Source organism: Somniosus microcephalus, chromosome 6 (assembly GCF_052327205.1).
Source record: "Somniosus microcephalus isolate GS21.2 chromosome 6, FLI_Smic_1.0, whole genome shotgun sequence".
NCBI lineage: Eukaryota > Metazoa > Chordata > Chondrichthyes > Squaliformes > Somniosidae > Somniosus > Somniosus microcephalus.
In genome coordinates, this window is record NC_140992.1 from 250,704,091 (window position 1) to 250,947,883 (window position 243,793).

Sequence of the window (243,793 nt, forward strand, 5' to 3'; positions counted from 1 at the left end):
GTCCTTCTCCATAGTGAAAACAGATGCAAAAAATTCATTTAGAACCCCTCCTACATCTTCCGGCTCCACACACAGATTGCCACTTTTGTCCCTAATGGGCCCTATTTTTTCCCTAGTTATCCTCTTACCCTTAATATACTTATAAAACATCTTCGGATTTTCCTTTATTTTGCTCGCCAGTGTTATTTCATGGCCCCTCCTTGATCTCCTAATTTCTTTTTTAAGTATCCCCCTGCACTTTTTGTACTCCTCTAGGGCTTCCTCCGTCTTTAGCCTTTTGTATCTACCAAAAGCCCTCCTTTTTTTCCTAATCCATTCTCGTATATCCCCTGACATCCAAGGTTCCCTGTGGTTTTTGGAACCACCCTTGACCTTTACGGGAACATGTTGCCATTGTATGATCTCAATCTCCCTTCTGAAAGCCTCCCATTGCTCCGATGCGGATTTTCCTACAAGTAGCTGATCCCAGTCCATTTTGGCCAGATCCTGCCTTATCCTATTAAAATCGGCCTTCCCCCAATTTAGAACCTTTATTTCCGGCCCATCCCTGTCCTTTTCCATGGCCACCTTAAATCTTACCATATTATGGTCACTATCACCAAAGTGCTCACCTACTAGCACTTTTTCCACTTGGCCGGCCACATTCCCTAGAATTAGGTCCAGTACCGCCCCCTCTCTTGTAGGACTTTCTACATGCTGGCTCAAAAAGCTCTCCTGGATGCACTTTAAGAATTCTACACCCTCTGAGCCTTTCACACTCTGACTATCCCAGTTAATATTGGGGAAGTTGAAATCCCCCATTATTATTACCCTATTATTTGCACATTTCTCTGAGATTTGCCTACATATCTGTTCCTCTATCTCCCCCTGACTGTTTGGAGGCCTATAGTACACTCCCAGCAAAGTGCTTGCCCCCTTTTTGTTTTTAAGCTCCACCCATATGGCCTCATTAGAGGATCCTGCTAATATATCATCCCTCCTTACTGCAGTAATTGACTCCTTAATTAATATTGCGACACCCCCTCCTCTTATACCTCCCCCTCTGTCTCGCCTGAAGATTCTGTACCCCGGAATATCGAGCTGCCAGTCTTGCCCTTCCCTCAACCATGTCTCCGTGATAGCAACAATATCATACTCCCATGTGTTTATCAACACCTTCAGTTCATCCACCTTATTTGCAAGACTCCTTGCATTAAAATAGATGCCATCCAGCCTTGCCCTTATATATTTGCCCTGTCTACCAAGCTGACTTGTTTTTTTCTCTATAATTGGCAGCACATCCCCCCCTATTTCAGCTCCCCTCTGTATCCCATCCCCCTGCCAAGTTAGTTTAAACCCCCCCCAACAGTGCTAGCAAACCTCCCCGCAAGGATATTTGTCCCGCTCTGGTTCAGGTGCAACCCGTCCGACTTGTACAAGTCCCACCTTTCCCAGAAGCAGGCCCAGTGATCCAGGAAAGTAAAACCCTCCCCCCTACACCAACTCTTTAGCCACGCATTCATCTGCTCTATCCTCCCATTCCTATACTTACTAGCACGTGGCACTGGGAGTAATCCAGAGATTACAACCTTTGAGGTCCTGCTCTTTAATCTGTTACCTAGCTCCCTAAATTCTTGATGCAGGACCTCATCCCTCTTTTTACCTATGTCGTTGGTACCAATGTGGACCACGACCATTGGCTGTTCACCCTCCCCCTCCAGAATGCCCTGCAGCCGCTCAGTGACATCCTTGACCCTGGCACCAGGGAGGCAACAAACCATCCTGGATTCACGTCTACGGCCACAGAAACGCCTATCTGTTCCCCTTACTATAGAATCCCCTACCACTATTGCTCTCCCACTCTTTTTCCCCCCTTCCTGGGCAGCAGGAGCACCCCCAGTGCCAGGAAGTTGGCTGCTGCTGCCTTCCCCTGGTGAGTCATCCCCCTCAACAGTATCCAAAGCGGTATACTTGTTTGAAAGGGGGATGCCCGCAGGGGTTCCCTGCACTACCTGCCTGCCTTTGTTGCTCCGCCTGATGGTCACCCCCTGTGCTGCCCTGCCCTGAGGCGTGAACAACTCGCTAAACGTGCTATCCACGAGCCTCTCAGCATCGCGCATGCTCCAAAATTCATCCACCTGCAGCTCGAGCGCCGCAATGCGGTCTGCAAGTAGCTGCAGCTGGATGCATTTCCCGCACACATGGTCGTCAGGGACACTGGCAGCGTCCCTGATTTCCCACATGGAGCAAGAGGAGCAGAACACGGGTCTGAGCTCTCCTCCCATGACTTACTCCTTTAATTAATTAAAAAATTTATTCAATACCCCAGTTACAGGTATACTCTAGGGCGCTTTATTTACCAACTGTCCCCACTACACCAGAGACCCTAGAAATTTAACACCACAGAAGTCAAGCTTGTATTGAAAAGAGAGAACTACTCACCAACCAATCACTTACCTGCTCCCTGGTGACGTCACACACTGATTACTTTTTACCTCTCTCCTCTGCTGTTGATTTGGTAGGCCTCTGCCTTGGCGCCGGTTTTTATACCGGGCTCACCTCCTCCGCTGCTGCTCTCCCCCGAACTGGTCGGGCCTCTGCCTTCGCGCCGGTTTTTATACCGGGCTCACCTCCTCCGCTGCTGCTCTCCCCCGAACTGGTCGGGCCTCTGCCTTCGCGCCGGTTTTTATACCGGGCTCACCTCCTCCGCTGCTGCTCTCCCCCGAACTGGTCGGGCCTCTGCCTTGGCGCCGGTTTTTATACCGGGCTCACCTCCTCCGCTGCTGCTCTCCCCCGAACTGGTCGGGCCTCTGCCTTGGCGCCGGTTTTTATACCGGGCTCACCTCCTCCGCTGCTGCTCTCCCCCAAACTGGTCGGGCCTCTGCCTTCGCGCCGGTTTTTATACCGGGCTCACCTCCTCCGCTGCTGCTCTCCCCCGAACTGGTCGGGCCTCTGCCTTCGCGCCGGTTTTTATACCGGGCTCACCTCCTCCGCTGCTGCTCTCCCCCGAACTGGTCGGGCCTCTGCCTTCGCGCCGGTTTTTATACCGGGCTCACCTCCTCCGCTGCTGCTCTCCCCCGAACTTCTTATTAAGTAAGAATCATGGCATCAAGTTAACACAGGGCAACCATCATTCATCACCAACCCAGCCCTTATGAGTAAAACCCAGCTCTTATAAATAAGACTCACACCAATCAGGAGGATCCATAAAGGCGCTCTTTTGGTTGAACCAAACATAAACAAATAAACTGTGATGGGCCTTCAATAACCACAAAACTAGAAGTTATAGACTTAAACAAGTTGGCTTTTAATCACTAAGATCAGAGCTAACATCTCAACACGCCGACTGGTTCACAAGAATGAGTCATACAGATCCTGGGATCTTTATGTAAGAGAAGTCAGGGGCGGAGCCAAGAGCCAAGACCTGGAACCTCCCAGGTTAGTCGGGAAAGAGGAAGTGAAACTATACACAGTGGGGGAGGGTAATATACATGAGTGCAAAACGAATACAGGATCAAGACAAACAGATTTCATTACATTCACCCCTTCTATAGATTTAGTCCATCGGGGTGATGTTTCTTAAAAGTTGGTATAAGTGAGTCTGTCAGGAGGTTTTGCAGTTCTCAGTGATCGGCGCAAAGCCGGTTGGGGTGCCTCTAGGGGAGTGGATTCTGGTTCCTCCACTGTCTGGGCCTCCGCAGTGTCTTCCAGGTTATCTGCAGTGTCCTCCAGGTTAAAGTTGGGTATTGATACCTCTGGGCGTCCTGTCTCTTTGTAGTATAGGTCTTCATCGGGTAGTCTCCCATCGTTCTCTCCGCTCCCCGAGGGAGCGAGGTCTTTTATGGAAACAGTGTCCTCTCGCCCGTCAGAGTATTCGATATAGGCGTACTGAGGGTTTGCATGGAGGAGCTGTACCTTTTCCACAAGGGGGTCCGTTTTATGGCCTCTCACGTGCTTCCGCAATAGTACTGTCCCCGGAGACGTCAGCCACGCGGGTAGAGATATGCCCGAGGTGGATTTCCGGGGGAAAACTAACATCTTTTCGTGAGGGGTAGTGTTAGTGGCAGTACATAACAGAGACCTTATGGAGTGGAGCACGTCTGGGAGGACTTCCTGCCAGCGGGAGGTCGGAAGGCCTTTTGACTTTAAGGCTAACGTGACTGCCTTCCAAACAGTAGCATTCTCCCTTTCCACTTGCCCATTACCCCGGGGGTTGTAGCTAGTGGTTCTGCTAGTGGCTATCCACTTCGAGAGCAAGAACTGGTGCTCATGAATGACGTCCCCCTATCGCTGTGTATGTAGTTCGGCATGCCAAACATGCAGAATAGATTACAGAGACACTTGATGACCGTGGCACTGGTCATGTCTGGGCAGGGAATGGCGAAGGGGAAGCGGGAATATTCATCAATGATATTGAGGAAGTATACGTTACGGTCGGCAGAGGGAAGGGGTCCCTTGAAGTCCAGACTTAGGCGCTTGAATGGCCGTGTGGCTTTGATAAGGTGTACACGGTCAGGCCTGTAGAAACGAGGCTTGCATTCCGCACAGATGCGGCAGGCTCTGGTCATTGCCCTGACCTCCTCGATGGAGTGGGGCAGATTGCGGGACTTTATAAAATGGTATAGTCGGGTGACCCCTGGGTGACAGAGGTAGTTGTGGAGACCCTGTAATTTGTCTGTATGAATGCTGGCACACATTCCCCGCGATAGGGCGTCTGGGGGTTCATTAAGGGCTCCCGGCCTGTACATAATATCATAGTCGAACGTGGATAGTTCGATCCTCCACCTGAGTATTTTGTCATTCTTGATTTTCCCCCTGTGTTATTAAACATGAAAGCCACCGACCGCTGGTCGGTGAGCAGGGTGAAACGTTTGCCGGATAGGTAGTGTCTCCAGTGCCGCACTGCCTCCACTATAGCCTGTGCCTCCTTCTCGACAGAAGAGTGCCTGATTTCAGGTCCCTGAAGGGTTCGGGAGAAGAAGGCCACAGGTCTCCCAGCCTGATTGAGGGTCGCAGCTAAGGCAAAGTTTGACGCATCGCTTTCGACTTGAAAGGGAATGCATTCGTCCACTGCACACACTGCAGCCCTTTCAATGTCCTGTTTAATACTGGTGAAAGCCTCCCGAGCTTCAGCTGATAGTGGGAAGGACGTCGATTTAATGAGGGGTCGGGCCTTATCAGAGTAATTGGGCACCCATTGGGCATAATACGAAAAAAATCCCAGGCACCTTTTTAAAGCTTTGGGATTGTGTGGCAGGGGCAGTTCCTTTAGGGGGCGTAATTGGTCAGGGTCCGGTCCAATTACCCCATCTTCCACCACACAGCCGAGGATACAGAGACGGGTTGTGTTGAAGACACATTTGTCTTCGTTGTAGGTTAGATTCAGCTTTAGGGTAGTTTTTAAAAATCTCGCAAGATTTAGATCGTGGTCTTGCTGGTTGTGCCCGCAGATAGTGACATTGTCCAGATAGGGGTAGGTAGCTTGTAGTTTATTCTCGTCAACCATGCGGTCCATCTCACGTTGGAAGACCGAGACCCCATTTGTTACCCCGAAGGGCACTCTGAGAAAATGGTAGAGGCGCCCGTTCGCCTCGAAGGCGGTGTATGGGCGGTCCTCCGTTCTAATGGGGAGCTGGAGATACACGGATTTGAGGTCGATAGTCGAGAAGACTCGGTATTGCGCAATCTGGTTGACCATTTCTGATATGCGGGGTAAAGGGTAGGCGTCCAGCTGGGTATAAATATTAACAGTCTGGCTGTAGTCAATTACCATCCGTTTCTTTTCGCTATTTTTAACTATGACTACTTGGGCACGCCACGGGCTGGTACTGCATTCAATAATGCCTTCCCGCAGGAGTCTGTCCACTTCCGCCTTGATAAAGTGTCTGTCTTCCAGACTGTACCGTCTACTTTTGGTCGCTATGGGCCTACAGTTCGGAGCGAGATTAGCGAATAAAGAGGGCGGGCTGATTTTTAAGGTTGATAGGCCACAGACTGTGAGTGGCGGCTGGGACCCGCCATATGCTAGCGTGACACTTTCGTGGTGGCACTGGAAGTCCAGGCCCAAGATTACATTAACACAGAGTTCTGGCATCACGAGGAGTTTAAAATCCTTGTAGTCTGTGCCTTTTACAGTCAGTGTTACCACACAGTAGCCCAAAATGTCCGAAGTGTGGGGCTTAGCAGCCATAGCAATTCTGCTCCGTGTAGGGGTTACCGTTAATGAGTGCCGCCGTACCAGGCTAGGGTGGATAAAACTCTCGGTACTCCCACAGTCAATTAAACATTTCGTTAAATTCCCATTTACCTGTATGTCCATCATGGATTTTGTCAACGGGTGTGGCCTGGATTGATCCACTGTGATCGAAGCCACTGTTGGGCCCTGGGCGGCCGTTGAGTCGGGAAAAGATGGCTGATCCCAAGATGGCGGCCCGCACAGCACGCATGAGGCGGTGACGGAGTTGGAAATCGGATTCCTGCTGCAGACTTTGCCAAAATGCCCCTTTTTCTTACATTTGAAGCATGTAGCATCCTTCGCCGGGCATCGTTGTCTGGGGTGCTTGGCCCGACCGCAGAAGTAGCATTTCGGGCCTCGAGACATTGCCGCTGTAGTAAGACTCCTGGGTGAACTTCTGTGTGGGGACTCCGGCGGCGTAGAGCTGGTCTGAGACCTAGATGGGGAAGATGGCTGATTCCAAGATGGCGGCCCCCTTGGCGCGCACGAGGCGGTGAGGGCCACATGGCCGGAAGAATAAGAGTCAGAGTTTCTCTGGGCCACGTCCAGCGGTTGCGCAGTGGCCACTGCCTTTTTTAAGTCCAGGACCTCCTTCTCCAGCAGTCTCTGCCGGATATAATTCGATTTGAGGCCCGTGATGAAGGAATCGCGGACCAATTCGTCAGAGTACGCGTTGGCCGTCACGGCCTTGCAGTTACAGTCCCGGACCAGGTCCATTAGGCCCTGTAAGAAATCGTCCATTGATTCCTCTGGTCACTGCCTGCGTGTAGCCAGCAGATGTCTAGCGTACACTTCGTTTACCGGCCTCTGGTATTGGGCCTTCAGGATAGTGATGGCCTCCGTGAGGAGGTGGCGTCCCGGATGAACGAATAAATCCGATGACTTACGCAAGTAGTCAGTAGACTCAGTTTATCTACCTCGCTAGCGGATGAGGCCCCCGCGAAGAGTTCGAAGCATTTGAGCCAGTGTCCAAATTGATTTGATGCTTCAGCAGAATGTGGATCCAAGTCCAGACGCTCTGGTTTTAGGAGTCGATCCATCCTAGTATTCTTTAGTGATTAAAATTGATGGGCCTTCAATAACCACAAAACTAGAAGTTATAGACTTAAACAAGTTGGCTTTTAATCACTAAGATCAGAGCTAACATCTCAACACGCCGACTGGTTCACAAGAATGAGTCATACAGATCCTGGGATCTTTATGTAAGAGAAGTCAGGGGCGGAGCCAAGAGCCAAGACCTGGAACCTCCCAGGTTAGTCGGGAAAGAGGAAGTGAAACTATACACAGTGGGGGAGGGTAATATACATGAGTGCAAAACGAATACAGGATCAAGACAAACAGATTTCATTGCAAACTGTAACTAATTAAACTTTAAATAAACCTTAACAAATCAAATTAAAATTTGGTTGTCCAAATCAATTATGCACTCCAGTCCCCCCCGGTGCCCACTGGTCGCGGAAGTACTCGAGCGAGCCAGCGGACACCGCGTGCTCCATCTCCAGGGCCACCCGGCTGCGAACATGGCCGCGGAAGAGAGAGAGGCAATCTGGCTGGACGACCCCCTCAACTGCCCGCTGCCTGGACCAATTGATGGCTTTTTTAGCCAGGCCCAGGAGCAGACCCACAAGGAGGTCCTCCAACCTGCCCGCTCCCCTCCGCACCGGGTGACCGTAGATCAAGAGCGTGGGACTGAAGTGCAACCAAAAATCGAGGAGCAGCCCCTTCAAATAATGGAAGAGGGGCTGCAACCTCTCACACTCCGTGTATATATGAAACACGGACTCCTCCAGGCCGCAGAAAAGACAGGCGGCCTGGGAGTCCGTGAACCTACTTAAAAAGATATTGCATGGGACTGCTCCGTGCAACACCCTCCAGGCCAAGTCCCCAATGGAACAAGGAAGACTCCCGCATAGAGAGCCCTCCATTGGGGACCTCCGCTTCTGCCGGAAGGCAAGACGGCACGCCAAGGTGTGTCCGGACGGCAGGCGAAGATGGCAAAGTGGAGAGTGTGCAGGAGCAGCCCGTACAGGAAACGCCTCTGTGTGGAATGAAAAGGCACGGAGGGTATTTCCTCGAGACGGCGCAAGTTGTGAGGCGCCGGCTCCCGAGGGGAGTTTCGGGGCCGGGCGCCGATGAGGAATTCCGTCCGAACGGGGGAAAGCTCGGGCGGGATCGCCCCACGCGCTTGAGCCGCCTTGATACACCTTGTGGCGCCGGGGCGCAGTGTCGCTTTCATCGACTCGATGGCATTGACCGCGAGCTGGACGTTGGCCCAAGACATGCGCCACACCAACTCCTCCGGCGCCATCCAGCCCGCTCCTCCGCCATCGAGCAGGTCCCCGACTCTCGTCACCTTGCCAGGCACAGCCCTGCGCTCCGCCAGCCACCCAAACCCGCGGACGTGGAGGTGCGGATTCCTGAGCAGTGGCTCCCAAAGGATAGCCGCCATTCCTGACGGGGGAGAGCTGCGCCTGGAAGCGACGTAGTTCCAAACCCATAGCAGTTCCTGGTAGAAGATAGGCAGCTCCCGCAGGCTGGCACGCGTGCCGCCCACTTTCACAAACAGGAGCTGCATTTCGTAATTGAGGCCGTGCAGCTGGCGGAAAAAATACGTCGCCAGCGCACACCATCTCAGAGGATTCTCGACGTACAGGTATCTCTGCAGCGTCTGAAGATGGAAAGTCGCAGCCTGGGTGCGAAGGCACACCAGCGCCTGACCGCCCTCCCTAAGCGGGAGACTCAGAACCGCGGCAGAGACCCAGTGCTTCCTTTTGCCCCAGAAGAAGTCGATGAGCTTCTTCTGCATCTTGGCGACAAACGCAGGGGGAGGGATCAAAGTGACCAACCGGTACCACAACATGGCGGCCACCAGCCGGTTTATGACCAGCGCTCGACCCCTGTAGGACAACACTCGGAGCAGTCCTGTCCAGCGTCCTAAGCAAGTGGTGACTTTGGCCAACAACTCTTGCCAGTTCGCCGGCCAGGCGTCCTCGGCAGGGCTAAGGTAGACTCCCAAGTAGAAGAGGTGCGTGGTGCTCCAGGCGAAGGGCCTGAACTCCTCCGGCAGGGAATCCACCCACCACTGACCCACCAGGAGTCCGGAACATTTCTCCCAGTTGATCTTGGCGGAGGATGCGTCTGAGTAAATCTGCTGGCATTCCCGCATCCTCCGCAAGTCAGCAGGACCCGTGACCATGAGGAGCACGCCATCAGCGTAAGCCGAGAGGACCACCTCCATGCCCGGCCCTTGCAGAGCCAGTCCCGTCAACCTCTTTCGCAAGAGGCGCAGGAAAGGCTCTACGCAAAGGGTGTATAACTGACCGGACATGGGGCATCCCTGACGCACCCGCCTCCCGAAGCAAAGGGGCGCCGTCAAGGACCCGTTAACTTTAATCAGACACTCTGCGGCAGCGTACAGAAGTCGGATCCGGGTGACAAAATGCGTCCCGAACCTGAATGCGCGCAGAGTCCCAAAGAGATACTCGTGATCCACCCTGTCGAATGCCTTCTCCTGATCCAGGGAAAGGAAGGCGACCGACAGACCAGCCCTCTGGGAATGGTGGATCAGGTCCCGGACCAGATGGATGTTATCGTGGATAGTCCAGCCCGGGACCGTGTAGGACTGGTCGGGGTGGATCATGTGGGCCAGCACGGCGCCAAGGCGAGCAGACATGGCCCTGGCAAAAATTTTATAGTCCGTGCTGAGGAGGGAGACCGGGCGCCAGTTCTTAAGGAGGCGGAGATTGCCCTTCTTAGGCAGCAGGACAATAACCGCCCTGCGCCAAGAGAGGGGCATCTCCCCGGTCGCCAAACATTCCCCCAGGACCCGCGCGTAGTTGCCCCGCAAGACGTCCCAGAATGCCCTGTGGAACTCCACGGTCAGCCCGTCCAGCCCCGGGGACTTTCCCCTGGAGAGCTGGCGGAGGGCGTCGGTCAGCTCCTCCAGACTCAGAGGAGCGTCCAATTTTCCGGCGCCCTCCAGGCCGACCTTCAGCAGGTCCTCCCACAAAACTCTGCGCGCATTCTCGCTGGACGGATCTGGAGAGAATAGAGCCCTGTAATAGGCGCGGGCCTCCGCGCTGATTCCTTCCAGATCCGAGACCAGAGATCCGTCGTCGGCCGGCAGCCCCAAGAGCTGCTTACGGACCCCCCGTCTTTTTTCCGGTGAGTAGAAGAAGGGGGAGCCGCGGTCCAGGTCCCGCAGGAACTGGATCCGCGATCTCACATACGCGCCTTGGGACCCGACGAGCTGCAGGTCCTTCAGCGTGCACTTCTTCTCTTCGTACACCTTCCGCAGGGTCGGGTCCTCGACGACTTGACCAAGACAGGACTCCAGGTCGAGCACCTCCTTCTCCAACCGCCCGACCTGGGCCTCCCGCCTCTTGGTCGACCCCTTCGCATACTCCTGACAGAAGAGACGGACGTGAGCCTTGCCCACATCCCACCATAGCCTCAAGGAGGGGAAGCCCCCCTGCTTCCTTCTCCAGTCGGCCCAGAACCGACGAAACGAATCCCAGAACCGCGCGTCCTCCAGCAGCAGGTTGTTAAAATGCCAGTACGCGGACCCCCCCCCGTGCACGCAGCGGAACGAGCTCCGCCCACACCAGGTGGTGGTCCGTGCACGGCACTGGCTGCATGGAAGCCGCCGGAACGCAGGAGACGTACGCCCAGGAAATGTAAAGGCGGTCGATTCTGGACCTTCCTCCTACAGACCCCACGTAAGTGAAGGCGCTGGAGTCGGGATGGAGATTTCGCCAGACGTCCACCAAGTCGAAGGACCCGACCAGGTCCCTCAACTTCTCCATCGCCGCCGGGCATCGCGGGGGACCCGGACGGTCCCTCGCCTCGAGGGTGCAGTTAAAATCCCCCCCCAAGGATGACGCACTCGCCCACATCGATGGAGCCCAGAAGAGCGGACACTTCTTCAAAGAAGCGCGCTTGCTGCGCACCGGCCTGAGGGGCATACACGTTCACTAGATGGAGCGGCACGCCCCCCAGGTGAAAAGTGACCTGGAGCAAGCGGCCCGGCACGTGCTCCTTGACCCCCAAGATCTCCGGCTGAAAATGCGGGGCCAGCAAGATAGCCACCCCGCTGGAAACGTTGGAGAGGTGACTCATGCTGACCCCTCCTTGCCACTCCAGGAGCCACGTGGCCTTGTCTCCCGGAATGGTGTGGGTTTCTTGCAGGAAGCACACCGCATACTTCCCGTCCCGAAGGACCGAAAGGTTATTAAATCTGCGGCGAGCCTCCCTGCTGCCATTGATGTTGAGGCTGGCTATGGTTATCTTCATATCAGAAGCATAGTGCAACCTCTACCTACACCTAACGGGAGGAGGGAGCGCAGCCGCTAGTCGACCGCCACTCCCTCAGCTGCCCAGTGAGGAACAACCTGAGCCGACGCAGCTCGAGCGGGCTCACGCCCGCGTCCGCGCCCATGATCTTGACGGCGGCGCGGACCGACCCGATGAGCAGCGCCAGCTCCGACCACCTGGCGAGGGCCAGCTGGGTCTTGTTTTGGCGACCCTGGCACGCGGCCATAAAATCCCGGAGTTCCCTGGCGGGAATGAGTGGAGACACGGTGAGGGGCACGAGGTCATCCATCGCCTCGTCGGCGATGGAATCCAACACGTCCTCCGCGCCCATCACCGAGTCCCCGTCCTCCTCCGGGGGGTCGCCACCAGCGGCCGACCCGTCCGTCGCACAGTGCGCAGCTAACGGCTCGGCCGCATCGGCCAGCCCCGCCTCTGCCCGGATCCCACCCCCAGGATCGGTGGCAGAGGATTCCTCCCTGGGCTCCTCCGAGGGCGCCGGGCCAGAAGACGGCGGCGGTTCGGAGTCGCCCTCCGCCTCAGACGCCAGAACACCCGGAGAAATTGGGGAGAAAACAAATTGAAATTCCTCCAGGACGTCCGGTGCCGGAGACACAGTCAGGGGGCCTTCCACCTCCTCGCCACCAGCCTCCAACCCAGCGGATGGGGTGTACTGGACTAACACCCCGACCAGGTCGAGCAGCCCCTGGGGAATGTCCGGGTTGCATTGGGCGAGCGCATTTTCCTCGAGCTCGCCCAACCCAGACCCCAGGCCGCCCAACCCGGCGAGGGGTAACAGCACCGAAAGAATATCAATTTCTGCCACGGGTTGTTCCGCGACCCCCCCCCACGAGTAGGGTCTCATCCCCATCTCCGGGAGGCACGTGCTGGACAGACACATCTGCCTCAGCCTCCAGAGGGACAGGCGACCCCTGCCGATCGCCGGTGATGATGACAGCGGGGGTGGGGTGGGGTGGGGGGGGGCGCGCAGTACCCGCGGCGGGCGACGACTCCCCCAGGTCGGAGGGACCTTCCTCCTCCCGGTCCTCCTCCTCTTCTAGGGGGCCACGCCTTTTTAGCACGGAGGGAGCGAGGGAGACCTCCATGTCTCCAGAGGCCTCCTCCTCTGCTCCCTCTGGTGGAGCAGGTTTGTCGGGTTCCTCGGGCCCGAGCCCGGCCGCAGGTATTGACGTTTCCGCCACAGCGGTCGCGACCACAGGCTCGGGCACGAGGTCCCTCCCACCCTCGTCTGCCCCGACCAACTCCACGAGGAGCGCGGGTGTCAGGGGCTCCAGGTTCAAGGGCTCGCCCTCCCCGGGGGGACCCACCCTAAGGTGTTTGGCTTTTCTCCACGTCTTCCTTCCGCCCGGACGCACTCCCTCCCCCCCGCCGGAGGCCTTGATGGCATCGGCCTCCGACGACGACCGCGCATCAGTTGTTTGGGGGGCGCGGCCAGACACGGGGCGAGGAGCAGCGGCGGCGCCCGCCTTGGCCGCACCAGACGATCCGGCGGCCTTGGAGGCGGGGCAGTTTTTCCTGATGTGCCCCACCTCCTTGCAGGCGTGGCACCGCACACTGTCCGCCATCCAAAAGGCGCGATAGGTGGTCCCCTCGTGGAGGACGACGAAAGCCCCGTCAGTGTCCTCCTCCCGCGCCAGCTGAATAAAGAGCTGGCGCTGGAAGGAGAAGACGTGCCGAAGGCTGGCTAGAATTTTGTGCTCAAATCTCTGGAGTGGGACTTGAACCCACAACCTTCTGACTCAGAGGCGAGGGTGCTAGCAATTGAGTCACAGCTGATACAATATGTTGGAAATACTCAACAGGTCAGGCAGCATCTGTGTAGAGAGAAACAGAGTTAATGGGCTGGATTTTCTCCGCCCCGAGGAGGAGGGTGTGGAGGCAGGACTGCTGGTAAAGTAGCAGAAAGTGGGGGCAGATGGCAAACCCACCCCGATCCCGCCTCCGTGCCCTTTTACCAGGAGGCGGGAAGATGTGCTGCTTCAGGTCCCGTCTCCTCGAGGCGGGAAAGGGATTAACTCCTTTTAACTACCTGTTATCAGGTAGTTAACAGGCAGAAGAAAGGATTAGTCCCATTTTACCTTTTTAGGTGAAGGCTTCCTGACCTCGGAGAACCCCGCCGGGTTGGAGGAGTTGAGTAGGAGGTCTGCGGGGGTCGGAGGGACCTGAAAGTAAGATGTAGAGGTGAGTGATGGGTGCAAGTGTGGAGTGGTAAGTATGTGAGATGAGTGATAAGTGTTAAAAAATGTCCACTTACCTTGGTTTCTCCCTACAGCCTTCATCCGCTCTGGATCAGGAGTCCCGACATCCTCCTTGTCGATTTCACAGGCTGGCTGTTGGATCCTCCGAACCAACAGTCATCTGAAATCTACAAAGATGAAAGGTTTGATGAGTCCTGAACACAAGGACTCATCAAACTACACAGAATGTCAGTGTTTGACAGTTTCACAGATGCTTGTGCCCTCTGCACTTCTGCCCTCACCCCTGCCCCTCCCTCTCAGAACCACGATAGGGTTCCCCTTGACCTCACCTTTCACCCCACCAGCCTCCACATTCAACGGATCATCCTCCGCCATTTCCGCCACCTCCAAAGTGATCCCACCACCAAACACATCTTCCCCTCCCCTCCCCTTTCAGCATTCCGTAGGGACCGCTCCCTCCGAGACACCCTAGTCCACTCCTCTATCACCCCCAGCGCCCCTTCCCCTTTGCCCGGCACCTTCCCATGCAAGCGCAGGAGATGCAACACCTGCCCTTATACCTCCCCCCTTCCCACTGTCCAGGGCCCCAAACACCCCTTCCAGGTGAAACAGCGATTTACTTGTACTTCTTGCAATCTAGTATACTGTATTCGCTGCTCACGATGTGGTCTCCTCTACATTGGGGAGACCAAACGCAGATTGGGTGACCGCTTTGCGGAACACCTCTGTTCAGTCCGTAAGGATGACCCCGAGCTTCCGATTGCCTGTCATTTTAATTCACTGCCCCATTCCCACTCAGACCTCACTGTACTTGGGCTCTTGCATTGTTTCATGGAAGCTCAAGGCACTTTACAGCCTTCCGGACTCAATATCGAATTCAACAATTTCAGATCATAACCTCGGCCCCCATTACATTTTTACTTATTTATTATCCCCACCTTTGTTTTGGCCCTTTCCCCCCGCCCCCTTTTTTTTTCTTTTCTTTTTTTTCTCTCTCCCACATGGCAGCTGTCTCCCATTCTGCCAGCACATTTCACACCTAATCTAGAGCCGTCTTTTGTCTCCACTAGTCCTATCACCATCTCGTCTCGTTTTGAATAACTCTTAATGTCTCTTCATTTCTCTTTTGTTCTCTCCCAGCCTGGCCTTTCAATCTATTTCATTTCCTGTGCCTTTCCAGTCTTGGCAAAGAGTTTGACTCGAAACGTTGACTCTATTTTCTCTCCACGAATGTTGCCTGGCCTGCTGAGTTTTTCCAGCATTTTCTGTTGTTATTTCAGATTTCCAGCATCCGCAGTATTTTGCTATCGTCACAGAGAAGGTAGTTGATTTGAGGTCAATTGGTACATTTAAAATGGAACGGAATTGATATTTGTTCAGAAAGAGGATTGAAAGTTATAGAGATATTAAAGTATCGCAACTTTTTTAGGGAAAGGAATTTAGTAGTAGGGGATCAATACCTCATATAGAAAGGAAGTCTATTATAGAATAATTTTATGTACACTCTGGCTGGTGCGAGCTTGATGGACTGAATAGACTTGCCCTGGTTTTTCTTTTCTTAAAGTGGTATTAGTGACATTTTAAACTCTCCTAGTGGCAAGAGCATTTGGTTTATTTTTTAAATTTCACTAGAATAAATACTATACATCAATAAATCAATACTTTCAAACTAAGTCTAAAATTCATGATTGAAATCGCACAAGGTTATGGAGTTGAACTATCCCATACAGGCTTAATCTGGAAGATGAGGCTTAGTCTGAAGCTGCAACAATTTGAGGATCACCAATTATTAAAAAAGGATACAGAGTAGAGTGAAAAAAAAGAGAAAATAGCAGTGCAGGAGTAAATACAGAAATGAAAATATTTTTAATAAGTCATGTAATAAAGTAGAAAGAAACATAAAATGAAAGGGAAGTGGATAGCAAAGTAAGCGGGGGGAAGGAATTTTTTTTTTTAAATGTTAGATTATCTACTTGCAGTATCACGTTCCCCTATCACTTGAATGCAGTTTGATTTCCACAAACAAATGACCAGGCTGATATCAGTAATTATACTGGAGCTGCTCAGTTGCAGTGTCAAAATTGGTACAAGAGGTGGTTGAGAACATCTGTAAGGATGGCTCTTGTGTATCTAAGGATATGGTTCAAAGTCATAGCTCATGGCATGTGCAAAAGCCACCAAATCAAGTGGAACGTAATTCTAACCAGATACATAAATGTACGAGGTGTGTTATTGAAGGTACATTTGGAATGCTGAAACATAGGTGGAGATATCTGGATTAATTCAAAGCTGCCTTATACAATGACCTAGGGATGTGTGCAGAATATCTGTGGTGTGCTGTATATTGCATCACGGGCAGTGTAGGGGGATCTGAAAATTCAATGTGATGAGGAATGTGTACATGCAATGCAAACCAAGGAAGAGAAACTTCAATAATCTCCTCCTGATGATGTCTTGATGCTGCCTCAGCCAAGTGATTGAAAACCAGTTCACATAAAGAATAACAGGCTAAATGTTATGACAGTGACTGACATTTTTGTGTTGTGTTTCTTATTTTATGACTTTGTTCAAATATCATGAGTTATATAGATTAACAATAGACTATTGGAATCACATACAAGTGTTCAAGTAGCCTATTTAGTAAATACATTATTTTGACACATTTCATTTACTTAATAGAATATGTATATTTTGAGGTTTTAGAGATTTTACAAATGACTGAAGCAAATGAGAAATAAAATACTGAATCATTTACTTACCAACCTAAAGTGTGTGTGATTAATGATTGTGTTGTGTTTGCTCCCCTTATTACATGACAACAATTTCTCTGCTGCTAGAGAATTGTGAGTCACCTCCCACTCCTCAGCTTTCATCATTGGAGAAACAAATTCTATCTAATGGACGCTCTGAGGAGTGGCAATAACAGCTGCAGCACCAATAGCTCAACTTCAGAGAGGATCCATATAGTCAGATTTATAAAACTGTTCCTTTGTCCAATGGTATCTACCTGGGACTTTAATCATATCACAATTAAACTTTGAAGAACGTCTTCATAGCTTGCAGCAGCAGAAGTGAATTGCTGCCAATCGGAATAAGAGAACTAAAGAACAATAACACCGATAAGCTGATGAGGCAAATTAGCACATCTGGGTGGCCAAAGTGCAATTATTATTCTTCATGTTGTGTAATCAAAGCTATGACCTATATTATAAAAATCCCTACATTTTTGTTGACCTAGAATGAATGGTGACTAGAATAAGTTCTGATTTCAGTGTGACTTCTAACAGCACAGTCCTATTTTTATATAATTTGACAGATAGGGGTTCAAAATTGGACCCCTTTGTGCCCATTCATTTTTAAAGTTGTGTAAATTATTCAGGACTCTATGGAATAAAATACTGACAAATGTGATCAGAAATCATTAGGTTAAACATAACTGCCTTGAATAAGTGTACTAGTTAATTTGTGGTATATACTGAGTCAGCAGGTAATCCTCTCCCAAAACAAGCGCTCTACTCGGAGCTCCGACACGGCAAGAGAGCCCCAGGTGGGCAGAGGAAATGCTTCAAGGACACCCTCAAAGCCTCCTTGAAAAATTGCAACATCCCCACCAACACCTGGGAATCACTGGCCCAAGACCGCACCTGGAATACTGCATAGAGTTTTGGTGTCCATACTTAAGAAAAGACATACTTGCTCTCGAGTCAGTACAAAGAAGGTTCACTCGGTTAATTCCGGGGATGAGGGGGTGGACATATGATGAGAGGTTGAGTAGATTGGGACTCTACTCATTGGAGTTCAGAAGAATGAGAGGCGATCTTATTGAAACATATAAGATTGTGAAGGGGCTTGATCGGGTGGATGCGGTGAGGATGTTCCCAATGATGGGTGAAACTAGAACTAGGGGGCATAATCTTAGAATAAGGGGCTGCTCTTTCAAAACTGAGATGAGGAGAAACTTCTTCACTCAGAGGGTGGTAGGTTTGTGGAATTTGCTGCCCCAGAAAGCTGTGGAAGCTACATCAATAAATAAATTTAAAACAGAAATAGACAGTTTCCTAGAAGTAAAGAGAATTAAGGGTTACGGGGAGCGGGCAGGAAATTGGACATGAGTCTAGGTTCGGAATGGTCATGGCCCTGTGGGTAGTGGAGCGGGCCCAGGGGCCATGTAGCCTGGTTCTGCTCCTACTTCTTGTGTTCTAATTCTGTGTTAGATTTCAGGAGATGGTTTTATTCCTGTTCCTGGCTGGGGTGGCGATCGCCTTTACAGAAGGTAAGTACTGTAGAAAATATAGGGACAGAGTGATCTCCTGGACGAGTTTCGATCGCCTAGATGGGTCGGAGAGGAATTTCCCAGATTTTTTCTCCCAAATTGGCCATTGGGTTTTTTAATCTGTTTTTTCGCCTCTCCCGGGAGATCACATGGGTTCGGGTGGATGCAGAGTGATAGAAGATTTGAGGTTACTTCCTCAAAAAACTCCAGCAAATTTGTCAAACATGACTTCCCCTTCATGAAACCATGCTGAGTTTGTCCTATTAAATTATGTTTATCCAAATGTCCCGTTACTGTCTCCTTAATAATGGACTCTAACATTTTACCAACCACAGATGTTAGGCTAACAGGTCTATAGTTTCCAGCCTTCTGCCTACTACCCTTTTTAAATAAGGGTGCTACATTAGCAGTTTTCCAATCTGCCGGGACCTTTGCTGAGTTCAGTGAGTTTTGGAAAATTATTACCAATGCATCCACAATCCCTACCATTACTTCCCTCAAGACCCTAGGATGCAAGCCATCAGGTCCAGGGGATTTATCCGCCTTGAGTCCCATTATTTTACCAATTACCACTTCCTTAGGCCTAGAAATTCAGTGCCCTTAGCACAGATTTTGCGGCGCTAGAGGGCCTAGCGCTGCAATTGGCGCCGGTTCCTAAATTGCCTGGGGCCCTTCCGCGGCGGTAGACCGGTAGCGCTGCGCCGGCACCGATGACGTCATCGGTGTGCGCAGCGTCCCGGTTGCCGTGGTAACCCGGCCCCAAGCCGAAATTCAGTTGCGCCCGCCTCGCCCGTGGCAGGCGCAACTAAGACTCTGGCAACAGAGTCTTCCCCCAGTGTGCGCCGGCGCATAAAGGTGGAGCGGCGGCCGGCCGCGTTCCCGGCGGCCGCCTGCCCGCACCTCCCTTCCCGGACTCCTGCATTCCCCCCCCCGCGGCCCTGATCAGTGTCTCATGCGAGCCCGGCACTTCCCCGAGGTGCCGGGCTCAGATGTCGGGTCAATCCGCCGGACAGTTGTCGGCTGCAGACAGCTCCTCCTTAACAGGAGGAGGAGGCCTGCAGTTCCCCCGCCTGCCGCACCGCATCGGGTGCCGCAGCGGGGGATTAGCGCCGGGAAACCCAAGTTCACGCCCGTTTTGAGGCGCTAAAGGAGGGTTTTAGCGCCTGCCGCCGTCTGGGCCCGGCGCACCCGAATTTTCGTCGGGCGCTGTCGCATTACCGCTGGCGCAAACTTTCTGGCGCTACAGCCCTGGCAAGACCAGAACCCAATTTCTAGGTCATAGTGATTTTAATCATATTTAGTTCCTCCCCCCCTAGAGCCCCCTGTTTGTCCAGTGTTGGGATATTCTTAGTGTCCTCTACTGTAAAGACTGATACAAAATAATTGTTCAGTGTTTTTGCCATCTCCATGTTTCCCACCATTAATTTCCCGGTCTCATCCTCTAAGGGACCAACATTTACTTTAGCCACCCTTTTTCTTTTTATATAACTATAGAAACTTTTACTGTCTGTTTTTATATTTTTTGCTAATTTACTTTCATAATCTATCTTCCCTTTCTTAATCAATCTTTTAGTTATTTTTTGCTGTCTTTTAAAGACTTCCCAATCTTCCATCCTCCCACTAGATTTGGCTACCTTATATGCCCTTGTTTTTAGTCGGATACTATCCTTAATTACTTTACTTAGCCACGGATGGCTATCTTTTCTTTTACACCCTTTTTTCCTCAGTGGAATATATATTTTTTGGAAGTTGTAAAATAACTCCTTAAATGTACACCACTGATCATGTACTGTCTTACCCTTTAATCTATTTTCCCAGTCCACTCTAATCAATTCCGCTCTCATACCTTCATAGTCTCCTTTATTCAAGCTCAGCACACGTGTTTGAGATCCAACCTTCTCACCCTCTAATTGAACATGGAACTCAACCATGTTATGGTCACTCATTCCAAGGGGATCCTTTACTAGGACATTTTTAATTAATCCTGTCTCATTACACAGGACCAAATCTAAGGTTGCTTGCCCCCTGGTCGGTTCAGTTACATACTGCTCAAGAAACCCATCCCTAATACACTCAATGAACTCATCCTCAAGGCTGCTCTGCCCAATTTGATTTGTCCAGTTAATATGATAATTAAAATCCCCCATAATTATAGCTGTTCCCTTATTACAAGCCTCAACTATTTCCTGATTAATACTCCGTCCAACAGAGTTGCAACTGTTCGGAGGCCTATAGACTACACCCACTAGTGTTTTTTCCCCTTATTATTCCTTATCTCCACCCAAACTGTTTCACTATCCTGCTCCTTTGACCCAATATCATTTCTCTGTATTATAGTGATTCCTTCCTTTATGAACATAGCCACCCCACCTCCTCTCCCTTCCTGCCTGTCCTCCCTGATTGTTAAATAACCTGGTATGTTTAATTCCCAGTCATGGTCACCCTGCAGCCATGTTTCTGTAATGGCCACAAGATCATACCCATATGTCGTTATTTGTGCCGTTAACTCATTCATTTTGTTACGAATGCTACGTGCATTCAGATAAAGAACTTTCAAATATGTTTTGTAACACTTAGTTCCTGTTTTTTCCCTTTTTAGTACTTTACTTTTTACTCCATACCTTCTGTCCCTTCCTGACACATTCTGTTTTTTAATTCCCCCACTGCTACCTAAGTCTATGACCTTCTCTGTTGTCATTTCTATTATTTGCTCTCTAGAAACCTCCCCCCCACTAATTAGTTTAAAGCCCTCTCTACAGCCCTAGTTATATGATTCGCCAGGACTCTAGTCCCAGCACTGGCCAAGTGGAGTCCATCCCAACGGAACAGCTCCCTCCTGTCCCAGTATTGGTGCCAGTGTCCCAAGAAGCAAAACCCATTTCTCCCACACCAGTCTTTGAGCCACGCATTTAATTCTTTAATTTTATTTATCCTAGCCATATTCGCTCGTGGCTCAGGTAATAACCCAGAGATTATTACCCTTGAGGTTCTGTTTTTTAATTTGACCCCTAGCTGCTCATACTCCTTTAACAGAACCGTCCTCTTTGTCCTATCTACGTCGTTTGTACCAACATGGACCATGACAACTGGATCCTCCCCCTCCCACTCCAAGTTTCTTTCCAGCCCAGAAGAGATGCCCTTAACCCTGGCACCGGGCAGGCAACACAGCCTTCGGGACTCCTGCTCTTGACTGCAGAGAACCCTATCTATCCCCCTAATGATACTATCCCCTACCACTACAACATTTCTTTTTACTCCCTCCACTTGAATGGCCCCCTGTACCATGGTGCTGTGGCCAGGTTGCTCATCCTCCCTGCAGTCCCCGCTCCCGCCCTCACTGGGAGTAAGAACCTCGATCCTGCTGGACAAGAACAAGGGCTGTGTCTCCTTCAACACTACATCCTGGATCCCTGTACCTTCCTCACTCGTAGTCACACCATCCTGTCCCTGACCACGGACTACATCTGCAGTAATTAACTTCATAGGTGTGAACATCTCCTGAAACATAGAGTCTGGGAACTTCTCCCCCTCCCTGATGTGTCGCAGTGTCTGAAGCTCGGTCTCAAGCTCCATAACATGGAACTTGAGTTCCTCTAGCAGCAAACACTTGTCGCAGATGTAATCACCGTGAACCTCAATGGGGACCACCGGCTCCCACATCTCGCAACAGTAACACATCACCTGCTCCATTCTATATAATTAATTAAATTTCTTATTATTAGTTATGAAGACCCTGCCTGGATATAGATGATAATGTCACACCACTATTCAAAGGACTTACCAACTTAAAGGTATAAAAGAGAAGAGAAGGAAGAAAACCAACCAACCAGCTGATCACCAACTTCCTCCTTGAATACTGTCTGTGGGGCCTGTTTGGTTGACTCGTCTCGCTGCTCCGCCTCCGCAGTGCTGTCTAAGCCTGAGAGTGGGGAACAAAACAGAGCAAAAAACACACCCTCACCTCCCACTTATCCGAACTCTCCCACTTAGCAAACTCCAGCACCACTCAATGCACAAAGCACTCCATGCACTGCACTAGCCCCTCCCCTTTTATACCCGGATTCTACTTCCGGTTTAAACTGCCCAAGAGTTTAAAAAACCCTTAAAAAATTAAACTTACTTCAAATAATTGACTTCTTAACACACTAAAATTCACAAAATACACTTAAATGATTTTTCTCCCACTTAGCATACTCCAGCACCACTCAATGCACAAAGCACTCCGTGCACTGCACTAGCCCCTCCCCTTTTATACCCGGATTCTACTTCCAGTTTAAACTGCCCAAGAGTTTAAAAAAAAACCTTAAAAATTAAACTTACTTCAAATAATTGACTTCTTAACACACTAAAATTCACAAATTACACTTAAATGATTTTTCTCCCACTTAGCAAACTCCAGCACCACTCAATGCACAAAGCACTCCGTGCACTGCACTAGCCCCTCCCCTTTTATACCCGGATTCTACTTCCGGTTTAAACTGCCCAAGAGTTTAAAAAACCCTTAAAAAATTAAACTTCAAATAATTGACTTCTTAACACACTAAAATTCACAAAATACACTTAAATGATTTTTCTCCCACTTAGCAAACTCCAGCACCACTCAATGCACAAAGCATGGGTTCGGGTGGGATGTAGAGTGATAGTAGATTTGAGGTTAGGATCAGATCAGTCATGATCTTATTGAATGGTGGAGCAGGCTCGAGGGGCCGATTGGCCTACTCCTGCTCCTATTTCTTATGTTCTTATGACCACACAAAGTGGAGGAGAAGCATCCGGGAAGGCGCCGAACACCTCGAGTCTCCTCGCCGGGAGCAAGCGGAAGCCAAGCGCAAGCAGCAGATGCAGCGCACGTCAACCCAAGCACCCCACCCACCCGCCCCTTCAACCACCGTCTGCCCCACCTGTGACAGAGACTGTAGGCCCCGCATCGGACTCATCAGTTCCCTGAGAACTCATTTTTAATGTGGAAGCAAGTCATCCTCGGTTCCGAGGGACTGCCTAAGAGAGAGAGAGAGAGAGGTAATCCTCACAAGTAGATGAAGTGTTTCTTAAGTAAACAAAAAGCCTTTGCTCTTTTGCAAGACACTACACTTCAGCAAAAATAGCACAAATCAGTGCAGACTTACATGTAACTGGATGTGACAAAAAAAAGTGAAAGCAAGATACTAGTGCAGCTGTGGGTCTTATTTTGTTTACAGTAGAAAAAAAACAGGTGGCCGGAATGCTGAATAAACAGAAACCTAGGAGTTCAAATACATATTTCCATGGCAGCGTGAGTGTGGGTAAGTTAGCGCCTTGGTGGCTCAGAGATCTCTCGACGCACTTCACAGCCAATGAAGTGCTTTGTGTAGTCACTGTGGTGATGTGGGGAAACATGGCAGCCAATTTGCACACAACAAGGTTCCACAAACAGCAAGAAGATAAATGACTAGATAATCTGTTTTAGCGATGTTAGTTGAGGGATAAATGTTGGCCAGGACAACAGGTGAACTCCCCTGCCCACCTTTGGTGGGACAATTTGGGCTGGATTTTGTCGTTACCCACCTGCCCGGGGAGGACCAGTAGACTGCAGGGTTCCCCCGCACGCTGTGGAGTTTCTCACAGCGTGCGAGCGACGTAATGGTGAGTTCCAATCCCCAGGAGGGAGGGGTAGTTCTGGTCCCCGAACCCGGGTGGGGTGGGCTGCTGGTAGGTGAGCTTAGAGGCCCGGGATGAAGCACTCCTGCTGCCCCCAGCCCACAAGGATTGCTCCCTGAGGCTGTGCTCACCTCGCTGCAGCTACCAGGAATCCCGAGCCCTGGGAACCCCAGTCGGCCGCAGTAAAACCTGCACAGCAGGCTAAAGCAGAGGCTTCAGGGCCTTATTATAATATTTAAAATGCCATCCTGCCTCCAGGCAGAGGGTTGGCTGCCCGCCTCCCATCCTGCCTGAGTAAAAGGTGGAAGTTGGGTGGGTTGGAGGCGGGTTGGGTTCGGGTTTTAGATTTTTACAACTTTCACTTTCACCCCCGCCCACCTCCAACCCACCCGTTTTTTCATGTGAAAATTGCCCCCTTTGTTTTAATACCTGTGGTAAAGGTGCTAAATTTAGTGTTAAGATAAGGCACTAAAACCGCTGAAAGTTGCCATCTAATTTTCACTCTCTGTTCAACTGCGCGCTAAGAATAAACAATTAGAAATGTAGATTTGATTTTAAAAATAAGGGGGGTAATTTGAATCTAGCTCGCCCAATGGGAAACTGACACAATCAGATCGAGCCCCTGTTTTACCCACTGCCCGATTTTACTTCCAATGGAAAGTGGGCAGCTGATCTGATCTCGTCAATTTCCCACTGGGCGAATTAGATTCAAATTATCCCCAAGGTTGTAATTGTGCATCGTGTGTGCTGCATGTTATAGAGCAGTGCGAGAACACAAGATGATTTAACACCAAGCGGGTCTCTGGTTTAGCAGAACAGATTAGCAGCAAAATAGTTTTGGTAATTTACTTTCCTGCTAAAGCATTTAGCCTAAATATTTTATGTTGCATTAATCCTATTTAGGAAAAGCACATTCAAAATTTCCATGTGACAGATCATGTGAATAAGATTACTCATCTTTTGTAATCGTAGTGTAATCTCTGACATATTAATATCTAGTTCTCACAGTTTGGATAATTCGAGCAGACTACAAATTCAATCAGTCTTTCTGATTATAACACTCACCTGACAATATGGCAAACTAACTATGCTGACCGTTGAATCTTTTATCTGCTTTTAGCAGACATGTACAACACTATAGCTTGGATAGCAAACCAGCAGTAATGACGCCCACTTTCAGCCGACATAGAAAGGGAACCCTTTCATACTTAAATTTAATTACAGTTTAACAAAAAGAGAGCCTTTATTGTTTTCTCAAAGCAATTCATTTTCTACGTGCAAACATTGGACTTGTGCCAAATTAATTTCCCTAATTCACACAGACACTTATACATGTCAGTGATTTTTTCCCCCTGTGATTTATTAATCTAAACAGCCCAGCAATGTATTAAGCTCCTAATCCTTAAGGTCTGCCACAGAAACCTTCTAGTCAAAATATGTACTTATATATACACACAGGGCAAATCCAGAGTATTGTTTAAAATTCAGTCAGACAGTAAGACCAGAGGATATAAATTTCAGGAAATAAAAGTCTTGCAATGTCAAAAATAAAAAAATCAGGCCAAACAGCAAAACAAAATACAGCAATAAAAATACAGGTAAAGAACTATACCAAGTTTTAGATAAAAATAATTCTCAGATTTCAACACAGCCTTAAGAAGCTACTGCCACAGGCCAGACCACGGCAGTGTTGACGAACGGTCATGCAAGGCTGCTCACTTAGACTAGTGGACTCCTCCACCTGAGCAGCCAGCTGTGGCACGCTGCTTGCCGTGGTCCCCAGAATACTGCAGCACTGCTCAATGTTTGGGAAGCATTCTTCTTTTAAAAACTGCTCCTTAGGCTCATTGGCCCACTTGCCAGAGGGAATAATTTTTCTCGATCTACTCTATCAAAACCTCATCATCTTGTTTTTTTTAATTCATTTATGGGATGTGGGCGTCGCTGGCAAGGCCAGCATTTATTGCCCATCCCTAATTACCCTTGAGAAGGTGGTGGTGAGCCGCCTTCTTGAGCCGCTGCAGTCCGTGTGGTGAAGGTACTCCCACAGTGTTATTAGGGAGGGAGTTCCAGGATTTTGACCCAGTGACGATGAAGGAACGGCCGATATACTTCCAAGTCAGGATGGTGTGTGACTTGGAGGGGAACTTGGAGGTGGTGGTGTTCCGATGCACCTGCTGCCTTTGTCCTTCTAGGTGGAAGAGGTCGTGGGTTTGGGAGGTGCTGCCGAAGAAGCCTTGGTGAGTTGCTGCAGTGCATCTTGTAGATGGTACACACTGCAGCCACGGTACGCCGGTGGTGGAGGGAGTGAATGTTTGAAAACCTCTATTAGGTCACCTCTTAATCTTCTGTGTTCCAAGGACAACAGTCCTAAATTTTCCAACTTCTTCTCATAACTGAAGTCCCTCATCCCTGGCAACATCCTGGTAAACCTCCTCTGTACCCTTTCTAAGGCCTTTACATCTTTACAGAAGTATGGTGCTCAGAATTGTCCACAATACTCCAGTTGAGGCCTAACCAGTGATTTATAAAGTTCTAGCAGGATCTCTTTGCTTTTATATTCTATTCCTCCAATTATATACCCAAGTAACCCATATGCTTTATTAACCACCTTATCAACTTGCCCTGCCAGCTTCAGGGATTTGTGTATATGGACAACAAGGTCTCTCTGCTCATCTACACTTTTCAAAATTGTGCCATTTATAGTATGCGGTCTTTCCATATTAGTCCTCCCAAAGTGCATCACTTCACACTTCTCTGCATTGAACACCATCTGTCATGCTCCTGCCCATTTCACCATCCTGTCTATAACTCCTTATCACTATCTAATACGTTACCAAGTTTTGTATCATCTGCAAATGTTATAATGCTGCTCCTTGCACCCGAGTCTAGATCATTTATAAAAATTGAAAAGAGTATTGGACTTAAAATCGACCCTCCACTGCAAACCACCTCCCAGGCTGAAAAACATCCATCCACCACCACTCTTTGCTTCCTGTCATTGAGCCAATTATTTATTCATACCGCCACTTTCCCCTTAATTCCATGGGCTTCTATCATCTTAAAAAGCCTCATGCGTGGCACTTTGTCGAATGCTTTCCAAAAGTCCATGGGCTAGAAATTCGTTATAGCCAAGGAATTGTAAGGGGTTTTCCTGAGAGATGTCCCTGAGGTTTCTCTCTCTAGAGGCCACTCTCTCTTGCACAGTAAAACCTTGAGTGGTTCGACCCACTCGCCCCTTAGATTCTATACTCTGGCCTTCGGGGTAGGAACTACAATGTAGAGAAAACTCTTGTAGACCAAGTTTGATGAAACAAAATGAAATTTTATTGCATAAGGAAAAATATCAAATCAAATGCAAGCAGATAAGAGAGTACATGGGAGGGAAAAAAACACAAACAAATCATAATGACACAGTACTAACTAAGGCAAATACAGGCATCTTATACTCTACAAAGATCATCATGAAATAAGGAAACACACGGAACATCGAGGGACAACAACTCATGTTAATTGCACCCTTAAATCCACCCCCGTATTAAACCTATCTAGATCTGATTGTGAAGGGCCAGAAACATGCTCACCAATCCCACTAGGAAGTGCAAGGTTTTGAAATCAAGTCTGTGTTTTGATCCCTTCAGGCGCTCCGTCTCCTCGTGGATCGTGGAACCCCTGCGAGCTGCGCCACACCTCTCTCCTGAGGTGGGGGTCGGGGCGGCTGGACATCAGCGGGCCTGGATGTCGGCGGGGTCGAGGATCGTCGGCTCGACCCTTGTCAGAGGAGCCTTGGGCTGGCTCCCATCGCTTCTTCAGTTTGTTTTTATCTCTTCTCCCGAGCCGGGGTGGCTGGAAGGTTTCTTCTCTTGGGGTTTTATTTTTTGTTTCTTCTCCCAAGTTGGGTCGATGGCCTCTCGTTTCGGCAACGGCCCAGGGATGGTCGATGATCTCCCAATGTGTTTCCCCAGGGCGGGACGTCGGCTTTGAAACGGCCTTCTTGATGTTGGCTTGGTTCTTCTTCCTCCTCCGATGGTGCAGAGGAGTTTGCTGATCTTCTCCCGAAGCAACTCCTCTTCACCCACCGCTGTCTCCAACTACAACTCCGGTGTCTCCTTCAGAGTTTCCCGAGTGTCTGCGTGAGCTCTGCGTCCTCCGAGCGAGTCCTTCTTCCTGAGTGTGTCTTCCGTCTGAGTGTCTTCTTCGTGAGCTCTGCGTCCTCTGAGTGAGTGCTTCCGTGTCTGTATAACTCCAACTCCTCCAGTTATACTTTTCCCCCAGAAGCTTCCACTTCCCGCCCAAAATCAGGTTAGTCTTTGTTTAACTTTTGGCGGGCTGGGAGCACAGCGGGGTAGTTATTATATTTTAAAATGTTTTAAACGGCCGGTAAAGGCCCATCTCTGGTCTGGAATGACCTTCATTGTTTTTAATGTCCTGCTGATCTCGTTATCTAGTCCTTGGTGCTGTTCTCATGAATATGAAATTGTCCCCTTTTGTCTGGGTCAACATTTAGATGGCCTCTGTCTCCAGGCCGATCTTGACTGGATCTGCATCTAATCCATATGTATATGTGTGGGTCTGGTTTCGTTCTCTCAGAAACGGCTTCCAGAACTTACTGTGGGTTGAATCCACAAAACTGTCTGAGGTTGCGCAGGAACCATTTTAAAGTGTCCCAATAAACTGGTCACATGGTATGGTGGCCATTTTGTTTGCCCCTTTTTCTGGGCTTCTTTTAAAACAGTCTTTAAAATCATGGCCTCTTCTGCCATTTGACCCTTATTAATACAAAGTCCAATTTTGCGAATCCTACACTCCCCCCTGATGATACTGTAACTTGCTTGAAGTATCATAATTCTGGGTGAGCAAAATGTTCTGACTTTCCACAATCTAACCATCCCCAGTATTTACCTATCTATGACCCCACGACACATGCATTTCCCATTTCAGAAAAATCTAGTGTACATTAAGCATCTATAGATGGCAATACCTTGGAATTAAAAATCTAACAACTTACTTCCAGGCATGGAGGGGGTCCTTATATCCCTACATCACCTAGTGTATACACATTACTTTCTAATAATAACATCACTTCTAATAAAACTTCAATAATAAAATAAAGTACACACACGAAAAATTCAAAATGCACATGAATACATACCAAAATAATACAGAGGAGGGAGGGAAAACTTTAACTTTATACAAAACAGCAAAAATCTAAATGGGTGTCTCTTCTTCTACCCGCACATAATGCTCCCTCCATTCCCCTCTATTCTCGTACTTTTGCGAATGTTTGGCCTTTTTACAGTGTACAAACAGTAAATAAACTACAATGATAACCTGGCACACTACAAGAACGTGGGAGGCTATCCTAATCCAAGAAGGGACTTCTACATTAGTGAACAGGTCCCACCACGGTGGGGTCACTATGTCCAATATGTCTGCCCCTATCTCTAAAGCCTTCAGTGTTTCTGTGAAACAACAATGGCTTTTAATATCTTGGTGAGGTGTTCAGGGAGAGGGGGAATGATATATCCAAAATGTGCAACGAATCGCTACAGATCGGTAAAATTCTCTTTCACAGTGATGTGAACAGTGGAATGTTCAGGAATGGGGACAATTCGCTCTTGGGCCACTTGAACTTCTGCCCTGGGCTTGAAACAGAAGCTGCTGTCACTAACCGGACACCAACCATGCTGTCCATGCTGGTAGTGGGGCGCTGCAGTGGTGACACAGTATGTCCCACCTCCTATATATGCCACCTGCGGGGGCACATGGCCTTGTGCCATTGCCTCCATGGTGCAATTTATAGGCTTCGCGCCAGCAGTTCTGAACCCGCACTGTGGTTTTGAATGGGCATTCAAGTGCTGGGGACACAGGATGATGTGTGCTCCCCGGCTCCGGCACCCCGAGAGGTCGGTACCCATCATTGCATGCTCCCATCGAATGACGTAAGGTGGGACCCCTGTGTAGCGAATGTGCGCACCCCCCTTAATGACTCCAATGTTCTCCACCCTGTATACCGGGGCGGGTTTTGCTGTCTTTCCCATCACCGGCATTCTTACCACTATACCCATAATGGTGTGATTAGACCGTCCACAGTCCACTGGGACTGGGTAGGCCTCTGAAGCTAGTCTGAGCTGGCATGGACTCAATGTATTCTCAAAAGGGTGGAGGGCTGCGAGGTGCTTGTTGCTGATCCAGGAGGGGACTAATCCTTGCTTTAAATCCTCCAGATTACTGCGGCCCTCGCCCAGTAACCATGCCCCGTACAGCACACAAGCTTCGTTCTGCGCAGCCTGATCGGACGCATTCCGATCCTCCCTAATGAGGGCATTTACCATTCTGGCGTGTTTCTCCAGCTCAGCTATTATCTCTTTTAAGTGTAGTGTCATGGCCTGGTCCTCATGTAACTCAGAACCTACTACCTTATTCTCATCAGTCAGTATCTTTCTTAACTGTGTTTTCAAACCATTGATTTGGGTTTGCAGCTCCACGTCATCCAGTGTGTTGATGATGGAAGTTCCTGTGTTAAAAGCTGTGAAAATATAATTTACTGCACCCCTTCTTTGTCTCCCTACTCTGTCCAAGACCTCATGTGGTGTGGTGTACAATTCGGCTCTGTCAACATCGGCAAAGTCGAATTCGTAAAACTGCTTAAACATGTTTGTTAACAGGACCTGGTATAATTGCTCCCTTTCCTTGGGGCACCACGCTGGCAATCTTACCTCGGTGAGATTTAAAATCATCAAAGCCACCGCGTAGTGGACCCCTTGGTACAGTACCTGACCTGTGGGTACCAATACCAATCCATTCCCGGGTCCCTTTGTCGTGGTGGGGCACCCTTCCTTGAGGGCTTTAGCTACTGGAATTGTGGGCAAGGGCTTGCGGGGTCGGGTGATGAGCTCGGTGGCGTTTACTGGGATCTGAGAGTATGGGACTCAGCAGGCCCGTGTGCTGACGTCCCACCTCATTCCTTGTCCAGCATCCTGCCACTGTCTTTGGAAAAAGATGGAGACGCCTGTGGGGCAAGCACGTTCTGAACCCCACATACAGATGTAGATCCCCTCACCTGGTTCCCACCATTTGTCCCAACAGACACTCAAACCCCCGTGAGTTCCTGTAATTGTCCGATGGGTGTTATTACCCAATCTCTCCCATTCCACAGTGGAATTCTTCATGGTGCTGCTCAACTTGCGCAGTCACCACCAACGATCTAAAGGTACATGTCCATGGCAAACAAGGCAAATCTTCTTGCCCACGGTGACGCTGATCCTGGGTGCAATGATCCGCACCCTGGGGCACATCAGAGACGTTTCTCTGTATGCAAACCCCGTCTGGCTGGAGTATTCAGTAGAGTTCGACCCCAGCCAACCTGGCCATTTTCCTTCATGGAAGCAGGCAGCAGTCTCTTCAGCGTCCCGTGAGCCGGTTCCATCAGTCGCGATGGGGCCTCTGTCCCCAGAGCACCCATAAATCGTGGAGTCCTTGGTGCGGCCCCGATAGGCCCAGCTCCACCTGATCGTCACGAACGCGACGAGGATCCCTCTCATCTTTCTCCTGGTTCCTGCAACAAATCACATAATATAGCCAGGCTCCCGAGAGATTCTGGCTTAGGTGACGGCATGATCGGGTCTTTCGACCTCGGTCCAAAACAACACGCATACTGGGCAGATTTTAAACTACTTAAACTCTAATCCCCTTAATATTTACACACCTTAAACTTAAACCTAAACTTATGTACAGCGCCGCCTGTCCCTGGGCGGCTTGCCTAATCCCTGATTGGACTGCAGCTCGCCGCTCCCTGTGGCGGGGCTGCAGTGACCTGTGGCTTGGGTTCCCCGCAGCCTTTTGCTGTTAATCGGGGACTGTGTTTTTTCATGGATTTCTGAAGTCGGCATTTACTGAGAACGGGGGACTCGGGCCAAGGTTTTACTGGCTGAGGCATACAAGTCGACCTGCGAAAAGAACATAAGAACATAAGAACATAAGAAATAGGAGCAGGAGTAGGCCAATCGGCCCCTCGAGCCTGCTCCACCATTCAATAAGGTCATGGCTGATCTGATCCTAACCTCAAATCTTCTATCACTCTGCATCCACCCGAACCCATGTGATCTCCCGGGAGAGGCGAAAAACCAGATAAAGACCCAATGGCCAATTTGGGAGAAAAAAATCTGGGAAATTCCTCTCCGACCCATCTAGGCGATCGAAATGCTTCCAGGAGATCACTCTGTCCCTATATTTTCTACAGTACTTACCTTCTGTAAAGGCGATCTCCACCCCAGCCAGGAACAGGAATAAAACCATCTCCTGAAATCTAACACAGAATTAGAACACAGTAGGAGCAGAACAAGGCTACACGGCCCCTGGGTCCACTCCACTACCCACAGGGCCATGACCATTCCGAACCTAGACTCATGTCCAATTTCCTGCCCGCTCCCCGTAACCCTTAATTCCCTTTACTTCTAGGAAACTATCTATTTCTGTTTTAAATTTATTTAATGATGTAGCTTCCACAGCTTTCTGGGGCAGCAAATTCCACAAACCTACCACCCTCTGAGTGAAGAAGTTTCTCCTCATCTCAGTTTTGAATGAGCAGCCCCTTATTTTAAGATTATGCCCCCTAGTTCTAGTTTCACCCATCATTGGGAACATCCTCACCGCATCCACCCGATCAAGCCTCTTCACAATCTTATATGTTTCAATAAGATCGCCTCATTCTTCTGAACTCCAATGAGTAGAGTCCCAATCTACTCAACCTCTCCTCATATGACCACCCCCTCATCCCCGGGATTAACCGAGTGAACCTTCTTTGTACTGACTCGAGAGCAAGTATGTCTTTTCTTAAGTATGGACACCAAAACTGTATGCAGTATTCCAGGTGCGGTCTCACCAATACCTTGTACAACTGCAGCAATACCTCCCTGTTTTTATATTCCATCCCCCTAGCAATAAAAGCCAACATTCCATTGGCCTTCTTAATCACTTGCTGCACCTGCATACTAACTTTTTGAGTTTCGTGCACCAGGACCCCCAGATCCCTTTGTACTACAGTACTTTCCAGTTTCTTGCCATTAAGATAATAACTTGCTCTATGATTTTTCCTGCTAAAGTGCATAACCTCACACTTTCCAGTATTGTATTCCATCTGCCAAATCTCTGCCCACTTACTTAGCCTGTCTATGTCCCTTTGCAGGTTTTTTATGTCCTCCTCACTCACTACTTTCCGTCCCATCTTTGTATCATCTGCAAACTTTGATATGTTACACTCGGTCCCCTCCTCCAAATCGTTAATATAGATTGTAAAGAGTTGGGGACCCAGCACTGACCCCTGCGGAACACCACTAGTTACTGGTTGCCAATCTGAGAACGAACCATTTATCCCAACTCTCTGCTTTCTGTTAGAGAGCCAATCCTCCACCCACGCCAGAATATTACCCCCAATCCCATGATTTTTTATCTTGAGCAATAATCTTTTGTGTGGCACCTTGTCAAATGCCTTTTGGAAGTCTAAATACACTACGTCCACTGGTTCCCCTTTATCCACCCTGTATGTTACTTCCTCAAAAAACTCAAGCAAATTTGTCAAACATGACTTCCCCTTCATGAAACCATGCTGAGTTTGTCCTATTAAATTATGTTTATCCAAATGTCCCGTTACTGTCTCCTTAATAATGGACTCTAACATTTTACCAATCACAGATGTTAGGCTAACAGGTCTATAGTTTCCAGCCTTCTGCCTACTACCCTTTTTAAATAAGGGTGTTACATTAGCAGTTTTCCAATCTGCCGGGACCTTTGCTGAGTCCAGTGAGTTTTGGAAAATTATTACCAATGCATCCACAATCCCTACCGCTACTTCCCTCAAGACCCTAGGATGCAAGCCATCAGGTCCAGGGGATTTATCCGGCTTAAGTCCCATTATTTTACCAAGTACCACTTCCTTAGTGATTTTAATCGTATTTAGTTCCTCCCCCCCTAGAGCCCCCTGTTTGTCCAGTGTTGGGATATTCTTAGTGTCCTCTACTGTAAAGACTGATACAAAATAATTGTTCAGTGTTTTTGCCATCTCCATGTTTCCCACCATTAATTTCCCGGTCTCATCCTCTAAGGGACCAACATTTACTTTAGCCACCCTTTTTCTTTTTATATAACTATAGAAACTTTTACTGTCTGTTTTTATATTTTTTGCTAATTTACTTTCATAATCTATCTTCCCTTTCTTAATCAATCTTTTAGTTATTTTTTGCTGTCTTTTAAAGACTTCCCAATCTTCCATCCTCCCACTAGATTTGGCTACCTTATATGCCCTTGTTTTTAGTCGGATACTATCCTTAATTACTTTACTTAGCCACGGATGGCTATCTTTTCTTTTACACCCTTTTTTCCTCAGTGGAATATATATTTTTTGGAAGTTGTAAAATAACTCCTTAAATGTACACCACTGGTCATGTACCGTCTTACCCTTTAATCTATTTTCCCAGTCCACTCTAATCAATTCTGCTCTCATACCTTCATAGTCTCCTTTATTCAAGCTCAGCACGCTTGTTTGAGATCCAACCTTCTCACCCTCTAATTGAATATGGAACTCAACCATGTTATGGTCACTCATTCCAAGGGGATCCTTTACCAGGACATTTTTAATTAATCCTGTCTCATTACACAGGACCAAATCTAAGGTTGCTTGCCCCCTGGTCGGTTCAGTTACATACTGCTCAAGAAACCCATCCCTAATACACTCAATGAACTCATCCTCAAGGCTGCTCTGCCCAATATGATTTGTCCAGTTAATATGATAATTAAAATCCCCCATAATTATAGCTGTTCCCTTATTACAAGCCTCAACTATTTCCTGATTAATACTCCGTCCAACAGAGTTGCAACTGTTCGGAGGCCTATAGACTACACCCACTAATGTTTTTTTCCCCTTATTATTCCTTATCTCCACCCAAACTGTTTCACTATCCTGCTCCTTTGACCCAATATCATTTCTCTGTATTATAGTGATTCCTTCCTTTATTAACATAGCCACCCCACCTCCTCTCCCTTCCTGCCTGTCCTTCCTGATTGTTAAATAACCTGGTATGTTTAATTCCCAGTCATGGTCACCCTGCAGCCATGTTTCTGTAATGGCCACAAGATCATACCCATATGTCGTTATTTGTGCCGTTAACTCATTCATTTTGTTACGAATGCTACGTGCATTCAGATAAAGAACTTTCAAATATGTTTTGTAACACTTAGTTCCTGTTTTTTCCCTTTTTAGTACTTTACTTTTTACTCCATACCTTCTGTCCCTTCCTGACACATTCTGTTTTTTAATTCCCCCACTGCTACCTAAGTCTATGACCTTCTCTGTTGTCACTTCTATTATTTGCTCTCTAGAAACCTCCCCCCCACTAATTAGTTTAAAGCCCTCTCTACAGCCCTAGTTATATGATTCGCCAGGACTCGGTGAGATTTAAGGTGGTCATGGAAAAAGACAAAGACGGCCCGGAAATAAGGGTTCTAAATTGGGGGAAGGCCGATTTTAATATGATAAGGCAGGATCTGGCCAAAGTGGACTGGGAGCAGCTGCTTATAGGAAAATCCACATCAAAACAATGGGAGACTTTCAGAAGGGAAATTGAGAGAGTACAACGCCAACATGTTCCTGTAAAGGTCAAGGGTGGGACCAACAAGCAAAGGGAACCTTGGATGACAAGGGATATACAAAAATGCATTAGAAATAAAAGGGGGGCTTTTGGCAGTTACAAAAGACTAAAGACGGAGGAAGCCCTAGAGGAGTATAAAAAGTGCAGGGGCATACTTAAAAAAGAAATTAGGAGGGCGAGGAGGGGCCATGAAATAACACTGGCGAGCAAAATAAAGGAAAATCCTAAGATGTTTTATAAGTATATTAAGGGCAAGAGGATAACCAGGGAAAGGGTAGGGCCCATTAGGGACCAAAGTGGCAATCTGTGTGTAGAGCCAGAGGATGTAGGCGGGGTTTTAAATGAATTTTTTGCATCTGTGTTCACTATGGAGAAAGACGATGCAGACATAGAAATCGGGCAAGGGGACTGTGACATACTTGAACATATTAGCATCGAGAGGGAGGAGGTGCTAGCGGTTTTAGCAGGCCAAAAAGTGGATAAATCCCCAGGCCCGGACGAGATGTATCCCAGGCTGCTGTGGGAGGCAAAGGAGGAGATTGCAGGGGCTCTGACACTAATTTTCAGAACCTCTCTGGCCACAGGGGATGTACCAGAGGACTGGAGAACAGCTAACGTAGTACCATTATTCAAGAAGGGTAGCAGGGATAAACCAGGGAATTACAGGCCAGTGAGTCTAACATCTGTAGTGGGGAAATTATTGGAAAAAATTCTGAGGGACAAAATTAATCTCCACTTGGAGAGGCAAGGATTAATCGGGGATAGTCAGCATGGCTTTGTCAAGGGTAAATCATGTCTGACAAATCTGATCGAATTTTTCGAGGGGGTGACTAGTGGGGTGGATGAGGGAAATGCTGTGGATGTGGTTTACATGGACTTCAGTAAAGCTTTTGACAAAGTCCCGCATAGGAGACTGGTTAAGAAGGTAAGAGCCCATGGGATCCAGGGTGCCTTGGCGCGTTGGATCCTAAACTGGCTGAGTGGCAGGAGGCAGAGGGTGATGGTTGAAGGTTGCTTTTGTGACTGGAAGCCTGTGTCCAGTGGGGTACCTCAGGGATCGGTGCTGGGTCCCTTGTTGTTCGTGATCTACATAAATGATTTGGATGAGAATGTAAAAGGTATGATCAGTAAGTTCGCAGATGACACGAAAATTGGTGGGGTGGTAAATTGCGAGGAGGAAAGCCTCCGGCTACAGGACGATATAAACGGGTTGGTCAGATGGGCGGAAAAGTGGCAAATGGAATTTAACCCTGAAAAGTGCGAGGTGATGCATTTTGGACGGACAAATAAGGCAAGGGAATACACAATGAGTGGTAGGACCCTAGGAAGTACAGAGGGTCAGAGGGACCTTGGTGTACATGTACATAGATCCCTGAAGGCAGCGGAGCAGGTAGATAAGGTGGTTAAAAAGGCATATGGGATACTTGCCTTCATTAGCCGAGGCATAGAATATAAGAGCAGGGAGGTTATGATGGAGCTGTACAAAACGCTGGTGAGGCCACAGCTGGAGTACTGTGTGCAGTTCTGGTCGCCTCACTATAGGAAGGATGTGATTGCTTTGGAGAGGGTGCAGAGAAGATTCACCAGGATGTTACCTGGGATGGAGCGCCTCAGCTATGAAGAGAGGCTGGACAGGCTGGGGTTGTTTTCCTTGGAGCAGAGAAGGCTGAGGGGGGACCTGATTGAGGTGTACAAAATGATGAGGGGCATAGATAGGGTAGATAAAGAGGAACTTTTCCCCTTAGTGGGGGGGTCAATAACAAGGGGGCATAGATTCAGGGTAAGGGGCAGGAGATTTAGAGGGGATTTGAGGAGGAACTTTTTCACCCAGAGGGTGGTTGGAATGTGGAACTCAATGCCTGAAAGGGTGGTAGAGGCAGGAACCCTCACAACATTCAAGAAGCATTTGGATGAGCACTTGAAATGCCATTGCATACAAGGCTATGGACCAAATGCTGGAAAATGGGATTAGACTGGACAGGGATGGATGGGCGGCGCAGACACGATGGGCCGAAGGGCCTCTTTCTGTGCTGTAAAACTCTATGGCCTAGAAATTGAGTTTGCGCTGCGCCGGGGCTTAACGCCGGAAATTTAGCGCCGGTGCTAAGTCGCACTGCGCGCGCCAAAAATTCATTAGCGCCGCGCCCAAACGGCTGCCGGCGCTACTGAAGGCTGTTTGCGCCTGAAAACTGGCGCTACGCGCCGCATTGCGGCGCTATTCCGGCGCTGCGGCGCCCGATGCGGTGCGGCAGGCTTGGGAAGTGCAGGCCTCCTCCTTCAGTTAAGGAGGAGCTGCCTGCACCCGCCCGCTGGCCAGTTAAATCGCCACAAAAATGAGCCCGGCACCTCGGGGAAGTGCCGGGCTCGCAGCCGAGAAGCATCTGTTCCGCGGGGGGGGGTGGTGGGAGAGTCCGGGGAGGGAGGTGCGGGCAGGCGGCCGGCGGGAAAGCGGCCGGCCGCCGCTCCACCTTTATGCGCTGGCGCAAAGTCGTGTAAGACTCTGTTGCCAGAGTCTTAGTTGCGGCTGCCACGGGCGAGGCGGCCGCAACTGAATTTCGGCGCTGGGGCCCATCACCACGGCAACCGGGACGCTGCGCACACTGATGACGTCATCGGTGCCGGCGCAGCGCTACCGGTGTAACGCCGATGTTGGGCCCTAGTCAATTTCAAAACCGGCTGTAAGTCCAGCGCAATGCCCTCTAGCGCCGCAAAATGGGCGCTAAGCCCACTCAATTTCTAGGCCATATGACTCTAGTCCCAGCACTGGCCAAGTGGAGTCCGTCCCATCAGAACAGCTCCCTCCTGTCCCAGTACTGGTGCCGTGTCCCAAGAAGCAAAACCCATTTCTCCCACACCAGTCTTTCAGCCACGCATTTAACTCTTTAATTTTATTTATCCTAGCCAAATTCGCTCGTGGCTCAGGTAATAAACCAGAGATTATTACCCTTGAGGTTCTGTTTTTTAATTTGACCCCTAGCTGCTCATACTCCTTTAACAGAACCGTCTTCCTTGTCCTATCTACGTCGTTTGTACCAACATGGACCACGACAACTGGATACTCCCCCTCCCACTCCAAGTTTCTTTCCAGCCCAGAAGAGATGTCCTTAACTCTGGCACCAGGCAGGCAACACAGCCTTCGGGACTCCCGCTCTTGACTGCAGAGAACCCTATCTATCCCCCTAATGATACTATCCCCTACCACTACAACATTTCTTTTTACTCCCTCCACTTGAATGGCCCCCTGTACCACGGTGCTGTGGCCAGGTTGCTCATCCTCCCTGCAGTCCCCGCTCCCGCCCTCACAGGGAGTAAGAACCTCGATCCTGCTGGACAAGAACAAGGGCTGTGTCTCCTTCAACACTACATCCTGGATCCCTGTACCTTCCTCACTCGTAGTCACACTGTCCTGTCCCTGACCACGGACTACATCTGCAGTAATTAACTTCATAGGTGTGACCATCTCCTGAAACATAGAGTCTGGGAACTTCTCCCCCTCCCTGATGTGTCGCAGTGTCTGAAGCTCGGTCTCAAGCTCCATAACATGGAACTTGAGTTCCTCTAGCAGCAAACACTTGTCGCAGATGTAATCACCGTGAGCCTCAATGGGGTTCACCAGCTCCCACATCTCGCAACAGTAACACATCACCTGCTCCATTCTATATAATTAATTTAATTTCTTATTATTAGTTATGAAGACCCTGCCCGGATATATATGATAATATCACACCACTATTCAATAGGACTTACCAACTTAAAGGTATAAAAGAGAAGAGAAGGAAGAAAACCAACCAACCAGCTGATCACCAACCTCCTCCTTGAATACTGTCTGTGGGGCTTGTTGGTTGACTCGTCTCGCTGCTCCGCCTCCGCAGTGCTGTCTAAGCCTGGGAGTGGGGAACAAAACAGAGCAAAAAACACACCCTCACCTCCCACTTATCCGAACTCTCCCACTTAGCAAACTCCAGCACCACTCAATGCACAAAGCACTCCGTGCACTGCACTAGCCCCTCCCCTTTTATACCCGGATTCTACTTCCTGTTTAAACTGCCCAAGAGTTTAAAAAACCCTTAAAAAATTAAACTTACTTCAAATAATTGACTTCTTAACACACTAAAATTCACAAAATACACTTAAATGATTTTTCTCCCACTTAGCAAAACTCCAACAGCACTCAATGCACAAAGCACTCCGTGCACTGCACTAGCCCCTCCCCTTTTATACCCGGATTCTACTTCCTGTTTAAACTGCCCAAGAGTTTAAAAAACCCTTAAAAAATTAAACTTACTTCAAATAATTGACTTCTTAACACACTAAAATTCACAAAATACACTTAAATGATTTTTCTCCCACTTAGCAAAACTCCAACAGCACTCAATGCACAAAGCACTCCGTGCACTGCACTAGCCCCTCCCCTTTTATACCCGGATTCTACTTCCTGTTTAAACTGCCCAAGAGTTTAAAAAACCCTTAAAAAATTAAACTTACTTCAAATAATTGACTTCTTAACACACTAAAATTCACAAAATACACTTAAATGATTTTTCTCCCACTTTGCAAAACTCCAACAGCACTCAATGCACAAAGCATTGCTTTGGGCGTGGCTCCCTTAGCGAGTGGACCTTCGGGTGGGACCTTAGCTCTCACAGCCCGTGGCTCTTCCAATACTGTGGGCTTTGGCTCCCTCCCCTCAGGCTCCGCCCCTTCGGGAATTGGGCCTGTGGCAGATGGCTCCTCCTCACCTGTCCCTACAGGTGGAGAATCTCTGCCCCCAATTTCTACCTCCCCCACGCTTGAGTCGAGGGCGGGACCTCCGTCCTCCGACTCCACCTCTTCCAGAATCGTGTCGAGGGCGGGACCTTGTTGTTCGGGACCCTCCTCATCCGAGTTCCAGGCCATCGGGGAAAGCTCCCTCCAGGTGGGCGGGACTGCTTCTCCTTCCAAGCAGGCTACAACGCCAGCTTGTGTGGTCTGTGACTCATCGCGCGCCTCAGGCTGAGGATCTTTACCCTCAGACCTGGCTTCGGTTGCTGATGCTCTTGCACCCAGTGTAAACAGTTTGCACCGCTTCATGCGAAACCACTTGTTGCGTCGGGACACCTCCACTGTGCGAGTGGCGTAGACCGGTGGATTTTCCACCGATTCCGGCCTATCCTCCTGGTCTACGGCTCTCTCGCCAGCGCATAGGGTTAGACCCAAGAATTTTACTTCTCGCCGGCCAACCCGCGCCTTCGTAGGGGTTTCCTTAACACTCTCTATCTCCTTCACACTCGTACCTGCTCCCCAGAGACAATGATTTCTTAGGTCCATGTGGATCCCGTGGGCTCCCAAGAAATCAGACCCCAGGACTCCCGTTCCACCTCCCACCTCCCACTTCATTAGGGTACACTTCCACGTGGTGCGGAGTGGTCCTAAATGAATGGAGAGGGGAAGGGAATGTGCGCCAGCCTGTTCTTTGCCCGTGAAGCCCGACAGAAGGCATGGGACCCCGGTGGACAGAGGCGAGGCGGTGGGGTTATCTGCGTGGATTACGGTGCACGATGCTCCCGTATCCAACAGATAGGTTCCCTTCACCTCCTCCACCTCCATCTCCACGAGGGGTCGTCTCCATACATCATATCGCAGCGCACACAGGTAGACGGGCTGCGCCGACTCTAGTCACTTGGGTACAATGGTCGGAGTCTCGGGAGCGACAAGACCAGTGGTGACGGCTATTTTCCCTTGCGAAATCATCAGAGACTGCATTGTCTCTATGATTGATTCAATCGCAGCGGGATCCATAACTGCACCAGCTCCTTGTGCTGGGGCAGGAGCTACGGCTTGGGTTTGGGCTGGTGCTGGGGCGGCGGTCTGGGCTTGGGCTTGGGCTGCGGGAAATTTCCCTTTATTATCCTTCCACGGATTTCTACAGTCTTTGCGCCAATGTCCATCCTTCCCGCACCCGTAGCAATTGAGCTTGGCTTGGACAGGGCGATTCCCCTCCTGACGCCACTCCTTCTTGCTTGGGGCTGCGGGTTTTGCCTCATGCACCTTTCCCTTCTGGGGAGGTGTTTCCTGACCTCTACAATTCTTGTACGCCACATTTAGCTGACGGAGTACCGTCTCCTCCGTGACGCCGGGACCTTGGGGATCAAACCAAGACCTGGCTAGGGCCCGTATCTCTGGCAAGCTGTTGGTAACCAAGCAACAGAGCCAATGAACCCACTGTTCGTCACTCATTGCAACCCGTTCAGGCATACCCGGACAGCTGCGTCGATACACTGGCCACAGCCTTTCTGCGAAAACCCATGGGGGTTCTCCAGATAGCTGCACGGTCCCTTCCACATGGTCGAACGGGCTACCGTCGTCCACTCCCATTACTTCTAAAACTTCCTCCCTGAGATCCGCATACCCTTTCCGTCCTCTCTTGCTATCCTCTGAGAGGCACTGAAGGATTGTGCAATCCAGGGAGAAAAGCAACAGTTTCACCTGTTCCTGATCATCACAGTCATTAATGGCTGTTGTTTCCTCTATCTCCCTGAAATGAAGCGAGGGATCTCCCTTTACTGTGAGTCATGCGAGGTGGCTCACCATGGACCTTAATTGCGGGCCAGCGTAGGCCACCACGAGCTGGTTCTGGTGGGGTCCGATACTGCCATCGGCAGCGTTGGGACCGAACCTCTGGTGCCGAGCGGGACACATTGGTGCCAGTCCCGGCTTTGCGACCAGTGGTTCTTCCTCACACTCCACCTCGGCTACCTCCTCTTAAACTACCCCCTCCTTTTCCGGCCAAGTCTCACTATAGCTCGGCGGTGCTGAGGGCTCGGTGGCTGGTACCACAATTACCTCAGCTGGAATCGGCTGTTTTGATTCCTTTAAAAAGTCCATGTGACTGGCTTTCGGGCTGACGAGACACACCATGCCTTTTGCCTTAACCAGGGCCATTCTTAGGTCCTCTATGGTCTTTTGGCAGGGGCCGTGGTCTGTGCTCTCAAACCCGTGCTCGAGGGCTAGCTTGTAAGCCGCCTTAACCTCCACTGCTCTCTCCTCCTGCGCTCTTAGCTGTTGTGCGAGGCGGGCGTTTTTCTCCCGTATCCTCGTTTCATTGATCTTTGCCTCAGTAACCTGGCACTCCAGGTACTCTATCCTAGCCTGATGTTGACTAGCTACCACTTGGCGTTCCTGATTCAGCGCGTGAAGCGCTGTGATGAGTTTTTCCCCTCCCATGGCCTTTTCCTCTATCTCTGCTGCCTGGGTTGTGATCCTGGCTGCCTGTGCTGCAATGACTCGGTCCAAGATCTGGACCTGCTTCTTGTAACACATCAGCTACACTGCCTTCTCCACTGACTTCTTATGCTTTTTGCTCTCTGTCCACCTAATGGCTGCGTCCACTGGACGCCCATCCAGCAAGAGATCGGAAATCCACTGTTTAGTGAGATTTACCTTGCCAAAGACTCAGGCCTAGAAATTGGGTTTTGGCGCAGCCAGGGCTTTAGCGCCGGAAGTTAGTGCCGACGCTAAGTCCCCCTGTGCGCGCCAAAAATTCAGTAGCGCCGCGCCCAAACGGCTGCCGGCGCTACTGGAGGGTTTCAGCGCCTCTCAATGGGCGCTACCTGCCCCATTGCGGCGCTGTTCCGGCGCTGCGGCGCCCGATGCGGTGCGACAGGCTGGGGAAGTGCAGGCCTCCTCCTTCCGTTAAGGAGGAGCTGCCTGCACCCGACCGCTGGCCGTTGACGGCTGAATAAAAATGAGCCCGGCACCTCGGAGAAGTGCCGGGCTCGCGGCCCACACGCATCTGTGCCGCGGGGGGGTCTTGGAGGAGTCCGGGGAGGGAGGTGCAGGCAGGCGGCCGCCGGGGAAGCGGCCGGCCGCCGCGCGACCTTAATGCGCCGGCGCTAACTTCAGCAAGGCACCTTTTACAGAACGTTGCTTGCGGCTGCCACGGGCGAGGCGGCCGCAACTCAATTTCGGAGTTCGGGCGGGTTACCACGGCAACCGGGACGCTGCGCACACCGATGACGTCATCGGTGCCCGCGCAGCGCTACCGGTGCAACGCCGCTTTAGGGCCCCACTCAATTTTTCAAATGGCCATAACTCTGGCGCTAGTCCCTCTAGCGCCTCAAAAGCGGCGCTAAGGCTAGTGAATTTCTAGGCCATAATCTGCTATCCTCTCATCCATTGCATTTCGACCATTCAAACTTGGATCTACTACATTGCAATCCTGCTGCCAGAGTCCTGCCGCGGTCGCCATTTTCTGTAAGGGGTTTTCCTGAGCGATGTCCCTGAGGTTTCTCTCTCTAGAGGCCACTCTCTCTTGCACAGTAAAACCTTGAGTGGTTCGACCCACTCGCCCCTTAGATTCTATACTCTGGACTTCGGGGCAGGAACTACAATGTAGAGAAAACTCTTGTCGGCCAAGTTTGATGAAACAAAATGAAATGTTATTGCATAAGGAAAAATATCAAATCAAATGCAAGCAGATAAGAGAGTACATGGGAGGGAAAAAAACACAAACAAATCATAACGACACAGTACTAACTAAGGCAAATACAGGCATCTTATACTCTACAAAGATCATCATGAAATAAGGAAACACACGGAACATCGAGGGACAACAACTCATGTTAATTGTACACTTAAATCCACCCCCTTATTAAACTTATCTAGATCTGATTGTGAAGGGCCAGAAACATGCTCACCAATCCCACTAGGAAGTGCAAGGTTTTGAAATCAAGTCTGTGTTTTGATCCCTTCAGGCGCTCCGTCTCCTCGTGGATCGTGGAACCCCTGCGAGCTGCACCACACCTCTCTCCTGAGGTAGGGGTCGGGGTGGCTGGACACCGGCGGGCCTGGATGTCGGCAGGGTCGAGGATCGTCGGCTCGACCCTTGTCAGAGGAGCCTTGGGCTGGCTCCCATCGCTTCTTCAGTTTGTTTTTATCTCTTCTCCCGAGCCGGGGTGGCTGGAAGGTTTCTTCTCTTGGGGTTTTATTTTTTGTTTCTTCTCCCAAGTTGGGTCGATGGCCTCTCGTTTCGGCAACGGCCCGGGGATGGTCGATGATCTCCCAATGTGTTTCCCCGGGGCGGGACGTCGGCTTCGAAACAGCCTTCTTGATGTTGGCTTGGTTCTTCTTCCTCCTCCGATGGTGGAGAGGAGTTTGCTGATCTTCTCCCGAAGCGACTCCTCTTCACCCACCGCTGTCTCCAACTACAACTCCGGTGTCTCCTTCAGAGTTTCCTGAGTGTCTGCATGAGCTCTGCGTCCTCCGAGCGAGTCCTTCTTCCTGAGTGTGTCTTCCGTCTGAGTGTCTTCTTCGTGAGCTCTGCGTCCTCTGAGTGAGTGCCTCCGTGTCTGTATAACTCCAACTCCTCCAGTTATACTTTTCCCCCAGAAGCTTCCACTTCCCGCCCAAAATCAGGTTAGTCTTTGTTTAACTTTTGGCGGGCTGGGAGCACAGCGGGGTAGTTATTATATTTTAAAATGTTTTAAACGGCCGGTAAAGGCCCATCTCTGGTCTGGAATGACCTTCATTGTTTTTAATGTCCTGCTGATCTCGTTATCTAGTCCTTGGTGCTGTTCTCATGAATATGAAATTGTCCCCTTTTGTCTGGGTCAACATTTAGATGGCCTCTGTCTCCAGGCCGATCTTGACTGGATCTGCATCTAATCCATATGTATATGTGTGGGTCTGGTTTCGTTCTCTCAGAAACGGCTTCCAGAACTTACTGTGGGTTGAATCCACAAAGCTGTCTGAGGTTGCGCAGGAACCATTTTAAAGTGTCCCAATAAACTGGTCACATGGTATGGTGGCCATTTTGTTTGCCCCTTTTTCTGGGCTTCTTTTAAAACAGTCTTTAAAATCATGGCCTCTTCTGCCATTTGACCCTTATTAATACAAAGTCCAATTTTGCGAATCCTACAGAATGGGCGGTGTTTTGATTAAAAATTATTAAAAAGTGCCAGGTGAAAATCGTCTAGACTCCACGCAAAATTCATCCTCGCTCATTAAAATGATTGTAGTCATAATTCTAGTCTAAAAACCCAAGCTCATTGGTGTTACACTGAAAAGATGGCCCAAAATTGGGTGTAGTCTAAATGCAAGTAATGATTGCCATAGGCTTTATTCACTACTTAAAGGGGAGGTCCATTGATGCTGCAGCACCTCATTCTCAGCATTGTTGGGTGTGGATTTGCCTCAGCAACCATAAGAAGAAGGACAAAGAGGAGCACTTATTTACAAATGTTGATGGCAGATCGCCGCGCCAGGGAGCGAGCCGGCAGGTTTTCCGAGGAAGCTTTGGAGGCATTGGTTTTAGTGGTGGCGAGAAGGCGAGCGCTCCTGTACCAACTGGCAGGAGACCCTCACCACAAGTCTGCTGGACTATGTGGAGGGAGGTGGCACACCACGTCATGGGCAGCACTGTTGTGTCTCCAGGTCCCACACCCAGTGCAGGAGGAAGTTTAATGAGCTCGCACAGGTAGTCAGGGTGATTGAATGCTTCAACAAATGTTACATACCACCATCTGTACCATAAGCTTCACACACTGCTCAATGTACCGCACCCCCAGTAGTCATCCACCAACAATCTCTACCTAGCAACACTCATACCCACATCTCACATCTTGCACACAATGACAGCTATTCAACTATGGCAGGCACAAGAGTCATTAGTTATTAGAATTCATGTGATATGTGTGATATGTTTATAGATACATTTATTAATGGTGTTTGGAATATTTTGTTTTCTCTCTTTGTGCCCAGGAGGATGCTGTGATATGCCATGAGACAGGGATTGTATGATGGGGATGTGGTGAGCAACGGGGATCTCGAGTTTCATTCATTTGAATCGCAGTCTGATGAGCCGGTCACGGACAGCCCATCTGGAAGGCTGATTGTCTCACTACCTCCTCCCTCCCTCCTGTTCCTCGTCCTCCTCATCCTCTTCCTCCTCATCCTCCTCTGCCTCGTCCTCCTCCTGAGGTGATTCCCCAAACCCTGCTGGCAAGGGCTGAGCCCTCATGATGGCCAAGTTGAGGGGCATACAGCAGACCACAACGAAATGGGACACCTGCTCTGGCGAGTATTGTTGGGTTCCTCCCGAGCGGTCAAGGCAGTGGAACCGTTGCTTCAGCGGGCCGATGGTCTGCTCAATGAATGTTCCTGGTGGCAGCATAGCTCTCATTATATGAGTGCTGGGCACGAGTGTTGTGGTTGCGGAGAGAAGTCATGAGCCAGGTGGAGAGTAGAGAGCCCTTGTCTCTGAGCAGCCACCCTCAAGCTTGATGTGATGGCTGGAAGAGTGCTGGGACTCCGGTCTGGTGCAGGATGAAGGCATCGTGGCTGCTGCCAGGATAGTGAGCATTAACATTGAGGAATTGCTGTGTGGGTTGCACACCAACTGCACATTAAGTGAGTGAGTGGGTTTTAGCCAGTGTTGTACTTTGAAGCCTTTCAAAAATAATGAGGGAGTTTTGTACTTGCCAGCACACTCCCTGATACCAAAGAACATTGAAATGACTAAGGAAAACTTTTCCAGTAGCAGGAACTAGCACACAGCCACTCAAAATGCAAAACCCTGACAGGTGCGAGTGATTGGTGAGGATCCCTTTAAATATCATCACTGGAGCCAGCTTCCTGCTGCTGCATGTCATCTGAAGCTGTCTTTGCTTTCTCCAGCCGGTAAGTACATTGGCTAAAATGAAGTTGGGAGATCGGGCATCCAGTGGGCGTTGCACACTCACTGATGTCACGATCTCCATCATGACGAGCTCCCTGCCAATTGAGGTTACCGGCAGTGATACCGGCAACACCAATATGGCGTGCAGCACTGGAAACGGCATCAGCTGTCGTTACAGCTGTCAACGGCACTTTAGTATGGCGCAAGCCACACGAATTTCTCCCCCCCATATATAGAACATCTACTTTGATCAACCTTCTCTGTTACCTCATCAAAGAATTCAATCAAGTTAGTCAGACACAATTTGCATTTAACAAATCAATGCAGGCTCTCGTTGATTAACCCATGCCTTTCCAGAATGAAAGTTTATTTTGGCCTGATAGTGGTTTCCAATAACTTCCTTATCACCAATGTTAGGCTGACTGGCCTGTAGTTTCCTGGTCTATCGCTCTCCCCTTTCTTGAATAGTGGTATAACATTAGCAACACTCCAGTTCTCTGGCATTAATCCTGTATCCAATGACGATTGAAAGATTGTGACCAGTGCCTCTGCTATTTCTATCTTTGCTTCTTTCAGCAATCTCGGATGCATTCCATCGGGACCAGGAGACTTACTAACTTTCATTAATGCTAATCTTTTTAGTACGTCTTCTCTATCAATTACTATCCTGTCCATAACTTCCCTTTCCTCTTTTAACCTTCACATCATCCACTTCCTTTGTGAAGACAGATGCAAAGTACTCATTTAATACTTTTGCCATTTCCTCTGCCTCTACATGAAGATTTCCCTTTGGGTCCATAATAGGCCCAAATTTTTCCTCACTAACCTCTTACACTTTATATGTTTATGAAATGTTTTATGGTTCAACGTAATGTTGCCTGCTAATCTTTTCTCGTAACCTCTCTTTGCCTCCTGTATTAACTTTTTCAATTCCCTCCTGTACTTTCCATAATCCTCCTGGTTATTAACTGAATCTTGTTTCTGACATTTGTCATAAGCTTCCTTTTCCTGTTTTATTTTTAAACTTTTATTTCCTTTGTCATTCAGGGTGCATTAGCTTTGGATGCTCTAGCTTTTCCCTTCAAAGGAATATGTTCTTACCCTACAATCGCCTTTTCCAATCTACCTGTGCTCGGTCTCTTCTTCAATCGCTGAATTTAACACTTCCCCAGTTGAGCAATTTTACCTTCGATATTTTTTGATCTCTTTCCATAATTACTTTAAACCAAATGATGTTGTGTTAGCTAGATGATCTCCTACTGGAAAACACTCCGATTGCCCTACATTCATTTCCCAGAACCAGATCCAACACTGCTTCCTTTCTTGTTGGACTGGAGACATACTGATCGAGAAAGTTCTCCTGTACACATATTAGAATTTCCTCTCCTTCCTTACCCTTAGCACTATGCTTTCCCAGTCTATGTTAGGGTAATTTAAAGTCTCCCAATATTTCGACTCTATTTTTGTTTCACGCCTTTGAAATTTTCTAACAAATTTGTTCATCTAGTTCCTTCTCACTGTTCGGAGCTTGTTAAAAAAGTCTCCCAACAATCTAACAGCTCCCCCTCTGTTCCTCAACTCAAGCCAAATAGATTCCATCCTAGAACCATCTAATATATCCTTTCTATTTAGAACTGTAATATCATCCTTAATCAATGCTGCCACACCCCTCCTCTTTTTCCTTCTCTATCATTCCTGAATACTTAGTAACCAGAAATACAGACAGCTTACACCTGCTTCCTTGCCTAAGAGAAAGGCTGTTGCTGACACCATTTTGTGCAGAGATTTTGCTTTCAGGAGTTTGCAGGTGATTTCTGCAACCTCAGAATCCACTCTCACCACATTGCAAGTCACTCTCACTACATTGGAGGATTGTGCCTCTGATCTCCACTTTACCTGCCATCTATCTGATCAGGATGGGTGCCATTTATGTTGTCTCACCTTGGACCTCAGATTCGGACCAAGATGAGCCCCAGCACCAACAACACTGGCCATACCAGCAGCAGTAGCAACAACACCAGCAGCCTTCTCCTCACCGATCTGATGCTCCACAGGAGAGAGGGGGTCAGCACAGGGGTGCACCGCGCTGGAGGTGATACCCCCAACACAGGATATATAGGCAGAGGATGAGCTTCTTCAACATGACTGAGCAGCAGTGCTTCAGGAGGCTCAGGCTATCTCGCCAGGTCGTCACAGACATTTGTAGCTTGTTGGAACAAGACCTGCTGCCCAGAGGACTTGGTGGACATGCCTTACCTGTGGCTGTCAAAGTCACCACCGCCCACAACTTCTTCACCCCAAGCTCCTTCCAGGGATCTGCAGCAGATATTTTCAGGATCTCGCAGTTGGCTGCCCATAAATGCATCAACCAGGTGACCGATGTCATGTTTCAAAAGTCAGCCACTTATGTCAACTTTGCCACTGATGAAGCCAGTGATACTGAGCGGGCGCTTGGCTTTGGAGCTCTGGCTGGCTTCCCACAGGTGTAGGATGTCATTGACTGCTCACGTGGCCATCAAGGCATCCCCACATCACCCAGGAGTGTTTGTGCATTGGAAGAGCTTCCACTCCCTCAATGTGCAGCTCGTCTGTAACTATAAAAACAGCATCATGCATGTGTGTGCCAGATTCCCAGGGAGCTGTCATGACTCTTTTGACCTGCGCAAGTCCACCCTCCCTCAGCTTTTCACACTTCCAAACAGACTTACCGGCTGGCTGCTTGGAGACAAAGACTATCCACTGAAGACGTGGCTGATGACACCCCTGAGGAGGCCAAGCAATGAGGCTGAGGAGCACTATAATGAAAGCCACATGTCCACCAGATGTGACATAGAGCAAGCAATCGGCATGCTGAAGATGAGTTTCAGATGCCTTGACAGATCTGGATGAGCCCTTTAGTATGCAGGGTCTTCAGAATCATTGTCGTTTGCTGCGTGCTGCACAACATAGCGCAGCAGTGAGGATTGGAGCTGCTGGATGAGCAAGGCACAAAGCACACAGCCTCTTCGGAGGAGGAGGAGGAGGATGAGCAGGTGGAAGATGAGGAGGAGGAGGAGGAGGAACCTGAGGTGGAGATGGCACCAGCAGCAGTGCACATTGCTGCCTGGGAGGCACGGGATGGCCTCATAATGGCCCGATTTACTTAACTTGCACCAGTGCACCCATCTGGCTTCCAGATGCTGTACCAACTTCCCAACTGCCCCCCTACCCCTGCCACCCCCCACCCCACCACCAACACCACAAAACAGTCCTAAAATAACCAAACCATTTCTGTCAACCAAAGCCCATTGCTCGAGGTTGAATAATGTCTCACCATTCACTCCAAGTGACAAGGGCGCTTCCCAGGTAGCAGGCAAAAATGGACAAGATGGGAAAGTAGTGCAAAGAAATATATTTATGTGCATCATAAATAGAACTGAAAGTTAACGCTAACATTTTGGCAAACACCCATGTGCATACGATTGTGTCATTTTTCTCTTCCGAGTGCTTCTACGAGGTGCAGCCCCTGTGGCTTCAGCAGAGGTAGAGGCAGGCTGCTCACTTCCCTGCTGTGACTGCTTTAACACTTTTTGCAGACGTCCTCTGGGTTTCAGGGCCTGTGAGGGCCCCGCCAAAGACTACTCCTCCTGCAAGTGTGCAGGGGCAGACCCGGCCATTGGGATCCGAGGCAGCATGTGGGGCTCTGACTGAAAGAAGGCAATGGGGGAGAAGTGGGAGCACTTCCATGTCCCCTCTTACCATCATCCCTCTCATGGGCCACCCACACTTCCCTTCTAGCAAGGAGCTCGAGAGCACCTTGCTGCACATCAGTGGGGCGATGAAGGCCCAAGTCTACGTTAATAACCCTCCTTGAGATGAGGCTAATGAGAGTCTGCAATCTGGTGTTCACAGCAAGCATGTTCTCGATTGATTGGCGCATTAGCTGTTCCATGCAAGTGGCCATCCTTTCCATGGAACAGCACATCGCTGCCATCACCTGCAGGTATGGTGCTGCTCATGTTGGAGATGGACTCCTCCATTCTCTGTGCAATCGTGCACATCGTGGCCGGAAAAGCTGCCAGAGCCTCGCACATTTGTTGCTGCTCCTCCAAGATCACCCTCTTTGTCGACAGCCCCCAAGGTTCAGCATCTGCATCCAGCTGAGCAGAACTGGGAGCATCCTGCTCCCTCAGACAAGGACTCTCCACTGCTGTCCCTGTCTCCACCATCTGCTCTTGCTCACTTGTGATGTGTGAGACACCAGGTGACTACACTACTCCATCTCTCACAGGACTCACTGACGTGTGCGTATCTGCGTTGGTGCTGGCTGTGCTTGGGTCTGCTGACGGTGCACCCTCAGAGACTGGAACTTCCTCTGTGGAGTCGTCTTCCTCCTCTGGCTGGACAGTGGGGGGGGGGGCGGGTGGCGGGGGCACTTGATGGATCTGTGGGAGAGTACAGAGATGAATTAGACCTCTTATGATAAGAACGTGTAATATTAACATTATGCACATGACGATATTTCACTGGCTGCTGACATAAGTCACCATGAGTGACTGTTGTGTACCATGTGGGATATTTAATTCTGTCACCTGGTTGCTGGGAGGTCTCCCTCTCTCCATCTCCCAACATCAGCAGCTCTGCCACGCCGTTTATTTTGAGCGCCTCCTCCTCTGCTGGCGTCAAATTTGTATATATTGGAGGGCCACCTCGAGTTCTCTCTCTTTCTCTCCTGTTCTGCGCTCTCTTGTCCTCAAAGGAGGGGAAGAAGAGAACTTTGAGTGAGAGTGGTGGAATGAGTGTAAGGGATGTATGGGCTACTATGTATAGGTTGCATAGGCTGACTATGAGGGAGTGGTGTGACATTGCCAAATGGCCTCCTTCTGTGGCGTTACTTGCTATGATTGCATTAGGATGAGGGTGAGTGTCAGTGGTGGATAGTCAGATGTGGATGTGAGTTGGTGCATAGACAGTGAGGGATGGGTGCACCTGCAAGGTAGGTTGGTGTGGGGAGTGACGTGCAGGAGTAGGCTTGGGAAGGCAGAGTGATGGGGTTGGGGTGACACACACATCAGGATGAAGGTGAGTGTGGCATTGTACTCACCTTTACTGACCTCGTGAGATCATTAAATCTCTTCCAGCATTGAATCCAGGAGTGACTGACAACACCCCTGCTGCTCACTTCTTGGGCGATCTCCAGCCATGCCCTCTTGATTTCTCTGGCTGCTCTTTTCCTGCCACTACCAAGGAGTAGGACCTCCTTGCGTGTTCTGACTCCCTGGACCAGGACTTCCAGGGAGGCATCCGAGAATCTGGGCACAGCCTTCTGGTGCTGTGACTCCATCATTGCTCGCACCCACACAAATCTCTTCAAAATATAGCAATAGCCACCTCTCCCAACCACGTGTATGCCTCCTCCAACAACCTTCAACTGGGATGTGTGCAAGGCTGAAAGCGAGTCATCGGTGACGTCATCAGACCCGCTCCATTTAATTGGCCGGGAAACTCGCATGACTGTTTCAGTTGATATAATTGAGTTAAACGCGCCATGCAGAACACGCTGTTGAAAACTTCAGGATGGCGACCTGCTACGTGGCCCGCATGCACCCACCCCGACTCTAAGGTAAAAATTCTGGCCATAGTCTCAAGAAGGTTGTGGTTTGAAGTCCCAGACAATGATTTGAACACGTAACCTAGGCTGAGACTCCAGTGCAGTAGTAAAGGAAGGCTGCATTGTTGGAGGTGCTGTGCTTTGGATAAAAGAGATCATTTTGCAACTTTTGACTGGAGGCATAGTGCTTTACCCAAAGGGAAGCACATATCAGATATTTTTTTAGTAAAGGTTTGGGGCCTTCAGAAGATCTCAAAAGGAGTCACATGAGGTCTCAACTGGCGTAAGGTCTTTCTGGGGTGTAAAGAGAGAAATATCCCAGCGAAGCCCAGGAACTCGATCGGAATTTAAAGATCCGCTCTAAATGAAGTGGAATCCTGATGGAATCTAGTTCTGCCCCATAATCTCCCACCTGGAAAAAAACCAGGGATATGCCCTTTCTAGTGCCAGGAATTTTGAGGCCACAATCTTCTGGTGCTTGGTAAGTGTGAAGCAGCAACCTAGAACTGAAATGTGTTCAGACTGAGCTTTGTGGGCTTCAGTGGCTTCCACATTCATTGCAAGTAAAATGATCAGTGAAAATGCACCTTCATTTTGTCTTTTGTTACAGACATGACAGCTCCCTGGAATAAGCTAATGTTACATTGGATGACAAATTAGCCCCTGATCTTAATAAAAATGAAATTGAAAAAACACTAATAAAATCGATGTTTTACCTTGATGTCGAAGACAGTTATATCTTTTTGGAGTAAAGCTTCTCAATCAGCCTTATTGATTTAATTTTAATGGCCCATATTTTCTGATCCCTATGGGTGGGTACGCGCTGTGTACACACCCGTAGGGACCTCGCAAGTGCCGGTTTCAGGCATGCGAAGCGCATGCGCTGAAAACCAGCACTCCCGATCTGTCAAGAATTCTCTTGCCAGATCGCACGCCTGCCCTGGAGAAGGGCCTCTGCGGGGGGAGAGTTCCGCTTTCTGCAGAACCTCCGCCCGCTGAAAACCCTTAGGCCTGCTTTTACCAGCATAAGAGTTTAAAAAAGTAAAAAAATAAAAACAATTTCACTCATTTATAATTTAAAAATACTTTTAAAAAGGTAAGTTTATTTTTAGCCCCGTAAAAAAACTTTAATTTATTTTTCAAAGAATTAAATTTTTGTTTAAAATATTTAATTTAATGTAATTTTAACTAATTTTAAAAAGTGATTTAAAAAAAAATGTATTTAATGTTTTGATGTGTTTTTTTGAGTGATCCCCATTCATACTTTTGATGGGTCTAAGCTGAGAGACCTGTCAAAAGTATGAAGGGGGATTCCCTTCTTTCATTGGTTCCCCATGGCCTGCGAATCGCTTGTGCCCCTGGGATACCTGGGCCCTGCGCATTTCGTAGAGCAGAGGCCCAGGAACGGAATTGGCCAGACCTATGGAGCCCTCAGGTAAGGGCGTAGATTTTTTCCAGGTCGGAGGCCTCCGCACGCAGGAAGCCTCCGAACGGAAAATATGGGCCAATGTCTTTTCCACTTTACTTTTTCCCTCTAGAGATCCAACATATAAGAAAAGTTTATGTTTTATAAATGAGACCAACTCCAAACAGTGAGTATGTAGAACTGAATTCCAACTGCAGAAGTTGATCGTCGAGCCTTCAAAAAAAGTTAGATAATTATTAGACTGGGAACATTTTTTGAATGTAGGAATAAGGGCAGGGACGGATTGGCTTCCCTGAAAGGGCACAGGATTCTCGGGGGTGGTGTGGGGAAAGGGGGACACTGATAATACAGTGCTATGGAACCATTAACAGGGGCACTTGGGAAATCTCGTTGTTAGATATGGCTATGTTGTTAGATAGGGCTGGGGAGTTGTCTGTAGAGGAGAGCACGGAAAGAAATGTTGTGCTAGAGGATAGCGGCGGGAGGAGAACTAAAGGAGAAATGCAGTGGAGAATAGACACAGGATAAAGTTGAATGGTGCTGGTTTCCAGAACCAGCGATGAAGGCAGCAGAATGATGTCAGTAGCTTCATTTACAATAAGATTGTATCTGATCCTTTGGCAGTGTTATAATGATACCCTCTCTTGTCGTGTAAACAGACTGCCTGTGATAGATTTTCTTTTTAATTGTGGGGCTATTATCTCAACCCTGCACATGTCCTAATAAAGAAGGAATGACATCTGTCTGTGTTATCTTTGACTTTCAATGGGCATGGAGGCAAGATGATGCTTTGATGGGTTGCCACACACAATTGTGACAAATTTATAAAATGATTTAAATGTTTTTTCATAGGATTGCGTCTTTGGAACATCTTGTCTGTTTTTTTGCGCTGATAATTTGTCCATACATACTAAACAATCCAGAGAAATCAATTATCCTCAGTTTAAGTGTAATTCAGATTTTATTTTAAACTCCCTGCAGCTTGGTGTCAGTTTGGAGTGAGGTGCCACAAGGAGCTCTCCTCCACTGAAAGGCATTTCAAAGCTTAATCTGACACTGGGTGGTCAAGGATGAGGCGGCATCTGAAATTTCTCCTTTCTTTAGTTTTTACTTTTACTTTCAGTCCACAAGCGGATGCAGACCCCTGCTTAGAACAACAGCTGGCCTTTCGAAACAGCTGCTATGAGATTTCCCGGCTGCAGCGCGGTTTTCAGGGTGCTCAGGGATGGTGCGAGCGGGGTGGGGGGCATCTTGCTTTCATCCTGAATGAGGAAACTCAAGAGTTTATGCAGAAGCACCTGGAAGTGGACAAAGGCTGGTGGATCGGTCTCGCTCCATGGAAACAGAACTTAACCCAGGATGAAATGACCACAGAAGGTAAGTGAGAGTGCATGAGAATTAGAATGAGAAAAACAGTAGAGTAGGATTGGGATAATCAGTCTTTCCCTTGCTCCCCCCAGTCTCCACCACGTTCAGCCCACCAGTGAGTTATCCTGCGTAGAGAATAACAATAAGACGAAAATGTGTAGTAAATACACAGGAGTAATTGAATAAAGAGTTAATGCCATGACAGAACTCACCCACGTCTTTGTATCTTGTGTCTTTTCCTCAGTGTTGAATGGTAACGATATGGCATTTGTTTTATCATTTTTTTTCTAAGGGTGCATATTGGACCCTGTAGTCATTTTGGCTTAATTGAGGTTACCTTTGTTCTGCTTGCCACTTGATTTCTAGAAGCTCCTTGTTATATCATCTTTCATGCTGAAATCAAGTGGCCTTTGCACTTCCATTTTTATAATGCTTAGGTTGGAATTATTCCATGCTCACTAGAGAGAAGCCACAGATCCAAAGTACTGATTTGAAGCACTTTGAATGTCACACAATTCGGATCATTTTGAATTCAGGTCAGCCTGTGGGTTTTCTGGTGGTACAGTTCCAACACAGAATAGTATGTTTTTGGCTCGTGTCCAAGACACTTCGCAGAGTGCGTTCTCTATCTCAGTCAGAGTGTCTGAGAATGGTGGTGTGGTCGTGACTGAAAGTGGAGGGCTGGCTCAATAATTCCACTGGTAAAAGCCTAAGAGCAGGTCATCCATCTACTCTTTCAGTCAGGAAACAGTGTGAGGGCTGAAGGAAGCATAAAGGAAGAAATAAATAACTTAAAATGAGGGAAAATATAAATTTAAGTGATTTTTTGTGTCTATTAATGTCTGCCTTTTTTAGTTCACATGATGTGGGCTATGCTGGCAAGACTGTTCTTATTGCTCACCCACAGTTACCCTGAAAAGGTGGTGGTGGACTGCCTTCTTGAACCGTTGCAGTCCTTGTGGTGATGGTGCTACCATGATGGTAGAGAGTTGCACAATCTTGACCCAATGATGATGAAGGAATGGCAGTATGTATCCAAGTCAGGATGGTGTGTGACATGAAGTAAACTGGGAGGTGATGGTGGTCTCATGATATTGCTGCCTTTGTGGTAGAGGTCTTTGGGCTGTCAAAGTAAGTTTGGTAAGTCATGCAGTGCATCCAGTAGATAGTGTGACTCCAGGCGTATGTGCAAGATTTTTAAATGGCTTCAGTGTAGACAGGTACCTGACATTGCGGGGCATCAGGGAGGGGGAGAATTACCTGGACACTTTGTTCCCGGAGGCAGTCACAGCCTTTAGATTAAGTAGTACTTCAGAGTTCATCAATGGTCAGGGACAGGAGGGTGTGACCGCAAGTCAGGAAGGTATGGGGACCCAAGATGTAGTGATGGAGGAGCCTCGGCCCTTGACTTTGACCAACAGGTATGAGATGCTTGCTACCTGTGGGGATGAGAACAAGGACTGCAGGGTGATGAGCAAACTGACCATGGCACTATGGTGCAAGAGGCCATTCAAGTGATGGAATGAAAAGGAATGTGGTAGTGGTAGGGAATGGTATAGACAGGAGGGTGAGATACAGTTTTCTGCAGCAGTGACCGAGAGTTCCGAAGGTTGTGTTGCCTGCCTGGTGCCAGAGTAAAGGATATCTTCTTGTGGCTGGAGAAGAACTTGGAGTGGGAGGGGGAGGATCCAGTTGTCGTGGTCCATGTAGGAACCAATGACATAGGTAGAACTAGGAATGAGGTTCTGCTGAGAGAGTTTGAGGAGCTAGGGTTGAAATTAAAACACAGAACCTCACAGGTAGCAATCTCGGGATTACGCAAATTGGCATAGGGACAAACAGATTAAAAGGTTAAATGCGTGGATCAAAGAGTGGTGTGGGAGGCAGGGGTTTCAATTCAAGGGGCACTGGTACCAGTACTGGGGAAAGAGGGAGCTGTTCCATGGGGACAGTCTCCATTTAAACTGGGCTGGGACCGGTGTCCTGGTGAATCGAATAACTAGGGCGGTAGACAGGGCTTTAAACTAATAAAGGGGGCGTGGGAGGATTCAGGAAAGGGTAAATTCAAAAGCAGTAAGAGAAATGTCAAGGCTGTAGAGCAGAGTAGTGATCTGGGTAAAGATAAGCAGAGTGGGTCAGGAATGGACAGAAAGATTAATAAAGGTTTTAGGGCATTAGTGACTAAAGTGACACCAGGGAAAAATAGAAAAAAGTTAAAGCTAAAGGTACTATAGCCGAATGCATGAAGCATTTGCAACAAAATAGATGAATTAATAGTGCAGATAGAAATAAATGGATTTGATTTAGTAGCCATTACAGAGGCATGGTTGCAGAGTGACCAAGGTTACTAGATTAAAAGATATGACAGTAGAAAAGCAATGGCAAAGATTTAAAGAAATAATTCATAATTCGCAACGAATATGCATTCCCTTAGGGAATAAAAATATCATGGGAAAAGTGGTCCAACCGTGGTTAACAAGAGAAGTTAAAGATAGTATTAGATTAAAGGAAGTGGCTTATAATGTTGCCAAAAAGAGTAGTAAACCTGAGGATTGGGAGGATTTTAGAATTTAGCAAAGGAGGACCAAGAAATTGATAAAGAAAGGGAAAATAGAATATGAGAGTAAACTAGTGAGAGACATAAAAACAGACTGTAAAAGCTTCTATAGGTTTTTAAAAAGGAAAAGATTAGCGGAAGTAAATGTGGGTTCCTTACAGGCTGAGACAGGAGAAATTATAATGGGGAATAAGGAAATGGCAGAGAAATTAAACAAATACTTTGGGCTGGATTTTCAGTGTGTCGTGAGGTGGGCTTTTAGGTGTGCGGGGGGCAAAAATCCCGAATTCGGGGGTCCCGACACCATCCCGCCCAAAACCCGCCTCCACGTACGTTTCAAAGGAGGCGGGTACCTGCCCCGCACTGAGACCCGCCGACCCGAGGCGGGAAGGGAGTAGTGCCAATTAACTGCCTGTTAACGGGTAGTTAACAGGCAGTTTTTAGCCTAATCCCTATTTTGAAGGGTGTCATGAGGGATTCCCGACGGCTCCAAACCACGCCAGGTTAGAGCAGGCGGGCCATCGGGTTGAAGGACTTGGAGGGGTCGAGATGTCGGTGTTCAGGTGAGTGATGGGTGCATGAGTGCAAAGGTAAGTGTGTTTGGTGTGTCTAAAGTGTGTAAAGAAGTGTAAATTACCTGTACTTACCTCTACAGCCATCCTTCCTCTATGTTTCGGGAGTCCATCATTCAGCAGGCACAGAAAGCAGAATGACAGCGAGCTGTCAAAAGTGACAGCCTTCAGCTTTCAGTGCTGGCGTGATTTCTAACTGAGTCTGCGTAGAAGGACTCAGGTTAGAAATCAGACTGTCAGTGTTTGACAGCTTCAAACAGCTGTGAAACGCTGATATTTCATCTGTCAGCACATCTTGACAGATGAAATTTCAGTCTGTGACGTCACCTGTTGCCGGGTGGCCCTTAATTGGCCTGCTGAGCCCGCTGGGCGGGCTCAACAAGGTCAATCAAGGGAAAATCGCGTGGATTGGCTGCATCTCGATAGAGGCGGAACTAAAACCCGAAAGTTGTAGTCCCGCCTCCTTCCCGACTGCTGAATGAAAATCCAGAACTTTGTGTCTGTCTTCATGGAAGAAGACGCAAAAAACTTCCCAGAAATATTGGAGAACCAAGGGTCAAGTGAGAATGAGGAACTGAAAGAAATTAGTATTAGTAAAAAAATAGTACTGGAGAAATTAATGGAACTGAAAGCTGATAAATCCCCTGGATCTGATGGCCTACATCCTAGGGTTTTGAAAGAGGTAGCTATAGAGATAGTGGATGCATTGGTTGTCATCTTCCAAAATTCTATAGATTCTAGAATGGTTCCTGCGAATTGGAAGGTAGCAAGTGTAACCCCACTATTTAAGAAAGGAGGGAGAGAGAAAACGGGGAACTACAGACTATTTAGCCTGACATCAATAGTAGGGAAAATGCTGGAATCTATTTTTAAGGATGTGGTAACAGGGCACTTAGAAAATAATAATAGGATTGGGCAGAGTTAACACTGATTTATGGCAGGCTGTAACTTGTGGGGTACCGCAAGGATCAGTGCTTGGGCCTCAACTATTCTTAATCCATATCAATGATTTAGATGAGGGGACCAAATGTAATATATCCAAGTTTGCTGATGACACAAAGATAGCTGGGAATGTAAGTTGTGAGGAGGATGCAAAGAGGCTTCAAGGGGATTTAGACAGATTGGGCTGGATTTTCATTGAGGAGGCGGGTAGGAGGCGGGACTACAACTTTCGGGGTTGTAGTCCCTCCTCCATCGAGTTGTAGCCAACCTATTCGATTTTCACTTGATTGACCTTGTTGAGCACGCCCAGTGGGCTCAGCAGGCCAATTAAGGGCCACCCGGCAACAGGTGATGTCACAGATTGACATTTCAGCTGTCAAGACCTTTTGACAGATGAAACATCAGCGTTTCACAGCTGTTTGAAGCTGTCAGACACTGACAATCTGTACTCTAAGTTAATTCCTTCCCCTCAGGCTGATTTAGAGATCTCCCCGGAACAGAAAGCTGAATGCTGCAATTTTTGACAGATCGCGGCCATTCTGCTTTCTGTGCCGGTGAGATGAGGGACTCCCAAGACCTGAAGGAAGGAAAGCTGTAAAGGTAAGTAAAACTTCTTTAAACACACCAAACATACCAAACACACTTACCTCTGCATTCATGCACCCATCACTCACCTGAACACCGGACATCTCGACCCCTCCAAGCCCTTCAGCCCGACGGCCCGCCTCGCTAACTTGGCGTGGTTTGGAGCCATCGGGAATCCCACACTTCACCAATGAAAATAGGGATTAGGCTAATCCCCTTCCCACCTCGGGGAGGCGGCTCCAAGCACGGGTCAGGTACCCGCCTCCTTTGAAACTGGCATGGAGGCGGGTTGGGGGCGGGATGGGTTCGTGCCCCCCGATTTCAAGATTTTAACCCCCCACACGCCTCCAATCCTGCCTCCATGGCTCAATGAAAATCCTGCCCATTAAGTGAGTGGGCAAGAACATGGCAAATGGAATATAATGTGGAGAAGTGTGAAGTTATCCATGTTGGTAGGAAAAATAGAAAAGCAGAGTATTTTTTAAATGGTGAGAGATTGGAAAATGTTGGTGTCCTTGTACATGAATCACTGAAAGTTAACATGCAGGTACAGCAGGCAATTAGGAAAGCAAATGGTATGTTGGCCTTTATTACAAGAAGATTTGAGTATAAGAGTAAAGACGTCGTACTACAATTATATAGGGCCCTGGTGAGACCACACCTGGAGTATTGTGTACAGTTTTGGTCTCCTTACCTAAGGAAGGATATATTTATAAGGAGGGAGAGCAACGAAGGCTCACCAGACTGATTTCTGGGATGGGGGGATTGTCCTATGAGGAGAGATTGAGTAGGCTAGACCTATATTCTCTAGAGTTTAGAAGAATGAGAGGTGATCTCATTGAAACATACAAAATTCTTACAGGCCTTGACAGGGTAGATGCAGGGAGGATGTTTCCCCTGGCTGGGGAGTCTAGAACCAGGGGTCACAGTCTCTGAATAAGGGGTTGGCCATTTAGGACTGAGATGAGGAGAAATTTCTTCACTCCGAGGGTGGTGAACCTTTGGAATTCTCTACCCCAGAGGGCTGTGGAGGCTCAGTCGTTGAGTATATTCAAGACAGAGATCGATAGATTTTTGGATATTAAGGGAATCAAGCGATATGGGGATAGTGCTGGAAAGTGGAGATGAGGTAGAAGATCAGCCATGATCTTATTGAATGGCGGAGCAGGCTCGAGGGGCTGAATGGCTGACTCCTGTTCCTAATTCTTATGTTATGTTCTTATTTCTGATTGAGAATTTGAACTTTATACCTGGATTCTGAGCATTTCAGTCTAGGACCATCCAAATCTAAACCTGAAATATTATTCTGTCCTTTAATTTGCACATCCTTCTAAGTTTAGGTGTGATTTTCTTATCTCTAAGTGCTTAGTTACCAGTAATTACTTCCATTGACTGCTTTTCACTCCTGAGTAGATTCTGCATACAACTGTTGCATTGCAAAGCAAAACGGAAAACATAAAATAATGTGTTGGGAATTTTTGCTAGTTTCAGTGGGAAGATTTAAGGGGAAAAATTCAGTTGGTTTGCGCCTCCCATTAGTGCCTTAAGAGGGCGCTAATGGGGCGCAAAGCAACTAGCACCCGGGCGCAGCGATGTCTGCGCCACTCGTGAAATTGACCAGACATTTTGCGGCGGTGCTAAACACTACCGCCACGCTGTCCTGCGCCCGCAGATCGTGACGTCAAAGTCGAGCGTGCAACGCCCTTGTGGCGCCCCGGACCGGATATTGAGTGGCGCCCCTCTCCTTTCCGCCTGGCGCAAGCAACAACAGGTAGACTGGAACGCTTCCCAATCGGTGTGGGGCTGGGAAGGCGCTATTTAAAGGCAGCCTCTTCCTGACTTTTTCTGTGGTAGACATTTTTGCACCACTCATTCTTGTGAAGTATGCGCATATACTTGATACAAAAAGGAAGAGACAGCTTGGAAGGGTTTAACTTAGGTCTTTACTTCATACCCACAGGCGGGAACTGAGGGGAGATCAGTACCCGCAGTACTATTTATACCCCTATGGCCAGGAGTGGTACTACGGTATCACTACACCCTACAAAGTAGTGCTGCCCTGGCCATAGGGTTAAAGTAGCATACATATTACATACACAACATTCCTCCCCTTTTAATTAAAACGTACCCGTGCAATTAAGTCAACAGATGCACCATAACTAGGGCTAATAACATTTGGTAACACAACATACATAACATATTTACATCAGAGTTGTCTACCTATATATATATATAAAAAGAAACATGTTATAGATTCAGTCTCTGAGGAGGCCTCCTGTCTCGACTAGGATAACGTCTTTCTCTAGTCGGTCTCGGTGTAGGCGGCGGTACTTCCGTCACCACTTCATCGCTGGAGTCGTCGGTGTCTGATGGCACATCCTGTGCCGTGGAGCTCACTGGAGTGCTGAACTCCTCGCCATCCTGAGACTTCTGTAGCGACGAGCTGGGCCATGATTCCGCTGGAACAATGTGCTGAGACGTTTGAGGTAGTGAATCAGTTGGGTTTCTGGACTCCACAAGTTGATCAGCATGTCGTCTGATTATGCCGTCCCCAGTATCCACTGTGTACATCAAAGGTCCCTGGCGGGCCTTTATCGTACCAGACCGCCACTTTTCATTTCTATAATCACGGGCCAACACTTGCTGCCCCACCTCGAAGCTCCGTGTCTGTCTGTCAGGAGCCCTACGAAATACTCGGTTTTCCACATCTCTCCGGATGTTTGGTCTGAGCAATTCGAGGCGAGACCTTAACCTTCTATTAAAGAACATGACGGCGGGGGCCTGGTTGGTCACCGTATGTGCAGCATTACGGTACGCGAATAGGAAATTGTCCACCTTGTGTTGTAGTGGCAACCTTTCCTCCCCCATCGCCTTGATGGCCTTTTTAAAAGTCTGTACAAATCGCTCTGCCAGCCCATTTGTAGCCGGATGATATGGTGCGGACGTATAATGTCGCACTCCATTCCTTTTTAGGAATGCTTGAAATTCTTCTGCCACAAATTGTGGCCCATTGTCCGAACAGACTTGCTCGGGCACCCCATTTCGGGCAAAAATGGTCCTTAAGGCTGCGACCGTCTTTTCGGCTGTCGTTGATGACATCTTTATGACCTCCGGCCATTTTGAGTGGGCGTCCACTACAATAAGGAACATCGCATCCATGAAGGGCCCAGCGAAGTCCACGTGGATCCTTTGCCACGGCGTTGAGGGCCACTCCCACGGATGTAGTGGGGCTTGGGGTGGTACGTTCTGTACCATCTGGCACCCTTGGCATGCTTTTGCTACTTCCTCGATGTCCCTGTCAATGCCGGGCCACCAGACGTAGGCTCTGGCGAGGCTTTTCATTTTGACACCCCCCAGATGACCTTCGTGTAAGTCCCGCAACACTTTATGTTGTAATTTTTGAGGGACCACCACCCTGGCTCCGCACATCAATGTGCCCCGGCATACGGACAACTGGTCCTTCCTTGCCGAAAACACCGGCAATGATGCGTCACCCTGCGCCGGCCAGCCTTTCACGGTCAATTCGTAAACCCTTGCCAGTGTCGGGTCATTCTGTGTTTCCCGCTCGATACATTGGCTGGTGATGGGCAAGTGTTCCATAACCGCCGTATGATATATTTCCACGGGGTCCTGTACTATCTCTTCGATCTCTGCAGGCAATGGTAGCCGCGACAGGCCATCCGCATTGCCATGCTGTTTGGTACCCTTATATTCGATAAGGTACTGGTGTGCTCCTAAGAACAGTGACCATCTCTGTAGCCTTTGGGCCGTCATCAGGGGCACCCCTTTTGTTGGATTAAATATGGACACCAACGGTTGATGATCCGTCAGTAGTGTGAAACGTTGTCCATGTAGATAGTGGTGGAATTTTTTTACACCCCACACCAGACTGAGGGCCTCCCTGTCGATTTGCGCATAGTTTCTTTCGGCTGTAGTTAACGACCTTGAGGCAAATGCTATTGGCCTCTCCGTCCCGTTGGGAAATTTGTGTGACAACACTGCCCCTATACCATACGGGGAGGCGTCACATGCCAACCTCATTGGCATTTTTGGGTCAAAGTGTGCGAGCACTTCCTTTGATGTAATGAGTTGTTTACCCTTTTTAAAAGCAGCCTCACACGCTTCGTCCCAATTCCAGGAGACTCCCTTTTGCAGCAATGAATTTAGTGGATGTAAAATGGACGATAAGTTCGGGAGGAACTTATGGTAATAGTTTATAAGGCCTAAGAATGATCGTAACTGAGATACATTCTCAGGGGGCGGGGCCTTCACTACTGCCTCGATCTTTTCTGGGGACTTATGCAGGCCTTCCTTATCTATAATGTGACCACAGTATGAGATACGTTCCTGGAAAAACTCACATTTCTGCTTGTTCGCCCTGAGTCCGTATTGTTGCAACCGCAGAAGTACTCGCTCCAGGTTAGCGAGGTGGTCGTTATCCGTTTGTCCTGTCACCAGGATGTCATCCAGGTAGCACTGCGTTCCTGGAATGCCCTGTAGGACCTGTTCCATGGTCCTCTGCCATATGGCTGGGGCGGACGCCACACCAAATACCAGGCGATTGTACTGGTACAATCCCTTGTGGGTGTTAATCGTTAGGAGCTTTTTCGAGTCCTGCTCCACCTCCATCTGTAAATAAGCTTGACAAAGGTCAATCTTCGTAAAGTGTCTACCCCCAGCTAACGATGCGAATATGTCCTCTATCCGCGGCAGCGGATACTGTACCGTGTGCAGGACTGGGTTAATAGTTATTTTAAAATCCCCGCAAATGCGAACCTTCTTTGGTTCCCCCGGCGTGTTATTTGCAGATTTCTTTATAACTGGGACGATGGGCGTGGCCCACTCGCTCCACTCAATCTTTGTAAGGACACCTGCACTCTCTAAGGCATCCAGTTCTGCTTCCACAGCTGGCCGGATGGCGTAAGGCACCGGTCTGGCCTTACAAAACTTGGGGTTTGCGTCTTGAGCAATAGTTATTTTTGCTCTAATGTCCTTTAAGGTCCCCAGCCCTTGTTGGAACACCTCTGGCGTTTTTGCCAATAGTTTCGACAGCCTGCTTGTAATGGTTGTATCATCCTTGGTGGTCTCTACTTTTATCTCGTGTATCGACTTCCAGTCGAAATGGATTTTTCTTATCCATTCCCTACCCAAAAGTGGTGGTCCGCCGTTTGGTAGGACGTATAAATAAAGTCCTGGCACTTTTCTGCCATTGTATTTAACTGTTACTTGCATTTTTCCCTTCGGGTAAACTTTTTGTCCCGTATATGTTTTTAATTTAATTTCCGTATCCTTTAAGGGAATGCGTTTGAACAGCCTGTTATAATCTTGTTCATTAATTACTGATAGGGCTGAACCCGTGTCCAGCTCCATATTAACTTCGACGCCTGCTACCTTCATTTTAACCCACATTGTGCTGTGGTCCTCCGTTTTGTCTACACCATATAACTTGAGACATCCCAGACCTTTAGGCTCTGCTTTTGTGCCTTCCTGTGACTCGTCTGAGCTACTGTCAGATATCTTATGTATTTTTGTCCTTGCCTTGGTACTGCTCGGATTGCCCCCACTATTGGGTTTCGTACCCGACCGACAAACTTTCGCTATATGCCCCTTTTTCCCACACTGCCGGCATATTTTATCACGAAACCAACAATTACTTTGGTCGTGGGTGGTTTTGCCACAACGGTAGCATTTACCTTTGTGAAATGTCACCTCATGGGTGTCATAGCCGGTTGTATTTTGTCGTATTTGGGCAGCACCCTGTGCTGCTGCTTCATGTGCCAATGCTATTTCCATCGCCTGATCTAGGCTGAGCTGTTTCTTGGCCAGCAACCGTTTTCGTGTACTCTCATTTAACATGCCACAGACAAATCTGTCTCTGATCGCTTCCGCCAAAAAGGCTCCAAACTGGCAATGTTTGGACAACCGTCTGAGCTCAGCCAAATAGGCTGCCTGCGACTCATCATTCCTTTGGTCGCGTCTGTAAAAGCGGTACCTTTCCGCTATAAATGGTGGCTTAGGGTTTAAATGTTCCTTTAACGTATCAACAATTTGGGCATACGTTTTGTCTGCTGGCTTTTCTGGAGTAAGAAGATTCCTCAGCAGACCGTATGTTTTTGCCCCCATAGAATTTAATAAGGTTGCTGCCTTTTCGTCATCTTTCACCTTGTTTACTATGCAATAAAGCTCATGCCTTTCTACATATGCGTCCCAATCTTCTATGTCGGCAACAAATTCTGACAACCGAGCTTCTTTAGCCATTTTTAAAACTACTGAAGAGGTTTTCCCGCCTTTTTCCACTAGATGGCGCTGTTACTTTTTTTCCTAAGAGAAAAACTTTCCCCCTTTTGTCCACTAGATGGCGCTGTTCATTTTAAACTGCTGAAGAGAAAAACTTTTCCCCTTTGTCCACTAGATGGCGCTTTTCCCGCCTTTTCTCCCTCTGCTGTCAACGACGTCTCTCCAGGTTCGTTATTTTTTTTTCTTGCAGCTCCCGTTATTGCCACCGCCGCTATTACAACGACCTTCCCCTCTCGTGGCCCGCTAGTCCTCGTGGCTCCGTTTGTTCCCCAGATCGCCTGCCTGTTCTGGCCCTTGCAGCTCGCGTTCCCCGGGAAGGATTGCAGTTTACCTGACCCTGAGTGGACTTTTGCCCCGTGGCTGGAACGCCCGTTCAGCCTCTTCTCTCAGCTGCCGCAGCCTTCGCTGGAACCTCTCTCTCTCGCTCCGTTGCTGCCGCTCCTCCTGAACTGGGTGGCCTCCTTCGGTCGACGCTGGACTCTGCAGGCTGGTAAGAAGCTTCTCTCCCCGTACTGCTACCGATCCTTTGTTGCACCTTGTACTGGTGAGTTCGAACGTTCCTAGTCGCCAGTGTGAAGTATGCGCATATACTTGATACAAAAAGGAAGAGACAGCTTGGAAGGGTTTAACTTAGGTCTTTACTTCATACCCACAGGCGGGAACTGAGGGGAGATCAGTACCCGCAGTACTATTTATACCCCTATGGCCAGGAGTGGTACTACGGTATCACTACACCCTACAAAGTAGTGCTGCCCTGGCCATAGGGTTAAAGTAGCATACATATTACATACACAACAATTCTGACAGAGAGAGAGATTCTGAGAGAGAGAAGGAGAGACTTCTGCATAGATTCAACGGTGTGTGAAGTAGTTTTGGCTACTGAGCCTCACTTTGCAGGTACTTTTGGATTTGACCTTCATTACTTCGATTACCAAGAGACTATGGGGGCTGCACTGATTCAGGGCATCGTCCTGCGCCTGAAGAATCGGAGGCAACAGAGACGCAGAGAGAGAGTGGCAATCATGGTCAGACGGAAGAGAGCCAACAGGCCTCTGTACAGGAGACCTTACCCTCCCAGGGTATTTCGGCAACAATTCTCCTACATTAATTTGTCTGAGGAGCAGTGTTTGTGCAGGCTGCGCTTCAGCAAGGAGGTGGTCTCTGAGCTCTGCCACCTGCTGCAGCCAGATCTGCAGCCTCTACTGTCGTTGGTAGTGAAGGTCAAAGTGGCTCTGAATTTTTACGCCACCGGCTCCTTTCAAGCAGCTACTGGGAACAGCATCCACAGCCCTTTGGGGTAGAGAATTCCAAAGATTCACCATCCTCTGAGTGAAGAAATTCCTCCTCATCTCAGTCCTAAATGGCTGACCCCTTATCCTGAGACTATGACCCCTAGTCCTAGACTCTCCAGCCAGGGGAAACAATCTCTCAGCATTTATCCTGTCAATCCCCCTCAGAATCTTATATGTTTCAATGAGATCACCTCTCATTCTTCTAAACTCCAGAGAGTATAGGCTCAATCTCTCCTCATAGGACAACCCTCACATCCCAGGGATCAATCTAGTGAACCTTAGTTGCACTGCCTCCAAGGCAAGTATGTCCTTTCTCAGATAAGGAGACCAAAACTGTGCAGAGAACTCCAGGTGTGGTCTCACCAAAGCCCTGTACAATTGTAGTAAGATTCCTTACTCTTATACTCCAACCCCCTTGCAATAAAGGAGAACATGCCATTTGCCTTCCTAATTGCTTGCTGTACCTGCATGCTAACTTTCTGTGGGGGAAAATTTGGATATAGCCCATTTTGGGGCACTAATCTTGCTGGGGTGTTAATTTTAGCACCCCAAAAAAGTTAGCTCCCCCTACCATGAAAATTCAGCAGTAGCGCCCCAAGAAGGAGGTGGGGCACTACTGGAAATGCTCCACCTCCTTCTTGGGGTGCTACTACTCAATGTTGCAGCGCTACGATCAGCAGCACCACGCACGGCGGCACATAGCGCCGCGTCATTACAGCCTCCTCCCCTGATTAAAGGGGAGGGGCCTAGTGCTGCGCACACCGGGGCCCTGCTGGACCATCAGGGAGTGGGGTGCCATGAAAACAGCCAGCACTCAAGAGGAGTGCCGGGCTGAGCAATCGCGGCCGGCACCCAGCATACAAATGTGAAAGGGGTCAGGTGCTGGCAGTCGGACAAAATAAAAATGGCCTCACGACACCGGCCCTTTAAATTGTGCTGCCGCCCGCTACTGCCACTGCAAAACCACCCCCTGATCCTGTCGCACATATTGTCCGGCGATAGGTCAGGGGGCGCAAGGGAAGTTTGTGGCCGGGGCGCAAATGGGGCGCTGCGTACGGCGATGATGTCATCATCGCCGGCGCAGTAGAGCAGGGCGCTACCGGCTACCGCTGCCACTAACCTCCCGCCTGGGTGCTAGGGAATTTGCGTCCTGTTAGCACTAATGAGAGGTGCAGAGCAACCCAATTTCTAGCCCTGTGTTTCCAATCTGAGGACACCTAAATCTCTCTGATCACCAACATTTAAAATAGTTTCTCACCATTTAAAAATATTCTGTTTTTCTATTCTTCCTACCAAAGTGAATAACCTCACATTTCCCCACATTATACTCCATCTGCTACTTTATTGCCCACTCACTTAACTATAACCCTTTGCAGGCTCTTTGGGGGAGAAATTAATTATAGCCCAGGGATGGGCGCTAACTTTAGCTTGGGCCTCAGCTATTTACGATCTATATTAATTACTTAGATGAAAATATTTGTTTAAAGTCTCTGCCATTTCCTTGTTCCCCATTATAATTTCTCCTGTCTCAGCCTCTAAAGAACCAACACTTACTTTTGCTACTCTCTTCCTTTTTGTATACTTGTAGAAGCTTTTAAAATCTGTTTTTATACTCTCCAGTCCTTTGTCACATCCACGCTCAACGGAACCCTAAAATATAATTTCTCGGAGCTCTGCTGTTTCTTTGTCACCAGTGAGTTATCTAGGGAATAATAGGCTTCTTTACCATTTTCAATGATTTTATTGCTGTGCAGTACTGTGTGTTATTTGTACCAAAGCCCAGCTAATTAGAAGCACCTGGGATTATAGACAAAAATAACAGCTGGTCTAAATTAAACTAATTTTCTATCTATGAATAGTTCCCAAACAGTACACAAGAACTTCGGTCATCTGAGTATCTTTTACTCCCAATTGATATTTGTATCTATTTTCTTGTGTGGAAGAAGTCCGTGTGATAGTTATTAGTTTAAGTTATTTCTGTCTCTTTTCTCTTTAGTTGTCTGGTGATTATTCCGATGGACCTCTTTTAGCCTGAGCTTTATGGTCTCTCAGAGTGGTGTTTTCTACCAGTTCAGAGAGATCTGAGTGCGCCGTGCCTGAGGCCATTTGCATGACCCAAGGGAACTCCAAATGCGGACCCATCCCTGTCTAGGCCTTGCATCTAAAAAAAGAATGCAAATTTGAGGCTTCAGGCATGCAACTGTATGTTGGGACACTGAGATCAGGCCCTTCTGGCTGTGGATGGAGATCAGCAGCCAAAAGGCCCCAGTAGCCTCAAAATACCTTGAAGGAGTGTTTTAAAATAAAATTTACCTGCCTGTTTTCCACCTGTCCCCGGGACCCCAGCTGGCCCTTTAGTCGGCTGTGCCCAAGGGCAGGCCATAATGCCGGGTTTTGCTAGCGTGTTCAGAAAGCATAGCCATGGGAAAATGAAGGAAACCGGGAGGATGCCTGGGTTACTTACCCGCCGGAATGCCACCTGGATTCCGCCATGTCTGATTTGAACCAGCCCTTCTAAGCTGGTGGCCAAAGCACCTGAAGCCGGTGGGGTCCCAACTAAGTTATGCAGATCGGGGTCCGATGATGTCAATCAGGACCCATATGGTGTTTTAACTCAGGCCTGAGCAGCTCCAGGTTGTTATCTAAGCCTGGGCCACAGGTAGGACCTATTTCTGTTGGCCAGGGGACTAGTTAGCTTGCTTTCACTGGGCATACCTGCTCAATGGCAGATCCCCAAGCCGGGGATGAGGCAACTACTGGCCTGGGTGTCTCTTTCACTGACCATGTCCCCGCTCAGGCGGGGGACCATGTTTGAGGTGGATGGAGATTCTGTCCCAGACAAGGCACCCTGGAAACTGATACAGAAGACTGGGACCCGGTGTATCCATCTCGTGATTCCCAGCCCTTCCCCTGCACTCTCGCCACACTTACAGCAGCAGTGCACCGAAAGGGCCACAGATTTTTAGCTCCTGTGTTTATAAAGGTTAACGGGTGTCCAATCTGCCAAAAATTCAATGTGTACATGAACCGATAATAATACATGTTGCTACAAAATAGTAAATAGTCACTGTTGTAATGTAGGGAAATGCAGCAGCTATTTTGCACACAGCAAGGCCCCAAACAGCAATGAGATAAATGACCTGGTGACCTGTTTTAATTATGTTAGTTGATGGAAAAATGCAGCAGCATTATATTTAATTAACTTTACAGCATTGTGGGTGTACCTACACCATATGGACTGCAGCGGTTCAAGAAGGCGGCTCACCACCATCTTCTCAAGGGCAATTAGGGATGGGCACTAAATGCAGGCCTAGCCAGCCAGCGACGCCCACATCCCATCAATGAATTAAAAAAAAAAGATATTTACTTCTTGACGAGAATGAATTGAAAATGCAAATTTTGTTTATGCTTGTGCTCTTTGGAGTAAAAATTCTTGGCGCGTGGCTTCTGCACGTTGTGAAATTGCAGGGTCAGCGCCTGGTCTTTTGCCCACTCATTTTAGTGGACGGAAAACATTTCGAGGTCACGCAATTGAGATTTTGTGAAAGGTTCTTTCCATGTGTGTCAGGAGTGAAGAAGCAGAACTTTTACCCATGTCGTCTTACTCCACAATTTGCGCAATGTTTGGCTGTGGGAGTCACTGGGCCAAATTATCACTGCTTAAATAGACTTTAGTTTGAATTTTTTGGCAGCATCTTTGTGCCAAGACCTTCCAACAACAGAGCCATAGACCGGCTAACCCGTTCACAGCTGAATTGTTTGTGCAGTCTTTGGAAGTCAGTCACACTGATGCTGAATTCAATTCAGTTAATGATTTCCCACATCAATAAAATTCTTTACAAATATTTAAACATTTAGAAAAAGGACTTTCACTAATTTTAACTGGGGGAAACTCTTGCTTTAAGCAATTTCCAAACCCTCAGGGCAGACAGTGAGGGTAACTTCGACTTTTGGATATGGGTAAAAAATCAGATTGAAGTTACTGCAAAGAAAAATTGTGTTGCCAAATGTCTTCCTTATTTGCTAAGAGGTTGTCTGAATGTTTGATCCTTTCTGCCACATTGCCTGGACCGTTTTCCTGTGAGAAAGTGACATGCCATGCCAGAGAGGGACAACCCTCCTTTCCCCACTTCGCGAAGCAGCAGCTCCATAGCTATATACAGGAAACTTTGTGATATCCGGCACCGACGGGACCGGCGTGTTGCCGATCTATCAAAACTGCCGGACATACAAAGTTAATGTTGAAGCATACGGAGGTTTTCATCTCTGTATCTGACAACAAACACTGTTGCTTAGCAACAGCTTCTAAACAGTCGGCTGCAGCTGCAAGCATCTCTAGCTGAAGCTGTTGCTATAGCTACAGACTTTGCAGTGCCTGACTGGGGGAAAAAAAAGAATGAGAACTAAAAAAACTTATAGAAAACGGCTCCTGATTTTTGCCGTTAGATCGAGTATTCCGGACATAAAACCTCCGGATAAACCAAAGTTTCCTGTATCAGTGAATGGTGGGATTTACTTCCGCCGCTGCATCGTTGCTTCACTCAGAAAGATTTGCCGGCTCTGCTTTCCTTTCTGTTCCAATTAATATTCTGTTCCATTTAAATGGCAGCGCTGGCAGGGGCGGCAATCCTCTGGTCAGCCTCCCTGGCTCATTTCCCTTCATTTTCTACCATTTATACTGCCCAATTTCAAGCAGTATAGTGGGAGGGTGGGGGGGATTCAGCTCTAAGAGTACTAACCTTAGGTTTTTCTATATAAATGTGGGAATTAAAGCCAGAAGTCCTTAGGTAAGTGCTTGTTCATAGAAAACTGTAAAGCTCTTTTATACATATCAAAATGGAGCAGTGAGGAAAGGGACAGGAATCAGCTCAACAGAAGAGTTAAATGAAAAATCATAACTTGCTACTTGATTGTTTCTCTTTAATCACTTTTACATGTGGATCAATAATACCAATTTGGCAGTAAACTCTCAAACATACCACAATATACTTTAAACTTGTGCTCATTTTGTCTAAAAATGTCTCCTCTACAGGAGTCCTAGCCTGGCTGGATGGTACCAATGTGATGTACGATAACTGGTCTCCAGGGCATCTGTCCTCTCCATCAGCGACATGTGCTTACATTCTGAAGAACTCTGGGTACCACTGGATGAGTACAAACAACTGCAGCCAAGAGCTTTACTTCCTTTGTGAATTTGGTAAGCAAGGTTTTATTTCCCATTTCTTTGGGATAGCATAGTCTAGTGTGTTGTGATATCATATAGAAGGATGATACCAGAAATGCGAGGTTATACCTATCAGGAAAGGATGAACAGGCTGGGTCTCTTTTCTCATGAAGAGAGAAGGCTGAGGGGTGACCTAATAGAGGTCTTTAAAATTATAAAACGTTTTGATAGAGTGGACACAGAGAGAGTGTTTCCACTTTTGGGGAAGAGCAAAACTAGATGCCATCAATATAATACAGTCACCAAGAAATCAAAGAGCTGTGGAGGCTGGGTCATTAAATGCATTTAAGGTGGAGATAGACAGATTTTTGCAAGATAAGGGAGAGAAGGGTTAAGGGGAGCGAGCAGGGAAGTGGCTTTGAGCCCAAGATCAGCCATGGGGAGAAAGCAGGGACAGGGTACTGAATTTGGATGATCAGCCATGATCTCATTAAATGGCGGAACACGCTCGAGGGGCTGAATGGCCTACTCCTGCTCCTATTTTCTATGTTTCTATGATTTTATTGAATGGCGGAGCAGGCTCGAGGGGCCAAATGGCCTATTCCTGCTCCTATTTCTTATGTCCTTAAATAGGGAATTCAGACAAAACTTCTTTACCGAGAGAGTGGTGAGAATTTGAAAGTCGCTACCACAGTGAGAGGTTGTGGCAAATAGCATAGCTGCATTTAAGGGGAGGCTAGATAAGCATATGAGGGAGAAGGGAATAGAGGGTTATGCTGATAGAGTTACACGAGGAAGGATGGGAAGATACTCGAGTGGATCAGATCAAAGCCATGTCGTCCTGCCACATCCAGTTGTGAATGGTGGTGAACAATTAAACAACTAACGGGAGGAGAAAGCTCCATGGACATCCCCATTCTCAATGGTGGCAGAGCCCAGCACTGAGAGCAAAAGACAAGGTTGAAGCATTTGCAACCATCGTCAACCAGAAGTGCTGAATGGATGATCCATCTTGGCCTCCTCCTGAGGCCCCCACCATCATAGAAGCCAGGCTTCAGCCAATTCGATTCACTCCACATGATATCAAGAAATGGCCCCGACAACATCCCGGCTGTAGTGCTGAAGACTTGTGCTCCAGAACTAGCTGTGCCTCTAGCCAAGCTGTTCCAGTACAACTACAACACTGGCATCTACCCGACAAAGTTGAAAATTGCCCAGGTATGTCCTGTCCACAAAAAGCAGGACAAATCCAATCCGGCCAATTACGGCTCCATCAGCCTACTCTCAATCATCAGAAAAGTGATGGAAGGTGTCGTCGACAGTGCTATCAAGCGGCACTTGCTCACCAATAACCTGCTCTCCAATGCTCAGTTTGGGTTCCACCAAGGCCACTTGTCTCCAGACCTCAATACAGCCTTGCTCCAAACATGGACAAAAGAGCTGAATTCTAGAGGTGAGGTGAGAGTGACTGCCCTTGACATCAAGGCAGCATTTGACCGAGTGTAGCATCAAGGAGCCCTAGTACAACTGAAGTCAATGGGAATCAGAGGGAAAACTCTTCGCTGGCTGGAGTCATACCTAGCACAAATGAAGATGGTTGTGGTGGTTGGAGGCCAATCATCTTAGCCCCAGGACATCGCTGCAGGAGTTCCTTAGGGCAGTGTCCTAGGCCCAATCATCTTCAGCTGCTTCATTAATGATCTTCCCTCCATCATAAGGTCAGAAATGGGGATGTTCACTGATGTTTGCATATTGTTCAGTTACATTCGCAATTCCTCAGATAATGAAGCAGTCCGTGCCCACATATAGCAAGACCTGGACAACATTCAGGCTTGGGCTGATAAGTGGCAAGTACCATTCATGCCATACAAGTGCCAGGCAATGACCATATCCAACAAGAGAGAGTCTAGCCACCTCCCCTTGACATTCAATGGCATTACCATCGCCGAAGCCCCCACCCTCAACAGCCTGAGGGTCACCATTGACCAAAGCTTAACTGGACCAGCCACATAAATACTGTGGCTACAAGAACAGGTCAGAGGCTGAGTATTCTGCAGCAAGTGACTCACCTCCTGACTCCCCAAAGCCTTTCCACCATCTACAAGGCACAAGTCAGGAGTGTGATGGAATACTCTCCACTTGCCTGGATGAGTGCAGCTCCAACAACACTGAAGAAACTCGACACCATACAGGACAAAGCAGCCCGCTTGATTGGCACCCCATCCACCACCTTAAACATTCACTCCCTCCACCACCAGCGCACCGTGGCTGCAGTGTGTACCATCTACAAGGTGCACTGCAGCAACTCGCCAAAGCTTCTTCGGCAGCACCTCCCAAACCCGCGACCTTTACTAACTAGAAGGACAAGGGATGTAGGCGCATGGGAACACCACCACCTCCAAGTTCCCCTCCAAGTCACACACCATCCTGACTTGGAAATATATCGCTGATCCTTCATCGTCGCTGGGATAAAAATCCTGGAACTTCCTCCCTAACAGCACTGTGGGAGTACCTTTACCACACAGACTGCAGCGGTTCAAGAAGGCGGCTCACCACCACCTTCTCAAGGGCAATTAGGGATGCGCAATAAATGCTGGCTTTGCCAGCAACACCCACATCCCATGAATAAAAAAAATCATTAAAAAGTCAACTAATCACCCTTGTGCATTCCCTTAGTGACTGTCTTCAGGTGCCTTTGCCTGTCATAGTGCTCCTACGCAGTGCTACCCCAGTGACTGCCGCATGGCTGGTGAAAGGTTGCCAACGTTCAATGGGGGAGACTGCAGATGGGAATTGGAAGACAAGAATCAGAGTGAGAGTACATGTGCCCAATCAGCATCTTTTAGAATTCTTTAGCAACTCAGCAAAATTGAAATGGTAAGATAGAGCTGCGTAAGACTTACATGGGTAGACACTCGTTAGCCCCTCAAATTGGAAGCTCCTTGCCAAAAGTGGAATTCTCAGTTGCCTTAAGCCAGCCCAGGAAGGTTGTTGGAGATATTGGAAGATGAGATGGGTAAGTTTCAGAATTCTATTGTTTACTTTGTTATAGAGTTTGGGCTAAAAATTGAGTAGTGCCCCAATTGAGGCGCTAACTTTGCCGGGGCGCTAAAAGTAGCGCCTCGGGAAAATTAGCGCCCCCGCGCCGGAAATTGAGTGGTTGCGCCCCAAGAGGGAAGTGGGGCGCTACTGGAACCGCCCTGCATCCCTCTTGGGGCACTGCGAGTGAATATCGTGGCACTACGTGCCGCAGCGCCACACACTGCGGCACGTCGCGCTGCAGTATTGCAGGCCTTCCTCCCCTTCTTAAAGGGGAGGGGCCTTGTGCAGCGCGACCTGGGGCCCAGTTGGGCCCCTGGGGGTCGGGAGTGCAGGCAAAAGAGCCCGGCACCCAAGAGAAGTGCCGGGCACTTGGAGCACAGCCGGCACTCCGCGGGGGTGGGGGGGGGGGGTTCAGGAGGCCGGGGACGGGAGCGGAGGCAGGTGCTGGCAGGCGGCCAGCAACAAAAATGGCCGCCCCGCACCTCGCCTTTAAATTGCGCCTCCCCGGCCGCAGGTACGCCCCCCTGACCCTGTTGGACATAGCGTCCGGCGGTAAATCAGAGGGCGCTCCCGAAGATCGCGGCTGGGGCGTGAGCGGGGCGCTGCGCACACCAATGACGTCATCGCCAGCGGTGCAGCGCTATCGGTTAGCGCCACCACTAAGCTCCTGCTGAATTTTGCGGGAGGCGTGGGCAGTGCCGCGCCCGGGCGCTAGTTGGTTTGCGCCCCACTTAGCGCCCTCTTAAGGCGCTAACAGGTGGTGCTACCAACTGAATTTTTCCCCCTTTACCTCTAGTGGTATATAACGAGGTGGGTGGAGAAGCAACATGATGTAATAAGAAGGCTGGTAGGAGCCAACAATTAATAATGTGATATTTCAGTTTTCTAAAAGATATAACAATTTTATTTATCCTGAATTGTATTATCTTTGTATTAGAGTCTGGCCGAGCATTTGCCTGTGATTACTTCAATGCCACGCTACAGTGTGAGTCCGGGAAGGTGATTGAAATCGATAGCAGTTTTTATGGCCGTAAATCTCTCTCGTACTGTTCCTTGGAGGCTGTAACTCCAACTGAGTCACAAGAATGCAGCTGGATTGATGCGAGAGAGAAAGTGGCAGGTAATATTTTTCTGACAACTCTCTAGAGACTAATCATCATATGTAGAAATTCATATTCTGCTTTATTTTCTGTTTAGGGTATGAGTCGTCAGCATGTTGTGGAATTTTCTTGTCGGCTAAAAAACTTTGGATGTCTGTACTTTATATACTAATACCCTTGGAATATAATTAGAATAGTAATGTTTCTCCTTCCTCCATGCTTCACATTCTGCAAGTGATCTTTTCTCCGTTCTTTAGGATCTCCTGTTCCACAAACCATTCCCTCGTTGAGACGATAGTCAAGCAACCTGACCTAAGCTCTGTACCAATGCCACTCTTGTACCAGTCGCTAAGTGGTGCACAAGAGAGACATGGATTGATTTACCCTTTCGGTTTTCTTTACAACCTCAGGAAAAGCATGGTTAAATCTGGTACCTCATTGTGTGTGGAACTAAGTTCATTGGTGATCTTCCACACAGCACATCAAAATTGCTGTACCACCGGGTTACTTGATTGGTAGAATGTTCATATTGGGAAACTGGAGAATGTACTTATTTAAGGGGCAAATATAATCCAGAATTTTATCTTTAAGGACAGTGCCATGGATTACAGGCTTGCCAAGCTACAGCAGATAAGGCATCCTTTGGTGATCATTGTCCAAGCCTAGGCAATTACCTTGTCGTAGACTATCATTGCAAAGAAGGTAAGAAATGCTACAGCAAAATGTCTAATGAAAACATTCTCTAATGAAAAAATTAATAGAGTTAAATCGCACTTAATTAGTGTACTAACCCTTAGATGTTTGCATGAAATTCCTTTGTCTGTTATTTTAATGGAGTCATTAGGACTTTGCAGAAGGATCAAAACCCACTGTAATCAGGAAAAGACCCCCATCAACAGAAAGACATGGACAAAGTGGTCATTGAAGAAGCTGTAAATGTTGTCAAAGATGTCAGGCAGGTTCTCAAAGATGAAACCTTCAACACTGTAGTCCACAATGCATAAATAGTCATCTCCCCATACTATGGCCAACTATGCCCTACCCAATATTGCTAAATGCTGCACTCAATTATTATTTATCACCTTCCTTTCCTCTAGATGAATCATTACCCAAAAACAAGAGTAAGAACATTCTGGTCTTACAACTACTATTTATTTGTTGTATGTAAGTGTTTTGTGTGTGTAGCTCTATTGTGGTTCCCTTCAATGAAGCTACATAACTTTTATGTGTTTTTGAACTTAATTTAATCCTCCTTCTATGTGCTGCTCTAGTGGCTGAAGTGAGCAAGTTGGCTGCATGCTAAACATCAGTTGAAGACTCTTGAGACTGGCACATCCTTTACTGCCTTCAGCTGGATTGAGATGACCCAGCTATTGGCTCTGCCACTCCTACAGCTGTTGGGTCTGCCTGCACCTTGCACGGTTTCTGCAACTTGTCAAGCCAATGGAAAGGAATGGAAGGAGGTTCCAGGCGTGGAGCTGTCCAGAAAGACAGCACCTTGCTTCGATCCAGCTCCCACCATGCCTCTGCTGTTGGCCCCTGATTTCCTGTCACCAATGATCTGTTTGACACCAGACCTAATGGTTCTAATAGATTCTGTGAATCCTGTGGCGATGCTTTGTTCAAACGATCTTCCAGCATCCAGAAACCAGAGAACAGAACATGCTTTATTGTGAAGTCCAAGCCTGAAATTGCAGTATGCTCCATAATGGACTGCAGTGCCCTGAATGTGTCCTTCACTCCTGTACAGATGCAGCCTGTGAACTGCTTCCCAGTGGCCTTCAACTGTTTCAGGTTCCTGCTTGTCCCCTATCTCTTCTTGCTTACCTGTGCTTTGTGAAGAATTGGCCCCAGTGAGTGATAATGACATTACTGATAGATGCTGATTTGGATTCTTGAACTTAATGTTGTGAGGGATTTGATTTGCATCCTTGGGACTCTATCCATTTTAAGTTAGTATGGTATGTGTCATGGGGCCGTGCATTCACGGGGCCGTTTTGCTAGGGTTTCGGTAGTGGACCCAAGTGCAGGAAACCTATCCAAGGACTCGAGACCAGGTAGAACTTGAAAGATGCTTCCTTGAGACTCGAGAACATAGAGACAGGGTAACACTCGAAAGGAGATTCACTTGAGACTCGAAAACACAGAGACATAGTCACACTCGAAAGGAGATTCCTTGAAACCCGAAAACACAGAGACATGGTAACACTCGAAAGGAGATTCAGGAGAGACTCGAGAGAGCTGCTACATACATACATACATACATACATACATACATACAGGCAGGCAGGCAAACCCAGGACTGAGCAAAGAGGACAGGAAACAGGAAGCTTAAATACAGGCCAGAGTGGTCACGTGACATAATTATTCAAATGAGACAGGAGACAAATACTTTAACAACACACAGGTGAGGCCAGAGGCACAGAGACAAAAACCGACCTCCATGACCGGTGGGCGCCGCGGGGACTGGAGTGCATAATTAATTTGGATAACCAAATTCTAATTTGATTTATTAACGTTTAAGTAAAGTTCTATTAGTTACAGTTTATTTGTTTATTTTTTGGTCCTACCAAAAGAGGGACAAAAACCAAACAACTTTATTAACTAGCCTAATTACTCTGATGAGATCAATTACTCGAAAAACAGGTGAGGAGAGAGGCCCAGAAGGCATGGCAGCAGCGCACCGAGGCCTCAAAAACCGCCCTCAGGCGGCGAGCAGAGGGAAGTGCCACTGAAGCCGTTACAGTATGTAGCGATTCAGTACAATACTCTCCTCTAAATACTTTTATACTTACTTGTTGGCCTTAAAGCTTCAGATAATCCTATGTTGCTGTGTATCCCGAAGGATTTAATTCAAGTGGCGGTGTTGGGTGTAGGGCAAAAATGTCATTCTGTTCACCTTTCTACATAGTCACTGTTTTGTACAATTGAGAGAATGGTTATTTTTGAGGTAGCGCAAAATTTTTCTTGGTAACACATTTTGTAATTTGGAAGTGAAATGCCACAGCTTTGCTCTCTCCTAACAGCAAGTAGACAACCCACCTCATTGAAGTTGTTCTGAAGAATAAAACACTCATGAGACTTGATGTTTGTGTGATACTTTACTTAGGTCTCCGTTTGCTTGTTGATGATGTGTACTCAGTCCTAGAAAATGTGACAATCTCTCAAAAGTGGTTACTGCATCCATATTCTGGAAACATCACCTGTATACTTAACACTGGCGATGGCTTTGTGATTGATCCCTATAATCCACTGCAGTGAGTATTGCTTGAAAATGAGATTTGTAAAAATAAAGGATATATATATTAGTAGTATAGAGTGCTGTAAATCATTTAGGCTGGAAATTCGGTGCCTTACCACCTCTCGTTAGCGCCACCCGGGGGGGTGATAACGGGGCGCTAAAGACTTACTGCCCGAGCGCGGCGATGTTACCACCGCCTGCGAAATCCACCTGGCGGTTTGCAGCTGCGGTAACCCCTAGTGCCACGATATCCTGCACCCGGAGATCGTGATGTCATCCGGCTGCGCATCACCCCGGTAGCACCCCGGACCCGAAATTCATTTCCATCCCTTGCAGCTACGCCGGGCGATGATACCGACAGCTGCAGGAGGCGTTGATCAGGAGGCCGGGCGCTTCGGGGGCGAGACTTAAAGGCGAGGTGTCCGAGATAGGTGAAAAAAAAATCTGAAATGCGTTTTGCGTTTTTTTTTTCCGTCGTAAGTTTTTATATTGCAGAGCCTGCAGCGATAGCCCTTCCCTTTAAGGGAGGGAAGGAGCCTTCCAACGCGGCAGCGCTGCATGGCCCATGTGTGCAGCGCTGCTCACCTACCTCCCCGCCTGCTGCCTGTTGCACTCCAGGAAGGAAGTGGAGCGCTTGATTTAGCACTCCACTTCCTTCCTGGAGCAGAAAGTCGAATTTTTTTAAAGTTGAGAAACATTAGCCCCTGGCACTAATTTTCTCAACTTTTAAAAGTTAGCGCCCCAAACGGGGCTATAATGAATTTCTCCCTCTTTGTTTTACTTAAAAATAGTGCAAACAACTCCCACTTGAAAAATCCCACACATTTATTTTATCCTTTATTTTGAACATCTCTCCTGACTAATCAGGAGGGACAAATTCTGGAGTGATGTGCAGGATGTGAATGACCTGTCTTTAATCAACCTTCTTAAAATCAATGGCTGTATGTTCTTTTTTTAGCCCAACTGATCTATGCTGGTGTGTATACACCACCCGAGCCTCCTTTCACTCTAACTGCCTCTTCCCACCCTGCCCCCGTATCCCTCTATTCCCCTCTCCCTCGTGTAAGCAGTAAGCCTCTCTTTAAATGCCTCAATGCTCTCTGCTTCAAGCACTCTGTGTGTCAGTGAGATCCACATTCTCACTACGCTCTGTGTAAAGCAATTCCTCCTAAATTCTTTATTTGATCTGTTAGTGGTGTAATCACGTGTCACACACAGATTACCCAAAGGGTCTTAGGAGTTTTAAGGCTTTTTATTAGAGAGCTACAGTTTAAGCATAATCAGATATTACTACATGTGATTGAAATAGATACAGTAGACATACAACATGTGACAGATGAGGGCAATCTACGGCCCTGGAACGGAATGAAACAACCGGATGGATGGTGAAGCAGTACGGTGGTCTCGGATTGGGTGGATTCCTGCAGTCTGCTGCAGCAGTCACTTCCGTTGGGTCATCCCTCGAGCTGTTGGAGGTGTTAGGCTGCCAGCCACCTCAGAGGCTAAACTTGACCAAGGTGTTAGGCTATAGCCACCTCGGAGAAGCCTTCACCCCTAACTGCCTGTTTTCTTCTCTCGGTCGTCTGTTTTTATACCTTATTTCAATGGGCTGGTGGATACCTGGTATCAATCATTTTTACCCATCCCATTGTCCAATTACAAGGGAGAGACTACCTATGACAACCCCCTCCCAGCTTCATGAGGTAATTTTCCTCTTTATCTCTGATCTAAAGGTCTTGTTGCTCTCTCAGGCCTAGCTATGCCCACTCAAAGGCCTGTTTTTGCATTCTGACCTCGTAATTCAGCTCTCTGTATGGCTATTTTTCTGACACTGGAATCTTTCTGTGTCATCAACTTAGGCAAATTGCTGATCTGGGGAACCCGTAACAGACTATTATTTCTTTCAATCCACAATTTCTTACAGTGGGCATCTGATATTTATTCCCCCTTGTTCTGAACTCACCCACAACCATCCTATTGAACCCTTTTATAATTTTTAAGATCTCTATCAGGTCTTCTCTTAGTCTTCTCTTTTCCAGTGAAAAGAGCCCAAGCCTGCTCAATCTTTCCTGAAAGTTGTAACCCCTCAATTCTGGCAACCTCTTCATAAATCTTTTCTGCACTTTCTTCAATGCTTCGATACCCTTTTTGTAGTATGGAGACCAGAACTGCACACATTACTCCACATGTGGTCTAACCAAGGTTCTATATAAATTTAACATTACCTCCCTGCTTTTGTATTCTACTCCTCTAGAAATCAATCCCAGTACTTTTTTTTTGCATTCTTTGTGGCCTTATCAACTGCTATTGCTACTTCTAGTGATTTATGTATCTATATTCCCAGATCTCTGTGCTTCCCTACCCCACTTAGTTTCTTACCTCCCCATGAATAAGTGGCCTCCTTGTTCCACCTATCAAAATGAACTACCTCACATTTTACTATATTGAACTTCATTTGCCATTTAACCACCCGCTCTGCAAGCCTGTTTATGTCTTCCTGTATTTTGGTTCAGTCCTCCACATTATTAGCTATACACCCCAATTTAGTATCTTCAAATTTCAAAACCATACCTCCAATTTCTGAGTCAAAATAATTTATGGATATAGTGAACAACAGTTGTCCCAGCAAGGATCCCTGTGGGACAGCACTTCCTGCTTTCTGGCAGTCTGAGAAACCTCCCTTAACTCCTACCCTTTGCTTTCTGTTTTGTAGCCATCTTTCAATCAATTCTGCTACTTGGCCCCTGACTTCACCTGCCCCTGACATTTGTCATGAGTCTCTTATGTGGCACATTATCGAAGGTCTTCTGAAAGTCCATATATACCACATCTACTGCATTGCCCCTGTCTACACTTTCTGTTATTTCTTCAAAGAATTCTTGTCATTTGCATCACTGCCTGCAAAAAATACTGAAAGGGCCATTGGGAAGCGGAGAGCTGGCAGGGTGCCTCTCATAGAATTTTCTATTGCATTCTGCTGGCGGTACACTGTAACTTAAGTAGAAAATCATGCCCTGTTTATCTTATTATATCTGTGTGCCAGTTGTGGACCTATCTGATTTAATTTTTATCTGATTTTATTGGCATGGTAAGCAGCAATAAATGGTTGATCCAATCAATTATTCTGGTTTGCACACACTTCAGATCAGAATAATTGGAAAGTGAATCACTGCCAACAATACTGGTAACATGCCATTTTTAAAAATTAAAGTCAGAAGGTTTTTCTAGACCTACTGAGACTGTAGGCCACTTCAGCTCTTCTAGTGCTGGAATGAAACATTATTTGTGCCAAAGATAAAAATCTGTGGCATTGCAAACTAACCAGGTGACCAGATTCGAATACAAGCTATTTGGTGAACTTAGTTTCTTTGCAGAACTATGACAATAATACCTTCCAAATATCTTTACCTAAGGAAATGTAACAAAGATATTTATGGAGAAAGCTTTGACTTAACCACCACAACAATTATTAAAAGAAAGTGATTCCCCTCACACTTACAGATTGTAGTTTTCAACTGGATTATTTTCACTGTTTTGTAAAGGACTTCGAGCAATGTGACACACAGGTACAAGACCCCAGGACTCTTCACTATCAATGTTGAATGTACAACTAGTGAATGGCATGTGACAGCCCAGAAAACTGTATCAATCCAACAGCCAATCAGTGGTTTTGGAATCATCAAGTGTTACAATGTCAATCAATCAGAAGACATTAATAACTGTGGAGTTCTGTATGGAGAACCATTGTGGATTCAGCTTGAAGTTGAAGAAGGTACAGTTTACTTTTCAGGTGTATTAGAATGAATATATGTATATTTTATATGTGTGTTTAAATAGTGATATATAATAACACTCACTTCCCTTTACACCAGCAGTGTAAGTCATAATGAAAGAAATACTGTACAGAGAAGTAGCCCATAGTTGCCTACAGCAGGACCTGGATAATCTCCAGGCTTGGGCTGATAAGTAACAGATAACATCCATGTCACATAAATATCAAGCAATGAACATCTCCAACAAGTGAAGACCCAACCACCTCCTCCTAACCTTCAATGGCATCACCATTGATGAGAAGTCACAAAGGCCAAAGAAGAAGAATAGGGAGGAGATCTCAGTAAAGAAATCACTGTGAGGCTTGGGAAGATGGGAGAATGCAAGGATTTTAAAGGAGAGGTAGGAGAGGGTGATGTCCTTGGATGAGGAGAAGGTGCCAGAGGAGTGCGGAGAGCAGCTCAGGTGGGACTTGATGATGGTGGCATTGCAACTTGGCAGGGTAATTTAGGTAAAGGTGGAGAAGTCACAGTTTATCAGACAGGTTTCTGTCAGGCCTGAGATAGTGATAGACTCAGCTCGGATGAAGAGGGCCTTTGCAGGAGAGGAAACATTTTAGATGGCAACATGGAGTGGGCCAGAGTTTTGGGATCTACCAGGGGAGCCACATGAGGATGAGAGTGGGGAACAATAAGATTATGGAGAGGAGGTTAGAGATTGATCTCCAGTGAACAAGCTGCAACCACCCGTTTTCTGCCACCGCCAAAAATTAAAATCAGCCCTTTGGTTTCTTTGGCAGAGAACCTTCTAAAACCAGGCTTGCCAAGGGAGACATATTTGTTTCAAGGCTGGAAGGGCAAGTTCAGCTGCATTGATAACTATATGGATGCAAATATAACAATTATTGAATGTCTATGGTTGTTTGAAAATTAGATCTATTTGGAATAATACAAATATGCTATAGACTTTTGCCTGGAGTTTCTACTGAGCTCTCCTGATCTACTGCTGTATATTCGGCCGAGATCAGCAGAAACCTTAGAACAGCTGCATTAATGGATGAAAACGACCATTTCTTCAGAGCTCCAATGATCTTCCGCCAAAGTTATGGCAGGAAATCGGGAGGACCCTGCGAAAATTATCCCACAATATATATACGGTGTAAAGCGTGACATATTTTATGGTGTTGTTATAATGTAATCAGCTCCATCAAAAGAGTCTGATTAAATAAGATAAGAATAATTGTCTACAGCGTTCTGTTTTCACAGGTACCAATGTGACCTATGTTATATTAGCTGGAACTGTCATCCTTCATACATTCACTGTGTTCAGAGGAATTATTCCTCAGAATGCCACAATAGAAAATGCCACCCAGCACCTGATAGGTCCAGGCATACATCAGCTAACCATTCTTGCCAAGAATAATGTGACAACTCAAGAGGTAGCTCAGAATATTACAGTTCAATTAGTGGAACCAATCAAGGGTTTGGAGGCTACGGTAAACTCGGCTGTTCTGGAGCTGGGAAATGATCTCACTATTAACATCTCAGTATCCTGTGGTGCCCCAATTGAGCTACAGTTTGAATTTATTGGTCCTAACGAGACCTTTTCTGATGCCATTGAAGATCCTGATGGAAAACTGGGAGCCTACAGCATTCCAATGAATTCCGAAGGTAACAAACTTTTCTTGCCTTTTCGCAGAATCATTTACCAGGATGTCTGCATTTACTGAATTAGTCACTACAATTGTTTCTAAGATTAGAAATTAAATAAGGATTGACTTCAGTCATAAAATCAAGACACCAAGATTTATATAAACTGGAAAAGTTAGCAAAATTGAATAGTTCAATGACCACGGGTGCATCTATATCTATAAAATTATAAAAACTATGGCCCCCAGAGGGAGACTGGCAGAATCCCTGGGGAAAAGATATAGACAGCCATTTATTCCTATTCTCTGAGGATTTTGCCAGAGACAAGGAGAATCCCCATGGATTCAGGACCATCATCTTTAATGTATTATCACTAGAGTGATTTTGATTGAATAATTCTTCTTACTTAGTCCTGATGAAAACATGTAAGTTTATTCAAGTGGTCATTCACTATTAGTCATAGAGTCATAGAGTTATACAGCACGGATAGAGGCCCTTCGGCCCATCGTGTCCGCGCCGGCCATCAAGCCCTGTCTAATTTAATCCCATATTCCAGCATTTGGTCCGTAGCCTTGTATGCTATGGCATTTCAAGTGCTCATCCAAATGCTTCTTAAATGTTGTGAGGGTTCCTGCCTCCACAACCCTTTCAGGCAGTGAGTTCCAGACTCCAACCACCCTCTGGGTGAAAAAGTTCTTTCTCAAATCCCCTCTAAACCTCCCGCCCTTTACCTTGAATCTATGCCCCCTAGTTATTGACCCTTCTACTAAGGGAAAAAGCTCCTCAGTATCCATCCTATCTATGCCCCTCATAATTTTGTACACCCCAATCATGTCCCCCCTCAGCCTCCTCTGCTCCAAGGAAAACAAACCCAATCTGCCCAGTCTCTCTTCATAGCTGAAGCGCCCCAGCCCTGGTAACATCCTGGTGAATCTCCTCTGCACCCTCTCCAAAGCGTTCACATCCTTCCTGTAGTGTGGCGACCAGAACTGCACACAGTATTCCAGCTGTGGCCTAACCAGTGTTTTATACAGCTCCATCATAACCTCCTTACTCTTATATTCTATGCCTCGGCTAATGAAGGCAAGTATCCCATATGCCTTTTTTACCACCTTATCCACCTGTTCCGCCGCCTTCAGGGATCTGTGTACTTGCACACCCAGATCCCTCTGACCCTCCGTCTTGCCTAGGGTCTTACCATTCATAGTGTATTCCCTTGCCTTGTTAGTCCCCCCCAAGGTGCATCACCTCGCACTTTTCTGGGTTAAATTCCATTTGCCACTGTTCCGCCCATGTGACCAACCCATCTATATCGTCCTGCAGACTGAGGCTACCCTCCTCGCTATTTACCACCCTACCAATTTTTGTATCATCCGCGAACTTACTGATCATACCTTTTACATTCATATCCAAGTCATTAATGTAGACCACAAACAGCAAGGGACCCAGCACCGATCCCTGTGGTACCCCACTGGCCACAGGCTTCCAGTCACAAAAACAACCTTCGACCATCACCCTCTGCCTTCTGCCACTAAGCCAGTTTTGTATCCAATGTGCCAAGGCACCCTGGATTCCATGGGCTCTTACCTTCTTGACCAGTCTCCTGTGCGGGACTTTATCGAAGGCCTTACTGAAATCCATGTATACCACATCCACTGCGTTACCCCTCATCCACACACCTAGTCACCCCCTCAAAAAATTCAATCAAATTAGTCAGACATGATCTTCCCTTGACAAAGCCATGTTGACTATCCCTGATTAATCCTTGCCTCTCCAAGTGGAGACTAATTTTGTCCCTCAGAATTTTTTCCAATAATTTTCCTACCACTGATGTTAGGCTCACTGGCCTGTAGTTCCCCGGTTTTTCCCTACTTCCCTTCTTGAATAATGGTACTACATTAGCGGTTCTCCAGTCCTCTGGCACATCCCCTGTGGCCAGAGAGGTCCTGAATATATGTGTTAGAGCCCCCGCAATCTCTTCCTTTGCCTCACACAGCAGCCTGGGATACATTTCGTCCGGGCCTGGGGATTTATCCATTTTTAGGCCTGCTAAAACCGCCAATACCTCCTCCCTCTTGATGTTAATATGTTCGAGCATATCACAGTCCCCCCGCCCTATTTCTATGTTTACATCGTCCTTCTCCATAGTGAAAACAGATGCAAAAAATTCATTTAGAACCCCTCCTACATCTTCCGGCTCCACACACAGATTGCCACTTTTGTCCCTAATGGGCCCTATTTTTTCCCTAGTTATCCTCTTACCCTTAATATACTTATAAAACATCTTAGGATTTTCCTTTATTTTGCTCGCCAGTGTTATTTCATGGCCCCTCCTTGATCTCCTAATTTCTTTTTTAAGTATCCCCCTGCACTTTTTGTACTCCTCTAGGGCTTCCTCCGTCTTTAGCCTTTTGTATCTGCCAAAAGCCCTCTTTTTTCTAATCCATTCTCGTATATCCCCTGACATCCAAGGCTCCCTGTGGTTTTTGGAACCACCCTTGACCTTTACGGGAACATGTTGCCATTGTATGATCTCAATCTCCCTTCTGAAAGCCTCCCATTGCTCCGATGCGGATTTTCCTACAAGTAGCTGATCCCAGTCCATTTTGGCCAGATCCTGCCTTATCCTATTAAAATCGGCCTTCCCCCAATTTAGAACCTTTATTTCCGGCCCATCCCTGTCCTTTTCCATGACCACCTTAAATCTCACCATATTATGGTCACTGTCACCAAAGTGCTCACCTACTAGCACTTTTTCCACTTGGCCGGCCACATTCCCTAGAATTAGGTCCAGTACCACCCCCTCTCTTGTAGGACTTTCTACATGCTGGCTCAAAAAGCTCTCCTGGATGCACTAAGAATTCTACACCCTCTGAGCCTTTCACACTCTGACTATCCCAGTTAATATTGGGGAAGTTGAAATCCCCCATTATTATTACCCTATTATTTGCACATTTCTCTGAGATTTGCCTACATATCTGTTCCTCTATCTCCCCCTGACTGTTTGGAGGCCTATAGTATACTCCCAGCAAAGTGCTTGCCCCCTTTTTGTTTTTAAGCTCCACCCATATGGCCTCATTAGAGGAACCTGCTAATATATCATCCCTCCTTACTGCAGTAATTGACTCCTTAATTAATATTGCGACACCCCCTCCTCTTATACCTCCCCCTCTGTCTCGCCTGAAGATTCTGTACCCCGGAATATTGAGCTGCCAGTCTTGCCCCTCCCTCAACCATGTCTCCGTGATAGCAACAATATCATACTCCCATGTGTTTATCAACACCTTCAGTTCATCCACCTTATTTGCAAGACTCCTTGCATTAAAATAGATGCCATCCAGCCTTGCCCTTATATATTTGCCCTGTCTACCAAGCTGACTTGTTTTTTTCTCTATAATTGGCAGCACATCACCCCCTATTTCAGCTCCCCTCTGTATCCCATCCCCCTGCCAAGTTAGTTTAAACCCCCCCCAACAGTGCTAGCAAACCTCCCCGCAAGGATATTTGTCCCGCTCTGGTTCAGGTGCAACCCGTCTGACTTGTACAAGTCCCACCTTTCCCAGAAGCAGGCCCAGTGATCCAGGAAAGTAAAACCCTCCCTCCTACACCAACTCTTTAGCCACGCATTCATCTGCTCTATCCTCCTATTCCTATACTCACTAGCACGTGGCACTGGGAGTAATCCAGAGATTACAACCTTTGAGGTCCTGCTCTTTAATCTGTTACCTAGCTCCCTAAATTCTTGATGCAGGACCTCATCCCCCTTCCTACCTATGTCGTTGGTCCCAATGTGGACCACGACCTCTGCCTGCTCACCCTCCCCCTTAAGAATGCCCTGTAGCCGCTCAGTGACATCCATGGCCCTGGCCCCAGGGAGGCAACAAACCATCCTGGAGTCACGTTTGCGGCCACAGAAACGCCTATCTGTCCCCCTTACGATAGAATCCCCTACCACTATTGCTCTCCCACTCTTTTTCCTCCCTTTCTGAGCAGCAGAAGCGTCCCTGGTGCCAGAAAGCTGGCCGCTGCTGCCTTCCCCTGGTGAGTCATCCCCCTCAACAGTATCCAACTTGGTATACCTGTTTGAAAGGGGGATGTCCGCAGGGGTTCCCTGCACTTCCTGCCTGCCTCTGTTGCTCCGCCTGATGGTCACCCAATTTCTTTCTGCCTGTGCAGCCCTACTCTGCGGCGTGAACAACTCGCTAAACGTGCTATCCACGACCCTCTCAGCATCGTGCATGCTCCAAAACTCATCCACCCGCAGCTCGAGCGCCGCAATGCGGTCTACAAGTAGCTGCAGCTGGATGCATTTCCCGCACACATGGTCGTCAGGGACACTGGCAGCGTCCCTGACTTCCCACATGGAGCAAGAGGAGCAGAACACGGGGCTGAGCTCTCCTGCCATGACTTACTCCTTTAATTAATTAAAAAATTTATTCAATACCCCAGTTACAGGTATACTCTAGGGTGCTTTATTTACCAACTGTCCCCACTACACCACAGAGACCCTAGAAATTTAACACCACAGAATTCAAGCTTGTATTGAAAAGAGAGAAATACTCACCAACCAATCACTTACCTGCTTCCTGCTGACGTCACACTTGGATTACTTTTTACCTCTCTCCCGGAACCTGGATTGGTATGCCTCGCTGCCTCGGGCTGCTCCTTTTATCCTCCGCCGCCTCTGGTGATCCCTTGCAGCTCCGGTGCCTCTCCGGTCTCGGGGCTCTGGGCCTCGCTGCCTCGGGCTGCTCCTTTTATCCTCCGCCGCCTCTGGTGATCCCTTGCAGCTCCGGTGCCTCTCCAGTCTCGGGGCTCTGGGCCTCGCTGCCTCGGGCTGCTCCTTTTATCCTCCGCCGCCTCTGGTGATCCCTTGCAGCTCCGGTGCCTCTCCGGTCTCTGGGCCTCGCTGCCTCGGGCTGCTCCTTTTATCCTCCGCCGCCTCTGGTGACCCCTTGCAGCTCCGGTGCCTCTCCGGTCTCGGGGCTCTGGGCCTCGCTGCCTCAGGCTGCTCCTTTTATCCTCCGCCGCCTCTGGTGATCCCTTGCAGCTCCGGTGCCTCTCCGGTCTCGGGGCTCTGGGCCTCGCTGCCTCGGGCTGCGCCTTTTATCCTCTGCCGCCTCTGGTGATCCCTTGCAGCTCCGGTGCCTCTCCGGTCTCGGGGCATTGTAATGTAAGTGAAATCCAGAAATCACTAGAGTGTGACCTACTAATTCTAATTATAATGATCTTACCTTTATTTTCTATCTATCTGCAGGAACTTTTCTGGTTAGAGGGAAAGCGGTCAATGCTTTTTCTAGTATTAGTTTTAATGTTGGGAATATCACTGTTGTGGCAAATACTTCAGCTCTGACACAGCATGATATGGATGATGGAGGTAAATACTTTAAAATTTTATTTGCCTTAAAATAATATTGGTGCATCCTGCTCTCCCTATAGATTTTCACTTCCTTATATATTCTCTCAGCTTGCAGGATAGCCAACATACCATAGAAATATGATTCTGATATCTATTCATCCTACACTCAGCCAGTATAAAATAGTTCGGATGTCAGCCTTGGCTCAGTGGGTAGCACTCTCGCCTCTGGGTCAGAAGGTTGTGATTTAAGTCCCACTCCAGGGACTTGAACACATCTTCGGTGTACACTATTAATAAACAAACTGTGACCCCCCATACGTAGGGGGTGAAACTGGATATGGTTGGGGATGCAAAACAGCTGGAATCACTTTTACTGCCTGTTATATGACTTCTATTGAAGGTAATGAAACTGAATATCGGGCAGGGTAATGGGCGATCGATGCAATACCATCTGTTTTGCTTCTCCGCCCATGTCAAATTTCACCCCCATAATGTCTGATTAGCATCTGAATCTGTAGTTGGTACATCCTGTTGTTTATTAGGGGGAATATATTTTCTTTCTTCGTATTACGCAACAAACAGTAATCACAGTACAGCGTATAACGACCGCCTGACTCTTGCCACCTCTACTCGGTATTGCTGCATAAAATTCTTATGTTTTCTTTTCTTTTGTTACAGAACAAACTGTGGTTGCTATAAAATGCACATTCACAACTAGAATTCATTCTTATGTACAGTTCAAATGGATAATTAATGACTTTAAATACCCTGATTAATAAAATCAATATGGTCGGGTTAGGTGGCACGGCTGATGAAGACAATGATTTCAATTATTCCGTTTCAGTTTGAGGTGTTTCACTGATAGCTGTTAACACTAATAGGTGACCCTTTGAGTTATGACAAACATGTGCCCACTTTTTAAAAAATTTAAACCTAATTTGGTATTGACACGTTGGCGAGACCCAGCAGGTTCATTTAGTGCATCAGTTTACTTTCACTGTAGGAAACAGGTTGGCAGAATTATACAAGTAATAGAGACTGCACATGGCATTACTGTGTGCTCAGTGTTATTGAACGCAATGTGCAAAAGTTTTCAAGCTGAGAAATCGCTGTTTGTGTTATTAGTGTACAGACGGTTAACATATTCATATGACATTCCACTGTCCATTATATTAATGGAGGTGTTAGCATTAAGGATTGTCATGTGGACATGTTAAGTATATAGGCGTTGATAGCGCAGATTTTAATTTCCAGGCTTTAATATTTAAAACGGCAGCAATTCGAACACTAGGTCTGATTCCCCGAATGGGTGTTCCCGGGAAGGATCAATGCTCGCAAGGGAACACTAGTCAGGAAATTACGGGTACAAAGCCTTTGATATTCTGTCCATTAAATTAAATGAATGGAAAATCAGGGACTGCAGCCCACAAATTTCCCTGCGAAAACTGATCCTTGCCTGGAGCACCTGATCAAGGAATCAGCCTGACTAAGTTCATTTTTTTCCCCAAACTTATTTTGTTAAGATCAAATATAAATTTGTCTCTCCCCTCCCTATATCCTGAAACCAATTAAAGTTACAAATTAATTCATTTAAGTAAAGGTGGTTGGAGGAAAGGGAAATGGGACCAGAACTACTGCACATCTGCACTGGAGGATAAACACCAACATAGACTGGTTGGGCTGAACGGCCTGTTAACATGTTATACCCTGTGTGTAATTCTAAATTAATACATGATTCAAAAAACATCTTATAAAGTTCAGAAAGTTTTTTGGAATCACACGTTCACGAATAAATGCAGATGAAAACCGTTCGCCCATCTTCAGTCATTAATCTCTGTGTCCATTTTGGATAAGTGTCTGTACAACCAGTGGGACCACTGAAGAATCTCAATCTGCAGTTCCATTTTAAATTTGAGCTTCAATAGTTTATTGGAGATTTAAATTTAAAAAATGCTCTCAATGCAAAACTTGGGTATTGATTAATCCCCCACACCTCCCCCAACCCCCCAAATTCTGAAGCCTATTTAGAGATTCAAAATTAACTTAATTGGATTCAAAAGCAGAATTGCCCCACTTGATTTCACGAGGGAAAGAATTACTCTAGTTATTTGTAACAAAATATGAACAAGTTCTGCTTGAATACATTTACAATTCTGCTCCTAGCATAAAACCTCTGCTTGTAGCGTGGAGCCTCACTAGTGGTGAGTGCAGATCGGAAACTCTGGACTACAGTGTTGCCAGTGTTACTCACCACTAGTGAGGCTCCATGCTACGAGCAGAGCCTGGCAAAATGATCCCACTGCAACCAGAGTAACCGTTGCTTCATGATGTGCTTTACAAAATACAGAAAGATTGGCCCTGAATTTGCTGTCAGTGTGGCAGTGTACTCTCAGAGTACGCCCCCATACCGCCTTTGAAACTGACCGCAACTTCGGGATGCGGAAATCCTGAAGTTGCAGTCTGTCAATGATAGCTCCGAAACTGTGCTCCCGCCACCACCGCCCTCCCCCCCTGCACCGCCCCCCCCACCCCCCGCACAGAGCCGGCAATCAGTGAAATATCGTAAACCAGTGGAACTGATGAAAACTTCGGCTCTTCCGCAGTAAATACGCTGTTAAATTCCCCACTAAAAATTAGACCCAAAGGGATTAGGTGTGTGATGAAATATTCCATTCATCACTCATCAGTATTTCTCTGCCTGTGACTGTGGTTGGTTTCAGTTTCATTTCCATTGTATTGTACTGTGTGTAGGGCTCCGCCCATACCTGGCTCCTATGTAAGCTGGCCCAGCCTGCAGCACATCCAGTACGGCAGACCTCTGGATGGAAGATACATTCTCCTCTGTGTGTTACCTTCTAAGTCAATAAAAGCCTTGTTTTGTTTCGCTAACATCGAGTCTCGGATTTATTGAGGCACATCAAGGTGTAATTGGGGTTTCGACAGCGTATTGACTGCTAAAACTAATTTTAATTTTGTGCAGTGTCAAATTTGCCCATTTTAATAAAAATTTAAATTTTTCAAGAAACTTTTCAAAATTATTTTTTTTTTTTAAGTTTGTGCATCTTTATTTTACATTTGCCTTTTCCCCATGTGAGAACCCCAATCTTTCCTTTGCTCTCTCTGACTATTTTAAAAAGTTAGAATTTTAAGGGTTTACTTGCTTCCGTATTCACTGTCTGTGAGAATTCTGCCTTTTGATTGGCTGGTTAGACGGCCCTTCAAACAAGGAGATTCCCATTAAGTTCCGTTGAATTGAATTCAAGGTCAGAAAACCCAAAGTTCTCAACACAGGGATTGCGAGATCCTAGTGAGGAGCGTACTTCAGGGCCAGCGGCAAACGCCTTAGCTTCACTGCTGACAGCAAATTCAGGACCATTATCTTTTTCTTTTCGTAATCACTGAGCATCACCTTAACTTAAAATAAAAACAGAAAATGCTGGAAACACTCAGCAGGTCAGGCAGCATCTGTGGAGGGAGAAACAGAGTTAGCGTTTCAGGTCAATGACCTTTCATCAGAACTGGAAAAAGTTGGAGATGTAACAGATTTTTAAGCAAGTGTAGGGGCAGGGAAAGGGGGGAGGGGAGGAAAGAACAAAGGGAAGGTCTCTGATAGGATGGAAGGCAGGAGAGATTAAAAGACAAAAGGGATGGTGGTGCAAGGCACAAGGTAATGGGACAAGTTAAGAAACAAAAGATGACTCTAGATGAAGTGTAAATGGCAATGGCAAAATCATCAACAGTTGCCATGAGAAAAAAAAATTGGGGTTGAGATTATGGTCTGAAATTGTTGAACTCGATGTTGAGTCCAGAAGGCTGTAAAGTGCCTAATCGAAAGATGAGGTGCTGTTTTGCGAGCTTACGTTGAGCTTAGTTGGAACAGTGTAAGAGACCGAGGACGGAGAGGTCAGAGTGGGAGTGGAGCGGAGAATTAAAGTGACAGGCGACCGGAAGCTCAGGGTCACCCTTACGGACTAAACAGAGGTGTTCTGCAAAACGGTCACCCAATCTGCGTTTGGTCTGCCCAATGTAGAGGAGACCGCATCGTGAGCAGCGAATACAGTATACTAGATTGCAAGAAGTACAAGTAAATCGCTGTTTCACCTGGAAGGAGTGTTTGGGGCCCTGGACAGTGGGAAGGGGGGAGGTAAAAGGGCAGGTGTTGCATCTCCTGCGCTTGCACAGGAAGGTGCCATGGGAAGGGGAAGGGGTGTTGGGGGTGATAGAGGAGTGGACCAGGGTGTCATGGAGGGAGCGGTCCCTTCGGAATGCTGAAAGGGGAGGTGAGGGGAAGATGTGTTTGGTGGTGGTATCACGCTGGAGGTGGCGGAAATGGCAGAGGATGATTCATTGAATGTGGAGTCTGGTGGGGTGAAAGGTGAGGACAATGGGAACCCTATTGTGGTTCCGGGAGGGAGGGGAAGGGGTGAGATCAGAAGTGCGGGAAATAGAACGGACATGGTCGAGGGCCGTGTCAACCACGGTAGAGGGGAATCCTCAGTTGAGGAAAAAGGAAGACATATCGGAAGTACTAGTAAGGAGGGTGGCATCGTCAGAGCAGATGCGGCAGAGACAGAGAAACTGGGAGAATGGAATAGAGTATTACAGCTACCTGGACTACACTTCCTCTACATTGGGGAGACCAAACGCAGATTGGGTGACCGCTTTGCGGAACACCTCCGTTTAGTCTGTAAGGGTGACCCCGAGTTTCTGGTCGCCAGTCACTTTAATTCTCCGCTCCACTCCCACTCTGACCTCTTCGTCCTCGGCCTCTTACACTGTTCCAACAAAGCTCAACGTAAGCCCGAGGAGCAGCACCTCATCTTTCGATTAAGCACCTTACAGCCTTCTGGACTCAACATCGAGTTCAACAATTTCAGACCATAACCTCGGCCCCAATTTTTAATTTATTTTCTCTCTCTCACATGGCAGCTGTCGATCATTCTGCCATCGCCATTTACACTTCATCTAGAGTCATCTTTTGTTTCTTAACTTGTCCCATTACCATCTCCTTTTGCCTTGCACTATCATCCCTTCTGTCTCTTAATTTCTCCTGCTTTCCACCTTATCACAGATCGTCCCTTTTGTTCTTTCCTCCCCTCCCCTTTCCCCGCCTCACACTTGCTTAAAAATCTGTTACATCTCCAACTTTTTCCAGTTCTGACGAAGGGTCATTGACCTGAACCGTTAACTCTGTTTCTCGCTCTACAGATGCTGCCTGACCTGCTGAGTATTTCCAGCATTTTCTGTTTTCATTTCAGATTTCCAGCATCCGCAGTATTTTGCTTTTGTATCACCTTAAATTACTTTATTCGTGTTCCAACAGCTTCCTCACACAGCAAAATCGAGGACAGAAGCAAAATATCTCCAACAAAAGTAAGCAATTTATAATTAAAGTTCTATTGTAACGATTTAAAAGTTGTGGGGGGAAACGCAATCTGTTAGGTTGGCCTTATTTTCCTTTTCTACTGTTCCTTCCTAGAGTTGGAAATCTGCCACAGAATTGATTGCAGATACAGTCACAGTGATGTTAATAAAATCTGTTTGTACCAAGATTTTCTGAAACTGAAATATCTCATCAGATTGTAAAGATAAAGCAAACAGGGTATCAAAAAATATTATTCAACACAGTTTTCATAATTTTAGACGCATCACTTAATAATCTATAATAGCACACCCTCACTCACTCTATAGTAGACCATTACACAATCCATTGGGAATTTTTTTTAAGTCCAGTAAATGCACTGGTTGGCTTTTTCCTCAGAGCTGCTCCCGCTCCACCGCCGTAACTTCACACATAAACGGGGTTTCCGCTGACGTTATGGCAGAAGAGCGGAAGTGCAGCTCAGAGGAAATTCCTGGACAATATTATTGTTCTTCAAATTAAACACTAAATCATCATTACTTATCAATTTATCAACTTGACCAAACGCAAAGTTTGCCCCTTTTTCTTTTTCAGCCACCTCCGAAAAGGGAACCAGACGAAAAGCTACAGCTAGAACCATTTCAAGCTAAAATTAATGGTGGCCAACTAGAGGTGGCGAATCCTTTTTCTCAGCTTGTTTTGAGTGGGAGGAAATCGAAGAATCATGACATGGATGACAACAGTAAAATGATTTTCCAGTGGTCTTGTGGTATGTTATTGAAGCACTTAGAATTTCAGGATGCTCATTTAGTCAAAACATTTTAAATGCAATCATAGTTACTCTAAAACATCTTAGCTAACGTTGGTTTAAAAAAAAAGGAATGGTAGCACAGTGGCTATGTTACTGGATTAGTAATCCATGCAGCCTGGACTAATAATCCAGAGATGTGAGTTCAAATCCCACCATGGCAGCTATGGAATTTAAATTCAGTTAATTAAATAAATGAAAAGCTAGTATCAAGAGCAATGAAACTATGAGATTGTTGTAAAAACTCATCTGGTTCAATAATGCCCCTTAAGGAAATCTGCTGTCCTTACCTGGTCTGGCCTATATGTGGCTCATAGAAGATAGGAGCAGGAGTAGGAGTAGGCCATTCAGCCCCTTGAGCCTGCTCTGCCATTCAATGCGATCATGGCTGATCATCCAAATTCAGTACCCTGCTTTCTCCCTGTATCCCATGATCCCTTTAGCCTTAAGAAATATATCCAACTCCTTCTTGAATATATTTAATGAATTGGCCTCCACTGCCTTCTGTGGTAGAGAATTCCACAGATTCACCACTCTCTGGGTGAAGAAATTCCTCCTCATCTCTGTCCTAAATGGTTTACCCCTTATCCTTAGACTGTGACCCCTGGTTCTGGACTCCCTGACCATCGGGAACATCCTTCCTGCGTCTAGTTCTGTTAGAATTTTATAAGTTTCAATGAGATCCCCTCTCATTCTTCTAAACTCCAGCGAATATAAGCCCAATTGACCCAATCTCTCCTCATACGTCATTCCTGCCATCCCAGGTATCAGCCTGGTGAATCTTTGCTGCACTCCCTCCATGGCAAGAACATCCTTCCTCAGATCAGGTGACTAAAACTGCACACAATACTCAAGATGTGGTCTCACCAAGGCCCTGTACAACTGCAGCAAGGCATCCTTGTTCCTGTACTCAAACCCTCTCACTACGAAGGCCAACATACCATTTGCCTTCTTAACCGCCTGCTGCACCTGCATGCTTACCTTCAGCGACTGGTGCACAAGGACACCCAGGTCTCATTGCACTTCCCCTTCTCCCACTCTATTGCCATTCAGATAATAATCTGCCTTCCTGTTTTTGACACCAAAGTGGATAACCTCGCATTTATCCACATTATATTGCATCTGCCATGCTTCTGCCCAATCACCCAACCTGTCCAAATCGTACTGGAGTTTCTTGGCATCCTCCTCACAGCACACACGCCCACCCAGCTTTGTGTCATCTGCAAACTTGGAGATATTACATCTAGATCATCAATATATATTGTGAATAGCTGGGGTCCAAGGACCGATCCCTGCGGTACCCCACTAGTCACTGCCTGCCACTCGGAAAAAGACCTGTTTATTCCAACTCTTTGCTTTCTGTCTGCCAACCAGTTCCTATCCAAGTCAATACCTTGCCCCCAATCCTATGTGCCTTAACTTTACATGCTAATCTCTTATGCGGGACCTTATCGAAAGCCTTTTGAAAGTCCAAATACACCACATCCACTGGTTCTCCCTTATCTATTTTACCAGTTACATCCTCAAAAAATTCCAGTAGATTAGTCAAGCACAATTTACCTTTTGTAAATCCATGTTGACTTTTTCCGATCCTGTCACTGTTTTCCAAGTGCTCTGCTATTACATCTTTTATAATGGACTCTAGCATTTTCCCCACTACCGATGTCAGGCTTACCGGTCTGTAATTCCCTGTTTTCTCTCTACCACCTGTTTTGAATAGTGGGGTAACATTAGCTACCCTCCAATCCATGGGTACTGTTCCAGATTCCATCGAATGTTGGAAAATGACCAGCAATGCATCTATTATTTCTAGGGCCACTTCCTTAAGTATCCTAGGATGTAGATTATCAGGCCCTGGGGATTTATCGGCCTTCAATCCCGTCAATTTCCCTAACACCATTTCCCTACAAATACTGATTTCTTTTAGTTCCTCCAAACCCATAGCAATGTGGTTGACTCTTAATTGCCCTCTGAAATGGCCTAACAAGTCACTCAGTTGTAACAAACCGCTATGAGAAACAATAATAAGAATAAAACTGGATGGACCACCCATCATCAACCTCAGCACTGGCTTCAGATACAACAAAGGCACACCCAGCCCAGTCGACCCTGCAAAGTCCTACTCACTAACATCTGGGAACTTGTGCCAAAATTGGGAGAGCTGTCACACAGACTAGTCACAGCCTGACATAGTCATACTCACAGAATCATACCTTTCAGCCAATGTCACAAACTCCTCCATCACCATCCCTGGGTATGTCCTGTCTCGCCCTGGGGAAGCTGCAACACAGGACGACATGCATGCTAAACAGCAGAAGCTGAGGTGCGATAGACAGAACTAAGCAACCCCACAACCAACGGTTCAGATTAATGCTCTGCAGTCCTGCCACATCCAGTCGTGAATGGTGGTGGACTATTAAACAACTAACGGGAGGAGGAGGCTCCATGAACATCCCCATCCTCAATGATGGCGGAGCCCAGCACGCGAGTGCAAAAGACAAGGCTGAAGCATTTGTAACCATCTTCAGCCAGAAGTGTCGAGTGAATGATCCATCTCGGTCTCCCCCTGAGACCCCCACCATCACAGAAGCCAGTCTTAAGCCAATTTGATTCACTCCCACATGATATCAAGAAACAGCTGAGTGCACTGGATACAGCAAAGGCTATGGGCCCCGACAACATCCCGACTGTCGTGCTGAAGACTTGTGCTCCAGAATTAGCCACACCTCTAGCCAAGCTGTTCCAGTACAGCTACAACACTGGCATCTACATGACAATGTGGAAAACTGCCCAGGTATGTCCTGTCCACAAAAAGCAGGACAAAGCCAATTACTACCCCATCAGTCTACTCTCAATCATCAGCAAAGTGATGGAAGGTGTCGTCGACAGTGCTATCAAACGGCACTTACTCACCGATACTCAGTTTGGCTTCTAACAGGACCACTTGGCTCATTTCAACCTTGGTATAAACATGGACAAAAGAGCTGAATTCCAGAGGTGAGGTGAGAGTGATTGTCCTTGACATCAAGGTAGCATTTGACTGAGTGTGGCATCAAGGAGCCCTAGTAAAACTGAAGTCGATGGGAATCAGGGGAAAAACTCTCCACTGGCTGGAGTTATACATAACACAAAGGAAGATGATTGTGGTTGTTGGAGGCCAATCATCTCAGTCCCAGGACATCACTGCAGGAGTTCCTCAGTGCAGTGTCCTAGGCCCAACCATCTTCAGCTGTTTCATCAATGACCTTCCCTCCATCATAAGGTCAGTAGTGGGGATATTCGCTGATGATTGCACAGTGTTCAGTTCCATTCGCAACTCCTCAGGTAATGAAGCAGTCTATGCCCGCATGCAACAAGACCTGGACAACATTCAGGCTTGGGCTGATAAGTGGCAAGTAACATTCTCACCACACAAGTGCCAGGCAATGACTATCTCCAACAAGGGAGAGTCTAATCACCGCCCCTTGACATTCAACAGCATTACCATCGCCGAATCCCCTAACATCCTGGGGGTCACCATTGACCAGAAAATTAACTGGACCAGCCACATAAATACTGTGGCTACAAGAGCAGGTCAGAGGCTGGGTATTCTGCGGCGAGTGTCTCACCTCCTGACACCCCAAAGTCTTTCCACCATCTACAAGACACAAGTCAGGAATATGATGGAATACTCTCCACTTGCCTGGATGAGTGCAGCTCCAACAACACTGAAGAAACTCGACACCATCCAGGACAAAGCAGCCCATTTGATTGGCACCCCATCCACCACCTTAAACATTCATTCCCTCCACTACCAGCGCACCATGGCTGCAGTGTGTACCATCTACAAGATGCACTGCGAGACCTCGCCAAGGCTTCTTCGACAGCACCTCCCAAACCCGCAAGCTCCACCACCTAGAAGGAGAAGGGCAGCAAGTGCATAGAATTTGCCCTGTTACTGATCTGAGACTGATTGGTTGTTGTTACCTGGATCACCTCCAGATCCTTTTTAAAATAACGGCACCAACTTTGCTGCTCTCCAGTGCTTCATTACCACCCCCTTTTATGAGTGACCGCACTGATGGAGAGAAAAAATGAATGTGAGGATGTGAAAAGAAAAGGAGGCAGAGATGCGTTTTTAGAGATGAAGATCAAATTGGATGGACCACAGAGACGAGGAGGTAGATTTTAAGTATCTAGGTGGTCGACTGGCAGAGCACACTGGCCAGCCAACTAAAACGCCTTACAGGAGGCCCGGTCCATTTTACAACTGAAGTGTTAATGTGAAGTGAATTTGGCTTTGCACGGCTATTAAACTTGTATAGTGTAAATCAGGTGTTAAGGCTAGAACTGACCCCGATGAACGGAACAGTATAGTCCTTGTGATATAAAATGGTGGTGGTTACAATGAAGTGTCTCCAATCTCAGGTTGTAGTGTATTTTGTTCTTTAAGATTAGCACTAATAATTTTTCAGTTATAAATACAACTTGCAGCTGACTCACCCATTAAAAGTAGATAGCACTTTCATTATTTTCTACATTATTATCTCTCTCTCTACCTTGTTAAGGTGTATGCTGGCCATTGTGGGACATTTGTGCACGGAACAAGCAAATTAATACCGTTCACCAGGATCTGACCATCAGTCCTGCCTGCCTACCTCCACCTAATTCTTTCATTTCAGTCAGACTAACTGTAAGTAAACCTGGCCAAATGAACAGTACAGCAGAGAAATGTCTGATCTTCACCAAGAAGAGCAAAAAAGGCATGAATATCAGGTATGGCAATAACGTTTGAATTGAAGGTTACAGTCTGTAGGGTGGTTAGTTAATGAGCTAGGCCATTTTTATATGCACAAATGATAGCAGAGCTCCATTTATATATACGTCTGCAGCATAAACCCGGCAGCCCATTTTCAGTAATAGTATCACATGCTTAGTACAGTAGACTCCGGATAAATATACATCTGGTCTAAGCATAGTTCTAGGCATGGATTCCCAATGTATTGTCATGGTGTAGTAGTTCTGAACCCAGGGATAATATTTCCTGACAGATTTATGTGTTTGTTACCTTTCAATAATTGCCATGCCTGTCACGGTAGAAATTCCAGCCTCCCGCTGGATGGCCATTATTGGGAATGTGCCTCCAGAATCCTACTAGATTAGAAACTCCCAGTTCTAGACTGCACCTTGTTATCCTCACCAGCACCTACACTAACAGTTTAGTTTAGAGTTGAATTCATGCTGAAGTATTAATGAACGTCATTAGACATGTGTACTTTATGGCTTATAGTTTGCCATTGAAATTATTAAAGGGTTTTCTGGCCAAAAAACATTTTCTTTATATTTTCCCCTGGAAAGGTGATGAACATAGGCATAAGCAACAAAGGTAAGGTAATCTGAATAGAATGGGTATAATACATAGATACATAGAAGATAGGAGCAGGAGTAGGCCATTCGGCCCCTCGAGCCTGCTCCGCCATTCAACGAGATCATGGCTGATCATCCAAATTCAGTACCCTGTCCCTGCCTTCTCCCCATATCCCTTGATCCCTTTAGCCTTAAGAAATATATCCAACTCCTTCTTGAATATATTTAATGAATTGGCCTCCACTGCCTTCTGTGGTAGAGAATTCCACAGGTTCACTACTCTCTGGGTGAAGAAATTCCTTCTCATCTCTGTCCTAAATGGCTTACCCCTTATCCTTAGACTGTGACCCCTGGTTCTGGACTCCCCGACCATTGGGAACATCCTTCCTGCATCACCAGACCAGTGATTGTGATATTTTAAAATCCACTATTGGTTGAATTTTCACATAAAATAGTTTTGTCCTCTGACATTATAAGGAGTTGTCATTTCAGAAGATGATGCAGGGTGCATGCTATACTAGGAATGGGACTACAATCAGATTTAGATTTGGACTTGGACCATCCAAAAGTCAAGTGGTATAAATTTGAGGCCCATTCAAACAAGTGCAGCCTCACTTGACTACAAGGGAAGAGATAACCACCAGTAGAACACTAGGAAATGGACACGTTCACTATCAGCCAACTCTGACACAGACTCTTCTCCAAGAAACTCAGAGATCTCTCCACTACCACTGGGGACCTAATGGAGCAATCCTCACTATCTCCAGACTCCAGAAGAACTCAAATCTCAAATAGAAAATGTAGAAGAGCATAATATATTTTAAAATACACTTACTCCTGCTTACAGTCTCATCATTCCAGTCATCAGTAGCCCCATTTCTTTTGGCTTCTAAAATGGTGTGGGACATGCATAGATGGGACACACTGGTAAAATGTTTTGCTACAGATGTACATTAGATTGTTCTTAAAGGGACAGACCACTACCTAATTGGGCTAAACATGGGTTTTTAACTGAATTTTACCTCACGCAGACCAATTCATAGTCAATATGTATGTTCAGTGTTCATCGCAGACAATGAAGAGATTGGGTAGGAATGGTTTGACGAGGAACTGAGATTGGTGAGTCTGGCCGAGTGAGTCTGTTCAGGAAAAACTCTTTGGGTGACTCCAGGGTAAGGAGCAAAGTGTGTCACAGAGCCTGAACAAAGAAATCTCGTCTAGTGACTTAATAATAATGTGACCCTGCATAGGAAAATGTGTAATCTAAGTATGACTTCTCATTTATTCGGAAGCTACACTCGATACCCTCAAAATAAATATTTTGCTGAGATAACTTTAGTTACCTAAATGTAGCAGTTATTGAGTTGAAGGTGAGACTGACTGCAGTTATCGTGTTATCTTGTGCTATATTTTAGATGTGAGAACAACTGCAACCCAGTTGATTCTTCAGAAAATGTTACATTGACTGTCGCTTGTCAAGAATGCAAGAATTCAGTCAAATATAATTGGTATAGGGTGAATCCTTCAAAACAACAGGTAACAGAAAAGAAATCAGACTACAGTACTTAATTTATTAAAATATTAGCACAAAGAGAGAACTTTTAAACATCCCAATTTAACTTACTTTACTTTTGACAATCTAGTAATATATATATTTTCTACTTTAGATCAACCTGCCTTCTACTTGTAATATCAAACAGCAAAACATTGCTCAGGAATCATTGACATTAATGAAGGAAAACTCAAATGTGTTGGTTTTGGAAAAAGAAGAACTGGTTAAGTTTGCTCCAGTATTAAAAGTGAGGGCAGTAGGTAAGTCAGACGATTCTCCTTAGCAACTAGCCCTGCCGTTGAAAAATGTTGAGGTTAATGATTAAGAGCTGCGAAATAGTCTGAAGGCAGCCCTCACAATCGTTCCTGATTTTGTGAAGGGTTCCACTTTTATGGCGTATTACTCGATGGTTCTACTTGCCCAGCAGCACAGGGAATAATCCTGGATTTGCTCCAGTGTAAAATATGTACAGGAAACTTTCGATTTACCGGCACCTAAATAACCGGAAATCTCGGTTAACTGGCAAAATTCAGGAGTAGGTTCAGGTAACTTTTGTTATTTGCCTTCCTCCATCTGTTGCTATGCAAGGGTGTGGCTGCAGCTGTTGCTAAGCTACAGAGACGCTTGCAACTTGTGGCCATTGTTCTGAACCTGCAGGGTTTGTTGCTTTATACGGAGCTCTCAGCTCCGTATCTTTTACTATAGCTTTCGGTTATCCGGAATTTTTGATGAACCGGCACCACATCGGTCCCGTCCGTGCCGGATAAAAAAAAGTTTCCTGTACACTGACAGTAAGCAATGGTGTGCCCCCTACGACTAGTCAAAGAATGACTATGGGCTGGTTTTTGTGAATGGAGGCGAGTTGGAGGCGGGACTGCTGCTTGTCGTGTCAATGTCCCGCCTTCAACCTCGCCTGACCATTCAGAGGGATTTTCCCCTGATTGAGCTTGTTAAGCCCGCCCTGTGGGCTCAGCAGGCCAAGTAGGGAAGAAGTCACTGACAGAGCACATCAACGTCTGACGTGCTATCTGTCAAGACTTCTTGAAAGAAGAAATGACAGCGTTTGACAGCTCTGTGAAGGTGTCAAACACTGACATTCTCTTTAGTTTGATGAGTCTTTGAGGTGAGGACTCATCAAACATTGCAAATTTGTAAATTTCAGATGTCTGATGGATCAGAGGGTCCATCAGCCATTACTTGAAATTGACAAGGAGGATGTCCGCTCTCCCCATCCAGCGCGGCTAAAGGCTATGGAAGGAAAACAAGGTAAGTGAACACTTTTTTAAACTTTTCACTCACCTTGCATACTTACCACTCCACACTTGCACCCATCACTCACCTTTACACCTTACTTCCAGGTGCCTCCGACCCCCGCAGACCTCCTCCACATCTCCTCCAACCCGACGGGGTTCTCCGAGGTCAGGAAGCCTTCACCTGTGAACGTAAAATGGCACGAATCCTTTTTTCTGCCTGTTAACTACCTGTTAACAGGCAGTTAAAAGGATTAAATGCCTTTCCCACCTCCAGGAGACGGGGCCCGAAGCTGCACATCTTCCCGCCTCCTGGCAAATTGGCACGGAGGCGGGATGGGGGCGGGTTTGCCATCTGCCCCCACTTTCTCCGATTTTACCGGCTGTCCCGTCTCCATGCCCGCCTCCTCGGGGCTTGGAAAACCCAGCCCGAAGTTTGTTAGGTGCCCAGTCAAAAACAAGTTTGGTCAATTGATTCTGATTTTTCTGGGTTTGGTTCCTGCTGGTCCAGTCAGAGATCGAGGGGTATGGCTTGAAGACGAAAGACCTGGAGAAAAATTACTTGTGAAGGTTCAGGCATGAAATTACTTCTCTGTTAGCATTCGAAACTACAGTATGAGTGAGATAAAATTGTCTAGTTGTGAACTTGTGCTTTTTTTTATTTTAGGGATCAGTGACAATGGTGATTATAAATACAAAGATTATATGGTTAGCATGATGCCTCCACTACCAGTGCCATCCTGCAATGTTTCCCCCAAAGAAGGATCAACAGTGTCTACAAAATTCAGCGTCAAATGCACTGTCATCTGCAGCTCTAACTCATCTTGCAGTTCTTCAGGCCTCACATACTGTTTCTTTGTCAAACCAGGTAATACCTGCTAAGCTCATTCTAAAAATATAGGCCCTGAATTTGGGGTTCCCGCGGGGAAATGCCTCCGATCCGCAAATAAAACGCCCGCATACCTGGGGGTCCGGGAGATACGGAGATTCGCGGTCCTGGGCCTCTCCGGGTACCCGCGGATAAAGGCCCATGTATCTCAGGGGCGCAGGCGGATCGCAAGCGCCCATGGGATCATGTGGGCCGGCCCAACCAATAAAAGAAGGGAATCCCCATTCATGCTTATGGGGATTCCGTATGTACAGAAACCCTATAAGCATAAATGGGAATACCCCCAAAAATACATCTACACATCAAATAATTTTTTTTTAAACATTACGGCCTAGAAATTCATTAAGGCGCCGGCAGCTTTGCGGCCAGTTACCGCCTAAAGAGGGCTTCTGCGCCAATACAGGAGCTTGCGCTGATATTCAGCGCAGCGGTAATGGCGGCGGTAGCTGTTAGCGCTGCGCCGGCACCGATGACGTCATCGGTGTGCGCAGTGCCCCGGTTCCGCCCCGATACCGGCCCGATCCCCATATTTAGTTGCGGCCGCCTCTTCCGCAGCGGCCGCAAACAGCGACCAGAAAACGGGGCCGTACTGTAGCCTTAGTGGGGCGCTTTAAGGTGGAGGTGCGGCCGGCCGCTTTTTCGGCGGCCGCCTGCCCGCACCTCCTTCCCCGGCCTCCTCCACCACCCACCCCGCGGCATTGCCGGCTGCTTTCCGCGAACCCGGCACTTATCCGTGGTGCCGGGCTCATTTGCCGGCACAATCCAGCGGCGATCTCCCCGTGGCAGGCACCTCCCCCTTAAGAGAAGGAGGAGGCCTGCAGTACCGCAGCCTGCCGCTCCGCAGCGGGTGGCGCAGTGGCGCCTAGGGCGCTGAAATTCAGTTTCAGCGCCCCAAGCGGGCACACCCTGGAATAGCACCCGGTTCCGACTTGGGGCGCAAAAACTGAATATCTGACGGTCGCAACTGGCTCCGCGCCCAGCGCTAACTTTTGGGCGCTAGCCAGCTGGCGGGGCCATAGTGAATTTCTAGGCCTACATATTTAAAATTAATTAAAATGCCATTTAATTAAATATTTAAAACAAACATTTATTTTTTTGAAAAATAAATGTAAGTGTTTTAGAAGGGCTAAAAATAAACTTACCTTATAGTACAGGTTTTCTAATGTATAAATGATTGATAAAAAATCATTTTAATGTTTTTTTAAACTCTTACACTGGTAAAAGCAGGCCTTACGCGTAAGAATTTACCCGGCGTAAGAATTTCACGGGCATTCGCTGGGCAGAGGTCTCCACCCACGGGTGCCCTTTTCTCGGGGATGCGTTGGATCTGTCAAGAAAATTCTTGACAGATTGCAAGTTCCGGGTTTTCGCGCATGCGTTTCAAATGCCTAAACCTGGAACTTGCATGGCCCTTACCGGCGCGTACACACCTCGCACGCACCCATAGGGATGCAAATTACGGCCCATTGTCATTGTTGTATTTACGTCATGAGTTTGGGTATTTAGATTTATTTGGACTTTGAACCACCTGTAGTGAAGATTGCAATTCACAGTCCAACATGTATGAAGGTTACAAATGTATCTCCTAACTGTCAGAAAACCACTGAGACATGTTAACTTTTTGTCCCACACTAAATACTGTAAGAGTGCTAAAATGAATGTTTACATTGATAAATCTATATCCAGTGCAAGAAGGAAAGTGTCAGCACTCATTGCAGTGGTATCTAATTTTTCTCCTTTTATTTATGCAACCGCAGACTGGAGCGTGAGGCACTGAATATGTTGGGTGGAATCTCTTGCTTAGAAAAAAGCAATTGCAGCTAGATATAAAAAGAAAAAAACGGCAAACGCTGGAAAAAGTGCTGAAAATACAGCGCAAGTACATCAGCGTCTGCAAAGAGAAACGATGGATTCATGTTTTGGGTATATCTATATCTGAAATTTTGATCCATCTTTTCCTTTTATAGATGCTGATGGACTTTCTTTGTATCTCCAGCAATTTCTGTTTCTTTTTTTACAATTAAACATGGTAAATCACATGAGCAGCCCATTCAGATTCTCATGCCTAATTTTCAGCAGTCAGTGAGACATAGGAGAAATTGGGTGAGTAGCGCCACCTGTTAGCGCCTAAAGAGGCAGTCAGTGGCTGTAGCGCCACTGGCTGCGTCTCCGGCGATATTCAGCAGGGGCGCTAATGGTGGCGTTAGGCATTTGCGCTGCACCGCCACCGATGATGTCATCGGTGTGCGCAGCGCCCCATTCGTGCCCCGTTCGCGATATTTGGTAGCGAACGCCGCAGTTGCGCCGCTCGCTACCCGCGCCCGGTTCACGGGGCCTTACTGTGCCGGCAGCGGCGCAAGTTAAGGTGGAGGTGCGGGTCGGCCGCTTTTTCGGCGGCCGCCTGCCAGCACCTCCGTCCCCGGCCTCCTAACCCCCCCCCCCCCCGCCCCCGCGGCATTGCCGGCTATTTCCCGAGAGCCCGGCACTTCTCCTTGGTGCCGGGCTCATTTGCCGGCACTCGCGAGCGGGGATCGCGCTGTTACAGGCACCTCCCCCTTAACAGTGGGAGGAAGGCCTGCAGTACCGCAGCGTGCTGTGCCGCAGCGTGTGGCACTGTGGCACGTTGCGCTGCGATAATCAGTTTCAGCGCCCTAAGAGGGACGCAGAGCGCCTCGAGCCTCGCCCCGTCTCCCTCGAGGGGCACTGAAACTGAATTTCTGGCGATCGGTATCACACCGATCGCTGCGCTAAATCCTGCGCTCAGCTGACTTTTGCGCCACTTTGGCGCCCCAACCCAATTTCTAGGCCAAGTGAGAAAACAATTGTAATGGTAATTTACTAAATGTGCTGATAATATCATTGCCTACACACCAGTAGAGTATCAACCTTTATTTTTATATGATTGACAATTTGTCCAACTTGTACCACTTAATTTCTTTCTTAACATTTAATTGGAATGTTAAGCACACATTGGGCAGTTGGATGTATGATTGACAATGACAATAGTCGTCCTTTAGTGAAAAGGATTCCAGCTGCAGCTTTGAAAGTTACATTTTTATTTCTTTTTTTAAAGACACATTGGCCCCGGTAATAATTCAGAGATGGGAAGAGAGCGCAGAAGGAGTGGGGGGGGGGTGGGGGGTGTGGTGCGGGGGTGGTGGAGAAGGGTGGGTTATGGTGGGGAGAGGATTTGCGGACGGGAAACCCGGAAGTAAAGGTTTCCCGCAGGTTCTGCCGAATTTAGTGGCGGGGCCTGTTTTAAATTTTTTCAGTAGGTTTCCCGCCTGACAGCCAGCCAGCCAGCTCAACAGGCTGTCAGGCTGGAAAGCAGCTGGGGAGCAGATTGGAGGTAGTTCCAACATCGGGGTTATGGGGAGAGTCGGACGTTGTGGCCGGTGGGGGGAGTCGGACATCGCGGGGGTGGGGGGAGTTGGCCGCTCACGTGAGTTCGATTGCGGAGGTAAGCAGGGAAGCTTGATGGGTCAAGGGGAAGCATGCCTGCTCCTCCTGGCCCACAAGCAGTGCTGTACAGGCACTTACCTGATGGATTTTGCCCTTCCCACCTCCCTGCAGCTGCCGGGTTTCCCGAGGCCTGGGTAACCCGACCTGCAGGTTTTAAAAATAAAACTTTACTTAAAATAAAGGCACACAGTCTCCTTAAAATTTTTTAGTTACTGACCTACCTCCTGAGAGTGATTTGGTTGCCTGCCCTCTGACCCACCTCCGTTAAAACCGGAAGTGGGTGGGTTAGAAGCAGATTGCCCATTTTTAAAATTTTTAACCCATACTCCTGCCCTGGGGGGGTTAAAATTCCTCTCATAAAGTCTGAAAAATAAAATGGTTCTTTGACTATCACAACAAAACAGACAACAGCCATCAAATATGGATGCTGAATCATGGAAACTTTGCTGGGACATTAACATATTTAAAATTCCTTTTATATAGCCATGAGAGAAATTAATTTTAAATAGATCATGAGATGACCAGAAGTAATAATTGAAACAAGAGCAACATGACATGGCAATAGCATAGAAGACATAGATTTGGAACTTTAAAAGCTGGATATTAAAGATAGATTCCATTTACAGTCAGAATTTAACAAATATGTTTTAACTGGCGATTTACCTCATTTTATGGGTTATCTATATGAGTTAACTTAATCATAAAATCATAATAGAATCTTACAGCACAGAAGGAGGCCATTGGCCCATCATGCCTATGTCCACTCCTCTGCTCTTTCCCCATAGCCCTGACATTTTCTCCCCTTCAAGTTTTTATCCAATTCCCTTTTGAAAGTTACTATTGAATCTTCTTCCACTACCCTTTCAGGCAGCGTATTCCAGATCATAATGTGTTTGGTGTCTTTTCAGATGTTCCTTTACACTGTGGATCACAGCCGATATTGCTACCCACTTATCTACCACTGGGAGACTCAAAGAATGATGACCAGTTGAATATCACAGTCACTGTCCGAAACAGTGTGGGCTCCGTTACCAGTGTTATTGTTGCAGTGACGGTATGTTGCTTGCTGTGCCTTTTTACCTTGGAATAATGAAATCCTGGAAGGACCTAAATAGTTCTAGACAGAGCAGAAGATGCTGATGAAATAAAAAGAAAAACTGTAAATGCAGAAATAAAATAGAAACGATTATAAATACACAACGGGATGATCAACATCTGAAGAGAAAAACAAAAGCAATATACTGTGGTGCTGGATGTCTGATTTAAAAACAGAAAATCCTGGAAACACTCCCAGTTCTGATGAAAGGTCGTCCGACCTGAAACACTGGGGGTGATTTTCTCAATGGGGGCATGATGGAGGCGAGAAAGCTGCTTGTCGGGTTTTAGTCCCGCCTCCATCGACGTCTGGCCAACCCACGCTATTTTCCCTTGATGGACCTTGTTAAGCCCGCCCAGCGGGCTTAGCCGGCCAATTAGGGGAAAGCCAGTGACAGATGACGTCAGCAAATGATGTTTCATCTGTCAAGATTTTTTGGGGAAGTGGTTGTGGCTTTCCCACTAGGACAACCTAGTGGGCAGGGGAGCCGGGATCCAAAGAGGCTCAAAGAGGTTAGTTGTTTTTACTTTCCTCTGGGCCCCACAAGGAAAGCTTAGGCCCCCTGCCGCTTCCCATCGGTTTTGGCCGGGAAACTGACCGTAGGGCATGTAGATGACACCCGGGAGTTAACATTTCATTCTGCCTAGATTTTGCTGTCCGCCTCGGCCCTCGCCCACCCGATTTAAAATTGGGGCTTTAGATGCTGCAATGGTGGAAGTATGGGTTCTTCTGGATGGATATCTTAAGATGGGCCAAATTGCCATCCTTATCCATAAGTTCCTTATTCATTCCCAGGCTGTCGCTGGCAAGACTGGCATTTATTGCCCATCCTTACTTGCCCTGGTTTGATACAACAGAGTGCCTTGCGCGGCCACTTCAGAGGGCTGCTAAGAGTCAACCATGTTAGTGCGGGACTGGAGTCATATATTGACCAGATCAGCTAAGGATGGCAGGTTCCCTTCCTTAAAGGAACCAGTTGGGGTTTTATGACAATCTACCAGCTTCATGGTCACTTTTACTGACACCAGTTTTTCATTCACAGATTTTTTTTAAACTGAATTCAAATTCTCAAACTGCCATGGTGGTATTTGAGCTCACGTTCAATTGGCGAAATTCAAACTGGTTAATTCCTTCTCGCTAACTTGTTGCACATTCCTAACCTGTAAATGCTGTAGTGTACTGACCGCAGGTTTGGGTCACAGAAGGAACATTTATTTAAAAAGGGACAAGCTGTACCAACAATAACCTTATTACGTTTATTTTCCTCACCATATCTAATTGCAGGTTCACGAGTTTTCAAACACTAGTATCGACAAGGATCTAGCAACACTACTATCAGAAAATTTAGAGGATATGTCAGATGCAACAACCAGCAGTTCTTTACTAATCCAACTGTTTGAGTCAGTCTCTTCTGTACTGAATCAAGAGGCCAGGGCAGGAACCACAGGCAAGCTAGTTCTGGATGACAAAAAACAGGTATCAATTTTTTTTGTTTAAAAGGGCTATTATACAAATGAATAAAGCACCAATAACCATGCCTTTTAGTTCTGAATAGGGGCTCAAATTCATAATAGCCCAATATCCCCAAGCTACCAATTTAAGAATTGGACGAATAGCTTTGAAATGCTGGACGTTCAGTTGGTTATTTGTTTTGATCATGTGTTATCAATATCACTGTGATATTGCTATTGACATCCATGAAAATCAGGCTTGAATTTATTCATATATTCATGATGCATTAATGTGGGTGTGTCATTTTTGATGTCTAGGTGGCCTAACTAACTCGTGGCTACCAATTTCTGCTGCTCACCCCAAAAAAGCCTCTAGGATCTGCACTGTGGGGTTTCTGTGATTCTGTGATGAAGTCCTTCTGTTAATATTTACTAAATAGAAACCGGGCAATGTTATCCTCATTCTCTAATGGAGAAGGTCACTTAGCTCTTTGGTTATAGAATCAAGAAATCAGTATGAAACCTGTAGAAGGATCGCTGGATCAAATAGAAAGAAAAACACCAACATTTCAAACGCTAGATATATGAAACAAAAATAGAAAATGCTGAAAATAAACAGCAGGAAGTCAGCATCTTTCACAAGAGAAATGACAGGTTAACATTTTTGGCGTAACCTTTTGTCTTTTCTCAAGTGTCAGCCTGGGCTCAGTGGTGTGATCTGGGCTAACACTTCAGTACAGTACTGTAGTCCAAAAGGGGATATTAAAAGATGGCACGACATATTGTACAAGGTACTCGACAATGTCACAGCAGCTAATGTTAAAGAGCTCTCAAACTGTGTTACATTTTACATCTTCATAGTTAGTTTTCAAAGACACTGGTTGTCTATACAATGATTTCAGTTGTTGAAACTGCTGCGAATCTAGTAGATACCATCCTTAATGATTGTTCCTGAGTCTTTATGCGGTACAATAACCACAATTGCTCTCATTCATCACCTAATACAGAGAAAAATGATGAAATCTCAAAGTAGCTTTCTGAAAGGGCCAGAACTTTAGAGTTTAGTTCCCATCAACGTCACTTGAATTATAGCAATTCAACCAACCTAGTTCAAGTGAGTCCAGACCTTGGCTCAAATCTGAGCGATTTCCTAATAGAAATATGTTTTTATTGTACAAAGAGGAATTCACTGATGAATAATGCAATTATGTCTGTTTCTGTTTCCTGCTACCAAAAACATCCCCAAGTTGAGGGAGACAATGCTTTCAAACTTATCCATTGTGGAAGTCTCATCGCTGCACAAGGCTCTTGAAGTTTCAGAAGTTCTAAAACAGCTAACCCACAGGTCTGATGAACTTACCTCTACATCACAGGTACCTCAAGTGTAGCATTTCTAATCTCGTCCCACTTTTTCCCCAATGATCCTAACTGCTCTCGCTCTGTTGCCTTCTGCCAGGAAGTTTCTGTACAGGACATACGATTCAGTAGCAGGATGGTAGAGATAAAAAATCTATCTCAAGCTACTCATCCCCAATGTGACATAAACCCTCAATTATTAACATTTTTTCTTGATTGAAAACATAATTGCAAAACAAGAAAAAGTCAAGAGGGGAAAATGTGCTTGAATTATTGGTCTACTCTATTGTGTCGAGGCAGAATATTAGAAACATAGAAAAATAGGAGCAGGAGGAGGCCGTTCGGCCCTTCGAGCCTGCTCCACCATTCAATATGGTCATGGCTGATCCTCTATCTCAATACCATATTCCCGCTCTCTCCCCGTACCCCTTGATGTCTTTTGTGTCTTTTCTCAAGTGTCAGCCTGGGCTCAGTGGCTTGATCTGAGCTAACATTATTAAACTATGTTTATCTCTTTCCTATCTCCTGTTAAGTTGGAAGCCAGTGCAACCCTTCTGAACATGGGTAAATCGTTGCTGACTCTCAGAGTCGTGGATGATGATGACCCGGAGAAAAGAGCCATTGCAGCAAATACCCTCTTTAGTGTGGTTAACAATGTTCTGGAAGCGTCAGCAGGAAATGATGAACAGGATGATTTGGCCACAGATACGGTAAATTGGCTCAATTAAGGATAGAATGAGCGCAGACTTTTCTTAATTAAATCATAATACACTATTAAAAATTAAAGGAACCATGCTGTGCCATTTTTTAAAGATATATTTTTACTTTTCAGCAAAGAGTGGTCTCGGAGAAGCTATTGGACACAATAGACCATTTGCAGGCTGTGGTGTTAAATGAAGCAATATCAGATGAGGAACCTATTCTAATGACAATGCCCTCAGTTAGCATGTACCTACAGAGGTAAACAGACAACTTATACCACCTGTTGTATGATTAATAAGTCCAAGAAGTTAATAAGATAGTGCAATGATGTGCATCATGCTATGTGACTGACTGGTGACACCCAATGCTACATTAACTGTCAGATATTTGTAGAAAGGATGTTAATGTTAGGGAATGGAATTCTTCCCATTTCTAGGTATCCAAAGTCATGTTTTCCCAGGTTAGTTATATTACAGCCAGATATAGAATAAAGTACCCTCGAATCTACCCCCATTATGGCCTATACATTTTGCCATGTAGTGCCCATTTTTTGGGTGCTAACCAACCTACTAAGCCCCCAAAATGGCGGGCAGGAAGTGTGCACACATTTCCAGCCAGAAATGGGCCACCCACCTTATTGGGAAAGGAGGTTGCGCCGGTGGTAGGCGCACATGGCGGCAACTGTTAAAGGGGGAACAGGGTCCTGTGGTAGATTTTCAGTCGCCCCCAGTGCTTCACTCACCATGTGCTGAACCCACACAACACAAGATGGCGCTAACCGGCAGAAAGGCCCCCCTGCTTACCTGAATGTGGAGTAAAAGATGACTCGCCACTTCACACGCCCCTCCATCCCGGCCACTGCTACTTCCCCCCAACCACCGATTACCACTCCCCCCCCCCCGCCCCCAGTCACTGCTACCACTCCCACTGGCATACCATGGTCTACAGCTGCTGTACATCCTGTTATCTACAGGATGTACAGCAGCAACTCACCAATGCTTCGGCAGCACCTCCCAGACCCGTGATCTCAGAGGCCAATGCATTAAATATATTCAAGAAGGGGTTGGATATATTTCTTAAGGCTAAAGGGATCAAGGGGTATGGGGAGAAAGCAGGGACTGGGTACTGAATTTGGATGATCAGCCATGATCGCATTGAATGGCGGAGCAGGCTCGAGGGGCTGAATGGCCTACTCCTGCTCTTATCTTCTATGTTGCTATGTTTCTCCACCACCCAGAAGGACAAAGACAAGTCATGGGAACACCATTGCCTCAAAGTTGCCCTCCAATCACACATCACCCTGACTTGGACGCACTACAGACATGGTATGCCAGTGGATGGATGGTTAGCCTAGTGGATGGGGTGCCGATCAAGCTGACTGCTTTGTCCTGGATGGTGTTGAGCTCTTGAGTGTTGTTGCAGCTGCTCCCATCCAGGCAAGTGGAGAGTATTCCATCACACTGGATCAAAATCCTGGATGCCCATATTCCGAGGATGAATAATTTTTTTAATGCCTAATGCCTCCTCTGTTATACCCCAACCAATGTTGAGAATTACCTTTTCTTCTATGCGTAGATAGGAGCTAAAGAAGCCCTACTGTGAAAATATTTTCAATCTAATGTAATTTAATGTAAAGCTAGTCAGATTTTTGCAGAAGACAGCAGACGTTAGTTTATGTTTGCATGTTGGTGACCTGATATTTGGGGCTTTGACTGCCAGGAGTTACGAATGACCAGCAGACAACTGCTTAGGAACATAAGAAGAGGAGGAGGCCATTTAGCCCCTCGAGCCTGTTCCGCTATTCAATGAGATCATGGCTGATCTGTGACCTAACTCCATATACCTGCCTTTGGCCCACATCCCTTAATACCTCTGGTGAACAGAAACCTATCAATCTCAGATTTAAAATTAACAATTGATCCAGCATCAATTGCTGTTTGCGGAAGAGAGTTCCAAACTTCTACTGCCCTTTGTGTGTAGAAGTGTTTCCTAATTTCACTCCTGAAAGGTCTAGCTCTAATTTTTAGACTGTGCCCCCTAGCCCTAGACTCCCCAACCAGCGGAAATCGTTTCTCTCTATCTTCCCTATCTGTTCCAATTAATATCCTGAAAACTTCGATCAGTTCACCCCTTGACCTTCTAAGTTCCAGGGAATATAACCCTAGTTTGTGTAATCTCGCCTCGTAATTTAACCCTTGGAGTCCAGGTATCATTCTAGTAAATCTACGCTGCACTCCCTCCAAGGCCAGTATATCCCTCCGAAGGTGTGGTGCCCGGAACTGCTCACAGTACTCCAGGTGTGGTCTAACCAGGGTTTTGTATAGCTGTAGCATAACTTCTACCCCCTTTTGTTTAGTCTTCTAGATATAGAGGCCAGCATTCCATTAGCCTTTTTGATTATTTTCTGCGGTTAGAGTCAGTACACAAAAGTATCTGCGCTGTGAAATTATAATAAGCTTCTGTTTCTTATGTTGCAAAAGTAATAAATTTGCATTAAATATGGGACACAGCAGCTCTAGATCACATTGCTACTACACAGTAGTAAGTGATAGCTAATGGAGGATATGGGTGGGTACGGTAAACAGCTGCTGTCATGATAAGCATTACTTATCTGGTAAACAGAAACATCCAGAACGCAAGTCGTCGAAGTTCAATGTCAAGGTTTAGTTTATTGTTCATACTTGAAGTACCAGGAACACCAATCAATCAGACCTAAACAAATTCACGCAGCAGCACAGCAAATGATAGGATCAATATAACATGAAAACTGAGGTATGCAGCCATACGTATTTATAGTATTTTAACAATGAACTAGGGGGGAGAAATTCGGTTGGTTTGCGCCTCCCGTTAGCACCTGGCGGGGGCGTTCACGAGACATTAATGAAGAAGCGTGGGGCGAGGCGAATCCAGTCGCCCCTTAGCGCCGCCGCTAACAGATAGCGCCTGGGGCTTTAGCGCCAGGCAGATCGTGACGTCAGTGAGCATGCAACGCTCACTCAGCACCCGATCTGCCAAATTGACTATCACCCCCTGCCTTAGTGCCTCGCCCTGATGACAGGAAGAGGAGGCGTGAAGCAGGTGGATGGTGGCTCCAGGGGTGATATTTAAAAGAATCAGTCGCAGCTGTCAGGTTAGCGCTGTTTCACTGCTTCCTTGTCAGTTTGAGATTGTGCGAGAGTTTCATTCAGTCAGTGAGTGTTGTGGCCACTAAAAATTTGCTACATTTATTCTGACAAAATTTCAAAGTGCTACACGTCATTACATAATGGGGGCCGTACCGGCAGTCGATCTCGCCCTCCAGGATTTACGGCGGAGGCAGCAAGAAAGATTGCAAGATGTGGCCAGAGGGAAGAGGAGGGTCATGAGGGCTCTCAACAGGAGGACTTACCCTCCGAGGGTATTCCGACAGCACTTCTCCTACCTCCAATTAAGTGAGGAGCAGTGTATTAGATGGCTCCTCTTCACCAAGGAGGTGGTCACAGAACTCTGCCACCTCCTGCAACCAGACCTCAAGCCTCAGATCAGGGCGACCACGGCTCTCTCAGTGGCTGTCAAGGTCACGGTCGCCCAAAATTTCTTCGCCAGCGGTGCCTTCCAGTCTGCAACAGGAGACATAGCTCACATCTCGCAGTTCGCCATCCATCGCTGCATCTGGTAAGTCACAGAGGCTGTCTACAGTAGGAGAAGGGACTATATTTCCTTCCCCATCACCAGAGAGAAGCAGGATGAATGTGCGAGTGACTATGCCAGGATAGCCAGCTTCCCCATGGTGCAGGGCGCCATTGACTGCACCCATGTGGCTTTGCAGGTACTGCATAACAATCCTGAGTTCTTCCGTAACCGCAAAGGCTACCACTAATTTAATGTGCAGTTGGTGCGCAACCACAGACAGCGAATCCTCAATGTGAATGCCCACTATCTTGGCATCAGCCATGATTGCTTCATCCTGCGCCAGACCGGTGTGCCAGCACTCTTCCAGCCATCACGTCAAGCTCACGGATGGCTGGTCGGAGACAAAGGCTATCTGCTCTCCACCTGGCTCATGACTCCCCTCTGCAACACCAACACTGTTGCCCAGCACTCATATAAAGAGAGCCACCAGGAACATCACTGAGCAGATAATCTTGTGCTCCAGAACTAGCCACGCCTCGAGCCAAGCTATTCCAGTACAGCTACAACACTGGCATCTATCCGACAATGAGGAAAACTGCCCAGGTATGTCCTGTCCACAGAAAGCAGGACAAATCCAATCCAGCCAATTACCGCCCCATCAGTCTACTCTCAATCATCAGCAAAGTGATGGAAGATGTCATCGACAGTGCTATCAAGCGGCATTTACTCACCTATAACCTGCTCACTGATGCCCAGTTTGGGTTCCGCCAAGACCACTCTGCTCCCGGCCTCATTACAGCTTTGGCCCAAACATGGACAAAGGAGCTGAATTACAGAGGTGAGGTGCGAGTGACTGCCCTTGACATCAAGGCAGCATTTGATCGAGTGTGGCATCAAGGAGCCCTAGTAAAACTGAAATCATTGGGAATCTGGGGGAAAACTCTCCACTGGCTGGAGTCATACCTAGCATAAAGGAAGATGGTTGTAGTGATTGAAGGTCAATCATCACAGCCCCAGGACATCGCTGTAGGAGTTCCTCAGGGCAGTGTCCTAGGATCAACCATCTTCAGCTGCTTCATCAATGACCTTCCCTCCAACATAAGGTCAGAAATGGGGATGTTCGCTGATGACTGCACAGTGTTCAGTGCCATTCACAACTCCTCAGTTAATGAAGCAGCCCATGCCTGCATGCAACATGACCTGGACGACGTTCAGGCTTGGGTTGATAAGTGACAGGTAACATTCGCGCCACAGAAGTGCCAGGCAATGACTATCTCTAACAAGCGAGAGTCTAACCACTGCCCCTTGACATTCAATGGCATTACCATCGCCGAATCACCCCCCATCAAAATCCTGGGAGTCACCATTGACCAGAAATTTAACTGGACCAGTCACATAAACACTGTGGCAACAGGAGCAGGTCAGAGGTTAGGTATTCTGTGGCGAGTGTCTCACCTCCTGACTCCCCAAAGCCTTTCTACCATCTACAAGGCACAAGTCAGGAGTGTGATGAAATACTCTCCACTTGCCTGGATGAGTGCAGCTCCAACAACACTCAAGCAGCTCGACACCATCCAGGACAAAGCAGCCCACTTGATTGGCACCCCATCTACCACCTTAAACATTCACTCCATCCACCACCGGCGTACCGTGGCTGCAGTGTGTACCATCTACAAGATGCACTGCAGCAACTCGCCAAGGCTTCTTCGACAGCACCTCCCAAACCCGCGACCTCTTCCACCTAGAAGGACAAGGGCAGCAGGCGCATGGGAGCACCACCACCTCCAAGATCCCCTCCAAGTCACACACCATCCTGACTTAGAAGTATATTGCCGATCCTTCATTGTCGCTGTGTCAAAATCCTGGAACTCCCTACCTAACAGCACTGTGGGAGTACCTTCACCACACAGACTGCAGCGGTTCAAGAAGGCGGCTCACCACCACCTTCTCAAGAGCAATTATGGATGGGCAATAAATGCTGGCCTTGCCAGCGACGCCCACATCCCATAAACGAATTAAAAGAATTTTTTATTTTTTTTTAATCGGGTTGCACAAGCTGTTCCGTTGCCTTGACCACTCGGGCCGAGGAACCCTCCAGTACTCGCCAGAGCGGGTGTCCCATTTTGTTGTGGTCTGCTACATGCTCCACAACTTGGCCATCATGAGGGCCCAGCTCTTGCCACCAGGGATTGCGGGACCACCTCAGGAGGAGGAAGAGGGAGAGGAGGAGGAGGAGGATGAGGATGAGGAGGAAGAGGTGGACGAGGATGAGGAGGAAGAGGAGGAGGAGGAGGAACAGGAGTGAGGGAGGAAGCTGCCACTCAATCAGCCTTCTGGAAGGACGGTCCGTGACCGCCTCATCAGACTGCGGTTCCAATAAATTAAACCCCAGATCCCTGTTGCTCAGCACACTCCCATCATTCCGTCCCTGTCGCAGGCCATATCACAGCGCAAAGCTGAAATGAGAGACACCACAAAATCATCCAAAGCCAATTAATACATTTATCAATAATCAGTGAACACATATTTGCAACAACAATATTAGCTATTCACCCTTGTGCAATCCCTTAGTGCCTTTCGTTACTGTGCCTTTGCCTGTTCTACTGTTCCTATGAAGTGTTGGCCCAGTGGCTGCAGCACAGCGGGTGGAAGATTGTTGAGTGTCTGTGCGGGAGACTTCAGATGGCTTTGCAGGACGCCCTCGACCAGCTCTGGACCTGAAAGGCCCGGCTGTAGACTGCGCCACCTCAGCATGGGCGGCAGCAGTCTGGGCTGGCTGGATGACAGGCAGCGACAAGGGCAATGGCGGAGTGGCAGTGGTGGGAGCAGGAATGCTGTCATCCTGAGAGAGGACAGCAGGTTCCTGTTCCACTGACCCACTGCCACTCCCCCGGGGCAGCACCTCAGCATCACTACCAATCCGCTGGAGCACACATTGCTGGCCTGCTGCGACACCGTGAAAGCCTCGGTGGACGGTGGTAGACCCAGCCACGATGGCAGCAGTCAGTGCTTGCATGGCATCAAGCTGAGACTGCTTGAGAGCAGTCTGAGAATTGATGGCACCAAGTATAGAATGCATTACAGCACTAAGACGTTGCGTGGCTTCCACCTGTGCTGCAATGGAAGCTGCCAGATCGCCCATCACACACGGCATCAGCTCTGGGTCACCACGGTCTCTCTGGGAGTCCACCATCCTTTGCAGCCTGCAAATGATTGGCTCCATGGTGTGCGCAGAGCTCTGTGCAATGTTGGAGGTGGACTCCTGCACGTTCCTTACCATTAAGAGGCTCTCAGGCACTCTTGCCATTGCACCTATCATCTCCGTGTTCATGCCTATCACCCTTCTTCTAAAGGCCTCCCCATCAAGGTCCTCATCTGAGTCCTGTGTAGCAGAACTCGCACGTGAACTCGCCCTCCGGGGAGCTGATTTCCCGAGCTACCCTTTCCCACCTGGCCTTGCTGCAGCCCGCTCGTCCCCAGTGCATCGTCCTGTGCAGATCCTGCTACTATACTAGCCTCTAAAGAACGGACAATGCCCGTGTCTGAGCTGGTGCCTGCGGGTGAGACATGCAGTGACGCGGTGTGCTCTTCCTCCTCCTCCTTCTCCTGCCTCGCTCTCAACGGTGCCCTCAGGGACAGGCTGCTCAGGTGCTTGCTCATTATCTGAAAGCATAAAGGTACAAGAGAAGGGTTAAGGTGAGGGGAGGAGGCAGGAAGGGAGAAAGGCATCCATACAGCATGATTAGCTGGAAAGTGGGAAAGGCTTGTGGGGTGAGGGAGAAGTGGGATGTGAGACAAAGGAGTAGGGATGAACATACCGTTGTTGTCCCCAAGGGGGTCAACGTCGCCGGTGGCCACGGTGCCCACCGTCTGGCGCCCAATGATTTGCAGCACTCTTTCCTCCAGCTCAGACTATGGTTGGGAGTCAGGTTGTCCCCCGCCTGTGCGCTCCTGCTCCCTCCTGTTGTGATCGACCTTGGCCTGCAAGAGAGAGGAAAGTGTGCGAGTGAGTGTGGAGCAATGTGTTTGGGAGATGTGTCTGCCATAGTTGAATAGCTGTCATTGTGTGCAAGCTATGAGATGTGGGAGTGAGTGTTGGTAGGTGGAGATTATTGGTGGGTAAGTGCTGGGAGTGTGCTGCTTTGGGCAGTGTGTGCAGACTGTGGTTCAGATGCTGGTATGTAACATTTGTTGAAGCATTGACTCACCCTGACCACCCGGGTGAGGTTGTTAAATTTATTCCTGCACTGTGTGTGGGTCCTGGGGACCACAGTGCTGCCCGAGACCTGCTGGGCAACCTCCCTCCACACGGCACGGAAGACTTGCGGCGAGGGCCTCCTGCCACTTGCCAGGTACAGCACCGCCCTCCGTCTCTCCACAGCGAAGACCAGCACCTTCAATGCTTGGTCGCACAATCTGCGAGCTCACTCCCTGGGCTGTTGATCTGCCATAATGACACCTCCTTCAGTGGTCCGGTTCCTTCTCCTTGGCCTTCTGCTGCTTGCTGAGACAGCTGCAGAACCAGCAATGCTGAGAATGAGGTTCTGCAGTGTGATTGAACCTCCCCTTTAAGAACTGGAAATGGCCTGTGGCAATGATGACTAGCGATTAGACTGCACCTGAAATTGCTTAGCGCTTTGAATCTAACGCCACTGAGCTAGGTCATTAGTGCTTGATTTAGCGCTCCCATCCTTTCTTTGAGCGCTAACACTTAATTTAGCGTGCAGTGAGATTCATTAGCGCCTGGCGCTAAATCTCAAACTTTTTAGAAGTTAGCGCCCATTCCTGGGCGATAATGACTTTTGCCTCCTAGGTATTTTTCCTTCAATCTCTGTTAGTGAAGAAATGGTGAGTAGAAACCTAATAGGCCAACGTTGTTGCTAACATTAGCGAGCAGAGGAAAATATACCCTATAATGAGGAGTAACTATTAATTGTTAATGACCATTGTAAAACTTTAAAAATATACTAAATAGGCTTTCTTCTAATAAAAACCTGAGAAAAGGGAATAGTACCAGAGGACTGGTGGACAGCTAATGTGTTTCCTTTGGGGAGATAGAACGAGTCCAGGGAATTATAGACCAATTAGCTTAACGTTGGTGGTAGAAAAGATAATGGAATCCTTATTCAAAGATATAATTTAAAAAATCTAGGAACTGAAAATATAATAAAGAATAGTCAGCATGGATTTCAAAAGGGAAGGTCATGCTCGATCAACCTTATTGAATTCTTTGAAGTAACAGAAAGGGTAGACAAGGGTACTGCAGCAGATGTAATATATTTGGTTTTTCAAAAGGCCCTCATTAAGCTACCAGATAGTAGACTCATGACGAAGGTCAGAACAAGTGGAGTCAGGGAACAAGTAGCAGAATGGATAGCAAGCTGGCTACAAAACAGAAAACAGAGAGTAGGGGTTAAAGGTTGCCAAAAGGTAGGAAGTGGTGTTCCACAGGGATTAGTGCTGAGACCACTGTTGTCCACCATATACATAAACGATTTGGACTTGGGAATCTGAAGTACAATTTCAAAATTTGCGGATGATACCTAATTGGTGGGGTATAGTTAATACAGAGGAGGACTGGGACAAAATACGGGAAGAAATGAATAAACTTGCAGAATGGGCATGTAATTGGCAAATGAACTTCAATATAGATAAGTGTGAGGTGGTACATAATGGTAGGAAGAATAAGGAGGCCACATACCCCTTGGAAAATAAGTGTCAAAATGGGGTTGAGGAGCAGAGGGAGCTGGGGGTACAGATACACAAATCACTAAAAGTAGCGACGGGGGTTTATAAGGCCATAAAAAAAAGCAAAGCAAGCACTGGTTTTTATTTCTAGGTGGATTGAATTGAAAGGCAGCGAGGTTATGTTAAATTTGTATAGAACTTTGGTTAGACCACACCTGGCGTATTGTGAACAGTTCTGGTCTCCATATTATAAGAAGAATATAGAGGCACTGGTGAAGGTGCAAAAAAGATTCACAAGAATGATAGCAGAACTAAGGGGTTATACCTATCAGGAAAGATTGAAAAGGGTGGGCTCTTTTCTCTAGAATACAGAAGATTGAGGGGTGACGTGATAGAGGTCTTTAAGATTATGAGAAGGTTTGATAGGGTAGATGTGGAGAAGATGTTTCCACTTGCGGGGGAGGCCAGAACTAAGGGCCATAAATATTAGATGGTCACTAATAAATCTAATAGGGAATCAGGAGAAACTTCTTTACCCAGAGAGTGGAACTCGCTACCACAGGGAGTAGTTGAGGCGACTAGCTTAGATACATTTAAGGGGAAGCTAGGTAAACACATGAGGGCAAAGGAATAGAAAGATATGTTGATGGGGTTAGATGAAGAAGCATGGGTGGCGGCTTGTGTGGAGCATAAACACTGACATGAACCTGTTGGGCCATATGGCCTGTTCCTGCACTGTAAATACTATGTAAAACACAATGGCCCAGATTTTGCGGTAAGAATAATGCTGAGGCTAACAGTGCTCACCGTTATTAAGGAAGGAATTGGACAGCAACTTACGGTGACCGCACATGCGCAGTTAAACGTGGATATCAGGAAGGTGCTGTCCGAGTTGCCCTGCTCCTCCACAAGCTTCGCTCTAGCAGTATCTCGCTGAGCAATTCGGCATTCAAACATATGCAATGGTGTGAAGCTGCAGTACATACCCACTAGATACCCACTAAACATGCCAGAAAAAGTTAAGGCTTGTCCATTCATGTGTAAGGGAATTTTTAACAGCATGGTAAGTCTTAATTGCTGCCAAACAACCTCTCTGGCACTGAAAATTAACTTTTACAAGTGTAGTGTCTTATTCCTTCAGATTTCAATTATTATTGAAGATTTTAAAAAATTAAAAAAATAAAATAAACAATTTTTTAACTTTTTCTTTCTGTCTCTTTTATCTCTCTCTCTCTTTTGATCCCATCTTTCATTCCATCTCTTTATTTTGCTTTCTGCACATGATTTTACGTTGAATAAATATTTTAATTTACACTTCCTGGTTTAGACTATGCGTGTCACAGTAAGGATTCTTCAATCCGATTGGTTGAAGAGACAGACTGTTGCTTTCACTGTCCACACAGGTCCCAGATCCCCTGTTTTGACTCTCTGATACACAAATCGCAGTGTAAAACCCCACAGAAATTCCGTGGGCACGTGCAACTGTAACGAACAGTGAGCACCGTTGGTTCGCTGCTGATTGCAAAATCTGGGCCTATAATCTAGAAATATGTGTGACTGATCTACTCCAGTCTTGCTTTAAAATTGTGCAAATGTTTTGCATTTTGCACCTCCTCTTAAGGAGTTACACTGAGGCTGCAACAGGGTATTATATTTTAAATGTTCTTTAGAGCAAAATCATTTGTCAAAAGTCCTTTTGGTTTAGAATTGAGCAAAGCCAGAAGCTCTGTGAGCCCAATTTATCAGAATGACAACAAGCACAAGGGACGCTGGGAAACAGTTCGATGCGATCTGTATTTGTGTATTTGTAAACAACCAAAGGTTAAGTTTAAGCAATCTATACCCCCAAAATATTCACGGCTAGCCTTGAAAATAAAATAAAGATAATGGCTTGGATTAAAAGGCCAACCATTTTAAAATAAACTCTGTGTAAGCTTAATAAAATTTTTTTAATTCAACCTGGGGGGCGGGGGTTATTTTTGTAATAAATTCTTGAATTCCATTTTGGATCCTTGATGTGAGTTTTCCTTTAGCCTTGCCAAAGTACATAGTTTCCCAAAAGTTGACCGCTAGCAACAACTTCTTATAGCGAAGGTACCTCCCTACATTAATTTAGAGGAATTTGGAGGGCAAATCAAGCCAAATCATTGTCACATACCATTAGGATGCAACATTGATTAGGCCTGGAACAGGTTGCGTGATCATGTCCTTTTGCCAGAATGATGGGGAGAGGCTCCCAACTGAGGAGAAACTGGCCTAGAAATTGGGTAGCCCTCGAAAAATGGCGTGGGGATCGCGATGTGATAGCAACCCATGTGCTGCTGAATGGCTGAACGCTCAGCAGGGGGCCCAACTTTGTGTGAGGTTAGCTCCAACTAAAGCTAGCCTGCACAACTTAAAGGCAGTCTGCACCTTTTAAAGGAGAAGTGCCTTCTGCCTGCAACAGAAGCTTGAATTGCTTGTGGAGGCTACCATCAGAAAAGGAAGACTGAGTAATGGCTCAACAGGCCAGAGAACGGGCTCCAAGATTCTCTAATACAGCACTGGAGGCATTGGTCCAAGAGGTCAGCTCCAGGAGAGAGGTCCTCATCCCACAGGGGGCCAGGAGGCCCTCCAGGCAACAGACAAGACTGCAATGGGAGCAGATAGCCAATGTGGTCAATGCCAACAGTGTAGCCCTGAGGACCTGGACTCAATGCAGGAAGAAGTTTAATGACCTCACATGCAGGATCAAGGTCAGTGAATTCATCTTCAAATGCCATATCCCACCATCAGCACCACGAGCCTCACACACTGCTCAATGCAGCACACCCCCATCACTCAGCTACCAACAATCTCTACCAAACACAACTCATACCGCACATTCACAGCTTCACCTCACCCGCTCACACTTACCACTGCTGCAAGCCTCACACCCACATTTCACAGCTTGTACACACTGTCAGCTATTCAACCATGACAGCCACATCACCCAAACACATTGCACCACACTCACTGACACACTTCCCTTTCTCTTGCAGGAAAAGGTGGCGCATAACAGATGACAGCAGACCGTAACCATCGGGGGACAGGCTCATCTGCATCACCTCAACCCTTGGAGGAGATGGTACTGGCCATTCTTGGCAGGGGCTTGGCTGAGTCCATGGCCAGCAGTGGGGATGAAGGAATACAAGATGCCAGTATCTTCATACGTTATCCTCCTTCTCACATCCCACTTCCCCCTCAACTCACAATCTCTTCTGATTTACAATCTGTACATGGTGTAAGCATGCAGCTTGTGCTTTCTCCCTCTCCCCTCACCACAACCCTACCCTTGTGCCTTTGTCATTTCAGAAATCAAGCATGCCCAGCCAGTGGTCACACAACATGAGGGAAAGACGAGTCAAGAAGAAGAAGAAACACCGTCACTCGATTTCACACTCCCAGCCACCAGCTCAGATAGTGACACTCCGCATACTTGAGGCTAGGTTAGACGTGGGATCTGCATGTAGTGAGACACCGGGCATGAGTGGCCTGCAGCCATGGCAGGGGGAAATGGTAGCTCAGGTGCCAGCTCCCTGGATGGCGAGGTCGCACATGAGTTCTGCTGCACAGGACTCTGAAGACTTCGATGGGGCGGCCTACAGAAGAATGCTGATGGGTATGCCAGTCAGAAAGCCTGAATGCAATGTCAAGGAGCATGAAGGAGTCCAGCTCCATTGTTGCACAGGGCTTTTGGCAGAGATTGGAGCCCATCTTTTCCAGCGTGGAGGGGGTGGGCAGATCCATTAACGCACTTGTGGACCCAACCATCATACAACGTCTGATGGCCAATGTCTCAGCTTCCATTGCAGCACAAGCACAAGCCACCCAACATCTGAGTGCTGCAGTGGAAGCTCAGGCTGATGTCATGCAAGCACAGACTGCTGCCATCATGGCTGGATTTACCAGTGTTGAAAGGGGCTTGCAGGGTGTCATGGCATTCCAGCAGTCTGTACTCCAGCAGATTGCTAGGATTGCTGAGGCGCTGCCCCTGGAGAGGATGACCCTGCTGTCCTTTCTCAGGATGACAGTATTCATCTTCCCACCACTGCCACACCGTCAGCGCCCTTGCTGTTGCATGTCAACCAGTCAGCCCAGACCGCTGTCGCCCATGCCAAGGTGTTGCAGTCCGAAGCCGGGTCTACTAAGCCTAGAGCTGCTCGAGGTCATCCTGCCAGATCATCAGCAGCCTTCCACCAGCCGTGCTGCAGCCACTGGGATTGAACTGCATAGGAGCACCAGGACAGGCCAAGGTACGCGCAAGACAATCACAAGGGTGATTAGTTGAATTTTTGATGTAATTTTGGATGGATATATGGATAAAGTTTGATTCGAAAGGTTGCTTTGTGGTGGATTTTATTTCAGCATTGTAGCCGAGGACACTGTGATGGTCAGTAACAGAGGGATGGTAAGATGTGGGACTAATGTTGAATGGGCAATTGGGGTTGCATTCACTCGTACCGCAGGTGGATGATTCAATCTCGGCCAGAAAGAGACTGTCTGGGTTGCCTCCTTCTTTCTTTCCCCTTCCTCCTCTTCCTCGTCCTCCTCCTTCTCTTCCTCCTCCTGAGCTGGTGACCATATCCCTGGTGGTAAGGGCTGTGCCGTCATGATGGCAAGGTTGTGGAGGATACAGCAGACCACGACGAATCAGGACACATGCTCCAGTGAGTACTGTAGAGCTCCTCCAGAGCGGCCCAGGCAGCAGAAGCATTGTTGAAGGACAGCAATGGTCTGCTCTATGATGTTTCATGTGGTAGAATGGCTCTCGTTCTACACATGCTGCTCACGTGTGGTTGGGTTGCAGAGTGGAGTCATGAGCCAGGTGATCAAGGAATAGCCCTTGTCGCCCAGTAGCCACCCTCTGGTTTGTCTTGGTGGCTCAAAGACTGAGGGAACAGCAGACTGACGCAGAATAAAAGCATCATGACCGCGGCCGGGACACTGGGCATTCACCATCATCATGTGCTGAGTGTGGTCACGCACCAACTGCACATTCAGCGAGTGGTAACTTTTGTGGTTGTGATACAAGTCAGCATTTATATACGGTGCCCGCAAAGCCACATGCGCACAGTCGATGACACCTTTCCCCAATGGGAAGCCCGCTATCCTGGCAAAGTAACGTGCACGCTCCAACTGCTTCTCTCTGGTCAGAGAGAAGACAATGAAGACCCCTCTCCTAGCATAAAGAGCTTCTGTCACCTCTCTTATGCAGTAGTGGACAGTGAACTGTGAGATGTTACAGATGTCACCTGCTCCAGCCTGGAAGGATCCCGACATGAAGAAATTCAGGGCCACAGATGTAAAAGTCGGATAGCCAGCTGGTGATGGATAGAATACTAGAGCCTAGTCTTCAGTCGCTTACATGCCTTTATTTACAGAGACACACATTACATACTGTGTATCCCCAACATAAACTCCCCAATATATGAACACAAGAGAGTCCCCAATTAATACCCACCACTTGAAACTCTATTTTAACCGGCACCTAATCCGGAAATCTCTCTTAACCGGCAAAATTCAAGAGTAGGTTCAGGCCGTGTAACCGGGGTTCCTGGATTTGTGGCCGTGTAACCGGGACTCCTGCACAAGTGCCGTGTAACCGGGGCTCCTGCACCTGTGGCCGTGTACGGGGGCTCTCGTACCTTGGTAAGTATACCTCTGTGTAATCCGGACTTTTTGATCAACCGGCACCACGCCAGTCCCGTCGGTGCCGGATAAAAAAGAGTTTCCTGTACAATTAATAACTGTTACCTCCACAGCAACTGGCAGCACTGTCCTTGCCCTGGAGTGAGGTCTGGTTGCAAGAGGTGACAGAGTTCTGTGAGCACCTCCTTCATAAATCTCAGACGCCTCAGACACTGCTCCTGGCTCAGGTTGAGGTAAGAGAATTGCTCTTGGAAAACCCCAAGTGGGTAAGGACTCCTGCTGAGAGCCCTTCTCCCCCTCCTCCTCCCTCTGCGAGCAACTTGTCCTCTTCTTCGCTGCCTCTGCTCCATCTCCCTGTCATGCTACAGGCCAAGGAGGATGACAACTAGAGCACCCATGACTGGGAGCAAGTAGTCTGACCAGAATCCTTGAATTCAGAAGCAAGGCCTTCTCCACTTGCAGCACCACTCCCTGTCACCTCACCAACTTTAAACAACACTGGAAAGCACCAAACACTTCCACAAACTTACACAGATCCAGTAGAAATCAAAAAGCAAGTTACCTGAAAATTGTTGATGATCCCTTTAAGTATTGCTGGTGGGGGGGTCATTCCTACTGCTGAGGGCATGTTCAGCTGTGCCAGGTTAACACAGGGCGTTAGTTCCAGTGATGATGCCGAAAATGGCAGCGCTGGTGCCAAAACAGCGTTGCACACCGATTGACGTCACGATCTGCCTGCTTACCATATTTCCAGCGCACGCTCCTAACGCCGCCCTACCGCCCTCACCAGGAGGGCGTCCAGCGCGGCCCCGCACCAGGAGTGTGCACACGCTGTTTGGACACCATTTTGGACCCAATTTGGCACCCGTAGTGCCCAAACAACGGGTGCTACGCAACCGAATTTCTAGGTGAATAACTTTTTTTAAAAGGGCTGAGCAGAAACTATACAGTAATTGTATTGAACTGTATCTAAATTTTGCACAACCAGCAATCCATGGAGAAATCCCCAACTCAAGAGGACATAGGGCCAGAACTTCGGGTCTCCACGGGTGAGTACACGCTGGGTACTCACATGTAGGCCCGACGAAAGTGCCGGTTTCGTGCATGCACTGCGCAGGCGCGGGTGTTGAGTCTGTGTGTTCCAGTTATGCTTATTATAAATCACTGGACACAGACCACAAGAATAACTTTAACAGGTCTTTACTATTCGGAGGTCAGGGCTGAACTGCCCAGCAAATCACTACACAACATTTATATACCGGTGTGGTAACCACCGGTATTACAGTATACAGCAGCCAAGAGAAAGTAGTACATCTCTTAAGGTAGTTCTCTTAAGGTGGAACAGGTTACATACACCACAATCCTCCCTTTTTAGCTTAACAGTGTATATCCCCATTTAACATAACATAATAACATATATATATATATACAACTTCATGCAAAACAGTTCAAAGATTCAGTCTCTGAGGAGGCCTCCTGATCCGAGTTGGATAACGCCTTTCAGGGGTCTCTGATTCTCGTTGCTGGGGTGACTCTTCTAGTTGATCTCTTATGGATTGGACATCATCATCAGGTACATTCACTTCTGAGGTAGATGCTTCAGGTTCACTAACTTCTTCCACGGTTGTCTCTGCCGTAACCATGGGTTCGACCCTTGTTCTCGATTCTACCAGTTGGTCAGCATGACGTCGTATTACATTTTCACCAATATCTACCGTGTACATCAGGGGTCCTTGTCTGGCCCGAATTGTTCCAGATTGCCATTTCTCATTCTTATAGTCCCGGGCTAACACTGGTTGTCCTATTTCGAAACTCCGAGTGGTCTTGTTATTTATATGCTGGAACTGTTTGTTTTCGACTTCCCTCCGCACATTTGGTTTTAACAAGTCCAACCTGGACCGCAACCTCCTGTTATAGAACATCATGGCAGGACTTTGGTTTGTCACTGCATGAGTGGCGTTTCGATATGCCAGTAGGAAATTGTCCACCTTGTGTTGTAGTGGAATCTGATCTTCGCTCATGGCCTTTATTGCTTTTTTGAACGTTTGTACAAATCTCTCGGCCAACCCGTTTGTAGCCGGATGATATGGGGCAGAGGTATAATGTTTCACCCCATTCTTCTTCATGAATTTCTGGAATTCTTCTGACACGAACTGCGGTCCGTTGTCTCAACATATTTGTTCTGGCAATCCATTTCTTGCAAATATCGTTCTTAGCACCGCGATCGTCTTTTCCGAGGTAGTGGTAGTCATCTTAATCACTTCTGGCCATTTAGAATGTGCGTCCACCGCAATTAAAAACATGGAGTCCATGAATGGACCAGCAAAGCCAATATGTACACGTTGCCATGGGGTTGAAGGCCATTCCCATGGATGCAGCGGTGCAATCGGAGGTGCATTTTGAACTTTTTGGCACCCTGAGCAGCTTTTCATCAGATCCTCTATCTGTTGGTCGATACCCGGCCACCACACATAAGCCCTAGCAAGGCTTTTCATCTTGACTCCCCCCCAGATGACCTTCATGCAGTTCCTTTAGAACTCACTCCCTTAATTTAGGAGAAATAATCACCCGTGTTCCATACATCAATGTTCCTTGACAGACGGACAGCTGTTCTCGTCTGGCTGAGAATGCCGGTAACAGTGGTTCACCATGAGCTGGCCATCCTTTCACTGTCAATTCGTAGACCCGAGACAGTGTCGGGTCGTTCCTGGTTTCTCTCTCAATACTTGCATTGGTGACTGGTAAACATTCGATGATGGTCGAGTGAAATAGCTCAACAGGGTCAACTGTCGGTGCCTCTTCCACTGTAGGTAGTGGCAGGCGCGACAGCCCATCAGCATTACCATGTTGCTTTGTACCTTTGAATTCGATCTGATATTGACGTGCCCCTAGGAAAAGGGACCATCTCTGGAGCCTCTGCGCTGTCATCACCGAAACACCCTTCTTAGGGTTAAAAATGGAAACCAACGGCTGGTGGTCTGTCAGCAGCGTAAACTTTTGCCCTTGCAGGTAATGATTAAATTTTTTTACTCCCCACACAAGGCTGAGAGCCTCCCTATCTATCTGAGCATAGTTGCGCTCAGCGGAGGTCAATGATCTGGATGCGAATGCGACTGGTCTTTCCAAGCCATTTGGCAACTTATGTGAGAGCACTGCCCCAATACCATATGGAGAAGCATCACAAGCTAACCGAATAGGCAGCGTTGGGTTAAAGTGAGCCAACACTTCCTTAGAGGTGATCAATGCCTTGCCTTTGTGAAAGGCCCGCTTACAGTCCTCGCTCCACTTCCATGGCACTCCCTTCTGCAAAAGAGCATTCAGCAGGTGTAGCACTGTGGATAAATTTGGCAGAAACTTATGGTAATAGTTAATCAACCCTAGGAACGACCTCAACTGGGATACATTCTCCGGAGTGGGAGCCTTCACAACAGCTTCGATCTTGTCAGGTGACTTGTGAAGCCCCTCCTGGTCAATGACGTGACCACAGTACGAGATTTGCTTCTGAAAGAACTCACATTTCTGGTGATTAACTCGAAGTCCATATTCTTTCAATCTGTTGAGCACCTGTTCCAAATTTGCAAGGTGTTCCTCATCATCATTTCCTGTAATCAGAATGTCATCCAGGTAACATTGTGTGCCTGGAATTCCCTGTAATACCTGCTCCATGGCCCTTTGCCAAATCGCTGGAGCCGATGCCACTCCAAAAACCAGTCTATTATACCGATATAAGCCCTTATGCGTGTTGATCGTGAGATACTGGCGTGACGCTTCATCAACTTCCATCTGTAAATACGCCTGCGCCAGGTCTAGGTGAAGTGTTTCCCGCCAGCCAACGAAGCGAAGATATCCTCAATCCGTGGAAGCGGATATTGCACCGTGTGAAGCACCGGATTAACAGTGATCTTGAAATCGCCACAGATGCGAACCTTCCCCGGTTCCCCCGGTTTGTTACTCGATGAACGCTTCATGACGGGAACAATGGGCATGGCCCATTCACTCCAGTCCACCTTTGACAGTACTCCGGACCGTTCTAGTCCTTCCAGCTCAGCTTCCACAGCAGGTCGTATCGCATAAGGTACCGGTCTGGCTTTGAAAAATTTCGGGTTTGCATGTTCTTCAACTTTGATGTTTGCCGTAATTCCTCTCAGTGTTCCCAGTCCCTGCTGGAACACCTCTTTAGCATCGTCCAATATTCTGGACAGTCATTTAGGTTTGACATCTTCCTTTTTGCCGGAATCTACAGTTAGTGCTTTTAAGGAATGCCAGTCCATATTTATTCTCCTGATCCATTCCCGTCCCAGCAATGGTGGACCTCCCTCAGGTAACACATATAAGTCCATTCCTCGGCTTTCTTTATCCTTGTGGACCACATTTACCTTTATCTTTCCAATGGGGTATACTCTTTGCCCCGTGTATGTTTTCAAAACAATCTCCGTATCCCTTAAGGGAATGTGTGGAAATAACCTTTTGTAACCTTGTTTATTCATGACCGTCAATGCCGATCCAGTGTCCAATTCCATCTTCACTTGGACTCCTGCTATCTGAAGTGTGACCCAGATAGTTTGGTGGTCTGCTGTGTTACCCACATTATGTATTCTTAGACAACCCAGTTCCTTACTGCTGGAGTCTGAATCTGTCTTCTGTTCATCCGAACTGTTCTCTGTCACCTTGTGTACCTTTTTGCACTTTTCCTGCGGTGACTTTTTGCTGCTGGTCTTCTTACCTGACCGGCATACTTTAGCTATGTGACCGAGCTTGCCACATTTTCTGCATTCCTGATTTTTGAACCAGCACTGATTCTGATCGTGCGTTGTCCTTCCGCAACGATAACACTTTACTGCACCCAATGCCATTTGATTGGTGCTGAGTTCCGATGACCTTAGTTGCATTTCCGCGGTGCCTCTTGCTGCGGCCTCGTGCGATGCTGCAATGGTGACAGCTTTCTCAAGCGTAAGGTCCTTTTCTTCTAGCAGACGCTTTTGTGTTCCTTCTTTTAATAATCCACACACGAATTTATCTCTCAGAGCATCTGCTAGTCCTGTACCAAACTGACAGTACTTTGATAGCTTACGCAGTTCAATTAAGAATTCAGCGTTGCTTTCCTCTTTCAGCTGCGTTCTGCTGTAAAATTTAAATCGTTCCGCTATCATCAGTGGCGTGGGGATTAAATGTTCTTTCCGGATCGTAACAATTTTCGCGAAAGTCTGATCCGCCGGTTTATCTGGTGTTATCAGATGCTTCAATAACCCGTACGTCTTCGCCCCCATTGAATTTAATAATGTTATTGCTTTCTTATCATCTGGTACTTCATTTGCTGTACAATAAACTCCAATGCGTTCTACATACGTGGCCCAATCTTCGACATCGCTATCAAAAGCATTGATGTTACCATGTTTAGGCATCCTTGCAAGTTTCTTTAAATTTTCTTTTTCCCAAAATGGCGGCTTCCCGCGCTTGTCTTCTTCTCCCGCCTACTAAAATGGCGGCTTCCCGCGCTTGGCGATTTTTCCCACGCTCGTCTTCTTCCCCCGCCGACTACAATGGCGGCTTCCCGCGTTTGCCTTCTTCCCCCGCTGGCTGCAATGGCGATTGCCGTGCTGCTGCCGTTCTCGCCTCCCCAGCGGTTCTCAATTCCCCGACGCTGCTTTTTGCTCCCCCGCGGTTCCCGTGGGCATTCACGCTTCCCCTGCTATTGCGCCTCTCAGCCCCGCTTGCAGGCCGGTCCTTTACACCGGCTGCGGTTGAGTTCTCTGCGGTTCTCGTGGCCTTAACGCTGCCCCAGTCGCTGCGCCTCTCGGCCCCGATTGCAGCCCGGCCCTTTTCACCGGCCGCGGTCGAGTTCTCCGCCCTTTTTCCTCCGTTTTCCCTCCCCTACTCCACAGCCAACGCGGCCGACTTTCTGCTCGTGTCGTTGATCGGCTTACCCACCACCGTGGTAGAAGGGATGATCACTGCCTGTCGCTGATGGAGGGCTTCGTGGTCAGAATTTTTCTTTTTAACCCGGGTTCTCGATGCCTCCCGTGCGATGTGGTGCTCAGCAGGATGATGAGGGCGGATGCCTCTTCTCGACGCCCGTTCTGAGGACGAAACTGCCTTGGATGTAAAACTGCCGCAGGGTAAGATCGGACTCGTCGCCACTGTTGAATCTGTGTGTTCCAGTTATGCTTATTATAAATCACTGGACACAGACAACAAGAATAACTTTAACAGGTCTTTACTATTCGGAGGTCAGGGCTGAACTGCCCAGCAAATCACTACACAATGTTTATATACCGGTATGGTAACCACCGGTATTACAGTATACAGCAGCCAAGAGAAAGTAGTACATCTCTTAAGGTAGTTCTCTTAAGGTGGAACAAGTTACATACACCACAGCGGGAAACCGGAACTTCCATTCCCTTAAAGGAAGGGGTTCACAGGTCGAACACGTGCGCCGGAGAGGCAGCGCGTGCGCCTGGAACTTCCGGTTTTTTTGCAGCTTTCTCCGGGAGGGTAAGTCTCCAGCAGTTACGCTTTTAAAAAGCAGTCGCAAGGCCTGCTTTTAACAAGGTAAGTGGTGAATTAAGTAAAATTAAAACATTTTTTCCACAGTTTTATTATTTTTAAATACTTTAAAGAAAGGTAAGTTTATTTTTAGCCCCGTTAGAAACTGTAATTAATGTTTCCAAAAATTTAAATTATTGTTTAAAATAGTTATTTTATGTAATTTATAGTTATTTTTAAAATGTGATTTAAAAAGAAATTTATTTGAAGTTTTAGTTATGTTTTGGGGCTGAATTATATTCATAGATTTGACAGGTCTTCCTGTCAAATCTATGAATACAGATTCCCTGCTACCATTGGCTCTCCATGGCCCACGTGATCCCAGGGGTCGCTTCGAACTAACTGCACCCCTGGGATACGCAAGCACTGCGCGCAGGCAGTTGGAGCAGGCCCAGGATCGGAATCCCACCCGGGCCCACAGCTCAACGGCCGGCGCGCTAGGTAAATGCAGGTCGGAGCCTTGCACCCGCGGGAAGCCTCCGACCCGAATTTCTGGGCCATAATCATTAAACCCTGCTGAGCTTCCATACAGATATTTGTTTACTTTTGTGTCTATAGCTCACCTTCAAATCAGAAACAGAAGAGAATGCTTCTGTTTTTTGTAACTAGCAATACTCCCTCTATTGGCAAAAGAATTATAACAGAGTGTGACACCTGTCACTTTCACACCCTTTATTGTTCAAAACCATTCTTGCTAAAGTTTCTTCAAAGGTGCTTCAGATACAAATCACATATGTGAAGTGTAAACTTAGAAGAAACTTTTACATTTTTACAGAAATTTCACTGGATTTATACCTAGAAACTAGCACAGTGTATTGTTGATCACCGCACTCCTGGGACACAGCGCTATAATTGTTTATGAAAAATTACCTCAGCATGTTTGAATTAGCACAACCTGCTGGACTTTATTATTTTTAAATTGAATGTTCCTCTAAACTTGGTCTATTAGATACAACACTAAATTTAGACATATATGCAGAGAAATCTGCCCTTCTGGAGTTACCAGATTGAACAAAGAAAGACAGAACTTGCATTTATTTAGCACTTTGCACCACCTCAGGGTGTCTCAAAGCACTGCACAACCAATGAATACAAACACAGCAGCTGATTTGTGCACAGCAAGATCTCACAAACAGCAACGAGATAAGAACATAAGAAAAAGGAGCAGGAGTAGGCCATCCGGCCCCTCGAGCCTGCTCCGCCATTCAATGAGATCATGGCTGATCTTCTGCCTTAACTCCATCTTCCCGCACTATCCCCATATCCCTTGATTTCCTTCGTATCCAAATATCTATCGATCTATGTCTTGAATATACTCAACGACTGAGCATCCACAGCCCTTTGGGGTAGAGAATTCCAAAGCTTCACAATCCTTTGAGTGAAGAAATTTCTCCTCATTTCAGTCCTAAATGGTCGACCCCTTATTCTGAGACTGTGACTCCTAGTTCTAGTCTCCCCAGCCAGGGGAAACATCCTCCCAGCATCTACCCTGTCAATCCCCTTAAGAATTTTATACGAGATGAATGGCCAGGTAACCTGCCTTTGGCTGAGGGGTAAATGTTAACCTGGACAGCAGGAGAACTCCCTGTTCTATATACAGGACCATGGCATCTTTTATACCCACCTGAACAGGCAGGCAGGTGGGTAGAGGTTGGACCTCGTGCCTTTTTTTTACAGGTGCACAAAACAGGTACAACAAGGAACAATTTCAGGGACCAATGTTCCTGCCCAAAGTACACCTGAGAGATGTTCAACCTGATATTGAGCCAAGCCATTTTTCAGGCGTCTCTGGTGGCAACCTGAAACAGCCGTTGGGTCCCTTACACATGTAATGAGGGGCTTAATGCCTGTTTTAGGCCCCCCTTGGAAACTGGAAACTGATGAGGGTAGCAGGAGCCGAGACGCTACGCTCAGGATTCTTCAGCAGCCGCCAACAAAAGCTGAAGCTTCTTTATTTTTTTAATTTTAAAATTCATTCCCGTGGAGCCAGAAGGGGCAGGAGTACTCGCCTGACTCCACAGGTACTGCCGATCACGCCCCCTGCTGCCATTCCGTCCCCCTCTCTCGGGACTTTTCTCTGAGCTGCTGCCACGAGGCAAGCAGCCGGAGAGTGATCTTTTTTAAAGATGGTTGAGCTAGCTGTTTTAAGATGTTTGGGTGCTGGTAGCTCACTCAAATTATGTTAATGAGGCCCAAGACCCAATTTCAGGTTGACGTTGAGCCTCCCGGTTAGGATTGCTAACTCTGGTTCGAGGTATTCCTGGAGGGTTGACCACGCAACACCTGACCACGCGACACCTGACCTCGTGACACCTGACCACGCGACACCTGACCACACGATCAAATATTTATTCCATTCCCTTTGAAATTAAGTTTTAGGGGGAAAAATTGGGTGAGTAGCGCCACCTGTTAGTGCCTAAAGAGGCAGTCAGTGGCTGCAGCGCCACTGGCTGCGCCTCCCGCAATATTCAGCAGGGGCGCTAATGGTGGCGTTAGCCTTTTGCGCTGCGCCGCCACCGATGACGTCATCGGTGTGCGCAGCGCCCCATTCGCGTTCCGATCGCGATATTTGGTAGTGAACGCCGCTGTAGCGCTGTTCGCTACCCGCACCCGGTTCACGGGGCCTTGCTGCGCCGGCAGAGGCGCAAGTTAAGGTGGAGGTGCGGGGCGGCCGCTTTTTCGGCAGCCGCCTGCCAGCACCTCCGTCACCGGCCTCCTGGTCCCCCCCCCACCCCCCGCGGCATTGCCGGCTGTTTCCCGAGAGCCCGGCACTTCTCCTTGGTGCCGGGCTCTTTTGCCGGCACTCGCGATCAGTGGTAACAGTGGGAGGAAGGCCTGCAGTACCGCAGCGTGCCGTGCCGCAGCGTGTGGCGCTGCGGCACGTAGCGCTGCGAAATTCACTTTCAGCACCCTAAGAGGGACGCGGAGCGCCTCGAGCCGTGCCCCGTCTCCCTCTAGGGGCACTTCAACTGAATTTGCGGCGATCGCTAATGCAGCGATCGCGGCGCAAATTCCAGCGCACAAGCGAACTTTGCGCCGCTTGGGCGCCTCGGGCCAATTTCTAGGCCTTAGTCTTTACCTCAATAGTCACATGTGGTAAAGGATCTCATGGTCTAATAGCCCTCAGTTCAAGAACCTTCCTCCTCCCTTCCCCCTTGTTTCTTCCAGTGAGAATCTTTGGTTTCTGTTCTCTAGTTCCCCATTCCCCTACCAGTGGAAACAATGGGGGTGATTTTCTCAATGGGGAGCTTTTGGAGGCGGGACTCCCACTTGTCGGGTTTTAGTCCCGCCTCCATCGATTTGTGGCCAACCCATGCTGTTTTCCCTTAATTGACCTTGTTAAGCCCGCCCAGCGGGCTTAGCAGGCCAATTAAGGGAGAGTCGGTTGCAGAGAACGTCAATGTATGACGTTTCATTTGTCAAAAATTTTTGACAGATGAATTGTCATCATTTGACAGCTTGGTGAAGCTGTCAAACAGTGACATTCTCTGCAGTTTGATGAGGCCTTGCATTCAAGACTTCAACAAACTTCCTTCTTTCACAGAAATGAGATGGTTGTTGCATCTGTGAATGCAACAGCCATCTGTCATCTGCAACACGGAGGTCCGAGACTCTCTGCATACCCACCGACTGAAGCCTGCAGGAAGAAACAAAGGTAAGTACACTTTTAATAACACTTTGCACTTACCTCAGATACTCACCTCTACACTCTTGCACCCATCACTTACCTTCACAGCACACTTTTATACCCCCGACCCCCGCAGACTAGCTACTCGCCTCGATGAGCTGGCGGGTTTTGGAGCCTTCGGGAAGCCCGCACTTGTGAGGGCAAAAAGGGGATAATCCTATTTTCTGCCTGTTAACTACCTGTTAACAGGCAGTTAATAGGCTTTAATCTCTTCCCGCCTCCAAGGAGACGGGACCCGGCGCAGGACGGCTACCCGCCTCCTGGCAAGATGGCATGGGGGCAGGTTGGGCTCCCGCCCCCAAATTCTGCCATTTTCCCAGCAGTCCTGCCTCCCCAGGGCTGGCAAAATCACACCCAATCTTTCACTGTTTACCCACAGTAAGGTCCCCAGGTTTCACTCACCCCTTTACTGAATGTTTCCACTCACTACCTTGCTGCTGCTGCTCCCGGATCTGCGGGAAATGCTGGTCCCCATGCCCACCCCATTCCCCAGTCTCCCTCTCTCCTCCCCCATTTTCGAGATCCCCCACTTTCAGAGACTCCCTGATTCCTGACTCCGCCCCCCTCCCAACCCCAACCCCGGCTGATCGAGGCTCTCTAGGGGTGACGGTTCTGAGAAGCAGCCAGTGACGAGCTCTGGGAAATTATTCTGTTTAAAATTAATGCAGTTTAACTTCCTTCTGACTCCCAAAGCCAGGCTTACAATTAGTGATTATTTACTGTACCTCACATTAAGTGTCTGTCGTTCATGTGGGCGCAATGCGGCAGGAAATTTAATTCGATGATCTACCGGGCTGCTGGAGGCAGCACTCGGGATCGGAACCCCCGATTCTGGGAAAATCACGGTCATTTCGGGAGGGTTGGGCACCCTATTCCCGGTCGGGTCACGCACTCTGTGCATGACACCCATTTTGGGGCCTAAAGGAATTTACACGCCAGGGTCTTGGTTTAGTGTCTCGTCGATAAGAAGGCGCCTTCCCCAGTACAACTCTGAAGTCTCATCCTAGATTATGTGCGCAAGTCCTGCAGTGGGGCTTGAGCCCACAATCTTCTGACTGAGAGGTAAGAGCGCTACTACTGATCCAAGCTGACACAAGCAAGCCCTTGACTCTATATAGATCTGGAATTTCTGTCCACAGCACTGAGTCCACTCCCAGAACGAAACTGCAGCATCAGATAGGAACTGAAACCATGACTGGCAATGAGAGTTCATCAAGGAGGACCAACGCCTCTATGAACTGGGGGAAGGGAGTTGGAGGGGCAGCATGTCTGTAAGACCTAGGAAGAGTGAACTTGGGGGGAGGATTCAAGGGGAATGAGCCTCTGTGAACTGGAGGGTAGCTGGAGGCGCTGAGTACCTCTCTGAAATGGGGCAATGCCTCCGAGAAGGAGGAAAAGTACTTTTTTTAGAAATTATAGTCGGTAACCTTTTTCAGTAAGGAAAAAGCCAAATGTCACAATTTCTCCTCTCTTATTTTAGATCAACAATCTATCAACTGTGAGGTAAAAAATTGTACAGTAACGAAAATGCATCATTTTTATTGCATAAAATTCTAAATTTTCAATGGAAAAATGCTTCTAGATTGGCTCCACCCAGAAATGCCACAGGAAAGATCGAGGGAGTCTCCTCGGTCAGGGAGTCTGGACTGATTTGGGATTTGCACGACAACTATAGCATTGGTGCAAAGCAAAACTATTTCACATTAGCCCCAGCGATGTAGTTTAAACACATTGGCCTGGATTTTCCGATCCCTACGGGTATGTACGCGCTGTGTACACACCCGTAGGGACCTAGCAAATGCCGGTTTCAGGCATGTGAAGCGCATGCGTTGAAAATTGGCATTTCCAATCTGTCAAGAATGCTTTTGACAGATCGCACGCCTGCCCTGGAGAAGGGCCTCTGCGGGGGGAGAGTTCCACTTACTGCAGAACCTCCGCCCGCTGAAATCCCTTAAAATTCTTACGCCTGGTAAAAGCAGGCATAAGGCCTGCTTTTACCAACATAAGAGTTGAAAAAAGTTTTAAATTTTTTTTAACTCATTTATAATTTTAAAATACTTTTGAAAAAAGGTAAGTTTATTTTTAGCCCCATAAAAAACTTTAATTATTTTTTTCAAAAAATTTAATTTTTGTTTAAAATATTTAATTTAATGTCATTTTAACTCATTTTAAAAATGTGATGGTTTTTAAAAAATGTATTTAATGTTTTGTGTTTTTTTTCAGTAATCTCCATTCACACTTTTGACAGGTCTATCTGTCAAAAGTATGAAGGGAGAGCCCCTTCTCCCATTGGCTCGCCTAGCCCACGTGATCCCAGGGACACTTGCGAACTGCCCGTGCCCCTGGGATACCTGGGCCTTTGCACGCGCACACCAGGAGAGGCCCAGGAGCGGAAGAGTCCAGACCTCGGGAGCCTTCAGGCAAGGGCGTAGATTGTTTCCCAATAGGTGGCATCCGCACACAAGAAGCCTCCGATCGGAAATTACGGGCCATTGTGGTAGAGTTTCCGCTCGTTTACACCGTAATATCAGCGCAATCCAGGCGGAATCGGCTGACCCAGCGCAAAAGATTGAGGAATTTTAAAAGCCAGTGAGTTACGCACAAAATCACTTAGGTTCATGTATGACGTGATCTTTTACGCTGGTTTAAGATTCAATTTGCCGGATCAGGCCACGCCCATAAAACTGGCCACGCCCCCCAGGTCGACATTGCGAGTTTTCGCCGATTCCGCTGGTTCGGGAAAGCTCTTCAAATTGCGTTTATTTTCTGAGGCACACAGGCACTAGCAGGCACGTTTTAAAAGCATTTTCATGTCAAAAAATATTTAATTTACTAAGAAACTGACTAGTGTCTATCAATGAAAGTGGTAAATGGTTCAGTTAATTTTAAGTCATTTTCAGTGATTTTAAATCCGGTTACTCACAGATGGAAGACCGGAAAAATGCTTATTTTTTGTGATAAACCTATTTTCAGCTGTATTAATAAAACTGCACTATTATGTTCATTAATAAATAGACATTCTTATTATGAACACAGCTAGCTTCTAGCTAGTCATTTATTCAGTACACGTTCTCTAGGTACAGTATCTGTAGAGGCTTCCGCATGTGTGCTCCTGTGTGCAGGCTGCCATCTTGACTACTGCCTTGTGGGTAGCCTAGTGCCTCATGGGTAATGTAGTCTTAATATACATACAGCTGGGTAGTGTAGTCTTATACATACAGCTATATATAGCTCTACACAGCTCTACGGCTCCACCTAGTGTCCACTATAGAATGACATGTTATTGATCATTACATGCACCAGCTTACCAATGCTCTTAAATATGTCAAGAAATACTTCTTAATGGAAAGAGAAAAAAAGTAACAATTATGTTTTATTACGCTGCCTGATTGTGCTGGTTCATGAAAGATTTTACATTTGTGGTTATCTAAATGAATTTTATTGGTAAACCTGAACTATAATCCTAAGTAGCACAATTTTGAGTGCAGTTTGGGTGCAATTTCCCAATTGCACTCAAAGCGGAAACTCTACCCCACTATTTTGGTTTTCAGTAAACCTTCCACGATATTTTCCAAGTAGTGTCACGTTATTGTGGCAGAATTGTAACTCTCAGAGATTTTCATAGATTTTCCAGACTTGGTTAAAATCTGTTACAAGCTAGAAATGAGACCTTTAAAAGAATTTCAATTTATGCCTTCATACAAATTGCAGCAAGGCGAGATATTAAACAAGATGAAAGCGTAGAGCACCTTTAATACAACGCTGTGTAATTTAAAAAGAAGAAAGGGAGTTCTGTTCAGAGCTGGTGCAGAAATATTACTGAAGAGTTGGGGCCGAACTGTATTCATAGATTTAACAGGTCTTCCTGTCAAATCTATGAATAGAGATTCCCTGCTACGATTGGCTCTCCATGGCCCACGTGGTCCCAGGGGACGCTTCGAACTAACTGCGCCCCTGGGATACGCAAGCACTGCGCGCCGGCAGTTGGAGCAGGCCCAGGATCGGAATCCCACGCGGGCCCACAGCACAATGGCCGGCACGCTAGGTAAGTGCAGGTCGGAGGCTTGCACCCGCGGGAAACCTCCAACCCAAATTTCTGGCACAATGCATATGTCTGAACAAACTTTTAACAATGCGGATTTAATGGGTGTCATGAATCTTATCATGACTCATGAAGTAACACTGGGCGGCCAGCTGGTAGCGCCGTCCAAGGAGTATAAATACTCTGGCGTGGGCCCAGCTTTCTCAGGATGTTTCTGTAACCAGGAACTAGTGATGTAACTAGAATCTCATGGTTGTGAAACAGTTGATTAAAGCCTTGTTTTATACTCAAACCAAGTGCTCAGTAGTCTTTTTACATCAATGGATAAATTAAGAACATAACAGGGTCGAAATTTGTCTGGGGCGGTAGCACGATACGGATGGTATCTCACTGGCCACCTGTTAGACGTCCCACTTTATATTCAATTCTGTTACAGTCAGTGGAACTGAATATTGGGCGGGGAGTATAACGGGCGGCCAATGATATCACATGGTTCTCACTACTGCCCAAGACTAATTTCTGTGCCAAAGATTATCCACTAAGGTGAAGCCAATGTAAGTGAACCTTAGACAGCCCAACATGTGAAAAGGGCACAAATTATGATCAAACTTACACGTAATGCTGGTTATGGAAGAATAAAAAGCTGAACGGTGTTATTAAAAACCTAGGAATTATTAATGTTTCATTGACAAATATTATGAATTTCCCTTTTTGTGTTGAGCATGTCAGGAACTTTTATCAATGAAAGCCTGACATAAAGTGAACTGCAGTTTATTGTGTTTAAAGGCTCCCGGCAGACAGCATGGAAGGAAATTCCATCGTCCTCTCGGATTCCGCAGTGACAAGCTTCACTCTCCCTGCATTCCCATCGCTGAATGTTAAAGATGACATGGACACAGTAGATGTGCGGGTGAGTACAATATACCATAAATGAAACCATACCAGCTAAATAGCTCTTGTGTGCCTGTTTGAATGCAAATGGATGAAATTTCTATTTGCTCCTAAAGTCGGTTAAATAACTGCAATGGATGAGTACACGGGAGCACACAGGATGAAAGGTGGTTTTTGAGAAAATTACTCTATCAACAAACAAGCCGCACATGCTCTTCCTAGCCCCTCATAAATCCATAAAAATGACAGAAACTCACCTGGTTTGCGAGTGGCCTGTAGCGGCCCTTCCATGATCGCTGGGCTTGGCTGCTCAATACCCAGTACCAATGGCGAGTGTGCATGGTGCATCAGGGTCCTAAAACTTGCATAGGACCCCCAACTTGCATATTATAAGTAGGCTCCCATCTGGAACAGCTGGGCATCTGGCTTGCCCATGTGACGGCCCCAATGAAAATGCCAGCGGGCAGATAGGCAACGCGAATTGGGCAGTGAATTCAGTCCCGCGATTTTTGGAGCACTACCGCCCCATTCCCAACTGAAAACGGGGACAAAAATCGCCCCCATAGTTTCCGTATTCAGACAACTTTTGAACTGAGTAGATTACTCAATCGTGGAGTGAAACCGTTCTTCAGAGTTACCTGTTGAATATCCGATGCAGTACCTTCAAATCTTGACCAGCCTTTTGTTATATTGTGAACACCATATTCTGAACACCATGATTTTAAAAAATCAGTAACAACTGATAATACAGTAGAAATGCAGGAGAATGTAATCTCATTTCCTTAATGTTTAATTTATCATATGAATTTAACCTATCTTGAATTCCTGCATTTAGTACATCTATATAGCACACTCCAGATTGCAAAGTACCTTCTTGTCACTTCACTTTTTTAGAATATATTGAAGCAATTTCCCTTTGTGAAAGTAGTGTCCTGAATGAGGTGGACTACATGAAAACAGGACACAACCAGTGGCAAGCTGAAGAAATATTTATCAGCTGGATCTTTCACTTTCAACAATGCATTAGCTGTTATGTGCCTGACCAAGTACATTTTAACGCTTCCTTAAAATAATCATCAAAAAGTATGGCATCATTTAAAAAATGTGATGAAAACTGGAGTTATACTGCATTCCGTGTGAAGTCAGACTGGTGTGAGGCAGTCTCCTGGAGGGGGTCCCATACCTTGCGGCTTCAGTGCGCTTTGGAGTCTCTTGTGTTATGCCACCACTTTTATGTTATGCTCACCGAAAACCACTTTATATTAACGTGGAAGTAGCAATCCTTAATCAACTAAAGGAGGAACACTTTAATGGTGTTTCAACACAAATCTGTGTAAGAGCAGGAAGGAATGTCTAAGAGAATCCCTTTTTTTTCAAAGTACAGTACTGTCCTATTTTATCAATGAAAATAAAAATCCGAACATTTTTTTTAGATTTTAGTTTAAAAAATATCAACTTTCTTATCAGCATGAAAAACCCTCGAGTCGGTGAGAAACTTGAGCCCAAAATTTCCGGGGGTGGAGAGAGTGTAAGTCACATTTAGGCCCTAGGGTGGGTGCCTGGGATATAGGTTGGAACCCGGCTCTGTCGGGACTCTTCCCCATTTAGACTGGACCTTTAAAGTCCAGGTGAGGGGCTGTGGGTGTGTCTTCCACCTGCTCCCCACCATGGTAAGGGCATCTCGGGTGTGTTTCCAAGCTTCTATGGGAAAATCCTTTCATTATGCCCTTCAAAGGCCTCAGTGGAACTCACGCCAGTAAAGGCTCCAAAGCTTCACCTTCTGTTGTGCCAGCCCTAAGCTCTGGAACTCCCTGCCTAAACCTCACCGCCTCTCTACCTCTCTTTCTTCCTTTAAGATGCTCCTTAAAACCTACCTCTTTGGCCAAGCTTTTGGTCATCTGCCCTAATATCTCCTTATGTGGCTCGGCGCTAAATTTTGTTTGAAAACAGTCCTGTGAAGCGCCCTGGGATGTTTTACTACATTAAAGGCGCTATATAAATACAGGTTGTTGTTGTGTAAATTAATCAATCCCGGAGATATCAATTGTGTTCTCTAGTTAGAGTGGCACCAGTGGGATTCGAAGAGTTTTTTAAAAAAAATTCTTCAGCTCATTTGGGCTTCAGGAGGACCCTGTTCCATCTTAGAAGGGTCTTCAGCTTTGAGCATGGGCAAGTAGGGATTCTACTTCACCACGTTTACATCACAGGAGGCCCCAGGAATTTCCAGACCTTGATGACTTTACTAAGACTTCAACATTTCTTCCCCTTTGATGCAAGAAAATAATAATTTGTGGAAATACTTTGAACAAGAGCACTGCCCCGCAACATCCCTTCCCCTCTAAATAATTTTGAGATTTTTCTCCCAGATTAGATTTGTGATCCAATTTACAATTGTAATGACAATCAGCTTTACATTGCCCAGAACTTTGAGGAACAAATTCTGATTTCGCCATAGTAATAAATTTATTACAACTGCACTGATTGGTTCTGGCTGCTGTGCGATCTTCCGCTGAGTGTAAAACGGGCTGCTGTCTCTGGTTGTGTGCTACTGCCTGAGAAGACCATCAACCCCTCCATTTTTACTACATGAAGTCCAGGATTTTTACTGGTGTTTTTGGGATCCCATTTTGCAATTCTTCTCCTTTCTTCCTTAAAAATCCCAAACCTGTGGCTTTGATCATAATTGAAATTTAGAAAGTACTAAAGTTTTACCTTTGTTCAGATGGTGAGTTTTTCCCTGAATCCTTTCATGTGGACAAGGAAAAATGAAGTCTCTGGAGCTGTGAGCGGTCTGACACTGACGTCAGCAGATGGCACAATTCATCCTGTCAGGAATCTGTCGGAGGACATTGAGGTGAATCTGCAAACTGCTTCGCTTTTTCTCCATCAACAATGAAAAGGTTGACATTTTGGGGGTAATTTTAACCCCCAAGGACGAGTGGGTTGGGGACGGGTGGGAAGAAAACAAATATTGGCCTGGAAATTGCGGTCGGAGGTTTGCTGCCTGCGTACGCCTCCAAACCGAAAGAAAACTATGTACTTATCTTGTGTCTGAGATAGATCGATTTTTGGACTCTAGGGGAATCAAGGGATATGGAGATCGGGCGGGAAAGTGGAGTTGAGGTCAATGCTCAGCCATGATCCTATTGAATGGCGGAGCAGGCTCGAGGGACCGTATGGCCTACTCCTGCTCTTATTTCTTATGTTCTTAAGTCTCCGGAGCTTCGGACTCTTGCAATTCTGTGCCTGCAGGCTGCATAAAGGCTCACGCACCCCAGGGGCGCATGCGGTTCGCAAGCGTCCCTGTGATCACATGGGCCAGGCCAACCAATGACAAAGGGGGATTCCTGTTATGCTTATGAAGATTCCATTTACGTACAGAATCCCCATAAACATAATAGGAATCACCTAATAAATAAAAATAAATGATCACCGGTTCAAAATTAATTAAAATACCCTTTAATTAAACATATAAAATCAAAATTTAATTTTTTGAAAAATAAATGTAAACATTTTTAAATGGGACAAAATTTACCTAAACTAATTTTAAATGTAAGTGAATGTTTAAATCATTTAAAACATTTTATTTTAACATTTATTTTAACCCTTATGCTGGTAAAAGAAGGCCTTATGCCTGCTTTTACCAGGCATAAGGGTTTCATGGGTATTCGCTGGGCAGTGGTTGAGCAAATAGCCCAACTCTGTGCCAGCAAGAGTGAATTTACAACGGATACGGTGGATCTGTCAAGACAAACCTTGACAGGCCGCAAGTTCCAGGTTTTCATGCATGTGCATCGCATGTGGAAATCCGGAACTTGCGGGGCCATTCACCGCACTTACGACAGCGTACACTGTGCGTAGACCCCGTAAATTCCAGGCCATTAACTCTCAAACCCACCTCCAACCCACCCACTTCCGGTTTTAATGGTTGAACAGCTGCATAATAGCATCGCCGATGAGAAGTTACAGGCTTATGTACCACAGCTGAGGCCTTTCTAACCAAAGGTATTGCTGGAAATTGTAAATACCAGGATAATTTCTCTCAGCAAAAATTATAATATTTAAAAAATATATAAAATATAGATTACTGTCGTGTGTCACTCAGTCCAATTCTAGGCTAGTTTCAGTTACTTGTATTTAGAATTCCATTTCCATAAGGGGAGTCCTGGTAATATTAGAGTGAGATTGGTTCCATGAAGTATTTTTAAACTGTCATTAAAAAAAATAGATTATTTAATTTAGGTTCAGACCGTCAACTAGTTCATTACCGAGTGACCTTAAAACAAGTAACGGCAAAGCAGGGTTGTCTCTGAAGGAGCAAATGGAGACAAGCAGAAAAGAAGAAATTGAGAGCGCAGAATCAAACTCTGCCAGAAGACTAAAATAAACTGAAAATAAGGTGGGCTGTTAAATGTTGGAACCACATTTACATTTGAATTGTAAAATAGCTTGTTTTCTATCACAGATAATACTTCCTAGATCTAACGTGACCTTTGAGAATCGGACTGAATTCAAGCTGGTAAGCAATCTTACCACCGTTCAAGTGAATGTAACCTCAGATAGCGGCACCCTTCTGTTTCACCTGGAACCTCAGCAAAGCATTGCCCTGCTCCTGTACTTGAACTATGCAGAGGAACCCAATGAGACCAGCTTTCTCGTTTCCACACAGCTACCTAATATGAAGTACACTGGAGGTAAGAGCAAGGGAAACAAATTATTTGTTGAGTAAATCTTAAACAGTAATCATTTAAAAGAACAGGTCCAGGAATGCAAAACTGATACATAACCCGTTAACCTGTCCCAAGAACTCAATTCTTCTGAAATAAAATATACGGTCACATGAAAACTACTGAAACCTTTGGGAATTGGAAACTCAAACTCAGATGCTCGATTACTGTATTAGTGTCTGGAATATGATATTTAGAACAGATTGTGCAATAAAAGAAAAAGGCAAGTTAACGTGATGTTTATAATTTATCAGATTCAGAAAGCACAGCCACAGGAGAACAGTAAGTTGAAAAGTTCTTTTTTCCTTCCAAGTGCTTTCTAGTATTAATAAGATTAAAATGAATCATCAGTCTTCAGTATTTCAAGTTTTGGTTAAATCTAGCCAAAATGGTCAACACTTGAAACCGTAACTTAACTTAGATCAAAAAGTATAACATATAGAAATTTAACTTATTCAGTCACCTTGAAGCAGTGGCCTTGGTTATAGGTCTTTATTGAGGGCTAGTTTCCAATTGTATTTTGATTTGTCAGTTTTTTCAGGGCTGAGTCAGGTTTTTTTGAAGCTTTTTGTCAGCATTTCCAAGTGTTGTAGGTTGACATGTAAGCCTCACTAACAGCGCACCAAAAGAGCATTTGCATGTTTTATAGTTTACCTGATTAAAACTAAACTAGTTCAATTCAAACTGGGTTGGGTTTGGTACTGTCGCGTTAACATCCCCAGCTATTCCACCGTGTTTCTGTTGGGAAGTTCTGATTAACATAGATTTAATTTCATAGTTTAATTGACTTCTTTGTTGTATTCATTTACAAATACTTTATCTTGTGCACTTAAAGAAAAATAGCTGACTCTGTCCAAACTCAAACATTTTTATTCAACAGGAATTTTATTCAAATTTGAGCACCGGTTTTTTTTGTTGATGAAAGTTGCACTGTCCTTGTGTTTATATTCTTCTCCATCTTTCCCAATAAGCTGCAAGATATACCTGGCTTATTTCTCCCACTGAGCTGATGTATGGAGTAGGAACATACTATTTGGCTGTGAAGCCTGCCCCAGACCTAAACTCTTCACAACTGACTAACATGACTGTGGCCTTCACTTCCTTTGTATCCCAGTGTGTATACTGGGATGAAGTGAACAGCAACTGGAGTTCATCCGGATGTCGGGTGAGTACCCTTACTTTGTATTGTAGCAGTTCTTGAGACTTGTTGCCCAAATTACATTAAGCAAGAAAGTGCCCCATAAGTGATCAAATATAATCCATTGAATATAACAGCACAGTAAGCTAACTCAAGGTCTACTGACACACGACAGTAATAACATTTGTGTGAATTTACATGCCACCACTTCACATCGATGGCTGTTAAAAACATCATAGTTGAATCAAGTGCTAACTACATTCTTAGCCAAATCAGATACTTTAGCCCACAGCTTAAAACTGCTTTGTGTAATGTCAATCACAGCTTTATGATTGACCGAATACGCCAATGGAACAGGGAGTGCTTTTCTGAGTAGTTGAGGCCTTGCAGAGGAATAAATGTAGATGGCGCTGCTTAACTAGTTTACAGTGCCAACATCCTTTACTCAGTAATATTGAAAGAACCTTAGTATAAATAACAGTTTCTGTGAAACTAAGGATTACATAGGATTTATGGCACAACCAGTCCATGCCGGCATTTATGTTCCACTCGAGCTTCCGCCTGTCTTTCCTCATCTAAATCTATCAGCGTAACCCTCTATTCCCTTCTCCCTCATATCCTTGTCTAGCCTCCCCTTAAATGCATCTATACTATTCGCTTCAACCACTCCCTGTGGTAGCGAGTTCCACATTCTCACCACTCTCTGGGTAAAGAAGTTTCTTCTGAATTCCCTATTGGATTTCTTGGTGACTATCTTATATTGATGGTCTCTTGTTTTGCTCTTCCCCACAAGTGGAAACATTGTTCTGTATCCACTCTATCAAAACCTTTCATAATTTTAAAGACTTCTATTAGGTCACCCCTCAGCCTTTTTTCAAGAGAAAAGAGACCCAAGCCTGTTCATCCTTTCCTGATATGTATACCCTCGCATTTCTGGTATCATCCTTGTAAATCTTCTCTGCACCCTCTCCAGTGCCTCTATATCCTTTTTATAATATGGCCACCAGAACTGCACGCAGTACTCTAAGTGTGGTCTAACCAAGGTTCGATACAGGTTTAGCATAACTTCCCTACTTTTCAATTCTATACCTCTAGAAATAAACCCTAGTGCTCGGTTTGTATTTTTTATGGCCTTGCTAACCTGTGTCACAACTTTTAGTGATTTGTGTATTTGTACTCCGAGATCCCTTTGAAATGATTCTATTTATCATATTCTACCGAAGTACAGTAAGTAAGTAAAGGCTTGGTGGAGTAGAGCGCTAAGATTGTCAGGTCAGCAGCTTATTAATTGTGTGAGCATCACTGGCAAAGGAGTTATAAAAACACAAACATAGAAACATAGAAGATTGGAGCAGGAGTAGGCCATTCGGCCCCTCGAGACTGCTCCGCCATTCAATTCGATCATGGCTGATCATCCAATTTCAGTACCCGGTCCCTGCTTTCTCCCCATACCCCTTGATCCCTTTAGCCTTAATATATCCAACTCCTTCTTGAATATATTTAATGAATTGGCCTCTACTGCATTCTGTGGTAGAGAATTCCACAGGTTCACCACTCTCTGGGAGAAGAAATTTCTCCTAATCTCTGTCCTAAATGGCCTACCCCTTATCCTTAGACTGTGACCCCTGGTTCTGGACTCCCCGACCATCGGGAACATCCTTCCTGCATCTAGTCTGTCCAGTCCTGTCAGAATTTTATAAGTTTCAATGAGATCCCCCCTCATTCTTCTAAACTACAGCGAGTACAAGCCCAATCGTCCCAATCTCTCCTCATACGTCATTCCTGCCATCCCAGGTATCAGCCTGGTGAATTTTTGCTGAACTCCTTCCATGGCAAGAACATCCTTCCTCAGATAAGACGACCAAAACTGCACACAGTACTCAAGATGTGGTCTCACCAAGGCCAATCACCCAACCTGTCCAAATCATCCTGGAGTTTCTCGGCATCCTCCTCACAGCACACACGTCCACCCAGCTTTGTGTCGTCTGTAAATTTGGAGATATTACATCTAGTTCCCTTGTCTAGATCATTAATATATATTGTGAATAGCTGGGGTCCAAGGACCGATCCCTGCGGTACCCCACTAGTCACTGCCTGCCACTCGGAAAAAGACCCATTTATTCCAACTCTTTGCTTTCTGTCTGCCAACCAGTTCTCTATCCAAGTCAATACCTTGCCCCCAATCCCATGTGCCTTAACTTTACACGCTAATCTCTTATGCGGGACCTTATCAAAAGCCTTCTGAAAGTCCAAATACACCACATCCACTGGTTCTCCCTTAACTATTTTACCAGTTACATCCTCAAAAAATTCCAGTAGCTTAGTCAAGCACGATTTACCTTTTGTAAATCCATGTTGACTTTGTCCGATCCTGTCACTGTTTTCCAAGTGCTCTGCTATTACATCTTTTATAATGGACTCCAGCATTTTCCCCACTACCGATGTCAGGCTTACCGGTCTGTAATTCCCCGTTTTCTCACTACCACCTTTTTTGAATAGTGGGGTAACATTAGCTACCCTCCAGTCCATGGGTACTGTTCCAGATTCCATCGAATGTTGGAAGATGATCAGCAATGCATCTACTATTTTTAGGGCCACTTCCTTAAGTACCCTAGGATGTAGATTATCAGGCCCTGGGGATGTATCGGCCTTCAATCCCATCAATTTCCCTAACACCATTTTCCTACAAATACTGATTTCTTTCAGTTCCTCCCTTTCATCAGACCCTATGTTCCCTGACATCTCTGGGAGGTTACTTGTGTCCTCCTTTGTGAAGACAGAACCAAAATATGTATTTAATTGGTCTGCCATTTCTTTGTTCCCCATTATAAATTCCCCTGATTCTGAGTGCAAGGGACCTACGCTTGACTTCACCAATCTTTTTCTCTTCACATATCTATAAAAGCTTTTACAGTCAGTTTTTATGTTCACTGCAAGCTTACTCTCATATTCAATTTTCCCCTTCTTAATTAATCCCTTTGTCCTCTTTTGTTGAATCCTAAACTGCTCCCAATCCTCAGGTTTACTGCTTTTTCTGGCCAATTTATGAGCCGTATTTTCCAACCCCCATGGGTGTGTACGCGCTGTGTACGCACCCGTAGGGGCCTCGCAAGTGCTGGTTTCAGGCATGCAAAGCGCATGTGCTAAAACCCAGCACTTCTGATCTGTCAAGAATTCTCTTGACAGATCTTCCGCCTGCCCGGGAGAAGGGCCTCTGCGGGAGGGAGAGTTCTGCTTTCTGCACAAGCTCCGCCCGCTGAAAACCTTTAAAAATCTTATGCCTGGTAAAAGCAGCGGAAGGCCTGCTTTTACCAGCATAAGAGTTTGAAAAAAAAAAAAAAAAAATTTCACTCATTTATAATTTAAAAATACTTTTAAAAATTGTAAGTTTATTTTTAGCCCTGTAAAAAAATATTTTTTTCAAAAAATTAAATTTTTGTTTAAAATATTTAACTTAACATAATTTTAACTCATTTTAAATACGTGATTTTAAAAAATGTATTTGATGTTTAACTGTTTTTTAAGAGATCCCCATTCATACTTTTGACAGATCTATGCATAGAGAATTGTCAAAAGTGTGACGGGGGATTCCCTTCTTTGATTGGTTCCCCATGGCCCATGTGATCCCAGGGACATTTGCGAGCCGCATGCGCCCCTGGGATACCTGGGCCTCTGCATATTTCGTGGTGGAGATGCCCAGGATCAGAAGTCTCTGGACCTACGGAGCCAGCAGGTAAGTGCGTAGATTTTTTCCGATCGGAGGTATCCGCCCGCAGGAAGCCGCCGATCAGAAAATCCGGCCCAATGTCTGGAGTGACATCATTTAGCTCCTTGATGCCTGTTCCATCCTGCATGATTATTCTATCATAGACTTCCCTCACCCCACCTCAACCCCTTCCGACATCACCTGCTGATCCCATACTTTAAGGAACATTACGTTCTTTCCCCTAGGAGAACAGGAGTAGGCTATTCAGCCCCTTGAACCTGTTCTGCCAATCGTTTAGATCAAGGCTAATCTGTATTTTAACTCCATCTACCCGCCTTGGTTCAGTAAGCCTTGCCTAACTAAAATCTATCATCCTATCACCTTACCTCCCCTGAAAAAAATCAAGCACGATCATCTTCAATCTCTCTTCTCAACAAATATTGGCCTAGCTGTTATATTCTCTTGCATCTGGATGATTTGAGCAGTATTAATGTATAATAATTAACCTGTCAGATTAGCCATAAAGATGTTTCCAAATGTAAGAACTGAGTTAAAATGAATGAAGATCAGTAACAAAAAGATTACAAATCAAATTTAGGTAACCATTTGTTGGAGTGTATGTTTTACAAACTTATCCATTGCTTTAATTCTCGTACACTCACGTTCTTCCACTGTAGTTTTAAGGATTCTATCCACACCAAACTCAATAGGAAAATGCATGTTTGTGAGTGCATATTTGTACATGTTTCTGCTCTGTGTTTTAGGTGGGCCCTTTAACAACCACCACCAGTACTCAGTGCCTGTGCAACCACCTCACCTTCTTCAGCAGCTCCTTCTTTGTTATGCCCAATGCAGTAGATGTCAGCAAGACAGCAGAACTGTTTGCCACATTTGTGGATAACCCAGTGGTTGTTACAACTGTTGCCTGCATTTTCGGGCTCTATATTCTTGCTGTTGTTTGGGCAAGAAGAAAAGATAAGCAAGATATGGCCAAGGTGAGTTGTAATCCAGTCAGTGAGGCCGTGATTTCGCCGACCGAGGTGGGTCCGGGGCGCCGGGGTTGATGTCGCGGTCCCAGCCCGCTCCAAGCTCCAGCCCGCACTCTGGGCGATTTTTCATTGATTGGGCTTGTTAAGCCCGCCCTGCGGGGTTCCCGGCCAATTAAACGGAAGCGGGTCTGATGACGTAAACTGATGACGCGTCATCAGCTGGTTTCCTTAAAGGGGCCATGTCCACATTCATTTTGACAGTTGTGCTGTCAGTGTTCTACAGCATTGAGGTGCTGCAAACACTGACAAGCACTGCACAAAGGTGGACGGTTGCACCTAGGCTCTCGCATGACTCCCTCCATATGCAGCATGCAGGGAGGTTCTCTTTCCTTCCAAGGGCGGAAGAGACCTCCCCAGGAGATCAACACAGCCTGGTTGCACATTGCACAGGAGGGCACAAGCAGGGGTGTTGTCAGGAGGACCAGGCTGCAGTGGCACAAACCTTTCAATGATCTCAGTAGATCACGACACATTACTGCAAAGCAACACTCAACCTCATCCTGCTGTGCCTCTCATCACATCCCCATAACTCTGCCTTCCCTACCCTATTCCTGTACATCCATACTCACACCAACTTACCTTACACCTCCACCCATCCCTCTCTATCTACATTATCACTTCCCCATCTCACTAGCCACCCCTCACACTCACCCTCATCTTAGTCCAATCATACCTAACAACACACAAGGGTAGGCACTTGGGTGTTTTAGCCAATGGTCATGTAAATTTTCTGTTAATGTGTTGTCAAACGTTGAAATCTTTATTTTCGACACTTTGCCTTATTAGGCAGATCTGTGCTCACCTTTGGAAGTGTCTTAGTGAGTTCCAGTGAATGTTGAGACATAACCCCGCCCCCACAAATGTGAAGAGTGTGAAAGGAATGGCTTGGACATTATAGGGATGCTTTAGGTGTTGGTGTGGGGTAGTGTCAACCTGGTGCATCATGTGACAGCCAGGGTGTACAGCATCAAGTGAAGTAAATCTGGCCATGGTGATGCCAACGCTGGCCTCCTGGGCAGCAATGTTGTCAGGTGCTGGTGCCCTGTGTCCTGTACAGCATCAGATGATTGCAGAGAAGGTTGGTGTTGGTGTGCCTGGTGATGTTGGTATTGGGGCTGATCATGGAGGGATTCAGAGGATCAAGGTGAAATTTTTTCAAGGGCACCGATGTTGCTGGAATAGATGGTAGCTGAAGTTGAGATGACAGAAGTGATCTGTCAATGGTGAGAGAGCTTGCTCCAAGGAGGTGACAGTGGATAGAGAGTTTACTCCAAACACTTCCAAACTGCATAAAGCTCAAAAGTGTCTTCCAAGTCTTGAAGGCTCAAGCTTCTGACTTTGGAAAGTGAACAGCTGTGAAATGGTAGCTTTCATACCACTTCTGCAGCTGTCGCCTATTCACAGCAATGGGGAGACATAGAGAACCCAACCTACTTACCTGACGTGATCTCCGAACGATGTGAACCTCGTTAAAAATGTGGTAAAATAGAAATAGGCTGGCAAAATAGTAGTTAACAAGTGCTTAACAAGCATTTAACTATCTTAAATGCCTCCCCCACCGCTTGGTGTCGGGTCTGTTCTGAATTCGCAGACCCGACACTTTGGAAACTTACATGGAGGTGGGTTCGGAGCAGGCTCCCAACCCGCTGTCAATCATTTTGATTTTGACAGCGGACCCGCCTCCAAACCTGCACTCTGAGCACCGGCAAAATTCAGCCCTTAATTTCTCACTCTCCAATTCCAATCTCTCCGTCTCTCTCCTATGTCTTTCGTCCATTTTCTCTCATTGTGTGTTTCTCTGTTTAAACAAGATATTTAAATTTTAAACAGCTCATCTATTTTACACACACCATTTCCATTTGCACCTCATAGCTGAAGAATTTTCTCAATCAAGACAAGCATTGCAATTTGTCCCTATGTGTCTCTGCTGGAGAGAATAGTGAGGTTAGAAATTAAGGTCGCGCTGGGCTAGGACAGCAATGAAGCCTGAAAGGTTGAGGCTGGACTGCACTGGGACCGTAGGGAAAAATGAGACAGGAGCCATACCAGGCTAGCAGAGAGGACTGAGTTCACAGTTTCAATGGACCAGGAGAGAGAGTTAAGGATGGTGCTGTGCTGGTCCAGGAGTGAGCACTGAGGCTGGTGTCTGAGAACTCGGAGCAACTGTCATGGCGACAGCCTAAGTTGTCATTTGTGATTGTGATTACTTATATTTTGTAGGATGTGAGTGGTTCTGGAATGTGATTGGTTGGTTTTCTGGATTGTATTTAGTTGTCTTTTGTGATTGGTGAATTACCCAAAGTAGAAAATAAGCAATGAGATAGCAGAAAAAACTATGGGGACTACTGACATGCATATTGTATAGATAGAATAGTTTAAAAATATAACTGTCCTTACTTGGGAGTTGAATTAGCTACCTCTTAAGAAACTGGGGCCCTTGTATCATTTGTTCTAAATAAAACATTTTCAGCAGAGATCAATCCTGGTATAATGTGGTTTGTGCACTCATAATACTCTTAATTTTACTCCTTGCCTCTTCACTTTCCCATGTTCCAGTCAATCAACAAAGCTAGAATCAGTGCAGAGGAGTGAGGGTACGCAATCAGTAGAAAACTTATCTTAGATGTAGATGGCATAAGGAACACAATGGTATAAGACTTGGGAGGAGCTAATACATTCTCATTGTCAAAATTATATGACTTTCGATGTGGCTTTCTTAAAGGAAGACTTTGCTATACTTTAAACAGAACCATATTTGCAGCACTGTTCTATTTATCTAATTTTCTTTCTCTTTAACTTTTTTTTAAAAAGGTGAAAATAACACTACTTGCTGATAATGACCCATTTGCCCAGTACCGCTATTTGGTGACAGTTTTTACAGGACATCGTAGAGGAGCAGCTACCACTTCTAAGGTTTGTGCCCATTTAAACCTTCTGTGTAATTTTCCACTGCAGATTTTAATTTGGAATGTAGAATGGGAAGCTCAGACATGGCTTTTGTCCTTTACACAATCATTCTTCTTAGGCAGTCCCTCGGAGCCGAGGATGACTTGCTTCCACATTAAAAATGAGTTCTAAGGTGACTGATGAGTCCAATGCGGGACCTACAGTCTCTGTCACAGGTGGGGCAGACGGTGGTTGAAGGGGCGGGTGGGTGGGGTGCTTGGGTTGATGTGCGCTCCTTCCGCTGTATGCGCTTGGCTTCCGCTTGCTCCCGGCAAAGAGACTCGAGGTGTTCGGCGCCTTCCCGGATGCTTCTCCTCCACTTTGTGCGGTCTTGGGCCAGGGATTCCCAGGTGTCGGTGGGGATGTTACACTTTTTCAAGGAGGCTTTGAGGGTGTCCTTGAAGCGTTTCCTCTGCCCACCTGGGGCTCTCTTGCCGCGCCGGAGCTCCGAGTAGAGCGCTTGTTTTGGGAGTCTCGTATCGGGCATGCGGACAATGTGACCTGTCCATCAGAGCTGATCGAGCGTGGTCAAAGCTTCGATGCTGGGGATGTTGGCCTGAGCAAGAACACTGATGTTGGTGCGCCTATCCTGCCAATGGATTTGCAGGATCTTGCGGAGGCAGCATTGGTGGTACCTCTCCAGTGCTTTGAGGTGCCTGCTGTACATGGTCCATGTCTCTGAGGCATGCAGCAGGGCGGGTATCACTGCATGAGCTTAGTGCCGGGTTTGAGGTCCTGGTCTTCAAACACTCTCTTCCTCAGGCGACCGAAGACTGCACTGGCACACTGAAGGCGGTGTTGGACTTCATCGTCGACGTCTGCCCTTGTTGACAGTAAGCTCCCGAGGTATGGAAAGTGGTCCACGTTGTCCAAGGCCTTGTCGTGGAATTTGATAATCGGGGGGCAGTACTGTGTGGCAGGGGCAGGTTGGTAGAGGACCTTTGTCTTACGGATGTTTAGTGTAAGGCCCATGCTCTCGTACGCTTCGGTGAAGGTGTTAACGATGGTTTGGAGTTCAACCTCTGAGTGAGCGCAGACGCAAGCGTCGTCTGCATACTGTAATTCGACGACAGAGGATGGGATGACCTTGGATCTGGACTGGAGGTGACGGAGGTTGAACAGTTTCCCGTTTGTTCTGTGAATTAGCTCCACTCCAGTGGGGAGCTTACTGAGGCTGAGATGGCGCATTGCAGCAAGGAAGATCGAGAAGAGTGTTGGTGCGATGACACAGCCTTGTTTGACTCCGGTTCATACGTGAATTAGGTCTGTGGTGGAACCGTTGGTCAGGATCACGGCTTGCATGTTGTCGTGAAGCAGGCGGAGGATGGTGACAATCTTTTGAGGGCAGCCAAATTTGAGGAGGACACTCCATAATCCCTCATGGTTGACAGTGTCGAAGGCCTTTGTGAGATCAAAGAAGGCCATGTACAGCGGTTGGTGCTGTTCCCTGTATTTCTCTTGTAATTGGCGTGCGGTGAAGATCATGTCCATTGTGCCCCTTAGTGGGCGGAATCCGCATTGCGACTCTGGGAGGAGCTCTTGGGCCACTGGGAGGAGGCAATTGAGGAGGATTCTTGCAATGTCTTTCCCTGTGGCAGACAGCAGGGAAACTCCTCTGTAATTACCGCAATCGGACTTGTCACCTTTCTTGAAGATGGTCACAATTACGGCGTCTCTGAGATCCCCTGGCATGCTCTCCTCCTTCCAGATAAGAGAAATTAGTTCATGAAATCGCACCAGTAGTGCTTCTCCACCATGCTTTAGTGCCTCGGCAGGGATTCCATCTGCTCCTGAGGCCTTGTTGTTCTTCAGTTAAGGACAACAAGGCCTTTACACAATAAAGCAGTAGTTATAGTACATTACTGGTTTGAAAGTATCGTATGCAAATTGTGAAACCAGAAAACTTGCTACACTGCAAGTTGTGATTTGCGCTCTGCTCACTAGGGTGTACACTGAATTCCGATCGCCTTGTGTGTTTTTGTTTGTTTTGAGAGTGTGGATTTTTTAATTTTTATTCATTGATGGGATGTGGGCGTCGCTGGCTACGTCTGCATTTAGTGCCCATCCCTAATTGCCCTTGAGAAGATGGTGGTGAGCCGCCTTCTTGAACCGCTGCAGTCCATATGGTGTAGGTACACCCACAATGCTGTTAGGAAGGGAGTTCCAGGATTTTGGCCCAGCGACAGTGAAGGAACGGCAATACAGGTCCAAGTCAGGATGGTGTGTGGCTTGGAGGGGAACTTGTAGGTGGTGATGTTCCCATGCGTCTGCTGCCCTTGTCCTTCTAAGTGGTAGAGGTCGCGGGTTTGGAAGGTGCTGTTGAAGGAGCTTTGGCGAGTTGCTGCAGTGCATCTTGTAGATGGTACACACTGCAGCCACAGTGCGCCGGTGGTGGAGGGAGTGAATGTTGAAAGTGGTGGATGGAGTGCCAATCAAGCGGGCTGCTTCATCCTGAATGGTGTCGAGCTTCTTGAGTGTTGTTGGAGCTGCACTCATCCAGGCAAGTGGAGAGTATTCCATCACACTCCTGACTTGTGCCTTGTAGATGGTGGAAAGGCTTTGGGGAGTCAGGAGGTGAGACACTCGCCGCAGAATTCCCAGCCTCTGGCCTGCTCTTGTAGCCACAGTATTTATATGGCTGGTCCAGTTCAGTTTCTGATCAACGGTAACCCCCAGGATATTGATAGTGGGGAATTCAGCGATGGTAATGCCATTGAATGTCAAGGGGAGATGGTTAGAGTCTCGCTTGTTGGAGATGGTCATTGCCTGGCACTTGTGTGGAGCGAATGTTACTTGCCACTTGTCAGCCCAAGTCTGAATGTTGTCCAGGTCATAGATACATAGATACATAGAAGATAGGAGCAAGAGTAGGCCATTCGGCCCTTCGAGCCTGCTCCGCCATTCAATGAGATCGTGGCTGATCATCCAAATTCAGTACCCGGTCCCTGCCTTCTCCCCATATCCCTTGATCCCTTTAGCCTTAAGAAATATATCCAACTCTTTCTTGAATATACTTAATGAACTGGCCTCCACCGCCCTCTGTTTGCAGAGAATTCCACAGGTTCACCACTCTCATATGGACACGGACTGCGTCAGTATCTGACGAGTCTCGAATGGTGCATCTACCCTAAAAGCATTCAATAGTAAGTTTATAATGCACTCAGGAGATCCAAGGAACTGCATGAGAACTTTTTAAATTGGGCTTAACAGAGGACTGGAGTCATACTTCAATTAATGCAATGCCAAAGTGGTGCAAGATGGCTTCCTGGAGAGAATGCAACACTGCTTTGTCTGAGTGAGCCTGGAGTTAGATCAGGGCCTGTACCTTTCATGTTGATTTACATCCGCAATCACTTCACTTAAAGTGTTTACCATCTACAAGATGCAGTGTAGCAACTCGCCAAGGCTTCTTTGACAGCACCTCCCAAACCCCTGACCTCTACCACCTAAAAGGGAACACCATCACCTGCAAGTTCCCCTCCAAGTCACACACCATCCTGACTTGGAAATATATCGCCGATCCTTCATTGTTGCCGGGTCAAAATTCTGGAACTCCTTCCCTAACAGCACTGTGGGAGCACCTTCACCACACGGACTGCAGCGGTTCAAGAAGGTGGCTCATCACCACCTTCTCGAGGGCAATTAATGCTGGCTTTGCCAGCAATGTCCACATGCCGTGAATGATTAAAAATAAATACAGAAGTACAAGAATAACTGCAGACTAAGACTCCCCAGCAATTAAAATGGAAATGATGATTCAATTTTTCTTGAATAAACAACCACCCAGTTCTTTGGCGATATTAGTCTTAATTTATGCTAGTTGCATAGCAGAGAATTTGCTTAGTGGACAGAATTGCGTGTTACTGAGCAGAGAAACCACTCCTTATAACTAAATTGATCTAGAGTGAATTGCCCAGTACAGGTATAGGCCTAGAAATTCAGTGCCCTTAGCGCCGATTTTGCGGCGCTAGAGGGCCTAGCGCTGCAATTGGCGCCGGCGCCTAAATTGCCTGGGGCCCTTCCGCCACGGTAGACCGGTAGCGCTGCGCCGGCACCGATGACATCATCGGTGTGCGCAGCGTCCCGGTTGCCATGCCGACGGGCCCCAGCGCCGAAATTCAGTTGCGGCCGCCTCGCCCGTGGCAGCCGCAACTAAGACTCTGGCAACAGAGTCCAACATGTTTTTGCGCCGGCGCATTAAAGGCCCCGCGGCGGCCGGCCGCTTTCCCGCCGGCCGCCTGGCCGCAGCTCCCTCCCCGGAACAGAAGCAAGCCCGGCACTTGTCCGAGGTGCCGGGCTCATTTTTAAAAAGATTTTCGCGGGCCGCGGCCGGGTGCAGGCAGCTCCTCCTTAAGGGAAGGAGGAGGCCTGCACTTCCCGAACCTGCCGCACCGCAGCGGGCGCCGCAGCGCCAGAATAGCGCCGAAATTCAGCGCTATTCCGGCGCTGCGGCGCCCGCTGCGGTGCGGCAGGTTCGGGAAGTGCAGGCCTCCTCCTTCCCTTAAGGAGGAGCTGCCTGCACCCGGCCGCGGCCCGCGAAAATCTTTTTAAAAATGAGCCCGGCACCTCGGACAAGTGCCGGGCTTGCTTCTGTTCCGGGGGGGGGGGGGGGGGGGGGAAGTCCGGCGAGGGAGCTGCGGCCAGGCGGCCGGCGGGAAAGCGGCCGGCCGCCGTGGGGCCTTTAATGCGCCGGCGCAAAAACATGTTGGACTCTGTTGCCAGAGTCTTAGTTGCGGCTGCCACGGGCGAGGCGGCCGCAACTGAATTTCGGCGCTGGGGCCCGTCGGCATGGCAACCGGGACGCTGCGCACACCGATGACGTCATCGGTGCCGGCGCAGCGCTACCGGTCTACCGCGGCGGAAGGGCCCCAGGCAATTTAGGCGCCGGCGCCAATTGCAGCGCTAGGCCCTCTAGCGCCGCAAAATCGGCGCTAAGGGCACTGAATTTCTAGGCCATAGTCTTTTCTGTGTTGCTGATTTATAGTCCCTAAACTAAAGTTAAGGAAGGTGTTGACTTGGATAGAGAACTGGTTGGCAGACAGAAAGCAAAGAGTTGGAATAAACGGGTCTTTTTCCGAGTGGCAGGCAGTGACTAGTGGGGTACCGCAGGGATCAGTCCTTGGACCCCAGCTATTCACAATATATATTAATGATCTAGACGAGGGAACTAGATGTAATATTTCCAAGTTTGCAGATGACACAAAGCTGGGTGGGCGTGTGTGCTGTGAGGAGAATGCCGAGAAACTCCAGGATGATTTGGACAGGTTGGGTGATTGGGCAGAAGCATGGCAGATGCAATATAACGTGGATAAATGCGAGGTTATCCACTTTGGTGTCAAAAACAGGAAGGCGGATTATTATCTGAATGGAAATAGATTGGGAGAAGGGGAAGTGCAACGAGACCTGGGTGTCCTTGTGCACCAGTCGCTGAAGGTAAGCATGCAGGTGCAGCAGGCGGTTAAGAAGGCAAATGGTATGTTGGCCTTCGTAGCGAGAGGGTTTGAGTACAGGAACAAGTATGTCTTGCTGCAGTTGTACAGGGCCTTGGTGAGACCACATCTGGAGTATTGTGTGCAGTTTTGGTTGCCTTATCTGAGGAAGGATGTTCTTGCCATGGAGGGAGTTCAGCGAAGATTCACCAGGCTGATACCTGGGATGGCAGGAATGACGTATGAGGAGAGATTGGGTCGATTGGGCTTATACTCGCTGGAGTTTAGAAGAATGAGAGGGGATCTCATTGAAACTTATAAAATTCTGACAGGATTGGACAGACTAGATGCAGGAAGGATGTTCCCGATGGCCGGGGAGTCCAGAACCAGAGATCACAGTCTAAGGATAAGGGGTAAGCCATTTAGGACAGAAATGAGGAGGAATTTCTTCACCCAGAGTGGTGAACCTGTGGAATTCTCTACCACAGAAGGCAGTAGAGGCCAATTCATTAAATATATTCAAGAAGGAGTTAGATATATTTCTTAAGGCTAAAGGGATCAAGGGATATGGGGAGAAAGCAGGGACCGGGTACTGAATTTGGATGATCAGCCATGATCTCATTGAATGGCGGAGGAGGCTCGAGGGGCCGAATGGCCTACTCCTGCTACTATCTTCTATGTTTCTAAGGTGCCAGCTTGTGTTGCTGGAGAACACAGAGTTGCAGAAAGGTCCTTGAAATTCCTCTAATGTTTTAACTATTCTTCACTTTTAGAATTAAAAACTGCTTAAAGTTCTTGCCCTCCTGAACGTCTGTCTGGATTTATTCTATGGAGAATCATTGATATGTTGATAGGGTGAGATGAAGTCAGCTGGGAGGAGGCTCGTGTGACACATAAATACTGGCATAGACCTGTTGGGCTGAATGGCCTGTTTCCGTGCTGTAAATTCTATGTAATTCTATGTAAGAAGCTTCAAAGCTTTATAAATCGGACAGAATTTAGTGAAGATTCTATTTTAATCACTTCAGGAGAACTTGCATTGAAGATTTAGTCGGTCAGCCCTGTGGCATGATTCCTAATATGCCTTAAACTGCAACTGAACTATTTCTAAAGTATTTTGCTGGGTATCTTGCCGGGGCTTCTCCCGCTTCGCCACCGTAACTTTGCTGGAAGTTTGGTGCAAACGAGGTTTCTGCAGTGGAGCGGGTGAGGCTCCGAGGAAATTGGCCCCTAAATTACTTTAGTGGAAAGTGAAAGTAGAGGAGCAAAGAATCCCAATTTGTCACTTTTCGTAAATACATTCAAAATAATAATCAATTTGTTAGCTACATACAATCACTCTTAAAAGTGAGTCGAGTTTTAGTTCAACAAAACCTGTCCTTTAGACAAAAGGGGCTCTTGCTGGGAGCTCAACATGTTACTGTTATTAATTTAGACCAGAATTGAAACATGGGGGGAAATGGAGCTAACTTGTCCGTCGCTACTTGCTTTGAAGTGGAGCACATTCTAAATATTTAAGAGCTGAGGCATACTGGATAAGACAGCTGACAGACATTGGTCAGACCTTAAGCTGTGCAGTCTGTACACTGCAGTAAGATGATGCACTTGCTTTGTCTCAACTTCGGGACCAGATTAGGAAAATGTTATATCTCGGGAACGGTAGCATAGTGGTTATGTTACTGGGCTAGTAATCCAGGGACCTGGACTAATGTGAGTTCAAATCCCACAAATGGTAGCTGGGGAATTTAAATTCAGTTAATTAAATAAATCAGGAACAAAATGCTAGTATCAGTAATTGTGACCATGAAACTATCAGATTGTCATTAAAAAAAAGCATCTGGTTCACTAATGTCCTGCCGTCCTTACCCAGTCTGGCCTATATGTGATTCCAGACCCACACCAATGAGGTTGACTCTTAACTGTCCTCTGAAATGGCCTAGCAAGCCACTCAATTGTAACAAACTGCTACGAGAAACAATAATAAGAATAAAACTGGATGGACCACCCGGCATGGACCTCGGCACTGGCTTCAGACACAAAGGCACACCCAGCCCCGTTGACCCTGCAAAGTCCTCCTCACTAACATCTGGGAACTTGTGAGAGCTGTCAAGCAATAGCCTGACATAGTCATACTTTTCAGCTAATGTCCCAGATACCTCCATCACCATCCCTGGGTATGTCCTGTCCCACCGGCAGGACAGACACACCAGGGGTGGCAACACAGTGGTATACAGTTGGGGGAGAGTGGCCCTGGGAGTCTGCAACATTGACTTCGGACCCCATGAGGTCTCATGGCTTCAGGTCAAGCATGGGCAAGGAAACCTCCTGCTGATTGCCACCTACCGCCCTCCCTCAGCTGATGAATCAGTACTTCTCCATGTTGAACACCACTTGGAAAGAAGCACTGAGAGTAGCAAGGGCACAGAATGTACTCTGGGTGGGGGACTTCAATGTCCATCATCAAGAGTGGCTCGGTAGCACCACTACTAACCAAGTTGGCCAAGTCCTGAAGGTCATAGCTGCCAGACTGAGCCTGCAGCAGGTGGTGAGAGAACCAACACATGGGAAAAACCTACTTGACCTCGTCCTCACCAATCTACCTGTCGCAGATGCATCTGAGGACACCCTCAATCGTGTTGTGTGGCACTACCATCATGCTAAATGGGATAGATTCAGAACAGATCTAGCAGCTCAAAACTGGGCACCCATGAGGTGCTGTGGGCCATCAGCAGTAGCAGAATTGTATTCCACCACAATCTGTAACCTCATGGGCTGGCATATCCCTCACTCTACCATTACCATCAAGGCAGGGGACCAACCCTGGTTCAGTGAGAAGTGCAGAAGAGCATGCCAGGAGCAGCACCAGGCGTACCTGAAAATGACCTGGGGAAGCTGCAACACAGGACTACATGCATGCTAAACAGCGGAAGCAGCATGCTATAGACCGAACTAAGCGATCCCACAATCAAAGGATCAGTTCAAAGCTCTGCAGTCCCACCACATCCAGTTGGGAATGGTGGTGGACAATTAAACAACTAACGGGAGGAGGAAGCTCCATGAATATCCCCATCCTCAATGATGGCGGAGCCCAGCACGTGAGTGCAAAAGACAAGGTTGAAGTGTTTGCAACCATCTTCAGCCAGAAGTGTCGAGTGGATGATCCATATTGGCCTCCTCCTGAGGTCCCAACCATCACAGAAGCTAGTCTTTAGCCAATCCTAAAAGACATAACTGCCAGTCTGGGCCTGCGACAGGTGGTGAGAAAACCAACACGTGGGAAAAACCTACTTGACCTCGTCCTCGCCAATCTACCTGTCGCTGATGCATCTGTCCATGACAGCATTGGTAGCAGTGACCACCACACAGTCATTCTGGAGATGAAGTCCCGTCTTCACACTGAGGACACCCTCCATCGTGTTTGGTGGCACTACCATTGTGCTAAATGGGATAGATTCAGAACAGATCTAGCAGCTCAAAACTGGCCATCCATGAGGCGCTGTGGGCCACCAGCAGCAGCAGAATTGTATTCCACCACAATCTGTAACATCATGGGCTGGCATAACCCTCACTCTAGCATTACCACCAAGCCAGGGGACCAACCCTGGTTCAATGAGGAGTATAGAAGGGCATGCCGGGAGCAGCACCAAGCATACCTAAAAATGAGGTGCCAACTTGGGGAAGCTGCAAAACAGGACTACATGCATGCTAAAAAGCGGAAGCAGCATGCTATAGACAGAGCTAAGCGATCCCACAATCAACGGATCAGATCAAAGCTCTACAGTCCTGCCACATCCAGTCGTGAATGGTGGTGGACCATTAAACAACTAACGGGAGGAGGAGGCTCCATGAATATCCCCATCCTTAATGATGGCGGAGCCCAGTATGTGAGTGCAAAAGACAAGGCTGAAGCATTTGCAACCATCTTCAGCCAGAAGTGCCGAGTGGATGATCCATATCGGCCTACTCCCAAGGTCGCCACCATCACAGAAGCCAGTCTTCAGCCAATTCGATTCACTCCACGTGATATCAAGAAATCGCTGAGCACACTAGATACAGCAAAGCTTGTGGGCTCCGACAACATCCTGGCTATCGTGCTGAAGACTTATGCTCCAGAACTAGCCGCTCCTCTAGCCAAGCTGTTCCAGTACAGCTACAACACTGACATCTATCCGACAATGTGGAAAACTGCCCAGGTATGTCCTGTCCACAAAAAGCAGGACAAATCCAACCCAGCCAATTACCACCCCATCAGTCTACTCTCAATCATCAGCAAAGTGATGGAAGGTGTCATCGACAGTGCTATCAAGCGGCACTTACTCACCAATAACCTGCTCACTGATGCCCAGTTTGGGTTCAGCCAAGACCACTCTGCTCCCGACCTCATTACAGCCTTGGTCCAAACATGGACAAAGGAGCTAAATTCCAGAGGTGAGGTGAGAGTGACTGCTCTTGACATCAAGGCAGCATTTGACCGAGTGTGGCATCAAGGAGCCCTAGTAAAACTGAAGTCAATGGGAATCAGGGGGAAAACCCTCCACTGGCTGGAGTCATACCTAGCACAAAGAAAGATGGTTGTGGTTGTTGGCAGGCAATCATCTCAGCCCTAGGACATCACTGCAGGAGCTCCTCAGGGCTCCTAGGCCCAACCATCTTCAGCTGCTTCATCGACCTTTCCTCTATCATAAGGTCAGAAGTGGGGATGTTCGCTGATGACTGCACAGTGTTCAGTGCCATTCACAACTCCTCAGATAATGAAGCAATCCATGCCCGCATGCAAGAAGACCTGGACGACGTTCAGGCTTGGGCTGATAAGTGGCAGGTAACATTCGTACCACAGAAGTGCCAGGCAATGACTATCTCCAACAAGCGAGATTCTGACCACCTCCCCTTGACATTCAACGGCATTACCATCGCCAAATCCCCCACCATCAATATCCTGGGGGGTCACCATTGACCAGAAACTTAACTGGACCAGCCACATAAATACCGTGGCTACAAGAGCAGGTCAGAGGCTAGATATTCTGCGGCAAGTGTCTCACCTCCTGACTCCCCAAAGCCTTTCCACCATCTACAAGGCACAAGTAAGGAGTGTGATGGAATTCTCTCCACTTGCCTGGATGAGTGCAGCTCTAACAACACTCAAGAAGCTCGACTCCATCCAGGACACTTGATTGGCACCCCATCCACCACCTTAAACATTCACTTTCTGCACCACTGGCGTACCGTGGCTGTAGTGTGTACCATCTACAAGATACACTGCAGCAACTCGCCAAGACTTCTTCGGCAGCACCTCCCAAACCCATGACCTCTACCACCTAGAAGGCCAAGGGCAGCAGGTGCATGGAAACACCACCACCTCCAAGTTACCCTCCAAGTTACACACCATCCTGACTTGGAAATATATCGCTGTTCCTTCATTGTCGCTGGGTCAAAATCCTGGAACTCCCTCCCTAACAGCACTGTGGGTGTACCTTCACCACATGGACTGCAGCGGTTCAAGAAGGTGGCTCACCACCACCTTCTCAAGGGCAACTAGGGATGGGCAATAAATGCTGGCCTTGCCAGCGATGCCCACATCCTGGAACGCATAAAAAATATATTGTGGTGCTTCTATAACGTGACTTGTCCATTAATGAGACAATCTATAGAACAAAGGTAAATGGTCACCACAAAATACTGCCGTGCAGTGCAGAGGTTTAGAATAAACACGCAGACATGCATGCACACATTGTGCGCGCACACACACACACACACACACACACACACACAAGATAGTAGAAAAACTTATACATAAGATGGGGTTTGTGCTATAGAAATGAGAGGGAGCATTTGTGTAAGATTCACTATCACTGTTAAATAGAATTTGGTTTTGATTGAAGAACTTGACTTTGTTGGAGTGAAATCAGCTTTATTTTTTTTTAAATGAGCTTCCTGATGTCTGAAACTTCTATGGGTTTATGCAAATGTATTTCTGTTAGTTCTTTGCATTTTGATATCTTTTGTTATTCAGGTGACTATTACATTGTATGGCACTGAGGGAGAGAGTGACCCACATTTCCTTACTGACCTTGAGAAACCTATCTTTGAGAGAGGAGGCGTTGATGGATATCTCCTAACAACTCTTTTCCCACTTGGGGGTCTCCAGAGCATTCGACTGTGGCATGACAACTCAGGATCCAGTCCATCCTGGTAAGCTGTTATGGGCAATTCAGATAGAATAAAGGATTATTTTTGTGGGGGGATAGCAACGGGGAAATAAGAGCTTGGGCACTGTCCAGATATAACTTACTGCAACCAATGGATTAAAAACACTATGTAAGTTATTGTTGAAATAACCAAATGATAAACTAAAATTAAAGAGAAGAAAATCCACCTTAGCATATCTTCAAATCCAGAAAATGTCAAACTGGTTCTCAGAGTGCATTTGGGTGATAATATAGGTTTGTTGCCTTTTGCCAGTATAAATGTTAGATAATGCTGCACCTACTATTACCAAGGGTAGCTTCTTTCTTTGGTTATCTGTTGTGTTGTTCTTTGGTACACTGAGTTATGTAAACCAGAAAGTGACAAAATGATACAATAGGATTAAATAACATAATAATGCAGCCAAGAACGAGAATTTCAAAGGGTGTGTTGCCTACCCGTTGCCAGGGTAAGGGATATCTCGCGGTGGCTGGAGAGGAATTTGGAAAGGGAGCGGGGTAAATCCAGTTGTCATGGTCCATGTTGGAACAAACGACCTCGAGGGTAATAATCTCTGGATTATTGCCCAAGCCACATGCAAATTGGCATAGAAACAGTCAGGTCAGGAGAATGAACACGTGGCTAAAGGGCTGGTGTGGGAAAGAGGGGTTCCTTTTCATGAGACATTGGCACCAGTGCTGGGGCAGAAAGGAGCTGTACCGATGGAACGGGCCCCACCTGAACCGGGGTGGGACCCGTGACCTAGCGGAAAGAGTAAATAGGGAGGCGGCAAAGGCTTTAAACTAGTAAGATGGGGGGAGGGATCTACAAGAAATGAAACCAGCCTAAATATAAACAAAACAGGAAAGGAGAGCATAGGAAAGAGTAAAGTAAGGGAGGACATTAATGACCAGGGAATAAATAGAGTTATAGAACAGGAGTTTAAAAAGATGGTTAACAATAAAATGAGAGGAACTGCTATTAAAAATGAGTTAATCTGTCTGTACAGCAATGCACACAGTGTCCGTAATAAAACAGAGAAGCTGGAAGCTATCATGCATTGCGAGGAACCAGACATAGTAGGGATTACTGAGACATGGCTACAGAAAAATCAGGACTGGGAATTAAACATTGCAGGGTATAACATATTTAGAAAAGATAGAGGGGAAAAGGGGCGGTGGAGTAGCTGTACTTATTAGGGATAACATACTGGCAGTAGAAAAAAGTGATGCAGCTATCAGCAAGACAAAAATAGAACCCATATGGATAGAGATAAAAGATAATAAAGGATTAATCACATTAATAGGGGTAGTCTACAGATGGAAGGGAGGTAGAAGGGAGGTGGAGGAAGAAATATGCAAACAAATTAGGGAAATGAGTAAAAAACATAAAATAATAATCATGGTGGATTTCAACTACCCAGATATTAATTGGACAGAAGAGGTCAGTAAAGGGGATAAGGGAATGGAGTTCCTACAATGTGTACAGGACTCCTTTCTAACCCAGTATGTAAAAAGCCCAACAAAGGAGGGTTTGCTATTGGATCTAGTAATGGGGAATGAACCAGAGCAGATAAGAGAAGTAAAAGTAGGGGAACATCTAGGCAATAGTGACCATAATATAATATGCTTTAAGATAATAATTGAGAAGGACATAGATATGACAAAGACCAGGGTAATAGATTAGGGAAAAGCTGATTTTGAGGAGCTGAGAATACTACTTGGGAAAATAAAATGGACAACAGTATTGACAAACAATGATGTAGAACAGCAATGGGAAACATTTAAAATGGTGTTCAACACAGTCCAGGAAAAATATATTCCACTAATAAACAAGAACAAACTAAACACTAATGAGACACCGTGGATGAGTAAAGCCATAAGGGAAAAATTGAGGGTAAAGAAAGAGGCATACATTAAGTACATGGGCAGCAGGGAAGAGTACGATAAGGAAGAATATGAAGGGGTTAGGAGAGAAGTAAAAAAAAACAATTAGGAAGGCAAAGAGGAACTATGAAATTAATTATCAAGGAACATAAAGTAAAATAGTAAAATATTTTCCAGGCACATAAATAAAAAAAGGAAGGTCGGGATGGGAATAGGGCCACTAAAGGATAGACAGGATAATACCACAGGCAGCAATAGATAGAAGGCAGAGATTTTTTTACATTTCTTTATGGGATGTGGGCATCACTGGCAAGGCCAGCAATTTTTGCCCGTCCCTAATTGCCCTTGAGAAGGTGGTGGTGAGTTGCCTTCTTGAACCGCTGCAGTCCGTGTGGTGAAGGTACTCCCACAGTGCTGTTAGGGAGGGAGTTCCAGGATTTTGACCCAGTGACGATGAAGGAACAGCAATATACTTCTAAGTCGGGATGGTGTGTGACTTGGAGGGGAACTTGCAGGTGATGGTGTTCCCATGCACCTGCTGCCCTTGTCCTTCTAGGTGGAAGAGGTAACGGGTTTGGAAGGTGCTGCCGAAGAAGCCTTGGCAAGTTGCTGCAGTGCATCTTGAAGATGGTACACACTGCAGCCACGGTACGCTGGTGGTGGAGGGAGTGAATGTTTAAGGTGGTAGATGGGGTGCCAATCAAGCGGGCTGCTTTGTCCTGGATGGTGTCAAGCTTCTTGAGTGTTGTTGGAGCTGCACTCATTCAGGCAAGTGGAGAGTATTCCATCACACTCCTTACTTGTGCCTTGTAGATGGTGCAAAGGAGATATTAAATAATTACATTGCTTCAGTATTTACCAGGGAGATAGAACAGGTAGAGATGACATCGGATGATGAGATTAGTAATGAGTTAACTGCATTTAAAATAAATCGAGGAGATATACTAAATAAACTAATGAAACTCAAAGAGGATAAAACCCCATGTCTGGAAAGATTACATCTGTGCCTTTTAAAAGAATCCAGGGAAGAAATAGCAGAGGCATTACTAAACCTATTTAGTAATTCGTTAGAAACAGTGTAGTGCCAGAGGACTGGTGGATCGCTAACGTAGTACCTATATTTTAGAAGGGAGATAGAACATGTCCAGGGAACTATAGGCTAGTCAGCTTAACATCGGTGGTAGGAAAAATAATGGAATCCCTACTAAAGGAGAAAATAGAAGAAAATCAAGAAATGAAAAATATAATAATAAATAGTCAGCATGGATTTCAAATGGGAAAGTCTTGCTTGACCAACCTAATTGAATTTTTTGAAAAGTTAACAGAGAGTAGACAAGGGTAATGTAGTAGATGCAATTTATCTAGATTTTCAAAAGGCCTTCGATAAGGTACCACATAATAGACTGATGCATAGGATCAGGGAATGTGGAGTCAGGGGACAAGTAGCAGAATGGATTGCTAGCTGGCTTCAAGACAGAAAGCAGAGAGTAGGGGTAAAGGGTAGCTATTCAGAGTGGCAGAAGGTGGGTAGTGGTGTTCCACAAGGATCAGTGCTGGGACCACTGTTGTTCACAATTTATATTACCGATTTAGACTTTGGAATCAAAAACACAATTTCCAAATTTGCGGATTACACCAAATTGGGGGACATAGCCAATACTGAGGAGGACTGCAACAAATTACATGAAGACATTAATAAACTTGCAGAATGGGCATATAATTGGCAAATGAAATTCAACACAGATAAATGTGAGGTATTACATTTTGGTAAGAAAAATAGGGAGGTCACATATTACTTGGAAAATAAGAATCTAAATGGGGTAGAGGAGCAAAGGAATCTAAGGGTACAAATACACAAATCATTAAAAGTATCGACACAGGTTAACAAGGCCATAAAAAAGCAGACCAAGCACTAGGGTTTATTTCTAGAGGGATAGAATTGAAAAATAGTGACGTTATGCTAAACTTGTATCGCCCACACTTGGAGTACTGTGTGCAATTCTGGTCGCCATATTATAAAAAGGATATAGAGGCACTGGAGAGGGTGCAGAGAAGATTTACAAGGATGATACCAGAAATGCGAGGGTACACCTAACAGGAAAGAATGAATAGGTTGGGTCCTTTTTTTCTCTTGAAAAGAGAAGGTTGAGGTGTGACCTAATAGAGGTCTTTAAAATCATGAAAGGTTTTGATAGAGTAAATGCAGAAAGAGTGTTTCCACTTGTGGGGAAGAACAAAACTAGAGGCCATCAATATAAGATAGTCACCAAGAAATCAAATAGGGAGTTCAGAAGAAACCTTTTTACCCAGTGTGGTGAGAATGTGGAACTCGCTACCACAGGGAGTGGTTGAAGCGAATAGTATAGATGCATTCAAGGTGCAGTTAGATAAGCATATGAGGGAGAAGGGAATAGAGGGATACGCTGATAGAGTTAGAGGAGGAAAGACAGGAGGAGGCTCGAGTGGAGCATAAACACCGGCATGGACTGGTTGGGCCGAATGCCCTGTTTCTGTGCTGTATATCCTATGTAACATATTGGCCCAGATTTTCCGGGGTCTATGCAGTTGTAAGTGCCCCGCATGTTCCAGGTTTATGCATGCGATGCACATGCGTGAAAATCCAGAACTTGCAATCTGTCAAGTTTCAGCTTGACAGATCCATCGCATCCCCGGGAAATGGACATTCGCTGGCGCAGGGTTGGGCTATTTGCCCAACTACTGACCAGTGAATGCCCACGAAACCCTTACACCTGGTAAAAGCAGTCGTAAGGCCTTCTTTTACTAGCGTAAGGATTTAAGTAAATATTAAAATAATTTTTTTTAAATGATTTAACCATACAAAACCTTTAAAATTAGTTTACGTTATTTTTGGCTCCTTGAAAAATGTTTAAATTTATTTTTCAAAAAATTAAATTTTTGTTTTAAATGTTTAATTAAATTGTATTTTAATTAATTTTGAACATGTGATGATTTATTTTTTGTTTAAGTGCTGTGAAAGTGTGTTTTTTAGGGGATTCCTATTTAAAGGATTCCTATTCATGCTTATGGGGATTCCGTACGTAAATGGAATCATAAGCATAATGGGAATCTCCCTTTGTGAGTGGTTGGGCTGGCCCATGTGATCCCAGAGATGCTTGCGAACCACCTGCGCCCCTGGGATACGTGGGTCTTTATACAGGCCTACGCCTGCAGGCCCAGGAGCGTGAATCCTCAAAGGTACGGAGGCACCAGGTAGGTGCGGAGTTTACGGGCGGTTCAAAGGCTTTCGCCCACGAGAAGCCTCCTCCTGCAATTTCCAGCCCATAATCTCTTTAGTAATAGACATTTCCTGATCAGGTGAATCACTAAAATTGGGTAACTCATGAAGAGTCTCTTCTTTTAACCTGCATGAGGCCTTCAAATCTTAAGCATAGTGGGGACAGAGCTTTGATTTTTTTTCCAAACTTTCCTCGCTGAGGGTTTATTGGTAGCTGACAGTAAGTGAACTTACAGTTGGAATGGGCCATTGACTGCCTGACCTGAAATGTCCTGCCTTTCATGGACAGGTTAGAATCTTCAGGGGAAAAATTCAGTTGGTTAGTGCCTCCAGTTAGTGCCCGGCGGGGGCGCTAACAGGGCGCTGATGCAGTAGGCGAGGCGAATCCAGCAATGCACACCAAATCCGGCCCCCCAGTAGCGCCGTCGCTACGAGTTACCGCCAGGGACCTCAGCGCCAGGAAGATCGTGACGTCAGTGAGCATGCAATGCTCACAGGGTGCACGATCTGCCAAATTCATTGTCGCCCCCTGCCTTAGTGCCTCGCCCTGACAGCAACAGGGAGAGGAGGGGTGAAGCAGGTGGATGCAGGCTCCAGGGGAGCTATTTAAAGGGATCATGAATAATGAGTTGCAACTGTCAGGTTAGTGCTGTTTCACTGCTTCCTTGTCAGTTTGACATTGTGCAACAGTTTAATTCAGTTATTTAAAGGTTGTTTAGCATCAGGAATGTTGTGCCTACTAACAATTGCACTAACATTTATTCTCACAACATATCAAAGTGCTACATTTGGTTACATTCATGGGGGCTGTACTGTCAGTCAACCTCACCCGCCAGGATCTACGGTGGAGGGAGCGGAGGCAGCGAGAAAGATTGCAACAAGTGGCCAGAGGGAGGAGGAGGGTCATGAGGGCTCTCAACAGGAGGCCTTACCCTCTGAGGGTATTCCGAGAGCACTTTTCCTACCTCCAATTAAGCGAGGAGCAGTGTATTAGAAGGCTCCTCTTCACCAAGGATGTGGTCCCCGAACTCTCCCACCTCCTGCAACCAGACCTCGAGCCTCAGATCAGGGCGACCACGGCTCTCTCAGTGGCAGTCAAGTTCACCGTCACCCTCAATTTCTTCACCAGCGGATCCTTCCAGTCTGCAACAGGAGACATAGCTCACATCTCGCAGTTCGCCATCCATCGCTACATCCGGGAGGTCACATAGCCTCTCTACAGTAGGAGAAGGGATTACATTTCCTTCCCCATCACCAGAGAGAAGCAGGACAAACGTGCATGTGGCTTTGCCAGGATAGCGGGCTTCCCCATGGTGCAGGGTGCCATTGACTGCACCCATGTGGCTTTGCGGGTACCGCATAACAATCCTGAGATCTTCCGTAATCGCAAAGGCTACCACTCACTTAGTTGGTGCGTGACCACAGACAGCGAATCCTCAATGTCAATGCCCGCTCTCCTGGCAGCAGCCACAATGGCTTCATCCTGTGCCAGACCGGTGTGGTAGCATTCTTCCAGCCACCACGTCAAGCTCACGGCTGGCTGGTCAGAGACAAGGGCTATCCGCTCTCCACCTGGCTCATGACTCCCCTCAGCAACCCCAACACTCCTGCCCAGCACTCATATAATGAGAGCCATGCTGCCACCAGGAACATCATCGAGCAGACCATTGGGGTGCTCAAGCAACAGTTCCGCTGCCTTGACCACTCAGGAGAAGTCCTCCAGTACTCGGCTGAGCGGGAGTCCCATTTCATGGTGGTCTTCTACATGCTCCACAACTTGGCCATTATGAGAGCCCAGCCCTTGCCAACAGGGATTGGGGGGTCACCTCATGAGGAGGAAGAAGAGGAGGGAGAGGAGGAGGACGAGGAGGAAGAGGAAGACGAGGAGGAGGAGGAACAGGAGTGAGGGAGGAGGCAGCCACTCAATCAGCCTTCCAGAAGGACGGTCCATGACCGCCTCATCAGACTGAGGTTCCAATAAATTAAACCCCAGGTTCCCATTGCTCACCACATCCCCGTCATTCCATCCCTGTCGCAGGCCATATCACAGCGTAAAGCTGAAATGAGAGACACCACAAAATAATACAAACTGAATTAATAAATTTATCAATAATCAGTGAACACCTATTTACAACAACAATTTTACCTATTCACCCTTGTGCAATGCCTTAGTGCCTCTCTTTACTGTGCCTTTGCCTACTCTAGTGCTCCTACGAAGTATTGGCCCAGTGGCTGCAGCACGGCTGGTGGAAGGCTGCTGAGTGTCCGTGCGGGAGACTTCAGATGGGCTTGCAGGAAGCCCTCAACCAGCTTTGGGCCTGGAAGGCCCGGTTGTAGACTGCACTGCCTCAGCATGGGCGGCAGCAGTCTGGGCTGGCTGGGCGACAGGCATCGACAAGGACAATGGCGGAGTGGCAGTGGTGGGAGCAGGAATGCTGTCATCCTGAGAGAGGACAGCAGCTTCCTGCTCCACTGACCCACTGCCACTCCCCGGGGCAGCACCTCAGCCTCCATAGCAATCTGTTGCAGCACAGATTGCTGACCTGCTGCGACACCGTGAAAGCCCCCGTCGACGGTGGTAGACCCAGCCACGATGGCAGCAGTCAGAGCTTGCATTGCATCAAGCTGAGACTGCATGAGAGCAGTCTGAGATTGAATGCCACCAAGCATGGACTGCATCACAGCACTAAGACATTGCGTTGCTTCCGCCTGTTCTGCAATGGAAGCTGCCAGATCGCCCATCACACGCGGCATCAGCTCTGGGTCGCCACGGTCTCTCTGGAAGTCCACCATCCTTTGCAGACTGGAAATGATGGGCTCCATGGTGTGCGCAGAGCTCTGTGCAATGTTGGAGGTGGACTCCTGCACGTTCCTTACTATTGCCAAGAGGCTCTCAGGCACCATTGCCATTGCACCTATCATCTCCGTGTACATGCCCATCACCCTTCTTCTAAAGGCCTCCCCATTGAGGTCCTCATCTGAGTCCTGTGTAGCAGAACTCGCTCGCGAACTCGCCCTCCAGGGAGCTGGCTCCCGAGCAACCCTTTCCCCCCTGGCCTTGCTGCAGCCCACTCGTCCCCGGTGCCTCACCCTGTGCAGATCCCACTACTATACTAGCCTCTAAAGAACACATAGTGCCAGTATCTGAGCTGGTGCCTGCGGGTGAGACATGCAGTGACACGATGTGTTCTTCCTCCTCCTCTTCTCCCGCCTCGCTCTCTATGGTGCCTTCAGGGACAGGCTGCTCAGCTGCTTGCTCATTATCTGAAAGCCTAAAGGCAGAAGATTCGGGTTAAGGTGAGGGGAGGGGGCAGGAAGGGAGAAAGGCATGCATACAGCATGATTAGCTGGAAAGTGCAAAACGCTTGTAGGGTGAGATGGAAGTGGGATGTGAGAAGAAGGAGTAGGGATGAACATATCGTTGTTGTCCCCAAGGGGGTCAATGTCACTGGTGGCCACGGCGTCCACCACCTGGCGCCCAATAATCTGCATCACTCGAGTCTCTAGCTCAGACAATGGTTGGGTGTCAGGTTGTCCCCCGCCTGTGCGCTCCTGCTCCCTCCTGTTGTGAGCCATGTTGGCCTGCAAGAGAAAGGAAATTGTGTGAGTGAGTGTGGAGCAATGTGTCTGGGTGATGTGCCTGCCATAGTTGAATAGCTGTGATTGTGTGCAATGTGTGAGATGTGGGTGTGAGTGTTGTTGGTAGAGATTGTTGGTGGGTGAGTGCTGGGGGTGTGGTGCTTTGGGCAGTGTGTGCGGACTGTGGTTCAGATGGTGATATGTAGCATTTGTAAAAGCATTGACTCACCCTGACCACCCGAGTGAGGTCGTTCAATTTCTTCCTGCACTGTGTGGGGATCCTGGGGGCCACAGTGCTGCCCGAGATGTGCTGGGCTACCTCCCTCCACATGGTGCGGAAGATCTGCGGCGAGGGCTTCCTGCCACTTGCCGGGCAGAGCACCGCCCTCCATCTTTCCACTGCGAACACAAGCGCCTTCAATGCATGGTCGCAGAATCTACAGGCTCACTCCCTGGGGCGTGGATCTGTCATCATTACGACTGCTTGAGTCATCCGGCTCCTTCTCCTTGACCTGCTGCTGCTGGCTGAAACAGCTGCACAGCCAGCAATGATGAGAATGAGGTTGTGCAGCATCAATGAACCTCCCCTTTAAGAACTGGAATGAGCCTGTCGCAATGATGACTTGTGATTGCACTGCACCTGATATTGATCAGCGCTTCGAGTTTAACGCCACTGAGCTAGGCCATTAGCGCTTGATTTAGCACTCTAATCCTTTCTTTGTGCAATGAGACATAATTTTGCATGCAGTCTGAAGCATTAGTGCCTGCCGCTAATTTTCAAACTTTTCAAAAGTTACCGCCCATTCCTGGGCTATAATGAATTTCTCCCCCATAGAATCTTACAGAATAGATGGAGGTCAATCAGCCCATCATGTCTCTGCCAGCTCTTTCCAAGAGCTGTCCAATTTAGTTCCCTATAACCCTGGAAATGAGTCCTCTTCAAGTACATGTCCAATTGCCCTTTGAAAGTTCCTATGGAATCTGATTGCACCACCCTTTCAGGTAGTGCATTCCAGTTCTTAACAACACTCTGTCTGAAAAAAATGTCTCCCTATTTCTACTCTAGTTCTGTTGTCAATTGTTTTAAATCTATGACCTCTGGTTACCTACCCACTTGCCAGAGGAAACAGTTTCTCCCTACTTGCTCTATCAAAACCCAACATAATTTTGAATACCTCTATTAGGGCTCCCCTTAACCACCTCTGCTCTAAGTAACAATCCTAGCTTCTCCAATCTCTCCACAAGACTGAAGACCCTCATCCCTGGTATCACCTTGGAAAACCTCCTTTGTACCCTCTCCAAGGCCTGGACATCCTTCCTAAACTGTGGTGCCGAGAATTGTACACAATACTCCAGCTGAGGCCTAACCAGTGATTTGCAAAGGTTTATCATGACTTCTTTGTTTTAGTATTCAATGTCCCTATTTACAAAGCCAGGTATTCAATATGGTTTCTTAACTGCCTTATCAACTTGCCCTGCCACCTTCAAAGATATGTGAATATGCCTCCCAGGTCCCCCTGCTCTTCCACTCCTCTCAAAATAGTACCATTTAGATTATATTGCCTCTCCATGTTGTTCTCCCAAAGTGCATCACTTCACACTTATCTGCATTAAATTGCATCTGCCATCTGTCTGCCCATTTCACCAGTCTGTCTATGTCCTCCTGAAGTCTGCTACTATCCTGCTCACTATTTATTAGTGAAAGGTCAGTGACCTGAAATATTAACTTTGTTTCTCTCCCCACGGATGCTGCATTTTCTGTTTTTATTTCACTATTTATTACGTTGCCAAGTTTTGTATCATCCGCAAACTTCAAAATTGTACTCCCTATACCCAAGTCCAAGTCATTTATATATAATAAGAAAAGCAATGGTCCTAATACCGACCCCTGGGGAACCCCACTGCTTACTTTAACTAACTGCCTAGAAAAAAAAATACCCTCCTTGTTGGGAGAGAGGTCCTCTTCTATCTGTGCTCCTGAGCTTTTTTCAATGATAAGCAATTGCCCATCTGAAGCGGAGTACTATCTGTTATTTTAGAGCAATTGCTAACTTTTAAACATGAAAGTGTAACTATTGACCTTGCTATTAAAATGGGGTTCAAATTCATGCATTTTGTGGTAATTCATGAAACAACTATAGGATTCTGTTTAAGAGAAATCCATAATATAAGTTTCTAGTTCCTGAAATTTACCTCTCCAGGATGTCACATGGCGGACGGAGCCCCTAAGTGCACTGACAATCTAGCCCAGAGTAGTGGGACACGGCCTATTGCTTGCAGTATACCACACAGTGAGCCCTCTATCTCAGGCAAACTGATAGGGAAGCACAGAGCTGAGACAAGACACTTACTTTGATATAGAAATGCAAACGTAAGCCTGCACAGCGCTTGTGCATCTCCTAAGTTCAGAGCACCATAGGCTGACTGAAGAAAATTAATAAAACAACTATCAGCCCGAGCAGCTAGAGTACAAGGAAAAGATCATATCGATTTTTTTTTTGCAGATTTCAATTGTTTGATCTAAAAAATGATTGCTACTTAAACATGTGTGAAACTGAATTTTGCTATTTGATTTACTTTCCAGGTATGTGAATCGTGTGACAGTGCTTGACTTGGAAACAGATCAGAGATGGTATTTCCTGTGTAACTTCTGGTTAGCTATTGATGTTGGAGATTGTCTCTTGGACAAAGCCTTTCCAGTGGCAACTGAGATGGACCTAAAACGTTTTAGGTACCAGAAGTTAATACAGACATAGAGATTGAGCTAGGGAACTGTGCAACCTATTTTTGTACTATTATTCTATAAATATGATGAATCACTACTTTTGCCATACATAATACATTACTATGGTGTCAGCCTTGGCTCCATGGTAGCACTCTCACTTCTGAGTCAGAAGGTTAGGAGTTCATAGTCCCACTCCAGAGACTTGAGCATAAAATCTAGGCAGACACTTCCGTGCAGTACTGAGAGAGTGCTGCATTGTAGGAGATGCCGTCTTTTGAATGAGACGTTAAACCGAGGCCCACCTGCTCTCTCAAGTGAACATAAAAGATCCCATGGCGCTATTCAAAGAAGAGCTGGGGAGTTTTCCTGGTATGCTAATGTACTAATATCACTAAAGCAGATTATCTGATCGTTATCTTGTTGCTGTTTGTGGGAACTTGCTGTGTTCAAATTGGCTGTTGTGTACTGTACATTACAACGGTAACCACACTTCAAAAGTACTCCAATGGTTGTAAAGCGCATTGGAAAAGTATTATAAAAATGCACGTTCTTTACTTAAAAATGTCAAAAAAATTAATGTTTCGAGCTAGTCACTTATTGCAGGGTATGGAGCACCAACTATGGCTGATCATCAGTACTTGCCCCAATAGAGTGTCTTGTTACACCAATAAGCTGTTGAGAAGGAAATAGATAGATAGGTAAATATGCATAGCCAACTCACTTTACTAAAAGGATAAATTAATCAGTTCATCATCTGCTGAACAAACATTGGAGCAAAGTGCTTTCCTCTGGGTGAGGAGAAGGAGAGGAAAAATTCATATAGGCCAAGATGTCCCCATTTGAATCAGATTTAAACCTTGCCGGCTGATCATGAGATAGCATTGATGGAGGGTTTGTAAAATCTGCGATCCAGTGCAATCTGTCATCCTAGATGTAGCTGGATGTGCAGTGGTGAACAGCTGGGAGAAATCTAATTCGAAAAATAATGTTTGCTTGTTAGATAATCAGACAGCAGCTCTGGTGGTGGTTATTATTGACGAGTAGCCCAGGCTGAGGCCTCTCACCTTTTTGGCTGACAGGAAGCTAGATGGCAAAAGACTCATTCCTGCAGGGAGAAATCAGGGAGAAAAAGAGTGCAGTAGATTTAAACTCAATTATACAGCATGAGGTGAGAAGCCAAGAAAAGTTGAGCTTATACAGTAGTAGAATAAGACAGCTGTTAAATTCTTATAAAGCTGAATAAAAGAAAGACTTGCACTTACATATCTAGCACTTTATCATGTTACGCAGAATATCTCAAAGCACTTCATGCACACTGGATTACTTTGAAATGCAGGGACTGTTGCTGTGTAGTTAAAATATTGGTAAATATTGAATATTGGTAAAGTCGGGCTGTATTTATATCTGTTAAAAATATATGAATCTAGGTTAAATACAACGTTGAAATAATGCATCATTTATTACTGGATAATATAGTAAAATGGTTGTTTTTTAAATGCATTATTATTTCAGTTTAAGATGTGGTTATTATTTTTTTGACTGCCTTTTGACCCCTAGGTTTTCGTAAGCAGCAATGCTTTCTGAAACAGATTATCATCCACTTTAGGTTCTGCAATGTATTGTTCTTTCCGATTCACGCTTCCCTCACTAAAACTAAAGCAAACTCTTCTGTTGTAATCCAACAGTAATCTGTTCTTCATGAAGACCGCTAAGGATTTCCGCGACGGACACATTTGGTATTCGGTGTTAAACCGCCCACCGAGGAGTCCCTTCACAAGAGTGCAGCGTGTGTCATGCTGTTTTTCCTTGCTCCTCTGCACAATGCTGACTAGTATTATATTCTGGGGAGTGCCAAAGGATCCCGCCCAGCAAAAAATGGACCTGGGTAAAGTCAGTAATTCTTTGCATTGTACACTGTAATAAAAATGTTCATCTTTGAACAAAAATACTGTTAAATATTCAATCAGACCAATTAGGCCGCACTTGCAGTACTGTGCACAGTTCTGGTCTCCATAATATAAAAAGGACATAGAAACACTTGAGAAAGTGCAAAGAAGATGGTACTAGAACTGAGAGATTACAGCTATCGGGAAAGATTGATCAGGTAGAGGCTTTTTTCTTTAGAAAAGAGAAGACTTTGAGGTGACCTGATAGAGGTCTTTAAAGTTATGAATGGGTTGGACAGGGTAGATGTGGACAGAATATTTCCACTTGTGGGTGAATCCAAAACTAGGGGCCATAAATACCAAATAGTTACTAATAAACCCAATAGGGAGGAGTGGGCCTTTGGCGCAGCGGTAGCATCCCCGCTGCTGAGCCAGAAGGTGTAGGGTTTCAAACCCCGTTCCAGACAGTCCCGGCAAGTGGAGTCGGAGCTCCGGCTCTAAATTCTGGGTTGACATCCAGCGGGATACTTGCATCTGTGGGTGTGGGTGGCCCACCCCCTCGTATGGGTTGTGGGAGCCCGTAAAACCCTCCCGCCATAGGACTAACCACCCTAATGGCTGGTATGAAGATGGTTACGGTCACAGAAGGAGCGTTAACATGGCCAAAAATCCTTCCACCACTTCATACAGTTCCCCAAAGGGAACAGTGTGAAGACACGATAAGAGAGAGAACCCAATAGGGAAATAAGGAGAAATGTTATATTTAATTTGCCATCTGTCCACTCATTAGCATAAATGATCCACATCCTTTTGCTAATCCTCAACTGTTTTCTCAGATAAAGCAGCACTGTTTCCATAAAAAATGGCAAACTTTATCTTTGGGGTGGAAGAAAACCCAGAAGATCAAAGCGTCATTACGCTGTGATAAGATCATGTACAAATGATGCGATGATGCATTACTCTGTGATTTATGCCATTTTGTCATGTGCTTGTGAAAAAACATTTTTTTCATGAAAATTGTGGTACTTTAGGACTAAATAAATGGAATTTAAATGTAAATGCTTTGATAGTATTATTGAATACCAATAATAGATGCATAGTTCATGCTGTGGGCTATGAACAGCCATCTTGGTTCTGACAGTCAGCTTGCTGTCTCACTTTTGAATGAAGCTAGTCCTGTTGAACTGAGGATAGACTGATGACTAGAGTAAAATATCATCCCAGTTGTGTTGCAGTCACACAGAAAATGTTTTAGCCTGTTATTTGTTATATATTTTTTATTTTCCTTGAAGATATTCTATTGTTTTGCTAATACTGTCATTTGTTAGTGTCGACTCTTGTGGAAATCAGTTATCTTATATCCAAAAGAAATACCCTATTCATAAAGAGCACAGTGAAGCACTCTGTATGCAAACTTTTACTGGTTCTTTCATTCTCATGTGATCCAACATTTTTTCCCCCACACAGGTAAGATTGAATTTACCTGGCAGGAAGTGGTGATTGGTTTTGAGAGCTCACTGCTTATGTTCCCCGTCAATCTTCTCATCGTCCAGATTTTCAGGAACATCCGACCGAGATCAAAGGGAACGCAGGTGGAGAAGAAGCAGGGCAAACATGGCCGCATATCACCTTCTTTGCCAGCTCCTTCCCAAAGTCTACAAACTTGCTCCCTCACGCCTGAAGCTGTTATAAAGGTTGACAAAGTATCTGTAGTTCAACTTTTTCACATCAGGCTCATTGATGCCACCATTAATCATCAACCTTTCAATGAATAATGCTGTAATTTATATTTATATCACACCTTAATGCAAAGAACATCCCATGACATTTCACAGATAGATGTAAGGAAAATAGACACTGAGCCAGAAGGGAGAGGTTCAGAAAGAGACTGAAGGCTTGGCCATAGAGTCAGGTTTTGAGAAGCCTTCAAAATGGAATTGGATAAATACTTGAAGAAGAAAAAATTCAAAAGAGCCGATGTAGACTCGATGGGCCAAATGACCTCCTTTTGTGCTGTCCTATATTGTGATTCTATTGGGGGGGGATTTTAACCCCAAAAAATGGGTGGGTTGGTGTCGGGTGGAAGGTTAAAGTGTTTAAAAAAAAATCTGACTCCCGATCCCAACCCGCCTCCAGCCCGCCCACTTCTGGTTTTAATGGAGGTGGGACGGGGGGGGGGGGGGGGGGGGGGGGGAGCGGACAGCTAACCATCTCCCAGGAGGCGGGTCGTCCATTTTAAATATTATAATGAGGCTGGCATGCCTCAGATTTAACCACCATTTTGAATTTAACTATGTCAGGTTGGGTTACCCATGCCTCGAGGAACCCGCCAGCTAAAAGGAGGCGAGGACTGCTGGATCCAGGAGGTAAGTGCCTTTCCACTTATCTGCTGCATCCAGCGACCCTGCCTCACCCACCCACCACAATCGGACACCCACCCCTCCCGAGGCCACCGATTTTCCCCAGGCCTCCAATCCCCACCACGAGGCCTCTGATCCCCACCCCCCCAGGCCTCCAATCCCCACCACGAGGCCTCCGATCACCCCCCACCCCCCGCCACAGGCCTCTAATCCCCACCACGAGGCCTCCGATCACCCTCCCCCCCACCCCAGGCCTCCAATCCCCACCACGAGGCCTCCGATCCCCACCCCCCCAGGCCTCCAATCCCCACCACGAGGCCTCCGATCCCCACCCCCCCAGGCCTCCAATCCCCACCACGAGGCCTCCGATCACCCCCCACCCCCCGCCACAGGCCTCTAATCCCCACCACAAGGCCTCCGATCACCCTCCCCCCCACCCCAGGCCTCCAATCCCCATCACGAGGCCTCCGATCACCTCCCCCCACCCCCCGATGCTCCTCCGGCCGGCCCCTATCCTCTCCCCCACCCCCCCGATGTTCCTCCAGCTCCGATCCTCTGGCCCGCGACCACCCCCACCCAATCTCTCACTCTCTCCTCTCTGCGGCCTAGTGCCTCAGGCCTACCCGCCCACAGGGCCTCTAGGAAACCCATTCTCCCAGGTTTCCCAATGCTTTCTAGCACTCCCGCTCCCACCACCTCCAATTAAAATTCCAGCCTCTGATTCTATGATTTTTAATGGAGGAGAGGGAGGTGGAGAGTGAGAGAGATTTAGAGAAGGAATTACAGAGAATAGGATGCAGGCGGCTGAATGCTCTACAACCAATGGAAGGATGAAAGGAAAGGGGAAGCATGAAAGACCAGAGTCAGAGGAATGGCGTCATAACATATATCGTTAAACGGGTTTTAAAAACTAAATTGTCATTCAATCATGCAATTTATTCTAATTCTTAAGGGGGAAAATTGGGTTGCTTTGCACCTCCCATTAGCACCCCGGGGGGGCGGTGGCGTTAGAGGCGCAAAGCCCCATGCACCTGGACACGGCGCCGCAAATGCCTCCCGCGAAATTCAGCGGGAGGTTAGCGGCAACGGTAGACAAAAGCCCCCCATGGCGCTGCGCCTCCGGCGATGACTTCTTCGCGGCGCGCAGCACCCCAATCGTGCCCGGGCCACAAACTTCGGTCATGCCCCCTGACCTAGCGCCGGACGATATGTCCGACAGGGTCAGGGTAGCGTTTTTGCAGCCGCAGCGGCGGTAATTAAAGGGCAGATGCCGGGCGGCCATTTTTTTGGGGCCGCCTGCCAGCACCTGCCTCGTTCCCCCTCATGTAGGGTGCCGGCTGCGATCCGTCAGCCCGGCACACCTCTTGAGTGCTGGGCTGTTTTTCTGGCACCCCGCTCCCCGGTAGTCCAGAAGGGCCCCGGTGCGCTCTGCACTAGACCCCTCCCCTTTAATCAGGGGAGGGAAGCTTGTAATATCGTGGCGCTACATGCCGATGCATGTGGCGCTGTTGCACGTAGCGCTACGTGCAACAGCGCCATATGCATCGGCACGTAGCGCCGTGATATTGAATGGTAGAGTCCCAGGAAGGAGGTGGACCGCTTCCAGTAGCGCCCCGCCTCCTGCTTGGGGCACTACCACTCAATTTACGGTGCGGGGGCGCTAACATTTTCGGGGCGCTAAAAGTAGCACCCCAAAAGGGGCGCAACCCAATTTTTCCCCCTTAGTTTTTGGGGAATAAAACGAATTGAATTTTATTACTTTAAAAGCAAATGGATCAGTGGTTCATAAACTGGAAACATAAGCCATACTGTAATGCCATTAGCAATGTAAAATGAACTTGTTAAAATAGAAATAATAAAATGGAAATAATATGTTGTAGTGTCTTCAGAACACCTATCATTGTGGTAAAAGCACTACTTTTACTAACTTATATTGTACACTTAGGATATCCAGAGGATTGCTAACTCACTAACCAAAACACTGAAGAACCCGCTACCAACACTGGATAAGGATTTTAAAAAAACAACAGATATCAACAAACTTTTAGCATTAGTTGAAAATATAATCCGGGAACAAAATAAGGTCGACCGTGAATTTTACAATGAGAGTCATAAGAAAGCGGATACTCTTATTCTCAGCCTGGGATCAGTTGATTTACAAGGTGAGCTTGACGATCCGCAGTATCAAAGTGACTGAACGCTGAGAGCAGCATAAAGTTGAGGGAATTGGAGCTGTAATGTTTTTCAGTTAACACAATCACAAGGTAGAGACAGGTGAGGGAAACCACTCAGCTCACTTCAGCTCATCCATCCAGATTAAAGAAAAACCTGCATTCCCCTACTCCCACCTTGTTATTTAACTATCTCTTGAATGAATTGCAGGTTTTTGCCTACACCATAGGAACGGAATAGGCCATTCAGCCCCTCGAGCCTGTTCCGCAAAGGATTGGCCGCGCGACGACACCAAGATCATTCCAAGTGCTGATCATTTTTTGAAAGAAGTTCTCCCTGAAATCTGTCCTACATTTTCCTTTCACCAGTTTGAATCCGTTCCCTCTTGTTATAATACCCTGACATAACCTAAAGTAGTGCTCTGGATTAATCTTGTCTATACTGTTTAGAATCTTGTATACTTTTATAAGGTCCCCTCTCAGTCACTCCTTTCATGACTAAAGAGCCCCAGTTTCCCCAGTCTTTCCTTGTATCATCATTCTTTTACACTAGAGATTAATCTCATTGTCAAAATAGCAACCAGCCCTACACTGATGGATTTTCAAAACCCTTGCCTAAAGTTTCCTCCAGGCAGTGTTTTGCAGCGGCTTTACACAATTTACATGTGGCACAATACAGTCATTGGGATGAAGTAAATAAGTTATTTGCCATTGGTTTTTTTCATCTCTTGGGAATGTATGTTATCAGAAATAGCGATAACCTCCATCAGCCAACAATTTTTTAAGAAGGAAAGCAATAAAGAACAGGCATTTATATAGCGCCTTTCACGTCCTCAGGATATCTCAAAGCAATTTGCAAAAAATGAATCAGTTTTGAAGCATCGTCACTGTGTTACATGTGAAAACACAGCAATCAATTTGCAAACAGCAAGGTCCCACAAACAGCAATGAGATAAATGACCAGTTAATCTGTTTTTGGAGAAGTTGGTTGGGGCATCAAAGTTGGCCAGGTCACTGAGAGAACTTCCCTGCTTTTCTTCACATTGTTCAATGGGATCTTTTACATCCACCTAAATGGGCAGACATCTCATCCGAAAGACGGCACTTCCAACAAGGCAAATCTTCCTCAGTACTGCACTGAAGTGTCAGCCTACATTATCTGCTCAAGTCCTGGAGTGGTGTTGGAACCCACAACCTTCTGACTCAGATGAGAGGGCTGCTATTGAGCCAAGCTGACACCATTTTAAAATGGTTCTCAACTTGTGGACAGCGTTCTAACTGGGACATGACTTCAAATTGTGGAGGGGATGGTAAAAATTATATTGTCTAGTCAAATTTCACTGCTGGGTCAGACATTCCTTCCCATTGACATTATTCATTCCTATTGTTGCTAAGACAGTAAATGCCACTGGCAGAATATGTTACTCAGAAACTAGTTCCCACAAGCTTTGAGTTTCAAGCAGTTTGTTTTTAATCTTGCCCGCTCACTGGCAGACCTCACCATTAGGGAACCAGTCAGGATTGATACCTATCACATTACAAATATTACAACAACCTGGATCTAACTACACTGAAATGACTTCATTCCAAGTGCCTGGACGCAATGCAAACCATGCCAGTTAAACTACTGGCAGCCTTTTTCTAGAGAGTGATCTATGGTAAAATAGACTACATTCACTTTCCTTTCACCCGTAGTTACTAATTCTCTCTTGTTGCTTTCAGAACACACCACAGGCTCTGACTCTGAGAAGGGTGTGATTGACAAACAGAGGCGCAGTGATTATAATCGCTATCTGTACCTGCAGCTCCAGCATGTGGAGAACGAGCTGGACTTTCTGGGCTCGAGCAAGTTCCAGAATCCACAGAGCTACACTCAAGCTGTCCACCAGGTGCAACACATGAAGGACCTTCTAGAAAATGCTATCCTCTGCTACAGTTCTGTTTCAGAAAGGTAAGAACTTCTCGTGTATCCCCCAGAAAAGGACAGTGCAGTAACTCTTTAATAATGTATTGTAATGTTAGTACTTTTGTGAGATTACCCCCAGGTGAGACTTGGACCCATATCCATCTATGCAGGATTGTTAATTATAATAAATCTTTGAAGGTGACTGTGGGAGACAGAGGGAGTAACCTGTTAAATCAAGATCAATCAAGGGCAATTAGGGATGGGCAATAAATGATGGCCTTGCCAGCGATGCCCACATCCCAGAAACAATTTTTTTTTAACTTCCACAGGGAGCACATTGAAGTTCCAAGCCACGCTATCCCAAACAACGCACAGTGCTTTCCACAGATCTTACTGTACTGCGGTTTGACTCATGATTTTGCCACTTTGACAACCAACAAGTAAAGGCTAAACATGTGACTCTAGGAAGGGAAACCTTGGCGGGTGAATTGTCTCAAGGTGCTCCCACACTCCCTTTGGCAGCTAATTCCAGAGCAGCACTTGTCAAATCTATTCTGTCTGGGAGGCCTTAAGAAGGGAAAGGGAAAAACCTGAATATATTTTTTAAAACCTTTTTTTACAATATAAAATTTTCCTTTAACATTCTCAGAGTAGAATGTGCAGGAACGCCACTGGAAAGATTATAGTGGCCCTAGCTTTAGAGGCTGTCTAAATATCTGCATCGCGCTATAACTTCTGATTGCTTCTTCTGCAGGTTCTCTCCTACGCCTAGTCTTTCTGGAGACAGCAAAAAGGGACATAGTTCCAAAGGGCTACCCTGGTGGTTTGTCTTCATTGGATGGGTTTTGGTTGCAGCCACCAGTGGTGTATCTGCCTTCTTTACCATGCTCTATGGACTACACTATGGCAAAGACAATTCTATCAAATGGCTCATCTCCATGGCAATCTCTTTCTTTGAAAGTGTTCTGATTACACAACCTTTAAAGGTAATGTAGGGTCACTGCTAAAGGTGCGTACTTGAATCTAGTTGCATCATAAAATATAATGATAGTGAAGTAACACCTGTAGCCAGGGACCTTTATGAAGAGGTAGACAGCAGCTGTCTGTTTCTTTAAACCAGCTTTAATTCAGTCTACTTTCACTGGAAATATTTCTTAATGTTTTGATAGCCAAACGTCAGTGTTATTCTCTAAACAATCATTTTTCTAAGTATCTGGCTGAGTTACCAAGGTTAGGGTAAATTACTGGGCATAATTTGCAGGTACATTTGCTTTCCTTTGTATTAATGATTATCGAGGGCCAACTATTCATGAATCTCCAGGATTGCTCTGTATTTCCACAACTTCCTCCCACCCCACAAAAGAAAGTTCACTAATATATATGTGCAAAAATAAAATATTTGAGCGAAATAGTGGAATTCATTGTTAGTTTTAGCGAAAAAGTTGCTGAGTTACCCGCATTGCATGCTTTTACTCACACTGACTCACTAAAATTTTCGATGCGAAGAATTGCAGCCCCAAATTTGTTTCTCATTCTAATTGCTGCACAAATATGCATTGAATATGCATTCAACCAGTCATCTGAAAAGCAGCAGTGGATAGAATTAAATATCTGTCTGGGTATCCTTGTAAAAGCTTTAGTTCAAAGCTGTATTTATAGAAAATCTGTGTAAAATTACCAAAATAAGTATTTGATGCAGACAGTTATTGTCAAATTATTTTGATATGGTAAATAAGGAAAACCAGAGGGTAATTTTCAACTTCAGTGGGGACACAAAACTGGTCACAGTGGTTTGGCCGCCGATTATACACCCACACATTGAAGTCAATGGACATGAAAATAAGGTGGGGTGTATAACAGGTGACCGATCCACTGCCGCCAGTTTTCTGCTCCTACCAAACTTGCAAATTACCCCCATTATTTCCACTAGTCGGTGAAAGAAAGAAATCCTTTCTATAGCGCCTTTCACAACCTCAGGACATCCCAAAGCACTTTACAGCCAATGAAGTACCTTTGAAGTGTAGTCACTGTTGTAATGTAGGGGGCATAAATTGAAGATTATCGGCAAAAGAACAAGGGCAGAGGTCAGGAGATTTATTTAATTGCTAGGACACGGAATTGCCAGAAACAATGGTGGAAGTGGAATCCATAATAGCTTTTTAAAGGGAATTATGTAAATATTTGCAAAAGTACAATAAAGTGGATGGGGAATGGGACTATGTGGATTGCTCTTTCAGAGAGCTGGCAAAGGCGCAATGGGCTGCGGGGTCTTTTGTGCTGTAAAATCTCTATGATTCTATAAATGACTTTTGTGAGGTAAAAGATTACATTCACTTTTTAACACATTCCTACCTGGAAAAAGTAGAAGAATAACTCACATTAACCAGCCATCTTTTGTGTATTTTATCAAAATCTCATGTCAGCATCTTTCAGATAGTGACCAAAATAATTAATTTTGTTTGTGAATTGCACAAACAAAATCATCTTTCAGAAATAAAGAATTCAGATTTTTTTTTAAATCTTACCTAATGAATGAAACAAGTCAAACATATTGAATAGCATTCCCAGAACAAAAAATTAACTTTTGGTCCAGGAGAAAAGGCACAATATAGTCTCTTCAAATGTCCAAAGCTAGTGGCTCTATGAGGTCATCAGACAAGATGACTTCTATTAAGCATATAAGGAAATATGTAATGGGGTATGGTAGCATAGTGGTTATGTTACTGGATTAATAATCTTGGGCTAATGATCCAAGGATGTGAGTTCAAGTTCCACCATAGCAGCTGGGGAATTTAAATTCAGTTAATTAATTAAATTAAGAGCTAAAGCATACTGGATAAGACAGCTGTCAGACATTGGTTAGACCCTAAACAGTGCAGTCTGTACACTGCAGTAAGATGATGCACTGCTTTGTCTCAACTTCAGGACAAGATTAAAACAATGTTGTATCTTGGGAACGGTAACATAGTGGTTATGTTACTGGACTAGTAATCCAGAGGCCTGGACAAATGAGATATGTAGTTCAAATCCTGCAATGGTAGCTGGGGAATTTAAATTCAGTTAATTAAATAAATCAGGAATAAAAAGCTAGTATCAGTCATTGTGACCATGAAACTATTGGATTGTCATAAAAAAACATCTAGTTCACTAATGTCCTTTAGGGAAGGAAATCTGCCATCCTTACCTGGCCTATATGTGACTCCAGACCCACGGCAATGTTGTTGACTCTTAACAGCCTTCTGGGGTTCAAGAAGGCAGCTTTCAAAGAGCAATTAGTGATGGGCAATAAATGCCAGTAACACCTACATCCAATTAATGAATATAAAAAGACCATAAAAGCCTGTTGTATAACTCACTGTGTGGCAGGGACTCTACCAAACCATTTAATCTAGGTAGGGCCACAACTAAACTTTACAAAGGGTAAATCGTGTTTGACTAATCTGCTGGAATTTTTTGAGGAAGTAACTGGTAAAATAGATGGGGGAGAGCCAGTGGATGTGGTGTACCTTGACTTCCAGAAAGCCTTCGATAAGGTTCCACACAAAAGATTGTCATGCAAAATTAAGGCTCATGGGATTGGGGGCAAAGTATTAACGTGGATAGAGAACTGGCTGGCGGATAGAAAACAGAGAGTTGGAATAAACGGCTCGTTTTCGGAGTGGCAGGCAGTGACCAGCGGGGTGCCGCAAGGATCTGTCCTGGGACCCCAGCTGTTCACAATATATATAAATGATCTGGATCAGGGAATTGGATGCAATATTTCCAAATTCGCTGACGACACTAAACTAGGAGGAGGGGTGGGCTCTGATGAGGATGTCAGGAGGCTACAGTGCGATTTGGACAGGTTGGGGGAATGGGCGGATACGTGGCAGATGCACTATAATGTGGATAAATGCGAGGTTATCCACTTTGGGGGTAAAAACAGGAGGGTAGATTATTATCTAAATGGCAATAGATTGGGAGATGGGGAAGTGCAGAGGGACCTGGGTGTTCTTGTGCACCAGTCACTGAAGGAGAGCATGCAGGTGCAACAGGCGATTAAGAAGGCAAATGGTATGTTGGCCTTCATATCAAGGGGGTTCGAGTATAGGAATAGGGATACCTTACTACAGCTGTACAAGGTGCTGGTGAGACCGCATCTGGAGTATTGTGTACAGTTTTGGTCGCCCCATCTGCGGAAGGATGTTCTTGCCATGGAAAGAGTGCAACGGCGATTCACCAGGCTGATACCTGGAATGGCGGGAATGACCTACGAAGAGAGATTAAATAGTTTGGGCTTGTACTCACTGGAGTTTAGAAGATTGAGAGGGGATCTCATCGAAACATATAAAATTATGGCAGGCCTGGACAGGCTGAATTCAGAGAGAATGTTTCCAATGGCCAGGGAGCACAGAACCAGGGGCCACAGTCTAAAAATAGCGGGCAAATCATTTAAAACAGAGATGAGGAAGAATTTCTTCACTCAAAGAGTGGTGAGCCTGTGGAATTCCCTGCCACAGAGGGCTGTGAAGGCTAATTCAATAAATATTTTCAAGAGAGAATTGGATATATTTCTGAAGGCTAAGGGGATTAAGGGTTACGGAGAAAAGGCGGGGACGGGGTACTGAACTGGTAAGATCAGCTATGATCTCAGACGAGGATCAGCCATGATCTCATTGAATGGCGGAGCAGGCTCGAAGGGCCGAATGGCCTACTCCTGTTCCTATCTCTATGTTAACTCAGCTCATTAGGATTTCTTTAAATACGTGTTTCACAAAGTCACAGCAGCTTAAAAAGATTTAGCTGAGGCACGGTTTGATTTGTGCCAGAGCTTTGGCTCTGTGAGTTGAATGATTGAGGCTCAAATTCAATGGGCTTGAGTCAGTTTGGATCGAAAGAATTCAACATCCAAATTGAACTCGCTTAACCCCATATTAAATAATGAGGTAGCTATATAAATGTATGAAGAAAGCCTAATTACTATTGAAATACTACCACTGTACAGCCTTCTATGAAAACATTTCCCAACAGGTTCACCTTGCTAAGAGAAATTGGTAAAACATGAAGTTTTTTAATACTTTTTAAACTTAATTTTTGAATATTTAAGAAAGATTTACCAATTCTAAGAAATGTAGAACACAGTAAAATTGTGAACACATTGACTGGAATTTTTTGGGGTCCGTGCGGGCGCGATTGGAGCTGGGTCTGGGAAATTTGAAATATCTTGGTGCGGGTTGGGTACCCGCCGCCATCCCCCCTCCCCCACCCCACGAGCCTTTCCCTCGGGTGCGTTTGCCAGCATGGCAAAGGAGGCCAAGATAATTTAGATCATTATATCAGCAAAGTGATGGAAGGTGTCGTCGACAGTGCTATCAAGCGGCACTTACTCAGCAATAACCTGCGAACTGACACCCAGTTTGGGTTCCGCCAGGGCCACTCAGCTCCTAACCTCATTACAGCCTTGGTCCAAACATGGACAAAAGAGCTGAACTCAAGAGGTGAGGTGAGAGTGACTGCCCTTGACATCAAGGCAGCATTTGATCGAGTGTGGCATCAAGGAGCCCTAGCAAAACTGAAGTCAATGGGAATCAAGGGGAAAACTCTCCATTGGTTGGAATCATACCTAGCACAAAGGAAGTTGGCTGTGGTTGTTGGAGGTCATTCATCTCAATCACATGACATCACTGCAGGAGTTCCTCAGGGCAGTGTCCTAGGCCCAACCATCTTCAGCTGTTTCATCAATGACCTTCCCTCCATCATAAGGTCAGAAGTGGGGATGTTCGCTGATGATTGCACACTGTTCAGCACCATTCGAGACTCGTCAGATACTGACGTAGCCCGTGTCCATATGCAGCAAGACCTGGACAACATTCAGACTTGGGCTAACAAGTGGCAAGTAACATTCACACCACACAAGTGCCAGGCAATGACCATCTCCAACAAGCGAGACTCTAACCATCTCTCCTTGACATTCAATGGCATTGCCATCACTGAATCCCCCACTATCAACATCCTGGGGGTTACCATTGATCAGAAACTGAACTGGACCAGCCATATAAATACTGTGGCTACAAGAGCAGGTCAGAGGCTGGGAATTCTGCAGCGAGTGTCTCACCTCCTGACTCCCCAAAGCCTTTCCACCATCTACAAGGCACAAGTCAGGAGTGTGATGGAATACTCTCCACTTGCCTGGATGAGTGCAGCTCCAACAACACTCAAGAAGCTCGACACCATTCAGGATAAAGCAGCCCGCTTGATTGGCACTCCATCCACCACCTTCAACATTCACTCCCTCCACCACCGGCGCACTGTGGCTGCAGTGTGTACCATCTACAAGATGCACTGCAGCAACTCGCCAAAGCTCCTTCAACAGCACCTTCCAAACCCGTGACCTCTACCACTTAGAAGGACAAGGGCAGCAGACGCATGGGAACATCACCACCTACAAGTTCCCCTCCAAGCCACACACCATCCTGACTTGGATCTGTATCGCCGTTCCTTCACTGTCACTGGGCCAAAATCCTGGAACTCCCTTCCTAACAGCATTGTGGGTGTACCTACACCATATGGACTGTAACGGTTCAAGAAGGCGGCTCACCACTATCTTCTCAAGGGCAATTAGGGATGGGCACTAAATGCAGGCCTAGCCAGCCAGCGATGCCCACATCCCATCAATGAATAAAAAAATTAATTAAAAAAATTATTAGGTACTTGTCAGACCCTTAAACCTCTTTGTAATGCTCCCTTTCAAATTTCCCTGGATGACCACGGGAATCACGCAGCTCAGGAACCACGTCTGTCAGCCTGAGGCAGAAGTTGAGTTGCCATTGATCCAGCTCATTTGTGCACAGCATGAAAAGTACAATAAAGGAAACCCACCTGACACCTGGTCACTTTCCTAAGGCAGATGCTGTTGCTGAGTGCATTGTCTGCACAGATTTCACTTTCTAGAGGTTGCACGTCTTCAGCAAAGTCGGGATCCACTGTCACCTCATTGGTAGAACCTATCACACCATTGACAGGTTGCTTCTGTCATCTCTACTTGACCTGCCATCTATTACATAAGCATGGGTGCCGTTTATACTGTCTCAACTTGCTCCTCAGAATTGGACCACGATGAGCCCCAACACCAGCAGCACCAGGCGCACCAGCAGCACCAACAACAACACCACCAACCTTCTCCTCAACCACCTGATGCTGCACAGGACAGAGGGCATCAGCGTAGGGCTGCACCGCACTGGAGGCGATACCCCCAACACAGGTTATACAGGCAGAGGATGAGCTTCCTCAACATGACGGGGCAGCAGTGCCAAAGGAGGCTTAGGCTATCGCACCAGGTCATCGCAGACATTTGCATATTGCTGGAGCAAGACCTGCAGCCAAGAGGAGCGGGTGGACACACCTTACCAGTGACTGTCAATGTCACCAGTGCCCTCAACATCTTCGCCACTGATGAAGCCACTGTTACTGAGTGGGCGCTGGCCTTTGCTGCTCTGGCTGGCTTCCCACAGGTGCGTGGTGTCATCGACTGCACACATGTGGCCATCAGGGCATCCCATCATCACCCAGGATTCTTTGTCAACTGCAAGGGCTTCCACTCCCTCATCTGCAACCATAGTAAGACCATGTGTGCGCCAAATTCCCTGGCAGCAGCCATGACTGTTCTGCTGCATCCTGCACAACATAGCGCAGCAGCAAGGATTAGCGCTGCATGAGAAGCAAGGCTCTGAGCACACAGCCTCTTCAGAGGTGGAGGAGCAGGAGGAGCATCAGCTGGAAGATGAGGAGGAGGAGGAGCAGGAGGAACCTGCGGTCCAGATCCCACCAGCACCCGAGCACATTGCTGCCCGGGAGGCCAGGGATGGCCTCGTCATGGCCAGATTTACTTAACTTCAAGCATTACACCCATATGGCTGTCACGTGCTGCACCAAGTTCGCACCACCCAACAACAACACCATGAAGCATCTCTACAATGACCAAGCCATTCCTTTCACACTGACCACTGAGGTAAAGTTATGTCTCACCATTCACTCCAACTCACTAAGCCACTTCCAAAGTTGCACAAAAATTTGTCCATGATTGGAAAGTGGTGAAAATAAATATTTTTATCTGTGATATCACAGTAACAGAAACTTTACACAAACATTTATTAAAACACCCAAGTGGCTACCTCCTGCATCTACTTGTGTTTCACCTTTCTCTTACGCGTGCTTCTACGAGGTGCTACCCCTGTGGCTTCAGCAGAGTTAGAGGCAGCCTGCTAGCAAGGAGCTGGAGAGCACCTTCCTGCACAGCAGTGGGGCCATCAGGACCCATGTCTACGTTGACACCCCTCTTAGACAGGATGTCTATGAGCATCTGCCATCTATTCTCCATAGATAGCCATCTATTCTCCATAGAGACCATGTGCTCCTGTGAGTGGCGCATTAGTTGCTCCATGCAGGTAGCCATCCTACCCATGAAAGAGCCTACAGTCGCCATCACCTGCGAGACGGTGATGCTCAGTTGGAGGTGGACTCCTTCATTCTCTGAACATTTGCAGACATCGCAGTCACAAAACCTGGCAAAGCCTCCTGCACTTCTTGCTGCACCTCCAGGATCTCCCTCTTTCTGGATGCCCCGGAGGCTCAGCATCAGCTAAGCAAAGCTGGGAGTGTCCTGTGCCCTCTGGCGATGAGTCTCCACTGCTGTCCCTGTCTCCACCATCTGCTCTTCCTCACTTGTGACTTGTGAGACACCAGGTGACAACACTACTCTATCTCGCGTGGGACCCACCGAGGTGTGCATATCTGTGCTGGTGCTGGGTGCGCTTATGTCTGGTGACGGTACGCCCTCAGAGGCTGGAGGCTCCTCTTCCTCCTGGACAGTGGGGTGGGGGGGAGGAGCTCTTGATGGACCTGTGGGAGAGTAAAGAGATGAGTTAGATATGTTATATCAAGAATGGGTACAGGTACCATTATGCACATAATGAACATTCACTGGCTGCTGACATCAGTCCCCATAGGAGTGACTGCTGTATGCCTTGTGGTTGTATGAGATGTAATTCTGTCACCAGGTTGCTGAGGTGTCCCCCTCTCTCCGTCTCCCACCTCCAGCTGCTCTGCGACTCCTGACACTGCCAAGGCAACCTCCTCTGCTGCTGTTAAGGTGGCCAATGATGGAGGGCCACCTCCGGTTCTCTGCCTCTCCCTATTGTTGTGGGCTCTCTTCTTCTGCAAGGCAGGAAAGAAGAGAAGGTTGAGTGAGAGTGAGGGAATGAGCGTAAGGAATGGATGGGGTACATGTTTAGAGGGTGACTACGATGGAGTGGGGTGGCAATGCCAAGTGGCCTCCTTGAGTGTTGTTAGTTGGTATGATTGCATTAGGATGAGGGTGAGTGTGAAGGGTGGTTAGTCAAATGGAGATGGGATAATGTCGATAGAGAGAGAGGGATGGGTGGATGTGCAAGGTATGTTGGTGTGAGTAATGATGTGCAGGAGCAGGCTTAGGAAGGCAGAGTGATGGGGATGTGATGAGAGGCACAGCAGGATGAAGTTGAGTGTGGCTTTGCACTCGCCTTACCTGATCTAATGAGATAATTGAAATGTTTCTGGCACTGCACCCAGGTCCTCCTCACAACATCCCTGCTGTTGACCTCCTCTTCTATTTGGAGCTAGGCTCCTTTGGTCTGCCGGGGAGGTCTCTTCCGCCCATCGGAAGGGAAGAGGACCTCCCTGCATGCTCTCACCCACTCCACAAGCATATGGAGGGCGTCATCTGAGAATCTGGGTGCAGCCCTCTGTCTCTGTGCTGTCATGTTTGCTGGTCTTTCTAACTCTCCAATGGTCCAGTGTGCTGCCTGCACACTCCTAGATGAACCTTCAAATGCAATGTGGCCATTAAATATCCCGGCTGAAAACACGTCATCGATGATGTCATCAGACCCGCACCATTTAATAGGGCCGGGTAACGCGCAGGGCTGCCTTAATAGGCGCCATTAAGGGAAAGTCGATCTCTGGAGCAGGATGAAATAAGAATAGGGTTGCGACCTACCACGGTGACCGCCCGCTCCCAACCAGCCCAGGTAAAGAAAATTCTGGCCATTGCAATACTTAATCAAAGCAAAAAGTTGAATTTGTAGCTGGAAATAAACAGTAGACAAGAATAAACATGATTCATGTATCACGGTGGCATAGTGGTTAGCACTGTTGCCTCACAGCGCCAGGGACCCAGGTTCAAATCTGGCCTCGGGTGACTGTCTGTGTGGAGTTTGCACATTCTCCCCGTGTTTGCGTGGGTTTTCTCCGGGTGCTCCGGTTTCCTCCCACAGTCCAAAGATGTGCGGGTTAGGTTGATTGGCCATGATAAAAATTGGCCCTTAGTGTTAGGGGGGATTAAATACGTGGGGTTACGGGGTTACGGGGATAGGGCTTGGGTGGGATGGTTGTCGGTGTAGGGACCGGGTGCTAGGGTTTGGATGATCAGCCATGATCTCGTTGAATGGCGGAGCAGGCTCGAAAGGGCCGAATGGCCTGCTCCTATCTTCTATGTTTCTATGTATACTTATGAATGATATTTTTTCTGTGAATCTTTTTATTTCCCTTTTCAGGTGTTGGGTTTTGCTGCTTTCTTTGCTCTGGTTTTGAAGAAAGTAGAACAGGAAGATGATGGGGAAAGCCCAATTGACAGCTCATTATCTACTGCAGGTGACTTCTCCAATCTAAATGTGTTGCTCGGTCCTTTTCTCTTTCCCTTTTAACTCTTGCCTATGACCATTGACACTAAAGAGCCGATTGTACCAGGCTACACTTCCAACATGGAGATCAAGAGCTGAATTTTCCGGGGTGGTAGCAGGCGCGATCGGTGGCAGGTCGGGTGGGAAAGTTGTTTTTTTTGACAGCGGGTCAGGAACCCGCTGTCAACTCGCTCCCACGCGCCTTTCCCACAGGCGCATCTGTCAGCATGGAGCTGACCTGACCTGCAACGGCAGGGGACCCAATTTTTCCCCCTACTTTTTAAATTTCCCTGCATGGCCATGGGATTCACACAGCTCGGAAACCATGGGGTCGATTTTCCTGGAGCCGTCAGGCGGGGTTTCAGGCGTGTGGGGGGGGGGGGGAAATCCCGAATTTGGGGGTCCCGACACCATCCCGCCCAAAACCCCACCCCACGCAAGTTTCAGGGGCGGCGGGTACGCACCCCGCACTGGGACCCGCCGACCCCAGGCGGGAAGGGATTAGTGCCAATTAATTGCCTGTTAACAGGTAGTTAACAGGCAGTTTTTAGCCTAATCCCTAATTTGAGGGGTATCGTGTGGGATTCCCGACAGCTCCAAACCATGCCAGGTTAGAGCAGGCGGGCCGTCGGGTTGAAGGACTGGGAGGGGTTGGGATGTTAGTGCTCAGGTGAGTGATGGGTGCATGAGTGCAAAGGTAAGTGTGTTTGGTGTGTCTAAAGTGTGTAAAGAACTTTTACTTACCTGTACTTACCTTAACAGCCTTTCTTCCTGTAGCCGTTGGGAGCCCATCACTCAGCCGGCACTTAAAGCTGAACGGCTGTGATCTGTGAAAAGTGACAGCCTTCAGCTTTGAGTGCTGCTGAGAATTCTAACTGAGTCTGTGCAGAAGGACTCATGTTAGAACTCAGACTGTCAGTGTTTCACAGCTTCAAACAGCTGTGAAACACTGATATTTCATCTGTCAAGAACTCTTGACAGATGAAATTGCAATCTGTGACGTCACCTGTTGCCGGGTGGCCCTTAATTGGCCTGCTGAGCCCGCTGGGCAGGCTCAACAAGGTCAATCAAGGGAAAATCGCGCGGATTGGCCGGACGTCGAAGTAGGCGGGTCTAAAACCCGAAAGTTGTAGTCCCACCTTCTTCCCGACAGCATCAGGAAAATCGACCCCCATGTCTGTCAACCTGAGGAGTGAGTTCCGTGGCCATTGCTCCAGTTGATTACTTGACAGCATGGAAAACAAACCAAAATAAAAACATGTTGATGAAATGAGCTATCAGATTGATGGAGATTCTGCTCTAATTGAAAAGCTACAGGTAAATGTTTTTTCACTGGCCATTCTCGGCTGTTGCCTTCCAACTGAACAGTAATTGCAGTGAATTGATCTGCACTATAAAAAATGACATATACTATTTAATTAAATTTTTGTGTTGTTTCTGGTCAGGTTTTTCTCACAGTATACTGTAATTGTCCAATTACACATTAAATCAAGTCATCAGCAATTTCATTCTCATCACTCATTTCACTGGTTCAATTTGCTTTCAGTCCCTGAATATGATTAATTTAATTTTTCAGTCTGAGTCTTCAGGGTGAATTTCTGCGGAGGTTCTCTCACTTGTCCATTGTTAACTTCAATGGAAGAGCTGCAGAAATCCCCAAAACACATTGTAAGCACCACTTATACTGTTTGTCAGGGATTCCGCAGCTCTTCCGCTGAACTTACATAAGATTGTAAATCCACCCCTTTAAAATTACATTTAAAATCTGCTTAATTTTATGTATTACCTATACACACACATCTTTTATTTGTACCAGTCACTGATATAAAAGTCTATAGCACCAATAACTTCCCAATTAATGTACTTTTTAAATTATGTTCTTGATCGTATTTGTAGGTGGAGTCATATTACTTAATGATAATTTTATTTAAATATTTCTTTGCCACTCATATATAACTTTTATTATACGATTATACAGTAAAGAGTCAACACCCACTATGTTAGATTGAACTTAAAATTTAATGTGGCCATGGTCCCTTTAAGGATCCCGGCTTAAAACGCGTCATGAGTGACGTCACCGGACCGCTCCATCTAATTGGGCTGGGTAACGCGCTGGGTGGGCTTAATAGGCCCCATTAAGGTAAGTTCATTCTGTACAGCGGGATGGAGCCAGCAGCGGGGTCGCGACCCGCCATGGACACCAGCCGCACCAGACCCGCCAAGGTAAGGAAATTTCCGGCCCAAATCACAAAAATGGGCCTAAAGGCCTGTGTGTTTGAGGGGAAGCTGTACTCGTTTTATGGCGGACTTTGGGGCCTTGGGAGAGGCTGTGCTGTGAGTCAGGTGAAACATCATTAAAAATAGGCAAATACCTATTTTTTTCCCTCTCTTCCACCCCCCTCCCCCCACTCCACCCCCACCACCCAGCCCATCACCATGAGCTCAGCCATATAACATGGTCCATGACTAATTCTGTGACCTGATTTGTTCAAGTAAGTCTTAAATCAAGGCTTAAATGTCTTGGCCACAATAAATGCCATATATATTTTTTAATTTATTCTGTAATGCCAGAGCTTAATGGAGATATATCGTTCACAGGGACACAATCACATGTAAGACTAAAAGGTCAATGTGACCTTCTATACTTTTTAGTAAGAAAGAAAATATATACTTATGCTGATATCTTTCTTATGTCATTTGGGTATATTTCACCCTTCCTAAACTAGGCTGTTTGATGGACTGTTTCACAATAGCAGAGCACTTTGTTTTAGCGGGGAAGGAGAACAAAGTGCCCTTCCTTGTGAGACAAATGCAGAGTTACATTGGTATGGTATGGTGGCGTCTGCGGCTTAGATTGTTGCAGCTGAGGGAGGACAGGGCGGAGGTGGGAAGGTATCAGAAGAAGATAATGGGCTTCACAAAGAAGAAAAAAATGTCTTCAAATCTACATTCCCAAGCAGCTACATTTTCACAACTTATGTTTTACTGTAGGAGATCCCAGCGCCCTGCTTGCAACTCGTAGGGACAGCAGCAGCAATATCTATCAGCCGCCACCTCGAAATGAAGTGGAGCACATGAAGGAGAATTCTATAAAAGAGCAGAAAGTATTTGGCTTGATCAGGGAAATCCTTGGTAAGCAAATAACCTCTCGAGTGCTATTTGTTCTATCATCTCAACTTTCTCTGAAGGGTTAAGGTTAAGTCGACAGCAACAAGAAAAGGGATAAATTGACTGGTCTGTGGTAAGTGAACTTTCAGTTAGCAGAGCCTAGAGTGACACTAGAATCCAAGATGTGTGGAAATCTGTGATTTGCTTGGCTCCTGTCCTCATTGAATCACAGCACTTTGGAGAGTCGAATCCGTGGAAGGAGAATTGTGAAAAAAAATCAGTTATGATGTAAATAAACAAGGTAAAAAAACAAACCACTTTTATTGTATTCCTAAATCAGCAGTCAAAATACACACTATCATTAAGCTAAAAGGTTACTAATTTTTTAATGTTTTAATGTTAACAACAACTCTGTCAGGATTTTCTCAAGCGAAGATTCTTGTTATAGTGAAGGTTCAATCTGATCCAATAAGTAATGGAGATGACATGGTTTTATCATGGATTGAAGCAGGGATGCAGAAGTTTTGAATGAGCTCTGAGCATCTTATGACTCAGCCATCACATTGTTTAGTTTCGTACCATGCTTAAGATAATAGAAATTTAAGGAATTACTATTAGACTCAACAAGCCCATTGCATTTGGATTGACCATACCCACCTACCTACCTACCCCTCTTCTTAGCATAACACACTCCTGTTCCTCCTGGCTCCACATTAAAGTTGGTTAGGCTGCTGAAAACCTGGGCGGAGCAGGCCCGGTGCTTGCTCCGCTCACCGCTGAACTATTTCTCCAAGGGGGTCTTTAAACAGGCGTTATGTACCTCATTAACATATTCGAGCGGGCTGACGCCTGTTTTAGGTGGCCACCAGAGTCGCCTAAAAAAAAGCCCTGATGAATTTAATAGTCGTCCAATTATACGCCCGGATCGGGTGCGGGCCGTCACTCTGCTAAATTTATCATTGTTGTGCGTGTGTTATACTCGTAAAAAGGGCAGTGCAATGTTAAATTTCTCCTCCAATATTACCAGCACACTCAGTCAAGCTGTTGAAGATTATGTGTTGCTGTTATACTTTCCTAATCTTTTCCTGCATTTTATCTTTTGACAAAAGTATACCACAAATACAATTTCATCAAAATTTACATATTGCCATATTATATGCATTACTTTCTGAGATAGGATTATTTTCTGTTTAATATTTCCAGTTGTTGCTAGTTTATTAACTATGTATCATCAAGAGAATATATGATGCAAATGTACTAGATAGAATCCAATACAGACAATAATTAAATTCATGAGTATTAAGTAAATGGCCACATTTTTGCATTTTATTTCTACAACTCTTGATTAGATTAATTGATGTTTTAATAAATCTAAATTATCTGTGGTAATTTACTACAGCAATGGCTCAATGGAACATTTTTACTGTCTTGATATTAGATTTTGTTTTTTGCAGCCTATTTGGGATTTCTGTGGATGTTGCTGCTGGTTGCTTATGGACAGCGTGATCCAAATTCATATTATCTAAATAAAGCTATTGAAAACAGCTTCACTGGTGGTTTCGATTACATCTTGGGTTACAATGATTTCTTCAAATGGGCGAACAGTACACTTATCTCAAATTTATTTGGCATCTACCCAGGTGAGGCAAACGGTAACATTTTCCAAAATATAAAAACTTATTTTCTGCCCGTGGTGAACAGAAAGACTAAAGTTATCAAAACTCTCGCTGCCTGAATTATACCTCGTGGCATCACATGACCGAATGCCATTAATAACAATTATGGTGAAATCGGCAGCTGAAAATGGACGTGTGGCATTTTTCTTTTGTGGTGGTGAAATTTGCCAGTGTTGGAATTAGAACACTTTTCCATTTGTTTTTGATCAAGTGTCAGCATCAAGCAATCCTGAGTCAGTTATAGCAAGGCCCAACCTCAGAGGAGCAGCCTCCACTATACGCTTTACTCAATCAAACAATGTGAATCTTTCTTCTTTTATTACCATCTAAACACATCGGGCTGGATTTTCATTGGGCCGTGGAGTCGGGACTGGAGGCGTGTCGGGGGTTAAAATCCCGAAATCGGGGGTCCCGACCCCATCCCACCTCCATGCCAGTTTCAAAGGAGGCGGGTACCCGCCCCGCACTGGAACCCGCCTCCCCGAGGCGGGAAGGGGATTAGTGCCAATTAACTGCCTGTTAACAGGTAGTTAACAGGCAGTTTTTAGCCTAATCCCTATTTTTATTGTTGAAATGTGGGATTCCCGATGGCTCCAAACCACGCCAAGTTAGCGAGGCGGGCCATCGGGATGAAGGGCTTGGAGGGGTCGAGATGTCCGGTGTTCAGGTGAGTGATGGGTGCATGAGCGCAGAGGTAAGTGTGTTTGGTCTGTGTAAAGTGTTTAAAGAAGTTCTACTAAACTTTACTTACCTTTACAGCCTTCCTTTCTTCAGGTCTCGGGAGTCCCTCATCTCACCGGCACAGAAAGCAGAATGGCCGCCAGCTGTCAAAATCTGCAGCCTCTGCTTTCTGTTCCGGGGAGATCTCTAAATCATCCTGAGAGGAAGGAATTAACTTGGAGTACAGATTGTCAGTGTTTGACAGCTTCAAAAAGGTCTTGACAGATGAAATATCAATCTGTGACGTCACCTGTTGCCGGGTGGCCCTTAATTGGCCTGCTGAGCCTGCTGGGCGGGCTCAACAAGGTCAATCAAGTCAAAATCGCGTGGGTTGGCTAGAACTCGATGGAGGCGGGACTACAACCCCAAAAGTTGTAGTCCCTCCTCCTACCCGACTCCTCAATGAAAATCCAGCCCATCATGTATGCAGGCAAGACCGCTGATTAGTATCAACTGAGCAGCCTTTCTGCCTGTAGCCATTACACCCTAAGCAGAGGTACTGCCCCAATGATATATAGGCTGATTCTTCTAATACTTGCACTGCTAATGAATCACAACTTCAAATTCAAACTAACCTGGCTCCAAAACTAATTAAAAAACTCTGCGTCCATTGTTTTGACTGAGGTAGTTACAGTATTAGCCGTCCTCGGTCTGTCCCATCCCCCTCAGTCCTGATGCTCCCCTGAAAGTTCCTCCCATCGGGTTTTTGCTCACTTGCATTTTAGTTTTAATTAGGAATGCGATTTAATCACCAGTACTGTTTAAGTTAGGGTCTGAAGCAATTTTAAAGTGTTGGTGAGTGGAGTCATTGTTAATGGTAGTATCAGATAATTAGTGGACCAGCTAGTAATTTCCTCTGTGGTCAGAAGCTGGCTCTGGCACTTCACAAACGCTCCTGATTACAATTAAAATGCCAATAAGTGGAGAAAGTGATTGAAGAGCCCTGCTTGATCTTATAGCTGTGCTTTCGCAAGATCAGGTAACCCAGACTTAAATTAAGTGTTTAAATGTCATCTCGCTGCTCATGTAAAATATAATGTACGTGAAAATTTCCCATTTTACCTTATAATAAGAACATAAGAACATAAGCAATAGGAGCAGGAGCAGGCCATTCGGCCCCTCGAGCCTGCTCCGCCATTCAATGAGATCATGGCTGACCCGATTTTGGCCTCAGCTCCATTTTCCTGCCCGCTCCCCATAACCCTCGACTCCCCTGTTGCTCAAAAATCTGTCTATCTCAGCCTTGAATATTTTCAATGACTCAGCTTCCACAGCTCTCTGGGGTAAAGAATTCCGAAGATTCACGACCCTCTGAGAGAAGAAATTCCTCTTCATCTCTGTCTTAAATGGGCGACCCCTTATTCTGAGACTATGCCCCCTCGTTCTAGATTCCCCCATGAGGGGAAGCATCCTCTCGGCATCTACTCTGTCCAACCCCCTCTTATATGTTTCAATAAGATCACCTCTCATTCTTCTAAACTCCAATGAGTATAGGCCCAACCTGCTCAACCTTTCCTCATAAGACAACCCTTCCATCCCAGGAATCAATAAATGTAATAAACAGCTCGGTTCAATTTTTTATTTTTATACCACCTTTACATTTTGAAGCAGCATCGCATACATTTTATACTGTGCCATGACTATTAGAAAATGAAACCACAAATTAACCTTTCAAAATTTAAATTCAAGCTGTAGCACTTTGTGAGTTTGATGCTAAGCCACTAGGTAGAACAAGTCATTATCAGAACTATTGGGCCCATGAAGGAAGGTAAAAGTAGAATTGCCCATTTTCCTTAGTAACAAATGTACCTTTTCCCAGCTGCATAGTTTAGCAATAGTAATAGTAATGGATTTAGAGAAGTTTGCGACATATAATGTCCCTCTCTCACACTCCATTCCCCCCAAACTGAAACAGGCTGTAAGGAGACAAACATGCAATTCATGTAAGGTGTATTAAAACAATTTGGGGGGGAAGAAGCGATAAGATTAACTAGTAAGCAGGTAAATATTTGTTTTATATTTCAGGCTTTGTCACCGATGGCAATTCTAAGTTGGTTGGATCTGCCCGCATTCGACAACTGAGAGTAAAGAACAATGTCTGTCGCATACCAACAAAACTGAGGAGTTCTATAAAAGAATGCCATGCTCAATATTCCTTGGATAATGAAGACATGTCTGTCTACAGTCTCCACTGGAATGTGTCTGTGTTTCAGAATTCCTCAGACCTGGATTGCGTCTGGCAATACCAGAGCCAAAGCGAATTGCGTAGTTATCCCATCTGGGGGAAACTTGCCATGTACAGAGGAGGTGGTTACATTGCAGAGTTGGGTACAGATGCACAGGATGCTTACAGGTAACTGGTTTTAATCGGCTGCTTTGAACTCTTCAGGTGCCACTTCCTTTACTCTGTGCAACACAGTTATATGTCACACCAAATAACTGCAAGAATTTTAACATTTAACGGTGTTCAGAAGTTTGCTGCGACTGTCTCCTGATACAGGAGGGAACGTTAAGAGGACAGCATTGAGATACCTTCAAGTGCCAAAGGATTATGAGGCAAGTCTGGAGAAACTTGGGCTCTCCTGAATTAAAAAGAGCTAAATGATAAGGCACCTTATAAATGGCATAGGAAAGGTAAATCCCTTTTCTCATTACCATTGCTTCATTCAATTTAGCGAATTATTAGACATTATTAGACTTTATTCGTTCTGCAACACCCACAGCTGTCCCCAGCACAATTTGTATCACCCTCTGCAGAACAAAGTGATTCACATCCAATTAATCACTTTTGCATGTGGCAACCAATTTACAAACAACAATATCTCACAAACAGCATGAGATGAATGGCCAATTAATTTGTTTTTACTGGTGTAGCTTGAGGGAGGAATGTTGGCCAAGGCACTGGGAGAACTCCCTACTCTTCTTCGAATAGTGCCTTGCGCTCTTTTACTCCACTTGAACAGGCAGATGGTTTAATATCTCTTGCAAAGGATGACACCTCTGATAATAGCTATAATTGTCAGCCTAGATTACATGCTCAAATCCTAGCGTGGTGCTTGAATACACAAACTTCTAATTGAGGCTGAGTGTGCTACCAACTGAGAATTTCTACAGGGAGTACCATAAGTAGCTAGGACATGTAACTGTTATGTATTGTGTGTTCTCCTCCCACCTGTGGTGGCGCTGTCACAGCAGATAAATGGTTGGGTGTTCTCTTGGTTAAGTTTAGCTCTCTTTGTTCGGAACTCTCCAGAACTTTCCTTTCCTTCCTGAATAAAGCACTTCATGTTTGAATCTCTGGGTTCTGAGTTCCAACTGTGTCTAGGTAGAAAGGTACCGACACAACAAAGTGGCGACGAGGATCGGATGAATCTGCGTTGTGGGAACTTTCTTGTTTTCGACTACAAAACACTCGGAACAGAGATTGCAGCATCACATTAACGTTACGGGTGCAGTGAGCAAACAGAAATTTTCATTTGAAATGTGAGATGGCTACTATATTAGGAAACATCGGTGATTTTGATGAAAATGTGGAGCAATGGAGCGCTTATACGGAATGTTTTGACTATTTTGTATTGGCGAATGCGGTGGCAAACGAAAAAGTCGTGCCTACCTTTTTGAGTGTAATGGGGTCGAAGACATTCAATTTACTTCGCAGCCTTGTGCAGCCAGATAAGCCAGGAACTAAAACATATAAGCAACTAGTGGAAATTCTTGGAGCACATTTTTCACCAAAACCTCTGGTTATTGCTGAGAGATTTAGATTTCACAAATGGAATCAAGAGGAGGGGGAATCAGTGATGATGTTTATTGCTGCTTTAAAAAGGTTGTCAGAACACTGCGAGTTCAAGGAGGTGCTAAATGACACCATTAGAGACAGACTTGTGTGTGGTCTGCAAAGTGCAGCCACACAGAAGCGCCTTCTTACTGAGGACAACCTTACTCTTGAAAAGGCCATTGAAGTTAGTGTCTCCATGGAGATGGCGGAAAAAGAGGCTCACCAGTTGAGTTCAACAGGGAGCGTTCACAAGGTGTCGTCTGAGCCTAAAGGTGTGCGGAACAGCACATGTTACCGTTGTGGGAAAATGGGCCATCACGCTAATGACTGCTGGTGTATGGAGCTGGAATGCCAAAATTGTGGCAAAAAGGGTCACATTGAACGCGCCTGTAGAGGTAAAAAAAGAACAGACAGAGCTGGGAAGCATGAAAGCAAAATGTCTGTATTTGGACAAGAGAGGAAAAAGAGTGTTCATTCAATGCAGTATGATGGAACAAGCAAAACAGAGGGGAGCGACACCTCTGAGGAGGAAGAGGTGCACATACTGACGGTTGCAGGTGGTTCAAATGGCTACTGGGTGTCACCACTGGTGGAGGGACAATCAGTGCAGATGGAGGTGGACACAGGCGCGGCTGTGTCCCTTGTTTCAGACACTGTCTACAACAAAATGCTAAAGCATCTTACCCTTCAGCCAACAAACATTGTGCTAAAGACGTGTACCGGCGAACCTGTGGCCATGAGAGGTGCCATTGAGGTGACAGTTAAATTGAACGGGCAGACTGCGAAACTGCCACTATATGTGGTAAAGGGAAATTACCCATCGTTACTGGGATGTGCGTGGCTAGAGAAAAGCACGCTGGACTGGCCTGCAGTCCGCATGATGTCAAAAGGGGAGTCAGGTCTGACTGCAGTGTTAAACAAACATGCAGAACTCTTCAATGGGGAACTTGGGAGCATGAAAAAGATCAGCGTGAGACTGGACATTAAACCTGACAGCAAGCCGAAGTTTCACAAAGCCCGACCTGTACCCTATGCAATTAGGCCAAAAGTTGAGGCTAACTTGGCGGCCTTAGTTGAGAATGGAGTCCTGGAGCCTGTGAGCGTGAGCAAATGGGCCACACCCATTGTTCCTGTCCTGAAAAAGGATGGATCTGTTCGAATCTGTGGGGATTTTAAAGTGACTATTAACCCGGTGCTGTCTGCGGAACAGTACCCTCTTCCCCTCATTGATGATCTTTTTACGGGCCTGGCCGGAGGGCAAAAGTTCAGCAAAATAGACTTATGCCAGGCTTATCTACAAATGCATGTCGATGACAAATCAAAGGAGCTGCTGACAATTGTGACACACAAGGGGCTATACAGGTACTGCTGCCTTCCGTTTGGAATTACGTCGGCCCCTGCTCTATTCCAAAGGGCAATGGATCAGATTTTGAGTGGACTGCCAGGAGTCCAGTGCTACCTGGACGACATCCTTGTCACTGGGACAAATGAGGAGGATCATCTTCTGAACTTGGATGCGACACTACAACGACTGAAAGAGTACGGACTCCGAGTTCGTAAAGACAAATGTGAATTCTTTCAGTCTTCAGTTGAGTACCTGGGGCATGTGATCGATGCTACTGGCCTGCATAAGGTGCCGCCAAAGGTCAAGGCGATCGTGGAGGCCCCAGCACCCCAGAATGTGAGCCAGTTACGTTCATTTCTGGAGCTACTTAACTACTATGGGAAGTTTATTCCAGACTTAGCAACATTGCTGAAGCCGTTACATCAGTTGCTATGTCAAGGCAAAACATGGAAATGGACTGAACTGTGCAACGAAGCTTTCGCCCAAGCAAAGAAAGCATTGCTGAAGTCGGAGGTCCTGACACACTTCGACCCAAAGCTACCCGTGCAGCTAGCATGTTTTGCATCACCATATGGTGTGGGAGCAGTCATATCCCACATCATGCCTTCTGGTGAAGGTAAACCTATCGCCTTCGCATCACGCACCTTGAACAAGGCCGAGAGTAACTATGCACAGATTGAGCGCGAGGCCTTGGGAATCGTTTTTGGAATTCGAAAATTTCATCAGTACCTGTTTGGGAGAAGGTTCACACTCCTGACGGACCACCGTCCATTGACTTCAATCTTCAGGCCCCACACCGGAATTCCGTCTCTCGCTGCAAGCAGGATGCAAAGGTGGGCTTTACTGTTGTCAGGACACACATACGACATCAAATATCGCAAATCAGACTTGCACGGCAACGCAGACGGTCTCTCAAGGCTACCCTTGCCTGTTACTCCCCCAGAGCCTCGCCAGATAGACATCTTCTACTTTAGACAAGTGGAGGGAGCACCTGTCACGGCAGTTCAGGTGCGAAGGTACACCCGCAATGATCCAGTCCTGTCTGAGGTAATGGACGATGTCATTCGAGGGAGAGCTATAGGAGATTCTCCTAGTTTGAAACCTTACGTTTCAAAAAGAAATGAGCTCTCCGTCCAGGCAGGTAGTCTTCTTTGGGGACGCCGTGTCATCATTCCGCCACCTCTGAGGGAACCTATACTGCAACAACTTCATACAGGCCACAGTGGGATGGTTCGGATGAAGGAAATGGCAAGAAGCTACTTCTGGTGGTCAGGTCTCGATGGAAATATTGAGGAGAAAGCCAAAACATGTTCCCCATGTCAAAGGGTCCAGAATGTTCCACAGCTGGCAACCCTACACCCCTGGGATTGGCCTGCAGAAGTGTGGCAGCGAGTACATGTGGACTTCGCCGGTCCTTTCGAAGAGAAGATGTTTATGGTGGTTGTGGACGCTCGTAGCAAGTGGCTGGAGGTCGCTGTGATGAGGTCTACCACGGCAGAGAAAACAATTGAGAAACTTGGTGAGATGTTCAGCCGTTATGCCTCACCGGAACAACTCGTAAGTGACAACGGTCCACAATTTGTATCACAGGAGTTTGCAACCTTCCTGCATGTGAATGGTTTCCAACACATCAGGTCTGCGCCCTATCATCCCTCTACTAAAGGCCTGGCAGAAAGGTTCGTGCAAACTTTGAAGCACACCTTGAAGGCATCGCAAGGTCAGGGCTCAATCCACCAACGTCTGAACAGCTTCCTGTTGTCCTACAGGAACGAGCCGCATACCACAACCAAAACTTCCCCCGCTTCGCTCATGATGAAGCGGCAGTTGCGGACAAGTTTTGACTTACTCAAACCTCCATTGTCAACAACAAGCTCAAGTTGAAAAGAGAGAGAAAAGAGCCAAGGAGAGATGGTTTCATCCTGGAGAGCACGTCCTAGCTCGAAACTACAACACTGGACCAAAATGGGTTCCTGCTACGGTGATCGCGCAGACGGGCCCTGTGTCTTACACGGTTGAGACTGCTGAGGACGTCGTCTGGAGAAGACACACAGATCAACTGTTGCTAGGAGCAGAGACAGCCACAGAGGCTCCAACGGCTGGTTGGCCTGAATTGTTTCCGGATGATACCGCAAACCAGCATCCTTTGCCACAGTGCTCTTCTCCAACACAGGAAGTCATAGAGACTGTTCCACCTGTGCAAACTCCTGACTTTCGACTGACACAGGCACCTTCTCTATCTAGGCCTGTGTCAATGCCTACTGCTGTGGAAGCCAGCGATGGCCGCCAGTATCCTGTCAGAGAGCGGCGGCCTCCAAGACGCTTGGATCTGTAGGCTTAGTGACTTACCCACAAGACTGGGGCAGAATAAACCCCAGGGTAAAGTCAGGGTTTGAGGCAGTCTACCTCTACCCTTGGTTACTTGTGTGCATTGAAAGTAACTTATCTGTTGAGGAATAATGTGGACCTTTCATTTAAGAGGGGAGGAATATGTTATGTATTGTGTGTTCTCCTCCCACCTGTGGTGGCGCTGTCACAGCAGATAAATGGTTGGGTGTTCTCTTGGTTAAGTTTAGCTCTCTTTGTTCGGAACTCTCCAGAACTTTCCTTTCCTTCCTGAATAAAGCACTTTATGTTTGAATCTCTGGGTTCTGAGTTCTAATTGTGTCTAAGTAGAAAGGTACCGACACAACAGTAACTGATATCCATTTATGAGTGTGGGCAGTGACTGTTGGCAGGCAGCTCCATTGTGAGGAGCATGAAAGCTGAGCTTGTTCCTGACCTCACATATACAACTCCAATATATGCAAGGACAGTAGCAATCAGGAGAAGGAACACTGGTTCATTTTCCCCGCCCCCAACCCAAATGCACTAGTGCCAATTGTTGTGCCATACCGCTGTCCAATTGAGCTCAGCTAACTCAACACAGGCCGGGCATTGCACCTAAATTTCCATGGTCAGCATAGCTCAGCTGCCCCTTGAATAACCTTACTGAGCCATCAGTGGAGTAGGTTAGCCTCAACTATTCACTATATTTACTAATATCTTAGACAACGCAATAGAGAGCCATATATCCAAGTTTGCCAATGACACAAAGATTGGTGGTATAGCAAGTAGTGTAGAAGGGAGCATAAAATTACAAAGAGATGTTGCTAGTTTAAGCGAGCAGGCATAACTGTGGCAGATGGATTTCAACGCAGGTAAGTGTGAGGTCAGCCATTATGGACAAAAAGAGGATAGATCCAAGTATTACTTAAATGGTGAAAAGCTAGGAACAGTGGAGGTACAAAGAGATTTTGGGGTCCATGTACACAGATCACTAAAATGTAGTAGTCAGGTGCAAATTATAATCAAAAAGGCTAATGGAGTGTTAGCCTTTATAACTAGAGGGCTAGAATATAAAGGGGAGGAAGTTTTGCTACAGCTATACAAAGCCCTGGTTAGACCACATCTGGAGTACTGTGTACAGTTCTGGATACTGAGCCTTAGAAAGGATATATTGGCCTTGGAAGGAGTGCAATGCAGTTTCATCAGAAATGTTACCAGGGCTCCAAGGGTTAGATTATGAGAAGAGACTGCATGAACTAGGCTTGTATTCCCTGGAATATAGAAGGTTAAGGGGTGGTTTGATTGAGGTTTTTAGGATTTTGATAGGAATTGATAAGGTAGATAGAGAGAAACTATTTCCACCAGTGGGTGAGTTTGGGACAAGGGGACAGAACCTTAAAATCAGAGCAAGGCCGTTCAGGAGAGAGGTTAGGAAACATTTCTTCATGCAAAGGTAGTAGAAGTGTGGAGCTCTCTTCACAAAAAGCAGCAGATGCTCGCTCAATTAATAAGTTTAAATCTGAGATCGATAGATTTTTGCTAGCCAAGGGTATAACAACAACTTGCATTTATATAGTGCCTTTAACGTAGTTAAAAGGTCCCAAGGTGCTTCACGGGAGCGATTATCCAAAAAAATTTGACACCGAGCCACATAAGGGGACATTAGGGCGGATGACCAACAGCTTGTTCAAAGAGGTGGGTTTAAGGAGCGTCTTAAAGGAGGAGAGGTAACGAGGTGGGACGGTTTAGGGAGGGAATTCCAGAGCTTAGGGCCTTGGCAGCTGAAGGCACGGCCGCCAATGGTGGAACTTTTAAAATCGGGGATGCGCAAGAGGCCAGATTTGGAGGAGCGCAGAGATCTCGGTTGTAGGGCTGGAGGGGGAGCCAAGGCAGATGGTTGGGGTTAAGATACAGATCAGCCACGATCTCATTGAATGGTGTAACAGGTTTGAGGGGCTGAATGGCCTACTCCCATTCTGCTTTTCTGCATTTAGGCATCCAAGCTGCTAATAGAGAAGATCATTTACTGGATGGCCTGGAATTTTCTGGATCTTTTAAGCATAACTATGGCATAAGAGGGGCATTGCATTGCTTTTTGTGATGAAATTTGCACGTTATAGATTTACGCCAGTTTTACACTGAAACATCAGTGAATGAATCTCTTTGATCATTTGCGCCAATTCCAAGATGCGTCTACTGCTCATTTAAATAGCCCCGCCCCTTGCAAAAGAGCAGCTCGCACGTGCTTGCTGCATTTAAGCCAGTAATGTGTCAGCGTAGATTTACACACAAAAATTTAGGTGCGGCAAGGCCCAAAATGACCTGATATCAGCCGAACTGAGATTTCTGGAGTTTCATGGTGATTTTTTTGTGTTTTTTTATTAAACCTTACTGAGTCCTGCACGATAATTAACCAAAGTGCTGTCAGTCTCAGTGCACCTGAAAAGGTCTCAGACCCCCCCACCCACCCCCTCAACATGCAGTCAGAAGGATTAAGCAGCTGGAATGGCCTTCCCAATAGGCTGTTCTAATAATGGAAGAGGAAGAAGAGCAGTAAAGTCAAGCGGTTCTGAGAGTGAGGTGCCACGGCAGAAGACAGCAGCCCACTCGCTGTTACCCCTATTGGTGGCGTTGCATTTGCGCTTGCTATAAGCCGTTTTTTACATTCTGACACAAGCTAATGAGCCCCACAGGAAATTTGGATGCAAGTTCCTGTCAGCAAGATCGGCATAGAAACTGGTGTAAATTTTGGCGTAATTTTGGCATGAGTGGGGTTGAAGATATTCCAGGCCAATTTCTCCTCAAGACAGCACAGCTAAAATTGCAGTCTTACCATTGCAGAGAATTGCAGGATTGTGACGACCATCTTGTTGCTCTACAACAAAGTTTGTTGGAGCTCCAGTGTACAGTGCCAACATTCAATTCTGATACTGAGATCACAATCTAAGATATGAACCTAGATATTACTGTGATAGAGGTTACTGGCCTCACACGCTGGATTTTATGAATGGCGACATGTTGGAGGCGGGACTGCTGCGTGTTTGGTTTCAGTCCCGCCTCCTTCAGCCTCTGGCCAACCAGTGGGATCTTCCCCTGATTGACCTTGTTAAGCCCGCCCGGCAGGCTCAGCAGGCCAATTAGGGGGAAGTCAGTGACAGAGCATGTCAACGTATGATGTGTCATCTGTCAAGAATTTTTGAAAGAAGAAATGTCATCGTTTGACAGCTCTGTGAAGCTGTCAAACACTGACATTCTGTGTAGTTTGATGAGTCGTTGTGTTCAGGACTCAGCTTGGAGTATGAGGTTTCCCAGTGTGCACTGTTTTCATTCACCCGGGCACTGGGGTGGAGAATCCTGTTCTTTGATAACATTTTCTGTTTCCAGACCTGAGTTGCAGGCTTTTTGTTTCTTCAATTTCTCCCATTTTCTCACCTTTTCATTGGGTGTTCCTATTCAGAAATTCCTAGGGGGAGAAATTCGGTATCGCCCCGTTTGGGGCTCGATTATCCGCCGAGCGCAATGTTTAGCACCTGGCACTAATTATCGCCCCCGACTGTAAACTTGGCTTCTATCGCCCCTGGAGGTGATTGGAGCGCTAAATCAGGCGCTACACACCTCTCTTAAGGTGCTAATGCCGAGGAGCAAGGCGCTACCTCAGAGCGCTGGCGAAGCTCATGTGATGTCGGTCAGCAATGGAACACAGACACACTGGCGCGGCCAGTTCTTAAAGGGGAGGGTTGATCTTGCTCTCCATCCACACGCTGCTCATTGCAGCCTTGAATCTCGGCCTGGAGAGACCTGTACATCAAATCTGTTGGAAAGAACAATGGAGAGGCTTCGGGAAAGAGATCAGAGTGCAGCCCCCATAGACTCTTCTAAATCAATGCAAGGAAGATCAAATCAAAAAGAACCTGCAAAGTGCTGCTCAGTACCCAAAACTCCTCAACATAGCTTTGAATATCTCCTGCAGTCTCTCTCACGCAGAATGCATGGTGCAAAAATTTCGCTGACAAAAAAAGGCAGGAAGCAGTCGCCTTTAAATAGCGCTCCCCCAGTCCCTTCCCGACTGCAAAACACTCCCCTCAACTTGTCGTTGCTAGCGGCAGGCAGTGAGACAGGGGGCGCCACTCAATATCCGGTCCGGGGCGTTGCACGCTTGACTGACGTCACAATCTGCAGGCGCAGGAGATCGTGGCAGTAGCGTTTAGCGCCGCCGCAAAATGTCTAGTCAATTTCATGAGCGGCGCAAACATCGCCGCGCTTGGGCGCTAGTTGCTTTGCGCCCCATTAGCGCCCTCTTAAGGCGCTAACGGGAGGCGCAAACCAACCAAATTTTTCCCCCTTTGTCTTTTAAAATTTTTAAATTTCTTTAATCTTACTTTCCATTGTCTGACTGAGATAAGATTTTATATCATCTAACAATTATTTCTCTGTGTGTTTGGGTTTATCCTTCTCCCTGATTCTATTAAAATGCGAGTTTATCTTTCATCCTTCAGTTCTGAGGAAGATCGTGGCCCGAAATGTTGACCTGTCTATTCTCTCCAAAGATGCAGACTGACCTATTTCCAGAATGGCTGACCTTTTTACCAAGGCAGTGTGAATTATTGTGGGTGGGACATGTAACAACCAGTGCTGTTTCATTACATATTCAGTGACATATATTTTTCTCCTGTATTCCACAGAGTTCTCCAATATTTATTTGACAACACTTGGCTGGACACCTACACTAGAGCCATCTTTGTGGAATTCACAGTCTATAATGCAAATGTGAACCTTTTCTGCATTGCCACGCTATTATTGGAAAGTAATGCTGTTGGTAAGAACTGATGCCTGACACTATTAAGACATTTGACCTTATTGGACAGAATCAGCATCAAAAGCACACAGCGGCTGGACTGTCGAGCATTATTGCAGAACTTTTACCAAGTGGTTCTACAATATAAATAGGTCATAAACTTACAGTTATCTCCAGCTGCATCTTCTATTTATGCCCCCTAAGTTACAAAAAAAGGAAACTGTACCAGTAATTAAAGATGTTTGTATCCCCCTGTTACCGACAGCACTCACTAATATAAACAGCTCGATTACAGTCTTTCAACAGCAGCATAGACCCAATTTTTTTCTGGGTCCAGGGGTCTGCCATCAGAGAGTGGTGCATGGAGATTGTTCTAACATCCCACTCCTGACACCTGGGATATATAAGTGGTATCCCACAGGGATCAGTGTTAGGGCCTTTCTAATGATGTAGATGTAGATGTTGGGAGAATGATCGACAGTTTGCGCAAGTGTTCGGACTGTGGCAGAGAGTAAATTACTACAAGCAGCTCTCAATGTGTTGGGGGAATCAGCCTGTGCTTGGCAAATGGACAAATGCAGTGTGATGCATGTAAGTAGGACCAACGCTAAGTTTACATACACCTTACACGGAACCGATCTGAAGCTTGAAGCAAGAAAAAGATCTTGGTGTAATAGTTCATCATTCTTACAGGTTCATGACCAATGGTGTGAGATATAATAAAAGTAAATCGGGTACTGAGCTGCATTCACAGCATTATTATTCAATATAAAATGAAACATACCATTTTGTTCTTGTACTGGGCCTTGGATATGCCCATTTAGAATGCTGTGTCCAGTTTTGGTCCCCTCACATGGTGGGTGATATTAAGGCATTGGAAAAGATTCAGAGTAGGGCCATAAGATTGATTCCCAGTTTAAAACCCCTCAGCTACCCATATAAGCTTAAAAAGCTAGGTCTATATACTTTAGAGAAGCGAAGACTCAGGGGCAATTTAATTGAGGTCTATAAAATAATGAAGGGACCAGATTGTGTTTACATTGATAAATAATTTCAATTAGATAGGTTAGGGAAAACCTGGATCACCTTTATAAGTTACACAAGGGTAGAACTAGGTTAGGTGTTAGGCACTTCTGCTTTTCCCGGTGTAAAGTATATCTATGGAACACGTTGCCAGTGCCTGCTGTGAGTGCTGATTCACTGTATACCTTCAAAAGAGAGCTCGACCGGATCCAGGTTGAGGCAAAGATCACGTCATACAAGAGTTGGGGACCAAGTAATATAAGTCCTGGTCTCCGGGACTAGTTTTGATCACCTATGGAGTTTTAATGGGGTTTTTAATCTGTTTATTCACCTCAGCCAGGAGATTACACATCTCCTGATGGGTAGAGAGTGTCTGAATTGTGATGAATAAGGCATCATGACTTTATGGGACAGGCTAGATGGACAAGCTGGTCTTTCCATGTCCGGCATTTTTGTATGATCGTATGTATCTGAAGCTTCCACTCATGGCCCGCTAAAATGCGCTGCTCCAGCGGAGTCCCCAGACCTGCTGTTAGCATTATGACACGTTAATGATCTCAGCAATGTCATGATGCACTAAAGCAATAAAATGCGCGCACTTTCTCAAAACATTATACTAATGTAGTTAAAAATAGTTTACAAGACTCAGTGGGTCAGAAAATCAACAGGCTGACAATTTTTTGCAAGGTTATATATTCAGTTGAACCTTGATGTCCATGCCTGAACATTGGGAGAGGTATCTATTGTCATGAATCTTACCATTCATGTAGGAATGACTCATGAGATAACACTGGGTAGCCAGCTGGTGGCGCCGTCCAAGGAAAGTATAAACACTCGGGCGTGGGCCCAGCTTGCTCAGGACGTTTTTGTAACCAGGAACTAGTGATGTAACTAGAATCTCATGGTTTTGAAACAGTTGATTAAAGCCTTGTTTTATACTCAAACCAAGTGCTTAGTAGTTTTCTTACGTCATCTATATTTAACTATGGCCTGTGAAGAATGGCACCAGGTGATATTATAAATGAAAGAGAGTGGAGCACAAAGATTATTGTAACAGCCCTCCACTTGCCTGGATGAGTGCAGCTCCAACAACACTCAAGAAGCTCGACACCATCCAGGACAAAGCAGCCCGCATGATTGGCACCTAATTGACCAGCTTAAACATTCACTCCCTCCACCACCGGCGTACCATGGCTGCAGTGTGCACCATCTACAAGATGCACTGCAGCAACTCACCAAGGCTTCTTCGGCAGCACCTCCCAAACCCTCGACCTTTACCACCTAGAAGGACAAAGGCAGCAGGTGCATGGGAACACCACCACCTCCAAGTTCCCCTCCAAGTTACACAACATCCTGACTTGGAAGTATATCGCCGTTCCTTCATCGTCGCTGGGTCAAAATCCTGGAACTCCCTCCCTAACAACACTGTGGGAGTACCTTCGCCACACGGACTGCAGCGGCTCAAGAAGGCGGCTCACCACCACCTTCTCGAGGGCAACTAGGGATGGGCAATAAATGCTGGCCTTGCCAGCGACACCCACATCCCAGGAACGAATAAAAAAAAAAGCCCGCTCCTGACACCTGGGAGGTACAAGCACCATGAAATACTGCTGTAGTTTCCTTTCCTTTTGTTAGGTTAGTGGCAATGAGAAGTAACAGCTGGAGGAAACTGTAACAAGTTAATTATTTATATTGTACAATCACTTGGAGAAGTTGTTCTGTAGTATTGGCTGAGGGTTGGGGTTAAAGGGCTGCAGCTGAGTTGCTCTTTCCGCTCGCACTTTTTCTCACATTAAATGCACATATGCAATTTCAACCAAGGTTAGTTTCATCTCCCAATGAAACTAACTGGAGTTGAAATCAACGTTCTGCTTTTAATATGGAAAAAAAGGGGCCAGATGTAAGGACGTGTGGGCTGGGCTTGGCCTGCTCGGGTAGGGGAAGCTGCCGCTGATGTACCCTTGCAGGTATAGGCAACCCACCCCAACTATGCAAATGACCCGGTCCCTGGATTTTGGGGTTGGGGGGGGTGGTCTCTGGCCTTGAGCGAGGGCACGTGGCGGTCATGCTGGCGGAGTGAGGATCCCAGGAATTTCCAGACCAGAGTCTTTAAACAGAGACAGGCATCCGGGCCTGAGCCTGGGTCCCCTTGCGCTCCACTGCACTACCAGTAAAACGTGTGTGTCCTGTCAAACGAGGCACTGATTTCTATAATATTTTGCAGGGGCCTTCTTTACACATACTGATCTTCAGAGTATCCGTCTCTATCAGTACACAGATGGGCTGCACATTTTTGTTGTTGCAGCTGAAGTGGTGTATTTCCTCTTCCTCATCTATTACATGGTGATTCAGGTACGTCTGCGGGAAAGTAAATATTACTAGAAACCGTATAATCAGTGATGAATGACGAGGATTGAGAGACACTGTTCTCGTAAAATGTAATCATGTAATAGGGGAAGATTTTGTTCTCACTTTGCATTCTGTCACTAACACAAACATTAATGAAGATTTGTGATGCCACAATAATAGAATGTTCAGTGGGGTGAGGCGAAAATTAAGTGGAACTCCATTAAAATTTACATTCTCATTGAAATATATACCTGTCATCTTTTTACACTGCCATTATTTTACTGGAGCGGCAGGAATGACAGCACATAGAATCATAGAATGATACAGCACAGAAAGAGGTCATTTAGCCCATCGTGCCTGTGCCGGCTCCTTGGTAGAGCTATCCAATTAATCCCACTCCCCTGCTCTTTCCCCATAGCCCTGTAAATGTTTTCTCTTCAAGTATATACCCAATTATCTTTTGAATCTTCTTCCATCACCCCTTCAGGCAGTGTATTCCAGAACACAACAACTCGCTGTGTAAAAAAAATGTTTCCTCACTTCGCCTCTGGTTCTTTTGCCAATCACTTTAAAACTGTGTCCTTTGTTTACTGATCCTTCTGCCATTGGAAACAGTTTCTCCTTATTTACTCTATCAAAACCAGTCATGACTTTGAACACCTCTATCAAATCTCCTCTTAACCTTCTCTGCTCTAAGAAGAACCCCAGCTTCTCCAGTCTCCCCACATAACTGGTGCAAGAGCAGCCATTACTACAACTGTGACTGCTTCAAAAAGTAACTGGCACTGTCTTTGTGAAATGCTGGGAAGCAAAACAGAACTAGTGGGCTAGGAGTTTCCGCTCCAGCGGAACCCTAGGATATATCTGGCGGGGCAGGAGATCCTCCAAATTCAGTACCCTGTTCCTGCCTTCTCTCCATATCCCTTGATCCCTTTAGCCTTAAGAAATATATCCAACTCCTTCTTGAATACATTTAATGAATTGGCCTCTACTGCCTTCTGTGGTAGAGAATTCCACAGGTTCACCACTCTCTGGGTGAAAAAATTCCTCCTCATCTCTGTCCTAAATGGCTTACCCCTTATCCTTAGCCTGTGACCCCTGGTTCTGGACTCCCCGACCATCGGGAACATCCTTCCAGCGTCTAGTCTGTCTGAGTGAGTATTCGACAGCCCAGATTTGAAGCTTCATTGGAGACACAGTTAGACTACAATTCATTTCTGATGAAGGGCAGGCACCCCAAGTGTCACAGCCTCTGTTTTCTCTTTACAGGTGCTGTGTATTTCCAGCATTTTCTGTTTTAACTTCAGACTTCCAGCATTTGTAAATTTTTCCTCTTTTATTTACCATTTATTTTGTGCGTCTTTCCCAGGGAAAACTATTGAAGGAGCAGAAATGGAATTATTTCAAAAGCAAATGGAACCTTCTGGAGACAGCCATTATAATGATCAGTTGGAGCACGCTTTCTGTATTGATAAAGAGAACAATTCTGGGAAAGCGAGACATTGAATACTATCACAATCACAGAACAGGGTACTCCGTAGTTTATCATTTATAGTTTATGAAAAGCAGAAGCTTTTAATTACTGTATTATTATAAATTCTGGACATATGATTTTCCAGTATCAACTGTTGATTAGCTCTTAATAAACCCACGTAACATCAAAAATAATATTACCCTGTGGACATTAACATGCATTAAGTGTATAGAGTGAATTGGCAATCGGTAAAACAGACACAAAAACTGAATGCCTGAATACAAATGTACACTAGTATTATAAAAATAATAGATACCACAGAGCAAAATCAGTACTAGTAGTTAATCTTAAGGTTCAGTTGACAGATATAAACCACTAAAGCACTGCTGTCTGCTTGGTCATCTTGAGTGACTCACTTAGGCATGTAAACACTGCAAGATAATAATTATGCTCCCTCTATATGTATATGTATGTATATATATTTACATATACTGCTACTCCACAGGGTTTTGCTGTGTTTTTTTTCTATGCAATTTTCAAATTCAATTTCCAGTTCCTCTTTCACCACTGGCCCGTATTTTCTGATCGCAGGCCTCCCGTGGGCGGAGGCCTGCAATCTGGAAAAACTACGCCCCTACCTGAGGGCTCCCGGGACACACACGCTTCCGTTCCTGGGCCTCTCCAAACTCCAAGTGCGCAGGGCCCACGTATCCCAGAGGCGCAGGTAGTTTGCAGCGTCCCTGGGATCATGTGGGCCATGGGGAGCCAATCAAAGAAGGGAATCTCCCTTCATACACTTGACAGGAAGACCTGTCAAATATATGAATGGAGATCACCCCAAAAACATAGTAAAACTTCAAATAATTTTTTTTTAAATCACATTTTTAAAATGACTTGAAATTACAATAAATTAAATATTTTAAACAAGAATTTAAATTTTTGAAAAAAATAATTAAAGTTTTTTACGGGGCTAAAAATAAACTTACCTTTTTTAAAGTATTTTTAAATGATAAATCAGTGAAAAAATTTTTAAAGCTTTTTTCAACTCTTATCCTGGTAAAAGCAGGCCTTACACCTGCTTTTACCAGGCGCAAGAATTGTAAGGGTTTTCTGCGGGCGGCGGGTCTCCAAAAGGCGGAACTATCTGCCCGCAGAGGCCCTACTCCAGGGCAGCCAGAGGATCTGTCAAGAGCATTCTTGACAGATCGGAAATGCCGGTTTTCAGCGCATGCGCTGTGCATGCCTGAAACCGGCATTTCCGATATCCCTATGGGTGGGTACACAGCGTGTATTCACCTGTAGGGATCGGAATATCTGGGCCCAAAGGTATTTAGCATAATTCTCTCTCTCTCTCTCTAACCCTGCTTCGTATCCTACCTATCTCGCCAGTGTTTTCACATCCAGTCATTGAGTTCCCCTGCCCCTTCTTGGTGAGGATGAGGGAGGGTGTAATGAATGTAATGAAGCAGAAATCTCCCACCCTGACCACAAATGAAACCACTCTCTAACCACCAAGAGAATACTGAAATAATATAATATATTATCTGTAAAAGTCTGATCATTATCTGAGATCCTTAGCATGTCCGAACTTAAAAGGACACATCCGTTTCCAGAACTGTTGCTAAAATAATGAAAGTTGCCTAAAGGACATTTGTACTGCTAAGTATTGTTATTGAGGAGATGGTTGATCTCCATTTTGCTGTGTTTCTTACAGGTTTGTAAGCTTCTATGAGACTGCTATGGCAGATGCAATCATGGGTTACCTGATTGCCTTTCTGGTTCTCCTAGCAACCATCAAACTTTGGCATCTGCTGCGCCTTAACCCCAAGCTCAACATGATTACATCTACCTTAAGAAGGGCATGGGGTGACATCTCAGGATTTCTGACTGTCATTTTAATCATGTTCCTGGCCTATTCTATTGCAGTAAGTAGTTACTATTGGTGGAGCAATACAATGTAGTCCCAAAGTGCCATTAGTTTTTAATTGAAGTTTAATAATCACGGTGCATTTTTCCTGAACTTGTTCCCTAGAAGTATATACCTCATAGAATTTCAGCCCAAGTTCAACTGAAGTTTGGGGAGTATGAAGAATTATCGGACTCGTTTTTCTGGTCATTTAGATTATTCCAAACATTTATTAGTCTTTAAATAAAGACGTTTTTCATATCTGTTTTAAATTTACTTTGCATCCAATGTTATTTATGACCTCTGGCACTAGTCTCTGAAGTCTCTTGACCAGCCTCCCACCTTCCATAAACTTCAGCTCATCCAAAACTTTGCTGTCCTAACTATCCTAACGCACACCAATAGGGAATTCAGGAGAAACTTCTTTACCCAAAGAGCGATAAGAATGTGGAACTCGCTACCATAGGGAGTGGTTGAGGCGAATAGCGTAGATGCATTTAAGGGGAAGCCAGATAAGCACATGAGGGAGAAAGGAACAGAAGGATATGCTGATAGGGTTAGATGAAGAGAGATGGGAGCCTGAGAGCAGGCTCATGTGGAGCATCAATGCCAGCATAGACCAGTTGGGCTGAATGGCCTGTTTCTGTGCTGTAGAGCTTATGCTGACCTACATTGACTCCCGGTCCGGCAACCTATATATATGTATGTATGTACATATATGGTGCGATTATACAATTAAAATTTTTATTTACGTCAATGAGCCTCCAGAGGTGGAACTTCCAGAAGATAAAACTGTGTGAAAACTCTGCCAATCCCTGTGACATAAACTAGGAAAATTATAAGCTATCAATCTAACATTACAACTCGCATTATTCAACCCTGACCATTTCTACAGGTGACACCTCTCTGGTGCCACCAGCATTGGAAACACTGTGTTCCACAGAGTATTTGAATCAAAACTACGTCTCTACTTATCCTTATAATCTTCATCTTGTCCATAACCATACATTGATCCATCTATTTTTTAAATAGAATTAACTGGTATAATTCACGTGAAACAACAACAACAACTTGCATTTATATAGCACCTTTAACATAACAAAACATCCCAAGGCGCTTAAAAAGAGCATTATCAATAAAAAGTTGACGCTGAGCCACAGAATGAGCTATTAGGACAGGTGTCCAAAAGCTTGGTCAAAGAGGTAGGTTTCAAGGAGTGTGTTAAAGGAGGAGAGAGAGATAGAAAAGAGAAGAGGTTTAGTGAGGGAATTCCAGAGCTTAGGGCCAAGGCAGCTGAAAGCACGGCTGCCAATGGTGGAGTGATTAAAATTGGATGCGCAAGAGGCCAGAATTAGAAGAGCGCAGAGATCTCGAATGCTTGTAGGGCTGGAGGAGGTTACAGAGATAGGGAGGGGCGAGGCAATGGAGGGATTTGAAAACAAGGATGAGGATTTTTAAATTGAGGCACTGCTGGACCAGGAGCCAGTGTAGGTCAGCAAGCACAGGAGTGATGAGTGAACGTGACTTGGCGCGAGTTAAGATATGGGCAGCAGAGTTTTGGATGAGCACAAGTTTATGTAGGGTGGAAGATAGGAAGCCTTGGAATAGTCAAGTCTAGAGGTAACAAAGGCTTGGACAAGAGTTTCAGCAGCAGATGAGCTGAGGCAGGGGTGGAGTCGGGCATTATTATGGAGGTGGCAGTAGGCAGTCTTGGTGATGGAGCGGATATGTGGTCAGAAGCTCATCTCGAGGTCAAATATAATACCAAGGTTGCAAATGGTCAGGATCAGCTTCAGACAGTTGCCAGGGAGAGGGATAGAAATGGTAGTCAGGGAATGGAATTTGTGGCAGGAACTGAAGACAATGGGCTGGATTTTGCTACGGGGGCGGGTTGGAGGTGGGAAACCCACATTCGGGCTTGTTGTCCCGCCTCCATGGAGATGTGGCCAACCCACTGGATTTTCCTCTGATTGACCTTGTTGAGCCCGCCCTGTGGGCTCAGCAGGCCAATTAAGGGCCACCCAGCAACAGGTGACGTCAGAGATTGACATTTCATCTGTCAAAAGCTTTTGGCAGATGAAATATCAGTGTTTAACAGCTGTTTGAAGCTGTCAAGCACTGAAAACTGCTAATTCAGCCTCAGTCCTTTCTCAGGATAACTTTAAAATCATTTTGCTGCAGAAACCAAGAAGCTGATTTTTTTTTAAAAATCGGAGCTTCTGTGGTTCTTGCAGCCGACTCCCGACACCGGAATGCAGGACTCCTGTAAAGGTAAGTAAAAGTAAGTTAAACTTATTTAAACACTTTAAACACTTGCAAAACACTTACCTTTGCACTCCTGCACCCCTCACTCACCTGAACACTGGGCATCTCGACCCCTCCAAGACCTCAGACCCAGGTCCCGCCTCGAAAACTTTTCGTGGTTTGGAGCTTTCGGGAAGCCCACAAACCAGCAATAAAAATCGCGAATAGGCAAAAAACTACCTGTTAACTACCTGTTAACAGGCAGTTTAATTGCCTTTAATCCCTTCCCGCCTCTGGGAGTCGGGTTCCAGCACTTGTCGGCAACCCGACTCCTATGAAATTGACATGGAGGCGGGTTGGAGGCGGGATGGGGTCGGGATCCCCGGATCTCCGATTTTTATCGCCGGCACGCCTCCAACCCGACTCCAGGGGCTTAGGAAAATCCAGCCCATAGGCTTCAGTCTTCGCAATATTTAGTTGAAGGAAATTTCTGCTCATCCAATACTGGATGCCGGACAAACAGTGTCAGAGGCAGTGGAGGGATCAAGAGAGGCAGTGGTCAGATAGAGCTGAGTGTCATCAGCGTACATGTGGAACCTGATGGTGTGTTTTCAGATGATGTTGCCGAGGGGCAGCATGTAGATAAGAAATAAAAGGGGGCCAAGGATAGATTCATGGGGGACTCCAGAGGTAACAGTGTGGGATTGGGAAGAGAAGCCATTGCAGGTGATTCTCTGGCTACGTTAGATAGCACTAGTGGGTATTCTAATTGACAATACGATTACAGCTCTGTGATATCAATGATGCTGAATTGCAGGGGATTCTCTGGCTATTGTTCGATAGATAAGAATGGACCAAGCAAGGGCATTTCCACCCAGCTGGATGATGGACGAGAGGCATTGGAGGAGGATGGTATGGTCAACTGTGTTGAAGGCTGCAGATAGGTAGAGAAGGATGAGGAGGGATAGTTTACCATGGTCACAATCACGTCGAATGTCATTTGTGACTTTGATAAGAGCCATTTCAGTACTGTGGCAGGGGCAGAAACCTGATTGGAGGAAATCAAATATGGAATTGTGGGAAAGATGGGCACGGATTTGGGAGGCAACAATATATTCAAGGACATTGGAGAGGAAAAGGATGTTCGAGATGGGGCGGTAGTTTGCAAGGACAGAGGGGTCAAGGGTGGGGTTTTTTTAGGAGAGGGGTGATGACGGCAGTTTTGAAGGGGAGGGGACAGTACCTGAGGAGAGGAAACCGTTATCAACATCAGCTAACATGGGGGTCAGGAAAGGAAGTTGGGTGATCAACAGTTTGGTGGGAATAGGGTCGAGGGAGCATGAGGTGGGTCTCCTGGGCAAGATGAGCTCGGAGAGAGCACAGTGGGAGATGGGATGGAATCTAGAGAAAGATGTGAGTTCAGGGCTAGGGCAACGGGGAACATTAGGGGAAGTTTGGCCCGGTGTGCTAGGGGAAGGAAGGTAGAAGCAGAAGCAGCTGAATGGATGGTCTCAACCTTTGTGACAAAAAAGTCTATGAGCTCCTCGCACTTGTTATTCGAGCTGAGGGTGGAGGAGGCATGGGAGGGTGGTTTAAGAAGACATTTTGTGATGGAGAAGAGAAGCTGGGGGTTATCTTTGCATTCCAGGATGATCTTTGAACAGTGAGCAGTTTTAGCAAGGGGGAGCAGGGTCCAATGGTGCTTTATGTGGTCCAACCAGATCTGGCGATAGATAGTTAAACCAGTTGTCCGCCATAGATGTTCAAGTCTGCGTCCCTTGGACTTAAGGGAGCAAAGATGAGGGCTGTACCGGGGGAACGGCCAGGGTGAGAGAGTGTAATTGTTTTAATGGGGACAGGGGCGTCAAAGGTGGAGGAGAGGGTGTGATTTAACAAATTGGCAGCTGCAGAAATGTCATGATGGAGGGCCAAAGGCTAGATAGTTGGGAATTTGAAAGTGCAGTGGTAAGTGACTTGAGGGAGAGTTTTTTCTAGGGGCGGACACAGAAAGAAGTGGGGTTGAGAGGGGAAATGGGGATGTGGATGGAGAGCGATATAAGGAAGTGATCAGAGATGGTCTGTGATAGTCACAATGGGAGTAGTGAGGCCACGTGAGATGGCGCGGTCGAGAGGGTGGCCGTGAATATGGGTAGGAGAGTTTATATGGAGGGAGTGATTTAGGGAGGAAAGGAGGGCAGTGGTCCCAAAGGAGAGAGAGCAAGAAGAGTTGAACACTCTGAAGACAACATTGGTAAAATGTCCATTAATATTATCCACCTGTTTGACTGATTATTTGCATAAATCTAGGATGCAGAATGCTGCATCATAAGTTTGATGCCATTTTTTGTCTTTGTGTTCTGTCAACCTGAACCGTTGTATGTTCAGGCTGGCTGCAATTATCCTTTAAATAATGTGAAAGCAGACTTCGCTTTCTGGACCCCTTTGACTTTCAAACATGATAATTTAATATCCAGTACCAGTAATTAGAAAATCATTATTTATGCAAGTGTAACTCTGTTCTACAGACAAATCTAATGTTTGGCTGGAGTATGTCCTCTTATAAAACCATATTTGATGCTGCAGAGACAATGGTCAGTCTTCAATTGGGGATCTTCAACTACGAAGAGGTAAGGAAAGCAAAAGCATATTGCAAAAATAACTCTGTTCAGAACAGGAGCTTGATTCTTATCTAATCTATAGCTGGTGCATTTAAATCTCTTTCAGTAGGTTTCACAGTTTAATGCAGTTGTTATACTGCAGGCATTGGAACAAGTCAGGTGCCTCATTCATGTTGGTAGGTTATATTTGGCAGGGATGATTATTTGATTTCCTCTGAAACCATGGCCCAGGTACAGGTACATACACATAACAGAGATGTTGGATGAACAGGTTTGTGCACATGCAGCAGCACTCCAGGTTTCAAAGAAAACTAGAGCAGCCAATGTTTTTGTTCCACTTAATGTGGCTGCATACATTTCAAATTACTTATTGGTGTGGGTCTACTGATTTGTGATAGCAAGTAGACCTGTTTCAAATCATGCCATAACATCATGTTACATCACGATAACATTAAGTGATTGGTTTCGGGGGCACTCTTTGAGTAATATTGATGAACTGGAGCAGAGACTAGACTGACCCCACCCAATTCCAATTAACACATTTTGTGTGTCTAGTTGAACACAAATCCAAATCTTAGACGCCAATGAGCAGTAAACTAACACATTCTGCTATTCCAATCCATGTTTATAAAAATAAAGCACGGGCATGATACCATTTTATTTGTTTTCCCTGTTTGAAGAAAACAACAAAGTACAATTTAAAAAAAAAAAAAAATCTTTTGATTTTATTGTTAAAGAAATTTGTCTCGGGTGGGGATGCAAAAAGAGTTTTCAGATCGGATCGGCCGCCCGTTATACGCAGCGCCTGACATTCAGTTCCGTTCCAGACAATGGAGCTGACTCGATCCGATCCGATACTGCCCGCTTTGCGCCACCACCCAAGATGAATTTCTAGGCCAGGATTCCTAAAGCGCTATGTGAAAGATGTGGTTATGCTGCATTACCTGTCTGAGCCCAGGAGCTGCATAGAACAATTCGCAGCCAGCAACATCTGTGTAATACTTCAGGCTACTCCAGCTGTGAACTGTACTGCTGGTGACCAGACTACTCTGTGCATGTGAGCTTACATGCATCCGCATTCGTCTGCTCCTTGTAGGACATTTTTGAAAGTTGATTGGGAGCATCCAAACTCTCAAAAGAGTAAAAAAAAAAGTTTTGCTTCAGTTTAAGATGTGTCAACAAACCTGCTGAACACTTTTTAAAGCTGGCTCTACGCCACACTGTCTGGCATTTTAAAGTCTGGTTTAACGTCATACCTCGTGTAGTGCAGAATCCAAATGATCTGGAATGGCCTTCCCAAGGGGTTGTCATCGCACTGCAATCCAGATTCAGATTATGACCTGACCTTAGTTATACTATCACAATTTTATTGCTATGAAGTGAAATTTGCAACACGAAAGTGACAGTATAGCTGCACCTTCCAAATCACACCTTTACAGTGTCAATGATATTCTTCAGGTAACTTGTTTGAAAAATCAGTTTAACTATCCAATTTTACACTAGGGTAGTAAGCACGTATAAAGCTATGGCTACACTCACTTCAACACAAAGACTGTTCACATTAGTGTTGGTCCTGGATTCACTTCTACGTCAGAATAGAAAGTTCTATTTAAATAACATAAGAACATAAGAAATAGGAGCAGGAGCAGGCCATTCGGCCCCTCGAGCCAGCTCCGCCATTTAATGAGATCATGCTGATCCGATTTTGGCCTCAACTCCACTTTCCTGCCCGCTCTCCATAACCCTCGACTCCCCTGTTGCTCAAAAATCTGTCTATCTCCGCCTTGAATATATTCAATGACTCAGCTTCCACAGCTCTCTGGGGTAAAGAATTCCAAAGATTCACGACCCTCTGAGAGAAGAAATTCCTCTTCATCTCTGTCTTAAATGGGCGACCCCTTATTCTGAGACTATGCCCCCTCGTTCGAGATTCCCTGACGAGGGTAAACATCCTCTCAGCATCTACTCTGTCTAACCCCCTCAGAATCTTATATGTTTCAATAAGATCACCTCTCATTCTTCTAAACTCCAATAAGTATAGGCCCAACCTGCTCAACCTTTCCTCATAAGACAACTTTTCCATTCCAGAAATCAACCTAGCGAACCTTCTCTGAACTGCCTCCAATGCAAGTATATTTCTCCTTAAATAAGGGGACCAAAACTGTACGCCAGCACCCTATACAGTTGTAGCAAGACTTCCCTACTTATGTACTCTATCCCCCTTGAAATAAAGGCCAAAATAACCTTAAAAGCTGAACTGCGATTTAATTCTTCCTTCGTCACACTAGCTGAGAAATCACTGTTGTCGATATTAGTGGACAAGTGTTTAATGCATTGGCATGACATTCTTTTGTCCGTTATTTTAAGAGGTGGTCAACTTGTTTATTTTGAACATCTGTGTTGAAGTAGTGGACTGAGGAATGTTATACCATCATATTAAATAATCATCCACAAATATCATCAACATTTATTTCTAGGCTACAGCGATATAAGAATCAACAGCTCATTTTTTATGTTTGGATACAAGGGTAGGTTTTGAGGCCCTGTGTCACCCAAGTGGAGCCTCACACACAATCAGTGCTTATCAGATGATCTTTAATCTTGACCATTTTCACAAATAGTTAATTTTAACATAAAAGAGTTGAATCTATTTATGAAATAGCCTAGTTTAGATTTGAACATATTTTTCTTCTTTACTTGACCAGGTATTGGACTATAACCCAATTCTGGGGTCATTTCTGATTGGCTCATGCATCATCTTTATGACATTTGTCGTCCTGAACCTCTTCATTTCTGTTATACTCGTGGCATTTAGCGAGGAGCAGAAGAATTACAAGGTTTGTATTATAATTCTTCTGAAGCTTATTTTTTTCATCTCTATACTATTCGGCAATTACATGAAGATTTGGTAGTATTTTAATATTAAAATATTTTAATAACTTCCATTACTTTTATTTACAGTATGCTTTTTTGAACTAAATCACTGTGGGCTGTTTGTGCTCGAGTCAGGATTTGTTTTGCCCATTTTCCCTCTCCCTTCCTGAAGGCATTGACTCAGCTCCATGGGCAACAAGGCGGCAGCTTTGCGTACATCACACAAGTGGCCATCCTGCATGTGTGAATGTAGACAGTGGTTGGTAGGCCATTCAGCCATGGGGGGCATCAGGGACGAGTCTGATCTCCAACTTAATTAGGGAGATGCAACATACACCAATCAGCACACAACAATGTGAATTTCAGGGTTTTTTAATGTCATTGGATTCACCAGTTTGAATTTGGCTACTGGATCCATCTATATGCTGGCTTCAGCTGTTCAAACTTGGCAAGAATGTTGATTTGGAAAAGATTTGGGATTTATCTACCCATGCAGGAGGAGCACTGAGAACAGACCTTTTCAAACAGTCATGCCAAATTTAAACAGGTGAACTCAGTGGCATTGGAAATATACAAATAAGAATATAAGAACATAAGAAATAGACCATTTGGCCCCTCAAGCCTGCTCTGCCATTCAATAAGATCATGGCCTCAACTCCACTTTCCTGCCCACTCCCCATAACCCTTGATTGCCCTGTTTTTCAAAAATCTGTCTATCTCCGCCTTGAATATATTCGATGACTCCACCTCCACAGCTCTCTGGGGTAGAGAATTCCAAAGATTCACGACCCCCTGAGAGAAGAAATTCCTCCTCATCTCTGTTTTAAATGGGCGACCCCTTATTCTGAAACTATGCCCCCTAGCTCTAGATTCCCCCACGAGGGGAAACATCCTCCCTGCATCTACCCTGTCGAGCCCCCTCAGAATCTTATATGTTTCAATAAGATCACCTCACATTCTTCTAAACTCCAATGAGTATAGGCTCGACCTTTCCTCATAAGACAACCCCTTCAACTCAGGAATCAACCTCGTGAACCTTCTCTGAACTGCCTAATGCAAGTATATCCTTCCTTAAATAAGGAGACCAAAACTGTACGCAGTACTCCAGGTGTGGTCTCACCAAGGCCCTGTACAGTTGTAATAAAAACAGAAAATGCTGGAGAAACTCAGCAGGTCAGGCAGCATCTGTGAAGAGAGAAACAGAGTTAACGTTTCAGGTCGATGACCTTTCGTCAGAACTGGAAAAAAAGCAGGAAATGGAACAGATTTTTAAGCAAGTGTAGGGGCTGGGAAAGGGGGGAGGGGATAAAAGAACAAAAGGGAAGGTCTGTGATAGGATAGAAGGCAGGAGAGGTTAAGAGACATTAAGAGATATTTAAGGCGAGACGAGATGGTAATGGGACAGGTTAAGAAACAAAGGATGGCTCTAGATGAAGTGTAAATTGCGCTGGCAGAATGAAAGACAGCTGCCACGTGGGAGAGAAGAAAAGACACAAACAAAAGGTGTGGATATAAATATATATATGACAGGGGCCGAGGTTATGATCTGAAATTGTTGAACTCTATGTTGAGTCCAGAAGGCTGTAAAGTGCCTAATCAAAAGATGAGGTGCTGTTCCTCGAGCTTATGTTGAGCTTCATTGGAACACTGTAAGAGGCCGAGGACAGAGAGGTCTGAGTGGGAGTGGAGCGGAGAATTAAAGTGACAGGCGACCGGAAGTCCACTCCTCTATCACCCCCAACACCCCTTCCCCCCCTTTCCCAGCCCCTACACTTGCTTAAAAATCTGTTCCATTTCCTGCTTTTTTCCTGTTCTGACGAAAGGTCATCGACCTGAAACGTTAACTCTGTTTCTCTCTTCACAGATGCTGCCTGACCTGCTGAGTATCTCCAGCATTTTATGTTTTTATTTCAGATTTCCAGCATCTGCAGTATTTTCTTCCTGTACAGTTGTAGCAAGACTTCCCTACTTTTATACTGCTTCCCCCTTGAAATAAAGGTATGAAATTGACAGGCAAGAAAAGACCAGCTGGTCCATCAAGCCTGTTCCACACCTCATTCTGGCTGGAGTTTCATGACTAAACACTTGGACTGAGTGTTATCTATAAAGACACTTTTACTCTATATGATGCGATCTCTGCCCCAGTCAAGAACAGTCCAGCTCCCTCTTTTAAGCATGCAGAGAGTCAGCACCCAGGAGGATGTCGTGAAACTCCAGTACGATTTAGACAGGATGGGTGATTGGGCAGAAACATGACAAATGCACTATAATGTGGATAAATGTGAGGTTATCCACTTTGGTGGCAAAAACAGGAAGGCAGATTATTATTTGAATGGCAATAGATTGGGAGAAGGGGAAGTGCAACGAGACCTGGGTGTTCTTGTGCACCAGTCACTGAAGGTAAGCATGCAGGTGCAGCAGGCGGTTAAGAAGGCAAATGGTATGTTGGCCTTCGTAGCAAGAGGGTTCGAGTACAGGAACAAGGATGTCTTGCTGCAGTTGTACAGGGCCTTGGTGAGACCGCACCTTGAATATTGTGTGCAGTTTTGGTCACCTTACCTGAGGAAGGACGTTCTTGCCATGGAAGGAGTGCAGCAAAGATTCACCAGGCTGAAACCTGGGATGGCAGGAATGACGTATGAGGAGAGATTGTGTCGATTGGGCTTATACTCACTGGAGTTTAGAAGATTGAGAGGGGATCTCATCGAAACCTATAAAATTCTGTCAGGCCTGGACAGACTAGATGCAGGAAGGATGTTTCTGATGTCTGGGGAGTCCAGAACCAGGGGTCATAGTCTAAGGATAAGGGGTAAGCCATTTAGGACTGAAACGAGGAGGAATTTCTTCACCCAGAGAGTGGTGAACCTGTGGAATTCTCTGCCACAGAGGGCGGTGGAGGCCAGTTCATTAAATATATTCAAGAAAGAGTTGGATATATTTCTTAAGGCTAAAGGGATCAAGGGATATGGGGAGAAGGCAGGGACAGGGTACTGAATTTGGATGATCAGCCATGATCTCATTGAATGATGGAGCAGGCTCAAGGGGCCGAATGGCCTACTCCTGCTCCTATCCTATCTTCTATGTTTCAACACACCAGCCTGCAACGTATTCCAGAGGCTCACTACTGTCTGGGGGAATAAAGAAAGTATAACTGAAGATAAATGCAGAGTGCATAGTGAGAGTAGACTGCAAGAATGGGGTGGGATGGGGGTATCACAGGGGCTTTATGGATGGGTTAGCTAGAGCTCATTGGCCATATTAAGCAGGAAAAAAAACAAATGTTTTTGTGTGAAGTGCTATCGGGTCTGTGTGGCTGGATTGTATGAATGCTTTACAGGGTAAGGGTTCAATGTGCAATTTGGTTCAGTACATTGAACAGGTGCAATATATTTACGTGTTGTACCAAGAGAAGTGGTTATTTTTGGCAAAAGGGGAAGGAAAGAGGAGGAAAAAAGAACAATCTTGGGATTTCTTCCCTTCTTTGTATGAGATTGGTGGCAGCAACACGTGGCACGTGTCATTAAAGAGCAGTAGTATAAGAAGGTAGTATTTCCATCTGAAGTCAGTTGCTGGTGACATGCCTTGGCTGATTTCTTGTGTCATCCTGCTTTTTGTGTTGTTTTTTTACTCCCTCTTTAGTCTGCATTCCCAACTTCTGCTCCTCTTTCCTGACTTGGCAGAACTGCATTGTCTGCATTGCTTTGTCTCATCAAAAGCATCAGTGGCCTGTTAAATGCTGGTCTGCAAGCATTCTCCTTCAGACAGCAGTGGCAACTGCACTACTTATATTTATTGCGTGGCAGCTTGATGCTTACCATTCAGTAGCACGCTAGAAACTAGGTTCAGATACAACAAAGATTCTGTAGTGGATTTGAACTTTTAAATCAAACTTTCTGTTCGATTTGATGATTGTAAATGGGCAAAGGGGTAGATTTTCCCTAAGCTGTTGGGAAAGAGGCGGGACTACAACTTTTGGGTTTTAGTCCCGCCTACATTGACGTCCATCAGCAGGCCAATTAAGGGCCACCCGGCAACAGGTGACGTCACAGACTGAAATTTCATCTGTCAAGAGGTGTTGACAGATGAAATATCAGTGTTTCACAGCTGCTTGAAGCTGTCAAACACTGACAGTCTGACTTCTAACCCGAGTCCTTCTACACAGACTCAGTTAGAAGTCTCACCGGCAATGAAAGCTGAAGGCTGTCACTTTTGACAGCTCGCAGCCATTTTGCTTTCAGTGCCAGCTGAGTGATGGACTCCCGCAGCCCAGAGGAGGAAAGGCTGTTAAGGTAAGTACAGGTAATTTAAACTTCTTTACACACTTTAAACACACCAAACACACTTACCTTTGCACTCATGCACCCATCACTCACCTGAACACCGACATCGCGACCCCTCCAAGTCCTTCAACCCGACGGCCCGACTGCTCTAACCTGGCGTGGTTTGGAGCCGTCGAGAATCCCACACGACACCCCTCAAAATAGGGATTAGGCTAAAAACTGCCTGTTAACAGGCAGTTAATTGGCACTAATCCCTTCCCGCCTCGGGTCGGCGGGTCCCAGTGCGGGGCGGATACCCGCCTCCCTTGAAACTTGCGTGGAAGCGGGTTTTGGGCAGGATGGTGTCGGGACCCCCGAATTCGGGATTTCCCCCCCCCCCCCCCCCACCACACGCCTGAAACCCCGCCTCACGGCACACTGAAAATCTAGCCCAAAGTATTTAGAGCTTAAACAAGGCAGGTTCGCTCCCTTTGACAACAACAACACTGACTCTCAGAAAGGTTCACAGCTGAGCTAGAAAGCGCTAAATATTTGATTTTGTAATATTGTGAAAATCCAGCCTGCATGAGATAAAACTCTCTTTAAAATAAAAAAGTGAAGTTGATTTTTTTTTTAGTATTTTTATGAAAATGTTTGAATATAGTAAGGAACATTTATTGTTTTCCTTTCAGGCTTCTGAAGAAGAAGAAATAGTTCAGCTAATGCTGACAAAACTGTGCAGCTTCTTGGGGATCAAATACAAGAAGGATTCCTGTCAGTCAGGAACTTGACTGAAGCAAACGCCTTGGATTGCTACGTAGCAGCTAACATTCTGCAATGTGTCATTTCATGATACTGAATAATTTAGTAGACTGAGTTTAAGAATGGCTATAAAAATAAATGTTACCAGTTAATATTCAAAGTAAATTGGCTCCTCTGCATGTCTGTTTTGTTGTATTGCATCAATGTGCCTAAATAAAGTACTGTATAATGAAAAGCATTCACTCACTTCACTTAGTGTAGGCTTTCTTATTCCTACTTTCTATGTGCCGTGATATTTATTGTTGCACATTAACAGCATTCACTATTAGGAACGAGACGACAGGTTAGATTCGAATATTATCCTTTCTCCTGCAGTGTTCAAATCCACTCCAGAATCTTCACTACTCCTAAACTAGTTCTTTGCAGCCCCACATCTACAACACAAATCTGTCCATAATTTGTCTCAAACTCACAATCTCACTGAGTCCATTAATGGTGGTGGTGTGAGAAATAGGAAGAACTTGAGAATTTACATTTATATAGCGCTTTTCACAATCTCAGAACGTCGTAAAGCACTTTACAGCCAATTAAGTACTTTTAGAGTTTAGTTACTGTTGTAATGTAGAGAAACGTGGCAGTGAATCTGCAAACAGCAAGATCCCACAAACAGCACGGAGATAATGATCAGATAATCTGTTTTTAGGTGTTGGTTGAGGGATAAGTATTGTCCAGGGCACTGGGAAAACTGCCGTGCTCTTCTTTGATTAGTGCCATGGGCTCTTTTACACCCACCTGAGAGGGAACACAAGACCTCTCAGCCAAAAGACAGCTCCTCTGACAGTGCAGCACTCCCTCAGTACTGTACAGAAGTGTCAGCCTACATTATGTGCTCATGTGTCTGGAGTGAACACATGTCCTTCTGACATCTTAAATGGAAATGGAAGGATTATGCTGGCGTTGAGGTTGGGGTACAGTAGAGGGAGCTTTCATCTGCATTTAGATATGAGTTCAAATCCCACGATGGCAGCTGGGGAATTTTAATTCATTTAATTAAATAAATCTGGAATAAAAAGCTGGTATCATTAATGGTGACCATTGTTGTAAAAACCCATCTAGTTCACTAATGTCCTTTAGGGAAGGAAATCTGCCGTCCTTACCTGATCTGGCCTATATGTGACTCCAGACCCACAGCAATGTGGTTGACTCTTACCTGTCCTCTGAAATGGCCCAACATGCCACTCAGTTGTATAAGGCGGCTCTTCACCACCACCTTCGAGGGCAATTAGGGATGGGCAATAAATGCTGGCCTTGCTGGCGACACCCACATCCAGTGAATAAAAAAAGTTCAGTTCCCCACTATTGATGTGAACATGAATTTACAGGGTGCCAGTTTCAATTTGAAAACACCTAAAAAAAATTATTCTACTTTCTACTTGAGGCAAAAATTCTGTGGACCATGCACCTGAAATGAAATGTGAACTGCTTTGAAATGTGTGATTTGAGAGACTGCAATTTTGTCGCTGGGATGTTAGTTATGGAAACAAAAGAGGCATTCTTTCCTTTTACGTTTAAAAAAAAACCTGCCTTGGCTGGACCTCCCCATCTCCTGTCATGCTATTTATGGTATTCTTCCCAAGAAAGACACTTATCATTGTAGCACTGTGATGCTTTAGCCTTTTCTGCGACGTCATGTGTAGTGTATGTGCCTTTAAGAGGAACTATGTTTTTGAAGCCCCTGTATACTGTAGTACCAGTAGTGACCACTCGGGTATATAAGCCTGTGTAGCGTCTTGTGTTGTTAGTTCACCTCCAGACTTTGTTCAGTAAACACTTGTTAAATCAACTCCTGCATTCCGTGTCTCCATTAACACACGGATCTAACAGTGGCGACGAGTTAGAAACGAACTTACCTGCAATTCGGCAGCACCTCAAGGGGATCGATTCCTCAGACGAAGGTCGAAGCCAGAAGCAAGAAAAAAAAAATAACTCGAAACTCAAAAACGAGGGCCAGGCTTGGTCTCCAGTCTGTGGTTTCCCCAGCTAAACGGGCTGGTGGCAGGTAGTGCACTGATCCTTCTTGGGCTGCGGCGGGCTACAGCTCGATTGGGTGGCTCTGCAATGGGGCCGGGCAGCGAGTCGGGAAGCAAAAGCAAAGAGAGAGAGAGGGTGGAGCACTCGGGGCGCGGCCGGCGTTCGGACCGAGCAGAGGGAGGGGAAAGTCCCAGAGGGTCCGCTCCACGACGGGAATGGTTCTTCAATTACGGAGAGAATATTGAAGCGATATATAAAAAAAAAATAGAAATACCGCGAAAAGCTGCAGGTCGCAACGGGAACCGCGGAGAACAGCGTTGGCAGCAGCGGCAGCGGCGGGAAAGCACGGGAGGTGCCATCTTAACTCGGCGGGGAAGAAAGAAAAGCGCGGAAGCGCCATTTTAGATTTTCAAGATGCCGAAGACTGGCAATATTACTGCTTTCAATAGTGATATAGAAGATTGGACCACATATGTGGAAAGAGTGGAGGTATATTGCAAGGCGAATGAGGTAGCGGATGATAAAAAGGCATCGGTACTTCTAAATCTGATGGGCGCAAGGACATACGGGCTGTTACGAAACTTGATCACTCCAGCCAAACCGATGGACAAGAATTTTAAGGAGATTGTTGATACCTTACAGGAGCACTTAAACCCAACACCACTGCTGATAGCGGAACGATTCAAATTCTTCAGGAGGAATCAGCACAAGAATGAAAGTAACGCTGATTACCTCACCGAATTACAAAAGCTGTCAAAGCACTGCCAATTCGGGGCAGGACTGGCAGATTCTCTACGAGACAAATTCGTCTGCGGTCTCCTAAGCGAAGGAACACAGAAAAGACTACTTTCTGAGAAAGATTTGACACTGGACAAGGCTTTCAGTGTGGCTGTATCATACGAAGCAGCAGCAAGAGGAGCTGCAGAGATACAGCAAAAGCCACAGGACTTCGGCACCCATGAAATGACACGGGGTTTCGAGAGATGTTATCGCTGCGGCAGATCCACCCATGACCAGAAAGACTGCTGGTTCAAGGACAAAGCATGCAGGCAATGCGGAAAGATGGGACACATTGCACGTGTATGCAGATCTGGAAAGAAATCCGCTGACAGTAAAAAGGTCAATAAGGAAAAGTACAGAAAGGTACAAATGATGACGGACAGTAGCTCCGAAGACCAGAAGAGCGATAGCGACTCCGGAAACAAGAGACTAAGCTGTCTCAAATTACATAATATAATTGCCAAAGAAGATTACCAGACCATTTGGGTTACCCTCACGATAGCGGGGTCCCCAGTCAAAATGGAGCTAGATACAGGATCAGCTTTGACCGTCATGAGTCGACGGGATTACGAGCGGCTATTTCCGCATATACCTTTGAAAGACACATCCATTGTCTTGAAGACATATACGGGGCAGAAAGTATACCCCAGAGGGAAAATAAGGGTGCCTGTTGTATACAACGGCAAGGAAATACAGAAGTTGTATTTATACGTTCTGCAAGATGGTGGTCCACCGTTGTTGGGACGTGAATGGATCAGAAAGATAAGTTTAGACTGGCACTCCATTCAGGCACTGACGGTGACCAGTAAGAAAAAAAATGATGATGACGTCATACCTGGACGATCAAAAGAAATCTTGGCTAACGCCAAAGAAGTGTTTCAACAGGAACTAGGAACCCTGAAAGGCGCCACCGCCTCAATAAAAGTGGAAGATGCGGCAATTCCCAAGTTTTTTAAGGCAAGGCCGGTGCCATACGCATTTCGTCCAGCCGTCGAGGCAGAGCTGGTGAATTTGGAAAAAGCAGGCGTGTTATCCAAGGTAGATTGGAGCGAGTGGGCAACACCCATCGTCCCGGTCATGAAGAAAACGTTGAATAACGATAAATATGAAGAACAGAGAAAAGTTCGCATCTGTGGGGACTTCAAGGTGACTGTAAACCCGGTTCTTCACATGGTACAGTATCCTCTTCCGAGGATAGAAGATATTTTCGCCTCACTATCCGGAGGGAAACATTTCACCAAAATTGACTTAGCACAGGCATATCTACAGATGGAGGTTGAGGAGGCCTCTAAAAAGTATCTCACGATAAACACACACAAAGGCCTGTACCAGTACAATCGACTGGTTTTCGGAGTGGCATCAGCTCCAGCTATCTGGCAAAGAGCTATGGAGCAAGTCCTGCAAGGGATTCCGGGGACTCAATGCTACCTAGACTGTTGTGTATGTAATATGTATGTTACTTTAAACCTATGGCCAGGGCAGCACTACTTTGTAGGGCGTAGTGATACCGTAGTACCACTCCTGGCCATAGGGGTATAAATAGTACTGTGGGTACTGATCTCCCCTCAGTTCCCGCCTGTTGGTATGAAGTAAAGACTTAAGTTGAACCTTCCAAGCTGTCTCCTCATTATTGTATTAAGTATAGTCACATACTTTACACTGGCGACGAGTTACGTTCGAACTCACCAGTACACGGTGCAACAAGGATCGGTAGCAGTACGGAGAGAGAAGGAGAGAAGCTTCTTACCAGACAGCCTGCGGAGTCCAGCGTCGACCGAAGGAGGCCGCCCAGTTCGGGAGGAGCGGCAGCAACGGAGCGAGAGAGAGAAGTTTCCAGCAGAGGCTGCGGCAGCTGAGAGAAGAGGCTGAACGGGCGTTCCAGACACGGGGCAAAAGTCCACCCAGGGCCAGGTAAACTGCAATCACAGAAATCACAGAAACCCCACAGTGCAGATAGAGGCCATTTCGGCCCAGCGAGCCTGCACCGACACATATCCCACCCGATCCCCGTAACCCCAACACATATCCCACCCTATCCCTGTAACCCCACGTATTTAAGCCCCCTAACACTAAGGGTCAATTTATCATAGCCAATCAACCTAACCCGCACATCCTTCCCGGGGAACGCGAGCTGCAAGGGCCAGAACGGGCAGGCGATCTGGAGAACAAACGGAGCCACGAGGACTAGCGGGCCACGAGAGGGGAAGGTCGTTGTGGTGGCGGCGGTGGCAATAACGGGAGCTGCAAGAAAAAAAAAATAACGACGCTGGAGAGAGGTCGTTGACAGCAGAGGGAGCTGCAAGAAAAAAAAAATAACGACGTTGGAGAGAGGTCGTTGACAGCAGAGGGAGAAAAGGCGGGAACTGAGGGGAGATCAGTACCCACAGTACTACTTATACCCCTATGGCCAGGAGTGGTACTACGGTATCACTACGCCCTACAAAGTAGTGCTGCCCTGGCCATAGGTTTAAAGTAACATACATATTACATACACAACATAGACGACATCCTTGTAACAGGAGAAAACGACAACGAGCACCTTGCCAACTTGGAGCAGGTGCTCACGAGGCTGAGAGAATGGGGCCTACGAGCAAATCGCCCCAAGTGCGAATTTTTCCAGAAACAAATATCATATTGTGGCCATGTCATTAACGAAGAAGGGTTGCATAAGTCACCTGAAAAAATTGAAGCGGTCGTAAAGGCCCCAGCGCCTGAAAATGTCTCACAATTAAGGTCGTTCCTGGGATTAGTAAATTACTATCATAAATTTTTACCAAACTTGTCGACGGTTCTGCACCCGCTTAACGCACTGCTACAAACGGGAATAGTTTGGAAATGGAGCGAAGACTGTAAACGTGCCTTCCATAAATGCAAAGGCTTGATCACGTCCAAGGAAGTGTTGGCTCATTACAACCCATCACTGCCAATCAGACTGGCGTGCGATGCATCCCCTTACGGCGTGGGAGCGGTATTATCGCATAGATTCCCTGATGGCTCGGAGCGGCCGATAGCTTTTGCGTCATGCTTATTAAACTCAGCTGAGCGTAACTATGCCCAGATCGACAGGGAGGCACTCAGCCTGGTGTGGGGGGTGAAGAAATTCAACCATTACCTACACGGACAAAAATTTACCTTGTTGACTGACCATCAACCCCTCGTCTCCATATTCAACCCTAAAAAGGGCGTTCCCATTATGACAGCGCAAAGGCTACAGAGGTGGTCCCTTTTCCTAGGAGCACACCAATATGACATAGAGTACAAAGGAACAAAACAGCATGGGAATGCTGACGGGTTATCGCGCCTACCGTTGCCAACGGTGGAAGAGGCGCCTACAGTGGACCCAGTGGAGATATTCCACTCGACCATAGTGGAATGTCTACCGGTGACAAATTCTACCATTGAAAAGGAAACGCGAAATGACCCGACTCTCTCACGAGTCTACGATTTAACGGTGAAGGGATGGCCAGCACATGGCGAACCACTGTTGCCAGCATTCTCGCAAAGAAGAGAACAGCTGTCAGTGTGCCGAGGAACCTTGATGTGTGGATCCAGAGTGGTGATTCCACCCAAACTCAAGGATAGAGTGCTAAAGGAGCTTCACGAGGGGCATCTGGGTGGAGTGAAAATGAAGAACTTAGCCAGAGCGTTTGTGTGGTGGCCAGGTATCGATGGAGACATCGAAGAAATGACCAAGAGCTGTCTAGGATGCCAGAAGGTCCAAAACGCCCCACCACAAGCCCCTCTACATCCATGGGAGTGGCCCTCATCTCC

General features: G+C 46.4%; 1 protein-coding gene across 1 annotated transcript; it reads left to right on the forward strand.

Moving 5' to 3' along the window:
* Positions 1 to 46,918: 46,918 nt before the first annotated feature.
* Positions 46,919 to 237,457, forward strand: pkd1l2a (polycystic kidney disease 1 like 2a). The gene is made up of 43 exons (XM_085992056.1): positions 46,919 to 46,953; positions 55,091 to 55,344; positions 72,613 to 72,777; positions 76,724 to 76,906; positions 77,478 to 77,588; positions 79,996 to 80,143; positions 83,679 to 83,899; positions 85,164 to 85,568; positions 90,805 to 90,924; positions 96,230 to 96,279; positions 96,863 to 97,037; positions 101,738 to 101,831; positions 103,838 to 103,958; positions 104,090 to 104,234; positions 105,892 to 106,092; positions 110,484 to 110,629; positions 113,370 to 113,495; positions 114,012 to 114,188; positions 114,311 to 114,438; positions 144,210 to 144,333; positions 147,037 to 147,168; positions 148,780 to 149,008; positions 150,013 to 150,206; positions 154,650 to 154,880; positions 157,746 to 157,847; positions 169,320 to 169,498; positions 180,798 to 180,944; positions 182,624 to 182,823; positions 184,292 to 184,518; positions 187,130 to 187,346; positions 189,078 to 189,306; positions 190,016 to 190,247; positions 199,830 to 199,926; positions 202,947 to 203,087; positions 204,518 to 204,703; positions 207,485 to 207,812; positions 217,590 to 217,723; positions 220,950 to 221,077; positions 222,444 to 222,604; positions 224,263 to 224,473; positions 229,224 to 229,325; positions 232,022 to 232,153; positions 237,142 to 237,457. The coding sequence occupies exons 1-43, from the start codon at positions 46,919 to 46,921 to the stop codon at positions 237,238 to 237,240; spliced, it is 7,167 nt and encodes a 2,388-aa protein (XP_085848182.1). The 3' UTR covers positions 237,241 to 237,457.
* The last annotated feature ends 6,336 nt before the right edge of the window (positions 237,458 to 243,793 follow it).

What these genes read in the sequence shown, in the direction of transcription:
- pkd1l2a (XM_085992056.1), top strand. Translation starts at nt 46,919, where the DNA reads ATGTCATCTGAAGCTGTCTTTGCTTTCTCCAGCCG. An exon ending in TCAGGATCCAGTCCATCCTG is followed by an intron (nt 169,499 to 180,797) that starts GTAAGCTGTTAT and finishes TTTACTTTCCAG; the next exon opens with GTATGTGAATCGTGTGACAG. An exon ending in TGATTACACAACCTTTAAAG is followed by an intron (nt 190,248 to 199,829) that starts GTAATGTAGGGT and finishes TTCCCTTTTCAG; the next exon opens with GTGTTGGGTTTTGCTGCTTT.